This window comes from Theropithecus gelada, chromosome 6 (genome assembly GCF_003255815.1).
Source record: "Theropithecus gelada isolate Dixy chromosome 6, Tgel_1.0, whole genome shotgun sequence".
Classification (NCBI taxonomy): domain Eukaryota; kingdom Metazoa; phylum Chordata; class Mammalia; order Primates; family Cercopithecidae; genus Theropithecus; species Theropithecus gelada.
Genome location: NC_037673.1, coordinates 34,301,892 through 34,590,249, shown reverse-complemented (window position 1 = coordinate 34,590,249; position 288,358 = coordinate 34,301,892). Strand labels below are relative to the sequence as shown.

The following is a 288,358-nucleotide window of genomic DNA, read 5'->3' as shown; positions in this document are numbered from 1 at the left end:
AGTTTATCCATTAAAGTTAGATTTCCGTTTATTATTCTGCCTTCTCCCTTTTTAAAGATCTACTTTGGGTGCTTGAAGTGTTGGATAAGAAATAATATATAATAAACCTCACATACATGGGAAATATAAAAATTTTCCTAGCCAGCTGAAATTTCTTTGTTATCTGGGTAGTGATTTACAGATGTTAACTGCTATCCTTGTAATTAGTTTCATGTTGGCCTTCTCTTGTACATTTTTTTCTTCCTTCCTTTTGTTGTACTATTATAAATTGAATGACTAAGGAGACACTGAGTTCTACATGCTTACAACAAGGTAATTCAGCTGTTCAGCCCTACACCCATTGATTTAGCCTGGGATCACATCTGTTTAAAAAAAGATTTATTTTTTATATTCTTGCTAACATGCCTAATATCATGTGCTTAAAGAACTATAACAAATTTCTGGAAGAATGTCTAAGAAGTAAATGACAGTGTTTTTTTGTGGGGAGGAAAACTAGGTGGCTGGGGGCCAGGGGTCAGCAAGAGTCACTCTGCTGTATGTACTTTTATGCTTGCTGATATTTATATATATACACACACATATATATTTATATATGTATATATATTTATTTATTTCAATAGCTTTTGGGATACAAGTAGGTTTGGTTACATGGATGAATTGTATAGTGGCAAAGTCTGAGACTTTAGTGCACTGTCACCCAAGTGGTGTACATTGTACACAATATGGAATTTTTCATCCCTCACCCCCCTCCCACCTTCTCCCCTTCTGGGTCTCCAATGTCGATTGTGTATCCATAGCTTAGCTCCCACCTATAAGTGAGAACACTTATTAGCTGCTCCAAAAGACATTATTTTCTTTTTTATGGCTGAGTAGTATTCCATGGGGTGTGTGTGTGTGTGTCTGTGTGTGTGTGTGTTTGTGTGTGTATACACACCGCATTTTCTTTATCCACTCATCAATTGATGGGCTCTTAGGTTGGTTCCGTATCTTTGCAATTGTGAGTTGTACTACAATAAGCATACATGTGCAGGTGTCTTTTTGCTATAATGACTTTTCTTCCTTTGAGAAAATACCCAGAAGTGGGATGGCTGGACCAAAGGGTAGACCCACTTTTAGTTCTTTGAGAAATCTCCATACTGTTTTCCACTGAGGTTGTACCGATTTACAGTCCCACCAGCAGTTACACTCACTGATTTTTGACCATGAACTTGATTTACCTATTCCAAAAAAATGAAATTTAAAAGTATTTTTAAACAAAAATAAATAAGTAAATGCTGCCCTTGCTAATTAAATAGTTATTTTCGAAAACAATCAAATCATGAGATGAGAAAGTATGGGTAGGAATGTGTCATTTATTTGACTTTGTGGACATTGCCAATTTTTTTTTTTTTTTTTTTTTTTTTGAGAAAGATTCTTCCTCTGTCACCCAGACTGGAGTGCAGGGACACAACCATGGCTAACTGCAACCTCTGTCTCCTGGGTTCAAGAGATTCTCATGCCTCAGTCTCCTAAGTAACTGGGATTACAGGCATGCACCACCATGCCCACCTAATTTTTATATTTTTGGTAGAGATGGGGTCTCACCATGTTGGCCAGCTAGTCTCAAACTCCGAACCTCAAGTGATCCACCCACCTCAGCCTCCCAAAGTGCTGGTATTACAAACATGAGCTGACATTGCCAACTTCTTTTAAAAAGTGCTTTGTTACCTCAACCAATTTAGAAGGTAGAGAAGGTTTAGGTGAACAAATAGGTCTTTAAAAATAACAAGGTTTGCCTGGAGTCATGCAAGTATTGTCAGCTAAATAAAAATACAGTATTTTTCATGTGTCTTGTCAAGAACCCCAGGTGTTTGCTGTAAGTAGAACTGAGATAAAAATCATTTTATATCTTCTAGTGCCCTGGCTCTGGGCTCAGACAAAGAGGCCAGAGCCCCAGACCAAGTTGCTTGGGCCATGAGAGCCCACGTCTGGCTGAGGACTGCTGAGCAAAGGTCACCATCTTCCAGTAGGGAAAGCACCTGTGAGATTTCTTTCCTCAGAGCATTCATCCTATTCATGACTATATCCCAGTTCTCAGCAAAACCTGACAATAACAAGCCTTGGGATTTTAGAATCTACATTTTCAACTGCATTGAGACATACCTTTTATTCTATTCTAAACTATTTTTTTGTTTGTTTTTTTGAGGCAAAGTGTCATCTGTCACCCAGGCTGGAGTGCAGTGGCGCCATCTTGGCTCACTGCAACCTCCACGTCCCAGGTTCAAGTGATTCTCCTGCCTCAGCCTCCTGAGTAACTGAGATTACAGGAGCCCACCACCGAGCCCAGCTAATTTTTGTATTTTTTTTTTTAAGTAGAGACGGGGTTTCACCCTATTGGTCAGGCTGGTCTCGAACTCCTAAACTTGTGATCCGCCCGCCTTGGTCTCCCAAAGTACTGGGATTACAGGTGTGAGCCACCACACCTGGCCTATTCTTTCCTAAATTCTTAGCCACCTCTGAAGGTGAGGGAGTTGGGGGCAGAAGCATATCCCCTCCCCTAAGACTTTTCTTCTCTCCTTACGACAAATCTTTTTGTAGTCCTTGTGGTCACACTAGACTTGTTCTGGATTCTGTTTGGTTAGGTTACAAGAGGGCCATGTCCAATGACTTCTCCACGATTCTCAGTCAGTCTTAAAACTTCTGCCATGTGAGATCATTTGGGGCTTTCTCTCAACAGGTGATTAAAGAAGAAAATCTACAGGAAAACAGTCAAGAAGTTGGGACCTACATGTTACTAAAATTTGCTAAGCTACGGGATGAGTTTGAAATTGTTGGAGACGTTCGAGGCAAAGGCCTCATGATAGGCATAGAAATGGTGCAGGATAAGGTAGGTGCTGATCTGCTCCTCTCTCTGCAGCTGCTTGGGCCAGCGGGAGATATAGGAGGAAACATTAGCTAAACTTCGTTTACTCTCAGGGAGAGAGCACATACAAATGGCAAGCTTTCAGCAAAGCCCTTTAGAGATTAGTAGAGAGTGTTGAGTATGAACAAAATGTTGACAGATCACCAAGAATTCTAGAGGGATGAGGGAGAGCATTTGGGAAAAGAAACCAACATTATCCCTGCCATCCTAGGCAAAGAGCATAGGCAATGACTGAATACTTAGAAATACAGGGAAGGGAGGAAATTATTTGGGGAGAAACAGAAGGAAGTAAGAAAGAAGGGCCAGGAAAGGTTATGGTGAAGGTTTGGGGTGAGGAAGTTAAATATATATTAGGGGTTGTTTTTGGTGTTGTTGAGACAGAGTCACACTCTGTCACCCAGGCTGGAGTGCCGTGGTGCTATCTTGGCTCACTGCAATCTCCGCCTTCTAGGTTCACGCTATTCTCGATCCTCAGCCTCCCGGGTAGCTGGGATTACAGGCACGCACCTGTAGAGACAGGATTTTGCCATGTTTCCCAGGCTGGTCTCAAACTCCTGACCTCAAGTGATCTGCCCATCGTGGTCTCTTGAAGTACTGGGATTACAGGCGTGAGCCACCGTGCCTGGCTCACGTTGAGTTTTTTGTTTGTTTGAATGCTTACTTACTTGTGAATGGATTTCAACCTCCCAAGTAACCAGGGAGGAATGTTGCCCACTGAGACCTCTAACTCATCATAACAACAATTGAACTTAGCATCTTCCCCCAAACCAGATATTTCTCCCAAGATCACTGTTTGTTTCTCACCCTCCACCATTCTTCCAATTACTCAGCCTCCATACCACAAAATCATCTGACTCCTCCTCTTCCCTTGTTTCCAACATCAAGACCCATTGATTCCTTCTCTGCCATATCTCTCAAATATTTCCCTTTGTTTCTACTGCAGTCCCTAGAGTAAATGCCCATAGGAAATTGTGCCTTTCCTCCATAAAATCAAAGCCTGAGAAGAGCAGGAGAATCTTGGGAGAAGGGAGGAGTAGCCAGACTAACCTCATGTCCACAGGGATCCAGCTTTCCCTAGCAATTTCTAGCTCTTTGGTCTTACCACCATTCTACTTTAGAAGTACTGATGCTCAATTTTTTACTCTTTAGACCAGACATGAGTATAAGTCTCTTCAATTCATACCACATTTCAGAGCCAGTGCAAAGCTGGGATGTTTAAATAAGATTTGAAAGCCAAGGGAAGACACCAGGAAAGTAAACAAAGGGTAATATGAGACTAAGATCCCCAGCTCACGGGTCATTTTATTTATTTATTTGTTTTGACCCCAACTTGCTTTCTACAATGGAGAACTTCTAATAAGCTATAACGTATTTAAGTGTGTGGACAAGTACAAGAGTTATTGCAAGGCTCAGAAGAGTTCACCATAATCTCCACCCAAGGGGTTCCCTCAAAGCTGTCTATACTCCTCAAAGTGTAGACTCGAGAGAGGAAAGCCCAATGAGAGAGGAGGAGTTCTTCCTTTTTCTCTGTTCCGAACCCAACCTCTGTGTGCTTAAAGTCAGATGAACAAAGATGTTCATCACAACTTTGTCTTAGTAAAACACCAGAACCCCCCTCCCAGATGACCATTCGTACAAAACAAGCTAGCTTATGGCATCTCCCCACTATAATGGCATAGATATATATGTGACATGGAAATATGTGCAAGCTATATCGTGGAAACAATAAAACAGGTTTTTCTTAGTCCATTTGTGTTGCTATAAAGGAATATCTGAGGCTGGGTAATTTCTAAAGAAAAGATGTTTATTTGGCTCATGTTTCTTCAGACTGTACAGGAAGCATGACACTAGCATCTGCATCTGATGAGGGTCTCAGACTGCTTCTGTTCATGGTGGAAGGGGAAGAGGAGCTGGCATATGCAGAGATCACATGATGAGAGAGAGAAGGGGAAAGCAAGAAGGAAGGGGTGGGTAGGTGCCAGGCTTTTTCCAACAACCAGCTCTAGAAGGAACTAATGGAATGAGAACTCATTATGGAGAGGACAGCACAAGACATTCATGAGGGATCTGCCCTCACCACCCAAGCACTTCTTTTTAGGACCCACCTCCAACACTGGAGATCAAACTTCCATTTGAGGTTTGGAGGGTCAAATATCCAGACTAGAGCGAGGTTATAAAGTAGTATCTATAGAAGGGGCTCTTTTTCTCTTCGCTGAACCATTTGTTAATATAAGCATGGGCTCTAAGGGCAGACCACCTGGATTTAAATCCCAGCTCCTACATCCCCTAATTCTACTCACTGTGCGCTCAATGCCATTCACTCTCCAAATCCAAATGCCACTCAAACTTTTCCTCAACCATGGAACATGGTATTTTCCCCTCTATATCTACCTATGGAAATCCTAGTCTTTTTCAAGATCAAGCTCTCCATCACATCTCCTTAAAGCTTGCCTTTGCTTCTGCTCTATCCAAAAGATCCACCCTTCAGAGAATTCCTCTGGTACTCACTGTCTAAGGAACTGCTTTGAAAAGATCTTTCCCACTATATTAGTCCATTCAGGCTGCTATAGCAAAGTTCTATACATTGGATGTCTTATAAACAACAGAAATGTATTCCTCATGGTTCTGGAGACTGGAAAGTCCAAGAACAAGGAGCAGGTTGACCTGGTGTCCAACGAGGGCCCACTTTCTGGTTCATAGATGGTGCCTTCTTGCTGTGCCCTCACATGGTAAATGAGGCAAAAGAACTTTCCGGGGCCTCTTTTATGAGGATACTGATCTCATTCATGAGGGTTCCACTCTTGTAACCTAATCACCTCTCAAATGTCTCACCTCCAAATATTATGCCTTCACTTTGGATATTAGGTTTCAATGTATGAATTTTGAGGGACACAGACATTCAGTCTGTGTCACTTAATCTGTATTTGTTTACTCACTTTTTATGTATAAATATCTTATTTTCCTAAATAAGTTTACACTTTTGAGACCAGGAAACATATAGATGGTGAGTGCTTTGTGTTTGTCGATTAATTTCAGGCCCCTGCAACACATCATACCACATTCACGTAGTTATAACACCCAAGAACTTTGCTATAATGCTGTCCAGCATCACCCAGGATAGGTACTCTCATATTCTGTTGGTAAGGAGGTACAGCTCTTTGGACAGCAATTTGTCTGTAGCTCTCCAAATTTTAAATGTCTATACATTTTTACGTGGTGATATGGTTTGAATACGTGTCGCCTCCAAATCTCAGATTGGAATGTAATCCCCAGTGTTGGAGGTGGAGCCAGTGGGAGGTGTTTGGATCATGGGGGCAGATAACTCATCAGTGGCTTGGTGATGAGTGACTTCATGTGAGATCTGGTTGTTTAAAAATGTGTGGCACCTCCTCACTCCCTCTCCTGCTCCTGTTCTCACCACATGACCCATCTGCTCACCCTTTGCCTTCTGCCATGATTGTAAGTTTCCTGAGGCCCTCACTAGAAGTGGGTGCTGGAGCCATGCTTGTACAGTCTGTAGAACTGTGAGCCAATTAAACCTCTTTTCTTTATGAATTACCCAGTCTCAGGTATTCCTTTGCAGCAACACAAGAATGGGCTAACATACCTGGCAATTTCTAGAAGTGTGTCCCAAAGAAATACTTTCAAAAGTGTCTAAAAATATGTATGAATAGGAATATTTGCAGCATTGTTTATAACCATGAAAAAATGGAAACAACCTAAATGCTCAACATTAGGAGATTGAGCAAATTACTGCAATGAGATACTAGGTAACCTTTAAGAAGACTAGGTCCAAATATACTGACATGGCAAGATGTCCAGGATATACTATATATTATTAAAAGGAAATTGCTAGACATTATAAAATGACTTATTCTTTTAAACATGCATATAGATGTATTTACATGCGTAGAAAAAGTATCTGCTTCGCACCAAATTGTTAATAGGAGGTGTCCCTTGAAATAGGATAGGAAGTGGAGAAATGTTCTGGTTTTACTTTATGCACTTCCAGAACATTTGAATTATTTTCAAATATTAAGTTTATAATTCTTTAAATACAGATTCACCAAAAGAGATAAACATGACGTTCCATTACACACTCATCAAGAAGTTGAATTACTAGCATGCCCACTTCATTATCAAGTAGTTGGGGCATAGGCATGGGCACAAGGGCCTCAGCAGGCTGCGCTATGGCTTTAGCCTCAGTAGAGTTTCAGACTCTGCTTTTTTCCCTGAAGAAGGCATACAAGATGTTCAATTAGCCATAGCAGTTGAGGCCAGGTAGGAATAAAATGGGCAAGGGAGCCAAGAGGGTGCTGGCCCAGAGCAAGGCTGGGTGAAGCCACACAGACTCCGCCCATTCAAAACTGTCATGTTGGCCCAGGCATGGTGACTCACACCTGTAATCCCAGCACTTTGGGAGGCTGAGGTGGATCACTTGAGGTCAGGAGTTCGAGACCAGCCTGGCCAACATAGTGAAACCCCATCTCTATTAAAAATACAAAAATTAGCCAGGTGTGGTGGCAGGTGGCTGTAATCCCACTTACTCGAGAGACTGAGGCAGGCGAATCACTTGAGCCCAGGAGACAGAGGTTGCAGTGAGCCGAGATTGCACCACTGCACTGCAGCCTGGGCAACAGAGTGAGACTCTGACTCAAAAATCAAAACAACAACAACAACAAAAGAACTGAACCCCCAATCCAACCTTCCCTCCAGATTACTCTCTGGTCCCTCTGGCCTCTCGAATCATATTTAATGCCCTTCTAGTTCTCACAGTTTAGCCCTAAATTATTTTCATTGACCCTTTCCAATCAATCATAAGCAGGAATGCATGATAGCATTTTGGGGTCAATGAGAAGATTCTAGTCCTTCCCTCTCCCTCCGTTCCTTTCTGATCCAATAGTCTGAAAGTTTGAATATGTATTTTGCTTATCTTAAGGCTTTAAGACAGACCAAAATGAGCATATCTCTCTAGGAGGTCCCTTCTTATTACAAGAAATAGAGGATTGGGGAAAGAGTTGGATCTGGGGTTGGTGGGAAGAAGGAAGTGGATGGCAAAGCCCAGAGCGAGGGTGGGTAGGAAGTGCGGAGGATGTAATGAAGCTGGGCACACTGGAGGGGCCCCGCCTACCTCACGAGGATCGCAAGGGCTGACCCAGAGCAAGGTTCATGTCTTATGCATCTAAAACCGGAGAACCAGCCCGGTGCAGAAGCTCAGTGAGGCTGGGCTACGGAGAAACCATGGCAGCAACACGCCTCAGCGCTCATCGTGGAAAAATTAGAGCAGGGCTTAGCCCTGGCACCTGAGGACCATTTTAAAAATGCAGATGCCTAAGCCCTACTTCAAACATTCTAATTCGATTGGCCTAGCATGAGGCCCAAATATCTGTCGTCTGAAAGCCTTCCAGGTAATGCAGATATGTTGTCAGGTATAACATGACTAAGTCAGAGGGAGACATTTGTACTCACAGACTGGGAAGACAAGAGATGCACAGAAAGGATGCAAGTCAGTTCAATGTCTGACCCCACAGGGAGGGGACCTGCTTTGGATGGCCGGGGATCTGAACAGCCTCTCGGCTCCTGGAAGCACTTACCTTTCCTAACCCTGGAGGATGCAGTCTTGGGGGAGAAAGAGCAAGTCCTGCAAGCAGGGAAATTAGCTCCTCAGCTGTCCCACCGCCCTGCCCAGGGAAAGCTCAGGCTGCTGGTGCCTTTGCGCAATTTCTAAGCCATTTCGTGGCCTTTGAAATGAGCCCTTTCCATGGGCAGAACAAAGTGAAAAGTTAAGGAGAATTTCCACGTAAAACAGACTCCAAATTTAGCTATTAAGAAACCAGACTCCCAAGGCAGCCATTAGCAAAGCTAAGATTCACTGACTATCCGCACAGAACTTCATTTTGTCTTTTGGGAATTTGGGATGAATTGGGATTAAAAACAAACATTTTTAATAACATCCTCCAAAAATCTGGTTCAGCAATTAGCAACTTTATTTAATTACAGGGGAAGGAGAGGACAGAGAGAAAGAGGGAGAGAGAGAAAAAAAGAGGGGCATTGATGGCTGGAGGGTTTTTCCTTTTTCCTCTCTTGGAAATAATTCCTGTAACCATTCCAACACCAAATAGAAAGCTTTCTAAAAATATATTTACAGATGAGCCGCCGACCTCTTCCCCGTGAAGAAGTGAATCAGATCCATGAGGACTGCAAGCACATGGGGCTCCTCGTTGGCAGAGGCGGCATTTTTTCTCAGGTAAGAGAAAGACTGGTCTTTACCTATCGCTCTAGGTAGGAGTCTCTCTGGTTTCCTAGTGCTGGTCACAGTTTCTTCACAACTGTGCCGGGGTACCCAGCCACATGTCATCTAGGGATGAAGCTCGGGTATGCAAAAAAAAAAAAAAAAAAAAAAAAAGGCGGGGACAGTGCACCTCTCGGGCCACGAGGGGGCGCTGAGTGAAAATAGTTTGGTAGTCGCGGCTCTGTGGTAAAGATAGAGGCAGACACAGGATGGTCAAAGCAGACAATTTACAATACGGATGATAAGAAACATCACATTCATGCTATAAATAATTTATCTCCTGTATAATTAATCCTAGTCCCTGTGAAAGCAATTCTGGCCGTTCTTAGCTCAGCCCTGGGTTCTGACTTGGTGACCCTGCTAAGCCGTAGTGGCCTCTGTGGCCGGGAGCAACCCGACAGCCTTGGCAGGCCCGGGTGACGCCTGTCGGAGAGATGGAGGACCACCTGGGCATAGCCCCCAATGCCAAACTCAAAATCAGCCACAGCCGGTGTCCCTCACCCTTAGGCTGGGAGATTCAGCGAGTGGAGCCCTCCTCACTCCCTTCCTTGAAAAGCCACGCCCAGCTCCACAGTGGGAACCCTGGCTTGCCCTGCACGCACTGCCCTAGGGCTGCTGCTGCCGTGAGTGAAGTGAGCTGCCCCTCAATCCCTCACAGCAACAGGCCCCTCCCCAGGAATGGGCTCCAGGGCAGAGACTTAAGAGAGAAGGTAACATCTGCTCCTCCCTAATTTGTCCTGTCCTTTGTCAACTTTCTTTCCCATTTTAAACATGCCTCATCCTTCCCAGTTTCCTTGCTCCATCCCTGCCTCTCACAATTTCAGTGGATACTGAAATACCTACTTCTTGCCTCATACTTCTCAGATAAAATTGAAACTATCAGGCAAAACCTCTATATAAACTCATCAGTCCCCACATTTATTCTTTCCCCGTGTTAGTCCCCCCAGCCTGCTGTCACAAAGTGCCATAGACTGGGTGGCTTATACATCATAGAAATTCATTCCTCATAGTTCTGGAGGCAGAGAAGTCCAAGATCAAGGTGCCAGCAAGTTCAGTGTCTGGTGAGGGCGCTCTTTCTAGGCAGCCATCTTTCAGCTGTGACCTCATATGGCAGAAGGGGCAAGAGAACTCCCTGGGCCTTCATGGGCTGTGCCCTCCTGACCTAATCACTTCCCAAAGGCCCCACTTTGCAAGACCATCACCTTAGGAGTTAGGGTTCCAACACAGGAATTCAAGGGGCAGAGGCACAAATGTCCAGATCATAGCACCTCCTTCCCTGAAGGTTCCAGAAATGAGACATTTCTCCTGTTGAAATCTAGATCTTCCGTCTGTGTGCTTGTTTCTCCAAGCTCCCTCCACCTTCACTCAAGGAAACATCCCCATGTTTTCTTGCATCTTCAACTTTTCCCCAACTTCCCCTTTAAACAAAACAGACTTAAAGTTCTCCCAGCTCAAACAACAAAACCAGAATGAGCACTTTTGCTGGGATGTGCTCCGTGATTTTTTTTCTAGTCCGTGATTTTTTTTCTAGTCCTAGTCGTAAATATTTTTCTGTACAAATCAGATAGCATAATTTAATGATTATGAATCCTAAGACATACAATTTATAAAGACATGAGATACTTGTGTACTTGCTTAGCTCTTCCTTTGTTATTTGGCAAAATTTGTTATGTGCTAAGCAACAGGTGTTATTCTGGAAACTGAAACTATTAGGTTGGTGTAAAAGTAATTGCAGTTTTTGTGAGTTTTTTTTAATTGCAAAAACTGTAATTACTTTTGCGCCAACCTAATATGGTGATAAACAAGATCTGTTCCTTCCTTCATGGAGCTGGTGGGAGAGAAAGTCAAATACATAGAAAATTATCAAAGGTATTCAAGGGAGAGAGAGAAGGGACTTCCAGGCCAGGCTTTTTGGCTAGCAGAATCTTAAATAATGAGATAAACAACCAAACTGTGCATGAAACACGGCAGAGTACAAATAACTGATTTTGCACACCACATTGCACCACACAGATGTGGCTAGCGCAAAGGCTTGAGGTAGTCAGTGGAGGTGGTATGAAGCCGTTCCTGCTTGTCAGGTACTGTCCTAACACTTTGCATAAACTGACTCATTCAATGCTCCCAACAAGCCTGTAAAACAATTATTATTATTATCCTTATTTTACAGATAAAGGAAAAGACACACAGAGAGGTTAAGTAATGACAGAACCAGGAGCCAAACTCAGGCAGTCTGATTTCAGAATCTGTCCTCTGAGGAGGACAAATCTAAGGGGACAAGACTGGAGACAGGGAGTCCCTCTGGGAGCCAAGGACGCTGTTTGAACTTCAACTGTGGTAGTAAAGATAGAGGAGACATTCTGAGGATAATCCTGGAAAACACACAGAATGTGGGTATGAAGAGCAAGAGAGAGTCCACTGAGGCAGGAGAATCATGTGAACCCCGGAGGCGGAGGTTGCAGTGAGCCGAGATCGTGCCACTGCACTCCAGCCTGGGCAACAGACGGAGACTCTGTCTCAAAAAAATAAATGAATAAATAAATAATAATAATAATAATAATAAAGGGCAGGAGAAGGAAAAAGCTGCCCAGGTAGAGGCAGAAAGCGTGGACAGGTATGAAGAGAGTAAGAAAAGTGTGAAGTCATGGAAGAAAGAGACGGGAGAGGTTCAGGAAGTGGGGTGGGGAATTCCAAAGAGTCAAGTGCAGAGAAGGCCACAGAGGATGAGGGCTGGAAGATGCCCAGTGAATTCCACACTTGCAGGTAACTTTAGTAGAGTAGTTGATGCAGCAGAAGTCAGACTGCAGCCAATTGAGATGTGAATGGGGGAAGGGCAAAGTGATAAATAATGGCCAATAAGCACCAACCGGTCTTTTTAATGCTGTGGCTAAAAGCAGGAAGAAAGCATTTGCGAGGTAGCCATAGGGGACAAGGTGGTCAACACAGATTTGTATTTGGTGTGGTCTAGATGGGGGTTATGAGAGCTTTAAGCCTGCTTGTTTATAGGCTAAGGGGAAGCTGAAGGGGTGTTTCCTGTGAAGGTGATGGGAGAATCCAGGGTCAAGGGCATAGGTGGACAATTTGGAATTGAACAGCAAATACATCTTGTTCTCTGAGCCTTCAGGTAAGGTTATAACAATGGGTGTAAGAGCAAACAAGTTTATCTTGCCTGGCAGCTTCCATTTTCTGAGAAGTATGAGGCCTGATTGTCTATGAAATAGAGGGAGAGGTGCAGGAGTTGAGTAAGGAAATTGAGAGGAATGATAAAGGTTTAGATTGAAAAAGGACAGTGAACAAGAAAAGTTGGAGGGACCCACAGAAGTTGGAGACCCTGAATATCTAGCATATCGCTCAGCCTAGTTGCGTGATTTTTCTCTAACTCTTCTCAGCCATCTAGATTGGAGAAAAGCCACTTAATAAAATCTTTTATTAGGGCTGGGATTGACTGTGTGGGTGCAGCAGAAGGGTAGAAATGCAAGCAAAATGAGGAGCAAGTGCAAGCCTACTTCAGTCAATTCTGTGTTCTGAGCTGGGTGGAAAGGAAAGAGGAGACCTGAGTGGAGCAATAGACCTGAAGACAATGAGTGAATGAGGATTCTGAAGTTTTCATGAAAAGGAGAGCTGTAGTGGGGAATCAGAAATTGAGTTATTCCTGGTGACGAGGAGACTCGTGGCATTGGTCATGGGTGTGAATGGATGCAGAGGGGTGGACATGAAGATTCTGGGAGTTGTGGCAATAAGGGCAGTGAGAAGCGAGTTTGCTGGGTTGCGCATATGGACATGGAAGTCACCCTGGGCAGAAATGGAGTATAGAGAGGGGCCTAAGACTTCAGTGAAGGTGTAGAAAGGACGGGAGGTAAATGTATGACAAAAAGGAAAAGGGGCAGAGCCAAATTGTACAAGGGTTTGTGTGGAGACTGGAGGGTGAATGGCCTGGATCCAGCATTGGGGAGGGAGGAGGAGCCAAACCAAGAGGAACATGAGAAACGTCCTAAACACAAGGTTTTGGATTTTTAGTTTAGTGCATTTCCTCAAAGTCATATTTGGTTCTCTGATGATTTGTTTTCTTATTTTCCGGTGTCTCCTCAGACATTTCGCATTGCACCCTCAATGTGCATCACTAAACCAGAAGTTGATTTTGCAACAGAAGTATTTCGTTCTGCCTTAACCCAACACATGGAAAGAAGAGCTAAATAACATTCTCAGAAATAAAACCACAAGTCTCAAGAATTTGCCACTTACGTTCAAGGGTGAATTTGAAGAATTTCAGAACCACTGGTATCCAGAGAACACCTGCAGCTCTCCATAGGCGCTGTAGAAGACATGGTTGACTGCCTACCAACCATATTTATTAGCAGAGCCCCTATTATCTTGAGAACTCCATTCTTCAGCAAAAAGATCTCCCCAGCTCAGAGAATAAATCCTAATTAGTTTATGTTAGGTATGGTAATTTGATTCCCCTTTGCAGTGATTGGTTTATGCATGAATATGTGATGTATTTTTGTCCAACAAATCTTGAAGAAAAATATTTTGGTGGAGGTGCCTTCAGGGAAAGTTTGCTTCATCCCTCACTCTTCAGCTCAAGAAGAGATGTCTTATTCTTGCACTGAGAACACCGTATGTCCATAATGAGATTCCTGGCACCATATCAGCTGTCTTGAAGTCATGAGGACAACCCTTTTTGGTGAGGCTGGAAGATCGATGGAAGCAAAGTGCTTAGTGATGTCAATGAGCTACTCACTTAAGCATTCCTGGAGCCACCCTACCTCAGGGCTTCTTGATATATGAGGTAATAAATTCCTTCCACTGTATAAGACTTTTTTATTTTTCACTGTTACGGTCAAAACCATCCTGAGAAATGAGGCAGAAAATACCCTCAAAGAAACAAGTTTCCCTCTCCTTTAACTCTCTTAAAACATCTATCAGAGCCTTCTTTTCTTGTCGTTACCTATTAACAACACCCTACTCTGGTCTGAACCCTTATTACTCCTATTGCAATACTCTCAAAGACCATAATTTCCCAAACTCTAGTCATTAGAATACACACTTATATAATTTCTCCATAGAGGCATACCACTTGTCTTAGGTATATTTTTCCTTAATTTGACTTTTTTACTAAGATGTACAGTAAACTTTCTGTAATTACAATAAATGATAAATCAATCCTACTTGTCATAAGTAGAAAGTAACCATAAAAACAGAGTGAGCAGAAAACAATGTAATTCAGTTTTAGCAAGATGCAATTTTTACAAATGTTCTCAGCCTGAGTCCTATTCTTTCTTTGTTCAAAAGGGAGATTAGAGAGTAGTCAAAATGCCAGGTGAGGTGGCTCATGCCTGTAATCCCAGAACTTTGGAAGGCGATGGCAGGCAGATCACTTGAGGTCAGGAGTTCAAGACCAGCCTGGCCAACATGACGAAACCCTGTCTCTACTAAAAATACAAAAATTAGCCAGGTGTGATGGTGCATGCCTGTAATCCCAGCTACTCGGGAGGTTTAAGTTTGAGTTTTATTGTTTCCTTTTCATATTTTACTAAATTCCTAAATTGTGTTTTCAGTGTTCTTCCCTTTTCCTTTATCTTAAAGGAAAAGGAATGTTGGAAGTAGAGGGCTCCGAAGGAGAACTGGAAAATAAGTATTGACCTTTCTTGTTCAGTGTCCCTGACTGTAATTTTCACTGGTAAAGAGGAGAAGAAGAACATTCCAGGCAGGGTGAACTACAGAAGCAAAGAACTAAGATGCATGACATGGAAAGAATGGTGGAAATAAAGCTCAAAAAGCTTGTTTGAGGACAAGGAGGTGGTGGTTGCGGTGAGTGGAGATCGTGCCTTTGCACTCCAGCCTGGGTCCGTTTCAAAAAAAAGAGAGAGTATTTGAAACATGTTAAAAATATACTGACAAACTGAGAACTTCTCCTAAATACAAACAGAATAGGGTATGGAGACCTGAAGAGAAATCACTTTCTCAGCATGTGATTGAATGCGTATCAAAAGTTCTGTTTCTGTTTGAAGCTAATTGTTCTCATTTTCTAACCCCTCCCCACCACCAGGTGTCTGTTCTGCTGATGCATCTTACACCTCACTGCCAGATTTGTTCCATCAGGCATTAACTGAAACTAGCATTCCCTGGCATAAAACCTTCCAGCAACTTGCCATTAACCCCGGATGAGGTCAAAACCCTTTAACAAGAAGCCCGATGCTGTCTAGTATCCAATATCCAAATAGAGTGAACACTTTAGAAATGTTCTGTTTGGGCACAGTAGAAAGATCATTGGAATAAGAGTCAAATGACCTGAATTCTAAATCCAGTTCTCCCCCTTATTTGACCTGAATTCTAAATCCAATTCTTCCCCTTATTTGCTATAATTGACTTTGGGCAAGCCTTTTAACTTCTTTTTAACCTGAGTTTGTTCTCAAGAGTGTAAATATTTGCCCTTCCTACCTTCCAGAGTTTCCTTGGGGATAAAGTGACCCTGTGGATGTAAAAGTGCTTTGCAAACCAATGACCTAGACAAATAGAAATTTCTTCCTTTCAAGCCACATTTCTCCTCTTTCTTTCACTACAAAATATTTCTCAAGAGCAGTTTTTGTGCCTTACTTATACCTCTTTGCCTCCTACCCAAGTCCCAACCACTAGGATTTCATTCCTGTTTCTCATTCCTTGGAAATGCCTTTTCAGAAGGCACCTAGTAACTTCTTTAAAATCGAAACTTAATATTTCCTTTAAATGGTCTTTCTGAACAATTGCCACTTCCTTCATTAGCTTCTGCAGTGTGGTCCTTCTATCTCAGATGGCTTTCTCAGCCTCTTTTCTGGCAACTCCTCAACTACAAGTTTCTGTCCTAAGCTGTCTCCTCTTCCATGCTATACTCTCTCTCTATAGGCAACCTTACCCACTTCTGAAATTTCACCTACCTTGACTATGCTGAAGACTTCCAAATATTTATCTTTAGTCCCCCAACCCTTTTTCTGAGCTCTAACCCCAACATTCCAGCTCTCTGGACTCTGTCATTTAGATGTCACAGGAACACTTCCAATTCAACAGATTTAACACAAACTCTACTAAATATCTCCTCCAAGAATTCCTTCTTTATTAATGGTACCCTTTTAATCTCAGGCTTACAATGATTTAGATCATTTTTTCCCCTAAGTTATCTTTCTGCCCTTTATATGACTAAGTTTCATGAATACCTTCTCTGACATAATTATTTCCAGTATGACCCATTTATACCCAAACTGCCTTAATTTGGACCATCAGCTCCCTAAACTGTTTAAACTGCTTTCTAACTGGTATCCTGGACTCCTTCCCAATCCATCCTCTACATTGATACCAAAGTCATTTACTTAACAAATAAATATGACCATGTCTGTTGTTTCTGGAAGCATTTGGGGTTTCCTATTGCCCAGAGAACAAAGCCCAAACTCCAACTATTATGGCATTCCAGACCTTCACAATTTGTCTCCAAACGAGCTTTTTGAGCTTTATTTCCACCATCCTTTCCATGTCATGTTCCTTAGTTCTTTGCTTCTGTAGTTCACTCTGCCTGGAATGTTCTCCTCTTTGCCAGTGAAAATTACAGGGTCAGGGAGATTGAACAAGAAAGTCAACACTTACTTTCCAGTTCTTCTTCAAAGCCCTCTACTTCCAACATTCCTTTTCCTCTAAGATAAGGAAAAGGGAAGAACACTGAAAACACAATTTAGGAATTTAGTAAAATATGAAGAGGAAACAATAAAACTCAAACTTAAAACCAATAACAACAACAACAAATGTCTCCAGCAAGATCCCTGCTACTGCCAGGACATCCTCTCCAGGAAGTAGGAAGCTGAGAGATTTAGTCATTCAGGTGAATTCATACAACATATTCCTTGTGGTTCCCTGGGTCTTACAGAATCTTTTATATACCTAACTATATCCTGCTAGTTTCCCACGTCCAAGGGACATATTAATGTCAAAGTCAGAAATGAAATTCCAAAAGGTAGCCAGGTCCTGAGTCTCATTTCTTGACTACGAAGGCTACATGGCTGTACCCCAGTTCCTGCTCATCAGGATAAACTGCAACTGTTTCTTGAAGAGCAGTTGGGGATTAAAGATGAGCAAGTCATCAGAAGCATGGGAGCAGGAAGGGCAAAAATTGTGGCCATAGAATGCATATGGCTGTTCATTTCTTTCACTGGCTTATAAGCATGATGGATTCCTCCCTCTTTCCATTTGGAGTCGTGGGCAGAGGTTTAGCACCCCCATTTTTCTCCCTTCCTTTTTCTGCTCTCCCCACAGGCAGTGGGATGTAAGCCAGCTTACATAAGGCAAGGAGTCCACATTCTTGCCAAGATTTTTTAAAACTTTTTTTCTTGTTAAAATTGTCTAAAGTGAAAATAATGAACACTCAGCTCAAGTAAACCTTTTTCACACAAGGAACATATTGATAGTCAATCGTGATTAGAATATGCATTAAAATGTTGGCAACTGTTTAAAAACACTTCAGATGCCAATCTACTCAGGAGGGAGTAAATTTTTTTTAACCTTTTTTTTGGAGACAGTCTCATTTTGTCGCCCAGGCTGGATTGCAGTGGTGCGATCTCGGCTCACTGCAATCCCTGGGTTCCAGCAATTCTTCCATCTCAGCCTCCTAAGTAGCTGGGATTACAGGTACATGCCACCACACTTGGCTAATTTTTGTATCTTTTTAGTAGAGATGGTGTTTCACCATGTTGGCCAAGCTGGTCTTGAACTTCTGACCTCAGGTGATCTACCTGCCTTGGCCTCCCAAAGTACCGGGATTACAGACATGAGCCGCTGCATCCAGCTGGGAGTAATTTTTTTAAAAGTCCATCATGCCGGGTGCGGTGGCTCAAGCCTGTAATCCCAGCCCTTTGGGAGGCCGAGACGGGCGGATCACGAGGTCAGGAAATCGAGACCATCCTGGCTAACACGGTGAAACCCCGTTTCTACTAAAAAATACAAAAAATACTAGCCGGGCGAGGTGGCGGGCATCTGTAGTCCCAGCTACTCGGGAGGCTGAGGCAGGAGAATGGCGTAAACCCAGGAGGTGGAGCTTGCAGTGAGCTGAGATGGCCCCACTGCACTCCAGCCTGGGGGACAGAGGGAGACTCTGTCTCAAAAAAAAAAAAAAAAAAAAGCCCATCATATCAAGTTTTGTTTATATCATTAGTAATAATAATTATTGTAAAATAATACCTATAAATTAGTAATACTCCTATAAATTAGTAATAGTAATTTAATAAATTTAATAAATTCGTAATACTAATTAACACCTATATTACTAATTATAATAATACAACACTACTTATTGTAAAATGACACCTATAAATTAGTAATATTTTATTATTATAAAATACAGTCCTATTTGTATTGTAACACTCCAACTTGTATGTTGGTGTAACTTTTAACTTTCTAGTAATTCAAGCTAATTTCAAAAGGTATCTGTAAACCATGGGAGGACTTAATTCTTCTTCCACCTTCAAGTTTCACTTAAGTCTCACCTTTCCTGCAAGGAACAACAAAAGAACAATAGAAAACATGGCAGCATTTGCTACTTCCTCATCACAGTGTTTAAATCCGAGCATCATAGTCATCATTCAGAAGTGGTGTTGAAGACTGCTGGGCCCTGCACCAGTTTTTTGCTCTCAGTTAATTAAAGCTGAACGCTCACTTCCAACTGAGGCACAATCAGTAAAAATGGCACAGCTTTGCCCATGGAAAAGGTGATGGTAGAATACACACCCCAAAGTATCTCAACAGAAGCCAAAGGATCACTGAACTTAAAAAGAGTAAAGTCATAGAAACAAAAGCTTTATTATATGAATCCCTTTTGGTTCAATGAAAATAAAGGAGATAAACCTAGGTCTGATGGGTGTCAGATGTAGGGAGTGTTTGGTAGATCTGAAGACACTGTGAGATGAACCCATGGTGGAAAACACTCATAGAAGAGAGCTCAAAAACACAATTTAATCAAGAACAGGGTTTGAAGGGTCACTGCAGACAGCAGCTAGTGAAAAAACAAAATTTTAGATTGGAGGGACAACATGATGCAGTGGAAGGAGCCCACATAAAGTCTCCATTGGATTTGTTTTGGGTAAATTAATCCCTCTGAGCTGAAACTTCCTTGTATCCAAAAAGATGATCATATGGATCCCCTTGAACTCTTGTGAAGATTTAAAGAATACACTGGCAGCTTCTCCAATAATATTAACTTTCTCCTTAGGATTCCCTGCCGTTTCACCCAGAAACCCCTTTAGTTGGTGCTTGGCTGTCACCATCTTGAGCCAATGTTTATTTCTGTGCATATGTTTTATTTCCTTAACTGAATTCTAACTACTGGCAGGGTGACCTTCTCTTATCCTCTTACGCTTAGTGCCTAACACAGTGCTCCTCAGAGAAAGGGAAAAAGTAACTCCTAATGGGAAATAGATTCTCAGAAATACATGCTTAGATGACTTTTTCATTGAGTGAACATTGCAGAGTGTACTTACATTAATCTACGTGGTAGAGCCTACCACACAGCTAGGCCTTGTGGTATAGAGCTATTGCTCCCAGGCTGCAAACCTGTATAGTAGGTCACTGTACTGAATACTATATGTAAGAGTTAAAGAAAGAGGAAAGAAACATGAAACATGGCTCAACAGTCAAAGGTGTGCTTATTTTAGAGAAATAAACCTGAGAGGGGCTTCTGTCTGATTTTGGTCAGGAGTATTCTCTCTTACAGACTAAGAGTATATATTGGTTTTAGAGTGAGGGGCCTTTTCACAAGCTTGGAATGTTTATGTGTTGGGGAGAAGTTTTATGGTGGGGTTGAAATGTCTCTGGGCAGAGGGGAGGTTATCTTGGGGCTGACATTTTTCCAGCCAGAGGGAGGTTATCTCGGGGCTGGCATCTTCCTGACCAAAGAGGGTTATCTCACATCTGGCATGTCTCTGGTTGGGGAGGGGTCTGAAATATTTCCAGTCAGAGATGTTATTTGTGGTTTATGGTCATGCTAACCTTAGCCATTAGGCTGATGCCCTTTGGATTTAGGTGGTTTTCGATTAATGGTGGTGCTTGTCCAAGAGGGTGATGTTCCCGTTATGTCACTGTAGGCAGTTGTAACACACAGCAAGTATTTGTATATTTAAACATATCTAAATATAGAAGACATACAGTCAAACTACAGCATAAAAAATAATTGTACACCTGTTTAGGGCACTCACCATGAATAGAGCTTGCAGGACTAGAAGTTGCTCTGGGTGAGTCAGTGAGTGCATGGTGAGTGAATATGAAGGCCTAGGACATTCCTGTATACCACTGTAGACTTTATAAACACTGTACCCTCAGGGAACACAAACTTTTTTAAAGTTTTCTTTCTTCGATAATAAATTAACCTTAGTTTACTGTTATGCTGTTTTTACTTTATAAACTTACCTTTTGTTAACTTTTTGGCTCTTTTGTAATAACACTGTTTAAAACACAAACACATGGCACAGCTTTACAGAAATATTTTCTTTGTTTATATCTTTATTCTATAAACTTTTACTGTTTTTAATTTTTTTAAGTTATTTATTAAAAACTAAGATAAACGCAGTAGGCTAGGCTACCCAAGGTCAGGTTCATCAGTTTCACTGTCTTCCACCTCCACATCTTGTCCCATTGGAATATCTTCAAGGGCAATAACAGGCATGGTGTTGTCATCCATGATAACAATGCCTTCTGGATAACCCCTGAAGCACCTGCCTGTGGCTGTTTTACAGTTTTAACTTTTTTCTAATAACAAAAGGAATATACTCTAAAATAATGATTTAAAGTATACATAAACCAGTAACATGGTCATTTATTATCATTATCAAGTATTATGTACTGTACATAATTGTACGTGTTAGACTTTTGTCAACAAAAAGAGTCAAACTGTAAAATATTTGAAGAGATTTATTCTGAGCCAAATAGGAGTGACCAATGACCCATGACACAGCCCTCAGGAGACCCCAAGAACACATGCCTAAGGTGGTCATGTTACCAGACAGGGGTCCCAATCCATACCCCAAGAGAGGGTTCTTGGACCTCACACAAGAAAGAATTCAGGGTGAGTCCGTAAAGTGAAAGTAAGTTTATTAAGAAAGTAAAGGGGCTGGGCGTGGTGGCTCACGCCAGTAATCCCAACACTTTGGGAGGCTGAGGCGGGCAGATTGCCTGAGCTCAGGGGTTCAAGACCAGCCTGGCCAACACGGTGAAACCCAGTCTCTACTAAAACACACAAAAAATTAGCTGGGCATGGCAGTCTGTGCCTGTAGTTCCAGCTACTCAGGAGGCTGAGGCAGGAGAATTGCTTGAACTAAGGAGGCAGAGGTTGCAGTGAGCCGTGATTGCCCCACTGTACTCCAGCCTGGGCGACAGAGCCAGACTCCTTCTTGGAAAAAAAAAAAAAAAGGAAAAGAAAATAAAGAAACAAAAGAATGGCTACTCCATAGGCAGAGCAACAGCATGGGCTGCTCAACTGAGTACACTTATGGTTATTTCTTGATAATTTTCTATGTGTATACTTATGGTTTAGCATGATCATATGCTAAACAAGGGGTGGATTATTGATGAGTTTTCAGGGAAAGGGGTGGGCAATTCCTGGAACTGAGGGTTCTTCCTTTTTGTAGACCATATAATGTAACTTCCTGATGTTGCCATGGCATTTGTGAACTGTCATGGCATTGGTGGGAGTGTCTTTTAGCATGCTAATTCATTATTAATTAGCATGTAATGAGCAGTCAGGATGATCAGAGGTCACTTTGGTCACTATCTTGGTTTCAGTGGGTTTTGGCAGGCTTCTGTACCACAATCTGTTTTATCAGCAAGGTCTTTGTGTCCATTTCTTGTGCTGACCTCCTATCACATCCTGTGACTAAGAATGCCTAACCTTCTGGGAATGCAGTCCAAGAAGTCTCAGCCTTATTTTACCCAGCCCTTATTCAAGATGGAGTTGCTCTGGTTCAAACACCTCCGACAGTTGGACTACAACTAGGTTTTACACATTTTAGGGAGACATAAGATATCAATCAATATAAGTAAGATGTACATTGGTTCAGTCTAGAAAGGTGGGACAACTGGAAGTGGGAGCTTCCAGGTTACGGTCAGATTCAAAGATTTTCTGATTGGCAATTTATTGAAAGAGTTTATCTAGGCCGGGTGCGGTGGCTCAAGCCTGTAATCCCAGCACTTTGGGAGGCCAAGACGGGCGGATCACGAGGTCGGGAGATCGAGACCATCCTGGCTAACACGGTGAAACCCCGTCTCTACTAAAAACATACAAAAAACTAGCCGGGCGAGGTGGCGGGCGCCTGTAGTCCCAGCTACTCAGGAGGCTGAGGCAGGAGAATGGCGTGAACCCGGGAGGCGGAGCTTGCAGTGAGCTGAGATCCGGCCACTGCACTCCAGCCTGGGTGACAGAGCGAGACTCCGTCTCAAAAAAAAAAAAAAAGAGTTTATCTAAAGACCTAGAGTCAATAGAAAGAAAATGTGTGGGTTAAGAAAAGGGATTGTGGAGACCAAGGTTCTTATTATGCAGATGAAGCCTCCAGGTAACAGGCTTCAGAGAAAATAGATTGTAAATATTTCTTATCAGATTTAAAAAGGTGTCAGACTCAGTTTATTCTCTTTGGATCAGGAAAAAGTCCTGGAAAAGGGAAAGAGAATTATCTACAGAATGTAGGTTTTACCCTACAAGAGACAACTTTGAAGGGCAATTTCAAGATATGGCAAAGAAACGTACTTGTGGTTAAAATATTTTGATTTCCTTCCTTATCTGTTATGTGATGTTATGCCAGAGTCAGGTTGGAAATCAGGCCACATTATATAGGGTTAAATAAAACCCCTCTGATGAAACTTTGTGGTTTGTGGGGCATGACTCCCCAAGCCCCTTGGATAGGAATTTGGGCAAGAGAAGAAAAAAAAAGTCAGAGTTTAGTCCCCACTTTTATATGACTGGCAGTGCAGTGGTTTATTTCCACCAGCATCACCACAAACGATAACTCAATGGCACGAGAGTGACAGGAGTTTTTCAGCTCCATTATAATCTTATGGGACCACTGTTTTATATGCAGTCCATTGTTGACGAAAACATTGTTAGATAGCACATGACTGTATTTAGAAATATACATAGTTAGAAATAGGTATTTAGACATATATGTATATTTAGAATATTAGGTAATTAAGTACCAAATCTTATTTTAGAAAGAAAAAGAAGCCATTCTTAGATGAATTGTGAGAAGGTCATAATAACCACAGGAAGAATCTATAGGCTTCCCGGAAATCTCTTATTCATTCCCTGAGGGGGTATTGCAAACCTTGCACTCCTCAGACCCTATCTCACATCCCTGTCCTTCTCACCCTCAATAAATGATTTAATTTATCAGAAAAACAATGAAAGTATCCAGCAGGAATTCATATTATATCACTCTCCTGGGTAACACTTGCTACTACCATCCTGCTGTCTAGACGCCTCTTGCTTGCTGCACCAGCTGGTGCCTCCCTGCCTTTTCCCAGCTGTCTGCTTCCTCTCCCCAGTCTTGCTGGTATCCCCACCTCTCGCAGGGCTCTGCAAGAGTACCCCCGCCAAGTCCCAGGCTTCACTAACTGATGCCCACTTCACTCTTCACAGAGCCTATATTCACTTTCACAGTCAGGCTTTTGTTTATGTAAACATTTGCCCCTCCCTGTACATTCTCCAGGATCTTGCTGCATATTTTTTTTTTTTTTTTTTTTTGAGATGGAGTCTCCCACTGTCACCTAGGTTGGAGTGCAGTGACACAATCTCAGCTCACTGCAACCTCTGCCTCCCAGGTTCAAGTGATTCTCATGCCTCAGCCTCCTGAATAGCTGGGATTACAGGTGTGCACCACCATGCCCAGCTAATTTTTATATGTTTGGTAGAGAAGGTGTTTCACCATGTTGGCCAGGCTCCGCTTAAACTCCTGACATCCAGTGATCCACCCACTTCAGCCTCCCAAAGTAATAGGATTAAAGACTGAGTCACCACGCCTGGCCCTTGCTGCATAAATTACTCCTTCTCTACTAGATTTTCAACTTCTATGTTCCTCTGGGTTCTTCCTCTTAGCCTATAAATGTGCTTGTCTTTCCCGTTTAAAAAGAAAACACTTTCTTCAAACATATATTCCTTTCAAAAAGTGATGCTGCTGGGAAAACTGTCAGGGGCTCTGCTATGTCACTCCCTCATTCCTGCTCTCTCTGTACTCTGCAGGCTGACTCCTGTGAACCAATTCTTGAAAGAAGTGCCCAATAACCCCCTCATTGCCACATCCAACAGAAATGCCTCAGCCTTCATCCTACTTGACATCTCTGTGACAGTTGAGACTGTTGGTCACACTATTCCAGAAATTCTCTCCCTCTCTACATTTTTTTTTTTAATGGTTCCACAGCCTTTCATTTGAAATCACCTTTGCAAAAATTATGACGGTGAGAAAATTATGGCAGTGAAATGGATCTGATTTAAACGACCCCAGCTTGCCCTTCCCTTAATTAACCTTGGGCTTTTGGGACAAGCTAACTTTGGAAGACATTTAGGTTATCATTTAAATGATTAGAGTCCTTCCTCAAAACTCAACCACCTTTGTAAACCTAATGAAAGGCCGTCAGGCTGGAGGAGAAAAGAAGTCTGATTTTTGCTAAGGGTAGCCATTATTCTAGGGATCCTGCAGTTCATATCACTATTAAAGATTGGCCTTTGAGTTATCTTTTCAGATTTTTTTGCATGTCTGACACTCATGACTCCACTTGGACCCGATGGCTCTTATGGCCCCACCCAGGAGCAACTCAGCTCAAGAGGGCAGCTTCATCCCCTTATGATTTAATCTCCATCTCAACCAATCAGCAGCAAGCACCTATTTCCGAGCCAGCCCCTTCTTTTTTTCCCTAACCTGCCTCTGAAAAACCCCTAATCTACAACCCTTGGACAAGACAGACTTGAGTATGAACTCTGTCTCCCACATGTCATGGTCAGCCTTGTGTCTAATAAACTCTTTCTTTACTGAAATGTCATGGCCTTTATTTGTGCAGCAGGCAGGAAGAAGCCATCAGGCAGTTACACACTCTTTTACTACCTCTTAGATCCTGTCCGTTCTCAGGTATTAGTTTATTTTTAGTTTATTCCCCAATGCTGGTGTGCCCCAGGGATTTTATTTTGACCTCATTTTTTTCCCTTTCTCTGTACACTTTATCTGAAGTGATTTCATCCATTATCCATGATGGCTTTACTGTCTAGATGCTGAGGATTCTAAATACTCCTCCAGGGTAACTCCTCCTGAACTTACAGATTCATATCATCAACAACCAACTGCCTGAACATTTTCCCCTGGGTACCTACTGCATTCTCACCCTCCTCTCTGAAGGGCATATGAACTACTGGCTGTGGGAGATATTGTTTGATCCACTGTCTTCTTGTCATCCTCAACTATGCAAGAGCTAAGCACTTGACTATTCCTGTTATCTCTTCCCCTGCTCCAGTGCAATGCTGCAACTTGCAGGCATCACTAATTGCTACTTGAAGCACATTTTTTTTTTAAAAGCAAGGAGGTAGGAGGAGAGTGGAAATTATGCCAGAATGAAAATATGTTTTTTAATTTGTTCTTCCTAAGATGGCATTAGGGATAAGGAACATCAATATAGTAAGTGTACCATAGTAGGTGTGTTATTAATAACTATCATCTCAGCTGAGGTGGTCTCTAGCGAGATCAATTGGGCACCTGTACTTACCAAGACCTGCCACAGTGGGACCCTGATTCATACTTCTCAGGTGGTTCTGTGCCAGTTTCACACACCTGGGCAGGTGTGCCCTTTTTATTTTTGAAAAATCCCTGGCGTCAACTCCTAAACCCTGAGAGCCATTTACAGTAAACCCTTCTTCCTTCTTTCACTGATATCCCACCCTTCTTCTTCTTTTTAGCAGAGAGCTCCTTCCCCGACCAGGAGTGATGCCTCCTTTTACTTTGCCACTGCTTCTCATATTTCCTCAAGGAGAATCTGTGAACTCAGAATCAACTCCTGCCTGACTCCTCTAACCCTTCTAGGGTATCATGGGGAGAGCTGGTGGTGGATTTTTGTAGAAAGAAGTAAGATATATTTTCATTCAATCCTTTAAGTGCAGTAAAGAAAATGAAGAAAACAGTTTAATTTCTGTATTAAAGTTTTGAAGATTCAGATTTTGCCACTCTTGAAAATATCTTTCAGAAATGCATGCTGTCTAGATGCATAATTGAAATATATATTTGAAAATGTTGAAAGACTCACTTTCTTGATCTTGAAACTTACTACAAAGCTACAATAATCAAAACTGTGTGGCACTTGCATGAGGACAGACATATAGACCAATAGAACAGAATAGAATAGAATAGAAGTCCCAGAAATAAATTCTCACATATATGTTCAATTGATTTTTGACAAGGGTGCCAAGACCATTCAGTGGGAAAGGACAGTCTTTTTAACAAACAGTATTGGTAAAACTGGATATCTACATGCAAAAGAATGAAGTTGGACCCTTCCCATATTATATATATTAATCCAAATGGATTAAAGTCTTAAACATAAGAGCAAAGATTAGGATAAACTCTTAGAAGAAAACAGGTAAAAATCTTCATGACACTGGATTTGGCAAGGATTTCTTGGATATGGCACCAAAAGTAGAAGCAACAAAAGAAATATAGATAAATTGAGCATATTTGAAATTTAAAACTTTTGTACATCAAAGGAAATCATCAAAAGAATTAAAAGTCAGTCCTGTGATGTGAGAAAATATTTTCAAGTTATATATCTGGGCCAGGCGCAGTGGCTCACGCCTGTAATCCCAGCACTTTGGGAGGCCGAGCCGGGTGGATCACCTGAGGTTGGGAGTTTGAGATGAGCCTGACCAACATAGAGAAACCCCTTCTCTACTAAAAATACAAAATTAGTTCGGTGTGTTGGCCCATGCCTGTAATCCTAGCTACTCCAGAAGCCGAGGCAGGAGAATCACTTGAATCTGGGAGGCAGAGTCACCATGAGCCAAGATCACACCACTGCAGTCCAGCCTGGGCAACAAGAGTAAAACTCCGTCTCAAAAAAAAAAAAAAAAAAAAAAAAAATTATATATCTGATAAGGGATTAATATCCAGAATATATAAAGAAGTCCTACAGCTCAACAGCCAAAAAATCCTTTAAAAATGGGCAAAGAACTTAATAGTTTTTCAGTGATATACAAATGACCAGTAAGCACATGAAAAGATACTCGATATCACTAGTCTTTAGAGAAATGCAAATCAAAACCACAATGAAATATCAATTCACACCTCTTGGAATGGCTATTATCAAAAAGCAGCAAATCACAAATGTTGGTGAACTGTGGAGAAATTGTACCCTTGTGCACTGCTGGTGGTAATGTTTTCTGCTGTGGAAAACAGTACAACAGTAGTTCATCAAAAAGTTAAACATAAAATTACCACGTGATCCAGGAATTCCACTTCTGAGCATATACACAAAAGAATTGAAAGGGTCTCAGATATTTGCATACCCATGTCCATAGTGGCCTAATTCACAATAGCCAAAAGATGGAAATAACCAAGATGTCCATCAATGGATTAATGAATAAACAAAATGTGTTATGTACATACAATGGAACATTATTCAACCTTAAAAGGGAAGGGAATTCTGATATATGTTTCAACATTGATGAACCTTGAAAATATGCTCAGTAAAATAAGTCAGTCACAGAAGGACAAATATCATATGGTTCCACTAATATGGGTGAGGTACCCAGAGTAGGCAAGTTCATAGAGATAGAAAATATAACAGAAGGAATGGAGAAATTATTGTTTCTCCATTTCTAGAGAGAGGAGGGAATGGGAAATTATTATTTAATGGGTACAGGGCTTGTATTTGGGATGATGAAAAAGTTCTGAAAATGGATAGTGGAGTTGGTTGTGCAACATTGCAAATGTGCTTAATGCCACTGAATTGTATACTTTAAAATGCTTAAAATGATAAGTTTTACAAGCTTTTTTAATTAAAAAAATTTTTTAAGATATATTCATGTATGGAGAATATTTCTTCCAATGAGGGCAGAGGGAAGGATTAATACAGAGATTTTGATTGTATAAATAAATAGTATATTGTATAAATAATATATAAATAAATATAAATAAATGACAGATGTAGTTGCTTTGAAGAAAATAGCCCCACTTCCTATCTAGGTGAGAAAAAAATGTTCCCAGTAGCACGCACTGAGGGCTCATTTGTTTTCTTCATGTGTGGGTTTCTTAAATGCCAGACATTTGGTCTTAAAATCTTCTTGGAACAAGGAAAGATACCAATCAATATATAAATGAGTATAAATACCAGCAAAGATGCCCGGTTCATAATCACTGTTCATCAAGCACCCTAACAAAGTAGGTGGAGGGTCATCCCCCTAAAGCGAGTTGTTTCATCTGTGAAATGCGCAGGTTGAACTAGATAGATCAGGGGTTTCCAATCTTTTGGCTTCCCTGGGCCACAGTGGAAGGAGAAGAATTGTCTTGGGCCACACATAAAATACATTAACACTAAGAACAGCTGATGAGCTAGAAAAAAAAAAAAAAAAATCACCAACAATAAAATCCTCATAGTGCTTTAAAAGTTTATGGTGTTGGGCCATATTCAAAGGTGTCCTGGGCAGCATGCGGCCCACGGCCCGCGGGTTGGACAAGTTTGAGATAGATAAACTAAGGTCCACCTCCACATTACCATTTCCCACTCTCTGATATTTTAAAGCAGCATCAGGGCACAGTAAGAGGCCCTCCATATAGTCTTTCCTGGAAACTACCAAAGCGAGTTCTTGAAAGTCTTTAAGCCCTGTGACCGTTGAGCACAGAGGCTTAAGGTCTCCTGAGAACAGGCATGCTTGCAAGTGACTGGAAGGACACCAGGGTGCTGCTAATGACAGGAGAAACTTGGGAGTGAAATTTCTCAGATCTGGGAATGTGGAAGACTTTCTCTCTTTGAGGGCACTAATAATTATCTCAGGCTTTTCTTGAATGCTCCACAGCACCAGGCATAGGCTGGGTGCAGAGAAAACCTCAACAAATACGTACCAAAGATGGTTGGTCGACATTCTGCCAGTCTGCTCTTAGATTACATTGTTTTTCTTCAAAATAATTACAACTTTGGCCTGGCGTGGAGGCTCATACCTGTAATCCCAGCACTTTGAGAGGCCGAGGTGGGCGGATCACAAGATCAGGAGATCAAGACTATCCTGGCTAACACGGTGAAACCCCATCTCCACTAAAAATAAATAAAAATTAGCCGGGCGTGGTGGCGGGCGCCTGTAGATCCAGCTACACGGGAGGCTGAGGCAGGAGAATGGCGTGAACCCGGGAGTCGGAGCTTGCAGTGAGCAGAGATGCCCCGCTGCACTCCAGCCTGGGCGACAGAGCGAGACTCTGTCTCAAAAAATAATAATAATAATAATTACAAATTTTATTTTAGATTCAGGGGGTACATGTGCCGGTTTGTTACATGAGTATATTGTGTGACACTGAGGTTTGCAGTATGAATGATCCCATCACCCAGGTAGTGAGAATAGTACCCAATAGGTAGTTTTTCAGCCCTTGCCCCCTCCCTCCGCCATCTAGTGGTTTTCAGAGTCTATTGTGCCCATCTTTATGTCCATGTGTACCCAATGATTACATGGTTTTTCACCCTGCGATGAAATTCATGAGTGCCAGGTGCTAATGATAAACGATTAAGATGAAAGGAAACTTTTGCTTAATAAAGTTACTATGCATTTTTTAACAATGAAGCTTTAGATCATTTTTAAAGGTTTGCTAGCTAATTGTTTAATGTTTTTGTCTGGTTTTTAAAACCATGGGAGTTAGAGAAAGACACAAGAAATGAAAAAAAAAAAAAAGCAAGTTATAAAACGGAATGTATAGGATTCCATTTTGAACTAAATTATGTTTAATCCAAATATTGGATTAAAACGACATACAAGAAAAACACCAGAAAGTTAGCAGTGGTAGCCTTTGGGCTATAAGGGCTTTCTATGTCATTCTGTTGCTGGAAAAAGGGGTCCCAATCCAGACCCCAAGAGAGAGTTCTTGGCTCTCATGCAGGAAGGAATTTCAGGTGAGTCGCAGAGTGCAGCGAGAAGAGATAGTTTATCAAAAGCTACTCAGATACAGAGTAGGGCATCCTCAGAAAGCAAACAGAGAAATGCCTCATCTTTAAGTTTTTCTTATATAGGGGTCTTGTCTATGTAGAAGCTAAGATAAACTGTGTCTATGTGCAGATGGGCAGACAGCATGACACATTTATTATTCTATTAATTTCAAGAAAACTGTCCTTGACATTCTACTGTGTAAATACATCGAAGCATGACTCTAACTATCTTGGAAGCATATACTGCTATGGGTATTGGGACATCTGGACTTTTTGCTGTTGTAGGAGTATATCCTTGTAGGTATCTTTAGGCTGTTTCCTCAACTATAAACATCTTATGACTATGGGTCATGACTGGCAAGGAATGTGCCTTGTTATTCTCAAGACGGAGCTTGTCAGGTCTCTGAGTCCAAGCTAAGCCATCATATCCCCAGTGACCTGCACATATACATCCAGATGGCCTGAAGCAACTGAAGATCCACAGAAGTGAAAATAGCCTTAACTGGTGACATTCCACTATTGTGATTTGTTTCTGCCCCAGCTTAACTGATCAATGTACTTTGTAACCTCCCCCGCCCTTAAGAAGGTTCTTTATAATTCTCCCCACACTAACTTTACCGCATATCCCCAAACCTTTAAGAACCAACGATAATCCCATCACCCTTTGCTGACTTCTTTTTCAGACTCAGCCCCCCTGCACCCAGGTGAAATAAACAGCCATGTTGCTCACACAAAGCCTGTTTGGTGGTCTCTTCACACGGACGCGTGAAACAGAGCTGAACTTAAAATGGCATTACTCTGGATCTCCTTCCCTAACAATTCCTCCCTATATTTGTCAGTTTGTATTTTTTTTTAACGATTTATCTTTATCGTTTTCAAGTATACAGTTCAGTGGTAATAAATACATTTACATCCCTTTTTTCCCTTTATACCCTCCTTTTCCCTTCCTTCCTAGGCTCTGGAAACCACCAGTGTACTCTATCATCATGAGATGCACTTTTCTAGCTCCCACTTATGAGTGAGAACAGGCAGTATTTGTCTTTCTGTGCCTGACTATTCACCTAACATAATGGCCTCCAGTTCCATCACTATTGCTGCAGATGATAGAATTCCATTACTTTTTATGGCTGAATAATATTCGATTGGGCATATATGCCACATTTTCCTTATCCATTCATCTGTTGATGAGCACTTAGGTGGATTCCATATTTTGACTATTATGAATAGTGCTGCAATAAATATGGTAGTATGCAATAAATATCTCTTTGACATATTAATTTCCTTTCTTCTGGATATATATGCAGCAGTGGGATTGCTGGATGCTGGATCATATGGTAGTTCTATTTTCAGCTTTTTGAGGAACCTCCATATTGTTTTCCATTGTGGCTGCACTAATTTACATTCTCACCAGCAGAGTATGAGAGTTCCCCAGTCTTCACATCCTCACCAGCATCTGTCATTGCATGTCCTTTTGATACAAGCTGTTTTAACTGCGGTGAGATGATACAAAAATTTCTAAAATTCCAAAATAACAGATTCACTGAAAAAAATATGATATTTTAGGGTCCCCTCCCAAAGGGTAAAAACTTCAGAGTGAGGAGGGCATTACCTAATTCTCCCATGAAGTATCGCTGTGTTAATACTGACAGGATGACAAAGAATTAAAATAGAGAATTGAACTTGATGTTAATTAAATGTTAAAGAAAATTAAGGCCGGGCTCGATGGCTCACTCCTGTAATTCCAGTACTTTGGGAGGCCGAGGTGGGTGAATCACCTTGAGGTCAGGAGTTTGAGACCAGCCTGGCCAACACGGTGAAACCCTGTCTCTACAAAAATACAAAAATCAGCTGGCATGATGGCAGGTGCCTGTAATGCCAGCTAGTCGGGAGGCTGAGACAGAAGAATTGCTTGAACTCGAGAGGCAAAGGTTGCAGTTAGCTGAGATCGCACCATTACACTCCAGTCGGGGTGACAGAGCAAGACCCCGTCTCAAAAAAGAAAAAGAATTAGACTTGGGTCTGAAGTTTTTATTTGAAAATGGATAATGGAGTCAAAACAGACAACGATCTTCACTAACTATTTCTAACTGACCACTTTCCCTCCAGTGCTGAGTGACTTCATGGGCAGGCTCTTCAGCACTGACTCTGCGGGGTCTGTCTCTGAGGTTACTGTGTCTGGGCAGGGTGTGGCATGGTCAGCAGAGTGACCCTGTGGTCGGGGCAGTGATCATTCAAACTGCTCAGTTTTCAAAGAGGGGGCCCAGGCCCCCAATGAGAGGAGCTGTGGAGGTCGAGTTCTTTTTGCTTGTTTTTCATCCAAGTTTCAACAAATGCAAAGAGGCATGTAACCACCCCCAATTCAAGAAATAAGAGTCTTTCCATAACCCTCTAAAATGCTCGTGGGCTCCCCTGTAATGAATCCCCTTCCCCTGCCCCCATCCCTGGCAATCACTGATCTATTTTTATTGCTATAGCCTTACCTTGTCCAGGAGGTTTTCTGACTTCTCCCCTTCTGTCTACCATTAGCAAACCCATTCTGTTATAATTTTCTGTCCTGATGCCTTCCATCCCTCAATCTACTGTAATTTGGTTTCTGCCTGCACGCTTCACTGATACTGGTTCACAGGCACATCTAGGAACCTTTGAATTGCCCAGTCCAGTGGGCACACATCAGTCCTACTCAGCCTTTTTTCTTAACTTTTTCTACAGCTTTTGCCGCAATTGATTGCACCTTCCTTATTGAAATTCCCTCCTGCTTTGGATTTCATAATTCTATTTTTTCTAGTTATCTGACTATTCTCCCTTGGTCTCCTTTACCTTTTCTGTTTGTTTCCATTGAAAATCAGTGTTAACCAGTGTAGCAGACACTGGTGGTTGCCAACTCAACAGCCTTATCTACTTTTATTCCTGTTCCCACTTTTGTTCAGGTATCCATCCTAAGGGGAGGGTGCCTCATCCCCAGCCCCAGGGGCAAATCCTTAACCATCATGGTAGTCTCATTTATCCCTGGCCAATGAGATGTAAGGAGAAGGCTGCTGGGGGTGGAGTAGGAAGCTTCTGGAAAAGACACTCCACTTCCCTTCGTACCCAATTCCTGTTTAAAAAAAGAAAAGAGAGAAATGACCAAAGTTATTGTGATATTGTGATATAATAAGAAATATACATTTGGTCTTCATCCCTGGTACCTGGCACAGAACTCCTGAAACACTTACAATTTCCTACGTAACAGAGGTGCGAGGAGCACCTTTTTTTCTATTATTTGGTCTTTGACCCTAGGTCGATGAACACATCCACATGTTGGGAGAGTAGCAGACCCCAGCATGGCAGAACAGATGGAAGAATCCACTTGGGTCCTTGATGGCACTCCCAGTGGCACCCCAGCTCCACAGGGGCAGAAGCTCCTGCACTCTGGACGCTTCCAGACCTTGTCCTATACACCTCTTCATCTGGCTGCTCATCTGTATTCTTTATCATACCCTTTGTTATGTAATAAAACAGTAAATTTGTTTCCCTGAGTTCTGTGAGATGTCTTAGCAAATTATCAAACCTGAAGAGGGGTTCGTGGGAACCCCCAAATTGTAGCTAAGTTGGACAAAAATTGAGTAACCTGGAGAATTACTTGTAATTGGTAACTGAAGTGGGGGTCAGTCTTGTGGGGCCGAGTCCTTAACCTGTGGAGTCTGTGCTAATTCTAGTGTTAGGAGTGAATTATAGAATGTCCAGTTGGTGTCCAGATAGTTGGGGAGCTGGTTGGTATGGAAAAAACCCACATAGTTGGTGTTCATGAGTATATAGATAATGTGAGTATGCAGATGGAAACAGTGAGTTTTTTCCTTTTCAGTTATCCTGTCCTTCCTTTCCAGAATGGAGGCAGGTATCTTGTGGTTGTGATGGGACAAGTCTGATAAAAGCCCACATGCTGAGCATGGCAGAACAGATGGAAGAATCCACCCGGGTCCTTGATGACATTCCCAGGCCACCAAACGAACCATGCCAGAACCGCCCACTTCCAGACTTCCTGTTATCTGAGACAGAAAACCCTATGGCTTAGGGTATTTTAAATGAGGAATTTTGTTATGCGTGTTCTAAAGGACCCCAGTGGCATTTGTCCACTCTGTTCTCACTCTTCACTCTCTGCCTCAGGGATGCCATTCAGTCATGTGACACCAAGAATGCCATGCATGCTGACCACTTCCAACTCTCCTTTGCTGTCCCAGGCCTATCTCCTGCGAGTACCTTTCTTCAGATCCACACACACAGGGCTGCCTACTGCATATCTGCAACACACACTGATGAGGACCCTGCAGATTCTCTTTTAAGAAAGGACTTGTTGCCCCAGCAGCAAGGGGGTGTGGTCAGGAAATGCCTCCAGCTGTCAGCTCCTTTAAGAATTGCCTCAAGCACGGACAGCAGCCTTGCCCAAGTTCACATCCTTCCCAAGATGATTTGGCCAGGGATATACAGGCTCAGACATCTCGGCTTATCAAAGGACAATGCTGATGAGCCATCTGTCAGGTCTCTCATTGGGCCAGGACTGTCACCTGACTTCTCCCTCTGCCCAGTCCTGCTTCCTTCCTTTCCTTTCCATAGGATGGTCTCAAAAAGACTTCCTAATAAATACTCTGCATACTAACTCCCTTCCAGAGTCAGCTTCTGGGAGAAACCAACTTGCAACAATATCTTCTCCTAGATATTCTTCAGGAACTTCAACCCAACATTTGCAAAACCGAACCCACCTTCTTCACTCCCATTCCCTTCCACTATCTTCCCTAGCTGTATTCCTTCAACAGAGCCACCCAGATCAAAAACCGAGGAATCACTTTTTATTCTTCCCTTTATCCTCCAAATCTCAGTGGCCTCCAGGTACTTTCCATTCTATTTCCTTTGTAGCTCTCAAATCATTCCTTAATCTCTAGTTACACTGTTTCTGCTGGAGTTCAAGTCATGATTTGTCACCATGATCAGTGCCCCTGACTTCTCTGTCTCAAGCATTACTCTCTTCCCATGCATTCTCCACAACGGAGGGATTTTTCTAAATTGCAAATCTGATTTTCATATCTTCTACTTGACAATTTTTAGTGATCCCTATTGATTACAGAATAAAATCTAGTATCTTCACACGGTTGACCACTTTGTATGAGTTTGATTTCTTGTCCACCATTTCTCACCCACAACCCTTTTGTCAAGGCAAACCAGACTACCTAGAATGACTAAAATGAGCTATGCTGTTACATCTTTGTACTTTTGCACTACTGCTTGTTCTAAACCTGGAATGCTATTCCCTCTTGTCCTCTTCCCTGACTCATCATTCAAAACTCAGTTTGGTAGCTAAACTGAATATTATCAACATCCAAATCTTTTGTGCTTCAAAGGACACCAACAAAAAAGTGAAAAGACAATCCACAGAATTGGGAAAAATGTGTGTAAATCATATATCTGATAAAAGACTTGTATCTAGAATATATAGAGAACACTTAAAACTCAATAATGGGAAGATAAATATCCCCCAAAATGGGCAAAAGATGTGCATAGACATTTTTCCAAAGATACATGAATAGCAAACAAGCACACGAAAAGATGGTCAACATCATTAGCCACCAAGGAAATCCAAATGAAAACTTCAGTGAGATACCACTTCATATCCACAAAGATGTCTATAATCAAAAAGATAACAATACATGTTGGTGAGGATGTAAAACACCAAAATGCTTGTACAGTGCTGGTGAGAATGTAAAATGGAACAGCTGCTTTGGAAAACAGTCTGGCAGTTCCTCAGATGGTTAATCACAGAATTATGATAGGATCCAGCAATTCCACTCCTAGGTATATATTCGAGTAATAAAACATATATCCACATACTTAGATATAAATGTTCTTAGCAGCATTATTCATAATAGCTAAAAAGTGGAAATAACCCAATGTCCATCAACTGAAAGGTAGATAAATAAAATATTGGTATATCCACACAACAAAATCATACTGGGTAATAAAAATGAATAAAACACTGAGGTGGTACAACATCAATAAACCTCCAAAGCATTATGTTCAGTGGAAGAAGCCAGTCACAAGGAACTACATACTGCATTATTCTATTCATCGGAAATGTCTAGAATAGGCATATCAACAGAGACAAAAAAAAAAAAGTATATCAGTGGTTGTCTGGCGCTGAGGGACAGGGGGGTACTAAGGGGTGCCAGTTAAGGAATGCAAGGTTTCTTACTGGGGTAATGAAAACACTTTAAAATTGATTGTGGCGACGGATACACAACATTTATTTATTTATTTATTTATTTATTTATTTGTTTGTTTGTTTATTTATTTTTGAGACAGAGTTTCCTCTGTCACCCAGGCTGGAGTACAATGGCGCAATTCTCGGCTCACTGCAACCTCTACCTCCTGGGTTCAAGCGATTCTCACGCCTCAGCCTCCCGAGTAGCTGGGATTACAGGCATGCACCATCATGCCTGGCTAATTTTTGTATTTTTAGTAGAGACGGAGTTTCACCATGTTGGCCAGGCTCATCTCAAACTCCTAACTCCGGGTGATCCGCCCACTTCAGCCTCCCAAAGCGTTGGGATTACAGGTGTGAGTCACTGTGCCCAGCCTCACAACTCTTTTACTACCAGCCATTGAATGGTACACTTTGAATGGGTGAATTGTATGTACGGGAATCATATCTCAATAAAAGTGTTTTTTATGGCTGGGTGCAGTGGCTCAAGCCTGTAATTCCAGCACTTTGGGAGGCCGAGGTGGGCAGATCAGGAGTTTGAGATCAGCCTGACCAACATGGTGAAACTCCATTTCTACTAAAAGTACGAAAATTAACCAAGCGTGGTGGCATGTGCTTGTAATCCCAGCTACTTGGGAGGCTTAGATAGGAGAATCGCTTGAACCCAGGAGATGGAGGTTGCAGTGAGCTAAGATCATGCCGTCGCACTCCAGCCTGTGCAACAAGAGTGAAATTCCATCTCAAAAAAAAAAAAAAAAAAAAAGCTTTTTCTGTATTTGGATGTTCTCCCACCCCAGGCTTCCATGACTCTCCCCCTTGCATTTACGTCTCCCTCTCCTCCACTTTTCATAGCTGGGGTAAGGTGCCCTTTCTGTGTTTCCATGGAGCACTGTGTCCTCCTCACTCATCACAGGGCTGTTTTCCTTTAGGGAAGGAATTCCTTGCAGCCTGCAACTGTATCTTTTATCTTTACGTTCTTACACCTAAGCAAAGCAGTGCCTGGCACATAGTAGATGCTCAATAAAAATGTGTTGAATGAATGTATATATGAGTAAAGAACCAATTGATTAATCACTATTTTATTTATGGAGCTTCTACTATAAACAAGGTACTAAGAGTGGTTCACAAATGCTTATGGGAACAAATCAATGCTAAGCACAGGAACCGTCTTCAAACTCAGTGCATCACATGGAATCCTTTGTCTCCATGTAGGAAGCAAATGCTGCTGACCCAGCACCTACCTGCTTTATCTCTGCAGATATAGAGAAACATCTGCTCTGATCCTCCATGCTTCACACTCCTTGGAGAAAGAGACTAAGGCTCAGGTGATGCAATGGGAGATAGGAATGAGGGCAGAAAACAGAGTGCAGGAAAAGAACACACATTGAAATGCAATTTCACACCACACATCATTAGGCCTTTGTACTCACCAGCAGAACTACACAGTACAGCATATAATGTACTTTAAAACCTGCAAACTCCTCAGGAAGCCTGGTAGATAAGAATTTAAATTTATTATGTGGTATATATGTATACCATAGAATCCTACTCAGCCATGAAAAGGAACAAAATCATGACTTTTGCAGCAACCTGGATGGAATTGGAGACCATTATTCTATGTGAAGTAACTCAGGAATGGAAAACCAAGCATCGTATGTTCTCACTCATAAGTGGGAGCTAAGCTATGAGGACACAAAGGTATAAGAATGATATATAATGAGGCTGGGCGCAGTGGCTCACGCCTGTAATCCCAGCACTTTAGGAGGCTGAGGTGGGTGGATCACTTGAGGTCAGGAGTTCACGACCAGCCTGGCCAACATGGCAAAACCCTGTCTCTACTAAAAATACAAAACTTAGCTGGGCGTGGTAGTGCACGCCTATAATCCCTGCTACTCAGGAGGCTGAGGCTCAAGAATCACTTGAACACAGGAGTTGGAGGCTGCAATGAGCCAAGGTCATGCCACTGCACTTCAGCCTGGGCGATGGAGTGAGAAAAAAAAAAAATGATATAATGGACTTTGGGGACTCAGGGGAAAGGGTGGGAGGGGAGTGAGGGATAAAAGACTACTCACTGGGAACACTGTATACTACTCAGGTGATGGGTGTACCAAAATCTCAAAAATCACCACTAAAGTACTTATTCATGTAACCAAACACTACCTATTCCCCAAAAACCTATTGAAATTTAAAACAAAACAAAACAAAACAAAAAAACAAAAAAACAGCCAACAAACTGGAAAAAAAAAAAAAAAAACCGTCAAATTTATTGCCCAAAATTTTATTGTGTGCTAGTTGAGGTATTTTGAACTATGAGGGCAGAATTTGTTACATCTCCTTATAGAGAAACTGAGGGATTTCACCTAAAAGCATGACTAGCTATGAAATTTACAAAGTGCAAAGCAAAATGAAGATGTGGGGGCTATGTCAAAAATTAAAAATTGCCAGTGGTGACAGAAGAGCATGAAGTCAAAATCAGGGGCCCTTCTGAGCACAGGCCCTGGGTGACTGTCTGCGTGGGTCGCATGCCCATGAAGTTGGTCCTGTCTGCAGAGCTGGCTCAGGGAGGTGACGTGGCCTCTTGGTGAGAAACAAAAACCCAAGGGTGGGAATCTTCAGATTCTACATTCAACATCCCCTGTTCTGCAGAATTCACTTGATCCATTTGTTACCATGGATACCACCTAATCTCCTGCCTGACTGAAAATTCAGGAACCTTCCTCTAGTGACTCTTTTTACTTTGTAGCCTCGAAAGAGTTTATCTACAAAGCCTCTCCTTGCCTCCTGGAGTCCCCCTGATTTCTCTTGGCCACCGGAATAAAAGAGCCCTTTTACTAAAGCTAAGATAAGGTCCTAGTTCTTTATCTTGGGAGGTCCAGGTCAGGGCAGGTAAGAAAGGAAGCAAAGAAGGGAGACTAATCTCTCTTAGATGGTGGTGTTTACCCTAATGGTTTGCTTCCCAGCATCCACTCTCCTGCTTCCTCCTTCCTAAGATAACTGAGATTTTGCTCAGGTTTCTTGCTAAGAGATCTGGGATTTGGCTCAGTGTTCCCCAAGTGACTCAGGAAAAGCTAACTCCATCCCCAACTCCAGGGTAGGTTCCTGGATACTCTAAGCCAAGTATAGCAATACCATCCCATTTGTGGGAAGTCAGTCCTCCTGGGGCATTCCCATGGCTACAGGTATCAAAGGCCCTGTGACTCAAGATGGCCCATTCAGACTGAAAGGAGGGACTTTTCATGTTGGGTGAAGAGGGGTTTTCCTCTCTCCCTCCTTCCCTCCCTCTCTCTCTCTTCTTCTGCACCCCCTCCACTCCAAAGCCCCCTCCTGACAGTGTGAGAGGACAATATTCTGTTCCAGTTGATATTGGCATCCATTTTTTGACCATGACGGGAGGCTGCCTGAGGACAAAGATAGCACAGGAGATAGGGAGGACAAATATATTAGCAGACAAATGGAACTGAAGCCCCCATGGATTGTGTCCAGAGACTGCACAATTTCTAGATTAACTGTTCTGGGAGATAATACATTTCCTTATTAACTAAGTTCATTAGAAATTTTGTTTCTTGCATCAAAAACATCCTATTTGACATAGATGCAGATAGAATTCTCTGTCTCAGGTTGACTTATTCACATACATTTCATGAACATTCATTAAGCATCCTTATGCATATAGTAGGTCCTGCGGTAGATACAAGGATTCGATATGCTGCTGTCCTCAGAAGCTTACAGTCTGGTACAGAAGTCGTGACTTACACATATGAAACATTTCCTGACAATGGGAAGCAATGTATGCTTTTTGAAAGTTTGTTTTGAAATTTACAACACATGTTGTCTACTCCCTTCTACTCCTGCTCCTGAGATGCAACTATTCATGAGTAGAGTTTATCCTTATAAAAGCTTCAATGTCTTCTTCCTGAGGCAATGTATGGTAAGAATTAAGTGGTAAAGGAGTTCAGGGAAGGAAAAACTTACTCAGGCTGAGGAGATATTCATGGAAAAGGAATCATGTAAACACTATTGCCCTAAAGCTCAGGTACCAGGGGCCCTGCTCCGGGCTTTGTAGGGACAAAGAATATGCCACCCCAAAATATGCCATTCTGGCATACTGATTACTTTGAGTTAAAGGCACTTGAGAAACAGCAGGTGCAAGAATGGCATTCTGATCTTCCTTTTCCTTCCTCAAAGCAAGAGATGAAGCTCTCACGTGAAAGGTACCCTCCCTGACCGGGAGGAAGGAAGACACTCTTACCCACGGAGATGGGGTGTCAAAGCTGAGAGAGAAACAGGTACCAAAAAACCTTATTAAACTAACCCTTATCTGCCTAGCCACTTTTCCACAATTAAGTGTTCTACCCCCAACCTCTTTGTCATGTTTTCAAACTTTACTATTCTTTGTCCAACCCATTATATAAGCTTTTGGCCCTGATTGCTCCTTTGAGTGTTCATTTTTCTTGTGAGGGTGCCCATGTACAAGTAAAAATTACTAAATACAATATGCATGCTTTTTTGTTATTCATCTGTCTTATGTCAATTTAATTCTTAAGCCTAGCCAGAGACCCTAACAGGAAAGGGAAATTTTGCCTCCTCCAGAGCCCCCGCCTAGCCTTCCTTTTGCCATGTCCCTTCCTAGGGAACAAGGAATCCACAAGGCCCTGTGGTTTAGACCATAACCTAGATACCCAGAACCCCAGAATTGCCTGCCCACGTGGCTCCAAGCCCACTTGCAGGGCCTACATGGGTCTTCCAGGTAATTTCCCATTTAAGGTCAACTTAATGTGCCATATAATATAACAATTAGCGGGGTGGTATTTTAATCATATTCATGAGTTCCAGGATAAGAACTCTCAGGTGGGGGGATTTTTAAATTTTGCCTACCACAAGAATAAAATTCTAGAAATAACCAATACGTGAAGCTGGTATGAAATTCCAAAAGTACAAAAGGTGATATAGCAAAAGAGTCTCCAGCTTTTATCTCTTCTCCCTATCACCCAGTTTACCTCACCATGGATGGTCACTGTTAGTGGTCCTTCAACCACCATGTTACACAAATACATCATGCTTTTTTTTATCTTAACACTATATCTTGCAAATCATCTCGTAGCTGTATCATAACTTATTAGCTATCCATGGGTATTTAGGTTATTTAGAATATTTTTCTTTTACAAAAAAAAAGTGCTGCAATTAAAACCCTTTTAGACCCAGTCTCCATGCATGCCACTGGGGGACCTGGAGATTGATCCACCTTGCTTTCCACCCACCAGTGCCCATGCACACCTTCCAGAGGCCTATGGACAGGCTCCTTCTGCTCACTGCCACCACCTGCACCTACTGTCTAGAGGCCTGGGGATAGTCCTACCCTACCCACCGCCACCAGCACGTGCATGTACCATCCAGGATGGACCCACCCCAACTGTCACCAGTACCTCCATGTCCTGGAGACTTGCCCACCAAGCCCACCACTGCCACTGCTGGCATGTGCATGCACTGTATGAGGGTCCAAGGGTTGTCCTAGAGCAATACTGTAACCACCCAATAGGTTTACCTTGCCTGCTGCCTAGACAGAGCCAATTTATCAAGACAGAAGGATTGCAATAGACAAAGAGTTATTCATACCGAGCTGGCTGTACAAAAGTCCAGAGTTTTCTTATTATATTATTCACATCAGTCTTCCTGAGCATTCAGGGATCAGTTTTTTTGTTTGTTTTTGTTTTGTTTTGTTTTGCTTTGCTTTTGAGATAGAGTCTCGCTCTATGGCCCAGGCTGGAGTGCAGTGGCGCGATCTCAGCTCACTGCAAGCTCCGCCTCCCGGGTTCATGCCATTCTCCTGCCTCATCAGCCTCCCGAGTAGCTCGGCCTACAGGCGCCCACTACCATGCCTGGCTAATTTTTTTGTATTTTTAGTAGAGATGGGGTTTCACCGTGTTAGCTAGGATGGTCTCGATCTCCTGACCTCGTGATCCACCCACCTTGGCCTCCCAAAGTGCTGGGATTACAGGCGTGAGCCACCACGCCCGGCAGGTATCAGAGTTTTTAAGAATAGTTTGGTAAGTAGGGGGGCAGTGAGTTGGGAGTTCTGATTGGTCGGGTCGGAGATAAAATCACAGATAGCTGAAGCTATCCTCTTGCACTGAGTCAGTTCCTGAGTGGGGGCCACAAGACCAGATGACCCAGTTTATCGATCTGGATGGTGCCAGCTGATCCAGTGAGGACAAGGTCTGCAAAATATCTCAAGCCCTGATTTTAGGTTTTACAATCATTATATTATCCCTAGGAGCAACTGGGGAGGTTTAGAATCTTGCAGTATCCAGCTGCATGACTCCTAAACTATAATTTCTAATCTTGTCACTAACTGGTCAGTCCTGCATAGGCAATCTAGTCCCCAGGCAGGAAGGGGGTTTGTTTGGAAAGGGCTGTTATCATCTATGTTTCAACTATAAACTATAAATTAAGTTCCTCCCGAAGTTAGTTTGGCCTATGCCCAAGAATGAACAAGGACAGCTGGGAGGTTAGAAGCAAGATGGAGTTGGTTAGGTCAAATCGCTTTCACCGTCTCAGTTATAATTTTGCAATGATGGTTTCAATCCTGTCACACCAATGCCATGCACACTGTCCAGGGGCCCAAGGACCTACCTGCCTAGCCTACCACTGCCACCACCAGCACCTGAGCATGCCACCTGGAGGCTCAAGGACCAGCTCACCCAGACCAGCCGCCACTGGTATCTGCATATGCTACCCAGGCGTGTGAAGACTGGCACATCTGACTCACTGCCACCACTACTGGTGCCTGAGGAGTGGCCTGCTTAGTGTCCCCGATCCCAACAAAGCCTTGCCCCAGTGTCTACTAACAAATGCACCCTAAGCCAATGAAGAACTCACAGTTATCACTGATGCTCATTACAGCCAAAGAAGTCATTATGAAGACTACACTAATGTGCCTACCCGGAAGCAAAGCCAAAGCACCCTTCCCAACCAACACCATTATACATGTATAGGAAAAAAGACTTTCCCTATGAAAGTCAATAGATAAAATTGTAAGAAGTAACACTAGATGTGCAGCAATCACCATAAGGACACCAGAAAACATGGAAAGGAAAGGAAACATAACACCTCCAAAGGACTACAATAATCTCCAGTAACAGATCCCAAAGAAAACTTACGACATGTCTAAAAAATAATTCAAAATAAAGATCTTAAAAGAATCCAGCAAGTTGCAAGAGAACGCAGATAAACAATACACAGAAATCAAGAAAACAATTTATGAGCTGAATGAGAAATTCAACAGGGAGATAGATATCATAAAAAAGAACCAAACAGAAATCCTGAAGTTGAAGAATTCAATGAATTAAATAAAAAATGAAATCAAGAGCTTCAATAATAGACTAGATCAAACAGAAAAAAAAAATTGGACTTGATAAGAGATCTTTTAAAATAACTCAATCAGACAAAAAAATAAAAAAAAAAGAGAGCAAGAAAGAGAAAAGAATGAAAGCTATGTGATATATGGGAATACTATAAATCATCAAAAGATTCAAGTTTTAGGAGTTTCAGAAGGAGAAGAGATAGACAAACTCATAGAAAACCTATGTAATGAAATAATAGCTGAAAACATCTCAAGTCTTGCAAGAAATGTAGACATCCAGATACAGGAAGCTCAAAGATCTCTAAATAGGTTCAACCCAAAAAGATGTTTTTCCAATGCATGTTATAATCAAACTGTCAAAAATCAAAGATGAAGAGATAACTCTGAAAACCACTAGAGAAAAGCATCAAGTCACATAAGTCAGATATAAGGGAATTTTCATCAGACTAACAGTGGATTTCTCAGCTGAAACTTTATAGGTTAGGAGACAATGGGATGCTATATTCAAATGAAAGAGAAAAAAAACCCTGCCAACCAAGAATACTATCCCTAGAAAAACTACTCTTGAAAAATGAAGGAGAAATAGTCTTTCCCAGGCAAGCAAAAACTGAGGGAATTTATCACCACTACAGACCTTAAAAGAAATGCTTAAGGAAGTCCTACATTTGGAAGCAAAAGGACATTTTCTACTATCATGAAAACACATGAAAGTATAAAGCTCACTGAGTGAGCAGATGAGAAAGAAAATGAAGAAGAAAGAGGACTCAAACATATTCACTACAGAAATCCACCAATTGTAAAGGTGAACAATAAAAGAGGAAGTAGAGAACAAAGAATACACCAAACAATCAGAAAACAACAAAATGTCAGGAGTAAGTCCTCACCTGTAGATAACATCCTTGAATGTAAATGGCTTAAATTCCCCAATTAAAAGACACAGAATGGCTGAATGAACTAAAAAAAAATACCCAGCCAGATGCAGTGGCTCACACCTGTAATCCCAGCACTTTCAGAGGCTGAGGCAGATGGATCATTTGAGATCAGGAGTTCGAGGCCAGCCTGGCCAACATGGTGAAACACTGTCTGTACTGAAAATCCAAAAATTATCCATATGTGGGGGTGCACATCTGTAATCCCAGCTACTCGGGAGGCTGAGGCATGAGAATCACTCAAACCTGGGAGACAGAGGTTGCAGTGAACCTAGATTGCACTACTGCACTCCAGCCTGGGTGAGAGAGCAAGACTCTGTCTCAAAAAAAAAAAAAAAAAAAAAAATCAAACCAAACCAAACCAAATGAAACCAAACAAACAAGACCTAACTATATGCTGCCTATAAGAAGCTCATTTCACCTGTAAGGACACACATAGACTGAAGGGACGGAACAAATATTCCACACAAATGGAAACCAGAAACACACAGGAGGAGCTATACTTCTATTAGAAAATATAAGGCTGGACGCAGTGGCTCATGCTTATAATCCCAATAATTTAGAAGGCCAAGGCAGGAGGACTGCTTGAGCTCAGGAGTTGGAGACCAGCCTGGGCAACACAGGGAAATCCCGTCTCGACAAAAAATAAGAAAATTAGCTGGGCAAGGTGTCACATGCCTGTGGCCCCATCTACTCAGTAGGCTGAGGTGGGAAGATTGCTTGGGCCCAGGAGGTCAAGGCTGCAGTGAGCCATGATCATGCCACTCCACTCTAGTCTGGGCAACAGACTGAGACCCTGTTTCAAGAAAGAAAAAATATATAGAGAGAATTTAAGTAAAAAAATAAAAAGAAAAAGAAACACAGAAGGTTATATTATTTATGTCATTATATAATAATATATACAATGATCAATGATCATATATCATTATATAATGATAAAAGGATCAATTCAGCAAGAGGATATAACATTGTAAATATATATGCACCAACACCAAATCACCCAAATATATATAACAAATATTCTTAGTGCTAAGAAGAAAGATAGACTCTAATATAATAATAGTTGGAGAAGTCAACACCTCACTTTCAGCACTTGAAAGATCATCAAGACAGAAAATTAGCAACAAAAATGGACTTAATCTGCACTAGAGGCTGGGCATGGTGGCTCACACCTGTAATCACAACAGTTTGGGAGGCCAAGAAGGGCAAATCGCTTGAGCCCAGGAATTCAAGACCAACCTGGGCAACACAGGATATAGGGAGGCCCTATATCTACAAAAAGTAAGATTAGCCAAGCATGGTGGTGCATGCCTGTGTTCCCAGCTACTCAGGAGGCTGAAGTGGGAGGATCACTTGGTCCTGAGAAGTTGAGGCTGCAATGAGCTATGATTGCACCACTGCACTTCAGCCTCGGTGATAGAGTAAGATCCTGTCTCAAAAAAGAAAACAAAACAAAAAACAAACAAACAAAAAAACCACACACACAAACCTTTACTATACGCCAAATGAATCTAACAACTTAACAAACATTTACAGAACATTTCACCCAACAACTGCAGAATATACATTTTTCTCATCAACAAATAGAACATTTTCCAGAAGAGACTACACAAGGGGTATTCAAAATTCATGAAAAAATGTATATTGTGAAGAAACTACACATGGATGTCAAAATTTTTTGGACTAAAACTTGTACTAACTTACCATAACATATTAGAACAGGATCTAGCTTGAGGCACTAAGAAGGATAAGACATCGGTTTGAAAAAAGAGTCTATCAGAGCTATATAAATTCAGCTAAAATTGAAGGAAGAACAAACATCAAATTTATAGTAAAGCTCGGGTGGATGATGATAAAATCATGTTTTACAAAAAAATGTATGGGGACAATGCCCCAACAAAATTAGCAGTTTATAAATGGGTAATTCATTTTAAGAAGGGACAACATGGTTTGAAGATGAAGCCTGCAGCAGCAGACCATTCACATTAATGTGCAAGGAAAAAAATACATGTCGTTTGTGCCCTATTTGAAGAGGACCAACAATTAACAGAAGAAACGATAGCCAACGCCATAGACATCTCAATTGTTTCAGACTTCAACCAATTCTGACTGAAAAATTAAAGTTGAGCAAACTTTCACCAGATGGGCACCAAAACCATTGCACTGTCATCAGGCACAAACAAGAGCGAAGCTTTCAATATAAGTTTTTTAAGTAGCATCAAGATCCTAAAGCATAGCTTCAAAAAATTATAACAAAAGATGGAACATGGCTTTACTAGTACCATCCTGAAGATAAAGCACAGTCAAAGCAGTGGCTACCAAGAGGTGAAAGTGGTCCAGTCAAAGCGAGAGTGAACTGGTCAAGAGCAAAGGTCATGGCAACAGTTTTTTTTTTGGATGGTAAAGGAATTTTGCTTGCTGACTTTCTGGAAGGCCAAAGAATAATAACATCTGTTAGCCAAAGCTTCAGTCAAAAAATGCCCAGGATAGCATCACCAGAGACTGCTTCTCCACCACAACAATGCTTCTGATGATTTCTCCATCTAATAAGAGGAATTTTGTGAGTTTCTGTGGAAAATTATTAGGCATACACCTTACAGTACTGATTTGGCTCCTTTTTTTTTTGTTTGTTTATCTTAAAAAAAATCTAGTTGGGCACAGTGGCTCACGCCTGTAATCCTAGCACTTTGGGAGGCCAAGACAAGCAGATCATGAGGTCAGGAGATTGAGACCATCCTGGCCAACATGGGGAAACCCTGTCTCTACTAAAGATACAAAAAATTAACTGGGCGTGGTGGTGGATGCCTGTATTCCCAGCTACTCAGGAGGCTGAGGCAGGAGAATGGCGTGAACCCAGAAGGCGGAGCTTGCAGTGAGCCAAGATCACGCCACTGCACTCCAGCCTGGGTGACAGAGTGAGACTCCGTCTCAAAAAAAAAAAAAAAAAAAAATTCTAAAAGACATCCATTTTTCTTCAGTTAATATTGAAACAAGACTGCATTGACATGGTTAAATTCCCAGGTTCCTCAGTTCTTCAGGGCTGAACTAAATGGCTGGTATTGTCACTTGCAAAAGTGTCTTGAACAGGATGGAGACTTTTTTTGTTTTTTGGCTCACTCTGTCACCCAGGCTGGCGTGCAGTGGTGTGATCTCAGCTCACTCAGTCTCTGCCTCCCAGGTTCAAGTGGTTCTCCTGCCTCAGCCTCCCAAGTAGCTGGGACCACAGGTGCACAGAACCACAACCAGCTAATTTCCATGTTTTTAGAAGAGATGGGGTTTTGCCATGTTGGCCAGGCTGTTCTCGTACTCCTGGCCTGAGTGACCCGCCTGCCTTGGCCTCCCAAAGTGTTGGGATTATAGGCGTGAGCCACCGCGCCTGGCCAGGAATGAGCTTATTTTGAGAAATATAGTTTACATTTTAAAAAATCTTTTAATTCCATTTTTTTCCACAAACTTTTTAAGGTTCCCTAGTATGTTAGGCCACAAAAAAAGTAAATAAATAAATAAATAAAAATAATTTAAAAATTGAAACAATATCAAATGTCTTCTCAGACCATAACAGAATAAAACTAGAAATTAGTAACAAGAGGAATTTGGGAAACTATACAAACACATGGAAATTAAGCAACATGCCCTTAAATAACCTTTTTAAAAATTTAAACAAATGAAAATGGAAATGCAAAATACCAAAACCTATAGGATACATCAAAAGCAGTACTAAGAGACAGGTTTTATAGCAATAAAAGCCTACGTCAGAAAAGTAGAAAGGGGTCGGTCGTGGTGGTTCACACCAGTAATCCTAGCACTTTGGGAGGCTGAGGCAGATCACTTGACATGAGGAGTTTGAGACCAGCCTAGCCAACATGGTGGAACTCCGTCTCTACCAAAAAATACCAAAAAACAAACAAACAAACAAAAAAAAAAAACTAGCCAGGCATGATGGCATGCACCTGTAATCCCAGATACTCAGGAGGCTGAGGCTTGAGAATCGCTTGAACCGAGGCAGAGGATGCAGTGAGCCAAGATCGCACCACTGCACTCCAGCCTGGGTGACAGAGTGAGATCTTGTCTCCAAAAAAAAAAAGGAAAGATTTCAAATCTGCTGCCTCATCATCAAACTCTTGGGCTTCTCTGCAACTACAGGTAGACAATCTACTGGCCACAACAGCTGCTGTCACATCTTCTCCAGTGTTTTAACAGAGGACTGGCCAGTCTCTGACTGTACACTCGCTGGTACAGGGAGCTTACCACATCCTGATACCGATTCCATTGTTGGATGGAGCTGTTGGGAATTCAGCTTCACAATATGCTGAGACAACTGTAACCTTTGGACTCACAAAAGTATGAGTTCTTATTTAATTTGGAAATAAGCAAAGAGAGCTATAAACTACCACTTTTTCTAAATGCTGTTTCTATGACCTTTTCAATTTCAGAAATGGTTAGAAATTTTCCCTAAGTAACATTCAAATGATTTGCAGTGCAAAGAATAATTCGACCCTTTTCTATTTTCAGAAGGCATATGGTATCTAAAAGGACATCACTGATGTGGGGCCCTCTAACTAGTTTTAACAGCAAAGTAATTATCTGTAAAAATGTACTGAGTCTTCTAATGTAATTAAGGATCACTGATCCTCAAGACAGCTTCTAACTTTAGCCTTTAAAATTTTTCTTCCATTTGAGGCAGAAAGAATTTCATATATGTAACAGTATCTTTTAAAAAATACAGTACAGGGCCAGCCATGGTGGCTCAGGCCTGTAATCCCAGCACTTTGGGAGGTCAAGGTGGGTGGATCACTTGAGGCCAGGAGTTCAAGACCAGCCTGGCCAACATGGTGGAACCGTCTACAAAAATTAGCTGGGCATGGTGGCGTGCCTGTAGTCCCAGCTACTCGGGAGATTGAGGCAGGAGTATCACTTGAACCTGGGAGGTGGAGGTTGCAGTGAGCCAAGATCATGCCACTGCACTCCAGCCTGGGCAACAGAGTGAGACTGTGTCTCAAAAAAAAAAAAAAAAAAAAAAAAATACAGTACAGGATCAATTTAATCATTGATACCTCTCTGGATTACTCCGTTGTTGCGATTCTTTCAGAAAACAAAGTGAACAGTTAAATGAAGTAAGAATACTGTGAGACTTTGGAAGTAAACAAAAACTAACAGTTATTGAATGCCTACTACATGCCAAGCACCATGCACACATTTAAGACGCTAATCTTCACAATTGTGCCAGATTGGTCTCACCTCTATTTTACAGATTTTAAAAAAAAATTGTTCAATGAGTTTAAATGACTGGCTTAAATTCATGTTAACACAGGACTGGAAATCAATGCAAGATCTGAGAGTTAAATGACCACATGCCCTTGCCCCTGTTTAAACTAGACCTCTCACTTAGCTAACTGTACACATGTGGAAACATGAATCAGTCAGGATTTATTACCTGTGACAGATCAAAATGGCAGTGGCTTCAGAAACATAGAAGCTTTCTTCTTTCCAGTGCAGAGGTAGACAATCCGGGGCTCCTAGGGTCCCTCTGAGGTGTCAAGGGTAGAAGCTCCTATGCTTTTGTTGCTGTGCCCTCTGTGGTTTCATGATCTCGGATAGGGACCAGAGCTCCAGCCATTACCTCTTCATTTTGGCTGGCAGAAGGAATAAAGACATGCCCCTATCTTTAAGGACATGTCTCAAAGTTGCTCAGATCACTGGCCAGATCTGATTGACTGCAAGTGAGGCTGGGAAGGTAATCCTTATATTCTGGGTGGCCTTGCACTTATCTGAAAATCAGAGTTCTATTTTATTTTTTTTTATTTTTATTTTTTTTTTTTTATTTATTTTTTTTTTTTGAGACGGAGTCTCGCGCTGTGTCACCCAGGCTGGAGTGCAGTGGCGCGATCTCGGCTCACTGCAAGCTCCGCCTCCCAGGTTCAGGCCATTCTCCTGCCTCAGCCTCCGAGTAGCTGGGACTACAGGCGCCCGCCACCACGCCCGGCTAGTTTTTTGTATTTTCAGTAGAGACGGGGTTTCACCATGTTAGCCAGGATGGTCTCGATCTCCTGACCTCGTGATCTGCCCGCCTCGGCCTCCCAAAGTGCTGGGATTACAGGCTTGAGCCACCGCGCCCGGCCTAAAATCAGAGTTCTAAAAGGGAGGATGAATATTGAGAGACCATAGCCTCTGCCAGTGTGCTTAAGGAGTATGCCAGAAATAAAAAGTAGAACTTAAATCCTTTCATCTTCCCCTTCATACAAGTGTATATTCTGCTAGCAAAGTGAGACACTGATCTGTACTTTTCTTGATACTTGAAGTATTTTGTTAGAACCAGAGTAACAAATCTCCAGGGACCCACCATCCAGAATTTAACAAATGCTTACATCTTCCTTCGGATTTTTGGAAAAAAAAAAAAAGAAACAAACAGAAGAGACCCCTTTTGCAGCCACAAGCAGTTCTACTCTCCTCTGAGTTCAAGGCAACTGCTTTCTCATTATGTTTCTATACTTTCTCTCTATAAATAACAATCAACATAGTTTCTTAAAAAACTGTATAAATGGCATGCATTTCATCTCCTGTGACAGCTTATTTTCATTCACTATTTTTTCAAGGGCCACCCACATTACAGATCAAGTTCATTCATTTTAACTGCTCAATTGTTTACCATCTATAAATAGGCCACAATTTACTTACCCATTTTCTTGCTCATGAGCATTTAGGTTATTTCCAACTTTTCTTGGAAACAAACAATTCAGCTGTGAGCCTTCTTGTACATTTCCTCATACACGTGTACATGGTTCTCTAGAAGATTGCTTCTCAAGGTTTCATGAGCATGAGTCACCTAAGAAATCTTAACCACCGAGTCTGGTGCAGCAAGTCCACGTCAGGACCTGAGAGTTGCAAGCGTCCAGGTGAAGCCCATGCTGCTGCTCTGTGGCCCACACTTTGGGAAGTGAGACTCTTAAGTGTATACCTAGAATTGTTGGGTCATAGAGTATGCAAACCTCACTTTCTTAGACATCATCAAATTGAACCTGTTTTTACTCCAAAAGAAGTGAACGTGTTCCTATTGCTCCATTCTTACCAACACTAGATCTTGTGACTTTTTACCTTTTGCTAATCTGAAAGCATGAAAAAATCAGGTCACATTTCACTGATTATCAGGACAGTAATAATCTTTCCACAATTTTTTTTTTTTTTTTTTTTACTATTCAGGCTTTTTCTGTTCATATAGTTCATCCATTTTTCCAATACAGCAATTTTAAGTGTGGTCCAAGGACCCTAGGGGTCCCCTGAGACCCATTCAGTGGGTCTGCAAGGTCCCTTTTTTTGTTGTTGTTGCTGTTTTTTTTTTTGAGACGGAGTCTCGCTCTGTCGCCCAGGCTGGAGTGCAGTGGCCGGATCTCGGCTCACTGCAAGCTCCCCCTCCCGGCTTTACGCCATTCTCCTGCCTCAGCCTCCCGAGTAGCTGGGACTACAGGCGCCTGCCACCTCGCCCAGCTAGTTTTTTGTATTTTTTAGTAGAGACGGGGTTTCACTGTGTTAGCCAGGATGGTCTCGATCTTCTGACCTCGTGATCCACCCGTCTCCGCCTCCCAAAGTGCTGGGATTACAGGCTTGAGCCACCACACCCGGCCGGTCCCTTTTTTTTAAACAATTACCTATCTATGTGAGGCTGATATTCTCCTTCACATACTTCAACCAAAACACACAGCAATAGACTGCAGAAGCAGGTATGAGAGGCCAGCTATCTTTTATTAAGCTAAATGTTAAAGAGATTTGTAAAAATGTAGAACAACGCCACTCTTCTCGTTAAGTTTTTGTTTTGAAAACTAATCATTCTTCTTAATGTTTTTCTTAATATAACTTTTAAATTCTAACAGAAAATATCAATAGATTTAACCCACATACATGAAAACTCTTTGGGGTTCTCACTTTTGAAGAGTGTAAAGGGATCTTGAGACCAAAAGTTTTAGAATTGCTGTTCTAATGCATGGCTGTCATTTTCTCAATGACTTTTGTATGAGGTTATTTTGTTTTTTTAAAGTATTCCAGATACTAATCCTTTGACAGTTATAAGCATTGCAAACATTTCCTTCCTGTCTGTAGCTTGTTCTTTTACAGTGTCTATTGTTCTATAGAAGCCATGATTTTATGCGTCATTTTTTCCTGTGTCTGCTTTTGTGTCTTGCTTTAAAGAAATCCTTCCCATTTGCAAAACCATGAAAATAACCTTATAGATTCTCATTTAGAAGTTTTGTTTTCATATTTAGGTCTTTAATCCCTTTGTTTTTGGGGAAGGGTATAAGGTAGTACATATTGTTTTCCCCATAGAACTTGCCGTATCTGTCAAAAATCAAGTTCCCATGTAAACATGGACCTGTTTCCGGGCTCTTTATTCTCATCAGAGATCCCTTGACTGACCTCTACTGGCACCAGCCACGCACTGCTTTAACTGGTATACCTTTAAAATATTATTTGATATTGTTAGGACAAGTTCATGCCTCTTCCTCTCGTTCTTCTTCAAAATTATCTTGCTTTTTCTTAAAAGTAATCTTTCTCTTCCCATGTAACACATTTTGGGGTGTAACAGAAGGTCTACTGAGTTGGAAGTCCAGGCATCTGCCCTGTTCTAATGGCAGCTGCCCCTAACCAGCTGTGGCTGAGGAGCTCATATCTCTCTGAGCTTGGCTTCCTTTTCCATGGAACAAGAAATCTGAAAATCACCTCTATTTTTCCTCTCCAATCCCAACAGCCTATAATTTTAGTATACAGACATTAAACTTAACAGATAAGGAAGGGAATTGAATAGAGATACTTCAGCATTGCAGATTATAGGAAACAGAACTTCCGCCACATAAATAGTAATGTTTAGGAATTCATAAAAGAGTTTAAAAGTTCTCTTCATTATTTTATGTTGAAGGTTAGGCTAGAATCATCACCAGAGTATTCATGGGATTTTGGGGGTCCTCTAAAATGAAACTATGTCTTGCCATAAGAGTTTTACTTCCTGTATGAGTTAAACCACAATTTTAGAGACAATCTTACACAAATACAGAGGAGTTTCCAATCAGAAAATTTTGTACGGGAGGATTTAGAAAAAATGAAAACTTCTGATGAAACCCATTATAAGTCTTCGCATGGAACCAAAATTCCAATATTACTTCACCAGCAATCACTAGGTGATGAACTCTGATGTGACTGACCTCCACTAATTCATTTACAGCTCTGCTTTTTCTTCTTTGTGATCAAAGGCAGGAATTAGAAAAATGCTTGGCTAGAGCTAAGGATACTGCTCTTATTTTGAAGCAGGGAAAGTCTAAATGGGCTTTGTAGGGAACCCCCAGCTTTGGCAACATTGAATGAATTACAGAAAGAAAACGGGATTTCCCCTAACTCTCTCTTCCTGGAACCCTCATTCTATGAATCTCCACATCTGAGCTAACTTCAATCAAGATGGGTACTTTTCACTGACCTCTAATGAGATCAGTGTAAGAAGCATGCCCATGTATTTCAGAATATTGTTTTACCTCAGACAAGTGAAATTAAAAGTCTGCAATTCACCAAAAATATTTTACCCTTAGCATAATATATGGTATGTTTCTGTTTTCCTCTTCAGAAGTAGACTTAGGAAGCAAATTCCTATAAAACTTAATTGCCCATTTAATCCAACATGTATACTTTAGTCTGCAAATATATAAACTAAAAAAGATTTACCTTAATTAAATTTAACAATATTTTGTATAAAGCTTTTGTGTTTAAAAAGCATTTTCATAGATACTATTTCATTTTACCTTCATAATCATCCTGTATGATAAATGGAGACAATATTATTATGGTAAGAACTGTGTTAGAGATAAGAAAAAGTTCTGAGAAATTAGATGATTTCTCAACATCACAAAGGATGAGACACAAGACTTAGGTCAGCTTCCAGTCACAACTCACAAAGATCCCTTGAAAACTACGGTTGATTTTTGTCAATCTGCATAAAAGTGACAAGTAACTCCACTCAACCCTCATGAAACAAATTAAATACCTGCATGTTCGGTACAAGAGAAAGCAAAGAAGTCATAAGGGACATCTGCAGTACATTAACTACCTTTCAAGATGACTTCGTATTTTTTACTGTATAATAACGTGTGACTAGTATGTCCTCTGGTTCATTTATATTCCTATTCATAATTACGGCCAATTCATCTGGTTCAGATAAGAAGAAAGTAGAGCACATTCAGAAGTCTCAGGATAAGAGATCAGATGATACGAAACTGGCTAGTATTCCCCCTGAAGAGATCAAGAAGGGGAGCGGGGACAATTATGAGGAATTAGTGATAGAAATTAGCAAGAAATGGAAACGTATGAAGGTAAAGAAAAAAATATATCTCTAAATGGAAAAGAAAAAAATTTAAGTTTCAAATGCTTATTTTTAAGTCAATAACACAGAAGAAACCTGATCATCAATACTATCCATGAAGCTATCAGAAAAGACTTTGCCATTAAGGATTTTAGTGTTTTAGAGCTGATCTATAATTGAAAATTTGTTCATTTCATTAATCTGAAGATTCGAGGATATGCAGAAAGCAATAACTTCATTGTACAGAAAGTATACATTTCAAGCCAGTGAGTTTAGAATTACTTTCAAGACCAATTAAAAGAACTGACTAATCCATCCTAAAAATGGACTTAATACTGATCAATGTACACGACTGTTCTAATACTCAGTTATAACACTTCTTCATATTTCTTTTGTGTTAATATTCATCATTGCTATAGAACAGATGGTATAAGCCTCAGCTCTATCACAAAATCTTTCATTAACAAAGTTTTTCTCCATTGAATCACGGGAAAAAAAGAAGAAAAACGTCTGAAAATAGTGAAGAAAAAACCCAATGAAGAATAACACATCTCTTGTTAAATAGTATAAATTCTGTACCATCTGCTACCTTGTTCCGTCATACTTTACAGCTGTCACTGTGCCTAGGGAGGACATGCCATGTAAACTAATTTGCTTCCACCTCCACAATTCAAATCAGAGCAAAAAACTGAACAATATACCTTACTGGTAAACCAGTAAAATATCAAATTAAATCAAGTAAAATCATGAAGAGATACTATTCTTGAAACACAACTACAAATGTTCAATTAGTTTCTACCTATCATTGCTCTTGAGAAAAAAACACAATAATCCATAATCAGTTATTTAAAAATAATTTTTAAAATCGGATCCAGTGTCATGTGGAAAAATGATCTGTGATGCTTTTTAAAAGATCTGAGTTTTTCATATATTGTGAAGGATTAACAAAATACAAAAGCATTAAGTAAAAGTAATGTGAAATTCACAAAATAAAGCAGAAAGGAGCACTTCTGTGTTAAAATAATGTAATTCTCCCTGTACATTTCTGTCCACATGAGCCAACAAACATCAAGAATACACACTTTACAGTATTTACCTGTTTTAAGACATTCAAGTCAATTCAGATGGCAAAAGTAGAATTCAATCACTAGTGAAATGTTTTAAAAATATATATTAAACCAAAAAAATGTTTTTACAAGATAAAAAATAATCTTCCACAATGTAATTAATTGCAGATCATTGAAATTTTAACTCTTTAGATGATTTCAGTTCAGTTTTTTGGTTTCAAGATCTAGAGACAGTCAAACAAAAGCACAGGCAGAATCTCTATCTGTTTTTACGTTTCTCTTTCTTGCTTCGACTACTTGTTGCACTGTTTAAAGATGATGATGAAGGTGCTCTTGCATGACCTGTGGCCTTTAGATGGTCAAAAAGTTTATTCCGGGATGGAAATTCACTATGGCAGGTTGTACAGCTGATAAGAACATCACTCTGAGAAGGGCAAAAATCATAAATAAAAGTAAGCATCATCACTTAAAAGTAGTGTTTTAGGTTTTAATGTCAAGATTAAGCATCAAACAATTGTAAAATAAAGATGTTTTAACAGAGTGGACAGCTAATACACAGGTCCAACAAAGGCAGATGTTCTTGGAGGTTAAATCCCACTAATCAACACAATTAACTTTAAGGGTCCTGAGACTTTCAATAGCATGTACCCCATGGACTAGAACGGAGGAAGAGTTTATGCTTCACAATTAATCTCCAGACCTTGACACATGTAATTCTTACCACCAAGGCTTTAGATTGAAAAGTAATAGAAAGCAACAGTAACTGTCCTGGTACAGTCGAGCATTTCCAATGTGCTTCTTTTTATTTTAATGAAAAAAAAGATACATTATATATACAAATTCTACCTTTATCAAACAAAACTGTTGATGGATCCACGTCTTTGCAGGTTCTTTGGGGAATGGCTCACCAAATACACATTTCCTTCTTTAGATCATTATATTGCTTAAACAGCAAGATATGCTAAAGAGATACGAATATGATTTTGACCTACCATTGCCTGTGGTTCAGCAGGTACTCTGACAGGTTTTTTCATATCTTTGGTTTTCTTTCCTTTGGGTTTAGGAACACTGGAAAATAAATAATTCAGCATAATAAAAAAAAAATACTCCTTTTAATCATCATTATTTGAGTGCTCTAAAGAACACTCAAAAAAGTGAAATGCACTTTAAAGGTTAATTTATTAATTTTAAAGCCAATTTAAATGATTTTTACATTCAAATAAACAGCTTTAAAAAGCAACTTCAGAAATCAAATTGAATATCAAATTTGGCATAAAAATTAAGGAATTTACTTAAAACAGTTGAAACAAAGTTAAAACAAGGTTCTTAAAATATTTCTGAATGTTTTATACAGTGTTTTCATAAAAAGCAAAGCACTGCCATGCGCAATGGCTCACACCTGTAATCCCAGCACTTTGGGAGGCCAAGGTGGGGAGATCACTTGAGGTCAGGAGCTTAAGACCGGCTTGGCCAACATGGTGAAACCTCCGTCTCTACTAAAAATACAAAAAATTAGCTGGGCGTGGTGGCAGGCACCTGTAATCCCAGTTCCTTGGAAGGAGGAGCAGGAGAATCACTTGAACCCAGGAGGCAGAGACTGCAGTGAGCCAAGATTTTACCACTGCCTTCTACCCTGGGTGACAGAGCAAGACTCTGTTTCAGAAAAAAAAAAAGCACGAAGCACTCAATACTCCATTTAAAGAAGCAAACCATCTTCATAACCCAACAATAGTAATCATAAATGATCTGACATGAAGTGTGGTTCCCCAAAAACATTAACTTCTTTTTTTTGTTTGTTTTTTTGAGATGGAGTCTCACTCTGTTGCCCAGGCTCGAGTGCAGTGGTGTGATCTTGGCTCACTGCAACCTCTGCCTCCCGGGTTCAAGCAATTTTCCTGCCTGAGTCTCCTGAGTAGCTGGGACTACAGGCATGTGCCACCACATTCAGCTAATTTTTGTATTTTTTAGTAGAGACAGGGTTTTACCATATTGGCCAGGATGGTCTCAAACTCCTGACCTCGTGATCCACTGCCTCGGCTTCCCAAAGTGCTGGGATTATAGGCGTGAGCCACCGTGCCAGGCCTAATATTAACTTCTTGAATGTGATCCAGTCTAACAAACATTTCAATAGTTGCACAGAGAAATGAGTGAAACAAAGACTCTGTAATACATTTTTCATAAAATTAAATTTGCTCAATGTAAGGAATTTACTTTTATTTAAAAATGATGTCTTTTCTGTTATTCTGATGGTTTTTCCCCACCATATCATTTAGATCAGAAATGATGTCGCTGGGTTCCTCTTATTCTGCCTGAACTGCTGAACATTCCTCTACTCATCTCCTACATGAATTTCAATTGTCCTTAGGCATTTCATACCTTCCCTCATTTGTGCTAACCAAATTCATAGGGTAAAAATCTGGGTCCAACTATACTGTACAGAACAGACAGGATGGGTTATAATGAGTAAGTTATGATAATGCTTCCGGTTTATAGGCATACTATTCTTCAAGCAGAGGCCAATGGTCTGTGTTAAGTTAAATGGCCTATGCATTTAAAAGATGCAGATTAGGAGTGTAACATATTGTGTAGGATTCAGCCAGCTTTGAAAACATCAAGAAAAGGATACAATGGCATAAAAGGCAACAAATAATACATACTAATTTTCAAACTATCATCACAGATATGACACTAATATGTCTAACAAATTTAGGATAATATTCCTGGCAAACATCACTTATATTATGAAAGACAGTTACATCTCTGAAACTGATATCTAAGACCTTTATTTTTTAAAAATACTACACACACACACACACACACAATTTTTTTAAAAAACCTGTCTCAGTAGGTGGCCAGTGTCCACACCACTCCAGAGAAGCAGCAGAGGAGTCCAGCATAAAGGCCCTGGATCCAGGGGACAGGAGTAGTGTGGGGAGGGTGGTGGGTATAATGTATCTATCTTAGCCCTACCATTCTGCAGCTGTGAAGAAGTCACTTGAATTCTCTGAATCCTTTTCTCACATCAGTGAAATGAGAGAGCTGAACTATATCAGTGGTTGCCCAAGTCTGAGAACCTTCTTCCTCCCCAGACCAATTCTCATGTAGAAGTAACATGGAGGCTGGGCATGGTGGCTCACACCTGTAATCCCAGCACTTTGGTAGGCCGAGGCAGGCAGATCACAAGGTCAGGAGTTTGAGACCAGCCTGGGTAACATGGTGAAACCCTGTCTCTACTAAAATACAAAAAAAAAGCCAGGCGTGGCGGTGCATGACTGTAGTCCCAGCTACTCGGGAGGCTGAGGCAGGAGAATTGCTTGAACCCAGGAGGCAGAGATTGCAGTGAGTTGAGATCGTGCCACTGTACTCCAGCCTGGGTGACAGAGCAAGACTTCATCTCCGGAAAAAAAAAAAAGAAGTAACATGGAAAAGTGAAAAATTTTAGTTTTAGATGAAGAAGGGGTTCAGAGGCCCACAGCCCCACCTCTTGGCCCACTCTTGCGCCCATCCCACAGGACACACAGGCTCCGTGGAGCCAGATGATCTGGGTGCCTTCAAGTCGTCAGACAGATGGAATGAAGTGTCAGCCTTTCTACTCAACAGCTTTTGTCTTTGGACAATTAACCTGAAATTCAGTTTCCCCATTAGCAGAAAGGGAACAAACACCTGGTGTCAGAGTGAAATAAATATGAATTTCCCCTTCTAGGCTTCTACTCTCCAAAGTTCTTCAAAGCTTCAACATGACCAGTTTGTGTAGTTCTTTATATACTTTCTTCTATAGCCAGAGCCATATCATGGGCCTGAGCACATCTGTTTCCTCCTTCCTTAAACCCCTAAGTGCCTTAAACCCCAAAGTACACACACTCCCCCACCCCATCACTGTTGCTCCAGTGTTAGCATTTTTACCTCATGCTCCCACTTTGCTCTGTCACTTTAATTCTTTTCAGGGTTCTGTAATGACAGAAACCTGAAGCTCCTCACTATCAGATCTTTCCTCAAGAAATAAGAAATGATTCTCTGTTCTAGAGGAACCGAGGAGGATGGGGAAAAGAAAGTCAGACAAGAGGAGGAAGGAGAGGACAGGACAGGCTACCTCCCTTGAGTGAGACCTCCTCCTAGGCCACACCATGGCCTTGTGCAGCACCAAGAGTCCAGGGCTCCTCTAAGCAGGAAAGGCCCCAGCTGCTGCCATGCATCCTCACAATATGGTGGGGCCCAACACAAGCTGCTGTCATGAGCATGGAGATTTGGTTAGTAACACTCCAGGGACGCAGCAGGAGTCTTGTTCTCATGTGAGTGTCAAGGGTTAATGATCCACGACAAAATCAGCACCACAGCAGGATAAGGGAAACAAGAACTGGATCAAAGTGACATCTTTCTGATTTTGGCCATGCTGCTAAGATGTGTGTGGGCACATTCCTCTAGCATCCTCTTCTCAATGCTCTTCATCTGTATACATATGTGTGTGTATCTACATGCAGGTATGTACAGATACATCTAAATTACTCGGTCAGTCATGGGAAAGAAGATTTTATTTGATATATGAAAAGCTATATCCGGCCGGGCGCGGTGGCTCAAGCCTGTAATCCCAGCACTTTGGGAGGCCGAGGCGGGCGGATCACGAGGTCAGGAGATCGAGACCATCCTGGCTAACATGGTGAAACCCCGTCTCTACTAAAAATACAAAAAACTAGCCGGGCGTGGTGGCGGGCGCCTGTAGTCCCAGCTACTCGGAGGCTGAGGCAGGAGAATGGCCTGAACCTGGGAGGCGGAGCTTGCAGTGAGCCGAGATCGCGCCACTGCACTCCAGCCTGGGTGACACAGCGCGAGACTCCGTCTCAAAAAAAAAAAAAGAAAAGCTATATCCTTACTATCAATATTCGGTAATTTACAAATGATATGCAACTTTGACTTACCTTTTAGTTTCACTTTTTGGATCATCACATGGTTTAATGATCTCTGTGACACTGACATTTTCCTGGGGACTATCTTCCAATTCTTTGGTACTGTCTTGATTTAAGTTAGTATCTTCTGGATCAAGCTTTACTCCTTCTCCAGTTCCATTTACATTGAAATTGTCATCATAATTCTAGGTAATAAAACGTATGTGCCATTACAAAATAAATCTACTACTACTACTTTTTTATGTTATGTTGCCAAATAGTTATATACTTTCGGGAAATAAAAAGGGGAAGCAGGTAAGTTAAGAACATGGATGCTCATTACAGAGATAGTAAATTAGCGGAAATCTGAAAACAATCCAAATGTTCAAAAAGTGAAAGGCTGAATATATGAAGAAAAATTCTCAAGTGCTTAAGTATCATGTTTCCAAAGATATTCAATTATGTGAAAAAATACAACATATTAGCAAAAGCAGAAGAGAGAAAATTGTAATCACAATTTAATTATTAAGTAATCTCTACAGGTAAAATTGAGGATGATATTTTTCCATATTTCCAAATGATAAGCAATGGGCAACTATTTTTCTACAGTCACAAACAACGGCAACAACAAACAGGCATTATAGAAGAAAGACACCGGGCAAACCTATCCTAAGTGTACCTGTCTGTTTTCAAGCAAAATTTTGGCACATTTGTGCTCGCTCTCTCCACCTCTTCTCTCTCCCAACACACACTTTTTCCCCCAAACCATCTGAAAGTGAGCTTGCAGGCAGATATGAATCTTTGCCAGGTACATCCTAAGAATCAAAACATTCTCTGGCACAATACGCACGCTCAAGAATCTAATGCTGATATTATCTGTTACACAACCCACATTCAAATTTACCAATTAATCCTTTTCCCCTATTGGGACATACAGGATACGGGGTGTAATCAGGGATCACATGTTGCATTTAGTTGTCAGGTATCTTTAATGTCCTTTATTTTAGAACAGTTCCCCCACTTTTTTGTTTTGTCTTTCATGGTGTTGACAATTTGATGTTTTGTAGAGTGTCCCATAATTTGGCTTTGTTTGGTTGTTTCCAAATGATCAGATTCAGGTTAAACATTTCTAGCATAATACTATAATCCCAGGAGGCAAAATGCGTTTGTCACATTTTTCAGTGATATTAATAAGTTTGATCATTTGGTTGGGGTGGTATTGCCAGATTTTTCAACTATAAAGTACATTTTCCCTTTTTTAATTAATAAGTAATCTTTAGAGCATGATGCTGAGACTATGTAAATATCCTGTCCCCATAACCATTTACTGAATATACTTGGCATCTATTGACGATTCTTGCCTGAAACATTTATATACTGGTGGATGTAGAAGAGTGATTTTCTCCCTCTATTACTTCTGTCATTTGCACTTGTACTAATTAATATTCTCCTGTAATAATAAAGCTTTCCCATTTCCTTTCTCCAACTCCCACTCTTTTTTTTTGAGACAGAGTCTTGCTCTGTTGCCCAGGCTGGAGTGCAGTGGCAGGATCTCAGCTCACTGCAACCTCAGCCTCCAGGGTTCCAACGACTCTCCTGCCTCAGGCTCCACAGCTGGGATTACAGGCGCGTGGCACCATGTCCAGCTAATTTTTGTGTTTTTAGTAGAGATGGGGTTTCACTATGTTAACCAAGCTGATCTCGAACTCCTGACTTTGTGAACCACCCGCCTTTGCCTCCCAAAGTGCTGGGATTACAGGTGTGAGCCACCACGCCTGGCCAACTCTCACTCTTTTAAAAGTCAATATAGATACATAAATTTATTTTTAACAAATGCAATGTATGAAGATCTATTACCTTTATTCCTTTTGATGACTCAAATTTTCCCAAATTGGCAGGCCCCGCAAGCTGGATCTTGAGTATTTCTAATGTATCCCTATCAGTTTTTGAGCACTTCCTTAGTTTCTAGTATAAGATGCTCTAGGCTCATGTTCCACTTTCCCAGTCTCAGCCCTGAAATCAGCTACTTCTCCAAAGATCAAGCCTGTTTCCTTTTCATAGAAAAGGAAACTTAAAAACCAATACGTGTGCACTAGGTGTGCTCAATGCTAGGAGTGTCATTGCTTCTAGGTCCTCACAATGCACACTGCTCACACACTTACTTTCTTTAAATGATGGGCTCACACCAACATCTCCACTTCAATCCAACTCCACAGTATTCTTCTTCTCTTTCTCTCTATGTTTGTACTTCCCTCTTCCCACAAAAAGAATATGGTTCCCAGTAACAATTTATTCATTTAATTCCTTTTTTTGGGGGGGGTCAAGGGTCAAATAATTTAATTTTTTTGAGATGTCAATACAACCTACATTGTGAACAAATTCAATTTCTATAAAAATCCCAATAGCACAGGATTTTTTTACAGACCTATTGTTTAAAATTTTTAAATTTGATTATGAACTATAACTAGCCAAGCACTCATGAAAAAGAGGAGGCATTATACTTCCTGATTTCAAAACATATTAAAATCTACAATAACAAAAACAATGTGGTTCTGACACAAAGACAGATAAACAGATAACAGAACAGAATAGAGCACAGAAATGAACTCTTCTGTACATGATTAAATAATCTTCCACAAAGTTGCCATGAGCACACAATAGAGAAAAGATAATCACTTCAAAAAAAAATGTTGAAAACTACATATCTACACTGATAAAGCTGGATCCTCTCCTTGAATCACATACAAAAAATATTTTAAATAAAATACTTACACATAAGAAATAACTAACAAATCTCTTAGAAAAAATATAGGGGAAAGAAATGACATGGGTCTTGGCATCATTTTCTTAGACACAACATTAAATATAGATCAACAAAGAACAGAAAAATTTAACTACATAATACTTCAAATTTTCTGCATATCAAAAAAAAAAATTCAGTAGTGACAATGCCTCCTATGAAATTGGTGAAAATATTATTCATTTACTTTCAAAAATACCACACCAATACCACCCAAAAAATACCAAATTCAGGACTTACTTTTTTGGCAGTTAATTTTATCTTTCCACTATATCCCATGGAACGTATTCAGTCAGAGTACTATGTTTGAGTTACCTGAATTAAATTTTCTTTCCTGTCAGTCAGGGTCATTTGTTTCTATTTACATTCAGTTTTAATTTGGGAGTGTTTTCCTGTACAATCCTTGTTGTTTACGGAATTTTTCTGGCCATACGGAAAACTTTCCCAATCTCAAGTTTCAAGATACTCATTATTTGCTGCCATCTGCTCTTAAATCTATCAGTACACGTCTCCACACTGCCCTTCCCTTCAAAAAGATCTTAGAAAATATCAGGAAAAGTGCTACATCAAGCTAGGTCTGAACTTGCTACAATCAGGAATCATAAACGAGGAATGCTATTAAAGGAATATAGCTTTTGTGAGAAACAATGGGGTGTTCATTTGAAGCATTTTCACCAGTAATAAAATACTAATATATGTGTTTATGGTTGCAATCAATAGAATCTATGCTCCATTAATCAAGGTAATACAGGCTCAGGTTAAACATAAATCTCTCTCCATTTATTTTTTCCTTACTGTAGTGGTACTGACATACACAAACGTTAAACATAAATCTCTCTCCATTTATTTTTTCCTTACTGTAGTGGTACTGACATACACAAAAGAAAGAGAAAGTGTTCCAAACTAATAATTATAAGGTGTTTGGATGGATGATGGTAGGCATCAATTTATAAAAAGAACACATATTTGCTATGTGGTTTTATAACTGAAGCAAAAAGTTCCAAATTACAATTTTAAGTGATTAACTCATGTGTCATGTATCATTTTTGGAATAGGAAACTGATTTTTAAAAGACTATCAAATATATTATTATAACCATTTGGATAAATAAGCCAAATCTAAAGTTTTATTAAAAAGCATTAATGTGTTTTATTAAAAATATTTAATACTTAATGTAAGTTAATATAACTAGATTATACTAAAATGGCATAAAACCAAATATCCATATTTTTGTAGGTGTAACAACATAATATCATTTTATTTAAAAATAGTCCTTAAGATAATGAATTTGGACTTCAGCTGTGAAATATTTAAATTACTTAAAACTTCTGAAAAACAGAAACATTTTTTCAAGACTCATAATCATTACAAGTTTCTTTTTTTTTTTTTTTTTTTTTTTTTTTTTTTTTTTTTTTTTTTTTTTTGAGACGGAGTCTCGCTCTGTCACCCAGGCTGGAGTGCAGTGGCCGGATCTCAGCTCACTGCAAGCTCCGCCTCCCGGGTTCCCGCCATTCTCCTGCCTCAGCCTCCCGAGTAGCTGGGACTACAGGCGCCTGCCACCTCGCCCGGCTAATTTTTTATTTTTATTTTTTAGTAGAGACGGGGTTTCACCGTGTTAGCCAGGATGGTCTCGATCTCCTGACCTCGTGATCCGCCCGTCTCGGCCTCCCAAAGTGCTGGGATTACAGGCTTGAGCCACCGCGCCCGGCCTATCATTACAAGTTTCTAACCAAATGTTCCTTTTGCAATGTTTATGTTGCTTGCAGAAATAAACTTAGATAAAAAAATGACCAATCCCAGATTTTCCTATTTCAAGACTTTAATTGTTATCTTGACTTAAAAGCCCTTCTGTGAGACGTATTCATATTTTTAATACTGAAAATTCAGCTAATTCATAACAGGGGAATTCTACATGCATACCTGTTAAACACACTAGCAGTCATAATTAAGTTAGTTATTACATACATACAAGGGAGGGAAGCACTAAAAAAGGAAAATATTTCCAATTCCTTTTAATGAAGCTTACAACCAACATAAAATTATGAAGTGTAAGTCTCTCTCCTTAATACAGATGACACTGAATAAATAAGAGCGCTGCGACTTTACAGTTGGCATTTAATATTAACAAAACCTTTCTAACATACCTGTGCTGGTTTCTGTTTCTTTTTCTTCTGTTTTTTAGAAAGCCTAAGAGCAAATATAAATCGAAATGTCAAATACTTGACTCTGTGAAGATTAAGTGGAAAAAAAAAAAAAGTTGAAACACTAGTGATAAAGTAGTAAAATAGAAGTAAAAGATTAAAAATATTTAATATCATAAAGCATTAAAAGGAAAATAAAGTATTCACATTGTCATTTTAGAGAATAACAAAAGTCTGTAGTTCAATGGATAGTAATTAGCATATCAATTGCCATGTATAAAAACTGCTTTTAATATAGCGATAATATGTTCTATAAATATTATAGTTGACATTCTGTTTGTATCCACTTCAACACTATAAAGTTCCATGAACTGGAAACTATGGAGACAATATTAGCATAACTGAGTAACTTTCTTGGGATAAAACAGACTTTAAGGCCGGGCGCGGTAGCTAACGCCTGTAACCCCAGCACTCTGGGAGGCCGAGGTAGGTGGATCACCTGAGATCAGGAGTTCAAGACGAGCCTGGCCAACGTGGTGAAACCCTGTCTCAACTAAAAATACAAAAATTAGCTGGGCGTACTGGTGTGTGCCTGTAGTCCCAGCTACTTGGGAGGCTGAGGGAGGAGAATCACTTGAACCCACGAGTTGGAGGTTGCACTGAGCTGAGATTGGGCCACTGCACTCCAGCCTGGGCGACAGAGCAATTCTACAACTAAAAAAAACAAAAAACAAAAAAAAAACCTTTAAATGCAATCTCTGAATGTGATAAGTATTTCTAGTGACATTTAATATTTAGAAGTACTTTTGTTTTGGTGCATCTTCCATTTCTTCCTCAGAATTGTCATCTAATGGACTTTCATCAATCTGAGGTCTTGAAAAATTTTCTTCCTCCTCCTCCAGCTGTTGTTTTAGCAAGGCCACCATTTCCCGATGCTTCTTTGACTTCTCGTGATTTTTCATGCTGAAAGAGCAATCTGACATGAGCAGCTGCACTAAAATTAGTTCAGGTGTCCAGATAATGTTGCTGGATAACTGCAACCAAGATAAAATTTGCTTTTTTCCCCACTAAGCAAAACGTTTATGATTTTTATTTACTTTTTTTCTTTTTTTTATTTGTTCATGATTTTATACAGAGAAACAGAACGTGTCAGGATTCCTCTGGTAGTAAGCACACTGGAAGCTCGTGGCCATGCTCTTTCTTCTAGTACCACAGCTTCCCCTGTCTTTCTCTGTCCTTTTATCTACATACATTTTCTTCCTTTCTGGGGATGGGGGAATGTTGGCAGGGGGAGGTTTGGCCAAATTCTCTATTTATTATTTTGATTTTTCAGTTCTTAAAGCTTCCTTCATTGTTTCCTTTTAATTGCTAAGTATTTGCTAAGTGTTTTTACATTCCAGGCCATCCCACAGACTTGGAGGGATCACTGGGAAATTAGAAAACACACATTCTAATGTTAAAAGGAAGAGGACCCTGGACTAGAGAAATGGTGGTGGGAGGGCTTGAAATACAAGAGCAGTTTACTGCTTCTTGCTTTTTCACCAGCTGCTTTTCACCTTCTCAGGAGAGGTCTCCTTCCTCACTCTCACCACCGTAATGTAAGTTTAGACACATCTCTACCCCTCTGTTCAAAACCCTGCTGGCAATGTCTGACTTAGCACACCTACAGGCAGCTAACAAGCATTCCACAAAACAGAGTTGACAACATAAGCTACAAGAGTTATATCAACTAAAAAGGAGGAACCTTTGCCAACTATCTACTTCCTCTCATCTGTTTAGGCTTTTGGTATTATAGTTTTAGTTGCTATTTTTCTTTCCCACTAAAATTCTCCCTGAGACCAAGCTGCCCTGGAGATAGATACTGGAAGATCTTGTGTCTGAAAGTAAGTCCTCCAAAAAAGATAGAGGCACATGTCAAAAGGACACAAAAACTGGCTTGAAGGAATGCTCACTAACCAATTCTGGAAAAATTTGAGCAAGAAAAGGTCGGTAATGAATTATACAACACTGAAAAAAATTCATAAATTCAAACTGATAACAGACACATTTTTCATGGATAAAAGGGAAGGCTCCAGTTTACAGCAAAAGGCCAAGTACTAACAGATAAAAACTGGAGGGGGCACTGGCACTGGAAAAGCATCATTTTGCAACCATCATAAAAAAGACTGATGTGGCCGGGCGTGGTGGCTCACGCCTGTAGTCGCAGCACTTTGGGAGGCTGAGGTGAGTAGATCACGAGGTCAGGAGATCAAGACCATCCTGGCTAACATGGTGAAACCCTGTCTCTACTGAAAATACGAAAAATTAGCCGGGCGTGCTGGAGGGCGCCTGTAGTCGCAGCTACTCGGGAGGCTGAGGCAGGAGAATGGCGTGAACCCGGGAGGTGGAGCTTGCAGTGAGCCAAGATCGTGCCACTGCACTCAAGTCCGGGTGACAGAGAGAGACTCTGCCTCAAAAAAAAAAATACTGATGCAAGCTAAAACCATCAACAGATGCCAAAGTTATAAGGAAAACTTTTATGAGAAGCATGATATCTGCATAGTTTTAAAGTGTCTCCTCACAGATTAAACATGTTACAAGGGAAAGCTTGTTGCAAGGGAAAAAATACTAACTCTATAGTAAAATTAGTAGTATAGTAGTAAGATTAGATGACACCTTGATTGGGTGATGAAAATTATCATGACAAATGAGGGGCAGAAGGACTTTACCTGTCTCCAGCTATGAATCCCTGAGAGTACAACACGCTTGTGCAGCGTCCCACCTGGGGCTGCATAACCTGAATCTAATCATGAGGAAATGCACAAACCCAAATGAGAAGAATTCTATGAAAAAAGTATTTTAAAGAAACAGTATACTTCTAAAATGTAAACAGCATAAAAGACAAGACAAGCTATTCCAGATTACAATCTTAGACTGCATTCTGTATTGAAGTGGAGAAAATTCTATATTAAGAAACAACTGATTGGCAAAATTGGAATACATCAGATAGGTAATAAATCAGATAAAAATACCATATCAATGTTAATAATTACTTTTATTTCATCACTGTAGCATGATTACATCAGAGAATAACCTTACCCTTTTTTCTTATTTTGAGACAGAGTTTCACTCTTGTTGCCCAGGCTGGAGTGCAATGGCACGATCTTGGCTCACCACAACCTCTGCCTCCCGGGTTCAAGTGATTCTACTGCCTCAGCCTCCTGAGTAGCTGGGATTACAGGCATGTGTCACCATGCCCAGCTAATTTTGTAGTGTTAGTAGAGACGGGGTTTCTCCATATTGATCAGGCTGGTCTCAAACTCTGAACCTCTGGTGATCTGCCCACCTCAGCCTCCCAAAGTGCTGGGATTACAGGCATGAGCCACTGCGCCTGGCGGGAATAACCTTATTCTTAAGATACAGTGAAGTATTTAAAGTATTTAGAGAACACTATATATGTAAGTTACTTTCAAATTATTCAGAAAAAAACTGTGTGTGTGAGAATGTGTAGAGAGAAAGGACATGCAAATGGTGCAAAATGTTAGTAACAGGTCAATCAGACACACTGTATTCTCTTCTTGCAATTTACTTTTAAGTGTGTCATTATTTCCAAATTAAAAAAAAAAATTCAAATCTCCTTCATCGTTGACCTTTTTCTTGCTTGTTTCTAATTTTTCTGCCCCTTCCCCTTCCCTTACTACTCTGTTATTTCTCCCTGAGGTCATATGGTAATACCATTTATGACTCTCACAGCCCCATTCTCATCCTTTGGCCTCCTTTCTCTCTGACTGCCCATTTTGCTTCTTTTCCCTTGCTGATTCTACTTTCATTTTCTCCCATGTTCTTTCCTCCCTCCTTTATAATAATGGTATCCTTTTTAACACTTCTCTCTTCATCATTGTCCCCCTAAGATAAAGGGCTTCCACTTCAGCAAAGATACTCTGGGCCGGACAAGTTTCAAGTCCCTATACTGGCAGCATCAGCCTGCATGTGACAGTGATGGTGGGAAGCGAGTCTGACACCAACAATGGAGGGAGATAATTAGACATGGTCTAGACTTTTTGCCCATGTGACTGTGTCTTCTTTGCCAAAACAAGCAACATTTCTTTCTGGAGACAGTGCATGTGTTTTAAAAGCAGCTCTTATGTAGGAATACTGGGATGAGTGAGAATCAGTACAACAGGTTTAACAGCAGGGACAAATACCTCTTCCTCCCCTGCTGGAAAGGAATCCCCCAAGACAGTATGTGAGGCTAGTTATCAACTGCTACAAGCACATTCTCTTCAGAACTTTCAAAGTGTTACACTTCAACTCAAAAGAAAACACAAGGGAAGGGCGCTGTGGCGCATGCCTGTAACCCCAACACTCTGGGAGGCCGAAGCGAGTGGATCACCTGAAGCCAGGAGTTTGAGACCAGCCTGACCAACATGGTGAGACCCTGTCTCTACTAAAAATGCAAAAATTAGCCAGGCACGATGGCCTGCATCTGTAGTCCCAGCTACTCGGGAGCTTGAGGCAGGAGAATCGCTTGAATCAGGGAGGTGGAGGTTGCAGTGAGCTGAGATCGTGCCAGTGCACTCCAGCCTGGGCAAGAGTGGGACTCTGTCTCAAAAAAAAAAAAGAAAACACAAGTTCAAAGACACTAAACTTACTCCTTTTAGCTGGATGCAGTGGCTCACACTTGTAACCCTAGCACTTTGAAAGGCTGAGGCAGGTGGAGTGCTTGAGCCCAGGAGTTCAAGACCAACCTGGACAACAGGGCAAAACCCCATCCTCACAGAAAATATTTAGGTTGGTGCAAAAGTAACTGCAGTTTTTGCTACTGAAAGTCATGGCAAAAACCACAGTTACTTTTGTACCAGCCTATTAAAAAAATTAGCTGGCTGTGGTGGCAGGTGCCTGTAGCCCTCGACACTCAGGAGGCTGACATGGGAGGATGATCTGAGTCCAAGAGGTCAAGGCTGCGGTGAGTCATGATTGTGCCACTGCACTCCAGCTTTGGTGACAGAGTGAGACCCTGTCTCAAAATAATAAAATAAAATTAAATAAATAAACTTACGCCTTTTCTGTCTTGAACGATTTGTCACATGCTGGGCAGTAGAGGTCATCATAGAGCTCAGCGTCCTCAGCCTCATCACTGTTTTTACCTATAAGAGGGAAGCCTATAGTAAGAAACCTTTCTGATCAGAGCACAAATCTAAAATATGCTGACAAATTTCATCTCTTTGGTAAGGATCTATACTCGTACATAAATTAGAAATTAAATTTTATTTCTTTACCAAAAAAAAAAAAAAAAAAAATGCTATCAGGATTTGAGTTAGCTTTTTAAAAGAAGCACCGTACTATAAGGAAAGGCTTCCAAATAAAGCACCTTACCTTTCAAGTTCTTTTCCTAAGTCCACTTAAAAGAAGATTTAAAACATCCTTAAAGTCTTGGATGTGAGCTAAGTTTAAAAAATTAAATCCCACTTTAATAGATCTACCATGAAGCAGTTTTTTCAACAAAGGTCTTTCCTTAGTTTACCTCTTGAGCAAGGTTTGGTCCAAACACATTTACAACTCTGACTTACTCTTAAATACTTAATAAACTTAGTTTATAACATTCCATCACTATAAGACGGATAGGCCATAAGTTAACATATTACATGTAAAGTTTCACATTATAAACTTTTACATTTTTGGCTTTATTACAACTGAGTAATTACTATCAGTATAGTCCACAAAAACTAAGTGACTAAAAAGCTCAACTAAAATTATTTTCACAAACCCATATTCTATTTTTGAAGAAACAAACAGGTAAACTGTCATTTGGGATTTATTACGGGACCAATAAATATCTCAAGGTATCTCTTCCATGTACATGTTGCTTATTTATAAGTGATGTCAGTATGATTCTGAAGGACTATCTCATTGAAATCATAAATGATCAAAATATACCCTATCTAGTGTTAATGTTTAATATACGGTGTTAACTTTCCATTATGGTATTGTAGACTTTCAATATATCGTATATGTGAAATTTTAATTAATCAAATAGTTAACAATACTGGATTTGAAGCAAAAACTCTGGATCTAAAAATGGTCATACGTTCTCAGGCACATCTCATAGCTTCTCAGAGTCCTAGTTTCCACAACGGCAAAATAGAGACAATTCCATGAGCAAAACCTCCATGTAAGGGGGATTGTGTGAGGATCCAGTGAGATCTTGGATGTGAAAGGACGCTATAAATTGTAAAACTCGATGTAAATTAGGCCATCTCACATTTATAGAGTGCTTTTTAATTTTCAAAGTACGTTCACAAGTATTACTTCTGATTCATTAATAAAACACTTCCTAGTCATTTTGAATAAATAAAAGTTTATCATTTTATCATTTGGGCTACTAATCTGAAAAATCACATTTGTAGATAAGGTAAAATTGGGTCAATTTTATAGAGACAGTGGGGAAAATACAGCTATTCTCAAAAATGCCCTATCCTTGCCTTTTAAGGAAGTCAAATACCTGTGCTCTAATGATAGCGGCAAAGAAAACAACATTTTGGCACACGAAGAGGAGCCCCTCTATAAAGTCACAAGGGAGAGGAAGAATTTATACACAACACATAGATTCTCATGCAATATCAGCTTTTCTAGAAATAGTTACTATTAAAACTTGACCTACCACTTAATTTTTTCTTTAATAGTCACACTTGTAAACATGGCCATTTGTCATGTTACACAGCTAGAAGTACACACTGTATAAAAACAACATTACCATCCTCCCCATCTTTGAGTTCATGTTCTTCCATTTCGTTTTCATCCGACCCATCTCCAAACTCCTTCTCGTACCGTGCCTCCATCTCCTGGAGCTCCTTCTCCAAATTCGCCATAGTCATCCAGCTCTGTTCTCTGTACTGCTCCGCCAGTCTGGACACATACAGCACAGTCTCATAGCAACAAGCACGCCTCTGCATGGTTTATACTTACTACTTAGGTTTAAAATCCATTCCCCCTAGAGAGCTTGCTCCCAACCTATCCATGCTTACAAACTTAAAAGCTGTGCTTAGTTAAAACCAAGGCAAAGTCACTTAAACCTGTTACCTGTTACATGGTTGATTTTAATTGCTCCAGCAGTAGATAATAGGTTTTGAAACACGTAACTCAGCAACTTATTAAAAATCTTCAGACGATTTTAAGTCGTGTAGGTAAAGTGTTAATTTTCAAAAGATGAGGGTGGGATGAGTTAGGATTCTTAAGAAGTGAGTAATTTTTAAAAGAATGCTATAATGCTCTGGACAGAATGCTTTTACAGTAACTTTTTAATAACAAAACTTTAGAGGAACTAAAATGAACAGAGTATCTCAGAGTACACTGACCAAAAGGCAGTACTGCACGGTGGCTAAAGCAGGAAAGCGTGGAGTCAGAATTCTCAGGTTCAATTCCTCTACCATTTACTGGCTCTGTGATCTTAGGCCTGTCTGCCTTGTTTCCTTGAAAGAACAAGGAGGATAAGTTACTTCACAGCATTGCTGTGAGGAAGGCACTTAGAACACAGCCTTGCATAGAGGAAGAATAAAATTAACGTTAGTTATTAATTAAAATTATTAAATTTTACAAGAGTCTAAAGGATCTCTCAAATGTAAAGGGTCTCTGAAGGAAAACATGTAATTCAAATAAAAACTTTAGGCCAGGCACTGTAGCTCATGCCTATAATTCCAGCACTTTGGGAGGCTGAGGCGGGCAGATCACCCAAGGCCAGGAGTAGGAGACCAGCCTGGCCAACAGGGTGAAACCTCGTCACTACTAAAAACACAAAAATTAGCTGGGTGTGGCGGCATATTAAGCCTGTAATCTCAGCTACTTGGTAGGCTGAGACAGCAGAACCCCTTGAACCTGGAGGCAGAGGTTGCAGTGAGCCGAGATCGTGCCACTGCACTCTAGACTGAGCAACAGAGCGAGACTCTGTCCCAAAAATAATAATAATAATAATAATTTTTATACAGTAGATGAAAAAACACTATCCAATGCCACAATTTTAAAAAGAACAAAAAGCAGGACAAAGCCAGGCTGATGACTGAACCCATCATGAACATGTCAGGTACCGCTGGTGCTGCCTCTGTCCCCCACCGATACTGAGAAGAGGGCCCCGCGCATGCTACGCACTTGGCCTGCTTTAGCTTCTGCTGCCGCCTCATCTCTTCGGCTTTCCTTGCCTTCTCTGCATTCTGTTCTTCCACAAGTTTTCGATGAGCCTGCACTCTTTTATCTCTTTTACGAATGAAAGCTACCAGCTGACGGACAAGCTCATTCTTCTCTTTCCTTGCTTTGTCCCGAACCTTTTTGTTTTCTTTTTCCATGGCTCGTTTTTCCCAGCGGTTTGAAGCTTGTCGTGTATCATATTCTTCCTTCCATGCAAAATTCTTTTGAGTGCAGAAACTCTGCCAATAAGCGTAGAAAGGATGGACTACCTAGCGACAAAGAAAACAGATTAACTTCTGGGCTTTTAAATTTTTTTTTAGAAAAGCAGTAAATATTAGTGATGCAAAACATCTTTTAGCTTTCTTTTTTCACATATATAACACTTCTATTAATCACTGGAGAAGACAGTACTTCTAAGGCTTTCGAGAATAAATCACTCTTCAAAATAAACCTAATGAGAAAATAAAAATAGCCTTACTAATCACTGGATGGGACTATGGTGATTAGTAAATAATCAGTAAATAATTAGTAAATTAAAAGGGAAAAGTAGGCATGGTGGCTCACACCTGTAATCCCAGTACTTTGGGAGGCTGAGGTGGGTGATCACCTGAGGTCAGGAGTTTGAAACCAGCCTGGCCAACACGACGAAACCCCGTCTCTACTAAAAATACAAAAATTAGCCGAGCATTGGTGGTGGGAGCCTGTAATCCCAGCTACGTGGGAGACTGAGGCAGGAGAATCGCTTGAACCTGGGAGGCTGAGGTTGCAGTGAGCTGAGATGGTGCCACTGCACTCCAGCCTGAGCGACAGGAGTGAAACGCCATCTCAAACAAAATAAATAAGTAAATAAAATAAAAATAAAAATAAAAAATAAAAAAGGAAAAGTAGAGGGAAGGTTGCAAGAGATCCAAAAGCTACTTCAGAAAGGAAGAGAGACAAAGAGAGGTCATGGGATAGGTCCGAGAACTAGAACCAATTGTTTTAAAATGAGGAAATGGGAAGCTGGGAGCTGTGGCTCATGACTGTAATCCCAATCTTTTGGGAGGTCAAGGAGGGAGGCCAGGAGTTCAAGATCAGCCTGGGAAACTTAGCAAGACCCCATCTCTACAAAAAAATTTACAAATTAGCTAGATGTCATGGCGTACATTTGTGTTCCCCAGCTACTCAGGAGGCTGAGGCAGGAGGATCAGGAGTTTGAGGCTGTTGTGAGATATGATCATACCACTGCACTACAGCCTGGGTGACAGAGTGAGACCATCTCAAAAAATTAAATTAAATTTAAAAATGGCACAGTGATAAATACTAATTATAGAACACAATGTATTTTTCTTTTACCGTATCATAGTCACTCTGGGAGTCTCCAAAAGTTGGGAAATCATCAACCTCTTCCTCTAACACAGATTCTAGTTCTTCCTTGGCAATCATTTCAAAAACATTACGATACACCGTGTAAAAGCCCTAAAAAAACAGTAACAAAAACAAATTCTTAACACTTTCACAGCCTAATCACAGAATAAGATTTTAAAATACAAAATGAAAAATTTTAATGTTGAAGAATTTTGGGACAAAGTTCAGTCCCTGAAAGTACATTTAGATTTCAACTGGAGGTTTTTATACACTGACAGTTTAAACATGAAGGTAATGCAGCTTCAGTTTTCAAAATGAACACTGCTTCACTTTCTATTACAGAATAGTTTTAAGAACTCTCTTGGTATGTGAGTCTTAGTACTTGACAAGAAATTAAGGGTGAGTTCATTTATCTTACCTTTTCATCATCTCCATAACCAGAATAACAGGTAACGGTGAAATAGCGTAGCAAATCTAAGCTGTCATCTTGATATTCGCCATCAAGCCCACCTTTAAGTAGGGCCTCTCTATGATTATCATACCTGAAAAACAAAAATTAGCATCATCAGTGAAGGCTGAATAAGTAAGAATTCAAAAGGATTTCTTGCTCCTTTTGAATATTATTACTGTACATTTTTGGTTGTGGATATGTCCAATCCATAACCAAAAACTTTTAAGGAAATATTAACATGAAAAGAGTTCATAATCTTTCACAGAACTGTTAATTTTAACTAGGCCTGCAACTTCTGATACATTATACAATGCTAGCCCACATGAACAGGGGAATTTAAAAAGCCAAGGAATTTCCATGACTGTCTCTGAGTCCTGTACTTCCACAGGAAAGAAACACAAAACAGGACATAGGAAATCTGGCCCACAGAATCATTACACATCTGTGATTTGGAAATTTACCAAGATGCACCAGAATAAGACTCTTCCTATATTTAGGTCAACTTAATCTAGGAGCTTCACACACATACAATTACTTCTCATAACTCTGTAAAGGCAGTTGTTATCTCCATTTGATATAAGAGGAAATGGAAGTCAGTGATATTACGTAATTTGTCATCCTTGATCATAAAACCAGTAACCAGCAAGGTCAGAATTCAGAAGCAGGTCTCCTACATTGGGAAGACCAGCTCCTAGCCACTACGTGGTACTGCTTCCAGGTAAAAAGACAGTTACTAGGCAAGAGCTTTCAATAAAAAGACAAAGGAATCCCAAGGATCAGAAAACAACCCAAGATCTTGAGAAGAGACTAAGCAAAAGGAAGTCAGGAAAGAATTTCGAAGTTCTGAGAGGAAGGCAAAAGCAATTCCAAGACCAGATCTCCAAATTCCTTGGTAGAGAAATGTTCAGGATCCTCTCTCTGATTTTCTTATAAAACACAATTTTATAAGAATTTTCTTTACAGACTTTTTTTCTTGACAGCCACCTGTGCTGTACACTGTTTAACAGAAAGATGATTTGCACAGTAGCTCTTTGTAAGAGCAGAATCTTGCACAGTTATGTCAAAGCTTACAACCTATTTCCTTGTGGCAAAAAGTTAATTGAGAATCTGAAAACTGAGAACTTCAAACATAGTAATTTTCATCTGGAAATTATTTTAAATGATCAGACCATCATTAGTAATATCTGTCACAGATGCAGAAACTTAATTCAATTTATTCATATAAAGTAGCTTTGAGGATTACCATTCTTGTATTAAAACACTGTATTGGCCGGGCACAGTGGCTCACACCTGTAATCCTAGCACTTGGGAGGTCAAGGCAGGTGGATTGCTTGAGGTCATGAGTTTGAGACCAGCCTGGCCAACATGGTGAAACCCCATCCCCACTAAAAAAACGATACAGGTGTGTGATGGCACACACCTGTAGTCCCAGCTACTCAGGAGGCTGAAGCAGGAGAATCGCTTGAACCTGGGAAGCGGAGGTTGCAGTCAGCTGAGATTGCGCCACTGCACTCCAGCCTGGGTGACACAGCAAAACTCCGTCTCAAAAAAAAAAGAAAACATTCTTCCTGTCTGATACCAGTAAATCTGTCATACACCAAAGGGTATTTAATGAGAAGTCACCTAAAGTATCAAAATTAAAATGATAAAATATCACCAAACTTTCTGTTTCACCCCCTATGAAATCAGATAATTGGAGCAATCATTTCCAAGGTTCCTTCTGACCCAAACATTAGATTTTATGTGATGACTAGGTGACAGATGTTTCAGGACACATCAAAAACCATTTAATGTACTAAATTTGAAAAAAAAGCCACCTATATTGACAATTGCTCCCAATATCATAAACTAGGATGGGAAGGACAGCGTGATGCTCACCATGCTCTTTCCTGAGGGTCACTCAACACATCATATGCTGCCTGGATTAATTTAAATTGTTCAGCTGCTTCTGCGGCATTATCCAGATTTTTATCTGTTAAAGTAACAGAAATTTAGTCAATCAAAAACGTAGAGGACAGAATCTAAATAACACCTCTTTCATCAGAAATGCCATAAACAGATGAGAAGTGCACAAAACAAAGACAACTAGATCAAAGCAGAGAGACCCCGTATAACAGTCAATAATCAAGATTTGTTAAAAGTATCAACCTAAGTAGAAATTTCGGGCTTTTCCCTAAGCTTTGGTACATCACTAAACAGTCAACTGGGCCGGCGTGATGGCTCATGCCTACTGTAATCCCAGCACTTTAGGAGGCCAAGGCGGGTGGATTACTTGAGGTCAGGAGTTCGAGACCAGTCTGGTGTTCAACATGGTGAAACCCCGTTTCTACTAAAAATACAAAAGATTCACCCAGCGTGGTGGTGCACGCCTGTAGTCCCAGCTACTCGGGAGGCTGAAGTGGGAGAATCACTTGAACCCAGAAGGCAGAGGTTGCAGTGAGCCTAGATTGCACCACTGTGCTCCAGCATTGGTGTCAGAGCGAGACTCCATCTCTAAAACAGAATAAAATAAAATAAAATAAAGCAAAACAAAACAAAATAAAAGTAAAATAAGTCAACTGGATATCCACAAATGGAAAATCCTGAGTAGTATAAATTTTACTTTTAAAAGGAGTAAAATAAATAAAATCAGTTCTAGAAAGGCTTGTTTTGTGCTAGATTACATTTAGTGCTCACATTGTTTTTTTTCTTTCTCATCAATGTATATCAAAAGAAATCTCATACAGTTTTAAAAATATACACTAATTAGTTATTATTTCCTTAGCTGTGCTTCCCGAACCATGGAATTCAGAAAGCGTCCTTGCCTCAGGGTGGTAGCCAGCTTGCAAGACAGCACCCTGCCTCCTGGCATTCACACCTTGTGCAGTCCCTTCTGTGTCAGCAAGGTTAGTCTGTGTGACCATCAGGAGATGGCAGAAGTAATGGTACCTCACTTCCGAGATGAGGTTATAAACGACTGCAGTTTCTACCTTGGGCTTTCCCTCTCTCTTGATCACTCTGGGAGCGGCCAGCTGCCATAGCATGAGCAACTCAGGCTGCCTATGGAGAAGCTCATGGGATGAAGGAGGTTCCAGCCAACAGCCAGCAGGGCACTGAGGCCTGCCGCAACCACATGAGTTGGTGGTTGGTGAGCTGGAAGCAGGTCCTTTCAGACAATGAGAGAAAGCCAAAATCATCTAGCCAAGCCGCTCCCAGATTCTGATCTTTAGAAACTGTGGGAGTCCATATAGTGAATATACGCTTGCTGTTTTTGTTGTTTGTTGTCTTAAGCCCTGAGGTACTGGTAATTTGTTACATAGTAATAGACAACTAATACATTCAGAAAGTAAAATATTTTGAATTGACTATGGAGCACACTAAAGTTCTTCTTTTTTTTTTTTTTTTTTTTGTTTTTTGAGGCGGGGTCTCGCTCTATCACCAGGCTGGAGTACAGCGAAGCGATCTCGGCTCAGCTCTGCCTCCTGGGTTCAAGCTATTCTCCTGCCTCAACCTCCCAAGTAGCTGGGACACTACAGGTGCGCACATTTAATTTTTGTGTTTTTAGTAGAGACGGGGTTTCACCATGTTGGCCAGGATGGTGTGATCCGCCCACCTCAGCCTCCCAAAGTGCTGGGATTACAGGCATGAGTCACCGCGCCTGGCCAGAGCACACTAAAGTTCTTTAAGCTACAGCTCAATACTACCCTTCCCAAGAAGTTATAAGAAAACATGACAGTAATGTATTATCTACAAATAGTTTTGCAGCCATAGACCACGGCTCTTCAGGGCTTCCTGCTGCCCATTCTCAGTTACCATCACACTGATGCCATAAATTATGATGATATTTAGAGAAGATAATTGCATTCAGTTCCTAACAGGTTTGGTTTCACAGGAGTTAACTGATATTTTAGTCATATTTGCATGCTTCTTCCTTGCACTGATTTCTAATTAATCACCAAATCTGGTCATTTTTCCTTCCCAACATCTCCTCCCCTTGGGCTTTCCCCCTCCCTCTGACCCCGAGCCTGGCCTGGGCCCTTACCCAACTGTCCACTGCGGACTCTCCCTAACTTCTGTCTCCAGCCCTCTTCAATCCACTCAGTTGCCTTCATAGTACCCTCCCATGGCAGCTTAATAAAACCAGCCACAACTTTCCCTTATTTAGCGAAGCAAATTTCACAGTCCTTGGCCTAATATTCAAGATTACAAGAAATACAATCTGATTTCAAACTACTCTTGTATTCAAGAAATACAATCTGATTTAAAATCACTCTTCAGAAAATTATATACGCTTTTGGTCGCAGCATTCTCTACTTCATTTACCCTTTCCCACCTAGAAAGTCAAGGAATTCCGAACTTCCTTCTAATTCCTAACTTGATGTCTAACAGTAACAACCCAAACTCTAAGAACACACTTCTACACTAACCACTAACCCAAACTCTAAGAATATACTTCTATACTATTTTTACATTTATTAATTTTGGTTGTTTCTTCTGACTGTCTGCTATGATGAACATCAGTTCATTTACTTCTGCTCTAATATATTTATAATCACATTTTTTTCATGCCTCTGTTGGTAAACCTAACTTGAAGTAACAGACCCACACCTCTCTCTCCCATTCTATCAACCATAGCCATTCCCTTTTGACTTTGGATCCCTGGCCTTTCCTTCCACTCCTCTCCTAATCCTTATTTTTCAGACCTGCAATAAACACCATCTTCAGCCAAACTGTCCCCTGGAACATCTTTTGTCCTCCACCATGCTATCCTCCATACTGTTGAGCTCACTTTTCCAAACTGCATTCCTCTAGGATCCAGTCCAAACTCCTCTGAGAAGGGGAAGACTCAATACAAAGTAACTCCCTCCCTGAATTCCTGGAGCATATATTAGTTGTTCTATTAATCTAATCACCAATTATGTATGTTGCGATTTTTTTTAGAGGGCAGTTGTATTTAACTTTTCGTTTGTGTAAAGCAGAAAGTTGTTTTCCTAACAAGACTCTAAGATCCCTGTCTTAGCATTTCCAAATCTACTTAGTAGAGGGCAGTGACTTGCATATATTGGATACTCTGTAACCGTGTTTACTGATTAATGCAAATATGAAAGACTCTTCATATAAACTTCAAAAAGCTGAGCGTCAACTACTGTCTTAGTTTCCCAGCCTGGAAGATCAGATTACTTCATAAAAGTCACACAGGCCTGGATTATAGTCCAATGACACATCCAGAGGAAGGATACTTCTAAGTAAACATACAAACTTTACTAGGGAAGCCACCTGATTAAAACTCTTCCTCGGCAGAATCATGTCCAAAGTGAAGTACAGGGTCTGCTTAATCAGCCTATTAAAATAAAAAAAAAGCGAAAAAAGTGCATTCCTATTTAAAAGATATTTTACTAGCTCTCGTCTCTTAACTTCTTAACTAAGAAACGAAAGGAGCCATACATCAGGTTGAAGTATCTGGGATACCCGGACGAAGTGGTGGGCAGACGAGGAAAAACACCGAGAGGCTGCGCTTCAAGGGACGCAGGGAAGGGCAAGCCTGGGGCAGGTCCGAGTTCCGAGTCCCCGACTGCTCCCTCGTGGTGTCTGCGACCTGGCAGCAGGAGCAGGTGAGGTCGCTGGACTTCAGTTTTTCCCCTACAGTGGCGATGCGGGACCGGGGTCGCGGGTATGAGGAGATGGGGTGTGAGCCGGGGGGCGCCTGGGCGGAGCGCTGCGCCCACCGAGGCGGGCGGGGCAGCGCCGGGCACCGGCCGGGCCGGGCAAGAAGCTCCTAGGCCGCCAGGTCGCTCTCTGCTGCCTCCGCGGAGTCCGACCCGGGGAAGGGACAGTCGGGGAGGGCCGGGCTTGTCCGAGGGCCCGCGGCGGCTGCGGGTCAGGTACCTACCCGGGTGCCATTTCAGGGCCAGCTTCCGATAGGCCTTCTTCAGCTCCTCCTCGCTGGCGTCGCGCCGCACCCCCAGCGCCTCATAGTGACACTTCATCGCCCGATCGGGCTGGCGGCTGGCGCTGGGGCCCGGGACGGGGTCGGGGCCCGGGCCCGAGCCCGGGCCGAAGCGGCGGCGGCGGCGGCGCTGGCAGTCTTCTCCGGCGGGAGCCCGCCGCCCGCACTGGGCCAGCCAGCGAGCGCGGCGGCGGCGACAGCGGCGGCGCTGAGGGTCAGTGAAGGCGCGCGGTGGCGGCAGACGACGCGGGATGCGGCACGCGGGAGCGCGGAGGGGGCGGTGCCGACGGCCGCCGCTTCGCATGGGCTAGGGGTGGGCTCTGTTCCGGAAAAGGCCGCGAGGGAGGGGGTGGGGCCTCGGCGGGGTGAGAGGCGGGGCCGCGCGGGGGGAAGGCGGGGTCTTGGCGAGAGAGAGGCGGGCCGCGCAGGAGAAAGGCGGGAGCTTGGCGGAGAAAGAGGCGGGCCGCGTGGGAGGAAGGCAGGCCTTGACGGGGAAGAGCAGGAGGAAGGCGGGGCCTTGGGGTGAGAGGCGGGGCCTCTGTGGAGTGAGAGGCGGGGCCGCGCGGGAGGGAGGCAGGGCCACGCTGGTGTCATTGTGAGGGGCACAAATGGCGGTCAGTGTGAGTGGCTGCCGACCTGAGGGCTGAAGGGGGAGACAGGAGATGGGATGGGAGAGGATTCTGGAAAATATCTGATTGGAATTTATCAATGGAGCCCCGTTTTTATAGATGAGACGATTCAGACTCCAAGTGGTCAAGTGGTTGACTCAAGCCTTCTCAGCTAATACAATAGCAGAATTCGGTTGGACAGAATACCAGGTTTTTTATCTCAATTTTTAATTCCCTTCAGCTGCCACTTAAGATCTCTGGTATTGATCATCTTGACCAATATGCATAAGAAAGGACAGTAAGATTATTTAAGCTGAAACAATTTAAAAGGGAAGCATCGACACACTTAAAAATAATGAAAAGCCTTACCACCACCATGGATGAAATTGTGCCGATCTATCCATCCATCACTCTTTAATCCTAACTTTCTGGCCTCTAATCCTACCTTTCCAAGATCGGTTTAGGTTAAGAAAGCAGTTAAAGGATAGTATTTAACCAGTAGGTTTTGGTTGATCTGACTAGCTGTATTACATTGTATTACAAGATGGAAGATCTGCACAACTATTCCAAACACTTTGATAAGGTATCAAAATAATACCATAATTGTTATTAAAAATGCATTAATACGCCAATATAGTTCACTCTAATGTGGAAAGTTTACATGCATCAGTTAGGTGTGGGTTGTATTTACCAATCATGTATGGTTAGCTATGTTGCTAATATCTATTGCACAGGGTTGGGGTACCCAAGTGGTTTAGGAAGGTTATCCTTCTCTTCCCCAATATGCTGCCCCCGGTAAAATAAAAAGAAACCAACGCTAAGCTTCATCAGGTTACTTCACACACCACTGACCAACCAACTCACTACTCAGAATTCATACACTTTCCTTTTTTCCAGAGGAAGATTCTACACAGTCTCAGTTAGTTGGTAAATTGGTAATGGATAAGGATTGAGAAGTCTGAGTTTGGGGGAATATGAAACCTTTCCCCTCCTGAGAACAGAATTGAGATGGTGGGCAGTGGGGATGCGGGGGGCGGGGGGGCAAAAAACGGACAAGGAAAGTTTTCCTCCAACTTAATTTGGAGTATTTTCTCCCTCCAACTTAATTTGGTTTTGGATACAGCCTCTAGGAATCACTCACTTCTTTTACCATCTGAAGAAAGAGGGATTTTTGCTTCTAACAGTGTATAAAGGTAACTATGCTGGATATAAATTTCAGTCTAAAGGAACATCTTGACCGGGCATGGTGGCTCCTGCCTGTAATCCTAGCACTTTGGGAATTTGAGGCGGGAGGATCCCTTCAGCCCAAGAGTTCAAGACCAGCCTGGGAAACATAGCGAGAACTTGCCTCTACAAAAAAAAAAAAAAAGAACTAGCCAGGCGTGGTGGTTGCCTCTACAAAAAAAAAAAACAAAAAAAACAAAAAAAAACAAAAACAAAAAACCAAAAAGAAAACTAGCCAGGCATGGTGGTGTGGGCCTGTAGTCCTACCTACTCAGGAGGCTGAGGTAGGAATACTTGAGCCCAGGAGTTACAGCCTGCAGTAAGCTATGACCACACTACCGCACTACAGCCCTGGGTGACAGAGCAAGACCCTGCTGCTAATAAAGGAACATCTTTTATTAAATAGGTACCCTTTAAATGACCACAGACTTAGAGATGTTCCATTCCAGAAGAATTCTCAAATAAGATATCCATATAATTGTGAAAGGGAATTGGAGATGTAAGGATACCTCTATATGGAAACTGTTAACTGAAAATTGTGAAATCGGAAATTACACCAAAACTGCACAATGCACACATCAAAAGTACAAGTTTGTATCTCTACTCACACTTCCAACTTGTTGATGTACTTTATAACCTATAATTAACTTGTTCCTGAGATGTGGATGTTTAAAAACAAATTCTGAATACGGCTGTCTTATTTTTATCCAAGACTATATTCAACTGCCTAAATAAAATAATGGCCACTTTGTTTTTTTTTCCATTTAACCAGATTTGGCCCTAGTCACATGCAAGTATTTCAAGTGAACCTCTGACCTGAATTACCTGCATAATTTAGATGACTTTTAAGATTTCAAGTTTCCTAATTTAGACTATTTCAAGATAAGTAGCCAATTAAACACTCAGGAAGGCCGTTCCTTAACAAAAAATTTAAGGGGAAAAAACCATGAATATTGATCATTCTGCCTAAAGACTTAAAATAATAAAGACATAAAATTAAAATATAAGTGAACTAGGAAAGATATCTACAATAAACTTACTATATAAAAGTGCTTACAAAATCAGTAAAAGACAGTCCTACTACAGAAAAACATTAGTCCAGTCAAAAAGGATAAACCAGTAACTAATAAAAAAAAAGTGCTTTTTTTTTTTTAACCTATTAAATTGACAGATTCTTTCATGCATAGTGAAACTGGTAAGGGGACAAGGAAATGAACCCTCTAACCTCTAGTGAGGTTATGGTGGTGGAGGGAGCAAGCAAAAAGCTTAGAGTTCATAATCTTTAACCTAAGTTGCACTTCTAGGAAACCAAAAGTGTTGTGTAAAAAGACATATGTAACATATATAGATTCACTACAAGCATTGATACCAGCAAGAAAAAAAAAGAGGAAAAACTGTAAATACTGATTACATAGCTATGGCACACAGAATACTATGCAGTTAGCAAGTCAACACGTAGAACAAACACATAGAAAAACAGTGTGCAGTCAAAAAAGCAGGTGATGAAACAGCATGTGTAATTTCATTAGATATATGTTATATATTATTGTATTTCTATCTGTCTATGTCAGCAGCCACCTACCTCCATGGTCACTGGTACTCAGAATCTTTTCTTTCCCTGTTACTAATTTACCCATATTAAGCCCAGTGCCCCCTTACACAATAAGCAGTTTCTCTTTCATGTGAGAAAAAATTCAAATGTTCTGGTATCCCCTCTAACAACTGTCCTATTTTTTTCTTCTTTTACTATTAGTTTTCTAAATAAGTAATCTACACACACTGCTTCTAAAATAAATATGTAATTTGACCGGGCTCAGTGGCTCATGCCTGTAATCCCAGCACTTTGGAGGCTGAAGCGGGCAGATCACCTGAGGTCAGGAGTTCGAGACCAGCCTGACCAACATGGAGAAACCCCAACTCTACTAAAAATAACAAATTAGCCAGGTGTGGTGGCACATGCCTGTAATCCCAGCTACTTGCGAGGCTGAGGCAGGAGAATCGCTTGAACCACCGAGGTGGAGGTCGCGGTGAGCCAAGATCGCGCCATTGCACTCTAGCCTGGGCAACAAAAGCAAAACTCCACCTCAGAAATAAAATATAATAAAATAAAAAATTCACAAAGTGCTTTCGACACAGCCATTAACGCATTTGATTCTCAAAATCTAAACATAATGTCCTCTTTTCTGAAGTGACAGATCAGAGATTGGTTCTTCAATGGCTTCATTAGTGGTGACTCAGAGTAAAGTAAACTTCAGTGAGATGCTTTCCTTTCTACCAGTCTACTCCTACTTTACCATCCACAATCGATGCTCTTGAAGTGTTGAATGCTTTTACAAATAATAGGACCTAATAAATGTCTGAATTTCAGCTTTGCTAAACCAAAAAGTCCAACCCAAGAGAACAGGCTACATTAAGTGTGCTACATTTTTAGCAATACAAACTTCAAAAAGAAATCAGAAATTAACTTATGAATTCTGGTGATATTTTATTTAGAAAAAGATAATCACTGATTTTAAGATCTTAATTTTTCTTTCTTCTAAATGCTACACTAATTAGACATAAGATAGTATCAGATAATAAAAGTATTTACACACTGAATACAAAATAAATATAAAGTAACTGAAAAACAAATCAGGTTTCCATTGACTTATTTTTTTTTCCCACTGTCCATCCTCTGTTTCATTTTTCTTTGCCTTTTGTAAATCCGTTTCTTTCTTGCTTTCAAATCAACTTTTGGCTCTGGTTTTACCCACTGTATTTCTATTGGTTTCTCCTCAGCTGGCGTTACAAAAACATCTGCAGTGGGATCATGTGGAAGAAGAGTCTTCGGCTCTTTCTTTCTCAGTTTTTGCACATCTTTCACTTGCTGTTTCTCTCTGTATTTTGCAGCTGTGATGGATCTTATGACACGCCGATGCTAAAATTAAAAAAAAAAAAAAAGGTTAGACGCTTTTGAAATAAAAATAAACATTTTATATAAGGCAAAAACTTTCAGTTATGAACCTTATATCCCTTCAGCCAGTGTCATGAAAAAAAGGAGTAATTTCCAAGTCTCTATGCAGCAAAAACCAAATTCAGTTTCACAGGTAATAAAACAGCAATTACTTCACAGAATCATTTTGGCCAAAGGGTTCCGGTACATTGAAGACTACTGAACAAAACAACAGCTTACCATGTTTGGTGACTGGTAGTGAGGATTTTCATATAAAGTTGGTCCTCCAAAACTTCCCTGGAAAATCTTTATGAGATTTAAGACAAAACGAGGTCCTATTTCTACAAGAGCAGCATCTTCTTCTATGATCTTTAATAAAAAGGAAACATTTCGTTTTGGTTTGGTTACATTATTCCAAAAAGGTATACTGACTATAACCTCATTATAAATGTGCCTGAAATAATTGATAATCCATAAAATCAAGGTGGGGGTGAAACTTGGTAAATGCCAAATCATCAGTATTTTCTGAAATCTATTAGTACGTATAGGAAGTCATCATGGAAAAATGTTTTTTCAGTGTGTACTTTTCAAATTGAGTAATTCGATTTTGGTTTACATCTTGCTTCTCACAATGCATATATCCTTGAAAAACTGTGGTTAAATAGGATTTTAAAATAGTAACCACTATTAACAAAATGTATTAAAGCATATTATGGGGGAACTCTTGAAATGTAAACCAATCCCTAAATTGTTTATAAATCTAATTCAAGATAGATTAAAAGGATATGTAGCCAAATTTATTTCATAGCTACTGATTATGGAATTAAAAGGTGACTTCTGAACAACAAATACTTATGTTATCTATTAGTTCAGGCATGTCTGCCCTCAGAGGTTAGGAGGATGTGTTCAACTCACATGCCAGGTATCCAATATAAAATATGCAGAAAAGAGCTCAGTTTATGTCATGTGCTGTCTAAAATTTTGTTCTTGTTCTCTTCCACCTCTTCATCTTTCTGCACTTATCCTGCCAAACTCCTGCTTCAAGATTTCTAGAATCACCTCTTCTTTTCTCCTGAATGAGTCACTGTATGACTCATCATCTAACAGTTGCCACTGAATGCCTTCTATAGCAATTACATTTTGCTAGGTCTTAACCCTTGAGGTGGTTTTAAAGCTTTTAGAGAAAAACTTATATTTTACTGTATCCTTTACAGCACTTTCCACAAATTAGGAACCCAAGTATCTCATGGATTTTCAAGCTACTCCTTTTCTATAAAGTGAAATATATAATGGCTTATTAGGAAATCCATACTGTGTATCAACTAACAGTCATGAATAGAAGTAGGTAGAGATCACTTAAAGTATAAGACAGTACATAGTTACTTGCAGCAATCTCTTTAGGGAAAAGGGAGCTATTTAAAACAAAAGGATTGTTTGCATTTTTTGTGTATGCAGACCCTGTATATCCTTATCTAAAAGTTTAATTAAAAATTGATCATGTACAGTGGCTCACACCTGTAATCCCACCTACTCAAGATGCTGAGGAGGGATGATCATTTGAGGCCAGGAGGTTCAAGATCAACCTAGGCAACACTGCGACACTCTATCTCTAATAAAAAAAAAATTAGGCCGGGCGCAGTGGCTCACGCCTGGAATCCCAGACTTTGGGAGGCCAAGGTGGGAGGATCACCTGAGGTTAGGAGTTTGAGACCAGCCTGGTCAACATGGTAAAACCCCATCTCTACTAAAACTAAAAAAATTAGCCAGGCGTGATTACGGGTGCCTGTAATCCCAGTTACTCAGGAAGCTGAGGCAAGAGAAGCTTGAACCCGGGAGGTGGGGGTTGCAGTGAGCCGAGATTGTGCCACTGCACTCCAGCCTGGGCAACAAGAGCGAGACTCTGTCTCAAAAAATAAATAAATAAATAAATAAATTTAATTCCGTTAAAAAGAAGGTATAATTTAAAAAATCAAGTAAAGCTTACCTGAAAGTTCCGAAACCATATCCTATTATCCAAAATGGTGAAAGTAAACACATGGTCCACGAATGGTTGGCTTTTGGGATGATACCGTGGTGTACTAAAGATCTAGTTTAAAAAGTGTATGTTAGTTCCTTATTCCAAGACATATCATGTATATTTTGGATAGCTAAAAGATATTTACCTGAATTAAGAGTTCTTTTAACAAAGCATAATGTGGTAATTCATCAAAAGCCTATAAAAATAAAGGAAGCATATTATTTAACAGTAGATTGCCTTGTTTAAAACTGTTTGCTCATTTGTTTCTATAACCTCATTATAAGTGTGCCTGAAAGAATTGATAATCCATAAAATCAAGGTGAGGGTGAAACTAAATTGAATTACACAACTATATCTACTAAAAACCACGCCAGATAAGAAAATTAGACCTCATACACTGAATGAGAAACTTACAGGGTCAAAAGACAAAAGGGGCCGAGAACCTTTCAAACAGTTTCCAGTCATCTTTAGTTCAGCAAGGGTATGAACTAGAAAAATTGCAATGAAAACAAAAATAGTTACAACTTTTACACAACTATTTCAAAAGATTATTTTTAATTTCCTCATCTAAAAAATTTTATTGAGTCAACTTACTATTTTGAACAAGGAATTTAGCAGACGGTCCATGAGGTGAATTTGAAAGCCTGAAAGATATAGAGGAAGCTTTTTCAACTGATCAGCGAATGTAGTCAATGCTTACCACCTATTCACCATAAATAATATGCTTATATTCATATATTTAATTTTCTTTAAAGGTATCAAGTTTTGTGAAATCAAAAAAGTTTTATTCATTCTCAACCTCTTAACGTGAAAGACTAGGAGTCTATAACATAAAAGGTACAAAGAACAAATCCACTTAAATAAAGGAGTTTAACCAATATCTTAATACATTCTCTTACCACATATAGAGATCTTGTTTTTTCTTAGCTTCAAAATAGATGCATTTATTACAGTTCTTCATTTCACAAACCTAAAGGAAGCAAAGTATAGGAAAATGAAGTAGATAATATAAGTGAGAACTAAAGTAATTATATGTGATTAATATCATTTAGATTATCTCAAAAACACCTAACCAGGCTAATAGGCTACAAAGACCAAAACATTTATTTATTCACAGAAGGAACCTTTAAGTTCCTTCTAGGTATTCTACACAAGGTAAACTAGATGCTCTGCCCGTATCTTGGATGAAATTATCTATCATATTTTTGGGCCTAGCATCTAAAATGGTCTCACTTCTGATTACTGGAAACCTCCCCCCTCCTTTTTTTTTTTTTTTTTTTGAGATGGAGTTTCGCTCTTGTTGCCCAGGCTGGAGTGCAATGGCACGATCTTGGCTTACCGCAACCTCCACCTCTCAGGTTCAAATGATTCTCCTGCTTCAGCCTCCAGAGTAGCTGGGATTACAGGCATGCGCCATCACGCCCTGCTAATTTTGTATTTTTAGTAGAGATGGGGTTTCTCCATGTTGGTCAGGCTGGTCTTGAACTCCTGACCTCGGGTGATCTGCCTGCCTTGGCCTCCCAAAGTGCTGGGATTACAGGCGTGAGCCACAACGCCTGGCCAGGAACCTCTTCTGCCCATAGTCCCATGTATAAACCACAAAGACTAAAAATAGATAAGGAATACCACAACTAATCTTATGTTGATCCTTCATAATCAATCTTCTTAGCCAATCTTATGAAAATCCAGTCCTTACAGAACTAAAAACATCCTTTTTAATGATTATTTTGGTTTTTAACTTTTTAGCTTTTTGATATTAAGATTACAAAACTTAAGTTGTTCTTCATTTATACTATCATTTCTGGTGATTTGGTTCTATAAAGTCATTAAGGGATTGGGTAAAAAGCCTAAGAATATAAAACCTATTTCAAATTAAACTTCAATGTCTTCAAGGCTTACAAAAGTCACACTTGAGAAGATATAAAAACATTACAAGAGTGAAGTCTTGTATTACTGTAGTATTCATAAACCCTAATTAATATAGTACTCATAAACTCCAAACTATTTAAGACTTTAAACCTAACAACTTATGGGTGGATGAGGTTCATGCCTGTAACCCCAGCACTTTGGGAGGCCAAGGCAGGTGGCTTTGGGAGGCCGAGGTGGGTGAATTGCCTGAGCAACCCGGCAAAGCCCCATCTCCACTAAAAATACAAAAAAATTAGCTGGGCATAGTGGCGTGTGCCTGTAGTCCCAGCTACTTGGGAGGCTGACACAGGAGAATTGCTTAAACCCAGGAAGCAGAGGCTGCAGTGAGTTGAGATCATGCCACTTCACTCCAGCCTGGGTAAGAGTGAGACTTTGTCTCCAAAACCAGTTAAACAAATAAACAAACCCTGACAACTTAAAAAAAAAAAAAAACTTAGGTCCAATGCTTTTGTTTCTTATGGGTCTTAGAATAAACACAAAAATGGGAAGCTTGTGCCACTTCTGGGCCTTTGTAGTTGCCATTTTCTCTTCCTAGATGGTCTTTTACCATATTTCTCCTTCATTAAATCTCTGCTCAAATATTAAGTTAAACATCATCCCTTTGAACAGGTTTTACCGGTCTAGTCTCAGCTGCTGAAAACCTATAACCTGCTTCATTTCTCCTATCTTTACTTGAAATTATAAACCTTGTTTATGGCCTGTCTCCATTAGAATGTAAGTTCCATAATGACAGGGACATTGCTCTGTTAAACACAGTTTCTGCAACACATAGAATGATGTGGTATTATAGCAGAGGTTCAAAAATTTGTGCTCTCAAGAAGGCTAATAGTAAAAAAATGATCCTAATTCTTCTAAGTTTTGAAAATTTTGCTTTAAAATGTAAATTCATGTTCTGTGCTTCCAGAGGTTAAAAAAATATACATAAGTGTAGTATACTTTGAAAATGTAACCTATTCCTAGTTAATACCTTAAGAGCAGTTCCACACAAATCACTTTAATACTGGCAAAACACTTTTTATCATGTGGGGTTTCTACATATATAGATATGTTTAATGGACTTCTTATTTTACTTTATATATGCTGACTGATCATTTTTTGAGTACCTACTACGGATTTAGCATAATACTAGACACTACGGGGTTAAAAAATGAGACATAATCCTTCTCCTGAGATTTCAATATGCTTGTTCAGACAAAACAAACAGACATGACTGAAGCATTAAACTGTAGGAGAAAAATCTGGAAGAGCAGTTATTGAAGAGTTAATAAAACGTGTCTGAATAGTTTTTACAAAACAATTTTTAAAGTCACTGAATGACTTATTTTTGAAATGAGCCACTGTTAATGTCTTTAAAATATTTTATTGCAATTACTTTCTAAAATTACCTCGTTAATCACAAATAGCTTATCCTTACGATCCATTTTAGTATCTAGAAAAAGAAAAAAAAGACAAAGCAAGTAAATTAAAGGTGATTTCAAAGTTATTTCAATCAAACCACATATGCTATCTAAAAAATAAGTGTTTTTACACTCTTCAGTTTAAAGGAGATTTTATTATTAATTTTCAAAACAAGACCTGAAAACAATCGCTTAAAAAATCTTGACTCTTTGTAAATGTAAAGAAAATAAAATAGAGTCTGTAAGAATTAGAAATTATAGTGTAAGCAGTGTTTCTCAGTATTTAGGTATTTTAGGAATCCTTTTCAAAAATGGGAAAATTCTCACAAACCAAAGACTATGTTAAAGGAAACCAGTTTCAATGAAGATATCTTTCACTTGTTAATCACAGATGTCAAAGAAAACTGACTTCATGCCTGTGTAACAAATCTGCACATATACTCCTTGAACCTAAAAAAAAGTTAAAATTTTTAAAATAAAAAAAAAAAAAAAACCCCAAAACACCTCTCAACATAAGCACAAACATGATGCGTTGCCACTCCACTGTTCTAAACGATTTTTTTTTTTTTTTTTTTTGAGACAGGGTCTTGCTCCTTGCCCAGGCTGAAGTGTAGTGGCACAATCATGGCTCATGGCAGCCTTGACCTCCTGGGCTCAAGCCATCCTCCTGCTTGAGACTCCTGTGTAGCTGGGACTGCAGGCAAGTGGTCCCACACCTGGCTAATTTACTTTACTGTTTTCGACTCCAACTTAAAAGGTGCTTCAAATTCTATCCCAGGTACATTTTTCAACAAAAACAGTTAAAAAGAAAAAAAAAAAAAGCCCAAAAAGCAACACATGGCAGTCCTTAGCACTTAGGACAAACCATCCCACCTATCTCAGGACCTTTAGAAACATTACAGTGAAGGCATTCCTGGACTTTCAAGAAATGTTTCAATAATATTAGGACATCTGTTTTAAAAAGTAAAGAAACTACCTAATGAAGTCTAAAGAATTTCTTACAAAATGTTAACTAGAAAAATTGTGGCACTTGAAAAGATAAAAGGTATTGTGTTTTTTTCGTGAAAACACTGAACAAATGAAGAATATATAAAATAAGTGAAAACATAAAAATAGCTAAGTTTATAGACAGAAATTTCTAAAGTATATGATACAAAGGCACCTGCTTTAGAATGAGGCATCAACATTCTCAAGTCCTGCATTAAATGTCTTGTCCTGAAATTTATTCCTCTGGAAGAAAAGATGAGAATCCGTTCCTTATTTTTCCACTTGCCCTAAAGAAAAAGAAAATGTTAAAAAGATTTTAAAATCTCATACTGAACTGACCTTGTTTTGTGACAGGGTCTCACACTGTTGTCCAGACTGAAGTGCAGTGATGCATGCTCACAGCTCACTGCAGTTTCAAGTTCCTGGGCTCAAGTGATCCTCCCACCTCAGCATCTGCAGTAGCTGGATACTACAGACATGTGCCACCATGCCCAGTTAGTATTTTTTTTTTTTTTTTTGTAGAGACAGGAGTCTCCCTATGTTGCCCAGGCTGGTCTCCAACACCTGGGCTCAAGCGGCTTGGCCTCCCAAAGTGCTGGGATTATAGGTGAGAACCACTGCACCTGGCCCTGTTTGTTTTTTAAGAGCTTCCAGGTAGCAAGTCAAACCATCCTGACTCCTTTAATTTCATCTCTCACCAACATTCACTGACCACATCTGCCACCCAGAAATGCCCTCCTTGGTTTCTTGTTTTTCATCTTCAATCTCTCCAATTCCTCCTCCCAACCCTGAAAGTTCTTTCTTAGCCCTCTTTTATTTCTGTGCTCTCCATGCAGAGGTCTCATAATAATTTCTCACAATTCTTAATCCTTTCTTATTCACACTGCACTTAGAGTCTTATATTAACTGCAAAACTCCTAAATGGCTAACTTTCTCAGACATGAAGAACACCTCCAACGGATATGGTTGACTAGCTCTTTCAAGTTTACTTTTTTTTTTTTTTTGAGATGGAGTCTCACTCTGTCACCCAGGCTGGAGGGCAGTGGCGCAATCTCCACCTCCCGGGTTCAAACGACTCTCCTGCCTCAGCCTCCTGAGTAGCTGGGGTTATGGGTGCCCACCACTGCACCTGGCTGATTTTTTTTTTTTGTAGTTTTAGTAGAGACAGGGTTTCACCATCTTGGCCAGGCTGGTCTTGAACTCCTGACCTAGTGATCCACCCTCCTTGGCCTCCCAAAGTGCTGGGATTACAGGCGTGAGCCACCGCGCCCGGCCATTTTTAAAGTAATACTTCAGTCACATCCTTACTTCCCAGAGTTTTCTAAACAAAGTTCAAACGACATAGCTTCGACACTGAATTGTAAAATACATTTTCATTTTTACATCATTATTGCCCCAAATGAAGCCTAATGCAATCCAATCTGGCTCTATTTTTTACATTTTTCAGCATTTCCCTACTTCAAACTCTTTTGAATGTCAAAATTCTACACTTCTTCTGATATGCAGCTTAAAGACTAAATCCTTCATGATTCTTTATCTTATTATACTAGGGTAAACGTAATCTCTATCTCTTGCATTTCCATAGAATGTATCAAAGTATGGCTCAGATTATGGATACTATCTAGCTCCTTAAGGGAAGAGTGAGAACACTAACATTTATTGGAAGTGTACAAGCCCAGCTTATTTTTCATAAAAAGTAAATATTCTCTCCCCCCCCTCCCCGGCCCCAATCTGCAGGTCAGAAAAGAGCGGGGCTAGAATTTACACTTATCTTTTATTCCTCAGAGCTCACACTCCTTTCCTAGAGCTTGCCATCACACCACACGGGGTCATTGACTTAACACCTACTGCGTGCTAGACTACTCTGCTAAGTGCGGAGGACGCAGAAATTAATGTCAAAGATAATCCTTGCCTTCACAGTATTCTGTCTAGCTTAAGATGAGTTCTCAGTTGAATGAAATCTAGCTAATTCCAACTAACGTGCACTTCTTTTGAATAAAAACCATCAACTTATTTGAATTCTTAAGTTTCCTCCTAAACTCCAACATTTCAGGAGGAAGGGGTCACATGCTAGTCACCTTTGCAATCTCAAACCCAAAGGATGCCTAACTTGGTAAAATGCATGGCACATTCAATGTCTGTTGAATACAAGTAAAGCTCATAGTACCTAGCCTATTTTTCATTATCCCTTGAGTTGAAAACTGGTTAATAAATCAGAGTCACAGTCCTAAGGGCAACAACTTTTTAAAGGCTCACCTAACAAACTGTAGGATCCCTGACTGAGAGTGGCTGACTATGGCAGTATATGGGCATACCAATCACTGGAAGAAATACTCAACAGCAAGAAATAGCCAAGGAAAACTTTTCAAAAATATTAAAAAAACAAAACAAAACAAAACAACTCAACAACTACGAAGACAAAACGCTAGATCTGAGCACCCTGTAAGTCGCTTTCCCGTGGGCCGGGTGAAGATTTTAAAACCCGCCGCCTCCAGGAGGGCGGACACGTGCACAAGGATTAGCTGAAAACTCGGTGCCCAGTCTGGCTGGGAGAATTGCTAAAATCGACCTACCGTTAACACTCTGGCTACTCTGAAATTAGCAGAGCTGTAGTCAAGTAAGTAACCCAAGAAAAGGCGCACAGAGCCGCCGCCGCCGGTGTAGCCCGGGGGCATCCCCTTCTACCTTGCAAACGGGGCCTGGGATCCGGTCCCTCTCTTCTTCCTCCACCTCCTCTGCGGTGGTGTGCCGCTTAGTTGGCGGCGCGGCATCTTTTTCGTTTCGTTTTGGCTTCTTCGCCTGCACTGCCAAGTCTCCACGCCGTTTCCTCTTGGTTGCCGCCATCTTGCCTTACTACCTGCGCTCTTGGCCTGTTTTCAGGCGTTGCCTCTCGCTCCTCTTTCCGATCTCTATGGTTCGGTGGCTCTAAGCGCTCAGCTACGCGGTTGTCCTCCAGGTCTGCGGTGTCTCCTTCCGGTCTCAGTGGCGCTGCACGCGCGGCTCTCTAGGCCTCCTTCAGCTCTGTGGTGACGGTGGCGGAAGTGGAGGGCAGGTCTGAAGAGTGGCGGGACCGGCTCCACTTCCTACGCGATTTCTCAGAGCTGTCTAGCTGCTCCTCAGGGACTTTCCTGGGAAGGTCTCTCGGGCGTCCAGACCCCACCGCAAAGGTAGGGTGTCCGCACTCGGGGACCCCGAGACTAATAAGCGATGCTGTCCCGCGGGCGGGCTGGTGAATGGGCTTGTCTGGGACTCTTGGGGGATCTTCTGGACACTCTGGGCGCTCCCCCCATCGCCTGTTCTGTTGGAAGCGAGGCTGGTGCCGCGGTCGGATTCATAGCTCCTGTTTGTTTGGCCGGGAGAAGCTGGCCCCAAGCGGAGATACCGTGTCAGTTGCGTGTCTTCATTCTTCACAACTTTTCACGTTATTGTCCTCTTACAGAGACGAGGAAATCGTAACTTAATTTTCCCGCAAAATTACAAAGACAATTAAGTGACATAGGTGGGATTCGGCCTGGTCAGCTGAGTTCAGCCGCCCAGCCCCCGTCCACCTCTCAGCGCAGGTGGAGCTCGCCAGACCTCGCCTGCACTGATGTGAGTTTTATTGTCCAGTCCCTTCAGGTGTTTCGCGATTCGCCGAGCAGGTGTTGGCCCCAGGAGCATTTCCCTCCGGGCCGAATGCGCAGTGGACTATGCCCCTTCTGACCCAGCAGATCCAAGATGAGGATGATCAGTACAGCCTTGTGGCCAGCCTTGACAACGTTAGGAATCTCTCCACTATTTTGAAAGCTATTCATTTCCGAGAGCATGCCACGTGTTTCGCAACTAAAAATGGTATCAAAGTAACAGTGGAAAATGCAAAGTGTGTGCAAGCAAATGCTTTTATTCAGGTACGGAAGTAGGCGCCTTTAAGCCTGTGCCATAGATATTCTAAATGCAATTTAATGATATCCGAAGGTTTTAGTAGACATAATAAATAACTTAATACGCATAATAACTTAATAGTCAATAGTCATAATAAATAATAGATAAATAACTTAATAGTCTTAAGTTAGAGAACAAACGTCATTACTTGAATTTTTTTTTTTCTCTCCCGGTAACAAATTCTTTTCCCATCTTGTTTTACAGAGATAATGGTTAGTAATGACTAAAGTTTATTAAACTAGACTGTCGGCTAGGCTACAGTCTTCTTAGTGTTTAACTTATTTAATTTTAACAATAATCCTATAAGGCAGGTTCTGTTGTTATTCCCGTTTTATATATGTGGAAACGAGGCACAATTTTAAGTGATTTGCCAACAGTCCCACAGCTGGTAAGTGGCTGAATTGGGATAAGAACCCTGAACATTTGTTTCCAGAATATCTGCTCTTTTTACCACTGCGATACTACCACCTTGCTGTTACTAAAGAGTATTTTTTCCCTTTACTGGTTGTAATAGAATTTTTGTTCTTCCAAAGTAATATTTGTATGGTTCAGATAGGATTGCAAATTCAACTAAGCATTTTTTTTAACACGTAAGTGCACAGCATGACCTCAGGGATAGAGAGGTAAATAAGACATGGTTCTTGTCCTTGTGCGGCGACATGGTATAGTGGCTCACACCTGTATTTCCAGCTGCTCAGGAGACTGAGGCTGAGGCGCGAAGATCGCTTGAACTCAGGCATTAAAGACCAGCCTGAGTAACCATAGTGAGACCCCCGAATCAATAAAAAATAATAATAAAAGTTGTAACTAATATTGCTCATGCATTATCAAGTCATCCGTCTGTTTTCCAAGTGACCTTAGCAGTAGTGATACGCACAAAAACGAGATAAGGGAGAGTCCCAGAGGGATAGTTTTAGATCCAGGAATGGATATAAGGATGCTTCAAAGGATGTCTCTAAGATGTTTTGATTGCTAATCAGAAATTATTCTCATGGGATTAGCACAGTATTGTATTTTTTAAACATATAAAGTGAAATCTAGGACATTGTATATTTTCATTCTTTTACATAACAATTTTCATTTTTACTTTTTCCGTAGGCTGGAATATTTCAGGAATTTAAAGTTCAGGAAGAGTCTGTTACTTTTCGAATTAATTTAACTGTCCTTTTAGACTGTTTGTCTATTTTTGGATCAAGTCCTATGCCAGGTAAACTATTATCAGTATAAAGACATAAAAGTGTTATATACAGTGGTCAGAAAAATACAGGAAGTTATTTGGAATATAAACATTTGTTCAGAAAGCTAATGCCAATTCATTTTTCGGTGGCCACAGTCATGGGTTCTAACATTTCACAATGTTAATTGCAAGTATGTTTATAGTTCTTTCATATTTGTAAAAGTATTTACATTCATCTTTTTTTAATTTACAAGGCTTTGAGGGATTTTAAATTTGAACTGGCCAAAAGAATACTTTGGACATGTCTTTAATATCTTTAACATTGTGAAATGTTTTAATTGCTTCTCTTCCCTAACTTGTCCAGAATTACTCAGCTAGTTAGTGGCAGAGAAAAACGAAAGCCAGTTCTCCTGACTCCTAGTTTACTGTGTTCAAAATTTGTTTCTTTTAAGCCATATTTTATAAGTTATGTCTATTTTGATAAATGATTTTTTGGTGTTTTTGAGACGGAGTTTCTCTCTTGTTGCCCAAGCTGGAGTACAATGGCAGAATCTCGGCTCACTGCAACCTCTGCCTCCCAGGTTCAAGCGCTTCTCCTGCCTCAGCCTCCCAAGTAGCTGGGATTACAGGCACGTGCCACCATGCCCGGCTACTTTTTTGTATTTTTAGTAGAGATGAGATTTCACCATGTTAGCCAGGCTGGTCTAAAACTCCAGACCTCAGGTGATCTGCCCGCCTCAGACTCCTGAAGTGCTGGGATTACAGGCACGAGCCACCGTGCCTGGCTGCCAAATGATTTTCTTTAAAATGTATATTTTTTTATTTGTTAAGGGAATTATTTTTAAGAATGGTGAAATTCAATTGCTGTAGGTATAAAACTGTAAGGAATCCCCAGAATTTTATTTCATAGGAAAGCAACCTAGAGATTAGCTAGGAAAAATTCAATATAGTTCTCCAGAAAAGTGTATTTTAACTTTCCACAGACAGTTCCACTGTTGAATTATACATTTTCTAATGACAGTGTTCTCCAGCTGGTTTTTCGTAAAAGCATCTGTCATGTTCCATTCCTCACTGTGGCTCTCAGTCCAGCAAGGAGAAGGACTTTGAATATCCTGTCATAGTCCTCCTTGCCGCTAGTGGCTTGCAGTGTTAAAATTTATACCACCATTAACAACCCTCTTTTTCTCTCAGTTTGATTTTAAAATGTGAGGAAATATAAATATCTCCCAGTTGGAAAAGTTAGAAGGATCCTTCTCATAGTGAGTACACTGACGTTACAGTACAGATGATAGCAATCCACTGTTACACACATTGAACCTTCAAGGAATAGCATACCCTGTTCTGCAGCAATTTAGTTACTTGCTGTGTTGATCCATATAGATTCTCTATTCTGAAATTTTATGGATGTAAAATCAACAAGCTACTTCTGAGGTGTTTATGACAACCTGAAAATGATTCCAAAGAATTATGTTACATTTTATTCTGGTTCCCAGTTTTCTTGTATTTTTGGAATTGTCTACACACAACTGTCATCAGGGAAGATGTAATCCCTTTTTATGAGGAAATACATGTATGTGAGAAATTGGACGGAATAAATTATTCTTGAGAAATTTGATGTATCATTTCGAGGAGAAGCTGAACCCAGAGCTATAAAGCTAACGCCAAGTATGACTTCTTTTCATTGCAGGGACTTTAACTGCACTTCGGATGTGTTACCAAGGTTATGGTTACCCTTTGATGCTGTTTCTGGAAGAAGGAGGAGTGGTAACAGTCTGCAAAATCAATACGCAGGAACCTGAGGAGACCTTGGATTTTGATTTCTGCAGCACCAATGTTATTAATAAAATTATTCTGCAGTCAGAGGGGCTCCGTGAAGCATTTTCTGAATTGGATATGACGAGTGAAGTCCTACAAATTACCATGTCTCCTGACAAGCCTTATTTCAGGTACTTGAGAGCAGTGCAGTTATAGGTAATGTGGTCTGTACTCCCATCTTCCCACTTAGACATTTGCTTAGGGTGCAAAATTTTTATTATCCACATTTTTAGAGTTTTCACAACTTTAGACAGCTTGTACTGTTACCTCATAATTTTATGGTTCAAGAAACTTAAGACCCAGGAAGATTCACTCACTATGTCATATTTAGGTGGTAGTGGCATCTAGATGAGAAACCCAGTCCCCTAATTTATAAATGAGTGGTATTTTCATTGTACTACTACTTACTGTCATAGATCAGGTTACATCATGAGGAAAATTGGGTTTAAGTGTTTGAAAGGGTGTTTGTATTATGGTATCTTTTTCAAGTTCAGGTTGCAGAAGAAAATGTTTTCTACACATGGTTCATTCAGTCACCAAGTATCTGTTGATCACCTACCATGTGCTTATTCATCTTATTAAGCATTATGGGAAGAACAGCTTAAAACCAAGGTGAAACCAACATACGTGAAACAGCAAACCATTAAGTACCAATATAGCACACAGAGATACCTGGGAAACGCTTATATAAGGATTTAGAGATGATTGCTCAAAGCTGGCTTCCCAAGATAGGGCAGTTTTCAGCAGGAATACCATATCAAAAAAGCTGCTCCTGATACTTTAACACAAGTGTCTGTTCAGGGTTAGACTCAGTTTAGAGATTCTAGCAATTTAGAGAGAGGATCTAAATATTCTCTTTTCAGAATATTTCAGGATCTAAATACTCTCTTTTTGAAATATTTCAGAATGTTAAATAAAGGCACTAAAGACATATGGAATAAAAGGAATAAGGTATTCTTTTTGTAACTACTTTAGAAGAATTACAGGCCTGGCTGTAAAAGTGCAGTGGCTCACACCTGTAATCCCAGCACTTTGGGAGGCTGAAGTGGGCGGATCATTTGAGGTCAGGAGTTCAAGACCAGCCTGGCCAACATGGTGAAACCCTGTCTCTACTAAAAGTAGAAAAATTAGTTGGGCGTGGTGGCGCGTGCCTATAATCCCAGCTACTCGGGAGGCTGAGGTGGGAGAGTCACTTGAACCCAGGAGGCAGATGTTGCAGTGAGCTGAGATTTCACCACTGCACTCCAGCCTGGGTGACAGAGTGAGACTCTGTCTCAAAAAAAGAAAAAGAATCACAGGCCCTTCTCATGACTTTGGGGAGTTAAGAATTTGGCTCAGGGTCCGATAAAAGTGTTAACCAAAATGGAAATTGGACACCCTACTTTAGCAGTGGAATGAAGTGAAAAATTTCAGGTACTTAAACAATATTTCAGAGGATCTCCTCAGTGATCTCTCTCAGCCTGGGTAACTAGATGGACCATGATATCTTTCATCTCCAGGATGGGAAACAATTTGGTGGTAGGGAGGTAGGAGTTGAAATTTTTTCCTGGATATGTTCAATTTGATGGTAGGGGAGGTAGGAGTTGAAATTTTTTCCTGGATATGTTAAATTTTAAGTACCTGTGACACTAGGGAGTAGCTGGATGCATAGTTATGGTGCTCAGGAGATCCATTTAGACTGGAAATTTATATTTGGGAACCATCATCATGGCTGGGCATGGATGAGACGGGTCAGAGAGAGAGATTATATTAGAAGAAAGAAAAGATGGATCCCAGGAAAACCAACACCTGGAAGATGGGGGGCAGAAATGGAGCTTAGAGAAAACCAACCTGGATCTTATCACCATGCTCATATAATAGTTAGCAATGTGCTAACCCTGCAGCAAATGCTTCAGAAGTTCTTGCAGATTAAATCAGCATATTAACACTTACAAATTGTCTACAAATAACTTTTGGTGTTACCAAGTGAGGAAAACCATGAAATAGCCTTGAGAGCAGTCTAAGATACAGAAAAGCTGTAATTCCTCGGTGTAGGATTAGGAACAGACCTAAGGGTTACAGTTGACTTAGATCAAGGTCTTCCATCAGTCCTCAATTCTCTCTCCCATTATATATTTCTGACTTAAGGATGAGGAAAAGTCATTTTCAGAGTAGGATTAGGGTAATGAAATTAAAGTGTCCACTACCCTTTTCCTTTTACAATTGATTTTCTTCAAAGCCGTTGATTAGTTGCCCTGAACTCTCGGAACTCTAGTGGGAGCTTTATTATGGTACTTGTTATCGTGTGTTGTAAGCATTTGTGTACATGTCTGTTTCCTCCACTAGTATGAATTTCTTAAGGAAGTGTTTCCTTTATTTGGATCCTAATGTAGTTTATTTTTGGACCAATGAATAAATGAATCATTTTCTATAGGTTATCTACTTTTGGAAATGCAGGAAGTTCCCACCTTGACTATCCCAAAGATTCTGATTTGATGGAAGCATTTCATTGTAATCAGACCCAAGTCAACAGGTCAGTTCTTAATATAGGGGTTCCCATTGGTGATAAAGAGGAGGTTAAATACCAGATTTCTGTTAAATAAAAACACTTTCAATCTGTTAATTAAAATGCACAGCATTTTATAAAAATAAACAGTAGAGTGCTGGACTTACTAGGGGATGTAGGGTTCTAACAGTGGATGAATTTTAAAAACATCAAGAGAAAATATTAGCAAATTGGATAAGTACCTGATTTTATTCTTAGTTTTGTTACTTTTTGTCCTTGGGAGTTCTGAGCAGTGTTCACTGTGTTGATATAACATCTTTTTATTTTGTTTTCTACAGATACAAGATTTCTTTACTGAAACCCTCTACAAAGGCATTAGTCCTATCTTGTAAGGTATCTATTCGGACAGATAACAGAGGCTTCCTTTCATTACAGTATATGATTAGAAATGAAGATGGACAAATATGTTTTGTGGAATATTACTGCTGCCCTGATGAAGAAGTTCCTGAATCTTGAGTCTTGAGTATGACAATTCACTGATATTTATGTGTACATTTATGACAGATGAAGTTCTTATTCTGAGTACAGTACTCTTTATAATTTCATATTGGATTTTCTATAGAGAAGAAGCACTATGGGGAAGATAGGAGCAAGGTCGTGTACCTAATAGTTACTGTGTTTTCTAAATACATTTTGTAGAGGGCATGTAAATAAATGTTTTCATATAGTCATAGATTATTAAGGGCTGTCCTTTAGTTCTGTCTTTTGAACTCACAGTTATGTGAGCCAATGTAACATTTCAAGAGTCTAAAGGCTTAAAGTTTGATGCAGCTACCTGAAATGTTCTTTTATTTATTTACTATTAGAAAAAGCAAAGGCATATAAGCATTGCTTATTAGTTTGAATTCTAGAGACTAGATCATAAAGTGGTGGTTCTCAAAGTGTTGTGCCCACACCAACATCAGAACGGCCTGCAAACTTGTAGCAAACTCTGGGGAGGAGGCCAGCATTCTGTATTTTAACAAGCTTCCCTCAGGAGATTCTGATGCATGCTAAATTTTGGGAACCACTGGTTTAAAGGAAACTTTTTTCTTTAATAGGAAACTTTTTTTCTTTAATAGGATTTAATTGTATTGAGATAATTGCTTTTACATGTAATTTCCTTGCAAATGTTCTGAAGTTAAGGCATCACTAAACAAGTCTGAACAATTCTTTATGTGATTTATTTTTAAAGTAGACCTTTTAAAGAGATCTGTGAACGGGATATAAAGCAATTTTCAGTGTTACAGGTTTTCTTCTTGTTCTCAAAACTGTTCACTGTAGTAAGTAACGGCAGTCAGTACTTATTACTTTCCATTTGCCTATGAGTTTCTTGACAAATCAAGATGTAGAAAACCAGTTATTAAGTGATTTTGTACTTTCCTGGTAGTTGTCACTAAAATAATTTTTGTGGCATATAAATATATTTAATAAAATACAATACTAAAATTATCTGACTTACTCTCTAGTAGAAAAAATTACATGAGTACAGTGAAGCTTCTGTCTTTGTTACCGTACCAGGTGACAACAGCTCAGTGTCCGTTCGTGGACGGCACTATTGGCCTTTTGAGTGAGATGGTTCTTTAGGATAAAAAACTGTCATCCCTTTGCAGGATTCATTTAGCCTTTCTGGCCCTTACCCACTGATGCTAGTCATTGTGACCACCACCTCCCCCAAATAAAAGTGTACCAAAGTATTAATTGTTGAGAACCATTCAGTGATATTCACCAAAATTGGAAGATATATTGGAATGCCCTACCTCAATATAGGTCACATAGTGTTAGAGAAAATTGGTTTGGAGAGTATTACAGCAAAGTGTGCTGCAAGGAGGCCACTCCAGCACAGTGGCAGGCACTGCTTCCCAGGCATATGGACAATTTTGGGAGGTGGCCAGGGTCAGTACCTGATAACTAATAAGTCTCTCAATCTCAGCATGCCTAATATATAATAGGCATTTAGGAACTTTGTTATATGAAAGAATCTCCAATTTCAGATTTTCTGTTAGCATCTTATTAGTCACTGTTTAATTCTGATGATTTAGCTCTAAATTTATTTTGATCTAAGGTTTTTTATTTTTATTTTTGGAGACAAGATCTTGCTCTGTTGCCCAGGCTGGAGTACAGTTGTAGGATCACAGTTCACTACCTAGGCTCAAGCAATCCTCCCATCTCAGCCTCCCAAATAGTTAGGACTATAGGTGCATGCCACCATGCCCTGCTAATTTTTGTATTTTTGTAGAGACGGGGTTTCACTATGTTGCCTAGGGTAATCTTGAACTCCTGAGCTCAAGCAATCCACCCGCCTTGGCCTCCCAAAAGGCTGGGATTGCAGGTGTGAGCCACCACGCCTGGCCTAATGTATTTTTTAAAAGTTGAATCTAAAAAGAATTTGAAACCAATATAAATCAGCTCAGTAAGGATGGATATTTTTGCACATTTAAAACTATTATTTTAGGCCGGGCGTGGTGGCTCACACCTGTAATCCCAGCACTTTGGGAAGCCGTGGCGGGTGGGTCATCTGAGGTCAGGAGCTCGAGATCAGCCTAGCCAACATGGTGAAACCCCCGTCTCTACTAAAAATACAAAAATTAGCCGGGTGTGGTGGTGGGTGTCTGTAATTCCAGCTACTCGAGAGGCTGAGGCAAGAGAATCACTTGAACCTGGGAGGCGGGGGTTGCAGTGAGCCGAGATTGCACCCTTGCACTCCAGCCTGGGTGACAGAGCAAGACTCCGTCTCAAAAACAATGAAAAATTAAAATAAAAATTATTGTTTTAGCTGCATGTCTTCAGCTATTTAGAATTCAGAGACTAAGAATTGTTTCTAAGTCACTCTAACATCAAGGTACTTACTTTATAAAGAATTTCCTCCTTACGTGTGTTCTATTTGACCCAGGCATTTTTACTTTAATAAAAGTTTAACTTTATTTCCTATGCAAAACCACTAGGGGGAGTGCTCCCTCAGGCAGAGCAGGCGACACTTTGGTGCCACTACAAATTGATGTGTAGCATATAGAAGAACACAGTCTTATATGTGACTTTTAGTTCTGTCTTTTTGAAGTTTATCTCTCTTTCTAGTAAAATTGTGCTTACTGTGAATGGATAAGTAATCTTTTTTTTCATTTTTCATTTGTTGATTTCCCATTCAATGATGTAGTGCTTCCACCTAGAATTGGTGAAATGCTTCAAAATAATACAAATAAAAATATTTGTTAAATTTCACTTTTCTAATAAAAATAAGGCTTGTAACACAATCATTTTAACAGGAAGCCACAGGGTTTCTGTGGTATTATCAAAGTCCCAGTAAAAATTAATTAAAATTGTAAAAGGGCAGAATGTGGCACTCTCAACAGTGGGGTAGGGAATCATTCAGAACATAGAGACTTCCTTCTCTCCTTCCCTGTCTTCACACTGCTTGTCCCTTATCCCCACCTGAAATAAAATCTATTGGGTCCTGAGAAATTGGAGTGTGGAGTATTTTTTCTTTTCCCAATTATGTTTGTAATTTGCTTTCATTCTCTCTTTGGAATAGGCAGCGCTGTTTTATACTAGTATCAGGTTACAAGCACCCCAGGAGGAGTCATTAGCTCTAACAGGATTTCTCTCTCAGGAGTGGACAGCTAGTATTCTAATCAGAAAGACCAAAGGCAGTGGTTTCAAGTGCTTTCTCTATCTGTATCTCAGTCACATCCAGAGGTTTTGATAATCAGCAGAGTAAATGTGTGAAGTATAGTTTTGAAATTCATAGCTTGTTGATCATTATAATAGATACTAGTAGTGGCTCTCAGTGGCAAAACTAGAGGTATTCAGGATATGTGAACTTACTAAATTATTTCAGAGTAATCCTCATATTTAAGTGAAAAGGAAGTAACAATCTAGTGAAGCCTATGGCCTTTACCCTTAGGCATGGTGCCTGACACTTGATCCCAAAATGGTCTTGCTTCCTGCCATTTTGTCCAAGGATTTCTGGTTGCCTTGGCTAACTAGGTTAGGAGAGTACTATTTCTGGAATATTGTCAAGCCTGCCTTAAGTGGACCTTTAATACAGGTTACATAAACTTTTTTCTTTCTTTCTTTTTTTTTTTTTTGAGATGAAGTCCCGCTCTGTTGCCAGGCTGGAGTGCAGTGGTGCGATCTCAGCTCACTGCAACCTCCGCCTCCCAGATTCAAGCAATTCTCCTGCCTCAGCCTCCCGAGTAGCTGGGACTACAGGTGCCTGCGACCACATCCAGCTAATTTTTGTATTTTTAGTAGTGATGGGGTTTCACCATGTTGGCCAGGATGGTCTTGATCTTTTGACTTCGTGATCCTCCCACTGCAGCCTCCCAAAGTGCCTGGGATTACAGGTGTGAGCCACCACGCCTAGCCGGTTACATAAACTTTTTTGTTTGCTTGCTAAAAAATGTTCATTGAGCTAGGTGTGGTGGCTTTCACCTGTAGTCCCAGCACATTGGGGGGCCGAGGCAGGAGGACCATTTTAGCCCAGGAGTTTTGAGACCAGTCTGGCCAACATAGCAAGACCTCATCTCTAAATTTTTTTTTTTTTTTTTTTTAGCCAGGTTTGGAGTATGCATGTAGTCCCAGCTACTCCAGAAGCTAAAGCAGGAGGATTGCTTGAGCCCAGGAGTTCAAGGCTGCAGTGAGCTATGATCATGCCACTACACTACAGCCTGGCAGGAGAGTGGGACTGTGTCTCAACAAAAAATAAAAATATTTATTGAAATCTGTATGTGAGACAGCTTGATCTGGGCTTGAATTATTTTTTTCTAACTTGGTACAGAGATTGTTGGAAAATAATCCTCATCCACCTAAAAAATGTCAGTGCTTGTTAGCTAATTCAGAAGAATTGTAAGAGCTCTGTATGTTAGCTCAGATCTGTTAGAAATGTCAAGTGTTTGATTGGATTGGGTTATCCAGATTGGTTGAATTTAGAAAGTAGCTTCTGTGGTTTTGCAGTGAGAATGCAACTTTATATTTCTAATGTGGCTTGTTAAGACTTCGGGATTTCACCAAAATAGTAAAATTTTAAAACTTTTGGGCAGGGCACAGAGGATTTTTAGGGCAGTGAAACTAATATGTATGATACTATAATGGTGGATACATGTCATTATAATTTTTCCAAACCCACAGAATGTATACCATCAAGAGTGAACCCTCATGTAAACTGTGGACTTGGGTAATAATGGTGTGTCAGTGTGGGTTCATCAGCTGTCACAAATGTACCACTTCGGTGGGAGATGTTGATAAGGGAGAAGCCAGGTATGTGTGGGGGTAGGGGGTAAATGGGAAATCTCTGTAGCTTTCCCTTAATTTTGCATGAACCTAAAACAGCTTTAAAAATGCCTTTGGGAAAAACTTTGGGGACCAACATAGGTGCCAACTTATTTTACCAGGTATAAGGATGTTAAAATTATACCATTCAGTATCACCACCATTTTATAAAACATTTTAACATCAAAACCCCAGACGATAGCAACTTTACAGTGACAATAAACTTTAAACATTAAAAACAACTTTCAAATGCAGGAACAGGTACACCATAAAATTTTATTTCACAGTGTTACACTTATGCTACTGTTTATTGATATAGGTTTGTCAGTTTGGACATCTTAGGATTGCAAAATAGTAACATTTTATAAATTTTGGTGCCACCCAAAATGGAGTCTAAATGGCCATTTCTTTCTGTTATTATTATTTTTTTAATGTCAGTCATTGTTGAAAAGCCATTTTCAACTACGTATGTGAAAATGGAAGCAACTCTTCTGAAGCTACTGTAATCAATTCAGAATATTCTGGGGAGGAACAGCAGCCTCATCTCCAGACAGGGCTAAAATGAACAATGACAGGCCAAGTGACCAGTTAATAAGCACCACAGAGAAGGGCAATGGAATATATAGCTGTTTTCAGCCAGGGCTGCAATGTGGGACCTTGATCCTGAGTGCCAACCCTAAAGCATCCTGGGAGTTAGTCGGCAACTGCCAGGAGAAGGCCTACCAGTCAGTGGACAAGCCTTTGGCTTAGTTGGTATATGTGTGCTTCTGCCACAGCAGAACACAACTCACTATACCTTAGGTACTGGTTGATTCTTAAATTTTACAGGCTGAACAAATGACTGAAATAATTTCCTGAATGAAGACCCAAAATGTGGTTCTATAAGCACTGAGTGCATTGATATAGATATTGATAGTGATACACTTGGATCCCCAAAGACACAGGGTCTTTGAGCTGTATTATTATTATTATTATTATTATTTAGATGGAGTTTTGCTCTTGTCGCCCAGTCTGGAGTGCAATGGCACGATCCTGGCTCACTGCAACTTCCACCTCCCGGGTTCAAGTGATTCTCCTGCCTCAGCCTCCCAAGTAGCTGGGATTACAGACACCCACGATCACACCCAGCTAATTTTTGTATTTTTAGCAGAGACGGGGTTTCGCCATGTTGGTCAGGCTGGTCTCGAACTCCTGACCTCAGATGATCTGCCCACCTCGGCCTCCCAAAGTGCTGGGATTACAGGCTTGAGCCACCATGCCTGGCCATCCCTAGTTTCTTTATAAAGTAAATAGGTCCTTTCTAACTTATAACATGTTATGATGAGTTCAGTAAATCAGATCAGGGCAAGTGTTTCAGAAGGATCAAACTATTCCTTCCAAGGCAGTTTTGGTGACCTCAAACAGGCTGAGACTAAAGACACTTCCAAATACAGTTGACCCTTGAACAACATGGGTTTTAACTGTATAAATCCACTTATACACAGATTTTTTTCAATAAATACATTGGAAGTTTTTTTGTCTTTTTTTTTTTGGAGATTTTTGACAATCTAAAAAAACACAAACTGTTGCCTAGAAATATTTTTAAAAAATTTAAAAGGTATGTCATGAATGCATAAAATATATGTATATACTAGTCTTTTATCATGTGCTACTACAAAATATGCACAAACCTATTATAAAATGCTAAATTTTCTCAAAGTTTACACACATATACAGTACATGGTGCTATTCACAGTCCAGAGAAATGTAAACAAATGTAAAGATGCAAGGTTAAATCATAGCCGCATAAAACCAACGGGAGTACACACTGTACTGCAGTCATTTTGTAGCTGCCTCCTACTGCTGCTGCCGTGTGCTCAGGTGTTGTGAATATCCGCTCAAAACGCTGTCTGATGCTCATCATCTCTGTATGAGCAGTTCGACTCGCCAGTAAATTTCATGTGGCAGAAAAAAGTACTCTCTTGAGATTCTTAAGTATTTTTCATCGTGTTTAGTGCACCATAAACCTCAAATAATACCATGGGACCCATACGAAGTGCCACTAGTGATGCTGGAAGTGTTCCCAAGAAGTAGAAGTCATGACATTACAAGAAAAAGCTGAATTGCTTGATATGTATCAAAGATTGAGGTCTGTGGCTGTGGATGCCCTTCATTTCAGTGCAAGGATTCTTTTTGTAAACAGACGATGTAAATTTATGGAATCAATAAATACAGTATAGTAATGTAAATGTATTTCCTTATTTTCTTTCTTTTTTCTTTTTTTGAACAGGGTCTCACTTTGTCATCCAGGCTAGAGTGCAGTGGCATGATCTCAGCTTACTGCAACCTCAACCTCATGGGCTCAAGCAATCTGCCTTCCTCTGCCTCCCAAAGTGCTGGGATTACAGGCAATGAGCCACCATAGTTGGCCCCTTATCATTTTCTTAATAACCTTTGCTTTTCTCTAGTTTACTTCATTGTAAGAATATATTATGTAATATACATATAACATACAAAGTATGCATTAGTCGACTGTTTATCTTATCAGTAAGGCTCCCAGTTAAAACTAGGTTATTAGCAGTTAAGGTTTGGGGGAATCCAAAATTATACAAAGATTTTTGACTGCACACGGCATTGGCAGCCCTAACCCCTGCATTGTTAAGTGGTCAACTGTAGTATATGAAAGTGTTCGCCAATAAATTACTTAGGTATTGCAGAATTTTTTTAAAAATCAGAACTGAAAGGAATAAAGTTAGAGTCAGAAAAAGGGAAATGGAAGGTAATAGAGTTCCAATGACACAAGAAACTATAACTTAAAGCATGTGTCTAAAAGATTTCTTTCCCCCAAGTCATAGATCAGGATCCTAGTTGTTTTGTGTTTTTTTTTGAGATGGAGTCTCTCTCTATTGCCAGGCTGGAGTGCAGTGGTGCAATCCCAGCTCACTGCAATCTCCAACTCCCCGGTTCAAGTGATTCCCCTTCTCAGCCTCCCGAGTAGCTAGGTTTACAGGCACGTGCTAACAAGCCTAGCTAATTTTTTTTTGTATTTTTCATAGGGACGGGGTTTCACCATGTTGGCCAGGATGGTCTCGATCTTCTGACCTCGTGATCCGCCCGCCTTGGCCTCCCAAAGTGCTGGGATTACAGGCGTGAGCCACTGTGCCTGGCCAGGATCCTAGTTTCTAATGGCTCTTGGGTATTTCACCTGGAATGCTGCTTCTAAGTGGACCTCTTTTCCCAGAGTCCTTAATAAAAAACCGTTCTGTTTTAGATCTGCCAATGCTATCAATGTTGAGAAACATTTTGTGGTCGAGAATTTTTATCATCAACAAGGTTGTCTTTATTGTTGGCTGTTGTGTATAAAGGTTTTCAATTTGGTAACAGAAGACCTAGAGGAAAGGAGAAAATCATATGAGCGTTTTTCTTGGTTCTTGCCTTCTAACTGGCAACTGCCTCCCCCAGCAGCACGTCTCATTACCTTACCTCAGCTAAAGGCTGAACTTAGCCTGAGGCAACTGTGTCACCATTTTCCACCACATGACTATACTCTCCAAATGCTGGCTCTTCTAAGAGGCCTCTAAAATCTGAAGAGAGTCTCGAGTTTTCTTCCTAAAGAGCAGGGAGCTCTCGGCAAACCAAGGATAGTTGAGCTACCTGGATTGTTTAAATCCCAGGTGGAAAACTTATCTAATTTAGGGCCTTTTATATAGTTCATGATTTTCAAGTGGTTTCTTCTCATGAACACAGAGACTTAGAGCCCGAGGCCTGTGAAAGATCTCTGTTGTTTGTTTCTAGCCGTTGAGATGTCTGTCCTCTGATTTCTCATTACTGAAGGAGCTGAGCAGGACTCTGATGTATTATGATCCAAAAGACAGCTCCAGAAACACAGTTACTATTAAGTGTTCTTTAGTCACCTCCTATTTCTACCTCAAGCCTGAAAAAAAAGTGGTTTTTTTTATCCTTTTTTTTTTTTTTTTTTTTTTTTTTTACCTGTAAAGAATATTTGTTCTGTAGTATATGAGATACAAAATTTATGAACTTGGGGTTTTTATGCAAGTCGTACTAAAGACTGGTTCATTCTCTATTACTGGACTGTATAAAATATAGGAAGCGATCTGGCACTTTAACTTCCTTTGCAGTAAACCAGGAGATAATGAGATTCCAAACTAGCTGAAGAAATAGGCACAGATTGAGTCAGTTGCCCAGGGATCTCATAAATTCAGAGGTGGGCAATAACTGTGAGAGGCCTGCATCTCTGCTAGGGATAGTAAGTGGGAATTGGCCTCAGGCCTACTTCTCTCACACCACAAGGTGGCAGGATTCCCCTTGCCTGAAATCTGAAAGGATAACTGATTTCCATAGTGTATATATTCTCTTTGAGTTTAGGTGACTGTCAGACTGCTTATCTATGATACTATCTTTGTTTCCAGAACCTGATAAATCTGTATCTTTTTCGAGATGTTAACCAGAAAAATGTTTTCCACATAAGCTTGGTAGTAGCTTTTCAAAATATTCAGCCCCCAACTCCGTTTGCTTCATGCAACAATGGTGTCAGTAGAAGGGAATAAAGACAAAGACCAGCTTTCAGTAAAAATAAAAATAGCTGTTACTTAATACATGATTGTTATGGGGCCAGGCACTCTGCTAAGCACTTCACATATAATGCATTATCTCATTTATTCTCACAGCAACACTGAGATAGGTACTATACTTCATCCCCATTTTATAGGATTATCCATAGCTAGAAAGTGGTAGTCCTGGGTTTTGAACTCAGGCTTGCCTGTCTCCAGAACTACAGCTCTTAACCACCATAAATCAATAAGATTAATTCATAGGGATGCACTGAAGTCGTATTTCTATGATCAGATTAAATAGCTGATGAGATAGTCATAGTTCATAAAGACTTTATATCCTAAAATGGGGCCAAAATTCCTTACCAAACTGCAAAAGTATTCATGTATACCCTCAGGGCGAGCATGCACTACACCCTTTGCTTTCAACAAAACCAAATCTTAGTTTCTCTACTTCGTTCTAAAGACAGTGCAAGGTTTTATTTGCCAAAATTTAAATCACTGATCATTTCAAAAAGACTTCAGGTATGTAAAATACAATGTTTTCTGAAAAACTGATTTGCAGCCAGGTATGGTGTACTCACGCCTGTAATCCCAGCACTTTGAGAGGCTGAGGCGGGAGGATCGCTTGAGCCTAGGAATTTGAGGCTAGCCTCAGCAACATAGTGAGACCTCGTCTCTACAAATTGAAAATATAAAAATAAAAATTTTAAAAACCTGATTTGTTCCCAACATGCCAATAGGGAAGGATATATATATATAATTTTTTTTGAATTTTTAAAATTTTTTCTTAGGATACAGAGTCTTGCTCTATTACCCAGGCTGGAGAGCAGCAGCATGATCTTGGCTCACTGCAAACTCTGCCTCCCAGGTTCAAGCGATTCTCCTGCCTCAGCCTCGTGAGTAACTGGGACTACAGGCGCATGCTGCCACGCCTGGCTAATTGGGGGTTTCACTGTGTTTCCCAGGCTGGTCTTGAGCTCCTGAGCTCAGACAATCCACCTGCCTCAGCCTTCGAAAGTGCTAGGATTACAGGCATGAGCTACAGAACCCAGCCAAAGGTTTTGTATATTAAAAGTCCTGAGAAGCCCTTCAGAAAAGTAACCTGTGTCACTTTGTTTAAACCTGGTTTTTTTTTCCTTAATTGATTTTTGTCTTTCTGCCACAGAGCCTTTCTCCCTCCTGCAGAGAACTGATGCACATCCCTTGGAATCAGCATTTCTTGCCGCCCCCTTCAGGACATGCTGCCCTGTACAGCTGTAAACTACTTACCATTCCTCCATACGCTGCCCTCTGTCATGCTTCTGTGCCTTTGTATGTAGAGTTCCTTCTTCCGGGAATGGCTTCTGTTCTCCATCTGGATGAACTGCTACTTCTCCTTTAAGAAATGGCTCAAATGTCACCCTCTCTATGAAGTCTTTTCCGTTTCTCATAGATTGTCTCTCTTTTCATTGCACTGAGAATGCTATTCCAGAACTTAAACTTCATGTTTTCGTTATTTCTTCATGTTTTCTCTTACACTAGAATGTTGTCCCCTTAAGATTAATGACCATGTTTTATTTATCTTTATTACCACCTGCAGCTCTAACTGCACCTGGCACTTAGTAGGTGCTCAACAAATGTTTGTTAAAGGAATGAATGAAGATGAAGAAATTGAGACTCAATGTTTAAGTGACTTAAGGTCTCATGGTTTTTGGGATTCACACACGAGGTGCCTTGACTCAGAGTACAGTGCTCTTTTCTCTATATCTGAACAGCAAATATGTGGTAGAAGTCCGCTATTCCCCCACCCATAGCCCAAGGTGGAAGACACTAATAAATCAAGCTCCACCAAACCCAGCCTTTTGCTCTGGAACCTGAAGCATCACTCCAGGAAGCCATTAACAGAATGGGCCCATGAGATGAAATGTATTTGCTCTGCCTGCCCTATTCCACGCTGTCCCCACCTGTCAGACCATTTCTGTGGGCATGGCAGAGTACCTGGAGACTGCAGAGCTCCCCACTGCTCTGCTAAAGACAAGGTACACTGAGCTGGCTCACTGTGGCTTAGCAGCCCTTGTTCCCCATAAAAGAGACCCTCAAGCAGCGAACTAAAGGCTTCTGAGTTTTCACTTCTCTACCTGCCCCAGTGCCTCCAGCTAGTACCAGAATCCTGATTTGGAAAAGCTGCTGCCCCTTGTTTGGCTGCCTGGCTCTGCTGGAGCAGATTGTGCTCCTCACTCAGTCATACCAAGGTTTGGCCAGATATTTTCTCCTTAATTTTGTAGATGGAGTGTTGGAATGTTTACTAATAAATAATAGGAAAAGAAGATGAATGCAGCAGCCTGGAAACAACCCAGCTTATGGAACATACATTTCATCACTAAGGTCTTGCCTAAGACTGGGTCTGGCTGATACAAAATGTACTGAAGCATATGACCTCCTTTCTTTTTCCTTGTTCACTTCTCTCTGGAGACAATCAACTCCCAAATCCCCATTTCCACCCTATTTCCCTTCTCTAGCCCCTCAGCCCAGAAGAGGCTGTTCCATTTTGTTCACAAGACCAAGAGTACTGTATGTCACTAATAGGTTAATAGGCATTGAGGCACCTTCCTTTGCTCCCCTCTTATGAGAAGAAAAGGATGGTTCTCCCTGCTCCTTCTGTTGGCTTCTACAGCTTTATACCCATCGAAAGGTATATCAAAATAACTTTTCAGTATGCAGCTGTTTCGGAGACATCTAACAGAGAGAAAGGTAAAGTTGGTAACTTCATGCTTTCATACATCCAGCAAGTTTGATGACTAGGTAGAGTTGTTAAAATAGCTAATATTTATTGAGCACTTACTGTATACCAGATACTGTGCTAAGTGCTTTATGTGAATGATCTCATTTACTCTTTATTATGTTTCCATATTATAGATACTATTCTAATCCTCATTAGAGAAAAGTGAGGTTTAAGATACCTTACCTAATGGTACATAGTAGTAGAGCCTGGATTCAAGCACAGATATGTCTAACTTTAAATGTAGTCTATGACCTTAACTACTACATTCTTCTAACAATCAGAACTGTCCAGTAATGGAAGGAAGGGGCCATCTTGAGAGATAATGAGTAAATTCCTGATTATGGGAGGTATTTAATCAGGTACTGGACAAACAGTAATCTCAAAGGTCTTCTCTACCAATACAGCTCATGCTAATATCAGCAATGTCAGTGATGATTTTCTGTTTGCCAATATAATGCTTCTTATTAGTCATCCTCTTTCCATCTGCAATCGTCATCATTAACACGCTCATCATCTATAATTAGCACATACTATGTGCCAGGCATCTTTCTTTGCAGTTTTACTTATTTATTATTTATTAATAACAACCCTATGAAGTAGATATTATATTATTATCATCCCCATTTTATGGATGAGGAAACTGAGAAGAAAAGCGATTTGTCCAAGATCTCACGCTAAAGACAGAGCTGGGGCCAGGTGCAGTGGCTCACGCCTGTAATCCCAGCACTTTGGGAGGCAAAGGCAGGCAGATCACGAGGTCAGGAGATCGAGACCATCCTGGCTAACACAGTGAAACCCCGTCTCTACTAAAAATACAAAAAAATTAGCTGGGTGTGGTGGTGGGCACCTATAGTCCTAGCTACCTGGGAGACTGAGGCAGGAGAATGGCGTGAACCCAGGAGGTGGAGCTTGCAGTGAGCCAAGATTGTGCTACTGCACTCCAGCCTGGGCGACAGAGCAAGACTCTGTCTCAAAAAAAAAAAAAAAAAGAGCTGGGCTTATAACCCAGGCCATCTGGCACTAGTCCGTTCCTTACCACTACATGGCACTCTCTTAATATTTGACACATATACCATACTCTTAAAATATATCTTTTTTATCGTCACAAATAACATTTATTGTAAAAATAAAAGTAAAATGACACAGAAATACATAACATAGAATTTGAAAGTCCTCCATAATCCTGTGTCCTAGAGATAAGTAATATTCTTTTCACTAACTACATATTTACATATGAGTTATGCTACATATATTGCTCACTAATGCGTACTTTTCATGTTTTTAGCCCTAACAATATATATGGGAATATTCTTCCATGACACTTAAAGCTCTACATCATGCCTTTGAATGACCATATTCTACGGCAATAAACATGTGCTAGTATTTCTACTGGTAGACATTTGAGTTTTTCCCACAAATCTAAAAGAAAGACATAGTTATGTATGTATATGTATATGTGTATATTTATATACACATATTTATAAATACATATTTTGTGCAAGGATTTCAAAAGACAGATCTTAGAAGTGGTCTTTCAGAGTCAAAAGTTCCATGCATCTAAACATTCTATTAACTTTTCCCAATATATCCACCAAAAAGGTGCAATCAACATACAGTCTCATATAAATAGAGTATTGAGAGGGCTGAGCTCCCCATAGCTTTTACATAGCTGGGTTTTACTACCTGTATTTGTCATTACCACTAAAACAATAGGTTAAAAATGGTATTTTATGTTTTGAATCCTGCCTGAGATTGGAAATCTGTGTGTGTGTGTGTGTATTGGTCATACGCATTTCTTCCTCTTCGAAGTGTCTCCTCATGTCTTTCGTAACAATGACACTGGCCTCTCTTTCATTGAAACTTTGTCGTATATTTTTTTCTGACTCTCTTAATTCTTAAGGACTTTTTTAGAGACTCCTTTTCAGTTCCTCTTTCTGCATGACCCCTAAATAATACAATAATGATAATTACAATAATTAACATTTCACAGAAGCTTACTATGTGCCATACAGTAAGTAAAGCACTTAAAATGAAGTGCTGTATTTATGTGCATTTTCACAGATGAAGAAAGTAAGCCTTAGGAAGTCCCACTATAAGTGGGAAAGCTCAAATTTGAGCCCCAGCTGTTCTGCTACCAAACCACCATATTCTCTCTGAAATAAGTGGAAGCATTCTCCAAAGTTCTTTCCTAAGCCTTCTTGTTTCACATGTATGTATTCCGTGGGTTATCTTACCCATTCCATTAGCTTCAGAATCATTTCTTTGAGCTCTTGGCCCATACAGCCAACAACTTAACAGCTGTTGCCAAGTGGATGTATTGTGGGTACTGCAAACATATCCAAAGTGGAAACCATCTTCCCTCAGGCACCCTAGACATCCTCCAAGATTATTCCTCTTGCCAATACTATTTAATAACATTGCCATTCACCCAGTTGCCCAAGCTAGAAACTTCAACACTACCTTTGATTCGTGCCTCTATTAAACCTCACATCTGACTGGTCCTATGGTCTCTCAATACAGACTCCATATAGCTTCTCGATCTATCCCCTACACATTTTTCCTACTACGGCTTTAGATAATTAAGGGTCTAAACATCTCTCCCTTGGACTATCGGATCTACCTCCTAACTGCTCTCCCCACTGCTCCCTAGGTACCATCTATCCTTCTCATTGCTGCCAGAGGTAATGTTTTAAAGCCAATAATTGGTCATGTCATATCCTGCCCAAAACTCTTTGATGGTTGCTTTCTGTCTACTAAATAAATCCTAAAGGCCTTAGCACAGCACATAAAAATTCCATAATCTTGCCCCAGTCTGTCTTTCCAAATTCATGTCCAGCACGTCCCTCCTCAAGTACCTTAAACTACAACCACTCGAGGTCACTTGCTTTTCCTCCGTGATATCGGGTATCTACGCCACTATGCTTCTGTTCATGCAACTTGGAATACTCTCCTCTGGCTTCTTGTCTACCTGCTTATGTCTACTTTTCTTCGAAGACCCTGCAACCCAGCCCCCAACCTATGCAGAGTTTCCACTCACATTTCTAGCCTCATGATGTATTACTTGCCCTTTTCCTTTACATTTCTATTAAAGACTTAATACAGACTAACTTTCATATAAGGGACTCTATCTTAAACATATTAGTATTTCTAGTGCTTAAATGAGCTAGATATGTAAATGATTACAACTGAAGTACATTTGTGATTTAGGTAAAAGTTAGACTAAACAACCAGAAAGTTTATTTCCAAATCCAAGATTTTCTATGCCCTTTCTGTACACCAAAATTTTATTTGAGACCCTTGCAACTATCATTTAACCTTGAAATTAACTCTGATTTCAAGGGGCCATTTCTACTTTAGCTTTTTTGCACAGGCTTCAGAAGCCAAGAATTCGGGCTCCTAGCAATGAAAGTCCAGTGAGTGTAGTCAACGAGTTTCCAGAAGAGGTGAGGTAAGAAGCAGGAGAGTATATCGGAAAATTAGCAGAATTCCAGGACATCTGGGATTGATTACTCCAGTGAGATGCTGAAGTCTGCAAAGAGAGCAATCCTTGTACTGGGTTTTGACATCTGGCTTTGGCAGTTTCCCCCACGGCTTTGCTCAGCAGTTCTTGAGGAATGAGATACGGGCTTGTTTTAGGGAAAGAAAAACCTTCTGCTACAGCAAAGTCCTTCAAAAGACTCTTCTTTTCCCCTTATATGGAATTTCTTGGTAGGTTTGGTTTCATTGTAATTTACAGAAAGAAAAATTAATTTCCAAGTACCTAAAGACACTCATACCACCTAGGGTCTGAATTAGATCTCCTAATTTTTCCTCCTTCTATGAATCATTTCAGATCACTTAAAAGACACAGTAAATACTGGAAGGCAAAGCAATCTCAGGCTACCAAAGAATGAGATTCCAGATATTCTGAAGTGTCTCTTTTTAAATACAAGCTGAGTAGAACTTCTGTTCAGTTTTGGGGAAACATCATGCATTTTTTCTCTGAAATTATACATTTTGTTCTTTTAGTTTCATTATTATTACCTTCAAAGCACAAAATCTACTTTAGATATATTCAAAGACTCAAAATCTCAAAACTAACCTATGGTATTAGTGGCTAACAATTATCCCTGATTTCAAATATTCTGAACTGTTGCCCTGAAAGCAAAAGGCAGTCTTCTGTGAAGAAGGGGAAGGAAGGGTGTTTTACGAACATTTATTGAGCGCATGCTCTGCCAGGCACTGTACTATGCATGTTATAGACATGATTTTATTTAAAACACCAACAGGCAGGGAGCAAAGTTTTCCATTTTGCCCTGTGGCTGATCCTCTATATCGTCCTAACAGGAATTATTGACAGAGGCTGGAGAATGTCCTCCTCTGGGTAATGATAAAACAGGAGATAGCCTCCTGTGGGGCCCACCTCAGGTGTGGCTCTGACTGAAGTGGGTGTGGAGAGGAGGGCTCAATGTATTCTCCATGGCATGACCTTCCCCACCTGTCTAGCCTGGTGAACCTGGTGAGAAGGGGACCGATTATCAGCCACCACTGGTGAACACATTCAGGGTCCTAACTCTCAGCAGCAATGCACCGCTGTTAGAGGGCTCTCAGGGAAAAGCACATGGCCTTAGAGTCACACTTATTTGAGTCCAAATCTCCAAGACTGAGTGCATTTAGGCAAATTCCATTATAAAACATCAAGCTCCCTTCTGTTAAATGAGAGCTATCATACTGGGTATTTGTGAGGATTAAATTAAATACTTTATAAATAGGACCTAGCTCAGTTTTATGAATTTGGTATAAACTCAACAAGTTTTTGTTCTCTTCCCTCTTAGAACAGTTCGAGGTCAGTACTATTCTGAGATGAACAAATGTCAATGATATGCGTCATTGATAACGTCAAGGTTAAAGACTGAGGCAAGTCTATACAAAACTCTCTTTGACTTAAATTCTAAACATCTATAAAAAGAATCTGAAGAGGCTCTGTCATTATTAACTTTGGAGACTGTATCCTAAAAACTTGCCTTATGTTTAGGGACCTAGACTTTGTATGTTCAGCAAGAAAAATTATTTTAAGGTACTCATTTACTTTCTCTGAATCCATATGATACCTATCATACTGTGATCAGCTACAACCTTGTCTTGCAGGGCTTTTCTGTAATGCTCAGCATTGAAAGGGGTATTATAAATACTAAATATTATTGCAGCAACCCTATAACACTGGGTTCTATGAGACTGTAAGAAATCAACTAATTTTCCCAAGTGTAAGATTTGGCCAAATTCAAACACAGGTAGGATTTTGCCTTACTAGCAAGAATGAAAGAGGTGAATCACCCCTACCTGGTTGAATTGGGAGAGGCCATGCCATGCATATATACACATTGATGACATGGCTGATGGCCAGGGCCAGAACTCACCTCCGCAACAGAGTAAGGAGGCTCTTTGTCTCCCTGCTTTTACTGTGTTCACCTCCATATACAAGGATTTGAATCATCAGACACTAGGTGAGGTGAGAAACAACAGGTTAAAGAGAATCAGATAGCAAGCACCTTAATTGCAAACCAAACTCAGGAAAGGACCAGCGGAACTGAGATCTTGTCACAAGTTTACATTTCAAATACCTGCACTACATTTCATTTGTTTCCTAAGCTGATAACAAAGATGTAGCCTCTACCTAGGCTTATGGCATCCTAAATTTCCAAGTTAAATCCCTATTACAAATGGAGGATGTAGTCATGCTGTCTTAGTCCATTTCGTGTCTGGTGAGGGCCCACTTCCTGATTCACTGACAGCCATCTTTGCTGTAAACTCACATGGTGGAAAGGGGCAAGGAAACTCTTTGAGGTCTCTTTTCAAAGGGCACTAATCCCATTCATGAAGACTCCACTCCTGAGTCCTAGTCCCCTTCTAAAGGTCCTATCTCCAGATAAAACCACAGCGAATATTAGGTTTCAACATATGAATTTTGAAGGGACACAAGCATTCCATCTATTGCATATGCCATCAAAAATTCATTACCAGGTAAAAATCTATATGAGGCTCTCCTTACACTGATTTTGTGTGGAACATGGTAAATCCTTACAATGTATATGCTATGCTCTTTTTTTATTTCAGAACATTTGTCTTCAATGATATCTCTGATTACTGCTTCTATTCCAATCATAATTTCTTCAGAAATACATACAATTCTTTGGCTGAATCTCTACTTTGTCCTGCATACCAATTACTTTCTCATGAGATCCCTCTCTTCTTTCACTCTGCATTCTAAGAGAGCTTTTCAAGTTTGTTATATCAATCTTGATTCTTAAAATTGGCAGGATATTAAAACTGCCTCTAGAACTATTTAAAAAAAAAGATTCTGTACACTACTCGTAAAACTTCTAATTCACATGGTCTGGGGTGAGACTCAGGAATTTGTTTTTGCTTGTTTTGTTTTGTTTCTTACTGACTGTGCTGCAATTCTAGATTTGAGAAACAATACTCCAGTATCACTCCATGTTAAGCGTCTTCGTTATTTTCAATGTGGATCTGAATTTTATTAGACTTGTTTCCCTGGAACCCCTTCTCATTTCACTCATCATTTTTCATTTCATCTCATTTCTTATCCTCAGATTGTCATCCTTTCATTTCAAAGTTTTCTCTCCTTTCAGGCTTCTACCCCTATTACCCAGATGCCACTGTGTGTTCATGCTTCCCTGGAAAAGCTATTCTGGCTCCTATAACTTACTTTCAGGAGGCTTTCTTTTCCCTGAATCTTCAAAATGAGTTCCCCTTTCTTCTGTTATTTACTGTTTTCTGATCACATTAGGTTACCCTGAAATGAGATGAAAATCCCGGCAAACCTGATGTAGACTGCTTCTGACTCCACACTCTGCTCACTTGAGTATTCCTTGATCTTTACCAACTTTTCCTCTGACTTTGAAAAAACTTAGGTTTTATTTAGAGACATCGCCACCTATTTTACTAAGCCTTCAGATTCATTCTGTCAGTATACTGACTGGTTGAACACCTTTTGCCACACCCCACTGCAAGGGAACGAGCTCTCTGGAAGGGGAATGAGTACTTGGGTACGGATGGTTAAAAAAGGTATTACTAATTCCACCCAACCTTGAAGTGCTTTCCAGAGATTCTGCCACTATCATACTTGGATTCCAAGATTAGGGTGTTACTCTTTTAAGACTCTTGTCCAGACATGGACTCAACAAAAGTTTCTGTGTCATATTCTCCCTCAGCACATCTAAGAAAGCAGACAATTTTCAAAAGATAACACATCACTTAAAAAAAGAAAAGGAGAGAGGGAATAAAATGGAAGAGAAGGGAAAATACATATATACATGCATGCATATGTACATACATCCCTCCTCACATCCTGCTTACAAGCCCAGGGGAAAATGTAACAAAACCAGTCAATAGTCAGCTTTGTCAGGAGCTGAATTGCCTTTCTGGGCTCTCCTTTGGCAAAGCAGATCCTGCCCATGTTATACAAAGTTTCAGCCACATTTTTGCTATAGTCACTGTAGCTGAATACCTGGGAGTTTAACGAAGCCTGTAGCAGTCTGTAAGCCTCCTGAGGGATAAAACGTTCTAAAAAAAAAAAAAAAAAAAAAATCAGCCTGGCAATTCCAAAGGAGCATGCTGGTTCTGTTCCCTGAGCTCTATGGAGAAGGCATTGTACCCAATGATGACACAACCCAGCAGGATCAGTCCGCTGTGATGTGCCACCTAAGTACTTTGTATTAAGAATTAAAGTTCCAAGCTTGTAATTAATAATAGTTAATTCATATGATGCTATTTAATCTTCATGGCTGCCCTACAAGAGAGGAACTATTATACTCATTTTACAGATGAAGGAATGGAAACTAATAACAGCTAAGGATCTTGCCCCAGATCATACAGCCTATGATTGGCAGTGGCAGAATTCCAACACCAGGCAGTCTGAATTCCACAGCCCTCACTCTGTTTTTGTTCACCTATTTTTTATTTCAAATTTTTCAAACCTTCAGAAAAGCTAAAAGAATAGTAAAATACCCGTACAGTTTTCACCTAGCTTCACACATTGCTACAGTTTTGCCACATTTGCCTTATTGTTTTCTCTTCTTAAAAAATACTGTCTCTCTCTATCTATATATACATGCATACACACATATATTTTTGTTGAAAATAAGTTGTAGTAATCAAGATACTTTACCCCTAAATGCTTTTTGTTTTGTTTTGTTTTGTTTTTTTTCTTTTTTTTTTTTTTTTAAGAGACAGAGCCTCACTCTGTTGCTCAGGCTGGAGTGCAGGGGTGTGATCACAGCTCACGCAGCCTTGACCTCCCAAGCTCAAACGATCCTCCACTTCAGCCTCTCAAGTAGCTGGGACTACAGTTGCGCACCACTCTGCTCAGCTTATTTATTTATTTATTTATTTATTTATTGTAGAGATAGGGTCCCACTATGTTTCCCAGGTTGGTCATGAACTCCTGGGCTCAAGTGATCCTCCAACCCTGGCCTCCCAAATTACTGGAATTATAGACAGGCATGAGCCATCACACGTGGCAACCACTAAATACTTAAGCATGTGTCTTCTTAGAACAAGAACACTTTCCTATATATCTACAATAACATTATCATTCAATAAATCTTACATCAGTACAACAGCGTTTCCTAATATATGCTCCATGTTCAAATTTCCCAATTTTTCCAATAATGTTCTTTACACCTCATTAAAATCTAGCATTTAATCATCATGTATTGCATTGAGTTCTCATGATTCTTTAATCTGTTACAGTTCTCCTGCCCTTTTGATCTTTCATGACATTGACATTTTTGAAATGTCTAGGCCAGTTGTCTTTCAGCAAAGCTCTCACTGTTAACTACTTACTATACAGCAAAAATAAATTAAGTATACACTGGAAATCATTCACAGGACAACAGTGCTTGTACTCATTTGCCTTCCCAATGTGCTTTCTTTAGGGAAGCTGAAGAGGTATTATTGCTGGCTCCCTCAAGAACTGCACATCACCCACTCACTGCCTGAATTATCTATGTTGACAGGTGCAACAGAATATTTCTTCAGAATTGGGTTGAACATGTAATCATCATCCCTAATGTGGCATGTCAGAACAACAAACATAAAAGGGATGCCAATTGCTGCTTTCCAGAAAACACTGCCAATAAATCAGGAATCTCAAGGCTACTACTGTAATATTTTTGCATTTTTTAGAGTAGGAAAGCATGCATATAATTTATTATTTTCCTGTTGATTTTTTTCAGTGTCTGTCTTTCACCTCCTTGGTTAAGTTTATTCCTAAGTATTTTATTCTTTTTGATGCTATTGTAAATGGGATTGGTTTTCTTGCTTTCTTTTTCAAATTGTTCAATGTTAGTATATAAAAATGCAACTTTTTTTTTTTTTTTTTTTTTGTTGAGATGGAGTCTCGCTCTGTTGCCCAGCCTGGAGTGCAGTGGCTGGATCTCAGCTCACTGTAAGATCTGCCTCCCGGGTTTACGCCATTCTCCTGCCTCAGCCTCCCGAGTAGCTGGGACTACAGGCACCCGCCACCTCGCCCGGCTAGTTTTTTTTTTGTATTTTTTAGTACAGACGGGGTTTCACTGTGTTAGCCAGGATGGTCTCAATCTCCTGACCTCGTGATCCACCCGTCTCAGCCTCCCAAAGTGCTGGGATTACAGGCTTGAGCCACTGTGCCCAGCCGTGAAACTGATTTTTGTATGCTGATTTTGTTTCCTATAATTTAGTTGAATTTATTAGTTCAAACAGGTTTTTTTTTTGTGTGTGTGTGTGTGTGTGTGTGATCATTAGGGTTTTCTACATAACATCATGTCATTCTGCGAACAGAAATAATTTTACTTCTGTTCATATTTGGATGTTTTTTATTTAGCTTTCCTGCCTAACTGCTCTGGCTAGTACCTCCAGTACTATGCTGAATAGAAGTGGTGAAAGTGGGCATCCTTCTTTTGTTCCTGATCTTAAAGGAACAGCTTTCAGTTTTTCACCATTAAGTATGGTATTAGCTGTAGGCTTTGCATACATGTATGGCCTTTATTATCTTGAGGTAATTTCCTTCTATTCTTTCTTTGTTGGCAGTTTTGTTTTTTTGTTGTTATCATGAAAAGGTATTGAATTTTGTCCAGTGCTTTTTCTGGATCTCAGGGTATCATCTGATTTTTATCCTTCATTCTGTTAAGACAGTATATCTCATTGATTGATTTTCGTATGCCAAACCATTCTTACATCCCAGGGATAAATCCCACTTGGTGATGGCATATGACTCTTTTAATATGCTGTTAAATTTGGTTTGCTAGTGTTTTGTTGAGAATTTTTGCATCTATATGCTTCAGGGATATGGACCTGTAGTGTTCTTATAGTGTCTTTTTATGGCATTGATGACAAACTCATTCTCTGTTTTGTTTTTTGTTTTCTTTGTTTGTTTGTTTTTTGAGACAGGGTCCCTGTCACCCAAGTTGGAGTGCAGTGGCGTGATCACAGCTCACTGCAGCCTCAACTTTCCAGGCTCAGGTGATCTTCCTGCCTCAGCCTCCCATGTAGCTGGGACCACAGGTATGCACCACTGCTCCTGGCTAATTCTTTAATTTTTTTAGAGATGAGGGTCTCACTTTGTTGCCCAGGCTGGTCTCAAACCCCTAGGCTCAAGCAATCCTCCTGCCTCGGCCTCCCAAAGTGCTGGGATTACAGGTGTGAGTCTCCATGCCCAGCCATGATTGTCATTTTGATGAATTACTGGAAGAAGGTGGTTCCAGATGAATGAGTTTTATTTTTTATCCATGGCAGATTAAACTACTTACCAAAATATATATGTGTGTGCATATGTATGTGTCTGTGTATTCCATGGGAATGATTCCCAAATCTTGTGAGTTTCTGTTATGGTCCTCTAGGACAGGCCTAGAGCCTCACATGAAGCTTGGAGGCAGGGGAATGAGCTACTTTTAAATATGGGAAATGTGTCATAAAATTCAGCAGTTTCATTCAAAAGTTACCAGGCATCTTCTATGTGCCAGTTAGTGTTTCAGGCATTGAGGACACTGCAGTGAACAAAACAAACAAAACTTCCTGCCCTCATGGCACTTGCTTCCTAATGGTAAAGCTGACCTGTCCATAGTCCTGCTTATGGTTTAGATTTGGAGCCACCTGGCACTCAGGTCCTTTGGTAGCTTTGTCCAGGAGCTTGGTATACTAGAAAGTACTTGGTTAGAAGCAGAGGATTATCAGGCATTGGTACTGGTGGTGGTACTGGTGGTTTATCACAACCAAGGTCATGGTATTCACTGCACCAGACTATAACAGGGATAAGCTATTAAATTCTGGCAAAGTATTTTCACATCTTTGAAAATAAAATTAATTATTAGATCAACCCATGGCATTGGGATCTCACATTAATCTTCTGAACTGGCCAGGTGTGGTGGCTCACGCCTGTAATCTTAGCATTTTGGAAGGCCAAGGCAGGCGGGTCACTTGAGGTAGGAGTTCGAGACCAGCCTGACCAACAGGATTAAACCTCGTTTCTACAAAAAATACAAAAATTAGCTGGGTGTGATGGTGGGCGCCTGTAATCCCAGCTATTCCGGGAGGCTGAGGCACAAAAATCACTTGAACTTGGGAGGCAGAGGTTGCAGTGAGCTGGATCGTGCCACTGCACTCCAGCCTGGGCAACAGAGTGACTCTGTCTCAAAAAAAAAAAAAAAAATCTTCTAAACCAACAGAAAATATCATCGCCACAGAAAAAAAAGGTTGCAAATCATTATAAGGTTTTTGTCTTTACAAATGGCAATTAAAATTGAAATAACGAAAATGTCACCATTTATAAAAATGTCTAGATAAGATATAAAAAACTTTTTTTCATTCCTGGAATAAATTTTTACTTACTATGTGCCTATAACTCTACTCTTATACTGGTTTTTACATGGCCAATAAGACCATGTCAAATCTATCCATATTTCTCACTCGCCTGAGGAAGTATAAAGTTGGCTTGGTCAGATCAAAGTCATGTGGGATCTTATGACAGACAAAGGTCTTTGCTGTGTTCATGCTGCACTGAATATATAAAGTTCAAGTCAAAAGGTTTTGAATGATAACTTAGACTCATGGGACTTCTAAGTAAAAAAGTCAGCAATAACAATTATTTTCTATAACTTTTTAAAATGTGAAAACAAAATTGCTGCTAATAAAAACCTATCAGATCAAGAGAAAACCACTACCGCAAAAGAAAAGAACTAGTAGCTAGATCCAAAGATGGAAGCCAATTTTGACTTAAAATATTAAATACAAAGCCAGAGAATACATGTGTCCTGGATCTGAAGGATCTCATGTATCAAGACACAAGAAAAATATTTTTTTACTAATATTCCAAGCTACCTAAGCCCTGTGTATTATTCCTAGTTTTATTTTATTTTTTTTTCTCCAAACAAAACAGGCTTTATTTAGATCACCAAAAATAACATTTTACAGAAAGGGAACCATAACATTACACAACAAAGTATAGCTGTAAAATTTCAAACAAGAAAGGCAATGCTGGCAGGACATGGTGGCTCACTCCTGTAATCCCAGCACTGTGGGAGGCCGAGGCGAGTGGATCACCTGAGGTCAGGAGTTCAAGACCAGACTGGTCAACATGGCGAAACCCCATCTCTACTAAAAACACAAAAATTAGCTGGACATGGTGGCGCACGCCTGTAATCCCAGCTACTTGGAAGGCTGAGGCAGGCAAATCTCTTGAACTCAAGAAGCGGAGGTTGCAGTGGGCCGAGATCGCCCCAGTGCACTACAGCCTGGGTGACAGAGAGAGACCTTATCTCAAAAAAAAAAGTTTGTCAGAGAGGGAACCGTTAGAAGCAAACGTGTAGCTGCGAATTTTCTTTTGCCATCAATATCGAGTCCCTCTAAAATACTTTGACCCTACTTTGCGGTTTCCAAGTACAAACTAAACCTTGTTGGACAGAGTTGCTCAGTTTCATCAAAAGAATGAAATCAATTTGCCACATAAAAAAAAAAAAAAAAAAAATTTGGTTAATGCTAACAAATAATGAAACAATGTGTTTCTTGCCTAGTTTTATCTGGGACCTATCTGATCTCCAATATCTAAACTGTAAGATGAAAAATGCTATTGTGATCTAATAAACAAACTAGCAATTCTGTTTATGCATTGATCATATTTACCTGTTTTTCTCCATTTTGGACAAGCCATTTGCAAAATTCTTCAGTGGTGCTCAGTGTTTCAAAATCCTCTGAGCCCAGTGTTGCTCGATATGCATTGATACTTTTTATGAAATATGTCTCAACAGCATCTGGAAAAATGGAAACAATTATTTAAGGCAAGCTGCTAACCTTTACAAATGTCTAATATCAGCTTTGGCTCAACTGACATTTTCATGCTTAAAGTCCATGCTTATTCTCAAGCCAGGTCTCATAAGGACTCTTTAAAAGTCTAAGATGTTTTTTGTTTGTTTGTTTGTTTGTTTGTTTGTTTGAGATGGAGTCTCAATCTGTTGCCAGGCTGGAGTGCAGTGGTGCAATCTGGCTCACTGCAACCGCTGCCTCCTGGGTTCAAGCGATTCTCCTGTCTCAGCCTCCCGAGTAGCTGGAACTACAGGTGCATGCCACCATGCGCAGCTAATTTTTGTATTTTTAGTAGAGACGGGGTTTCACCATGTTGGCCAGGACAGTCTCAATCTCTTGACCTCATGATCCGCCCACCTCGGCCTCCCAAAGGGCTGGGATCACAGGTGTGAGCCACCACACCCGGCCCTAAAATGTGATTTAATGGCATCATATGATGTTTTGGTTTTTATTCTCCTTAAAAATTCATGGAATTTTTTGTAGCAAAAAAGAAAGCTTCTGTCTGAATAGGCCTATTATGCTAATGTTACAAATAACTACCGTATTAAACTCCCAGGTATATTGCAAGACTATATTTTTAGCTAAATAAACCTCTGATAGTGAGTAATGTTTACTGAAGTTCCTGTTTGGGGGGTTGGGAGGGAGTAAGTTGTGATTTTATAAGTATTTTAAACATATAGTTGTTATGGCTTGAAAATTTAATTTTAATGCTGTGTCTTTCCAAACACAACACATGTACAGTTCTGTAACATGTACAAATTGCATAGTAGTCACAGCTTTTAGGGTATCCATCACCCAAATAACGTACATTGTACTCATTAATTTCTCATCATCCACCCCTCCATCACACTCTTATGAGTCTCCATTATCTATCACTGCACTAAGCCCATGTGCACACATTTTTTAGCACCCATTTATGAGTGAGAACCTTGATACTTGACTCTCTGTGTCTGGCTTGTTTCACTTAAGATAATGACTTTCAGTTCCATCCATTTTGCTGTGAAAGACATAATTTCATTCTTTTATGACTGAAGAGTATTCTATTGTGTATTTATGCCACATTTTCTTTATCCAATCATCCACTGATGAATACTTAGATTTATTCTGTTATCTTTGCTATTGTGAATAGTGCTGCGATAAACATACAAGTGCAGGAATCTTTTTGATACATACCTTTCTTTTCTTTTGGGTAGATGCCTAATAGTGGGATTCCTGGATCAAATGGTCATTCTATTTTTAGTTCTTTGAGAAATCTCCATATTGTTTTCCATAGAGGTTGCACTAATTTACATTCCCACCAACAGTGTATGAGAGTTCCCTTTTCTCTGCACCCTCACCAACATCTGTTTTTTGTTGTTTTGTCTTTTTCATAATAGCCACTGTGACTAGGGTAAGATGATTTCTCATCTATACTGTCTTGATTCTGTGGGTTTTTTTAGTAAGTCTTGAAGTTGGATAGTGTCAGTCCTCCAACTTTGTTCTTCAATGTTGTTGGTTATTCTGGCCTCTCCATGTAAACTTCAGAATCAATTTGCTAATATCCAAAAAATAACTTGCTGAGATGATTATTAGAATTGAGTTGAATTGATAAATAAAGTTGGAAGAACTGACATCTTGACAACTGAGTCTTCTTATCTATGAACATGGAATAGATATTAAATAAAGATATCTCAGTTTACTTTAGTTCTTTGATTTCTGTTTTTTTCTTTCTGAGATGGGGCTCACTGTGTTGCCCAGGCTGGTCTCAAGCTCCTGATCTCAAGCAATTCTCCTACCTCAGTCTCCCAAGTAGCTAGGACTACAGGAACATACCACAATACCTGGCTAGTTCTTTGATTTCTTGCATCAGAGTTTTGTTGTTTTCCTCACATACATTTCACAAATATATTGCTAGATTTATACCTAATTATTTCATTTCTTGGAGTGCTAATGTCAATGGTATTGTTTTAAATTTTAAATTTTACTTATTCATTGTTGGTATATAGGAAAGTATTGACTTCTGCATATTAAACTAGTATCCTGAATCTTTTCTGTAATCACTTATTAATTCCAGACTTTTTGTTGATTCTTTCAAATTTTCTAATCAATCTCATCTGCAAATAAAAAATTATATTTCTTCTTTCACAAATATTATAGTATAGTTTTTATTTCGTTTTCTTCTCTTATTCCATTAGCTAGGTCTTCCATTATGATGCTGAAAAGGAGTGGTGAGAGAGGAAACTGCCTTGTTCCCAGTCTTAATAGAAAAGCTTCTAGTTTTTCACCATTAAGAATAATGGTGTTGACCGGGCACAGTGGATCACACCTGTAATCCCAGCACTTTGGGAGGCCGAGGTGGGTGGATCACCTGAAGTCACGAGTTTGAGACCAGCCTGGCCAACATGGTGAAACCCCGTCTCTACTAAAAATACAAAAATTAGCCAGGCATGGTGGGGGGTGCCTGTAATCCCAGCTACTCAGGAAGCTGAGGCAGGAGAATCACTTGAACCCAGAAGGCAGAAGTTGCAGTGAGCTGAGATCACACCATTGCACTCCAGCCTGAGTGACAAAAGTGAAACTGTCTCAAAAAAAAAAAAAAAAAAAGAACAATGGTGTTAGCTGCAGGTTTTTTTGCAGATGTGACTTATCAGGCTGAGGAAATCCCCCTATATTCCTAGTTTGCTGAGAGTTTTTATCATAAATGAGTGTTGGATTCTTCCAAATGCTCTTTCTGCATCTATTGATATGATCATGCAGTTTTTCTTCTTTAGCCTGTTGGTGTGATGCATTGATTGATTTTCAAATGCTGGACTGGCCTTGCATACCTGGGATAAATTCCAATTGGCTGTAGTATATAATTCTTTTTATGCATTGATGGATTCAACTTGCTAATGTTTTGTTAAGGATTTTTGCCTCTATGTTCATGAGATGTATTGATCTGCAGTTTTCTTTTTTTTTTTTAATCTTGATATTTTTTTAAAATTATACTTTAAGTTCTGGGGTACATGTGCAGAATGTGCAGGTTTGTTACTAGGTATACACGTGCCATGGTGGTTTGCTGCACCCATCAACCCGTCATCTACATTAGGTTTTTCTCCTAATGCTATTCCTCCCCCAGCCCCTGAGAGGCCCCAATGTGTGATGTTCCCCTCCCTGCGTTCATGTGTTCTCATTGATCTATAGTTTTCTTTTAATATCTTTGTCTAATTTTGGAATTAGGGTAATGTTGGCTTCATAGATTGACTTAAAAATAGTTACTCTGCTTCTATCTTTTGGAAGAGATTGTCAAGAATTTGTTATATGTTTGGTAGAATTCACTAGTGAACCCACATGGGATGGTTATTAATTATTGATTCAATTTCTTTAATAGAAATGGATCTGTTCAAATGGCTTAGATTTTCTTATGTGAGTTTTGGCAGATTGTGTCTTTCATGAGAGATTGACCTATTTCATCTAGGTTATTGAATTTGTGAGCCTAGAGTTTTTCATAATATTCTTTTATTGTCCTATTAATGTCCATTGGATCTGTAATGATGTCTCCTGTTTCATTTCTCATAATAGTAATTTGTGTCCTGTCTGTTTTCCTCAGCCTGGCTAGAGGTTTATCAGTTTCATTGATCTATTCAAAGAATCAACTCTCAGTTTTGTTTTCTTCGTTGACTTCCTGTTTTTAATTTCATTGATTTCTACTGTAATTTTTATTACTTTTTTCTTACTTTGGAATTAATTTGCTCTTCTTTTTCTAGCTTCCTAAGGCAGAAACTTAGATTATTCATTTTAGATCTCTTTTCTAATATACAAATTCAATGCTACAAATATCCCTCTAAGCACTACTTTTGCTGCATCCCACAAATTTTACATTGTTTTCATTTTCAAAAAAAAATCTTAATTCAAAACATTTTAAAGTTTCTCTTGAGATTTCTTTTTATCCCACACATATGTGGGATATGTGTTGTTTAATCTCCAAGTATTTTGGGATTTTCCAGGTATCTTTCTGTTATTGATTTCTAGTTTAATTCCACTGTGGTCTGAGAGCAGACATTGTACATTTTCTATTCTTCTAAATTTGTCAGGGTGTGTTTCATGGCCCAGAATGTGGTCTATCATGGTGAATGTTCCATGTGAGCTTGGGAAGAATGTGCACTCTGCTATCGTTTGGATAGAGTAGTCAATAGATGCTAATTGTATTAAGTTGATTGATGGTGCCGTTGAATTTGATTATGTCCTTACTGATTTTCTGCCTGTGTGTTTGTCCATTTCTGATACAAGGGTATGATGGCTAATACTGAGTGTCTTGATTGGACTGAAGGATGCAAAGTATTGATCCTGGTTGTGTCTGTGAGGGTGTTGCCAAAGGAGATTAACATTAGAGCCAGTGAGATGGGAGAGGCAGACCCACCCTTAATCTGGGTGGGTACAATCTAATCAGCTGCCAGTGTGGCTAGGATAAAAGCAAGCGGGAGAATGTGAAAAGATTAGACTGGCTTAGCCTCCCAGCCTACATTTTTCTCCCATGCTGGATGCTTCCTAACCTCAAACATCAGACTTTGGGACTTGGACTGGCTTCCTTGCTCCTCAGCTTGCAGATGGCCTATTGTGGGACCTTGTGATCCTGTGAGTTTAATACTCCTTAATAAACTCCCCTTTATATATACATATCTATCCTATTAGTTCTGTCCCTCTAGAGAACCCTAATACAAGGGGTATTGAAGAGTACAACTATGATAGTGAATTCATCTATTTCTTCTTACAGTTCCATCATTTTTTCCTCAAATATTTTGAAACTCTTGTTAGGCATGTACACATTAAGGATTGTATGTCTTCTTGGAGAACTGACCCCTTTATCATATGTAATGCCCTTCTTTATCCCTGATAACTTTCCTTGCACTAAGTTTGTTCTGGCTGAAACTAATATGACTACTCTTGCATTCTTTTGATTAATGTTAGTATAGTGTATCTGTCTCCATCCATTTCCTTTTAATCTGTGTGTGTCTTTATATTTAGAGTGGATTTATTGTAGACAGCATATAGTTGGGCCTTGTTTTTTGATCACTCTGAAAATCTTTCTTTAAATTGGTTTATTTAGACCACTGATGTTTAAAATAATTGTTAATATAGTTGGATTAACATTTACCATATTGTTTTTTCTATTTGTTGTCCTTTTTCTTTGTTTTTGTCTTTTACTCTTTTCCTGCCTTTTGTGGTTTTGCTTTCTAAATTTATTTTTTTATTTTTTATTTTTTTAGAGATAAGATTTCATTCTGTCTCCTAAGCTGGAGTGCAATGGTGTGATCATAACTCACAGCAGCCTCGAACTCCTGGGCTCAAGCAATCCCCCCACCTCTGCCTCCTAAGTAGCTAGAGTTACAGGCACAAGCCACTGCACCCAGCTCCTTTTGTGGTTAAATTGAGCATTTCATATATTCCAGTTTCTCCTTTTAGCATATCAGTTACACTTTTTTTTTTTAAACTCTTTTTAGTGGTTGCCCTGGAGTTTTCAATACACATTTACGACTATTCCAAGTTCACTTGCAAATAACACTATACAGTACCTTATAATAACAGAATAATCCTAATCCCTGCCTTCTGCTCCTAATCACTGTTGTCATTCATTTACATGAGAATTCATAATTGAATACACTGTTGCTATGATTTTGAACAAACTTATTTGTTAGATTAAGAATAGGAAAAATGAGGTTTTTATTTTATTATCACATTTCTTCTCTAGTGCGCTTTCTTTCCTTATGTGCCTATGGATTTCTGTATCATTTTCCTTTGCTCTGAAGAACTTCTTTTAGCATTTCTTTAAAGGAAGTCATGGTACGGTTCCTGTGGAGATAGATTTCCACTCTGGTACATTGTGATTCTCTTTATTTTGCTGTCTCTCCAATATGTGGGGCACTGGTTTGCCATGTGACCTCAGTTCTCTATGACAGATCTAAGAGGAGTTAATTTTTCATTTTGCTTTTTACATGTTGTTTGGATGAAGTGATGACTTCCAAACTCCTTATATACCAGAACAGAAACCAGAAGTTTTTGCTCAGATTTTAGTGCTTATTATTTTTAATCTGGATTTCTGGGGTTCACTCCTGTGAACTTAGTGTTGACCCACTGATTTGGGCAGAGGTTGTGCTTAAATACCTTCAGCCTATTAGTCGCCCATCCTGTCAATTGATCTGTATGTAGACGAAAATGCATTCCAAGCTCTCGCACATTTCAAGTCTTCTTTGGTTGTTACTCTTTATTAGGCTCCCAAGTATCCCCTGTAGATGTATATATAGTTTCGTGGGTATCCAGGGATGTGGGGAGAGCTCATTTAGCTCTTCTGTGGTCTCCCCATTAAAATTTCTGATGCCACTCACACCAACCAGGACAGCAATTTCAGGATAGTGTCAACATGCAGACTTTCCTCTTTTCATTTCCTCCAGTGTTTGCCCCCTTTATCTGATAAACCTGAGGGTTTTTATCCCTTTCATTATATTAAGTCTGCCTCCAATGCCAGCAAAGCTGCCGGTTCTCCTGTGCAGCCCATGGCGATAACATTGCAGTTCTCATGGACCGACCTGGGGCAGTGGATGGAAGCAGCCCCAGGCAGGACGGCCACAGATTTTCTCTTTTCTCAAAGCTCCAGCAGTTTTTTCAAAAATAAATGCTTTGCAATTTGTTCTCTTTATCTACTTCCAGCACTATCAAATAGTTGTTTATGCTCATTTTATTCAGTTTGTGTGACTGTATGTGTGGATATGATTTACAGACCTCTTCACAAAGTCAGTGTCTAGTGTCTGTTTACATTTTGATGAAATCTTACTTTGTAGTTTAATGTCTACCTAAATGTAACTATAAACAATAGTATTATTTTGTGTGTACTAAAAATGCAACTGTTTTTCCTTAATACTTTTTAAAAATTAACCTTGATAGCTACAGGTATAGTCCGGTCCTTTTTTTTTAAATTTTTTTGAGACATAGTCTCTCTCTGTCGCCCAGGCTGGAGTGCAGTGGTGAGATCTCAGCTCACTGCAAGCTCCACCTCCCAGGTTCACGCCATTCTCCTGCCTCAGCCTCCCGAGTAGCTGAGACTACAGGCGCCCGCCACCACGCCCGGCTAATTTTTTTTTTTTATTTTTATATTTTTCAGTAGAGATGGGGGTTTCACCATGTTAGCCAGGATGGTCTCGATCTCCTGACCACGTGATCCGCCCGCCTCGGCCTCCCAAAGTGCTGGGATTACAGGTGTGAGCCACCGCGCNCTGGAGTGGAATGGCGCAATCTCGGTTTACTGCAACTTCCGCCTTCTGGGCTCAAGCAAGTCTCCTGTCTCAGCCTCCCGAGTAGCTGGGATTGCAGGCGCACGCCACCAAGCCCGGCTAATTTTTGTATTTTTAGTAGAAACGGGGTTTCACCATGTTGGCCGTGTGGTCTCAAACTCCTGATCTGAGGTGAAACACCTGCCTCGGCCTCCCAAAGTGCTGGGATTACAGGCGTGAGCCACTGCGCCCCAGCCCAAGTCCAGTCCTTTTAACAACTACAAAATTCCATGTAGTGAATACACCAAATTTTCCTTTTACTTATCGATAAATATTTGGGTTATTTTTTACAGTTACAACTAGTGACACAGTGAACATCTTTATTCATGTTTGCTTTAAATTTTACTAGATATTATCAAATTAGTCTCCAAATTTAATATCAATTGACACTCACTCCTACTAGTTATGAATAAACATACCCATTTACCCATAATTTGCCAACTGCAAATTTATATTTTTAAACTTTTAAAATTTTCACATAGGATGGGTGAAATTCTGATCTTGCATTTTTAAAGATACATACCATTTTAAGATGTGTGACATCCTGCCAAATTGCTCTCCAGAGTTTTTATCAAATCTCATCAATCCTGGTGTTACCATTTTAAAAAATTTTGACAGTTTGGTAGACAAAAACAGTAACTTTGCTTTTATTTTTTAATTACTAGTATGATTGAAACTTTTTCCACATGAATTTTGGCCTTATTTATTATTTTTAGAGACAGGGTCTTACTGCATTGCCCAGGCTAGAGTGCAGTGGCAGGCTTATAGTTCACTGCAGACTCGAACCCTTAACTCAAGCAATCCTCCCATTTCAACCTCCTGAGTAGCTAGGACCATAGGCACGTGCTACTACACCCAGCTTTTCTTTTTTTTTTTTTTGTAGAGATGGAGCCTCAAAATTCCTGGCTTCAAGTGATCTTCTCACCTTGGCCTCTGTATTTTTTATCCAGGCCTTGGTACTTTTTTAAAGCCTATTTTTTTCTATAAATATAAATTTTAGCTCTTACATTTAGGACAATGATCCATTATTAATGTTTGTGTATGGCATGAGCAAGAGTCCAATTTTTTTTTTTTGGCATGTGGTATCCAGTTGTTCCAGTATTATTTGTTTTAAAGACTATCCTTTCCATATTGAATTACTTTTGCACATTTATCAAAAATTAGTTGGCCATAATTATATGGGTCTATTTCTGTACTCCACTGTGTTCCAATGACTCTGATCTCTGTGTCTGTCCCTTCACCAATACACCACATTCTCTCGATTACTGCTTTATAGTAAACCTTAAAATCAGGTACTATGATTCCTCCAACTATATGCTTTTCCAAAACCATTTTAGCTATCCTAATTTCTTTGCTTTTTCACACAAATTTTAGAGTCAGCTTGTCTATATTTACAAATGCTTCTGTTGGGATTTTAATTATAATTATGTTAAATCTGCAGATCAATCTTGGAAGACTGATATCTTTACTATATTGTCTTCCAATCCATACATAGTATATCTATTTATTTAGGTCATCTTTAATTTCTTTCATCAGTTTTGTAGTTTTCAGCACATAAATAATGTACATATTTTGATAGATTTATACCTAAATATTTCATTTGTAGGGATGGGGCTATTGTGATGTTTTAAAATTTTTGTTTCCAGTTGTTCATTGCTACTATATAGAAATACAATTAAGTTTTGTGCATTGACCTGGTATCCTGTGACCTTGCTAAACTTAAACATATTAGTTCTAGGATTTTTGTAGATTATTTGGCATTTTCTACAGAGACAATCATTTTGACTGCAAATAGGGACTATTTTATTTTTCTTGCCTTCTTGCATTTGCTGGACTTCTAGTACTATGCTGAATAGGAGCAGTGAGAGTGAACATCCTTGTCTTGTTCTTGATCTTGAGGGGTAAAGCGCTCAGTCTTTCACCACTAAGCATGAAATTAACTATAGGGTTTTTTGTAAATGCCTTTTATCAGATTAAGGAAGTTCCTTTCATCATGAATAGATGTTGAATATTGTCACACGCTTTTTCTGCAACAACTGATAAAATCATGCTCTTTCCATGACTGGACTGTTAATATGGTAGAGGTACACTGACTGAAATTTGAATATTAAACCAGTGTGACATCCTCAAGAAAAAAACTTCACTGATCACAGTGGTCTGTGACCATACCACCCTAAACACACCAGATCTAATTTGATCATGGTATGTTATTTATATATTGCTATATATTTTGTTGCTTTTTTCATCTACACCCATGAAAGGTCTTGATCTATAGTTGTCTTGTTTTTTTCTTGTAATGTCTTTGCCCAGTTTTGATATCAGGGTAATGCTGGCCTCATAAAATTAGCAAGTGTTTTCTCCTCTTCTGTTTTCTGAGACAGATTATGTAGAATTGTGTGTTATTCCTTCTTTAGATGTTACATAGAATTCCCCAGTGAAATCATCTGGGCCTGGAGATGTCTTTCTTAAAAGACTAACTACAAATTTATTAGAAAGAAATAGTTACGGGTCCATCCAGGTTGTTCATCTTGACTACATTGTTTTTACTTTTATTTATGGCACTTTGTGACAGATAGAAGCTTTAGACCTGTACTCCACTGTGTGCCAATGACTCTGATCTCTGTGTCTGTCCCTTCACCAATATACCACATTCTCTTGATTATTGCTTTATGGTAAATCTTAAAATCAGGTACTATGATTCCTCCAACTGTATGCTTTTCCAAAACCATTTTAGCTATCCTAATTTCAAACTCTTCTTTTATGGTATGTCTTTGTGTGCTTTGAAAAGTTCTTTCCTCCAATTTTTAATTTTAGTATTTGTATTCCAGTACTATATTTTCTTCTCGTTAATTTACATTTTTAGTTTTGATGCATGAAATGTTAGTCCACCTGGAATTTAGTGAATGATATCATATAAAAATCTATATTTTTAAAGTTAAAAATTAGTATATAAGAAAAGGATGAGGTGGCCTTGAAATCTCTCAACTGTATAAACATAAACATTTGTTTTTTCTCACTTAAAAAAAAAGCTAAAATTTGTACATATTCACAGACTAAATTTCTTATAACTACAAAGACTACTTTTAAAAAGCTCAAGTATATATGGAGAATATATACTGTGAATATAGAGGAGGAAATCTTAAAAGGAGAAAGATGATTAGCTGAAAAACAAAGAATCAGGAAGTCTTCAATGGATACTTATGCTTAAAAAATAATTTAAAGAATAATTAAAAGAAAAAATGTTTAATGACATGGGGAATACAAGCATTGAAAAAAGTAGGATGCAAAGCTTTCTCTGTAATTCTGTCCATCTCTCTAACTGGAAAATAACATACAGAAAAAGGTTACTTTTATAAGCAAAGAAAACAGACAGTTTTAAAATGATCAAATTACATTCTTCATGAAGCCTAAATTCCTCCTGACAGGCCACTGAATCCATCAGTGTCCATTAATCTGATCAAGCCAGCAGAGAATGATACATTGTCCTCCCTCACTGGTTCATTTGTGTCTCTCCCAAAGCCACCCACTTTCAAAAAGATGACCTTGCCAGACAAAGAACTATTGTTGAAGCATAAATTAATCAGTTGGCTTTCTCTGTAACCCCCAGTGTCTAACTATTGAATATAGGTCAAGAAAATGCTGCTAACAAACATTCTCTCTTGCAAACCAGAGGAAAAGAGTCAAGGAGACTGAAAGTGGAGGAGGAGATGGGGAACCAATGCTTTACCCATTTATCACTGGATTTCCTCATCAACCGACACTGCACAGTCACCTTCACAGTGTGTGTGATATCTACTAGTTAAGAAGATGAATCTTGCTGAGATTCAAAATAAATAAAGGATATAGAAATCAGATGATTTATTTGTTTCTGACATTCCAACAATGTGGAAATCAGATGATTTATTTGTTTCTGACATTCCAACACATGTGGAGGTATATTATCAGGTTTAAATTAATGTGTAATTGATTTTGTATAAGACTGCGACTCACCTAATCTTTCCATTACAGGAATAAATAGCTAATTAGAATTGTAGATAGACCATTTGCCAATGTGCTTCCCTCATGCGACTGGGAAATAACTTCAAGGCTACCTCTTTTACCTACCCCTGTGCTGGGCCTCTCCAGACATGGCATAAGCTTTGGCCAGTAACGCACTCGTTTCTGCAGTTTTGGGGCTGACTTCAGTGAACAAAGAAACACAGATAGAATGAGCCTGGAATAAAGAAAGTCATGACAAGGTAAGCACCCAAATGACAGTGTTCACTGTGGATTTAGATGAGAGGTGAGTTTGAGTCCCAGCTCTGCCACTTCCTAGCTATGAGTCTTGTGCAAGTAATGTCACCTTCACTCGTTGAAGGAATATATAATTCCCACTGTTTAGGGTTTGGGAAAGATTAAGTGAGATGGTATATGCAAAGCACAGGGCACAGTACTCATCACATTGTAAGTTCTCATAAATGTTAGCTAGTACAATTTTTATTAGATTTCATAGCAAACATAAAGTCATAACCTTAGCTCAGTCTCACTGGACTGAACTCCAGTCTTGAAGACAGTCTTATAAATGTAAATCAGGGATAACTGGAATAGTACTTGTTACAAAAACTTGTTGTAAATATTAAATAAATTAATGGTCAATATATGTAAAGTGGTTAGAACACCACCCAGCATATAGTAAGCACTAAAAAAGTGTTAGATTTTATATTATTTGTGCTAAAATGGAAGGAGTAACACTTGGAAAAGAGAAAGAGAAAAACATTGAGTCCACACCCACCAGCCACAAAAGAACCACCTGTGCTTAATATTTCACAGGCCAGATACTGCGAGGTGTTTCAAAGAGCTGAGGGATTATCAGAGAAGACTTTAGAGCCGAGACACAGAACAGAGTTGTTATGAGTACAGGCTGTATGGTCAGATTTAGAGTTCAAATCCCTGCTTTACTATTTGTTAGCTATACAGTGTCAGCTGAGTTAGCTAAAACTCTTTGTGCTTCAGTTTTCTCATCCTTAAAATGAGATAAAATAATAATGTTACCTACTTCATAGAGCTACTGTACAGATTAAATGAATCAATACATCCTCTAGGGCACTTAGAAAAAGCATTCCATAAATTTTAACTCTTATCTTTTGGTGCTTTTGGGAAACACTGATATTTATTGTTTTATTCATTCCAAAAAAGCATTCCGTAAATTTTAACTCTTATCTTTCGGTGCTTTTGGGAAACACTGATATTTATTGTTTTATTCATTCTGATCTGACCACTGCTTTAAGCAAGTCTTGAACACAAAAACCAGACTGGCTTTTTCTGTAAGCAGTGGACTCCCTGCCTTCACAGCAGCGTTCTCTGACATCTCTCCACTGTGTGATGTTTCTAATCGTAGATTGTCAGATTGTGTGCAATGCCTTTTCTTCCGAATCTGTTTTCATGTATACTGTTAGAATGCATTGCACCTTTTCTATGATACAGGATATCCAGTATTTTGATCTGTTTGTCGCTGTGGGAGATGCTTGAAGCCATGGGCAGCATTCTCCTTTGGAGAGAGAAAAGGTGAATTTAGCAGCTTCGACTACATGATACATAAAAGTACCCTAAACTGTTACCATATGATAGACTCAACATTCCTTCCTATGTTTTGTTTTGTTTTCCCCTGGGCATTTGTCAAGTTAGTTACCTCCAAGTGAAACGCCCTTTTGTTAGTTTGACCTTAGGTTTGGAAATATAATCAGCTAGACTAGTTTAAAGTACAAATGACAGCATTACCCTAAAATATCATGATTTTTCTTTTAAAAAGGCCCTTTGTTTTTGCTGAAGATGTAAGTTCGGTTGTCGCCGTATCTTTTTTCCTTGGAGTAGACTCACATTTTGCTTCTTTTTCCCAGCACCAACAGAGATGAGAGTGGGTGCCTGGGAAGGGGAAGTGCTGTCTGCACAGCCAGTGACACAGCACATTCACCCACCTGAGTCAGTGTTCTCTGGCCTGGTCATTTAAGGTTTGATCAAGGGCTCTTAGGTGGATCTGGAGGCAAGTCAGGGTTAAAACAGAATCAATTCCAGCCCTTGTTCTTCTGAGAAGCCCATGCTTCCCCGGCCCTGAGAACCAGGCCTGGGGCCAAACAAGGCAACCCAGCCTGGGCTCTGGCCAACCCACTGACCTGCTGCAAGTACTGGATGGCCTGGTTGTGGTTCCTCCTTAGCTGCTCGATCTGAGCAGTTTCCTCATACAGGCTGATCAGATCTGACGTCCTGTCACCCTTGGCAGCAATAACATCGCCAATTGCCTTTTCAAAGTATGTCAGTGCTAGGTTCAATCTGTGGATGGCCAAGGAGGCTCTGCAAGAAAAGGGATGAAAGTAAAAAGTCACAGAGAGGCCACTTACTTTGCAGACACAAAAGGAACTGATTCCAAGAATTAGAGAATTTGGCCTTCGTAGGCCCATCATCTTGGTCGCTGGCTCAAAAATCCAGCCTTGCTGTAAATAAACTCCAATTATCCTGCATTTTATCCATCAGATTTCACTGACTACTCATTAAACTCATTACTATGTCGTGCTGTTGTCTAATTTTTTAAAAAGGCAAATGGAAAAAATGGCTTCCAGGAATTCACAAGATGGGATAATTTACCCATAAACATAGACTTTCTAAAATCAAAATAAAATTTTATTACCTCTGGCTCTCTCTCTTTCAGGCCAAAGAAAGTTTTTGCTTTGTTTTGTTCCATTTAATTTGGCCAATTCCTCCTCAGTTAAAAATGAGAGAGGATAGAAAAAAAAATGTAAATATTCCCCAAAGAGAGTGATTAAATAAATTATAGCATATCATAAATAAAATACCTCAGAGACATTAAAAGTCATGTTTTCTTTTTAGACAGATATGGGGAGATATTAAAATTGTGCTAAAAGAAAAAATATATAAAACTGCACTTAAAATGTGATCCACATAGAGATATAGTTATCGATATCCACATATATCTGTCCAAAATGTTCATAGCAGTTATGTCTGTGTGGTGGTATCACAGTTGGCTTATTTGTTCTTTATACCTGTCTGTATTTTCAAAATTTTCCACAACAAAGTTGGGAATATAATTTTTTTAAATGAGGATAAAACAGTATCTCATTGAGGTTTATTTTTCCAGAGACAGCAAGACAAAATGAGAGCATGGGTAGTTCAAAGCTGCTTCTGGTAGTTATTAGCTTTATCAAACTCTACAAGCCAACAGTTCCTTCTAAATAAAACAATTGAGTTTATACTGCAAGTGTGTTGTGAAGAATAATATTCAGTGTAAAATCACCTAACACGTAGTAGATACACAATCAATATTCCTTCCTCCTCACTCCAATATTTGTATTCCTAAGTTGAATTAAAAATATATGTGTAAGCCAGGTGTGGTGGTGTCTTGCCTGTGGCCTCAGCTATGGAGGAGCCTGAGCCCGGGAGTTCGAGGTTTCAGTGAGTTCTGATTGCACCCTGCACTCCAGCCTGAGTGACAGAGTGAAAAGCTATCTAAATGAAAATGATAGAAATATCTACCCTCATTGGCTGTCATGAGGACTAAGTGAAATAAATTATGTAAAGCACTTAGAACAGCGTCCAGTATGTAGTTATACTTAGTAGGCACTCTAACGCTTAGAACAGGACATGCATAAAAAAGGTATTCAATAAATACTGGAGAATAGATGAACAAAATGAGCACCAGAGTTTTTCTGAAAAAGGAATAAGGCTATCTTTCACATAAGGCAGAAAACTTTAGGCCCTATGTGACAGGAGTAGACATTCGCCAGAATGTAATTTATTGCCCTATGGACTTAAGTCAATAGTTTGATTTAGTTCTGGACATTCCAACATCTCCCCATTTCCCATTTGACTTCTAGATTCATGGTTGTTTAGAGGAGGCAGACATGACGCATGTATTTCATTTACTTACCATTCAGTCATATACCCTGCTGTGCCAAGTGCTTACAGTTCTGGAAACAGATTGCTTTCAAGGATGTAAAGATATTTGAAAAATCTAGGGAACAGTAAACTCTTTATTCTTTTTCTTCTAACAATCTGATGGGCCCACATTCGTTTCTAAATATTCTGATTCTCGGAGGATCCCTAACTCAACAGCAAGACAATTAAATCTTGTTCTGTCTTAAACAAATTCCATGAACTTTGTTTTCATATGGAACAGCACTTTCCTTAAAAATGCACATGCTGTGCATGGCTTTCACAGCTTCCAGTTAACTGTCTCCATTAATTGTTTCTTCATCTAAAATGTCACATGTAATGACAAAAATAGGTGGCAATTCAGAAAAAAATATATTAGAGTGAGCGTGAGAGGCAAGTGTAAGGAAGACTAAGAGTTAGTGAGTTCAGATCACAGATCCAACATTTACAAGCTATGTTATCTTGGACAATTTGTTTAACCTCGGCTTCAGTCTCCTTGACTGCCCCCCTTTAATAAAATAATAGTCATACCAACTACCTCAATAGCTGTTGTGAGGATTACATGGGGCAGTACACAAAAGGCACAGTGTATGCGTTTGGTAAATATGAGCCTGTTTTATTATCATTTGAGTTTCTGGGGTTTTTTGCTCTAAATATTTTTCTCCCTAATATCATGTAATTCCAGGCCTCATTCATAAAATCCTCAGCTTCTCCAAGCCCAGATCTTACCTGCCCAAAGCAAGTGTTAGGTCTTTCTCAGAGACTTGTAATTCACAAACGCCTCCTTCGTATAATTCTTTCAGCTCCTTCATGTTTCTCTCTGCCTTCTGCAGGTTGAAATAGGCTTCTCTGCCAGTGAAACAGTCAAGGAAAATGCCAAGTACTCAAACTAACATCCACTGCACAGGGACAGCAGGTGATAAGGAAACAAAAGGGGCTCTTGGAAAAATGAAGTAATATTAAAAATGGTTACTTAACTATGTTCTCTATTTTCCATGTATTATGTTGTCAAGAAGGAAGAATTCTTTAGAGGAGGAACAGGGGCTTGGGTTTCCTGTGGTGGTTGCCGGAATCCAAGACTAGAGTAGGAAGGGTTTGCAGGAGTGAACGGAAACTGTAAATTACACTCGATTTCCTTGAGAGGCATCTACTGCGTGACAATAGTTATTCATTTTTCCCAAGCCTGTTCCTGTGAATGGTAAAAGAGACTAATTACTCTGAAAGGAACTTTCTGGGTCATTTAGAAAGTCCAAGCAAAGCAGGTTTTGGGCCAGAGGCAAACAGCAGAAAAGCAAAAAAATCCCTTTAATTCCCAAACATGCTTCTATTTCCCACATTTTCAATAGCCCCCTGCTAAGGGTATAACAGAGGAAGGCCACATATCAGATTTTGCAAGTTGAACATTAGGACCAAAAAAGTAGAGAGGGGGATGTGTGGAGAGGAGACTGGGGACACATGGGCTCAAGGAGTGCTCATGATGATTTGTGAACATCAAATGCCCTTAACATCTTTCCAGTGGAGATGGTACAAAAGGCTGTCAAAATCTCCAGTTCTGAGGAAAGGCACATATAACAGTCCCCCTCTGGGGGTTTGCAGAACTACTTGTTTTGTCTATTTTGCTTGGCCTCCAGCCTCATGGGCAGTATCTGCAAGAGCATTTCAAAAAACTAAAATGATCGAGAATCAGTTAAATCAGTGGTTTTGGGCTGCAAATTACAATCTCTGGAGGGCTTTTAAAAATTTCAATGAACAGATGTACCTCAGAGCCTCTCAGTCAAAATCTTTGGGGTAGGAACAGAGAGCAGAAATTCTTAAAGCTCCCCAGGGGATTACAATGTGCAGCCTAGTTTGCCAAATTGTGCTTTAAATTATCCCCCATTCTCTCCATCCCTACACCACCACTACCACTACCCGCAACCTCATTGCTAATACTGATTTTCTTGGGTGCTCAATGAAGAGTGGAACAGACTCAGAAAACCTTCGACTGGCTAGGTGATATGTCATCTCTTCCATGGCTCAACTCAGAGCCTATATGAATAGACATAGGAAGAGAATACACACCCTTCTAGATGGAGAGGAGAGGCTTGTGGAGGGCCTTGATGTTGGAACAGATCTACAAGGCCTTGGTTCCATTTCCCACCCTCCTGTATGAGATGACCCATCTGGCATGTGTGGCCTGTGGCCCCGAACACTAAACACAGCTGGGAAGGGAAGGATATCGGTTTTGCAGGAGCCAGGCCACCCCCAGAGTGTAGTACAGCATGACCAGAGCTTCCAGGATTTCCTCTTTCTCCTTATCTGAGGTCGTATTTGCCTTCCAGGTCAACAGTGTATTCTTGGCTGACACAGCATGTTTCTTGGCCTGAACTGGGAGGCCTGGGGGAGTTAGAGGGTGGGTAGCAAGAAGACAGACATTAAAAAGGTATGCTTCAGTCAAAAACATTCCTGGGAGGGGATAAGGTGGGCAGTGCAGTTGTCATATGGTTTATAGCATTGGTTCCTAAATCTGGCTGTGAATCAGAATTATTGGAAATGCTTGTAAAGAATACAGCTTCCTGGGCCCCACCCAAGACCTACTGAGTGGGGAATCTCTAGAGAAGTGGGGTCCAGGGATCTCTAATTTTAATCTGTACCACAAGTGGTTCTTATTCAGCCCTCTCAACATTAGCCTTCAGAGCTCAGTTTGGAACTCAAGATAGAGACAGGAATGAAAGGTGAGTATCCTATTTCTGGTTCTACCTGCCACTAATGCCATGTGACCTTTTCAACCCACAAAGCTTCTCCATCCTCAAATTGTTGAACAACAATAATAATTATAGAAGCTGCCCCTTATCAAACACATGGAGATAGTCCAGGAACAAAGTAGGTTATGCCATAGAATGCTGTGCATTGAGCATTCTGGAAAAGCCATTCTGTAAATACAAGGGCTTATGAATGCAATTACTTCCATCTGGGGATTTTTTTTTTTTTTTCAATCTAAGATGAATCTGGTGCTACTAACTGGTCACATAACACACATAAAAAGATTGCAATTGCTAAATGCAGTGAGGCCCCAAACTAAGAAGACAAAGGCAAGGCCAGACCCTAGCTAGACAGAACTGGTGGGGTTTTTCCCCTGGTTTTATCTTTTTTTTTTTTTTTTTAATATTTAAAAATACAAAACTTGTGTCCAGGGCTGACTTTCCATAGACTGCAGGGAGGAAGCTGCTCTGCTACATACAAAACCCTAACCCAGAAGCAGGTCATCTAATGATTTAGCACCAGGTTCCTCTCAAATATGCATTGCATGAAGGGTGAAAGGGCAGCCCCAAATCTCATTTTTTCCCCTTGTGTTTTGCTGATGTTCCTGGGCATTTACACGAGCTGCTCTTTGTCCAGTCAACAGAGGTAGACTTGGGAAGACTGAAAACAACAGGTAGGGTTCACTTTCAGCCCTCTCTCTGCAGGTTCCCAGGGGCTGACAAACATACTCACCCCTGCCAAGTAGGACACTGTGCCCCTAATCCTCACTTCACACCACCAGCCCCAGTCCTACTCAGCAAGCTGCCTTTGGCTCCTGAAGCCTAGTTTCACAGAATGGGTGCAAGTCAATAGCAATAAGGATAAATTTAAAAGTTTGTCTTTGATTCCTGTGCCCTCATGTGTTCTAAGTGCACCTCCTGAATTAGTTATAGCAATGAAAGGGAACACGGTCTTCCCTGGGAGAGTTCTAAAGGTGACCCAGGTCCCTTTTCCCTTTTGCAACCATTGTCTAAGCAGCAGTGTCAAAATGAAGTTCAATTCTTTTGTGACTTCTGACCAAAGCAAGAACCATAAAAAAGCATTTCAAATGCACCTTCCCTAATTCACAAGAAGATTGTCTTCCCCTCTTTCCAAACAGCTGCGACAAAAGTACAATGCTTGATCCATGGCCCCCAAAAAGGATGATAAAGTTCAGATTGTGTAAGGACACTACAAAGGTCAGCAAACTGGCAAAGTAATCCAGGATTATCAGAAGAAATATGGCATCTGGCTGGGTGTGGTGGCTCACACCTGTAATCCCAGCACTTTGGGAGGCCAAGGCAGGCGAATCACAAGGTCAGGAGATGGAGACTATCCTGGCCAACATGGTGAAACTCCGTCTCTACTAAAAATACAAAAATTAGCTGGGCGTTGTGGTGTGCACCTGTAGTCCCAGCTACTAGGGAGGCTGAGGCGGGGGAATCACTTGAATCCAGGAGGTGGAGGTTGCAGTGAGCCGAGATCACGCCACTGCACTCCAGCCTGGCACCACAGCGAGACTATTTCAGAAAAAAAAGGCATATACTGACAGGGTGCAGTGGGAAAAGGCTAATGGCACAACTATCCATGTGGGCATTGACCCCAGCAAGGCAGCTATCACTAGGCTAAAATTGGAAAAGAACAGAAAAAGATTCTTGAGCAGAAAGTCAAATCTCACCTAGTAGGAAAGAAAAATAGTAGATAAGAGGAAGAAATATTTGAGAAGATGCAGGGGGAAAGTATCCCTATATACACCTTTCATTAAAAACTGCAAAAATAAAAATAAATAAAAGTGACCCAGAGCCAAGAAGTCGCTGCAGAATACTCAGAAATACCTGTTCTATTGGTCTCAACTGAAGAGAAAAATGGACTCTGATGAAAGAGAGGGTTGTGCCCTAAGTTAAGAGTGGCCTTCAAATTGCACTGTGCATTATAAACACCCTATTAAAATGCAGATTCCTGTACTACACTTCCAGTAGTTACAGCTCACAAGTTCTGGGATAAGAACCAAGAATACACATTTAAAACAAGAACCATGTTTCAGATGGTAACCAAGGGTTCTCATCTGTAAGAACTAATCTTGGTAATAATGCAAGGCTGTCTGAGGACCACACTTGGAGAAACACATAGTTAGTAAAATCTTTACAGAAGAAGTAGGACTCATCTTGTTTTTCAAGAGTGGATAGGATTTTGACTGATACAAGGAGGGATTTCCCCTTGGATTAAATAGCTTGAGGCCTTGAAGATAGAATAAGCAAGCATGTGTATATATGTGTGCCACACCGGGGGATGAGGTTGGGTGGATACAGGATTGTTAGAGAAGGTAGAAAGATGACTGAAACGAAACTCTGAATTGAAAAACATATAAGTGGGCCGGGCGCGGTGGCTCATGCCTGTAATCCCAGCACTTTGGGAGGCCGAGGCGGGCGGATCACGAGGTCAGGAGATCGAGACCATCCTGGCTAACACGGTGAAACCCTGTCTCCACTAAAAAAAAAAAAAATTAGCTAGGTGTGGTGGCGGGCGCCTGTAGTCCCAGCTACTCCCCCGAGGCTGAGGCAGGAGAATGGCGTGAACCTGGGAGGCAGAGCTTACAGTGAACCGAGATCGCACTACTGCACTCCAGCCTGGGCAATAGAGTGAGACTCCATCTCAAATGAAAAAAAGAAAAAAGAAAAAAAGAAAAACGTATAAGCTATGCATTGAATATGTAAAGCATCTTGGATGATGTCTTAATTTGTATGTGCTGCTGTAACAGAATACCTGAGACCAGGTAATTTATAAAGAACAGAAATTTCTCACAGTTCTGGAGGCTGAAAAGTCTAAGATGAAGACACCAGCTTCTTGTGAGGGACCTCTTGCTGCGTTCACATCTGATGAAAAGAGGAAGAAAAAAAGAACCAAACACCATAAAAAGCCTCTTTTATAAGGACCTTAATCCCATTTATGAGGGAGAAGCCCTCATAGCCTAATCACCTCTGAAAGGCCCACTTCTTGATGCTATCACAGTGGCAACACCTGAACTTTGGAGTGGACATGCTCGGACCTTAGCAGATGCCAAGATGAGGAGGGGGAATTAGATCTGTTACATAACAGGGAGTCTTCACAGGTCTGGAGGAAGAAGATAGCATCACTAGTTAGCTCACAGAAAACTCTGCTTCAGATACTGGAAGCCAAGATTGCTACTTTAGACCAAGAAAATAAAGTAGAAAACTGAGAAAGTGTTTTGATCAAACAGGTCATTTTCCACAAGTAGGTGGGCCATTGGGAATGTGTCATTAAGGACTGTAAAAACCAAACTCAAGACAGTTCCCTGGGTCCTTAGGAAGAAGAAAGGTGAAACTGGAGGAGCTACTAAAAACCACCCCAAATCAGCAGACACTCCTTCTGGGCTTGTGAATGTCAAATAAAACAACTACCACTCAAGAAAGTTGTTCTGAGGCAGTCCCTGAGGGTTTGCAAGCCTGCGCCCTCCCTGCAAAGTATCCCATGCTGGTTGTGCAATTCCCAGGAGGAATACTTTCCCTCTCTGCTCAGCAGCGAATTAATCATACAGTTCCTTGCTTTCACACGACTAGGCCCCACATTGTGGGCTTTCTGATGGAAAAGCTGAGCCACATGGGGCTTAAGCAAACTGAACGAGGATCTTGATTTAAAACAATTTATTATATTTTAAGCCCTAAAGGAGAAAAACTTCTTTCACCTTCCCAGAATCCACTCTGATCTCCAAAGTGGAATGCATGAACTCTATGGGTATGCAATATGCCATAAGAGTGTGAGGAGGAAATCAAAATTTCTCTATTTTTTTTATCTGAAGCCTTTTCCTATTTTTATTACTATTTATAATATTACATAACACATCAATACTGTTGTACACAATCTATTTAAAATACACATATAAAAAGTAATTCATTGTTTGCTTAAGTTTCTTTTAGTGATAAGGGAGCTGTCTCTTGAGTTTGGAGACCCCTGCTCTAGACAAATATTTTCCAACCTTTTCAAGTATGAAAGAGCTCTTTTTATATTTAAAAAAAACCACATGGCTTCCTCCACTTGTGATAATTATTTTCACAGCCCATGAGACTTGAAAAAAATCATATTGACAAAAGTACTATGAATTCAGTATCAGTAACACTTTGAAATGAATTTACGTTTACTAAGTCTAAGTACATCCTCTTTCATGTAAAAAGAACACTGTGTATAAGATTATTGTGTATATCCATGAAGGATGCTTCACAGACCAAGTCACTTCTCTGTATCTGCCGTCCCAAGCCAAGGATAACACCCTTCTACCTGCACTGACAGTGCAGCAGTTTTCAAGGTTCAAGGCAGAGGGGCAGCAAGGCCTGCTTCTGGAGCCCAAGATTCAGAAATTACAAGAAAATATTGATGAGATGGCAAAATGAGTCCAAAGATTGTCCAACAAACATATCAATCATTTTGCTTTAGTCTGGGTTGGGATTCTATCACTGATGTCTGCTACACTGACTCAGGCCAGAGAAAATCTCCTCAGAGCTACCCAATCTTTGGAGGTTGTTATTGTCACCAGAGAGCAGTCACCTTTGATCATCATCTATATTAAAGCAGTTACTGTGGCATGGTGATTAAAAGAGCAGGGTCTAGAGTCACACTCTCCAGGTACAAATTCTGGTTTAGTCATTATGACTTGAACATCCTTATGACTTGAAAAAGTTACTTAATCTATCTGTGCCTGTTTATTCACCTACAAAATGGTACTGAAAATATATCTTGTAGAGTTGTTGCAAGGATTAATTTAATACAAAAAAGGATTAAATAGTGCCTAAATGAAGTGAGTTTGAAGAAATATTAGCCATTATTATTATTATTACCAACGTCCATCTTCTCTCATTGAGTAATTTACTACATTTGTACTTATTTTGAACATTTTTCATAGTGCTGTTTACAGAATCTTTGTAAAAGGCTTGCATTCTCAAATGCAGACTCACTTCAGGTAGGTATCAGGCTTCTTGTGGGTCAGATTACCTGGTTTTTATCATTCTCTGTTGTTTCTGTACCAGTTTTTGTGTCTTTATTTTAACCAACTAGACAAAGAAGGCAGAGCTCATGACTTAGGCTTCTTTTGCTGGATCTTGCAACATTTGTAACATAGCCCCAATACCTGGAAGATTCCCAGTAATAATAGACTGACTAAATTACTGTTTCATTAATAAGCAGAATTTCAGAAAACTGCTGGTCCACGTTACCATATTTTCCTTCCTGAACACTTGAAAACAGTGCACCACTAGTTACCAAACTACCCTGATGATCTCTGCCTGCCCTTTCTCCGCTGCTGGATCAATAGGCTTATTAGGATCATCATCAGGGCAGTGGGCGAACAAGCCAACCAACTTTTATACACTCTGCTTGCAAAAGCCTCACATTCTCCTGTGAATCCCATTCCATCAATTACTCCATTAAAAAAATCTTTAAACCCTCTCTTCTAACTGGCTCCTTCCTCTTTGCTAAAATCTTCTTGTAAAATCATCTTCACTAGCCTACCGGTCCCTATTGCTTCCCTTCCTCCCTGGGATCTGGCTTCTCCTCCAACCATTATGGGGAAATTATTCTTCTGAGGTCCCCTCAAAAACATCCTAATAAATGAATCCAACTGCAGTTTTTCAGTCTGCATTTCACTGCAGCATCAGACACCCTTAGCTGTTTGGCACCCAAGGTACTGCACCAACCTGCTTCTCCTTTATAAACTTTCTGTAATTGATTCTTTGCTAACTCTTTATCAAGGTCCTTTGTTCTCTACCATTAATGTGTCCATTTTCCAAGTTTTTCTGTTTCTTCCACTTCTCTCTTTCCTTCTTGCAAGTTTTATCAACTCCTATTACTTCAACCTTAGCTTCCGTGCTTATAATTTACCATTTCCCCTCTTTAGTTCTGGTCTCAAATATTCCTCCATGCTTATGCCTTTCCTTCTCTCCTCCCAAGTTCTGGTCCCAAATTTCCAGCACAAGTGAAAATGTATTACAGGTTGAGTATCCCTTATCCAAAATGCTTGGGACCTAAAGTGTTCCAGATTTCAGATTTTTTTTTCTGGATGGGGGGCATTTTTGGATTATTTGCAGATAACCAATCGAACATCTCTAAAATCTGAAAATCTGAAATCCAAAATGTTCCAATGAGCATTTCCTTTAAGCGACACATCAGCACTCAAAAAGTTTTAGATTTTGGAACATTTTGGATTTCAGATTTTCAGATTAGCAATTCTCAACTTGTGGATTCTCTATCACAATTTCAAAATCTATACATAAAAAAACTGGACTCAGCATTCCTCTCCCAGTCTACTTCCTTTCTGACCTACTTCTCTCTGAAAATGGCAATTTCAGGGGCCCAAAACATCACGGCCATCTTTGGGCCTCACTGTCACTCAACCCCAAATCGAACACCAAGTCCTGCCAACTCCTCCTTAATGGTCTCTGTCTTTTAATAATCATTTTTGAACAGGAAACACATTTCTATAGTTGAAAAGTTAAAAATTATATGAAAAAGTAAACACTGAGAGGTCTCACTTCCAATCCTGTTCCCTTTGTCCCCAACTACCATCTAAGTAACATATTTTGTTTCATTCTTGTGTACTCTTCGGTGTTTTTTATGTAAAAATAAGCCTACATTCTCATTTCTTACTCCCTCTTTCCTACACAAAAAGAGGCATATTATAAACACTACACTGCATTGTGCATTCTCTTTTCCCTAAAGAGATCTTTCCCTATATGGAGATTCCTCATGTTCTTTTTTAAAATTCCATATTTCCCTTTGTGTGTATATACTAGTTTCCTGTTGATGGATACTTGCTTGTTTCCAATCTTTTACTATCATGAACGATGCTGCAAAGAATAATCTTGTCCATGTTATCAGTGTGTATTTAGGAAAGATTCCCAGAAGCGGGTTTCTGGTTTAAAAATAAATGTATCTGTCTTTCGTAGACTCTTGAATCCTTACCTTCTCACCCATTCTCTCTGGCAGCCTAGTTTTAGACTCAGATGACTGAGATGGCCTCCATTCCATCACTGCTGGATTAACCTTGCCAAAAGTACACTTTGACATTTTTATCATCCTGCTGGAAAATCTCCACTAGTGCTCTTTGCCTATCAAATAAATTACAAATTCCTTAGCCTGTATTTAGAACCACACCATGGCCTGTCCAATGTACCCTTCTCCTTTCCAGGTTCATCTTACCAGTCCTAACCTTGGCCAGGCAAGGCTGCTTACTGCCGTCTCCACAGACGTGGCACTTTCCTTCCTAATGCCTTGGCCCACACCATCCTTTTCAACAGAAATGCCCACCCCTTCTTCCACCTACCCAAATCCTACTCCTTTTTTACAACCCTTGAATCCACCTCCCCCTTGAATCTATCAACTCAGCCAGAAATGATTTCACCCCACCTTCCTGAAACCCATTATTTAAATCAATTACATGGCATTTACCTTATAATGCCTTCCCTCATAGTTATGTCCCTAGGTAGTTCACCTTCCACACTAAGTTGTAAAACCTTTGAGGGCTTCTTTACATTACATTTCCCACAGTGTTCTTCATGGCATTTCCCATATACAGGTTTCTCACTAAGTACTCACTGAATGACTGTTTATTGAGAGAAATCAGCCTTTTGGCTGCTGGAAAAGGCCCAGAGTGAAATGAGCAAAGCAGGGCTGATGACTATAAAACATGCATGGGTGCAGTGAGGCATGAACACACACAGACACACACATCCGCCTACACAGGAGGCCAGCTTATATAGTCTGTCCACTTTAAAGCAGTTAGAGGATGAATGACAACCACACCGCGTGGAGCTGAGCAAGCACTTCATCTCTCTTGAAGATCTGCCCTTTTTCAAAGCCTTACTTACTCCATGGACCAGACACTAAAAAGACACTAAAAAAAAGCTGAAGTGAAGAAACTGAAATAAAAGCTTAAGTGAACAAACCAAAATATGACTGAAATAAGAGGCACTAGGCTATTCTCAAAGAAAGCTTACAGTCACAACCTATTCTAAAAAAAAAAAAATCTAGGCTGGTATCAGAAAATCTGGGTTCCAGTCTAGGCTCCATTACGCCACATGGACATTTCATCTGACCAGCAAGCTGCTTTTCCCATCTAGGAGAAACAAACAAAAAAGTCTCTTGTACAGGAAAACTTGTATCTCCTCCAACTTATTGCCCCAACGTAGTTCTCTATTCATGCAGCAGGAAAAACTGTCAGTTAGGGAGGAAAGGTTTTATCACCATCTTTTGTGGTATAACCTGTTCACTTATCTTGACTTAACTTGGAATCTAATTGGAAAAGTAAAACTCAAAGGCAGTTTGTGGCTCATTATGGAAGGGGTTGATTTCAGAAGATCTAGGCCAACCTCCTTCTAGACCTACCCTAGTCATCTTCAAGGCAAGACAGAGAGGGCAGCATCTGGCCTTGCCTAGTTTCAGAGAAATCTCCCTCTCAAATGCCTTCCTCTTCAGTTCAAGTTCATCACCTCAAGTTTGAATTCCAGTGAAAGACTCTTAGCTAGTCTCTGTGAATCTGGGCTCTCCCAGGGCCCAAGGAGTGTACTTGTCTCTACCAAACCAAGTTGCAATGACCTCCCAACTGCCAAATCCATGGGTCTCTCCTCAGCCTTTACCTTATTTGACCTTCCTCTATCATCTGAACTGTTGAAACCACTGTTGCACTTCTTTTCAAAACCCTCTCTCCTCTCTTGGCTTCCATGATACGGCTCCTCCTGAGTCTTCTATTTTCTTTGCTGGCCCCCCTTTATCCTACCCATTCCCAAAGCTCTTGCTCTCCAGTCTTCAGTCCTCTATTCTCTTCCCCTCTCTTTCTACACACTACTCCTTTTTTTTTTTTTTTGAGACAGAGTCTTGCTCTGTCACCCAGGCTGGAGTGCAGTGGCATGATCTCGGCTCACTGCCACCTCCACCTCCTGGTTCAAGCAATTCTCCTGCCTCAGCCTCCTGAGTAGCTAAGACAGCAGGCATGCACCACTACACTTGGCTAATTTTTGTATTTTGCAGAGATGGGGTTTCACCATGTTGACCAAGCTGGTCTCAAACTCCTGACCTCAAGTGATCCACTCACCTCAGCCTCCCAAAGTACTGGGATTACACATATGAGCCACCACACCCAACCACTACACACTACTTCTGATCAAGCTCCTCCACTCCTATGGCCTCAGCTTGCTCCTGTGTGCTCATCTCTCCCAAACTAACATCTTTCCTGAGCTCTAGACCTGCTTTCAGTTGCCTACTGAACATTTCAATACAGATGTGATTCAGCCTGTCAGAAACCAAACTCAGTAGCTTCTTCCCCCTTCCTCCATGATGTGGTTTAGCGGTGTCCTTACCCAAATCTCATCATGAATTGTAGCTCCCATAATCCCCGTGTGTCATGGGAGGGACCCAGTGGGAGGTAATTCAATCACAGGGGCAGGGCTTTCCCATGCTGTTCTTGTGATAGTGAATAAATCTCACCAGATCTGATGGTTTTATAAATGGCAGTTCCTCTGCATGACCTCTTGCCAGCTGCCATGTTAGATGTGCCTTTGCTCCTCCTTGGCCTTCCATCATGATTGTGAGGCCTCATAAGCCACGTGCAACTGTGAATCTGTAAACCTCTTTTTCTTTATAAATTACCCAGCCTTGGGTATGTTTAATTAGCAGCATGAAAACAGACTAATACACCCCACCACTTGGTCTTTCCCTTTCATTCTCGATTTCAGCTAATTGTCCAGGTCATGCCTGCTTCAACTTCAATTCTTCCTTGTCCTTCCCACTCCATACTGAATGGGGCACTAAATGTCACCAATTCTGCATTTTAGGTTATCTTTTCTGCATTCCAACTGCCATAGCCAATGCCCTCATCGACTCTCATCTGGGCAGGATAACAGCCTAACTGGTTTTCGCCTCTTCTTTCTCTACCAGTCCAACCCATACTGGAGTCTCTCATTTTATAACACAAGATTGATTATTACCACCTCACTTCAAACCTTTTAATAACTCTCCAAACTCCCTGATATCTGGGCTCAAATTACCTTTTCAGTCCCATTTCCAAGCATGAGCTATCTGTCCAAAGGTGTCTTCTATCCTACCTTAATCCCCTGGATCTACATAGAAGCTACAATATTCTGTGTAAGGAGTTTTGTACAGAATGCCATCCTCTCACTTCCTAAGCCTTAGATCAACATGTATAAACGACCAACTTTGTACTCTCTACTTCTCCCCTCAAAATCTACTCAGGGGCCAGGTGCCATGACTCACACCTATAATCCCAGTACTTTGGGAGGCTGAGGTGGGAGGATCGCTTGAGGCCAGGAGTTTGAGATCGGCCTGGGTGACATAGAAAGACCTTATCTCTACAAAAATAAAAATATAAAAACTAAAAAAGTCTACTTGATAAAACTATTCTCATTCTTCAAAGACAGGACAATATCACTTTCTCTCTGCAGCCTTCCCTGACTTTCCTCAATGGCAAAACCACTGAACTGCCTCATTTGCACTCTCCAGAATTTTGTTCCTGCCTCAGAATGGTACCTATCCTAAGACCCCTGTATGTTCCTAGAGCATAGGGACCAGCAATATTCATTTATGTATCCCCAGCACTGAGTGCAAGTGCCACCAGGCTTATAACAATAACTCCATAAATACTGAAGTAGTAAATCCCTAAATTTGACTCTTATCATGAAGACAGTAAGTTTCTGAGAAAATCAGTCTGATGGGAATAGAGAGATTCCAAGTAAGGAAGCATGGAACCCCACTAGGGGAAGATTCTTCCTGGTGACTCTCAAATCTCCTAGAGGTAGCTGCCTGCTCTGCCAGTACGTAAAGACATTCTCCTCTCCCTAGCCATGGCACCTTATTTCAGAACACAACACATGTGCTCTTAAAGCATAAAAGGGCCTCACTGTGCCCCCACTGTGACCCACAGCATCACTGTTCTAATGCTGTGATCTCAGCTACTCGCGATCTTGCCACATCAATAAATGAATCTAAAGTTGCATTAAAAACAAATGGGTGTAAAAGCGCCTATAGAGCCCTAAGAAGGAGAATATATTCTGAGATCAATAACTGAGAAGTGAACTGAATTTTAATTTTTTCAGAAGCTTTGCTTTCTGATATCTAGCCTCATTATGGCCTAAGTATATTGCTTGCCTTTTCCTGTAGCCTTCAAATCACTTAAGCCCATAAAGCATTTCATTTGTATTACAAGTTAGGTCCCACTTCAGACTAAGGTCCCAGAGGTACTTGAACAATCCTTAGGCCAGCGGCTCACTTCTTAAGCAGTAATATGCCATCCATATTGTGTACAAGGGACTGTTCTAGATCCAATGAGACCAGTTCCTGCCCTGAGAGAGCTTCTGTGTCAGAGGCAGAAGCATTTAAAGCACATATGAGCACAGTACAATGAGTTCCATGGTAGAAATGTATTCCGTCCACACAGGGTGACATGGCTGGGCAAGGAACAGAGAGTCTGGAGCTGGCTATGTCCCTGGTTCCAGAAATGTGCTCTCGCCTCAGTGTATCACCCAATATTTATTCAGCCTCTACTACAAACTTTCTACTCTCATGGAACTTTCACTTGGGTTCAGTTTTAGCAAATAGATTCCTGTCTTACTCTCTTATACTAGAGTACCTTCCAGAAGTACCATTTCTCTAGGATGAGGGCCCTACCTTTCGCTAAGCCAAACCTTCCAGGAACTTGACTTCTACCTTTGAATTCAAGTCCCATTATTGGGTCTGCCTCCCTGATGCTGAGTGTACATCCCTGCCTGTCCTTCCCCTGTTGTCCTCTGGCTGGAACCCCTGATACTGTCCTTTGCCCGCTGTGCCCCAGGGTCCTCATCCATAAGCTGAGGATAAGAATAGTACCTCCCTCCATGGAATATTGTGAAGATTAATGAGACTAGGTTGGCACATGCTAAATACTCAATAACTGTCATCATCTTTATTATCTTTATTACTAAGATCCTTGCCACACTGTCTCCCTCATCCATGGACTTTCCTTCCTGATAATGTGTGAGCTAGGGGAAAGAAGGGGCCCTCCTAGTCATGTCTATCCTCACTGAGGTTGTGAGGGCTCAGTTTAGCCTTCAGAGGCTGGCCACCCAAACCCAGCTGGGGAAACCAAGTACCTCTCAGTGTCAAGTAGCCATAAGCTAGGTTGGTCAGAGCTTGTGCGCATTTCCAGTGATGGTCCCCAAAAATAATCCGAGAAAGGATGGCACATCGAATCAGCTCCTTGTTTGCTTGAGTATTCTGTAGAGTACAGAAGTGATTATACTTTTTGGAAAGGAGGAGAAGTCTCCAGCCCATGGACTTATCACTGGAACACAGGACTGAATTCACTTGTCATCTTTTTTCTCTCCTCTTTCTTTCTCATCCTGTGTCCAATCCATCAGGTCTGGTTGGATCCACATTCCCCCTAAATCCTAAAACCAAGCTCTTCTTCTCATTTCTGCCATGAGTACCTAGTCCAGGCCACCCTCATCTTTTACTTGGCTGGCTACAACAGCCCCTTCCAATTGCTTCCTCTCTGGCCCCCACAGTCTACTTTCTACGTAATAGCCAGAGTGACTTCTTTTAACCTTTTATCATGAAAAAACTTTATTAGTATACAAAATAGCATGAAGAATGAATATGTAGCATGATCAGTGATCTATTCCTGGCCAATCTTGTTTCCTATCTAGACCTCTCATCCACCCATCCTCACCTTAAATTGAAGCAAATCAGACATTCCATTGTTGCCTCTATAAACATTTCGTAAGTACCTCTAAAGGATACGGACTTAGAAACATAACCACAAAATCATTATCTCATCAAAATATTAACAATAATTCCTTAAAATCAAATATCACAGAAATCTAATTTTTAAAATAGTTTGTTTGACTGTCCACATTGTGAGATCAGTCTCTTTCCATCTGTAGGTTACCTTTCCATCTCTAATTCTTTTTCTTACAAAGTATTTGAAAAAGCTGAGTCATTTGGTCTAGTATTTCCCACAGACATAAATTTTGATGACTGCATCCTCATGGCGTCTCATCATGTCCCTCCATTCTCTGTTCTGCCTTTATAATAGTAGTTGGGTTTAGAAGTTTGGTTAATTTCAGCTTTGAATTCTTTTTTTTACAAAATGACTTCATGGTTAGTGGTATGTTCTTCCAGCAGAATAGATCTACTATCTGGTTGTTTTTTCTTTTTTTCTTTTTCTCAGATATTAGGAAAACTACATGGAAAATTAACAAAAGATTATAAAATGCAAATATATATTTCTATCATTCCTTCTTCATACATTTGCTGGAATAATTCTATAAAGAGAATTTCTCCTCCTCTACTCTTTGGTTACCCAATAGTACAGTTCATATTGGAAAGGCAGGACACATGGTTTATCCTTGCCCTTTACTAGCTTTCAGAAAAATGAATTTGTTCACTCGCATCCTCTAATTGTGACCAAATAGCTTGTTATTATTATTAGAAACTTATGGATTTTTAAACATATTTTATGTGTTTATAACTTAAGATGTAAATTAGATGGTGACTTTCCTATTCAAAATCCTCCAACAGCTTCCCGCTTTTTCTTCTTAACAGAATTCAAAGTCCTTACCATGGCTTCCAAGGTTCTGCACAATCTGACCCAACCCCAATCACCTCTGGACTTCATTTTCCACCACTCTCTCCTCCTACTCCATCTGCTAGAACTATACTGACCAGAGGTTCCTGAACATCACCAACTAACTTCCAATGCAGGGCTGTGCACATGCCGCTCCCTCTGCTCGGGACACTCTTCCATGTCATTCACTTTCTCATTCCATTTTCACTTTTCTTATCAACAGGCCTGTTTTGGCCACCTTATCTAAAATAGATGCCACTTCATCACTCAATATCCCATTACCTATTTTACTTTTTCTTCATAGCACTTATTTCTATCTAATATTGTATTAGCTATTATTTTTGTTTGTCTATTATCTCCCTGAATAGAAGATAAGTCCCTTGAGGACAGAAGTTTATTCCTCATGTTCACTGTTATCTGCTCAGTACACACAGGTGTAACACGTTCCGTATTTGCTGAATGAATCATTTATTAGCAAGGTTAAAGATAGGTTGGGGGAAATAATCCTCTACCCCTATAGAAGTGACAGGTACAGCTCTCTAAGAAATCACCGAACTGCATCTTCACATCATATATTTCAGTGACTTTGCAAACACAGCCAATATGGCTGGACCAGTCGATATGGTCAGGCATTTTTTTCCTGGTAAAGTGAAAATAGCACTTCAAGGGACCAAAAAGCTAAAGTTTCAGCCCTGGTTCTAATGTTTGTTTACTGATTGTGTTGCTTTGGGGCAAGTCACTTTGATCTCAGCTTCCTTTTCTGAGATTTGGAAACCTGTATCATCTACCTCATGGAGTTACTGTAAGGAAAAAAAAATAGTGTCAAAATGATTCAGTGTTGTTAAGTGCGATCTAAATGCAACCCGTTTGAAGAATAATGTACAGGTAACTGAAGTAACCCATTTAAAGAGTAATGTTAGATAAGATACAGCAGTACCATACGTGATTCCAAGGAATGCACTCCTTCCTGATTCCTGTCTCCTACCCAACTTCATGTTTTACCTGAACCCTGCTCAAATATACAGAAGCAAGCAATGGTAGAAGGAAACTTCCCCTGATGCTTCCAAAACATCCATTTAGTCAGCATTTTTTAGAGTTCACCATGGGCTGACCACAGCAAATACTAAGTTCTCTTTCGAGGAAGAAGCATCATGCCATGAAAAAATCACTAGAATGGAAGACCAAAGCTTTGGCTCTGGACATTGTATATTCATCCTCGAACTCCTTGACTCGGAGAAACTGGGACAACCAATATGGGCTCCAGATGTCATCCCAGCACTACTGCTGCTGATGTGGCATCCCCTGCCCTTCAGGGCTAGGAGTACTGGGTTGGGTTTGATTTAAAAAACAACAACAACAACAAAAAAAACTGCTTTATTGAGCTATAATTGACATGCAAATAACTGCACCTGTTCACTGTATACAATTTGATGAGTTTGGGATTTGAGTTAGATTTCTCTCCTAAGATCTAAATCTTTGTCATTATCCAATCTGGCCAAGGGGTTTTCAAGCCTTGAAAACCCTCACTTACACTCCATGGCAGATGGTACTTGTCCGTTTTTAGAAATGATTCTTCTCGCCTCGATTTGTGAATCACTAATGGGTCCAGGCCAGGTTGATTGTCCTTTGCAAGGTCCTCAGGTCATATACACAGATAAATTTACAAATATCCATCTAGAGAGATACTTCAGAGGCAAATGATAGAAAAAGAAACCTATCTAGATTACTTTTTTCCCTTGGCTAGGAGGATCCAGGAAGTCAAGGTACAAACTCTTCTGTTGATAAATCATGTTCTGGAAGCAGGTGGGTGACTGTGTTCTAATAATGAGAGTCGATGTCTTGCTGTCTCAGTTTCCTGGATTTTGATTACTCATGCTTACACACCTGCTCTGAGATCTTTGACTCAAGTCTTGGACTTGCTCTTAGAAATGCATACTTGGAATCTTTGACCTCCACTTCGACCTTCTGTTTCTGGCCCTTTAGTGTATTTATGATTCCACTGTAATCAAGGGCATCTTACCCATATCCTTTCCAGGCTAGAGCTTAGACCTGCCTGACTGCCTGTTCTCAACCTCCTGCGTTACTATCCCAGCCTTTTTGTTACCTAAGAGACAGCATCCTGAAACCTTCCAGGATGGATATATATATACACATACACACACACACACACACACGTATATACATACATATGTACGTATTTGTATATATATGTACATACGCATATATGTGTGTGTATATATACATATATACACTTTTTTTTTTCTCTTTGAGACAGAGTCTTGCTCTTGTTGGCCTGGGCTGGAGTTCAATGGCATGATCTCAGCTCACTGCAACCTCTGCCTCCTGGGTTCCAGCAATTCTCCTGCTTCAGCCTCCTAAGTAGCTGGGATTATAGACATGCCCCGCCATGCCCGGCTAATTTTTGTATTTTTAGTAGAGACGGGGTTTCACCATGTTGGCCAGGCTGGTCTTGAACTCCTGATCTCAGGTGATCCGCCTGCCTTGGCCTCCCAAAGTGCTGGGATTACAGGTGTGAGCCACCAGGCCTGGCTTTTTTTTTTTTTTTTTTAATTTTAAGTTAAAGGTAACAGCAACAAAAATAACCAAATGAAAATTTTTAGGTTTTTCAAATTTTTATTTTATTTTTTTAGAGACAAGGTCTCATTCTGTCACCCAGGCTGGAGTGCAGTGGCACAATCATGTGCTCACTGTGGCCTCAATGTCCTGGGTACAAGCTATCCTCCTGTCTCAGCTTCCCAAGTAGCAGGCTCCCTCCACCATGCCTGGCTGCTTTTTAATTTTTTTATAGAGACAGGGTCTCACTATGTTACTGATGCTGGCCTCAAGAGATCCTCCTGCCTCGGTTTCCCACAGTGTTGGGATTACAGGCATAAGCCACTGCACCTGGCCTAATTTGTAGTTTAAAGCTAGGAGCAGAAATGCCCCAAGGAGGAACAGACAATGAACCATGCAGATCTAACTCAAATCCCAGCACTACTGGAACCAGAAGGTGGGCTGGCTACCTAAGTATGCTCTGCTTTGTTTCCTCCTACTTACAAAGAAAGATGACACCTTCCTCTATTTCATACGCTTCAATCTGCATCTAAGGCATAGCTTCTGTAATCATGAACATATTTTTAAATGGAAGCAAAATTTTTGTGAGTTTTTTGTTTTACCATTTTTTCCTTAATCAGCTGAGCTACTTTCTTCTGGGATTGGGCTAATTTCTCTTTGGGATGAGACATACAGTCTACGGCCTTCTCCGCTTCTTTAGCTTTAGTTTCCTCTTCACTCTCTCCACATCCACTGGTGTGATACAACTTATCTGTTTGCTGGTGAGCTGGGATCTCGGTTTGCTGTGACCTGTAGGTATGAGAGAAGGGATTCAGAATTTAACCACCTTTGCCATCTCAAACAAGGTAAAATTGAAGGCATAGCTCTCGCAGCTGAGGGATAGGGACATGCTTTCTAACATAAACTTGAAGGAATAAAGCTAAACTCACGTCACCCTCAAAGCTTAGCATTAAGACAGCAATGTGGTGGTTCAAATGAAGCCTAGTTATAGAGGTGCAGCTCTACTGCTTACTAATCACATGACCCTAACCAAGTTATTAATTTAGTTCTCTGTAAAATGAGAATATGAATGCCTACTTGATGAGGTTATGGGATTAAATGAGATAATACTCATAAATCAGTTAGCACACTGTGTGGCCTTTACTAAGTGTTCCTTTCATGTTAGCTATTAGTATATCATTAGCTCCAGGACAGGACTGCTTCTAGAAATGAGGGTGTTGAACTGGAAGATCCCCAGGAACATCTGTGTTCTAAAAATCTGATCCAAACAAGGAAAGAAAATGGATATAATGAAATAAGGGAAAGGAAACCAACATTTTGAGGCTAGACTTTGCATGTCTTCTTTCTCATATCTTAAAAGCTTCAACATGTGATGGCCAAGAAAAGAGGACATGGGTCCCACCAGAGAGAGTGAGGGAACCCTATACTACATCAAGTGCAGGGCCAGAGGAGAAATATCCTTAGCTGTGTTAAAAAGAACTATATCCTAACATCGCCAGAAAAATCAGTAAAGTGCTACAGAAGAAACAGAATTTTGAGATCTTAGGAGCAACAACAGAAATTTTAAGTATAAATAAGTCTCCCAAAGGACTCATCTTTGTGCTCACAATAACTCAAAAGTTCAGCCACTGAGTAGTTTTGAAAATAAAATTTACCTTTCTTTTCCAGTGATTGCTTAAATTGTGAATGTTCAATGTGTAAATAAAAGAAAAATTCAGAAAAGCACAAAAAGCTTAAAGAGTGAATGTTCAATGTTTAAATAAACGACATTCAGAAAAGCACAAAAAGAAAGTAACTGCCACGTGTAATCTTTTACACCAGGTTTGAAAAATGACATGCTAATATTCTTCTAGAGTCCTATTCTAATTAACTTATCAAGAGGCACATGGGCAAACCAGGTTGTGTAGATAGGAAAGCAACATTTCTTCAGGCCCAAGCGCAGGCAGGCTTGCCTTCTGCCCACAGCTGAGCATGCTTTCAGTAGACAAGCTAACTTGATGGGACAGCCAAGGAAGGTTGGCGATGCGACCTGATCAGAAGACAGGTGATAAACTTCCTTTTCTCTGCCTGGTGAATTCCATACTCCACCTTCAAGATGCAACTCAGACGTCATCACTCCTGGAAGTCTTTCACTGGAGTAGCAATAAAGGCAGCCTCCAAAGGGCTTTCAAAAATTTCCCCCAAACCGCTAGTACACTGTGGGGTTTTTTTATTGTTGTTTGATTTTTTTTTATTGTTGTTTATTTGGCTTGTTTCTGAGCATTCTTTGCCTCCTGGCAAAGTAAACTCCACCAGGGCAGGGGCTGAGCCTCATTTGTTTCTGAAAACCTGATATCTGGCTCACAGTAAAAACAAATAATGGCCTGTTAAATGATGAAAAAATGAATGAGAAAAGAATGTGCAGTTTTTAGAATGTTTGAAAACTATTGAGGAGAGAGGAAATCTGTGGCAAGAGATCATAAGTCGGCTGACTCTGGGCATGCTGCCTATAAGCTAGCCCTGCTCTGCACGGAGCAGTTAAAAAATAAAAAAGAGATCATACCTCAATAGAAAATTTTGCTTAAGCTGCATATTTCACAGACCTAGAGCAGAAGTTAAATCTATTGGAGTCACTAAACAGATTGCTAATTATGGGTATTAAAAATTATAAGCCCAAAGTATTTTAAGTTAAGCCTTGAATAACATTAAGGTAAGACCGAAGGTAGCAAACTTCAACCTTAGGGACTTCAAAGGAATGATAAACATTGAGGTCTTGACAAGTGATTTGAGAATGTAAATCCCTGAATTAGCTTTGAACGTCGTGTTATAAAAGGTGAGAAAGATGGCTGGAGAATCCTGACCAGTCAGACATCTCAAAGGATGGTCAGAATAAAAAGAAGAGGAGGTTGAATGGAAGGTCTGCCTTGCCAGGCTTATAACTTATTCCATATGTTACCATCATAAATAGGAATTCTGATTAGTAATGTTCAATATAAATTATCTGATTATTTCCCAGATATTTTACTGTGAACATTTTTATGAACTTCAGTTGTTATAGTCACATAACCCTTAACATCAAGATATTTTATGAATTTAAACTTATGCTATCCAGATGGGGCACAGTGGCTCACACCTGTAATCCCAGCACTTTGGAAGGTCGAGGTGTGTGGATCACTTGCGGTCAGGAGTTCGAGACCAGCCTGGCCAACATGGTGGAACTCTGTGTCTCCTAAAAAATTCCACAATGAGCCCGTAATCCCAGCTACTTAGGAGGATGAGGCACGAGAATAGCTTGAACCTAGGGGGCGAATGGTGCAGTGAGTCAAGATCATGCCACTGCACTCCAGCCTGGGTGACAAAGCAAGACTCTGTGCAGGGAGCCAAAGGCCCGTGGGACGTGATCAACTCAGCATTCCACTGGAGACGATATGATCAAACAGCAAACTGTTTATCATGAATGCAGGATGTGAGCAAACTCACCAGTGCTCCTGCTGACAGAAGGTTTGCTGGAGGCAATCACTCCCTGGCGCTGAGGTTATCTACTGTGACATCTAGAGCCTGTTGTTCGAGGAATGCAGTCTTGCAAGCCTACTCTGGACTGAGCAGCTGACCCCTCTTCCACCCCCCTTCTCACCATCTCTTTTGCCTAATAAATATGGAGGGCTGTGTACAGCTCAGGGCCCTTGTCCACTAGAGGCAAGGTGCCCCCTGACCTCTTCTTCCAAATATACTCTTTTGTCTCTTGTCTTTTATTCCTGCGTTCACCCCTCCTTTGTTCAGTCCACCAGGGATCATGGCAGGTTACATAGGGACCCCCAAACAGCGACAGAATCTCGTGCTCCACAACTCTGTGTCGAAAAAAAAAGAACAAAATGCTATCCTATATGGTAACTACTAGCCACATGTGGCCATCAAGCACATGAAATATTGCTAGTCTGAATTGAGATATGCTGTAAATGTAAAATATGTGCTGTATTTTAAAGAGTATAAAAAGATAAAATATTTCATTGATAATTTTTGCATATTTTGTATATATTGAAATAAAGAAAATACAGTATTGAAATTAAATTCATGTGTTTCATTTCACCTTTTAATATGGGTAGCAGAAAATTTTAAATTACGTATGTGGCTTGAGTTATATTTCTATTTGATGGCACTGGTATAGAGCGATGGTTCCCAACTAAGGATGACTTTGCCCCGAAGGGAAATCTGGCAGCGTCTGGAGACAGTTTTGCTTGTCACAACTGGAGCTAGTGCTACCGGCATCTAGTGGATAGTGGCCAGGGATGTGGCTAAAAATCCTATAGTATATAAGACAACCCTCCACAACAAACAGTTATCCAACCCCAATGTCAATAGTGCAGAGATTGAGAAACCCTGGTATAGAGAATGGTTAAAGAATGGACTCTAGCTGGGCACAGTGGCTCATGCCTGTAATCCCAGCACTTTGAGAGGCTGAGGCAGGAGGATCACTTGAGCCCAGGAGTTCGAGACCAGCCTAGGCAACATAATGAGAACCCATCTCTATAAAAATGTAAAAATTAGCCAGTTATGGTGGTGTGTGCCTGTAGTCCCAGCTGCTCGGGAGGCTGAGGTGGGAGGATCTCTTTAGCCCAAGAGGCCAAGGCTGCAGTGAGCTGTAATTGCACCACTGCACTCCAGCCTGGGTGACAGAGCAAGACTGTCTCTAAAAGCAAAACAAAACAAAACAAGAATGGATTCTAGAGTCAGAATGCCCAGTTTAAATACCACTTACTAGCTGTGCAACTTTGGGCAAACTCCCTAACATCTCTTTGATTCATACTCATCTATAAAATGTACCAATAACAGTACCTCCTTCACAGGGTTTGGGGGGATTAAATCAGCTAAGATGTTTAAGGTACTTAGAACAGAGCCTGGTACAAGTATGTGCTCAATAAGCATTAGACAATATGAAAGTTTTATTTACTGTTTCATAAAACTTAATTTTCTCATTAACTTTGTTATAGCTAACTCTCTACAACTTTGCCAATCTTGTTATAACTAATCTATTTTTATTTTAAAAACTTCTAAAATTTCCTTAAGTCAGGAAAAAGCAATCTTCTATCATGCATAGGTTGTAAATACAAACAGATAATGTAGCAGAATCATTATTAAAGCACATCACAGAAAGACAACCTTCTTTTTTTTTTTTTTTTTTTTTTTGAGACAGTGTCTCTGTTGCCCAGACTGGAGTGTAGTGGTGCAATCTCAGCTCGCGGCAACCTCTGCCTCCAGGTTCAAGCTATTCTCCTGCCTCAGCCTCCTGAGTAGCTGGGATTACAGTCGCACGCCACTACTGCACAGCTAATTTCTATATTTTTAGTAGAGACGGGGTTTTACCATGTTGGCCAGGCTGGCCCTGAACCCTTCTCTTTTATATAATGTTCATGCAAAGCTCCTCACCCAGGTTTGCCTTAAGCAGGAGGTCCCAGTGTTTCAGCCCAGTGAGTACCTGTGATGTCAAAATTCTGTGATACTTACATACGGAAGCAGAAATCCCAGTCGATGTCATTGCTAACAGTTGGGATACGGATGGGGCTGGCTTGCATCTTCTTCCTATCAAGAATCAGGTAAGGTCAGCTTTGGGAGAAAAGGCTGGGTGTCTGTTCTATTTTCCCCCTCTGGGATGCTATTAACATTAAACTAAAACTGCTCAAATATATAACCCATCCTAAATCCACAGACTACGCATACTCAGATATGGAGACCGCTGGAAGACAGACGGTCTTTAATTTGCCAAATTAAATGTCAGTTAAATTTATTTCCCCTAATTTCAACTCCACCCTACTTCTCCAAAATCCCTGGCCTTTATGTCTCAAAGCAAGCACATTTACAGCTCCTGGGTCATCAAAACTATGGTCACCTACTCAACTCAGATATTGTTTTTGCAGGTCTGACGGCATGATGGATTTAAGCAAAGCAACCAGTTCTCAGTGGTAAACGAAGCACAGTGTGTTGGTTAATTCTGCTTTTTTTCGCTGGGGTCATTTCACTAATTAATAGCAGATTCTAGTAAAGGGGTCACAAAGCGGGTACAGAGGCTCACGCCTGTAATCCCAGCACTGTGGGAGGCCGAAGCAGGTGGATCACCTGAGTTCAGGAGTTTCAGACCAGCCTGGCCAACATGGTGAAACCCCGTCTCTACTAAAAATACAAAATTTAGCCCGCTGTGGTGGTGCACGCCTGTAGTTCCAGCTACCCAGGAGGCTGAGTTTGTAAGTATCACAGAATTTTGACATCACAGCCGGGAGGCTGAGGCAGGAGAATCGCTTGAACCCGGGAGGGGGAGATCGCAGCAAGCCGAGATCCCGCCACTGCACTCCAGCCTGGGCGACAGAGCGAGACTCCATCTCAAAATAAAATAAAACAATAAAATGAAATTCATGTGTCTGTTTTAGTTGTTGCTGTTAGATGATGGGGGAAACCTCGGAAGCACATGACGAAAAAATGTGATTTCTAAATACAGTATTTGTGAAATTCAACTCTCAAGGAAGGCTATGCCAGGCGCTTAAACCAAATCCAAATCGAACGCAGTTATTTACTGAACGTTAACATCCACCAAGTAGCCTCTCATTTCACCCTCCAGAAATCACTCATTCCCGCCGACCCCTGAGTGGCTTTCTGACCCAGGCTCCAGAGCATCCACTAACCGAAAATCAGAAAGGGAGACTCACTAATTTCTCTTTTTAACCTCCACTTTAAACACTATGCCCACAGCAAGGCGTTCTGATCTCTCAAACTTCCGGACTCTGTTCCTATGATGTTCCGCATGGCCCTGAACACTAAACTCTGGTCCCCCGCTCAGGTACGAATCGCTCCTCTTTTCCTGCTGTGGTTCCGCGGTCACTCCGTTAAGCCCTGACGCCACAGGTCGGGCTCTGCTTAGCACTGACCCTGCTGTGGAGGCTCTAAGAGAACGCGCGAGTGCGCACAGCCCACCTTGCCCAAGGCGGGGAATCCACGCCCCGGAACCAGCCTCCCCGCTCCCTCAGCCCGACTGCGCGGCTTCTTCCCGCTGCGTCGCCTCCTGATCCTGGCCGACCTCGGTCCGGGCGCCAAAGCGGTGCCTCGCAGAAGTTACACAGCCTGCGAGGTCCCCTTTATCTTCCGCAACCCAGGTTCCGGCCAAGGAGACCATACCGTTGCCATGGGGACGGAACGCTACGGGCCTGCTGGGAGCGCCTGTAGCCATAGCGACGCGGGGGGCTTCCGGTTCGGAGAGTTCCTGTTGGCTAGAGCCTACAGCAGCTCTTACGGCACCCTCCGCTTTCCCGTCCCCGCAGGCTAGACGCTCACGGCCTCCGGCTCGCCCCAAAACTGGCCTCTGCATATTGCATCTCACGAGACCTTACCACTCGGAGGTGAAGGCATAGGAAGAGAAGATACATTCCGTCCAAAGATGGAAGGGAGCACTGGGCCCCACGACCCTACCTATTTAAAGCTGCGACATGTGCGGGCTGGATTCGGCGACGATCCCTTGCTACGGAGCACCACCACAGCTCCTCGGGAGTTTTGTTTTCGTGGACCCCAGAGGAAAGGCTTAGATATGGCTGTTGACTGTGCTGGCATCGTCTGTTCTACCCAGTCAGATTGGAGCTAGGCCTGGTTAGGAAAGCGGATTGCAGGAAGTGAGTAGGCTAAGAAATCAACTACTCTAAGATCTGCTAATGGTTAGCTGTTCAGCGAGGGAGTCGGGCACATTTAGCACTTAGCCCTAAATAATGCAGCCATATCTTACCCCTTCGTTGGCCTGGAATACACAGTGTCTGGAATACACAGTGTGTGTAATGCACAGAAGGAGCAGAGGCAGTTGTGGCCATACCCAAACAGCGCCAGCTCTTAACAACGCTATGTTGAAGGATGTTATTATGAAACCTATCACAGACTAGGCCTATGGCAAGTCAAGTTGGAGTGAATGTGTCCCAGTTGTTTTCAGAAAAGAGCAGACTAGGTAGAGAGACAAGGAGAACATTGAGAATGTGACAGATGGTATTTACGTTTGGTGTTTGTTATTTCCAGCTCGAGGATGGAAGTTTAATTGCCATTGATCCAAGACTGCCAAGAAAGCCTTTCTAGGGTTAGCTTGGAGGAGTTATTTAAATGAGTTTGCTTGAATATCTCTTAAGTAAAGCCTGTATGGTCTGTTAACTCAAGATTTAAATCAGTACCTTCGAGCTCCATAGTCACAATTTTGGAAAGATTCCCCCACTTCCTCGTTTTTCCTAAGAAAACTCTCAGCATGGAACAATGATGACAGCAAGGAACTTGATTTCAGAATGTCAAGGTTCTGGTTCTGACAAGTGTGTGGGTCCCAGTTTTCTTGCCTATACAGTGAAAGTACTTGTACCACTTAGTTTCTGAAGCTCCTTCTGGTTCCAGGTTTCTGTAAGGGGTAAACGATTTTTGTGACTCCATGAACAGTATTTAACATGTATGGCAGTAAAAAGGAAGACTCTGTTTCCTGTTCTCCAACATTTATTTCTCTCACCCCTTGTTAAGTTGGTCATCAAATTGAAAGGTTTTAGTGTTCTTTCATTGTGGGAAGTGGCTATGGGATTGTTTCTAAGTATATTAACGGTAATGTCTCTCTTCTAAACTTTTGCTTTTGCTGATAATTGTGAAGGGAAGTGGAACCAGAACAGACACTGAATTCCCATTCCTGAAGCTAACGCTCTGATTCGGCCTCCATTTCATTAGCTCTGACCAGAAGCACGTTGCCTGCATCTGTAAAAATTATAAATCAAAATAAAAGAACTTTGACGACTTTTTTTTTTTTTTTTTTTTTTGAGACGAAGTCTCACTCTGTGGCCCAGGTTGGAGTGCAGTGGTGTGATCTTGGCTCACTGCAACCTCCACCTCCCTCCCGCATTCAAGCAATTCTCTTGCCTCAGCCTCCCAAGTAGCTGGAATCACAGGCCAGTACCTGTGCCACTACCGTCTGGCTAGTTTTTGTATTTTTAGTAGAGACAGGGTTTCACTATGTTGGCCAGGCTGGTCTCGAACTCCTGACCTCAGGTGATCTGCCTGCCTCGGCCTCCCGCAGTGCTGAGATTACAGGTGTGAGCCACCGTCCAGCCAGAACTTTGAAGACTCTTGAAGTTCTGTGGTATTTTCTTTCCTTGCCACATTAACCCTGTCCCCCAAATGTAAGCTTTAGTTGTAGTATATACACTTTTTAGGTTTGTTCACTAACTCTGGGATGGAATCCCACTAATCGAAGTGGATAGTGCTTTTCCACTCTGTGTATTCACATTCTCTCCCCTGATCTGGAGGTAGAGGTGGCAAGTATTGCTACTGCAGAAATTGCATAGAGGAAGCAGTCTGGAGAGTTTTCTAGGCTCTTACAACCCCAAATCAAATATGATTATCTCCAAACTATTCTATCTCCAGGGACTGTGAAATTTAAGGCAAGGAAATCCAAATAAACTTTCTCTTGGAACACATTTTTATGGCCTCTCAAGAGAGGGTTAGATGCCTTGCTTCTGAACTCCCGCAGTATCCTGTCCACAAGCTCCTCATGATTCTCACATTGTACTGGCCTTTCTGTTTATTTGCAAGTTTCTCCAGTCTCCATACATCTATCCTTCCACTCAGACAAAAATATCTGTGGAATACCTACTATGTGCCTGATAATGTTATAAGCAGTAGGAAAGCAAAAGTGAACAACTAAGAATGATTTTGCTTTCCAGGAATTTCTGTTCTACTAGATGAAGAAAAACACAGCTGCTAGTAAACAATAGTGTCTCTGCAAGTTACAAAAAGGCATAAGGCTTAGGAAGTATGCAGCAACATTGTATGAATTTGGGAAAAGCCTCTTCTTCCAGCCAGACTCAGACCGCTGCTAAGGAGTACAGCTTTGGGAACAGAGAGTGGGCTGGAATTCAGGACTCACTCACTTCCTTAGCTAGATGAGTCGCCTTAAGAAAAAGTGGGCCAGGTGTGGTGGCTCATGCCTGTAATCCCAGCACTTTGGGAGGCCGAGACAGGTGGATCACGAGGTCAGGAGTTCAAGACCAGCCTGGCCAACATGGCGAAACCCGGTCTCTACTAAAAGTAAAAAATTAGCTGGGCGTGGTGGCAGGTACCTGTAATCCCAGCTACTCGGGAGGCTGAGGCAGGAGAATCGCTTGAACCTGGGAGGCAGAGGTTGCAGTGAACCGAGATTGTTCCATTGCACTCCAGCCTGGGTGACAAGAGCAAGACTCCATCTCAAAAAAAAAAAAAAAGAAAAGAAAAAGAAAACGTGATAAACAGTTATGGAGAAAAATAAAACCAAGTGAGGGATCTAGAAGGTGATGTGGCCATGGCGGGAGGGGTGTGCTATCTTACATAGTGTGGTTAAACAGGGCCTCTCTGACAAGATGACATTGAGAAGAGACCTCAAATCGTGCAACAAATTGGGCAAATATCTAGAACATTCTAAGATGTTAACAGCAAGTGCAAAAGCCCTGAGGTAGGAGCAAGTTTAATGGGGTCAAAGAACAGCAAAGGGCAGTAGGAATGAGGAGGAAGGAGACAAAAGACTGTTCCAGTAAAGTAGTGGGGCACTGGGTCATGGAGGGCCTTTTAGGCAATCCATCCGTCTAAATATTCATCTACCCACTCAGTGAATACGGAATACCTGCTAGGTAGCAGGCCCTGTTTGGCCAGCTATGAGCTCCTTGTGAGCAGGAGCTGTTATCATTGAGCCTTTAGCATTCAGCACAGAAACATTTAATAAACTACAAATGACCTTTAGGAACTCCACTAGTAGAGATTCTGGCCTACCTGTGCACATCAGTTTCCTATTGTTGCTATAAGAAGTCACCACAAACTCAGTGGCTTAACAAACCACAACTTTATTATTGTATAATTCTGGAGGTTGAAAGTCTGAAATGGGTGTCACTGGGCTAAAGACAAGATGTCTGCAAGGGTGGCTCCTTCTGGGAGCTCAAGGAGAAAATTTTTTCTTAACCTTTTCCAGCCTCTAGAGCTTGCCTGCATTCCTCGATTTGTTCTCTTCATCTTCAAAGCCAGCAGCAATGCAGCATCTTCAAATCTCTGACCCTTCTTTCCATTTTAAGAGACACTTCTTGTTATACTGGGCCCACCTGGATAATCTTATTTAAAGGTCAGCAGATTAGCAGCCTTCATTCTATCAGCAACCTTAATTCCTCCTTGTCATGTAACTTATTCACAGGTTAGATTCACAGCTAACGAATTCACAGGTTCTGAGGATTAGGACATGGACGTCTTTGGGAGGACTTATTCTGCTTACTAGAGTGTGTAACTTAAATGCATGGCTTTAAAAACATATGGAGGTGACACATAAGGAGCCCGCTTCTCCTGGCTGTTAGCAGCTTATATCATTGGACTGTGTCCTGCTCCTTTCTGTCCCTTACTGATGTGGTTTGGCTGTGTCCCTACCCAAATCTCATCTTGAATTCCCACGTGTTGTTGGGGGAACCTGGTGGGAGATAATTGAATCATGAGGGTGGGTCTTTCCCATGCTGTTCTTGTGATTGTGGATAAGTCTTACGAGATCTGATGGTTTTAAAAACAGGACTTTCCCTGCACAAGCTCTCTCTTTGCCTGCTGCCATCCATTTAAGATGTGACTTGCTCCTGCTTGCCTTCTACTATGACTGAGAGGCCTCCCTAGCCATGTGGAACTGTAAGTCTATGAAACCTTTCTTTTGTAAATTGCCCAGTCTTGGGTATGTATATAGCAGCGTGAAAATGGACTAATACTCTTATGTATCCTCCACTGTATAATCTGGTACATCCAGTTAAGATTCTTGGATATGCTGTTTCTTCCCATTTTTAGAGCCTGCTTTATAGTAAGTATGCAGGAATATCTCTTTGCTTTCCTCCTACTCACCTCGTGGGGGCTTTACTCCTCAAAGAAGCCTTTCCATCTACTGGAACCCATATTGATTGTTCCCTTGCCCAGCTCCTGTGGCTCACTGAGCCCTTCTTCTTTTGTTTCTCAAATATGTCACACACTCCCATAATGCTTGACAAATCTCTGCCCTGATCTGGTGAACAGAAATTGCTACTCTTGTGAATGCCCTGGTTCCTTGGTCTGTGGCTTTTTCCAGCTCACTCTTGGCCTTGCAGTCTGCCTCTTAATTTTGCTCAAAAAATGACCCCCATCTTTGTTGGATAATATTTCTGCTATTGTCAGCACCCAATATTCTTGTTATGCCACATTGCAAAAGGTTGTGCTTTGACATGTTCAGGGAGTGTTTTTCCCTCACAGCGTATCACGTGTTTATCTTAAGATGGGTGGGTTTAGTCACTAAAGGCTTTGGCATTTGTCTTGAAGTGTATGTAAGGAAAACAAATTAATGACTCGTTATTATTAACCAACATGAAGGGAAAGGCCATTCTTTCTCAATGTGATGATATGAACAATATTCTATTCTTTTTTTTCCTGCCCATATCATATCTTGATGGAAGCTAATGTAAAAGTGAGCAATTTGAAAATTCAAAAAATCCTTACACGTGTAAAGACATACAAACATACATAGGATAGTCATTGTATTATTGTTGTAGCTGCAATACTAGAAGCAATTAAATGTCCATAATGTGGAATTATCAAGATAAAATATAGCACAACCATACTATGAAATTTTATTCAGCAGTTAAAAAGAATGAGATGTGTATGCTGACAGAGAATAATCTCCAAGATATTTAAAGAAGAAAGAAAAATACATGCCTACATGTACATATAGAGAGAGAATGTCATCGAAGAAGCTTACTAGATGTTGCTTCTGGGGAGATGCACTAAGGATTGGGGAGAAAGAGAAAGATTTACCTGTGGTTCCTTTCACTTGTCCTACGGTCTCAGCTGCTATCTAATTGTGGAGGCAGGAGAGTTTCTTTTCATATCCTGACTTTGCCTTATGAAGCGTTTCTGTCCATCAGAGATGACTGGTTTGGGTTTATCTCAGTTTCCTCCCCAGCTGAGTGTCCCCAGGAAGTCACCTTCTGAGTTGTCTGGTTGGCCACAATTGAAATAAAAGGTTCAATTGGGTATCACACACATGCTTTCTTTGAAATAAAGTTTCAGTGTATAATAGGAAGGCACAATGAAACTGAAGTAGAGGTGGTGGAATCATGTTGTAAGTGAAGGGAAATGGCCTTGTAACATTGGAGTATGAGAAACAATGCTAACTCCTTAAGTAATTGTACCTATTTCATGTCATTTTAATTATGATTTTAACCTTGCCAGAATTCACCTGACAAGAGTTTTGTCAGGAATGAATTGAATTATCTTTGTAATGGGGCAGAAAAATGTATTTGGATTTTTTTTTTTTTTTTTTTTTTTTTTACTGTGTGTATGTTTTACTTTTTCAAAAAAAGCAAGAAGCAAGAGGGAAAACAATCCAGTGGAGGCTTCCAAACAGTTAAAAAGACTGCAGATTAAATGAGAGGAATTGTGGATTAAAGGACTGTGATTCAACTGCCCCAAAGTGGCTGATACTCGGGGCAGAGCTCAGGGTGAATCCAAGAGCTGGGAAAAGGAAATGATGTGAGACTTTGTGTGGAACAGTGCGGATAACTCACACCAGCTGAGCATAGCACAGCCTAGAAAACCCATCACACTGAAATGCTGTTGAACCGATCTTCAGAAGCCACACAGAGATGCTTCTGAATACACCAAAAATCAACACCAGAAGTGCAAAATGAAACAAGTTTATTATTTTCTCCAATAACTTCTGTAAATTACAAAGACAAAATACTAAACTACAGCATATAACTTTTCAATATTTAACCAGAGTACTCGTAATAAATACGCATCCGGAAACAAGATAAAAGGCTACACCTCGTCAGGCATCCTACAAAAATGTCTCAAGTTTTATATACTCTGCAGCATTTCTGTGCGGGGGCAGAAGGGGCTGTTTTGTATTTTCTGAAGTGCTGTGACAAAAGGTCCTTTCACATTTCTTTGGAGCATTTTTGAAATTGCTTAACTATAATTAAACAACTTAAGAAAAGTAACACCAAGCTTTAAAGCCATTTTTGCTTTGCTGTCATTGGTCCTCATCCAATACAGATCAACATATCATCCAGCACAGCCAAGCACCCACTGAGCCCAGGCAGCCCTGTGGGACGTAGGCCCTGTCAGAGCCGGCCCTGCTTTCAGTTAAATACTTTGGAAAGTCCTGGATTCTGTCTCTCTCCCTCAACAAGACTAATGCCATAAGGGAAGCTGCAAGCATGTTAGAAACATTTTGAACCTGAAAGTAAAGTGAACAGAAATATTTTTTCCCGAGACCTCTGCTATGCACCATAATATTACCATATCAGGGTTTTTAGCTTCAAAGTTGAAAAACAGATTGTTACTAACAGTCCTTCCAGAGATCATTTATGGGCGCTGGTAGAGTCAGGGCATTCAAAAACATTCAACGGTAAAATGTTGACGGGTAAACATTTCAACGGGTAAAAAGAGGATTTGCTAGATTCAGAAATGCGCTACAGTTCTGAAGACACCATGGCTGAAAGTTCTAGGGGTGTTGGTGGCAGCTCATAGAAGGTCTGGCATACATAACTACCTTTTGCTATAGCTGAAAACTTTAAGGAAAAAGTTACATTTTTAAAAAGTCTCAAGCATGGCTACCTAAAAAGTATTTTGTTAATATAATCTGTAATTTCACTTATTTAGGGGTTTAGATATGAAAACATCTTTATGAGCCAATAAAAATATTACAGAGAAAAAAATACTTTTACAAAAATTGAGGTTAAGAACTATGAGGCATTTCTTTTGGCTGTAAACACACAGTTTACTGTCCCTTGTTGAAACACAAATGTTTGGATTTCCTGAGCTTCACGGATAACAGCAGGAGGCAAGTTTGCATAGAAAATTTGCAATATGTCAACAATTTACTTAAAAAAAAGAACTTTTAAGGACAACTTGCTTTTGTTTTTAAGTTTCATATTTTAGTTAATAGCGCTCATCAAACTGAATATTGATAAGCACGGTGATAAGATATATAAGGCAGATGGGAAGAAAACATGGAATTAGAGTTTTTAAATCCACACGATACCATGATAAAGGGTTTTAAGCAGACACTTCACAACTAGTGCCATACTAATTTAGTTAGAAATTAAATCATGTTTTGGAATTGAAAGCCAAAGGCAAAAAGAGCTCTCATGTGCTGGATGGCACTGCCCAAGTACAGCAATGGAAGGAGCATATTCACTGCAGGAGGCCTCAGTACATCACTCGGTGGTGATGAAGCCACTCAGCGGGTCAGGTATGAAGGAGGGGGCCCCCCTGCCAGCATCAGGACCAGACCTCTGGGCGTGGCTGATCCCAGCTCTGGAATCTGAAGGGATGACGGGAACTTTCACCTCTGCTGGTTTGAAGTCTCTAAGTAGTTCTGAGGCAGGCAGTCTTCTCCTGGGACAAGTCCTCAGAAACCTTTGGAAAGGGAAGAAGCTACGCTAGGCCACAGTGCATACCACACATGAGAACAATGGCAGCGGCTGCCAACAACTCTGGATCTAACACAAAGACGGATGACAAGGGGGGCAGTGTCCTGCCAAGGAATCCACTTTACTTCTTTTGAGACTGGTTTTTACACATGGTAAGGATTTGCTTCAGTACTTTCTGGACATCTTCATCCATCTGGCCCTAGGATATTCAAACACAAGATACTCATTAGAACCTAAATTAAGCCATGGGACTTTCTTCTCTGGGGAATGAGATGGCTGACTGCAGTGAAGATCTGGGGTATTTTCCCCCATCTTTCACAGGAATGTCAGCCCTATCATTTTCCAAATTTCTATGAGGAACTGAGTCAAAGAAAGTGTCCTGCCTTCATCCAGCTGGAAGATGAGGTGGCAGTGTCTACCAAAACCCTCAGCAAAAGCTATCTGGGGTCTCAGTTGCAAATGTGAGTCCAGCAGCCAGCACACCAAGCATCATAGAGCCAAGGCAGCACTGGTAACTCTGAGGAGATCAGCATTGCTGGAAAATAAAGCCCTGGTCCTCCCAATGGAGGACCACATTGTCCCTCATTCCTCAATAAATGATGGGAGGGCAGGGCGTGGTGGCTCACGCCTGTAATCTCAGCACTTTGGGAGGCCGAGGTGGGTGGATTGCTTGAGCTCAGGAGTTTGAGACCAGCCTGGGCAACATGGCAAAGCCCCACCTCTGCAAAAAATACAAAAATTAGCCAGGTACGGTGGTAGGTGCCTGTAATCCCACCTACTTGGGAGGCTAAGGTGGGAGGATCACTTGAGCCCATGGGTTGAGGCTGCAGTGAGGAAAGATGATGCCATTACACTCCAGCCTGTGTGAAAGAGTGAGGCCCTGCCTTGAAAGATGGGGCTGTTCCTGGTAAACAGGGCATGAGGCTCCTGACACGGAACCCAAAGCAATGCAAAAGGCGTATTCGGGCTTTCCAGTGTAAAGGATTCTCCTCTAATTCTCGTTCATTCCACTAGTGAAATGATGGGAGTTCTGTCAACATCTGCTGCCATATTTCTTTAGGATGTCCACAGACTTCAAGGGGCATAACCATACCTGCACAGCATACAGAAGATGCATTCTGTAAACTGATATGACCTCCTGGTGTTGTTTCTTGCATTCCTAGAAAGGGAATATTTCACATTGTTAATAAGCTTAGGAGATCTTTAAAGAACAAAAACAAAAAACTATGAGAAAGCTGCAGTCAAATGCTCCCCCAAGTGGTCCCCTCCACTTTATGCTAGCATTGGAAGTTTCTAAAATTGTTGTGGCCTTACTGGCTTGTGTATTTCTGAATACTTGTCAATAATCTTAGGGAAAAGAGTCTTGGTATGTCAACTCTAGAAAAAACTGTATAAAAAGGAATTATTATAATCCCGTTTGGTTTTAAAAATATATGCACTTTGGGAGGCTGAGGTAGGCGGATCACTTGAGGTCAGGAGTTCGAGACCAGACTGACCAACATGGTGAAACCCCGTCTCTACTATAAATACAAAAATTAGCCAGGCGTAGTAGTCGGTACCTGTAATCCCAGCTACTCAGGAGGCTGAGGCAGGAGAATCGCTTGAACCTGGGAGGCAGAGGTTGCAGTGACCCGAGGTCGCGCCACTGCACTCCAGCATGGGTGACAGAACAAAACTCTGTCTCGAAAAAATAAAATATGTATATGTGTGGGTGTGTGTCTATATATATGTGTATACATGTGTGTATATATATGTACACATACTTATGGAAATACAGCTACATTAAATGTAAATATTGCAAGGAAATACATCAAATGTAAAAAGTGATTATCTCAGAGTTATTGAATTATGGAAAATTTTTATTTATAGGAACTTGTTAAGAGTTTTCTGTATTTTTCAACTTTTCTACAATGACCAAATATGTACCAATTTAATTTTAAAGTCTATTATTTTTAAGGGAATTATTGATTACCCACTATATGGCCAGTGTTATATAATCCTTGGGGAGCTCAATTATTTAGCTCTCAGTGTACCAAGGAGGCAAAGAGGCTGGTGGCCCCAGTCTCCAGTGGTTCCTCAATACAGCCGCTGATGCTTCTATTTCTCCTTGTTGAGCTATTATTCCAGTTCCTCTCAGTGGCTGTTTCAGGGGTCTTTATCTCTGAAACTCTTGTTCTAAGAGCCTGTCCTCTCAGAACATGATGAACATCATGAAAATTGAGACCATCATATATGGATTACTTCAAAAATGTACAAAAGTCCATAATACCCATTCTTCCTTCCCTCCATCAGTGTCAGAATATGAGGTATCTTTCCTGTTATTAAAGGACACTTTAAAACCCGTCCTTTAAGTTCACACCATAAGAAGGCACATTTGGCACTTCTCTGTGTTGTTCCCTCCCCACCTTTCAGCAATCCCTACTCAATTATTTATGATTTTATCTTTAGATCTGTCTTCCTTTCTATCCCTGCTTCTGTCATCATTTGCTTGGCTTCGATATCTGTGCGAATGATCCATCTAACACCTGAACCTCTCAGTTCCTCAACTTCAGCTTTAATAACGTGCTCCTCTTCGGTTCAGCAACTCCTCTCATGGCCGTAGCCCTGCGTCTGTCATTACCACCTCTGATATCTCAACTGAAAGCATCCCTCACCCTAACCACCACTTCCCATCTTTCCAGCAAACTTGCTTCAGGCTTCCCCCAACCCCTGCTGCGACTGCTTAGCCCCACCAGATACCTATCTACTTACTCACTTTTCTAGCAGCCAGTCTACTGCAGTCCAGATTCTACCCTCCTCCCCATTCCACTGGAATGGTTCTCACCAAGGTTCCCAAAAGCCAGCTAGTCCACGTGTCAGTCCTTGCTGAGTAACAACATATTCTTACTCAGGCCTTCAAGATTCAGCACAAGTATAACTCCCGTAGGAAGCTTTTCATGACTCAGCAAGATTGGGTAGACACATTTCCTTTGTATGTCCATGGTATGCTGGGCATCTCTTTGTTGATAACTTTATATAGAGTATAAACTCCATGAGGGCAGAGACTGAGTCTTATTCATTTTATATCATCAGCACCATGTATAATACTGATGTATAGTAAGAGCTCAAACATATGTTGCATAATTATAAGAATTACTGTATAAACCAATAGCACTTTACCTAAAAGTCTGTAATGCCATTTTATCAGAAACCTGACCTCACTACATTTAGGTCTATTCTGAAGAAATCATCAAATCCATGTTCTGTTTGTATATGGAAGCTAGAGACAGTCCAGGACAGACTAACTCTGGATTTTAGGTAGAAAACGTAATGTACCCATGCCAACTCAAACCTTAACAGATACTGTGGTAAGCTAAATAATGGCTCTCGAAAGATGTCCACATCCTAATTCCCAGAACCTGTGAATGTTACTTTATATGGCAAAAGGCATCTTGCAGATGAAGTTAAGGGTTTTGAAATGGAGAGGGAGATTATCATGGATTATCTAGGTGGGCTTTAGGTGTAATCACAAGGGTCCTTATAAGAGGGAGGCAAGAAAATCAAAGGCTGAAGGAGGAGATGGGAAGACTGAGCAGATGCTGGAGTGATGTGCCTCGAAGATGGAGGAAGGGGCCATGAGCCACGGAATGCAGGCGGCCTCTGGTAACTGGAAAAGGCGAGGAACCAGCCCTGCCAACAACTTGAAGTTAGTCCAGTGAAAGCGATTTTGGACTTCTGTTCAATGCAACTATAAAATAATTCACTCATGTTGTTTTAAACAAATTTGTGGTGATTTGTTACAGTGGACCCAGGAAACCAATTTAGATAAGGAAGGGCTTTCCTGGGTGAAATAAGGAGAGGGGCCAAGAAGCAGCTTCAGATATATAGAGATGCAACTACTAGAGATCCTGGCCCCTAACAAGAAAAAGCTCTTGCCACTGCCAGAGATGGGGAATGTTGCAGAAAAAGGAGAAGGGGCAAAAAGGGTATGAGTGAGCACGTAGTCTCCTCCCACTGTCCTGTCGGTTCTTTCCTTCGCAGTGAATATCTGATCCATTGCATTGCTGATAACGACTGAGAATTCCACCAGTGGCTTCCTCTTTCGCCCTCACTGAAGAAATCAGTCAACTGCTCATTGAAGTACATTCCTTTGGGCTGGGAATCTTTTTGTTCACGCACACTTGCCCTAGCAGCTGAGATGGTACGGAATCTGCCAGGCCCTCCACCCCAAACCAGGCAGCAGAAGCAAGCCCGCTCACCGCCAGCTGGTTCTGGAGCTGTTTGACTTGCTGCTGCAGTGCCTCCAGCTGCTGACTCTGCCTTTTGGATGAGCTTGTTGAGTAGGAGAGCTGGGAGAGGCTGTTCAGGGCCTCCTTCAATTTGGTGACTTCCTTTGACATCTCGTTTATCTAGGAACAAAGGAAAATGGTATTAACAGGCAGTAACATGTCTGCAAAGCAAAATTTCATATATTTCTAAGCCTCAAACACAGTCATCTCTTTTGGTCTCTGGGACTTAAGACTTTGGAACAATTCCCTTTTAATACATTTAAATTAAAAAACTCATAAAATGAAACAGATAACAAAATCAGGCAAACTAACAAAGCCCACCGCATCCATTAGGTTCAGATAAAGGCCCTTGAATTACATATTATGTTTTGGTGATGGTGGTAACAAAAGCTGTGATGTTGGTTTCCTATTTTAAAAGGGGTATGATTGAAAAAAAAATCAGAATTAGGATTTTAGGCTTTATTTGGAGACAGCTATATTACATCCAATACCGCTGACATGGGCGATCAGGAATAAGGCCTAGGAAGCCTGCTATCTCTGGACATCTTTCTTTAAAGTAAACACAAGTAACTCCCCACCGTACCCCACCACTCGCTAATCCCTGTTTCCCTGGCTGGTAAAGCTCTTTTGAAACACTCATTACAAAAGAATAAAGATAAGTAGTCTCTAATGAATGCCATTCGGAACCTCTGAGACAGGGGACTAGAGATGCAGAGCTGACTGAGGTGTGGAACCATCCCCCCGAACTTTCCCTTTGCTTCCCTCCTTCCTCCAGCAGCATGACCAGCACCATCTCCTGTGTCCAGTGCCATCTTAAACTGCTGGGTCGCCACATTCCTCTTCCTCTCCTATATACCTGTCAAAGGAGGGGCCGGCGAGAGTAGCTTTTACGCTGACTTGAGGGGAAGCTGATGGACCTTAGGGAAGCAGGATTAAGTCTAGGAGTATTTTAGTTTCACATTATGGAGGAATCTGTTCTGAATCCAAAAAAATAACTTGAAGTTTGGGGTGGATCACAAATACTTTTCAGTTTGCAAGTTCACTTCTGATCCCCAACACTGCCAAAGCTTCTGTAAAATGATTTTTGAAGGACAAATATGCATCACATATGTGAAAATGCTTTAGTATAAGGAGAAGTGGCCAAAGATTGATGTTTGCTTATTTATTATTTTTTGAGGCAGGGTCTTACTCTGTTGCCCAGGTTAGAGTGCAGTGGCGTTGATATGGCTCATGACAACCTTGACTTCTAGCGCTCTAGTGATTTTCCTGCCTTAGCCTCTTAAGTGGCTGGGACTACATGCTCGCACCACCATGCCCGGCTAATTTTTAAATTTTTTGTACACATGGGGTCTCACTATGTTGCTGAGGCTGGTCTCAAGCCATCCTCCCATTATGGCCTCCCAAACTGCTGGAATTAGAGGAGTGAGCCACTATGCCCAGCAGATGTGTTTTTAAAATATAAATACCCAACAAACTATTCTTTTTTTTTTTTTTGAGATGAAGTCTTACTCTGTTGCCCAGGCTGGAGTGCAGTGGCCTGATCTTGGCTCACTGCAACCTCCATCTCTTGAGTTCAAGTGATTCTCCTGCCTCAGCCTCCCTAGTAGCTGGGATTACAGGCATGTACCACCACGCCCAGCTAACTTTTGTATTTTTAGTAGAGATGTGGTTTCACCATGTTGGCCAGGATGGTCTCAAACTCCTGACCTCAAGTGATCTGCCCACCTCAGCCTCCCAAAGTGCTGGGATTATAGGCGTGAGCCACCACATCTGGCCAATCCAACAAACTATTCTTAATGTGGCTTTGGGGACAGATAAAGTTCATGTGCAGAGTCTCTGAGCGTTCACTCCAGTTTAGTGCCAACACTAGAAGTATTTAATATAGTAAAAGCCAAAGAGACTAAGACTTATTGCTAGAAACCCAACAGCAATGCAGTTTCACCAACCTTTTTATCCTTATCTTCCTCCAGTTTTGAAGAGCTCTCAGAATATCTTTTCATTTCTGCAAGTTCTTCCTGAGCTTGCTGGAATTTTTGCAGAAGTTCATTTACTTCTTGCTCTTTGGATTTCAAGAGAGTCTGAATATTTTCCTTTTCTCTTTTCACCTGTGAGACCTCACTTCTAATCTGGGCAACCTCTGAATGGACCTTCTCTTTCTCTTTCACTGATTCCTTTAATTTCGATGCCAACACACTCACTTCGCTCTCTAAGGATGACTGGAGCTTTTCATAGGAAGACCGGGGTACCATTGCATCAGTCATAGCAGCTTTCTCTTCTAAGAGTTGTTTCTCCAGCTTTGCTACTTCCACTTCCTTGCTTGCAAGGTGTTCCTTAAGATTGCTTATTTTTTCTTCCATCTCTTTTGCTGCAGTCCGCAGCGTGGTTATCACTTGCAAATGTTCTGTGATAGAGACAGAGTTCTCTTTCTGTGCGTCGACCAGTTGTTTGAGCTGGGTCAACTCGTTCAACACTTTTGAATACTGAGACTTCATTTCGGACAGTGCATCTTCTGCTTTAGCCCTGGACACGTTTGTCAATTGCATCAGTTTCTCATGCTCTGCTTTATGGATATATTCGGCGGTGATATCCTCTAGAGATTTCCTCTTCCTGTAATCCTCCAGTTCAGCCTGGGCTTCTTTGTACAGCTGTGACAGCTCGCTCACCTGTTTGTTGAGTTCATCTATCATCCTATTCATGGCTTCTTTCATGTCCTCAGCTTCATCACTGGCTTCCTGTGTCATCTGACTTTTTAGTGTATCTTTTAATTTCATGATTTCTTCTTGGGCCTCTTGGTATTTCTCAAACAAAAATGCTTTCTCCTTATTCATGTTCTCAATAACAGAGCAATATGAACTTTTCATTTCCTCGTACTCTTCCACAGGTGGCTTAATCACTGTACCTTTCTCCCTCTCTACCAGCTTTTCCTCTAACTCTCTTACTTTCTCTTTATTTCTTTCACTTTCTTCTAATGCATTCTGCAGATCCTGCTTGAGCACATTTATTTCCTCTTCCGTGACCCTCAGCTCGTGGAGATGTGAATAATTATCCATGCTCTCAGGCGAGACAAGACCCAGTTTCATCTGCTTCTGCACACTAAGGACTTCTTTCATAGCCTCCTCGTATTTGCTCTGAGTTTCTTTAAGTTTCTGGCTGAGGTCAGAGCTGTTCTCGGAAATCTCAGTGTTGTTTAAGCATACCAGTTCTGCCCTTCGGGACTGGAGTTCAACCTGTAGCTGTTTTCTCTCTGCTTCAGAGCTCTCTAATCTCTTCTGTAAATCTTGCAAAATCTCTTGCAGTTGCTGAATTCTGACGTCACTGTCAGTCGTGGATTTACCTAAAGCATGTATTAAGACAGGTGGAGATGATTTGGAGTCTGGGGGAGAGGTTTCACCAGGTTTTCCCAGGGATGGGCCCAAGTCAGTTTGGGTGGAATGATATGAGTCAAAGCTTAGGTCTGCTTCTGCCTCCTTGGGTGATTTGGCCTAGGAAAAAAAGCAAGAATTAAATAATACCAAAGGGGTGGTTAGCGAAGCCAGCAACTAGAATGAGAGGAGTAAATCTGCAACTTTGATATGGGAGAGTAGCATGATCACTTTGCCTGTGTATTCTCATGCCATGAAAAAAGATGGTCTCGGACATGAGTGGGACTAATGACACAAAGCTTGCTTTGGGTTCTATTGGGACAGATGATTTGTGTCACTTTGAAAACAATAACATTGTTTACAAAGCCTCCGATTCAAAATTTTACTTCTTTTATCATTCTGCTTATCAAGAGGGGTAATGGATATATAGTACAGCTATTTCTTCTTCTTATTTTTTGGTACAGCCATTTCTTATCACGCTCTTAAACCTGTTAAGTGATCAACTTTACTAAATGAATGGATAATATTATATATATATGTACACATACACACATATAATTTAAAACATAAAATTTTAATGTATATATAAAATCAAAATATAAAATTTTATATATAAAATTATACGTATCATTCTATGTATATAGTATTTTTATATAGAATTTTTCTATAAATTTTGTTTACATTTATTTATATAATTAAACATATAGAATTTTTAATACTGATCATACTATGTATATAATCATATATAATTTACCAGTTGAATAATTTACAGAAAGAGTTAATGAATAACACTCTCATGAAACGAATAATCTGAAACTATAAGATACTTAAAGCTAATATTTAAAAAGAAACTAATGTACACATTTAAAACAAAATACATCTGACTACTGAAAAGACCAAGAGCTTGACTCTACAGAATAGTCCATGACAGCAATCTATTTATATACCTGTAATTTATCTTGTAACTCCTTATTGTGTAAGGTAAGGGAAGCAACTTTTGCTTGCAATAGGGCAAGAAGATCTTGTTGGTCAGCTTCAGAACTTATATCCAATAAGCTATCAGCACCTTGGGAAAGAGAAAGACATTTAAAATAACATAAAACAATTAAACTCTTATTTCTCTATCCTGAGACAAATTCACTTGCTAGCCTAATCCAGTTCTTCTTCCTGGTCCTAACTATAAAACGCCCTAGCAACTGGACGGATGAACTAAAATTTTCATGTACTGGGGTTTCCTTACTGTGGATTGCTAGCACAATACTGGATACATGTGTATACAAGGCAATTCTGAAAATTGATGAATTTGGTCATATATTTCCTATTCATTTGCTTAAGTGTCACATCTAGTTGTTTTTGGTTCTTCCCTGTGCCTTATAAGTCTCAATTCTGGGAACTGTTTTAGAAATGTCTCTGGAATCTGGTTTATTTCTTTGCCCCTACCACCATTACCGTAATTCAGACTCTATCACTTTACTTGGAAACCCTGCAAACAGCTTCCCAACAAATCTCTGCCCCCTCCTCTTCCCAGTGAAACTGTACCCTGCACAGCAACGTCAGACCAGTCTTCCTAAAACATACCTTGATTGGGTCATTCCTTTGGGTCAAGTGCTTTCATTATTTTCCCTCCAAAAATAATTTTCAGATTCCTTTATCTGGGTTCAGACCGCTATGATTTGGCCCCAGTCTACTTCTTCAGGTTCATGACGCTGCTACTTTTCTAGATTCTGGTTTTCCTGAGATTCATGGTTCCCATCACACACTCTACATTCTCAACACATGGCTGATTCTTTCATTCTTTATCCACAGGATCGCCCTGCAGAATCTCTCTGCCTAGAGAATTCTTAGGCATCATGTCAAACTTTGCCCAGTACTTGAAGCATTCAATGACCACTCTAGCATGAAACTGTCTTCTCTGAATCCCACATTAATCCCTGTTGGTAACCACAACTTTCTGACATCCTACTGATTATCATGCTGAAATTACAACTTAAGGAGTGCTATTCAAGGTGCTCACTGAGACGGCAAACTTCCTCCAGAAGGCAATGCAATGTACTGCTTCCTTCATCTAGAAAGTCCTACAAAAAATATGTCAGCTGGACAAAACAATGTGCTTAGTGAAGTAACTGTGTGAATTTCTCGTCCAAACTTAATATTATCACTTCTTGAGGTGGAATCTTGCTCTGTCACCCAAGCTGGAGAGCGGTGGCACGATCTCGGCTCACTGCAACCTCTGCCTCCCAGATTCAAGCGATTCTCCTGCATCAGCCTCCCAAGTAGCTGGGACTACAGGTATGCTCAATAATTAACTACTACATAAAATCTCAATAATTTTATGTAATAGCTAATTTTTGTATTTTTAATAGAGACGGGGTTTTGCCATGTTGGCCAGGCTGGTCTCGAACTCCTGACCTCAGGTGATCTGCCCACCTCGGCCTCCCAAAGTGCTGGGATTACAGGTGTGGGCCACCATGCCCTGCTCAAACTCCCTAATTATTATAGCTAGTATATACTTTACCCACACTTTGAAAAGCACTGATCTGCTTTTTATTTTCTCACAGTCATGTAATGCAAAGATGAAAACTTTAATCTTAACTTGGAAGGATGCAAAATGACCTTTCTTCATAGAAATCCTTGCTTCTCATCATAAGTCTGATGCCTAAATCCCAGCTTTCTGAGTTTCCTTGACATGAAGTCTGGTGAGTGTGAAATGAACTAGGGAATTGGGAGCATAAATGCAATTCTAAGAAATAAAAGCTATTTCTAAGATACAGTGAATGTTTTTTGAAGTACCCAATGTAACATTTGTTTAGTTATATCAACACTGATCTCTGCCAGGAATTAGAAAGTTTAATGTTTCTAGGGCCATGTGTGGTGGCTCATGCCTATAATCCCAGCACTATGGGAGGCCAAGGTGGGAGGATCACTTGAGCTCAGGAGCTTGAGACCAGCCTGGGCAATACAGTAAGACCCCATCTCTAAAATAAATAAACATCTACATATATACACACATAAAAAATATTTCTAAGTTCTACAAATTAAAGGCTCCAAACACCTATGAAGTATACAACAGATTAAGACACTGAATGCTAGAGCAAAAATGGACCTTTGAAATAATTTTTTCTACATTTTAAGTGGATTCTAAAGATACTGTATTACATTCTTAGAGGGTAAATTATTCTTAGGAGGCACTCTTTAACAGACACAATGAATTAAATCCTATGATCATAAAGGCAATATGATTACATATGATTTCATGAACATTCTTGTCTTTGCGTGTGTCTACTTAAGATCCACAGTAGGAAAGTTAGATGGGGACAGTCATGGAGGTGGCATGGTGGGTTCTCCCTTCATGAAATCATGTGCTGCTCAGCTGCAAAGAGTGTGGTTAGCAGACAGCAGAAGCCTATGGACCTCATCTGAAAATAATGTTTTTAAATGCGTAAGAGAAAATATACAGGCTACAGTAACTTAAGAGCTTATTTGGTAACAATAACAAGAACTGGCAGCAGGTCTCATAACTGCCGTAATTTTTAGCAGCAATATTGTAAGCATTTCAAGATATCTGCAGTCACACTAAGGTGACAGGAGTTCTCTTGGTGACAAAATCACTGGTCTACTAATATCACTGGGGCTTCTTGCCTGTATTCATAATGGAAGGAACTGCTAACATATAGTTTGGGACAAATGAAAATAAAGATGTATTTTTCAAAATTCAAATTCAGAGACTCTTTAAAATGCAGGTGAAGGCACCCTGAAGTACAGAGCGCATCAGCCTGTGCATTACTGGCAGCTCTGTGTGGACATGCTGGCTCGTGACCTTTTTACACAGTACCCCCGCTTGGCCTTTGCTCTCTTTAAATGGACATGAAATAGTTGGGTTGAAGGAAAAAAAAAACAGATGCTTCCTCATCTTACCTGTAGTACTGTCACTTAGTCTGTCTTTGTTTTCTCGTATAGAACTGATCTCAGCCTATTGAAACACAAAAATGACTTAGAGAACATTTCTGAATGTAACATTGCACAAAAGAATCAAGCAGACTTTCCTCCTTGAGCTTATGCAGAGCAGATCTGGCATTATCCTACTAGAAAAGCAGCTAGAAAATCTCAAAGAAAGAAGATATTTTAAGCCATAAATGAGTAAAAGTGACAATTATCCACTAAGTTTAATTTCTAAAACATTAGAAGTTCCAGAGGGTATATCAGAAGTTTCATTTAGTGAGGACAATGCAAATATATTTAAGATTACAGTAATTTTATATAATTGCTAATTTACTGAGTTATGTACTAAAAACTGAGACGCAAATACTGCTTTCATAGTGAAGTCAAAGAGAAGTTCTATATGTCTGCATTATACATTGATTGAAATATTTTAAAGCAGATTTTTTAGCTTGATCATTTCATAAGTTATCTGCTATTAATTATTAACCTTTCTAAGGGAAATGGCAATAAATATCATCTAGTCTTAGATCGGCAATAGATTCCCTAAAGATTTTCTCTAATCCTTTGTCCCTGAATATCTGTTAACATACTGTAAAAATTCTTGGAACTTCAAAGCCATACTCTCATTTCAAAACATTACAGTGACTTGCTAAAAATTACAATGTGGCATCCGAATGAGCCAGTCAATGATAAGATAATTTTTCCGCCAAGATACCTTTGTAAAAGCCCAAATGCTAAACAATAAAGTGGATTATTTTTAGTAAGCGCTGAGCTTTACAAAAAGCAGTCCTTTCACTTTTATAACAAATTTACTTGTTTTTATATTCTCCACTATATAAGGTATAATAAACTGCATCCAGCTAAAGTTTACAAGTTGAGGAGGTTTTGACAGATGTATACCTATGGAACCAAGACTGTAGTCAAGATAGAGAATCTCTTCATTATGCCTAGAAGTTTCTTCTTGCCTCATTACAACCCCTCCTTGCCCACGTCATTCCTAGGCAACCACAACTCTCTTTTTTTGCATTTCTTAGAATTCCTATAAATGGAATGTCATCCGTATGAATTTTTTGGTGGCTGGCTTCTCTCAGCATGATGACTTTTCCGATTCAACTATGATGTTACTTGCACTACAGTTCATTCCTCTTTATTGGCAGATAATATTTCATTATACAGGTATATTTCATTATCTTTATTCACTTGTTGATGGACATTTGGATTGCTTCCAATTTGGGGAGGTTGTGAATAAAGCTGCTGCAAACATTTGCATACAAGATTGTGTGTAAACATGTAATTTCATTTATTTTGGTAAATATCTATGAGTGGATGGCTGGATCATATATTAGGTTTATATTTAACTTTAATGAAACTTCCAGCTTTCTAAACTGTTAATAGTTACTCCATTTTAGATTCTCACCAGCAGAAAATGGAGTTCTAGTTCTGCCACATCCTCACTTGGTAGTTTTAGTCTTTTTAAACTTTAGCCATTTTAAATATATATCACTTTATTTTATTTTATTTTTTTTTTTTGAGACGGAGTCTCTGTCACCCAGGCTGGAGTGCAGTGGCACGATGTTGGTTCACTGCAACCTCCGCCTCCCGGGTTCAAGTGATTCTCCTGCCTCAGCCTTCCGAGCAGCTGGGACTACAGGTGTGTGCCACCACACCCAACTAATGTTTTGTATTTTTAGTAGAGATGGGGTTTTACCATGTTAGCCAGGATGGTCTCGATCTCTTGATCTCGTGATCCAACCACTTCGGCCTCCCAAAGTGCAGGGATTACAGGCGTGAGCTGTGAGCCACCGCGCCTGGCCTAGATACCACTTTTTTCTCCTCCCTAAGCTAACATAGGAATAAATGTCACTTTTTATCTTGTTTTTTTTGTTTTTTGTTTTTTCAGAAATGACAGTCTTTTATACTCTACCTCTGAAAAATCATAATTTGCGATATTATTCTTCGGATTGCATTGCTTCTTTGAGGCACAGTCATATCAGAAGATATTATGGTACTAAGTATAAGAGTATAGATGCCTTGTCTTATATAGAAATTTATCTGAAGAGTTTATTAGTAAAGTCTAAAGTGAGCGAAATGATAGGTTGATAGAATCTTTTTCAGATTAATGTGTATCCAAGTTAAAAGAAAACATCTTTAGTAATTCCAAATAAGGAAAAGTAAGTAAATATACAATATTGAAATTTCATGTTAACAATTACAAATTTTATTTCCCCCTGAGTACAATTTCTCAGTATGTTAGATAAACAGATATTAAATGGAAATATCCTCCTACTTCCTTAAAATATTTTCCAACCACAAATCTACAGATCCAGGTGGATAAGATGTAACAGATTTTCTAACATTTGTAAAATAAATACATATTACTTTTATAGTCAGGAAAAAAATTAACTATACAATTCTCAGTAAGACAACAGAGGATAACACGTTTCTGTCTCTTTGACTGGAATTAATATAAACTTAATTGGGTAAGAAGACTGGTTATCTAGCAAGCTCTTATCTTTGTCTCTTTTTTAAAAAAACTTTTAAAGCACTTTTTATTTGGAGCAATTTAAGATTTACCAAAAAGTTGCAAGATAGAAACCTTCACTTATTTATCCTGATGTTTACAACATATGTAGCCATTATACATTTGTCAATTGGTAAATTATTACCATCTAAGTTACAACTTTATTCAAATTGTGACAGTTTTTCGAATAATGGCCTTTTTCTGTCCCAGGATCCAATCTAGGATATTTCGTTATAAATAGAGAAGTTCCTGAAATATAATTTTTGGCATTTCCTCAATATTCTGCATTCAGGAAAGAATGAGGAGAATAACAGGTAGAAGCTAGTAACTTCTACACCTTATTTATTTTTGAAAAAGTTAATTTATTTTTTAGTTGACAAATAAAAGTTGTATATATTTACCACATACATCATGATGTCTGCAAATATGTACATAATGTGAAATGGCCATGGAGCTAATTAATCTCACACACTGATCATTTTTTGTGATGAAAACGTTTAAAATCCACTCTCTAAGTGACTTGCAGAATCTAATGCGTTGTTGTTAACTATAGTCACCATGTTGTACCATGGATCTCTTGAACTTATTCCTTTTATCTGGATGAAATGTTGTATCCTGTAGCCAACATCTCCCCAATAACTCCCACCACTCCCCCAATTATTCTACTCTCTGCTTCTATGGGTTCAACTTTTTTAGATTCCATAGAAATAAACTGTCCCTGCTCCCCCACACAAGACACTCGCTCTGTCACCCATGCTGGAGTGCAGTGTCCTGATCCTGGCTCACTGCAACCTCTGCCTCCTGGGTTCAAGTAATTCTCCTGCCTCAGCCTCCTGAGTAGCTGGGACTACAGGTGCCTGCTACCGAGCCCAACTAATTTTTGTATTTTTTTCTTTTCTTTATCTTTTTTTGAGACAGAGTCTCACTCTGTTGCCAGGCTAGAGTGTAGTGGCGCAGTCTCGGCTCACTGCAATCTCTGCCTCCTGGGTTCAAGTGATTCTCCCTTGGACTACAGGCATGCACCACCATGCCCAGCTAATTTTTGTACTTTTAGTAGAGATGGGGTTTCACCATGTTGGCCAGGATGGTCTCGATCTCTTGACCTTGTGATCCGCCTGCCTCGGCCTCCCAAAGTGCTGGGATTACAGGCATGAGCCACCAGCCCTGGCCTAATTTTTGTATTTTTAGTAGAGATGGGGTTTCGCCATGTTGGCCAAGCTTGTCTTGAACTCCTGACCTCAGGTGATCCGCCCACCTTGATCTCCCAAAATGCTGGGATTACAGGTGTGAGCCACTGCACCCAGCCCTCGTCTCTTTTTTTTTTAAATGAAGAAAATCAATTATTGGTTTGTAAATTTAATTTATTCACTCAATTATTTTTTTAAAATTTTAAATTATTATGGATACAATCTAGCCGCACACATTCTTGCTTTGTGGGGTCCATGCCAGAAAAAATAATCAAGGGGTACTTCATGGTGAAAAGGTTGTGAACCAATGATTCAGAAGTATATTCTGTGTTACCCAGTGTTATATAACTTAAAGCAAGTCTATCAGGTATCTTAAAATACAGTAACAAAACTGAATACAGAAAGGAAATACCTTGAAGGGTGGTTCAGCAAAAAATACTGATTCCTTTCCTGAAAGTGGCGTCGAAGTTATTGATCTTGGGGAGGAGACATCACTCAACTAAAAAAGAAACAAAATGAAAATCATCAATAAAGAATGTATCTTCAAACTCCTCTTCTCCAGTGCTGAAGGATCAACCTGTTTAGCCAATGCAATGAAATCTAACAGTAAGTATCCTTGGCATCAATTGATTCAAGGGTAGGATATTTTCAATGCAGTTCAGCTACTTCAAATACTTACTGAAAGTTTATAGAATATAACTTTGCTCCTATATTAGAATCAGTTTTTTAAAAAATCTATAAAACTTCCATTGCAGGTTAAGAATATTAATAAGTACGCTAACATACATTTAAAAAAATACGAGATGAGCTATTCCTCTCTACTATTTAAATATGGATTATTCTCTTTGTGGCCTATGAATTTTAAAATAACAAATCTCGATGTGTTTTTACATGCCGTTACATAGATTACTGAGCTTCCTCCTCTATGCAAAGGTCACTATAAGCTCAGAAATGAAAACTACTTTTAATATTAGCCAACCTTAAATGCAATTAGAAAGGCAAATACATTCTAGCAATGTTTCAAGAAACCAACTGAAATTCATTTTAACAATTGCCTCACTGGCTACTCATTCTCCCACCCCTTACTAGATCTTTTAATATAAGGAACTAAAAATAAATTGAACTTAAGGGAAAGTTTCTGTGATAAGATTTTGAGAAATTTCCTTGAGCCTTTTCAAAAAGAGCCTGTTAGATTCTGTTTTTTTTTTTAAATAGATAAGAATCAACATTATTTCCATACTAATCATCAAAATCCTTCTTACCACAATTTGTAATTTAAAACTGCTAAGGAACATGTTAGATATGCACTTAAAGGTCAGTTCTAAAACATTCCTTTTTGGTCTAAACAAAATGACAAATTTATGGCTTTCTTGTGGTGCATTTATTGACTGTTTGTTTGCTTTTGTTTTTACCTGGGTAGGACTGATAGGAGGTGGTGGAGCTTTGCGTTTTTTTGGAGTTCCACTTCTTTCTGAGCTTATTTTAGAGACTTGGTCATGCTGAAAGTTATCACAGTCCAAAGAATGGAGGTGGGTTAGTTTGGTTAGTAAAGTCTGAGCAAGTAGCTTTATCAAACACATGAGAAAAACCTCAAAAGTTCATGCATTTCTTACTTTATCAATATCTGAAATCTGCTACCAACCTAAAAATAAATAATATGCATGCGCAAGTATTCTTCTAGCAACCCATGCTTTAATAGCAAGAAAATAAAAACACATAAGACAAAACCAGATTAGGTTGGTGTGGAGAACTGGGAAAGCAGAGGTTCAGGTCTACTACAACTTAGAATCCAGAATACAATCATAGCCAGCTTTCTCTATTAATGAAAAGCAATGGTATTTCCCACATGTCTGCATTACTTCCATTCCTTTTCTTAAAGACTAAATATGAGGGGAAGAGATAACTTCATTTTTGAAGGCTACTGATAAGTAATACAGTTACCACATAAATTTCAGTATTGAGTCTTTGCTGTTTATGATTTCTTCAAGAATGTAGATGCGTAAATAAATAAACACATAAAACCAAACACACACTGTTCGTCAAAAAAACAGATAGTGACAATATATTTTTAGAAAAAACTACACAGTAACAGGGCATACTCAATTTCTACTTTGTGTAACACTACATGACATTCTAGAAAAACCCTAATTAAAAAGAAAAAGCTAACTTCTCTTATTTTCATTAAATAGCTAACGTTTTCTGGCTGTAGCTCTGTAGCTCATGTGATATTACAAGTATTTAAAACAGTGTTATTCAGTCACAGAGTTTAAGCCACATCAAACATTTTCACACCAATAGGAAGTATGAGTTAGTACATTTCAGAAAAAGATGAACATATAAGTAGCAAGTTTAAAGTTACATGCTTTTGAAATAAGGCAAATTATTAAGAAAACCTTTACCTTTTTTTTCTTTTTTTTTGAGATGGAGTTTCACTCTTGTTGCCCAGGCTGGAGTGCAATCGTGCAATCTCAGCTCACTGCAACCTCCGCCTCCTGGGTTCAAGTGATTCTCCTGCCTCAGCCCCCTGAGTAGCTGGGATTACAGGCATGCGCCACCATGCCCGGCTAATTTTGTATTTTTTGTAGAGACAGGGTTTCTCCATGTTGGTCAGGATGTTCTCGAACTCCCGACCTCAGGTGATCCGCCAGCCTCAGCCTCCCAAAGTGCTGGGATTACAGGCATGAGCCACCGCGTCTGGCAACTTCTACCACTTTATAACAATGACTCATTTATTCAAAGATAGTTCAGTCCTTAAGTATTTTCAATATAGTCTTTATTACTTTACCAGTGGACCAGAGTGGTTAAATCTGAACATTTTTAAATTCCCACAAGCATAAATGAAACATAAAAGCCGCCCCCAAAGATAAATACCTGCTTTGGTTTTGTTGGGGTCTTTAAATCTATAGAGGAAAAAGTGAAAAAAAGAACTATAAGAAGCATAATGATTCATATTCACTTTGGGTGGGGGGATACACACACATACACCATATATAATATTTTTTAACACTCCATTTTTCTTCAAGAATATGTTTAAAAGAATAATAAAATATATCATATTGCACACATTCCTTTATCCTTTGGGGAAAATGGAGTGGATAAACTTAAAACAACATTGGCTATTTTCTTTTACATACCAGCATCCTGAGAGATTTTTGATAATAGAAGGCTTTGAATTCCTGCATTTTCTGAGAGTTTGGAATAACGTAAGGCATTGTGTCCAAGAGAATCTACAAGGTTTAGGTCTGCACCCTTTTTAATTAAGGCTTCCACGACGTTAGAGCTGCCAATCTCGCAGGCCAGCATGAGAGCAGTCCTAAAGGAAAAAGGAGATACAAAATTAGTACTAAGAAAATGTAAAAACTCTTTCTTGGGAAATCAGTTGTCTTAAAAAAAGAGAAAAGAAGAATAAGTGCAGTTAAACCTTTATTACACTTAATCGTCGAGGAATTCGAAGTGGAATGCTATCAAGATGAAATTAGTTTTTTTTTTTTTAAACTTCAGATTAAGTCAAAATATTAAACCATATTTAGTCAAACAATATAATCTTCTTTCTATACTATTTGGCACAATATGATGCGATTTAATTGACTGGCATGAATCTTATCCTTGTTTCACCTCAAGCATTTTAAATAACATATATATTTCTAAGACCATTTCTCCAGATCAACCAATAGGTTTATTTTATTTTGCATAGAAAGTCACAGGAAATTGTTTATTCACATTAGCATTTCATAGTCTCCTCACGGACTTAGCCAGCAATGATGTCCACAGATGTCTGGGGAAAATTGCTTTAAAGTCAACATAGATTCTTGATTATCAAAAACAGTAGAATTTTCAAAAGGGAAGAAGTTAACAATCCTTTATACCAAATGATCCAAAATATAGCTGTGATATTTTGAAATACTCCCAGAATGTGGATATCACTGAAGTCACATGATTTCTGCCTAATTCTGGGGTACCTTCCACTTTTGTTCCTGGAATTGACATCTGCTCCATGATCCAGGAGAAAGTGACAGATCTCACTGTGACCATTTTGTACAGCAAGAAGCAGCGGTATATTCCCATCCTAGGAGACAAATTCAGATTTAGGTTTTAACTCAGGCACAAAATGCCAGAACTGCAAAAGTCAGCCCCTGTTTTTTGCACATTTTTCTCCTGACTTGGACTGCTGATCTAATATCTGGTCCATCCTGATATTCCGTACCCCCATAGAGTCACAACTGTATGTTGGCACAACTCTTGTTACAGAATTTTACTGAATGCTAGCTTTTACATAGGAGCTCCAGCTTCTTGGGGCTGCTTGTGCCCTTGGCTATCACTGTTTGGGTGATCACGAGAGAGGGCAGAACACAAAGTGTGTAAAGGCTCAAGGCAAGTGTACCGGGTATACTGAGGGATGGTGCTGGAGAAAGGAAGGGCGTGTCTCCCCACGACACCAGAAGATCCCACTACCCTGTATGCGACTTCTTCCCAGTGCACTAATGATTATATATCCTGCCATTCCACGCTTACTAGAAAGTGTACCCTTTAGTAATCTTGCTATGTATCAAAAATATAACCTAAATTAAGAGCCTATGTCTATTACTAACACATGACTAGATAAAGAAATGGATAGAAAGAATAATTATGTCATGACAATTGCAACCCCTTCGGGAAAAAGGAAATCTAGGTCTCCAACTCATATACAAACTATGTCAGGTGGATTAAGCATTTAAACATTACAATATAAAACAAATGACGAAAAATACTAGAAGAATATACATAAGTATTTTCTGTAATCTTAGGTCTGACACAAACCATGAAGAGAAGTTGTTGGCCGGGCGCGGTGGCTCAAGCCTGTAATCCCTGCACTTTGGGAGGCCGAGACGGGCGGATCACGAGGTCAGGAGATCGAGACCATCCTGGCTAACATGGTGAAACCCCGTCTCCACTAAAAAATACAAAAAACTAGCCGGGCGCGGTGGCGGGCGCCTGTAGTTCCGGCTACTCGGGAGGCTGAGGCAGGAGAATGGCGTGAACCCGGGAGGCGGAGCTTGCAGTGAGCCGAGATCCGGCCACTGCACTCCAGCCCGGGCGACAGAGCGAGACTCCGTCTCAAAAAAAAAAAAAAAAAAAAAAGAGAAGTTGTTATTCTGTTTTTTTTCTGGAATATACCCTATAAATCCATCGACAGTGAGTTTTAAGGTAGAAGCATTCAATAGGCAAAGGGAAAAGATGTTACAATATATCCAACTATTGAAAAATACAAGTGCTGCTTAAAGATTGAGTATTGTCATAAAGAATTTCAGACAGATTTCTGGGCACTATCTCTGTGAAGTTAAAATACTTTCTGCTTAGGAAGTACTGAACTTCAAGGAATATAAATTTATTTACAGATTCTATCTAGTCACTTCACAGTATCTCCATCAAATATAAGTGTATGCATGTCAGTTCTCATGCTGCAACATGAAATTTAACCCCATAACATAACCATGTGATAGGTATATAAATTTATTCTCAAAATAGTCTGGTGAAGTTAAAATAGCCTAGCAGTGGTCTTCAAAGTTGGGAGACTGTGCTTAGAAGGTATCCAAAGTGATAGATGGGGTGCAGAAAGAAAGTAGTAAAATTTCTATTTAGACTTATTTTTTATTTTTAAAAATCAAGAAATTAAGCTTTATTTGTAATTACATTGATGGTAGAAAACATGTATAGCCGTAGAAATAAATATACCTATACAGGAAATATATGCTGCAAAATGTTTTACTAATGCTTTAGAAGCCAATTAACCTTCTTCCCAGTTTAGGGAAAAAAAAAACAAAAAAAAAAAACAAAAAAAAACCATGCAGCTCTCTGCCAGAGCTCATTTAATTTGATATAAACACACTCTTTGAGGCTGAAGCAAATCTGACCGATTTTCAATGTGAAAACAAAATATAAAAACTGTTCTTGGAGTTATTTCTAAAGAGAACTAACATCAGAATCATCTATTTCAGAAAAATCGGATTCATCAAATGAATCTTCAGCCAACAACTCTTTGAGAGTGACGTTAACATCACACATACAAATGCTACATTTTCTAGGATTTGACATTTTCAGCAATCGAGAATTACTATATTTTGTAAATGGAAATACCACTACTAAAAACAGAATGCTATAAATAGAATAATGTCTCGTTTCCAAAGCCAATATACTAGAGCTCTGCAAAAATACTACTAATAAAAATGAGATATTTCGTGGCAAAGTTATCTTGAGGTAAATGCTGCATCCCCAAACACCACTGGTGAGTATTCTTGGGGCAAATGAGAAAAGGATTAAGAATAATACATAAATCCATTTTGCAGAAGAGAATCTAGGTTGAAAGCAATAGCATTTTGCCCAATAGTTAGTTGTCTAAAGCAGGAGTCCCCAACGCAGGGGCTGCAGACCAGTACGAGTCTGTGGCCTGTTAGGATCCGGCTGCACAGTGAGGAGTAAGTGGCAGGTGAGGGAGCATTACTGCCTATAAGATAGCAGCAGTACTGGATTCTCATAGGAACACAAACCCCATTGTGAACGAGCATGCAAGGGATCTAGGTTGTGTGCCAATGCCTGATGACCTGAGCTGCAACAGTTTCATCCTGAAACCATCCCCACCCCCATCCATGGAAAAACTGTCTTCCCCAAAATCAGCCCCTGATGCCAAAAAGGTTGGGGACTGCTAGTTTAAAGGTCTCAGTGACTCCAGAGGTATCCCACTGAGTTTTAGAAACCAGTGTCTACCTCTACGTCTAGTGACCACCTGGTACTTACCAAATCTTTGAGGTTTATGGGGCTCTTATGTTCGCAGAGAATCTGCACAGCTTGAAGGCAGCCCTGCGCCGCTGGGGGAAGGAAAATATAAACACCACAGCCAGTCACATAGTTATTCACAACCAGGGGTATCAAATACTTAGTTCATATTCTACCCATTCTACATATATTCACTCTAGTTGCATGGAAGAGAAATGGTGTTAGGAAGGTTAAGAGTGATGTGTTTAAAATTACTGCTTAATTTCAGAGTTATGCTGGCCTAAGGCCAATGACTGCCAGTTGCCTTTAGGCAAATATTTGGTTCAGGTTTTCACAGGACTTAGCTTTTCCACAACTAGCAATAAAACCCATGTGTAAACCTAATCACTCATAGTTTAGTGTCAACGTTTGTCACTTGAAGTTGTGTAATCGTACTAAAACAAAATGTTAGTAAATAAAATTGACCGATGTTCATAATAATCCTCAAATCAAAAAGTCTGTATTACACATTACCTCATATCTACAAGTGCTTAGGAATATCTGTTAGTTTAAAAAGAAACCTTAAATTAGTTAAAATATATTAATCGTGATAAAATTCAGTGGTTAGGTGGCAAAGCAACTGATGAATTCTAGGCATATGCCTCAGTAAAACTCTGTATGTTTTACAAACAGAGTAAAATGGGAATGTCTAGAAATGATGACAGAAAAGAGCACCAGGAATAGTATGGAAGGTTAATGGTTTGAATAAGGAAAAAGAAAAGTTGGTGTTTCCATTGGCAGAAGAAGACAAATAGGAGAATGAAAGTTACCTGCATAATGTAAAGCTGTTTTCCCAGAGCTGTCAACACTTTCGGCTGGGCATTTAGACTATAAGACAAAAATAAATACATCCATATAATAAAATACCCTGCACCAATTCTATTCAGTTCAGACTTTTCCTGCAAGGTATGATGTGGCTTATTAGCAAGACTATTAACATAAATAAGCCTCAACTGCTGTGTTCCAGGGGCCTACAGTCTCCTATGGAGAGGGAGACTTATGTCTTTGGGGTGGGCAAACTCTCCCCTCTTTGCTGCTTCACCTGTGTGTCCCTCTCCTTCCCTCATCACTCCAGCACTCCACAGCTAATAGACATGCTCTAGGCTCTCTCATCTTGATCCTATCTTTTCCCCCATCTCCTGCCCTTTCTGCCCCCTTCATGAAACCAGCTTTCTCCTAAGGATTACCCACATGCAGTCCAGGCACCCTCACCTCCATTCACTCCTGAAACCACTGCAGTTGGGTGTTCCCTCTCGAGTCCAAGGAGATGGCCTTGGTCAAGGTCACCAACAACCTTCATGTTTCCAATGACAATAAACATTTCTGTTCTCCTCTCTCCAACCTCTCGGCTCCTAGAGCCCTGCTTGGCTCATCTTATTCTGCTTTTCCTCTTGCGGCTCCTCCTCTAGCCAAACAGAAAATCTCAGGGCTCCTCAGTGTTCTTCCTCTAAGCTCTTTTCCCTGGTAAGCTCCTCCACACCCACAGCCTGAAATATCATCGAGAAGAATGGACGCTAGTGACTCCCAAATGTGGAGATCCTAACAGTAACAACAATAACTGCTATGTAAGTATTAGCTCTCATGTGCCACGCACTGTTCAAAGAACTGCTTTAGGTCCCCTAACAACCCGAGGTAGATACTATCATTACTCCAACTTGCACATGAAGAAACGGAGGCACAAAAAGGTTGATAATTTGCTCAAGTCGCAGTAAATGGCAGAGCCAAGATTCGAACTCAGACAGGCTGGGCTAGGGCCTGTATTCTCACTCAAACACAACAGTTATCATCTTCAAGCGCTAGGCTTGATAACCCACTGCCTACTTCCCATTTCTGCTCTGATGTCTTATTAGCATCTCCAAGGCCCAGCCAAAATCTCTGGTTTCCCCTCCCCAGTGCCCCACCTGCTCCTCCCTGACTACCTTCTCCATCAACAGCATCATCATGTCTAGGCATTGAGCCAGAAACCAGCGACTCAGCTTTGATTCCTTCTCATCCTCCTTCCCCTCCCCGCTGCCCTCGTCCTCCTCCCATATGTAGTGGACCACCATGTCCTGTCAATTTTTTTCTCCAAAACTCACTTCCAATCTACCCTCTACCCTTTCTTGTTCCTGACATCCTTTTTTAGGACAGCGTCTTCTCACTTGAACAGCTAAGGTAGCCTCCTGGTAGGTCTCCCCAGTTCTGCATTTTCCCCCCTTTTATCAATTCTCTAAACAATTAGAATTCTCTTTTAAAACTTGGCTCTCACTGTCTACTGAACAGCCCCTCACAGTTCCATGCTGTACTTAGGATGAACTGCAGTGAAGCCCACCATGGCATACAAGGCCCTGCATCCTGTGCTACTTTCCTCCTTACTTGCTTTGCCCCAGGCCCACACACTGGCTTTCTTCCCTCCCTGGCCAGCACCTTTCTGACCTCAGGTCCTTTGCACACATTGTTCCATTTGCTTAGAACACTTTCCTTGTGGCTGCTTGCATCATTCGGAGGTCTGAGCTTAAATATCACCTCCTTCACAAGGCCTCCCATGAACCTCCACCTCTCATTCCTCTCTTACAGTAACCCGTTAGCTTCCTTTTGAACTGCTGTGCAATCTATAATGTTTATTTGTGGATTATTTACCAGACTGGGAGCTCCACTGCGACAGGGGCTGCTGTTTGTCACTGCTTGACACGATGCACAGTGCCCAGGAAATACAGTATGAGAAAGGGCGGGAGGAATAGCTGAGGGTTCAGGGAGGGAGACAGCTCATTTGTTTTTTGTTTGGTTTAGTTTGGTTTGGTTTTTGAGATGGAGTCTCACCCTGTCACCCAGGCTGAAGTGTAGTGGTGAAATCTTGGCTCACTGCAACCTCCGCCTCCCAAGTTCAAGTGATTCTCCTGCCTCAGCCTCTCGAGTACCTGGGATTACAGGCATGCTCCACGATGCCCGGCTAATTTTTGTAATTTTTAGAAGAGATGGGGTTTCACCATGTTGGCCAGGCTGGTCACGAACTCCTCACCTCAGGTGATCTACCCGCCTCAGCCTCCCAAAGTGCTGGGATTACAGGCATGAGCCGCTGCGCCCGGCCTGAGAGAGCTTATTTAAATTTGAAGAATCTCAAAGGGTCTATTTGTGCTCATTGCCGTGAGAAGGAAGAACTTTACCTTGGTAGCCACTGGAGGGGGGAATGGCTCCAGCAGACAGGCAATAAGAGCAAAGGCCTGGAGCGCTCAGGGAGATCCATAAGTGCAGAGGGTATAGGAGTGGGGGACAACAGGAGGTAACGGGGATCACAGCACAGAGAGCCTGGGCTACTGAGACAAGAGGCGAAGAACTGGCTAGAGAGCAAAGAGGAACAGGACCTGGGAAAACCGCCCAACAGGAGGACACGGCTGAGGTTTTAACCACCACCCAGGAAGAAGAACAATCTGGATGGTTTGGCAGTGAGAGGAGGTAATAACACACTACCACGCTAGTGAAATGTCTGCCCTTCCGTGGTAAGAAGAATGGAGATTAAGTTACGACTTACCATGCTTTGGCCTAATTTTAAAACAGCACAAGGAACTGTTTAAAGGCTTCAAAGATTCCGAAGAAAAACCAATCCATTTGCATAATCAGATATAAGATTACATTAGAGACTCGAATATCTGGTTCTTGCCCACGAGAACATCCAGCTTGTCAGGTTAATTCTTCCTTTAAATCAGAGTCAGATGCAAAGTCTGGATAGCCAAGCCAGAATGGGAATGGAGATTTCAAACATAAATCAATTACTTAAAAATTGAGGTAGGGCCAAGGATATGGAGGCAGAGCACTTGAGCAATGATTTTCACTTATCCGGAGTGTCTGGTCCCAGGAGAGGCAGGTAAGAAAAGTTCTATTTTAGTTGTCTTCAAAGGGAAGCCTCATAATACAACATCACAGACATTAATCTCTTTTTCTTGAATTTAGCTTCAAAGACCTGTTAAAGTTAAGCATTCTTGGAACTGGCAATAGCTTGCATCACGTAACGCAAGACAAGAAGCTGTGTGATCAACAGACCAGGACAAGTTGAAGAATGTGACCGCATTTCTGCATTAGAATTTCAAAACCAAATTAAAGCAAGATGCTGGGTCCCACATAGTGCTTGTTAAGGCCAAGACAACAGTTCAACAGAACAGACAGTACAAGCAAACACGTATTTTATTGCTCTATGCTGTTCCTGAAAACAGCCAGCTTGCATTTTGACTGGCAACAACTGGATGTTACCGTAGAGACGGCTGTTGGGTGTTCATTAAACATTCATCTTTAAAGATTGATGGAAGTTGTCATTTTAAGGGATCATTATAAACTCCCTGGCAAGATTATTGAACTAGGGAGTTGGCCGAAAATTATAAAGAAGAATAAAACCAAGGACTTAAACAAAACCCAAGAACTAAAGCTCATCAAGTTACATATGAGGAAATAATGGTTGAAATTTTGCTTCTCAAAGAAGAGCTGCATTCTACTGATGATTTAACAATACTTGGATACTAGAGATCCTGTGTGGTAAGGATCTCCAACAGCTTAGAAATGGATGTTTTAAAAACTTACACTATTTGGAGGGTGTGAATCCTTCAGCAAAGAAAAGGAGGAACTAAATAAAGGGGAGAAAAAGGCTAGATCCCAAAAAAGACACTCCAATTTTGATTAGATCCTCTTCTCTGCCAGTGGAGTTGCTATGGAGATAATCTCCTCGTTGGCTATCATTTCAATCATGAAGCTTCTTAGGAAACACAGGTTTGGGGACAGTATTTAAAGGAGTGGGTATGGAGGGTGTGTTTGTTCTTTCACAAATACGATTATTTTTAAATTGTAAAACAGACACATGTATAATTCTAAGTTGTCACCAGCTTACCTGAAGGAGCTTCCTGATGCATTCATGGTGGCTGTTCTTGGCTGCGAGGTGTAAGGCGCTGTGTCCTAAATGGATTTTTTCAAATAATAATTCTTTTAAAAAAGGTCACACTTAAAAAAAAAAAATCTCTTTCTTATCTGTGAGAAGACAGCTATAAGGAAATAGGTTATTCTCGAAAAAAGACAGAACTGTGGTTTTTTGTTGTTGTTGTTTTTGGAGACAGGGTCTCACTCTGTCACCCAGGCTGGAGTGCAGTGACATGATCATGGCTCTCTGCAGCCTCAACCTGCTGGGCTGAAGTGATCCTCCCACCTCAGCCTCCCAAGTAGCATGCCACCACACCTGGGTAATTTTTGTATTTTTTGTAGAAATGAGATTTCACCATGTTGCCCAGGCTGATCTCAAACTCCTGAGCTCAAGCAGTCCTCCTGCCTTGGCCTCCCAAAGTGCTGGGATTAGAGGCATGAGCTACTGTGCCTGGGCTGGAACTGTTTATTCTTGAGAGTGGGGAGAATCGAGCATCCCCCTTCCCATCTACTGGATGACATTCACAGGCTCCAACTGCCGTTCTCTTGGGGTACGAAGCAGCTCCAGGCTAGACGCTTGTGGTGGACTCATGATAATGCAGCTCAGCAGCTCTGCTTTCAGCTGTCTGTATGTTTGCCAAATGTCCTGTGTCCACAAGAGCCATGCCAGGCTACGCCCACCACAGGCTGAGGAACCCAGTGAAGGCAACTCACGAGCCAGCAGAATACATCAAAGATCCACACACTTCAGCCCCTACTTTTGACATCTCATTTCCGCCTCCTCTCAATGTACTCCAGCCCTGAATGGAAATTACCTGGAGTTTTCTGATTTTCAAAGTTCTTATATAGAAGAAGGGAGAGAATTGTAAAATTCTCGGTGAGATCTTTCCTGACTTTCTCGTTTCAAATTCCAATTTCTCCCTAACTCTTTTAACCCCACTCCCTGCTTTCTTTATCCTTCATAGCACTTAGCAGCTTCTATCACTCCCTTTTACCTCTTTCTCTATACAGACACACACTTACATAGATAATTGCTTTTCCCCCTACGAGAATATAAGCTTGGTGAGGACAGACACCCCTGTTGATTCCCTGCTGTATCTCTAGTATCGACAACACTGCCGCGGCACAGTAGGCTCTCAATACATTTCTGTCCATCTGAATTAGAGGGTATGCTCATTTCAAATGTCTGGACTGGGGGACCTGGGGAGAGGGTCAGAGCAGAGGACCTGACCACTGCCAGACAACCCAGCACACCTAGTAAACTCTTAATCCTGGATTTCCCAAACTATTTGACCCAATATAACACCTGTAGATAACTCCCATACTTTAGGACGTGCTTAAAGCACTTTCTTAACCTTAGCACCACTGACCTTATAAGCTGGATACTTATAAGCTGGATAAAATATATATGTTTTATATATTATAACCATACACATTGATTAAAGGGTGTCATAGAAGAGAAGGCCACCCAAAAATCAAAACCAAAGCTAAACCAGCAACTGGAGATGCGAGGGATAGGTAAGGGCTCTCCAGTTTTCCTCCTTCTAAGGATTCATATTTTCATATCTGAGCTGCTCACTCTCCTAAATCTCTTTTCTTTTATGAGAAAAGAAGTTTTATTAGGAAAGTCAAGTGTGCAAAAGGATCAGAGAACACTCAAGATATGTGAGTGGAACAGAAACTGCAAATCATCTTTTAATCTCTGTTTTACCTCCTTCTACAGCAAAACCTTGCATTTTTATTTATTTAATAAACAAATAAAAACAGTGAATACCACTGTTTCTATGTACAAGCACATTCTGAGTTTTAAACAAATGCCTTACAAATGAAGTTTTGGAACACATCCTGATTGTAAGAAGGAGGCTGTTTATGCTGTACATACAATGCATTAACTTGTCCTTGTTATGGACTAAAGCTGTTCTGCATAAGCAGCACCCACTGGAAACAGGCACAGTTCTCCGAAGACAAGATGGTTGGGAGATGTAAACAACTTATCATAAAATAACAGGGTTTCTTTTCACTTTGAATAAGTGTTCTAGTCCAACCTGGAAGTGCCAGGTTTCTATAGAAGCAAAAATTCTTTTATTCCCCAGCCCTGTGATGTTTTTCTAATGAGCAGCACAAAAGTACTTTTCACTAAAAATAGTTTCAAAATCCGAATGACGCATCATTCCCTGAACACTATAACACTGAAGTAAGATGTCTCTCATCGCTAATATTAACACAAAATTCTCTCTCCAAATGCAAAAATTTCTGGACAGAATATTATTTTAGTGATAGAATCCAACTATGATGAGACAATGTATCTCTGACTCCCATATAGCTGTGGATCTGTCTAGAATACCAGGAAGCAATTTCCCTACAGGCAAATAACAAGGGCAACCCTAAGTGCATTCCAGCAGAATTCTGCCTGCGATAAAAGACTAATGATATTTATAAATTAAGAGTCTTGGACTATTACAGGTAGTCTAAGAACCCTATTACTTAAAGGCTGTCTGAGGAGAATGGCCCAGCTGCTCTGGCCATAGGGCACCTTTCCCTAAAACTACCTCAGACTGTGACCATGTATTCAATTCTTAAGACAGCTGGAAAAAAACAGGGAAGAATTAAGTAATATCATAGAGGAATCATTAATGGGACTATAAAAATACTTTTCAAGTATATGTGAAAAATGTTAAAACCAGTGAAACCATAGGATACAAAGATATGGCTAACAAATCCAAAAGGTGAATGTTTCTTAAATAGTGAGAAATAAACTATTTCTTAAATAGTTTCGGATCACAATACAGCAACATTTAAAAATAAAGATAATTAAATGACATTCAACTAGATATAAAGTTTTAAAATATTTTCTTAAAAATCAGTTTTTGAATGCAGAATATGTTTAAACAACAAAGTATAAATTGATTTGTTTTTTNGCAAAAGGATCAGAGAACACTCAAGATATGTGAGTGGAACAGAAACTGCAAATCATCCTTTAATCTCTGTTTCTACCTCCTTCTACAGCAAAACCTTGCATTTTAAATTTTATTTATTTATTTATTTATTTATTTATTTATTTGAGATGGAGTCTCACACTGTTGCCCAGGCTGGAGTGCAGTGGCATGATCTCAGCTCACTGCAACCTACGCCTCCTGGGTCCAGGCAATTCTCCTGCCTCAGCCTCCCAAGTAGCTGGAATTAAAGGCGCCCGCCACCACGCCCAGCTAATTTTAGCAGAGATCCATGTTGTTCAGGCTGGTCTTGAACTCCTACCTCAGATGATCCTCTTGTCTTGACCTCCCAAAGTGCTAGGATTACAGGTGTGAGCCACCACACCCAGCCAAAACCTTGCATTTTTAACTGGTAAAATGGCTACCCAGAAGTCCCCAGCTCCCCATAAAGCCAGATATGGCTATGGACCACATTCCCTGTGCATCAGATCTGGGTGGAAATGTGCAGGTGCAGTGTGTGGGCCACACTTGCCTTTCCCTTTCTGCTGATGGCACACAGGTTCTGGGGAGTCATCCTGGACCACTGGGACCCAGTAATACTGTCGATGGAAGAGCAACAAGGTGAAGGGGCCCAGGCAGAGCTGCCATACCAGTGTGGGACTCACCTGAGTGGGATACAATGCTATCTTGTTTAAGCCCCTCTTATTTAGAAACTCTATCACATAGTATCCAATGTATATGCTTGTTAATAAAGGGAGTCTGGAAGCTAGTGCCTGTGGTAATGCTTCTATTTAATTCTATCTCATACTGCAGGGTGCTAAATGCAAACTTAAAAAAAAAAAAAGACTAGGAGTCAATTTTACTATTTGCCTAGGAGAAGTGTTTTCTAAAGAAACAGATATAATTGCCTATTCTTACTGCAATGAAAAATGCCAGACAAATAATGTGAGTCTAGTTCAGAGATGGTCCAGCGAGCCTGACCGCTGATTTTCCCATCTGGTCACTATATGCCTGTGGGCTAGTTGGCAAACTAGCAATTAAGCAATGGGAGGAGGCCGTGCATGGTGACTCACACCTGAAATCCCAGAACTTTAGGAGGCCGAGGTGGGCAGATCACTTAAGGTTAGGAGTTTGAGATCAGCTTGGCCAACACGTGAAACTCTGTCTCTACTAAAAATACAAAAAATTAGGCGAGGTGACAGACACCTGTAATCCCAGCTACTTGGGAAGCTGAGGCAGGAGAATCACTTGAACCCGGAAGGCAGAGGTTGCAGTGAGCCGAGATCAAGCCATTGCACTCCAGTCTAGGCAACAGAGCGAGACTCCATCTCAAAAAAAAAAAAAAACACAAAACAAAACAAAAAAGGGAATTTGGAGAAAACCCAAAAATCAAAAACCTAAGTCATGTTCTGGAGTCTTTCCTTTGGATTTTCTTTTTTGATTTGTAGGTGTGGTCACTGAAAACCTTTAAAAAGAAAAAAGATGTAAAACCTTTCAAAAGCCCAATGTATACAAGATAATAAAGATGATCTGGCTGGAGTAGCTATAATCATGATAATACAGTAGGGAAATGCAGTGAGCACTTATGTTAGCCTGATGCTGCCAAGATGCCCACACCAACCATCTCACTTAAGCCTCAAACCTCCAAGGCTATATAAAATGACACGACTGTCGATGTTGCACCAGAACTACATCCAAGGCCTTATCTTCTGACAGCGTTTTGCTCTTAAAATTGCTTGTAAAGCATCCATAAAAATTCTCAGATTTCCAAGCATTTCATGTAGAAAAACAGCTTTTAAAAATGCTAACAGATTCTTGCTTCTATAACTTAAATTCAGTCAAAAGTTTAAAAAGTAGGAAATTATACCAATTTGACCATCCTGAAGACATTAATCACAGATAAAAAGAATAAAAAGAGCCAGTGTAATAGATTTTGAAAGATGGTTTTGTGTGTGTGTGTGTGTGTGTGTGTTTTGTGTTTTTCAAAAATTCTACAGGGCAGGATTTATGGTAACAGATCTTTGTACCAGTTCTCACTGGGTCTTGAGATTGAAGGTGACTGCATCTCAGTAATAAAGTGGCAAAACTTAAGGTAGGTTCAGTGAAAAGACAATACCTGTAAAAGTTAAGCCATTTAATTCATCCCTTAACCACCACAATACATGTTTAGGACTAGTGATGACCACTAAGCACTGTTACTCATGTAACCTCGTCCTTCCCTTGTATTCAGATATGCTTTCTTGAGAGGGAGAGTGAGCAGGTGGGTATTATAGCCAACAGGTAAGACACAGGCATGGGCAATAAAAGCCATTACAATTTAACCTGTTTATTGGGACAGAAAAAAAATGAGAAGTGTTTTTCTAAATGCACTTTTTTCCATGTAGTGTTCTTCTTCTTTTGTTCCTGTGTTCTCTTTGCATGCTTTCAAGAAATCATGGGAAGAAGCTGGTACCTCATTCAGAGCAAAGTAAAACAATGAATCCCAAGGAGCGAAGTGCTGGCATCATGGCTAAAAATGTCAGGGGAGAAGGAAGTGACGGAAGCTCTGGGCCATCTTCAACCCACAGAATGTTTGGACAATGTCCTGTGACCCCAAAGTGCTGTGGATTCCACCAATTTCAATTGGTTCCCCCTGGCCAATCCCGGGAAATATCCAGGCTGTGTCTGCAGCACTCCCTCCAGTGTTGCTCTTAGAGCGTGGTTCCATCTTAGTCTGCAGGAAGTGGGCACTGCCCTGGGGCATCCAGGTCTTCCTGCCCAGCACTGTACCAGCCTCTCAGGAACTGGGTGAGGGCCCTGGTGATAAATACGAGCTCTACCCACAGGGTGTTATGAGGCCACAAAGAACTATGCTTCTTAAGAGCCTTTAATTCGGGAAATGAAACTGGTGGGATATTTGTTAAATTAAAATGCAGGATATAGAATTTATTGTATAATGTGATCTCAGGCATGTAAAAATATATTGGGAAAATCTGGAAGGAAATACAACAAAATAGAATTTTTTTTTTTTCTGATAGGAGTAGGAACTTGAGTTATCTTCTTCTTTATAGTTTACTGTATTTCTTAACTTTTCTACAATGAGCATGTATTAAAAATAACTTACTCTGGCTGGGTGTGGTGGCTCATGCCTATAATCCCAGCACGTTGGGAGGCCGAGGTGGGTGGATCATCTGATGTCAGGAGTTCAGGACCAGCCTGGCCAAGATGGTGAAACCCCATCTCTACTAAAAATACAAAAATTAGCCGGGCATGGTGGTGGGTGCCTGTAATCCCAGCTACTCAGGAGGCTGAGGCAGGAGAGTCGCTTGAACCTGGGATGAGGAAGTTGCAGGGAGCAGAGATCGTGCCAGTGTACTCCAACCTTGGCAACAGAGCCAGACTCCATCTCAAAACAAAACACACACACACACACACCCCTTATTTTTCCCTACAATAAAAAGAGGTGAGGGAAGATTTTGGTTATGCTGAAAATAACTACAGTCCTGTCTAATCTATTTCTTAACATCAAGTACAATGAAACAAAACTATGTGACAGCACCAGTTTATTCACTCTGAGCTAATGCTTTCAGATTATGGGTTTCTTAGAGGGAAACTTCCCCTACTTAAGAGGACATACATCTCATTAGGGGTATTTTAGCAAATCCTACTGCACCATGTGGTTTTATGGCATAACTTTAAGAGCAATGACAATGAACTTTAAAAGCAAACACAATGACTGAGTCTTGAGATTAAAGATCACTTTAATTGGAACAATATAAATTAGTATTTTCCTCAAGGCAGTCACTTAAGGAAACCACTTATCCCCCTATATTGATGTTGCCATTTCTCAAAATATTTTTGGAACTTTCTGTGGAACTGCTCAGAAAAATCGTTCTGTTATTTCAATCACTCCCTATTTTTGACCAAAAATGGTTTTACCAGTTTGACACATTATTTACCTGACTTGACGTCAAATTTTTTTAGGCTCTTAGATTTGCCCTAAAGAAAACCCTATTCTCAAAGGATAAAGATTCCCAACCACTGAGATTCTTTTTTTTAAGTCCTCACACAACGAAAACAATTCTAAACCTGTTCCCAACCATATTTTGAGTAATAATAGCATTCCTGCAATAGCTGGCTGATCCCCCAAGATGACTAGTCTGAAGAGGCCAATTTTGGCGGTGGGAGAAAAGAAAGAGATCCATTACAGATTCATGAAAACCTGTGATAAAGGCAATGGAGTTAGGTTGATTTTGTATCCCAGTAAACACTAATAAAAACCTATTAGAAGCCAAAAATTCTTGAGTACAATAGAAAAATGAAAAACCATCAGTGGTTACTTTGGTCCTTTGGGGTGGCCAGCAGGGGCAGAATCTCAGGCTGGACACCCCAGGGGTTCCTTCTTATAGGACAAGATAAGACTAGCTACCTTTTGTCTCCATTTGCCTTGTTCATCATTTGTCAACAATGGCTTCACATTAGAATCACCCAGGGAGCTTTAAAAAAAAAATACCAGTTGACTGGCAACATCCAGACAATGGAATCTGAATCTCAGAGGGTAAAGTGTAGGTATATATATTTGTGTGTGTGTGTGTGTGTGTGCATGCGTGTGTGTGTACTGTTTATTCTTCTCTTTTCTCTTCCTTCAAGTTCCCAGGTGAACTGGATGCCCTGAAGTACAGAAAGGGGTGAGAATCGTGGGCAGCTGGTCAGACGAAGATCAAGGCTTCCATCTACAGAGCCTATCTCAGTTGATGAAATGAGCTCCTGAGTAACTCACTCATCACCTCACACTATGATTCATAAAAACAGAAATTAGGGACTATTCCTTGGTCTGTACATATAATCTCAGAAAATAATATAAAAAATGAGGATAAGAAGCATACAGTCTCTAGTTGACTAACCACAGGAAAGATGAAAACACAGAAGTAGGCTACACAACGAACCCATGTCAGAGTCTAGTTATTGGGGGTGATTCTCTTTTCTTCTTTTGGACTCTAAATTTTATCTGTAGACTCTAATTTTTTCTTTCTTTCTTTTTTTTTTTTTTTTTTCCAGAGACAGTGTTGCTCTGTTGCCCAGGCTGGAGTGCAGTGGCACAATCTTGGCTCACTGCAACCTCCGCCTCCAGGATTCCAGCGATTCTCGTGCCTCAACCTCCTGAGTAGCCAGAATTCCAGGTGCATGCCACCATGCCTGGCTACATATTTTTGCATTTTTAGTAGAGATGGGGTTTCACCATGTTGGCCAATTTGGCCTCGAACTCCTGGCCTCAAGTGATCCACCTACCTCAGCCTCCAACAGTGCTGTAATTATAGGGTGAGTTACCACACCTGGCCTTAAATTTTCCATAATGAATATGTATCACCTTTTGATACCTAATCTAGTGCTGGCCTGCTGACTTAAGAGATTAAAAACCACATACCGGTAGTATCTTGGGCTGTCACATCCACACCATGTGTAACCATGACCCTGAGGCATTCCACGTGTCCTTTTGCAGCAGCAAGATGGAAACTGGAAAGAAGTAAACACAATCTCCTTGAGATTTCTACTCTTTAATGTTCATCTCCAACAAATTTTTTTCCCTGCCATTTCATGTACAATTTCTCTTCCTTGAGCTCCACAAACACCCACTGACTACGCATTATTATCAATCTCATTTTGAAGAGGAGGAAACAGAGGCTCAGGATGGTCTGAGAATTTTCTCATTGACAGCTGTAGTTAAATAATGGAGCAGGAGTTTGATCTTCCAGCCCCAAAGACCAGGCTTGAAAAAAGTAAGATTCAGTCATATATTTATCTCTTGATGAAACAAATCAGAAAGTCCCAACTAGATTGAATTTCTAAGTAATATGTCTTTATCAATGTTTTCCTATTGTCTAGTGTTTTCACCACAGCTATTTCACCATTTTAAAGTGATATGCTCTAAAAAAAAAATCTTGTCTAAGTCAAAGAGTGGCCAAGGTTCTTGGACAACTCAATGCCCACTGTTATGTTGTATCTGAGTAACAATAGTTGCATGCAATATTTGATAAGTGTCTAATGTGGGTCAAGCATCTGACTACACACTTTTATGCATTGTTTTTCATTCCTATGACAGCTCTTTAAAGGTGAGTTCTATTACTTTCTTCATTAGATGGCAGGTGTCTACACTCTAGTACAAACAGCATTAGAGAAGGCCCACCATTAAGACTCCAGAACTCAATGAAACTTGGGAGCACGAACCATGATCAGCATGTTTAGATTGGGCATTAGAGGAAGGGATAATATTCAAATGCCAAATCAATCATCCCTGCATGTCCTGGGATGAAGGGCACTTTTGCATACAGAAAGAAGCAAAGTACAATTCCACTGGGTGGTCAGGCCCAGAGGCCAAGATGGCTGCAAAATCTGGGCAAGTTTCCCTTCTCTCAGTTTCCATCCTGTAGAGAGGTTAATGAGTCTTCTAGTTCTTCCCCTGCCTCAGTCCTCTTTTAGGGATGTGACCTCAGGATACCTCTCATGAAGTCTCTTAGTGTCTGTACCTCTGAATTAATGTCCAGATAATATTTTCTCATTGGGTAGGATCTGTCATTGAAATCCAGGGTAACATTCAACTGGAAAGTCCGATAGCTGATATTTAAACCCAAGTTGGTCTGATTCCAGACTTCTTCTCTTAATAACTTGGCTGAGTGAGGGGGACATATCAACAAATAGGAATACTTCAGTACTCATTGCAAATCAGCCATAACATAATGATCTGTGTGTTTTGGGAAGTCATTTTAACCTCTCTGCGCCTAAATTGCCTCCATTGTAAAGGCTGGGGATCAAGTCAAATAATTTCTAATGGTTCCTTTGGATCTAATGTTTAATTATTTTAGCTTACCTGTCTCTACTCACTGCAACTACTTCTGTATTTGTGCAGCAATCTATGTGTAATATCTATTTACAGTCACAATTTATTTTATAAGTGATTTCACATTACAGTAAAACTTTGCATGCAATAATCTGGGAATGTAGTGACTTTTCATTTTTTTATATTGTTTGAGATGGAGTCTCATTCTGTTGCCTAGGCTGGAGTGCAGTGGCACAATCTCGGCTCTCTGCAAACACCGCCTCCCAGGTTCAAGTGATTCTCCTCCCTCAGCCTCCCGAACAGCTGGGATTACGGGCGTGTGCTACCACACCAAGTTGATTTTGTATTTTTAGGAGAGATGGGGTTTCACCACGTTAGCCAGGCTGGTCTCAAACTCCTGACCTCGGGTGATTCACCCACCTCAGTCTCCCAAAGTGCTGGGATTACAGGCATGAGCCACCACGCCTGGCCATAGTGACTTGTTTAAATGGAATTTCTGATTCAATATAGCTTAACCAAACTATATTGGGAGTGCAATAAATTACTCCACTTCTCAACATTGTTGGGATAGCTTCATTTTACAGTAAGTTCACTTTTAAGCAGTAAGGTTATTATTAACCTTGGTGGAAGGTTTCTAAAAGTTTCCCAGCCTTAGTAATAGTACATGTAACATAATTAATTGCTCTTGGGAATATGGAGTCTCTTCAATTATTGAATTGTATGTTTAGGGATACTAATTGAAATGCCCCTGGATTACTAAGCCCTAAAATTGATTAATGTTTAACTTCTTAATTTCTTTGTGTTTGTTTGTAGGCTGTTCACTATGCCATCTCCTAAAAACTAAATCAAAAGTATCTAAATAAGAGAGTAGCCATATCCCATTCTAAAGATAAACATACCAGGAAGTATCTACTGCACATGTACATATACACACACCCCAATCAATCAATTATATTTATCTATATTTAACTTTTGATTGAAATATAACATGTAAAGAAAGCTACACATATAATTGTATCACTTGCTAAATTTTCACAAATGAAGTATTTTTCTTTCATACGAATCAAGAAACAATGTGGTCAGAGACCCCAAAACCCTCCTGCTAGCACCCCAGAAGTTCTCCATGTGCCCCTTTGAGTTACTAACCCCTTCCCCATGTGATATTTTTATTTTTTTCTACTCTGAGGCTTCTTGGATTACCTCTGCATTACATAGTCTATGTATGGGTGGTTGGAACTGCAGACCATCTGCCAGTGAAACATTATTGTAGGCCACTCCTGTACATTGGTCAATGCAGTCTGGTGAACGTGATATGATATTCTACAAATGATCTGGGAAATGCAGAGTTTCAGGATCATCACTTGGAAGGCCCCCGATCAACACAAGGTAGAAGTGAGGTGTTAGGAAGCTGCGCTCAATTTCCATTCCCAGAGCAGAATTTTCTTAGACACAGCTTTTTAAAAGAAAATCCCTGATATCAACCTGAATTGACACATTTGATGGCTGAAACACATTTTATTGAGGGATCCAGTTAGTTAAAGCTTCATTGCATATGTTTTAATAAATTGTGTGTGATAGTGAGAGATTTTATTTTGTCCTGCCTCTCCCATTGAGAGTTTAGATCAGTAAGTGACTTTTTTTCTCTATTCTGGGGACTTTCCAACTATTATCCTGCAGAATGCTTGCGTCCTGCTGAGAAAATAGAATGACAGAATTTTCCAAATTCATTATTTTGTCTTCATGTATTTTACCTAAAGCTGCATCACTTAACTGCTCTTACAGATAAAACGGACAAAGTACAAACAAATATAAATAACTAGAAACAGCTCATTCTATAAGGATAGTCTTGGCTTTGATTTTACACTGCATGTATCTAATACTATATTTTTTGCTAGTAAAACCATTGCTAGTTCATGTAATTCAGTTAAACGTTATTTCAAGGTGTTTCTGCAAGAAAACTCTAACATCCAGGTGTTTGCTGTGTTCTGATGTCACACGAAAGCTTCTGCTCTGCTTTCTAAAACACACAGGCATAGGAATGATCTTGAAAAGCAGGAAAGGGAAAAACTGATCATTTTAGCTAGAAGTGTATACGATCCATTTACCCAGACAAGGAGCTCCACTGTGTATCATCATTCCTCTCACTGGGTATGCACTTCTGGGAAATGGAAGCAAAGCCAGGAAACACAGTCTGTGAGTCTGCTCTTGGGGAGACAGTCACTAATGCTGTGTGCTCTCTCTGCCCCTCCAGGTCTGCCCTCTGCCCAGAGGCAGTCCCCTAATGAACTGTATCCAATGGGCTGCCCTGTGTTTTGGCTCCTGGCTGGGCTTGCCCAGTGAGAATGACAATAGGGTTCAGGGCATCATCTCCTCCCTTCCTTCCCTGGCCACACCTCAGCAGTGGCTGCCTTCCTCTGTGAAGACCACAGCTCTGCCAGGCCGGCTCTCCCAAAGCCACAGCTGCAGCTCTCCCTCCTTGCCCCTTCACGTCAAGAGTAGAAATAGATACTCACTGTTGCTAGAATCCTGGGCGGCCTTCCCAACCTTACTGGTTTCCCTTAACCTGGCCACATATTTGTAAATAGTTCCTTTCTTAAGCTCTCATCAATTATCCTATTTGATGCTACCTATTCCTGCTAGAACCCTGAATTACAGCAGGGTTGGGTATTTTGTGTGCGATGATCCACAGGATGAACTGTTAAGTTCTAGTGGATATTATCTGATTAAACATTTCTAAGAGCCAATTCAGGCTATCCTTTTCAAGTTTTAATTGCCACATATAGTTTGTTTGCTTATTTAACATATGGGCATTGTGGCTAAAATGTAATGAGAGAATATACCATATAACTTTTTAATTATATGGCATACAATAAGTGACTTCAAAAAAGTTTTCTAATGTGGTCTTAGGCCAAAGTAGAGACCTGTTTAAAGGGTTCAAGAATATACCTCTCCACAGGTAAGAAAAACAAATGACTTTAGTAAAAGCCAGCACACAGTCTGGAATGTCCCACTACTCAATAAAGAAATACTAAAATTCAAACTTTTTACGGTAAACTTGGTTTTAAGAGAATAATCAAACCCCAAACAATACATATGGGCACCAACACACATGGATACAAACAACTGCTACAAAAACAAAATTAAAAAGCCATCAAAATTCACATACTTCTTACCAACTCAACCATCCATGTAATTTGTAAAATGTAATTAAGACTCTCAGAAAATACAAAAATGTATCAGCTCCTGAGCCCTCCCATCATGCTAAGGTTTCATTCATTCTACTTGATGCAGACTCTAAAGGAATTACTTAATTTTATCAGAGTCACTGACATATTACTCATTGAAGTACATGCTAGAATTGTGGTCTACAACTGGGAAATTCTCAATAAGTTCTGTGGGCATATCCAGTGTAATAATGAGGGTTCTTCAGTAACGAGTTAGAAGTAAAATAAAATTTACTAAATGTTCGATACTATATACTATGTATATATACACAAACACCCATATACACACTATACATGTTATATGTATTGTACCATATTCTACTATTAAAAATGTGCAGGCTAGGTTTAGAAAAAAATGCAAAATAAGAAAGAATAACTATCAAGAAAGTCATTTTGATCTCTATTGCTTGCTCTAACTCCTTAAAATATCTTACTTTTTATATAATACAGTAATGAATCATTGCCATAATTTTAGTCAGAAAATCATTTTACTACTTAACTTGGAATGTAGCATCTATAACCTGAAAGAGTTTGCTCAATGAGTTATCACATAAAAGAAAACCAAAATGGTCAGCTTTGTCCTGTTCGTATGAAAGGTGCGCAAATGCAGAAGAAATAGGCACAAATCAGACAATGAAGTGACTGTTGACAATTCCCTACCAACCCATCTCCTGTATATTATGAAAGCACTTATATATTCAATCTGGGCATCTTACACTTGAACAACCAACTGAAAGAGCAGCCTCACTTAGTTTATTCCCCTCAGAGAGAACGGAAGCTCCTAGAAATAGGATCCCTGCCTCCTTTTTGTCTCATTCTCCAACCCTACGCCTAGAAGCAGCTATTAATCAGGAGTGGAATAAACACCAATGTATAGAAGAACAGGGTGGGAAAACCACACTACTAACTTCTTTTCTGTATCTAATTTGAATATCAAGTCATCTTAACGTTTTAATTTCAGGGACTCTGGTTCTTATTCTAATGTCTGTGATTTTGAAAAAGTAAAGCTTCCAACCTTATAGCTTTATCAAAGCTTAGAAGAGGGACAAAAACATCTAGTCAGATGATAAAGTATAACAAGAAGCAGGATATTAGGGAGGTAGTGCTGGTAACCTTAAGGACTCAGACTATCTGGGTTTGAATCTATGCTTCCTTACTTATTAGGCTCTATCTCCATTTCCATGTCAGTAAAATGTGTTGTGAGGTATACAGGAATTATGTACAAAAGCACTTTGTAAAGTGTGAAGTGGGAAATAAACACTCAAAACATGCCACCAATTACTGTATCCTCACCAACACAAAGCACGGCACAGAGTCTGTGACATGTTGCTTGCTAAAAGGAATTGTTTCAATGTTCACAAAGGACACAGTAGCAAAAGTTAAATCAGAACCACCACTGCTTAAAAAACGAAGAGGGGAAAGGAGGGGCAAAAGCTATGTGTGTTTCCATTGAATGGAAACTTGGGAACAAAGTCGTAGACAAGTAGCAAACCACAATAAACCACCCAAGACAAGCCTTGTCTAACGCCCACACTTGAGAAGCTGACGTTCTGGCACCTCTCACAGAAGTGATCATCCCCAAAGCAGGGTTTGGCAGCAGCAAGTCATTAACATTTAGCCTCAGAATGTGAACCAGAAGCACAGCAAACTTTGAATAAGATACTCAAGTGGAAAGTTAGGTTCTTTTGGGTAGAAAAACATGACCAGCCAGTGGCAGAACCTGATATGTGGATGACGGTGAGTAAATTTCCCTTCTCATGTATGCGGTGACTGATAAATGTCAGCATCCTCACAGGCTGGGGCGCTCTATCTAGATGGCAGGCAGTCATCTGTGGGGTCATCTCAGGCTTAGGAAGCAGATGGTGCCCAAGGCCAGCACATGACTCATTAAGAGCATGACTGGTGCCCTCTGATGGCCTGTGTCCTGGATAGCTGGCAACTCTCTCTAAATAAAGAGAACTCACAGATTAGGATGGGGTAGGGGGCGAGGGCAGTAAGTTGATAAAACTTACCTGTCCTCTTTAAACATAGTGTTTTTTGTTTTTGTTTACGTTTTGAGATGGAGTCTCACTCTGTCGCCCAGGCTAGAGTGCAGTGACTCAATCTTGGCTCACTGAAACTTCAACTTCCCCAGTTCAAGTGATTCTTGTGCCTAAGCCTCCCTAGTAGCCGGGATTACAGGTGTGCACCACCATGCCTGACTAATTTTTGTGTTTTGGCAGAGATGGGGTTTCACCATTTTGGCCAGGCTAGTCTTGAACTCCTGACCTCAAGTGATCCACCTGCCTCGGCCTCCCAAAGTGCTGGGATTACAGGCGTGGGCCACCATACCCAGCCAAACATGGTATTCTTAACAATGTTAATTCTAAGGCATTGGAATTAACTCAAGTATCGTATCATTTTGATATTTCTATAGTTGTATATTTTTACAAGTACTGCTACTTCTATAGCTAAAAGTATTCATTCATATATTTACTATAACATTAGGGTATCTATGTGTGAGACATGGTTCTAAGGAAACAATAATGAAAAAAACAAAGTTCCTGCCTTTATGGAGCTCGACTTTCAGCAGGAAGACTAAAGAGAACCGATGGTTTCAACTGGGGGTGCTTTTGCACCCTTGTCCTTGGAATATTTGGCAATGTCTGGAGACATTTTTTATTATGGACTAGGGAAGAGGGAGAGGAGGGAGATTCTATTGGCATCTAATCTGCAGAGGCCAGAGATGCTGCTGACCATCTCTACAATGCACAAGATAGGTCCCCACAACTACAAATTATCTATCCAGACCAAAATATCAGTAGTGGGCTGGGTGTGGTGGCTCACGCCTGCAACCCAGCACTTTGGGAGGTGGAGGGCGGCAGACTGCTTGAGCCCAGGAGTTCAAGACCAGCCTGAACAACATGGCCAAATCCTGTCTTTACAAAAAAAAAAAAAAAAATTAGCCAGGTCTGGTAGCACATGCTTGTAGTCCCAACTACTCGGGAGGCTGAGGCGGGAGGATAGCTTGAGCCTGAGGCTAAGGCGGGAGGATAGCTTGAGCCTGGGAGGTAGAAGCTACAGTAAGCTGTGATCACACCACCACTGCACTCTAGCCTGGGTGACAGTGAGACCCTGTCTAGAAAAAAAAAACAAAACAGTAGTACCCAGGTTAAGAAACTCTGTAATAAACCATTAAAAGCAATGTATATACTAAAAACATAATTCTATAAAAACAAATTAAACAAAGACCAAAAAACAAAATAAAAAGAGAATTTAATCTTTATATTGAGTTATAATCCACATACCATAAAAATCACCATTTTTAAAATGCACAATTAAGTTGCTTTTAGTATATTCACAAAGCTGGCAACCAACGTCATTATCTAATTCTAGAACATTTGCATCATCTCCTCCCCAAAAAAATCCCTTTATCCATTAGCAGTCGCTCCCCATTTCCCTACTTTCCCAACTCCCAGGAAACCACAAATCTACTTGCAGTTTCTATGGATTTGCCTATTCTGGACATTTCCTTTTAAAGATGGGATCGTATAATACACGGTCCTTTGTGTCTGGTTTCTCTCATTTAGCATATTTTCAAGGTTCATCCATGTTGCAGTATGCATTAGTACTTCATTCCTTCCTTAATAATATTTCATTGTATGGATATACCATTTCAGTTGTTTTTACTGGGGATTATTATCACTGCCCCAACATTCACGTACGAGTGGTTGTGTATAATGGGTACATACTGAGGAGCAGAATTGCTGAGTCATATGGCTGTTGGGAACAGGCCCCCAAATTTGGCCATAAACTGGCTCCAAAACCGGCCATAAACAAAATCTCTGCAGCACTGTGACATGTTCATGATGGCCATGACGCCCATGCTGAAGGTTGTGGGTTTACCAGAATGCGGGCAAGGAACACCTGGCCCACCCAGGGTGGAAAACTGCTTAAAGACGTTCCTGAACAAATGGCATGAGCAATATGTGCCTTAAGGACATGCTCCTGCTGCAGATAACTAGCCAGACCCATCCCTTTATTTCAGCCCATCCCTTTATTTCCCATAAGGAATACTTGTAGCAAATCTTGTGACTGGTTTGCTGTCAATAAATATGTGGGTAAATCTCTGTTTGAGACTCTCAGTTCTGAAGGCTGTGAGACCCCTGATTTCCTGCTCCACACTCTGTATTTCTGTGTGTGTGTCTTTGATTCCTCTAGTACCGCTGGGTTATGGTCTCCACGACTGAGCTGGTCTCAGCAAGTGGTGCCCAACGTGGAGGCTCGAATCCAGGTTGAAGGGTCACTGGAGCGACAGTTGGAAAATGTGGAGCTAAGCTGGAGGACACCCGAGTACTCTTTTAAGCAATCCCTGTGGTGACTAAGAAGGGGAACTTGGAAGCATCAGGGTAACAATTGGACAAGTGTGGGCTCTGGTTTGTTCCACCTTGGAACTTTTTCACACTAATGATGAGGAGGAAGGAGAGTCTAATGAAGTAACAGAAGAAGTAACAGAAAAGGTTTGTTTGCCAGCTAAAGCTAAAGTGGCAGAGGAGGAAGAGGTTCATCCCTACCCTTCTGCAGCCCCTCCTTATTTTGAAGAAAAAGAGTGGCCTGACCCTTCAGATCTTTCATTTCCAGAGGACACTGGGCAAAAAGTAGTTGCCCCAGTGACTGTTTGAGCAGCGCCTCGAGTGACCGCTCTCAGTTCTACTCAGACAGGAATTCAGCAAGCTAGATGAGAGGGTGGTTGAGAGGCCTGGCAGTTCCTTGTTAGGATACACCCCCCAGATCAACAGGGAAATATTATAGCTACATTTGAGCCATTTCCTTTTAAATTTGGGAGACACCGTAAGGGGCCCATCCCGGGCCCCATTCCAAACCGGGGTATTTCTGGTTCAGGCCATTCCCTCACCCCTGTACAATGTCTGTCCCTCGCCACTGCCAGTAGTGCCACAGTAGATTTATGCTGCACAAAAGCTGTGAGCCTTCTGCCTGGGGAACCCCTGCAAAAGGTCCCAACAGGAGTCTATGGACCCTTGCCAGTGGGAATGATAGGATTACTTCTAGGAAGGTCTAGTTTAAATTTAAAAGGGGTACAAATGCAAACAGGAGTCATTGATTCAGATTACAATGCGGAAACTCAAATTGTTATATCTACTTCTGTTCCCTGGAAAGCAGAGCCAGGAGAGCGCATAGCACAGCTCCTCATTGTGCCATATGTGGAAATGAGGAAAAGTGAAATTAAATGAACAGGAGGATTTGGAAGCACAAATAAACAAGGCAAAGCAGCTTATTGGGTGAATAGAATGACTGACAAACATCCTACCTGTGAAATAACTATTCAGGGAAAGAAATTTAAAGGTTTGGTAGATACAAGAGCAGACATTTTAACCATTTCTCTACAGCACTGGCTGTCCACGTGGTCAGTTCAACCCACTCAATTTAACATAGTTGGAGTTGGGAAAGCCCCTGAAGTATATCAAAGTAGTTATATTTTGCACTGTGAAGGGCCCAATGGACAACCTGGGACTATTCAACCAATTATAACTTCTGTACCTATAAATTTATGGGGAAGAGATTTATTACAACAATGGGGAGAACAAGTTCTGATTCCAGAACAATTATATAGCCCTCAAAGTCAACATATGATGCATGAAATGGGGTATGTCCCTGGTATGGGACTAGGAAAAAATTTGCAAGGTTTGAAGGAACTGCTTCAGGCAGAAAGACAAAGTTCCCGCCAAGGTTTAGGATATCATTTTTGATGGTGGCCATTTTTAAGCCTCCAGAACCTATACCTTCAAAATGGTTAACAGATAAGCCAATGTGGATAGAAAAATGGCTGCGAAGTAAAGAGAAACTGGAGGCTGTAGAGGACTTTGTTAATGAACAATTAGAAAAAGGACACATAGCTCCAACATTTTCCCGCTGAAATTCTCCAGTCTTTCTTATTAAGAAAAAATCAGGTAAATGGAGAATGTTAACTGATTTAAGAGCCATTAATTCAGTTATACAACTTATGGGGACCTTAGTAAATGACACTACTTTCTATGGCCATAGAAAGTAGCCATACGTAGGAATCAATTGAAAACATTAAATGACTTTCAAAAATTACTAGGGGACATTAATTGGATATGACTTGTTCTAGGCATTCCTACCTATGCCATGAATAATCTATTTTCTATCCTTAGAGGAGATCCTAGTCTCACTAGCCCTCGGCAATTAACAAAAGCAGCTCAGGCAGAGCTGCAGCTAATCGAAAAGCAAGTCCATAAAGCTCAAATAAATAGAATAGATCCAGAGAAGACTCTAGAGTTGCTAATTTTTCCAACTCAGCATTCACCTACTGGTGTTATTGTCCATGAGAAGGACTTAGTAGAGTGGCTTTTTCTTCCACATACTAATTCACGGACTCTAACTCCTTATTTGGATCAAATCACTACTATGATAGAAAATGGGAAAACTCAGATTGTTAAACTACATGGATATGATCCTGGAAAAATTATTGTCCCTCTCACGAAGGCACAAATACAGCAAGTTTTTATAAACAGTCTTACTTGGCAAACCCATTTAGCTGACTTTGTGGGTATTCTCAATAATCATTTTCCTAAAACGAAATTGTTTCAATTTTTCAAATTAACTAATTGGATCCTCCCTAGAATAACTAAATTTAAACCAATTGCAGGTGCTGAAAATGTCTTTACAGATGGGTCTAGTAATGGTAAAACTTCTTATTCTGGCTCAAAAGGTAAAGTTTTTCAGACACCCTATACTTCAGCTCAAAAAGCAGAGCTTGTAGCTATAATTGAGGTATTGACTGCTTTTAATATGCCCATTAATGTGATTTCTGATTCTTCATACGTGGTGCATTCCACACAATTAACTACAAATGCTGAAAGAAGCTAAAGCTATTATCCAGCAATGCCTAACTTGCCAAAGGGTGCATTCCTCATCTTTTCCAGGAGGAGTTAATCCTCAAGGATTGGAACCTAATTCTCTTTGGCAAATGGATGTCACACATCTTCCCTCGTTTGGGAGACTAGCTTATGTACATGTATGTGTGCACACCTTTTCTCCCTTTGTCTGCGCTACATGCCAATCAGGAGAATCTTCTGCCGGTGTTAAACATCACCTTTTCCAGTGTTTTGTGGTAATAGGCATTCCAGCTTCTATTAAAACAGATAATGCCCCAGGCTACACTAGTCAACCTCTAGCTACATTTTTCTCTATATGGAATATTAAACACATTACTGGTATCCCATATAATTCTCAAGGACAAGCCATAGTGGAAAGAATGAATCTCTTCCAGAAACAGCAGTTGCAAAAGCAAAAGGGGAGAAACAGGGACTACAGAACACCCCATATGCAATTGAATCTTGCATTATTGACTTTAAATTTTTTGAGTCTGCCTAAAGGCCAGATGTTATCAGCAGCTGAACAGCATCTACAGAAACCAGCTGCAAAGACAGAAGCACAACAACTGGTTTGGAGGAGAAATTCGATAACAAAAACTTCACAAACAGGTAAAATAATAACTTGGGGTGGAGGTTATGCTTGTGTTTCCCCAGGCCAGAATCAGCAGCCAATTTGGATACCATCAAGACACCTGAAACCTTATCATGAGCCAGATGCCAAGGAAGAGATTCCGGGAGGATCTCAAGGACCGCTGGGTTGCAGCCATGTCAGGACTGATGCTGAGGAGGACCCCAACTGTCCTGAGCAACACCCATCGAACACAGCCACCTACTTGGGAACACATCAAGAAGCTGTCACAGATGGCAGAAGAAAACCTGAGGAAAGCGAGACAACCAGTCACAGTGAGTAACTGAATGGTATCTATGATAGCAGTGATCACCATTGCCATGAGTATTCCTTCAACAAGGGCTGACACAGAGAACAATTATACTTATTGGGCATATTTATCAATCTTGGCTGGCAATAATGCCTGGATGTAATCACTCTATGACACAGTTACACATGTTTTCTGATCTCAGTATTTACCATTATAAATCTGCTCCTATAATTGAGGCATACCGCCCTCAAAAACCGATTTGTAAATGGAATTGGACCTGGCCAGAAATAGTGAATGTACTTGTTTGGGAAGACTGCATTGCAGAACAGGCAGAGGTGCTGCACAACGATTCCTATGGAATCATTATTGATTGGTCCCCTAAGGGAATGTTTAGCTTGAATTGTACCTCTCAGTCTGCATGCACGGCCACACTATGTTCAGCTGATCTGAACAAAATGGTCAGATGGTAGAAAGATAAGAAATACGGCAAGAGTTCCATGTTTCCTACCATGGAAACATGGTGGTATAGTGGCACCTCAACCTCAAATGATATGGCCCACTGTAGGAGCTAAACATAAGGATTTGAGGAAACTATTAATAGCTCTTAATAAGATCAAATGTTGAGAAAGAATAAAAAAGCATCTAGAAGGACACTGTACAAATTTGTCTTTGGATATTGCAAAACAAAAAGAACAAACATTTAAAGCATCCCGGGCACACCTGGCCTCAATGCCAGGAACTGGAGTGCTTGAAGCAGCTGCAGACAGATTAGCAGCTAGTAACCCATTAAAATGGACAAAAACATGTAGAAGCTCTGTGATTTCAATGATGATTGTGCTTTTAATCTGTGTTGTATTTGTATAGTCTTTAGATGCAGAATCTGGCTCCTGTGAGAAGCAGCTCACTGTGATAAAGAAGCCTTTGCTTTTATCACTTTGGAAAAAAAAAAGAGAGAGAGAGAGACGGGGGCCATGTTGGGAACAGGCCCCCAAATCTGGCCACAAACTGGCCCCAAAACTGGCCATAAACAAAATCTCTGTAGCACTGGGACATGTTTGTGATGGCCATGACACCCACACTGAAGGTTGTGGGTTTACTGAAATGAGGGCGAGGAACACCTGGCCCGCCCAGGGTGGAAAACCGCTTAAAGGCATTCCTAAACCACAAACAACAGCATGAGCGATCTGTGCCTTAAGGACATGCTCCTGCTGCAGATAACTAGCCTGACCCATCCCTTTATTTTGGCCCATCCCTTTACTTCCTGTAAGGAATACTTTTAGTAAATCTTATGAACTGGCTTACTGTCAATAAATATGTGGGTAAATCTCTGAGGCTCTCAGCTCTGAAGTCTGTGAGACCCCTGATTTCCCACTCCACACTCTATATTTCTGTGTGTGTGTCTTTAATTCCTCTAGCGCTGCTGGGTTAGCGTCTCCACGACCAAGTTGTTCTCAGCAAGTGTAGACACATTTTTCAATACTAATGGGTATATATCGAGGAGTGGAATTGCTGAGTCACATGGCAACTACATTGAACTTTCTGAGGAACTGCTAACCTGTTTTCTAAAGCTGCTGTACCATTTAACATCTCTATCAGCAATTCACGAGAGCTCCAATTTCTCCACATCCTAGCCAAGACTTTATATCTTCTGGAAAATTTAAGAGATGAGAATTTTAATTACAACCTAAAATTTCCAGATGTAAAACGTGTAGATCTTTCTCAGTGAGCCCTCTGAGGTAGTTCCTTTGGTTAAGTATCAGCTGAAATCTGCACTTAAAGGAATATAAAAGAGTGAATGCAAAACAAATTAGAAACATCCTTCAGCTTTGTCTCTACATAAGCTTTTACTTCTAATTTGTGGGCTTTCCTTTTAAAGACACAAAATGTCATTCAAAAGTCTATATGCCAACATATTTATACCATTAAGAGGGTTTTTTTTTTTTCTTTTTTTTTTTTTTAAAAAAAAAAAAAAAAAAAAAAAAATTTACAGAAATGGGGTCTCACTCTGTTGCCCAGCCTGGTCTCAAACTCCTGGCTCAAGCAATTCTCCCAAACTGGGGTTACAGGTGTGAGCCACCAAACCCACCTACCTCTTCATTTAGATAGGTCAAGAATGCAGTGGAGCTGTGGAGATGCGAAGAGTATAAAAACCTCTTAGCTACTTCCTAACTCAGGCCCAGTGAGCAGGATGCTGGTCACTGCCTGGAATAGCAGGGTACTAACCAGATTCTCGAAATCCTGGACTCTAGCAATCCTCCCATCTCAGCCTCCCAAAGTGCTGAGATTACAGGCGTGAGCCACCATGCCCGGCCAGGGTAGTATCCAGATTCTGATGTAGCTGAAACAACACTTTGACAGCCTATGTCTTGGCTAACTCAAAGAGTGGCCTGGGGAACAGGAGCATATTAGAAATGCAAACTCTCAGGCACCACTCCAAACCTACTGAATCAAAAGCTGCCTTTACAACATCCCCAGCTGGTTCCGTGTATACATCCAAGTTTGAGAAGCACTGCTCTAAACACAGAATAAGTTAAAAACTTCACACCATCATTTTTTCCTTTTAAAAATATGTTTAAAAAATTTTAATTGACACAAAATATTTTACTTATTATGGAGTACATGTGAATATGTGTTACATGCATAGATTGTAATTCAGGTCAGCATTTGGGATATCCTTCACCTTGAATATTTATCATTTCTATGTGTGGGTAACATTTAAAGTCCTCTCTTCTACATACTTTGCAATGGAAAGACATTGTTGCTAACTATAGTCACCCTAGTCTATCCAATAGTGTGGTTTATTCATTTGTAGATCTAATGATATGTTTCTACTCTCTTTATCTGCACCCCACCCTGCCCACCCACACCACACACCCATCCTATGCTCTAATATCTACCACTCTATTCTCTGTCTTCATGAGATCAGGGTTTTTTTGTTTTGTTTTGTTTTGTTTTTTTGAGACAGAGTCTTGCTCTGTTGCCCAGGCTGGAGTGCAGTGGCACGATCTCAGCTCACTGCCACCTCTGCCTCCCGGGTTCAAGCAATTCTCCTGCCTCAGCATCCTGAGTAGCTGGGATTACAGGCATGCACCACCATGCCTGGCTAGTTTTGTATTTTTAGTAGAGATGGGGTTTCACCATGTTGGTCAGGCTGGTCTCAAGCTCCTGACCTCAGAAGATCCAGATCCACCCGCTTCAGTCTCCCAAAGTTTTGGGATTACAGGCATGAGCCACTGCACCCGGCTGAGATCAGGTTTTTGTTGGGTTTTTTTTTGGCTCCCACATATTAGTGAAAACATGTGGCATCTTTCTGTGCTGATCTTACTTCACTTAGCATAATGACCCCCAATTCCCTCTATGTAGCAATGACAGGATTTCATTCTTATTATGGCCAAATAGTATTCCATTGTGTATATGGTACTGCATTTTCTTTATCTACTGGTCCATTGATTGACACTTTGGTTGACTCCATATCTTTGCTATTGTGAACTGTAAATAGTCCAAGTGCAGATATCCCTTTGATATGCTGATTTCCTTGTTGTTGTTGTTGTTGTCTCTTGAGATAGTGTCTCATTCTGTTGCCCAGGCTGGAGTGCAGTGGCGCAATCTTGGCTCATGGCAACTTCTGCCTCCTGGATTCATGCAATTCTCGCACCTCAGGCTCCTGCTGGTATTACGGGTGCATGCCACCATGCTCAGCTAATTTTTGTATTTTTTAGTAGAGATGGGGTTTCACCATGTTGGCCAGGCTGGTCTCGAACTTCTGACCTCAAGTGATCCTCCCACCTTGGCTTCCCAAATTGCTGGGATTACAGGCATGAGCCACTGCGCCCAGCTCTTTTCCTTGTTTTTACTTTTTGGGGGTACATAGTGGGTATATATATTTATGGGGAACATGAGTTTTGGTGGGGTTTTTTTAGAAATGGTCTCATTCTGTCACCCAGGCTGGAGTGCAGTGGTGTGATCTTGGCTCACCACAGCCTCAATCTCCCTGGCTCAAGCAATCCTCCCACCTCAGTCTCCTGAATAGTTGGGACTACAGATACATACTACCATGCCCAGCTAATTTTTCTATTTTTTTGTAGAGACAGGTTTTTGCCATGTTGTCCAGGTTGGCTTGAACTCCTGGGCTCCAGTGATCCATCTGCCTCAGCCTTCCAAAGTGCTGGGATTACAGGTGTGAGCCACTGTGGCCAGCCGAGATATTTTAATATAGGCATACAATGTGAATAATCACATCAGGGTAAATGGGGGTATTCATCACTTTATCCTTTCTTTGTGTTACCAACAACTCAATTACACTCTTTCAGTTATTTTAAAATGTATAATAAATTATTGTTGACTATAGTCATTCTGTGGTGCTATCAAATACGAGATCTTATTTATTCTGTTAATATCTAACCATATTTATGTACTCATTAACCTCCCCACTTTCCCCCAACCCACTACCCTTCCCTACCTGTGGTAACCATCATTCTGCTGTTATCTCCATGAGTTTAATTTCTAGCTCCCACAAATAAGTGAGAATAGGCAAAGTTTGTTTTTCTGTGCCTGGCTTAGTTCAGTTAACATAATGACCTCCAGTTCCATCCATGTTGTTGCAAATGACAGGATCTCATTCTTTTTTTAATGGCTGAACAGTACTCCATTGTGTATATGTACCACATTTTCTTTATCCATTCATCTGATGATGGACACTTAGGTTGCTTCCAAATAATGGCTACTGAGAATAATGCTACAATAAACATGAGAGTGCAGATACCTTTTCAATACAGCAATTTCCATTCTTTTGGGTATATACCTAGCAGTGGGATTGCTGTATCATATGATAATTCTATTTTTAGTTTTTTGAGGAACCTCCAAACTGTTCTCCATAATGGTTATACTAATTTACATTCTCACCAACAGTGTGTGAGGGTTCCCTTTTCCCCACATCCTTGCCAACATTTGTTATTGCCTGTCTTTTGGATGTCAGCCATTTTAACTGGGGTGCAGCAATAGCTCACGGTAGTTAGCTCATTGTAATTTCGATCTGGATTTCTCTAATGATCAACTATGTTCAGCATCTTTTCATATACCTGTTTGCCACTTGTATGTCTTTTGGGAAATGTCGATTCAGATCTTTTGCCCATTCATTCATTCATTTCCAATAGAGATGAGGGCTCCCATGTTGCCCACGCTGGTCTTGAACTCTTAGGCTAAAGCAATCCTCTTGCCTTGACCTCCCAAAGTGCTGGGATTACAGGCATGAGCCACCGCGCCTGTATCTTTTGCCCATTTTAAAATCAGATTATTGGATTATTTTCCTATAGAGTTGTTTGAGCTCCTTATATATCTGGTTGTTAATCCCTTGTCAGATGGGTAGTTTGCAAATATTTTCTCCTATTCTGTGGGTTATCTCTTTGCTGATTGTTTCCTTTGCCGTGCAGAAGCTTTTTATCTTGATATGATCCCCATTTGTTCATTTTTGCTCTGGTTGGTTGTGCTTGTTGGGTATTACTCAAGAAATCTTTGGCCAACCCAATGTCCTACAGAGTTTCCTCAATGTTTTCTTATAGTAGTTTCATAGTTTGAGGTCTTAGATTTAAATCTTTAATCCATTTTGATTTCTGTATATGGCAAGAGATAGGGGTCTAGTTTCATTCTTCTGTATATGGAGATCCAGTTTTCCCACTACCATTTACTGAAGAGTGTGTCCTTTTCCCAATGTACGTTCTTGGCACCTTTGTCAAAAATGAGTTTACTGTAGATGTATGGATTTGTTTCTGGGTTGTCTATTCCGTTCTATTGGTCTGTGTATTTGTTTTCATGCAAGTATCATGCTGTTTTAGTTCCTATAGCTCTGTAGTATAATTTGAAGTCAGGTAGTGGGATTTTTCCAGTTTTGCTCTTTTTGCTCAGGATAGCTTTGCTATTCTGGGTCTTTTGTGGGTCCATATAAACTTTATGATTTTTTTTCCTATTTCTGTGAAAAATGTCATTGGTATTTTGATAGGGATTGCATTGAATCTGTAGACTGCTTGGATAGTATGGATATTCTTCCAAGTTCATGGTTAGAAGAATCAATATTGTTAAAGAATGTTTTCATTTGTGTGTGTGTCCTTTTCAATTTCTTTAATCAATGTTTTATAGTTTTCATTGTAGAGTTTTCACTGTAGAGATCTTTTATTTATTTGGTTAACTTTAAGTATTTTATTTTATGTGTGGCTACTATAAATAGAATTACTTGATTCATTTTATTCAGATGGTTTGCTATTGGCATATAGAAATGCTACTGATTTTTTATGTTGATTTTGTATCCCACAACTTTGCTGAACTTGCTTATCAGTTTTTGTTTGTTTGTTTTTATGCACAGAGTCTCACTCTGTCACCAAGGCTAGAGGGCAATGGTGCCATCTTGGCTCACTGCAACCTCTGCGTCCCAGGTTCAAGAGATTCTCCTCCCTCAGCCTCCCAAGTAGCTGGGATGACAGGCACAACACCTGGCTATGGGATGTGCCACAATGCCTGGCTTTTTTTTTTCTTTTTTTTTTAAAGTAGACACAGGGTTTCACCACGTTGGCCAGGCTGGTCTCAAACTCCTGACCTCAAGTGATCTGCCCACCTCAGCCTCCCAAACTGCTGGGATTACAGATGTGAGCCACTGCGCCCAGCCTCATTTATCAGTCTAATAGTTTTGCAGTGTAGTCTTTGGGTTTTTCCAGTATAAAATCATATCATCTGCAAACAAGAATAACTTGGCTTTTTCCTTTCCAATTTGGATGCTGTTTCTTTCTCTTGTCTGATTGCTTTAGCTAGGACTTCCCAATTTATTTTCCTTTGGATAAACACCCAGCTGTGGAATTGCTGGATGTACAGTAGTTCTAATTTTTTGAGGAAGCTCCATTTTATTTTCCACAGTAGTTTAACCAATTTACATTCCCACCAACAGTGTATGAGTTTTCTTTTCTCTGCATCCTTCCAGATCTGTTATTTTTCCTCTGTAATAATAGTCATTCTAACTGAGGTAGGATGACATCTCATTGTGGTTTTGATTTGCATTTCCCTAATGCTTAGTGATGTTGAGTATTTTTTTTTTTTAAATATAGCTGTGGTCATTTGTATGTCTTTTTTTAAGAAATATCTATTCACGTCCTTAGCCCACTTTTTAATGGGATTATTTATTTTTTGACTGTCAAGTTGTTTGAGTTCCTTGTGTATTCTGGATATTAGTTCCTTGGTGAATGAATAGTTTGCAAATATTTTCTCCCATTCAACAGGTTGTCTCTTCACTTTGTTCTTTCCTTTGCTGTGCCAAAACATTTTAGTTTAATATAATCTGATTTGTCTATTTTTGTTACAGTTGTCTACGCTTTTGAGGTCTTAGCAACGCAATCTTTGCCTAGACCAGTGTCTTGAAGTGTTTTCCCTATGTTTTGTTCTGGTAGTTTTACAGTTTCAGGTCCTACATTTAAGTTTGTAATCCATTGTGAGTTGCTTTTTGTATATGGGGAGAGGGGAGGGTCCAATTTCATTCTTCTGCATATGGATATCCAATTTTCCCACACTATTTATTGAACAGGGTCACGCCATCATTTTTGTCAAGGCACGCACTGTTTCAAAGTTCGTTTGAAAACAAACTTAGCCATAAAAACAATTTTATGGATATGTTCCACAAAAAAAGGAATCTGCTGTTTCACGTTTCATTACAATAGGCAATGTTTAGCTTTGCTTGTAAAACTCAACTGGGGCCCTTCAGCAGCGATGTAGCAAAATGGCACAAATAAGCAGCCTGAAGATTTACACAAAATGACTTTGATCCCTTTGCTGCTTATTGATATTTGGAATGTCCCTACTCTTGTCACTTGGAAAGATTCCAAAGTTTCAGTGCTAATAAGGGTTTTGTAGTGCACTCTCTTTCTCTCGCTCTCATTTCTCTTTCCTGAAGAGAAAGTCAACTCACTGATGTCCCTAGCAGCCTGGAATAGCAGCTGGGTGGCAGCCTGCTGCCAATGGAGGGACCAATGGAGGCACAGCAGGGAGCATGCCAGGAGGCTGGAGGGTGACTCAGGAGGCCCAGGTGACAAGGTTGGTCAGCTGCCTTGTTGCTGCATTGCTTAACTTCGGTTCCCTCATTTCTAAACCAGTCTGAGGCAATTAAATAACAACAACGTCAACAGTGATAGCAGGTACTCTATGGAAACATTACACACTAGGAACATCTTAACTCATTTCATCCTCACAACAAGCCTATGAGGGGTTGGAGTAAAGTTTATTACTCCTATTTAGCAGAGAAGGAAAGCTGAGGCAGAGAAGTTTGCTATTAGGTTGGTACAACAGTAACTGTGGTTTCTGCCATTAAAAGTATGGCAAAAACCACAATTACTTTTGCACTAACCTAATAACTTGCCCAAAGTCCCAGAAATTACAAGTAATTTCTGGATTCTAACCCAGGCATTCTGCATCTAGAGCTGGTTCTTTACCATTTTACTGAGAAATGGCACCATTTGTTAAATCACTGTGCACACAACTGGGGGCAGTGGCTCATGCCTGTAATTCCAACACTTTGGGAGACTGAGGCAAGTGGATCACTTGAGCTCAGGAGTTCAAGACAAGCCTGGGCAACATGGTGAAACCCCATCTCTACAAAAAGTACAAAAATAAATTAGCCGGGTGAGGTGCCACATACCTGTAGTCCCACCTACTCGAGAAGGTGAGGAGGGAGGATCACTTAAGCCTAGGAGGTTGAGAGGTTGAGGCTGCAGTCAGCTATGATTGTGCCACTGCACTCCAACCTGGGCAACAGAGCAAGACCCCGTCCCAAAAAAACAAAAAACAAAAACCAGTGACACGTACATAATATAACCTACTGGTTGTGCTAGTCTTTAAAAATCAAAGTTTAAACTAAAATCTGGAAGTATTTGGCAAAAAGCAAACAGTGTTCTCAGTGGGACAGATTAGGGTTGCCAGGGCTCTCAAATAGACAGGGATATAATCCAAGCACAGAAGCAAACAGAGCCTGCAAGGGAGGTTTCATTTCCTACCAAACCACTCAGCAAGTTGTGCAAACTTTCCCGAAATAAATACCATGGGACAAGGCTGGGATAATTCTCAAGGCTCTTAAGCCAAACGAGGCTTGAACTGTTGCTATTCAAAAGCTCTTAAGTTATAACCCGGAAAGCTCCTTCTATCTTTCAGAATAATAACAAACACAGTTCTTCTGGTTTCTGATTACCAGCTGAAATAGATATTGGGAAGAAATACAAACTCATTGGCTACTTTTATAAGACTTCAATTTCTCAGGCATATTCATTCACTGAAAATTTCCCTCAAACCAATCTGTCTTGCCTTCTTCACCACCAGGGCGCCTGTTACCATGATCAATTCCTTCCATTGCCTCTGCAACCAATATTCACTTCCCCAAATCAAGCAAGCCACCAATGCTCACACAAAGAAATGACCATACACCAGGTCCTACCAGCATTAGCCACACCCCAGAATACCAGAGTGTTAGGACGTTGCAGAAGAATAACTGGTCCAACATCTTCATTTCACAGATGGAGACACTGATGCTCAGAGAGGTTAGGAAATATGTCAAAGATCACTGCTCTGCCCCCAGGGGTAGTTTCCCCTTAATACACCCACGACTCCCTTCTTTCCTTTTAAAAAAATCTCCATTTCCAAGAAAGGAGTGACTGTGATCAGGAAGAGACTCAAATACTTCATAGTACATAACAACTTTCCCACAATCCCTTGAGAGCCTCAGCATCTCAGTTCTGCAGCAGGAGCCTTGCATCCTGATCACCTCAAATTGCTTATATTTTTATTGTACTCTTTTTATATGATGTCCTTCCGGAGAGAAAAATCTAATGATATTAATATTTTTTTAAAGCAGGATTAAAATATTTTAAATATTAGTTCATATTTTTAAAATTAGGTAAATTCCTTCCTGTAGCATACAAGGCTCTACACGCTGTGTGGCTCCCTCTTTGACCTACCTTCTAGGACTCTCCCTATTCACTGGGCTTTCCACTGTTTCCTGAGCACATCAAGCGTCCTTCCACCTCAGGGCCTTTGCCTTGCAGTTCCCTCCATCAGGAGAGCCATTCCTGCAGAAAAGTGCACAGCTGAATCCCTCACTCCATTCAGGAATCTGCTGAGAGGGCTTCCTTCCCCAGGCTCATTCGCATAGTCCAACGTCCTCTTTATTTTCTTGAATGTATTTGATATTACAGTAAAGAGGCATCTGTTTATTGTCTGTCCGCCCCATTAGAGACTGTGTGTACCATGAAGGCAAATACTTTGTTTTGTTTATTGCAATTTTCCTAGCCACAGAATTAATTTTTAGGTCATGTAAATCTTTAGTTTTGAATTTGCTTTTTTAGTCTCTAGTTTTTGAGTTTTCTCACGTCAAGGCACACCTGTATACCGGCATAAACAGGTATTTTTCTCAAGTTGTAATGTACATTCTTAGGAGAGAAAGCTGTGTCCTTTATGATATGAGCTCGATTTTGCTTCCCATCAGTGTCGTGCAGTGGTTCTCAAAGTATGTTTCCCGGACCTGCAGCATCCGCATCACCGGGCAATGGGCTGGACATGCGTAATGTCGGGATCCTCTCCTGACACCAGGGGAGGAGCCCTGCAAGCTCCCCTACTCTGAAGGTGACTCTTATACACATTCAATTTTTAGGACCACTGGCACAGTAGAAACTGCAGCTGAGCGTGGTGGTTCATGCCTGTAATCCCAGCACTTGGGGAGGCCAAGGCAGGTGGATCACTTGAGGTGAGGAGTTCAAGACCAGCCTGGCCAACATGTTGAAAGCCACATCTCTACTAAAAAATACAAAAATTAGCTAGGTATGGTGGCACACGCCTGAAATCCCAGCTACTCATGAGGCTGAGACATGAGAATTGCTTGAACCCAGGAGTCGGAGGTTACCGTGAGGCTCAGATCGCACCACTGCACTCCAGCCCGTGTTACAGAGTAAGTTTATCTTAAAAAATATATATAAACTAAAAGTCATTAGTCCTTGATTTTGGTCTCAACCCTGCCATCCCCAAGCTATGGGACAATTTAAAGTAACTCAAATTGACTGGCTTCAGTGATCTACCGAATTACTAAGACTTTTCTCCTCTAAAAGTCTAGGATTCCATCCCAGCCTACCAAGTATTCTATGGCACTAATTTGCTGCAATATCTAAATTCTAGGTCACTGAGTTCAAATGAGGCTTAGCGCACACAGAATATTTCAGCAGGGCAATCCTAACAATAGGATTAAAAGGTCTGATTTCCGTTTCAGATTATAATCTGAGGGTAAGGAAGGCAGCACTATCTCATAACTTTAGTTATAAAAGCCTTGAAAAACTAAATTCTACTCTGCCAGTGAGAATTAACCCTATTGGCCCAGAGACAGATCTTTTCAGCAGAGAAGTGATGGGCTGCCTGGCTTTCAGTGATTTTAAAAGCAGCTGCAATAGCTGATCACTGCTTCTATTAGGAACTGATGTTGCAGAAAGTTTGAGATGGAAACATTTGTTGCCTTTCCCTGCTCAGAAGGTATAATAAATGACTGGCATGTAAAAAATGAATGCTCTATAAAAACAAAACAAAACAAAACAGGATTACTGTCCTTTAAGTGCCCATGATGTGATAATTAATAGAATCAGCAGTACTACTTCTGAGGACAGGAGGGAGAAGAGGCTGAGATGAAAGATCACATATCCAAGAGCTGAGAACCACCCCTCACCCTTTTTTTTCTTTTTTTTTTAGACTGGGTCTTGCTCTGTCATCCAGGCTGGAGTGCAGTGGCAGCATCTCGGCTCACTGCAACCTCCACCTCCCAGGTTCAAGCGATTCGTGTGCCGCAGCCTCTCGAGTAGCTGGAATTACAAGCGTGCATCTACACACCCACCTAATTTTTGTATTTTTAGTACAGACGGGATTTCGCCATGTTGGCCAGGCTGGTCTTGAACGTCTGACCTCAAGCGATCTGCCCATCTCGGTCTCCCAAAGTGCTGGGATTACAGGCGTGAATCACCGCGCCCGGGGCCCATGCCATTTCACCAGCGCATTTGCTCTTTTTCTTCAGGATTGTTTGGCTTCATAAGGATGGTCTGGAAATGATACTTGGGCATTATGAAATCTCCATTAGGGCAAATGATTTCGATGTATTCACCGACACACCCCCAGACTCCAGTATGTAAAACAGGAGATCTGTACTAATTCCAGAACTTTTCTGATCCCCACTTCCCTCTTCATAAATTTACTTCTGGGTGATTGAGAGCATCAGATGGGAAACACCTGATGGAAACTGATGCACTCTCTAAGGTGAATGAATAAACTGCTGGCTGAATGACATAGGGTTTTTTTTTTTTACCTAGGTACTTATCTGATTTCTGTTATCAAATTATCAGGGCGAGGGCCCAATCTTTCCTAATAAGAAAGGAATTGTTTCTTATTAATTATGTTATTACTGAATGCCCCAACACTGGGCTAGGTGCTCATGGAGAACCTCTGCTAGGGCAGTGCAGAAGGGAAATGTAGGGTTGGGACCCCCTCACAGAGTCCCTCACATCCAGGTCACACTGATGTAAGAGGTGGGCTCCCATGGTCTTGGGCAACTCCGCCCCTGTGGCTTTGCAGGGTACAGCCTCCCTCCCAGTTGCTCTCACGGGTTGGTGTTGAGTGTCTGTAGCTTTTCCAGGTGAATGGTGCAAACTGTCGGTGAATCTACCATTCTGGGATCTGGAGGATGGTGGCCCTCTTCTCACAGCTCCACTAGGTGGTGCCCCAGTAGGGACTCTGTGAGGGGGTCGCAGCCCTACATTTCCCTTCTGCACTGCCCTAGCAGAGGTTCTCCATGAGAACCTAGCCAGGTGTTGGGACATTCAGTATTAACATAATTAATAAGAAACAATTCCTTTCCTATTAGGAAACATTGGGCTCTCGCCCTGATAATTTGATAACAGAAATCAGATAAGTACCTAGAAACCAAAACTCATTAAATCCTAGGTGATTTCAGAGAGGCAGTGGCAAGAGAGCGCTCACTCAGGAAATTTTAGAAATGGTTTCAGGAAAGAGATGGCAAATTGGGCCTTGAATGATACGCCAGATTCAGTGGAATGGGGCGGGGGATGGTGGTGGTGGGGGTGGTGCTGGTGGCGGTGGCGGCAACGGCATCTTCGAAGGCAGGAACTGAGCAGGGAAAGCAGGAGTGTTTCTAAAGAACTGGCACACGCTAATGATCTTACGTGCCTCAGCCTCTGAGCAGGCTGGTTGCTGCTCAGCATGAGAATCTCCCGCTCCAGTGGCCCCAGAGTGATAGTGGCTGAGTGCAGGTCCCTCGCTGCTGTGAGTTCTGAGATCCATCCCCACCCTCCCTTGCTCTGTTCTCTATCACAGCCAACTACATTTCCCAGGCTCTCCTGACCTCTGCATTTGGGGCAGGTCCAGCCAGTGGAGGGAACAGAGAGAGGAAAAGCAAAGCCAAAAAGCTTTGACCCTGGGCAACAATTACCCATTTAAGCGTCTAAAATCCTTCATTCTCAATATACTTAATCCAACTTTGAAAATAGCTCTTAAATGAAAAATACTGTGATCTTACCAATTGTATTAGTCTGTTTTTACGCTGCTGATAGACATACCCAAGACTGGGAAGAAAAAGAGGTTTAATTGAACTTAGAATTCCACGTGGCTGGGGAGGCCTCAGAATCATGGCAGAAGGTGAAAGGCATTTCTTACATGGTGGGAAGAGAAAAATGAGGAAGATGCAAAAGCAGAAACCCCTACTAAACCCATCAGATCTCATGAGACTTATTCACTACTGCAAGAACAGTATGGGGGAAGCCGCAGCCATGATTCAAATTATCTCCCACCGGGTACTCCTACAACATGTAGGAATTATGGGAGTACAATTTTAGATGAGATTTGGGTAAGGACACAGAGCCAAACCATATCATTCTGCCCCTGGTCCCTCCAAATCTCATGTGGGGAGATTTCAATCCCCACATTTCAAAACAAATCATACCTTCCCAACAGTTCCCCCAAAGTCTTAACTCATTTCAGCATTAACCCAAAAGTCTAGTCCAAAGCCTCATCTGAGACAAGGCAAGTGCCTTCCACCTATGAGTCTGTAAAATCAAAAGCAAGCTCATTACTTCCTAGATACAATGGGGGTGCAGGTATTGGGCAAATACACCCATTCCAAATGGAGAAATTGGCCAAAACAAAGTGGTTACAGGGCCCATGCAAGTCTGAAATCCAGCAGGGCAATCAAATTTTAAAGCTTCAAAATGATCTCCTTTGACTCTAGGTCTCACATCCAGGTCACACTGATGCAAGACGCGGGCTCCCATGGTCTTGGGCAGCTCCACCCCTGTGGTTTTGCAGTGTACAGCCTCCCTCCCAGCTGCTCTCACGGGCTGGTGTTGAGTGTCTGCAGTTTTTCAGGTGAATGGGGCAAGCTGTCAGTGAATCTACCATTCTGGGGTCTGGAGGATGGTGGCCCTCTTCTCACGCTCCACTAGCTGGTAACTCAGTAAGGACTCTGTGAGGGGATCCCACCCCTACATTTCCCTTCTGGACTAACCTAGCAGAGGTTCTCCATGAGGGCCCCAACCCTGCAGCAAACTTTTGCCTGGGCATCCAGGTGTTTCCATACATCTTCTGAAATCCAGGTGTAGTTTCCCAAACCCAATTCTTGACTTCTTTGTACTTGTAAGCTCAACATCATGTGGAAGCTGTCAAGGCTTGGAGCACCCTCTGAAGCCAGAGCCCCAAGTTCTATGTTGGCCCCTTTCAGCCACAGCTGGAGCGGCTAGGACACAGGACACCAAGTCCTTAGGGTGCACACAGCACAGGGACCCTGGGTCTGGCCCATGAAACCACTTCTTCCTCCTGGGCCTCCTGGCCTGTGGTAGGAGAGGCTGCCATGAAGGTCTCTGGCATGGCCTGGAGACATTTTCCCCATGGTCTTGGGGATTAACATTAGGCCTTGCTACTTATGCAAATTTCTGCAGCTGGCTTGAATTTCTCCACAGAAAATGAATTTTTCTTTTCTATCTCATAGTCAGGCTGCAAATTTTCCACACTTTTATGCTTTGCTTCCCTTATAAAACTGAATGCCTTTAACAGTACCCAAGTTACCTCTTGAATGCTTTGCTCCTTAGAAATTTATTTTGCCAAATACCCTAAATCATCTTTCTCAAGTTCAAATTTCCACAAATCACTAGGGCAGGGGCAAAATGCCACCAGTCTCTTTGCTAAAACATAACAAGAGTCACCTTTACTCCAGTTCCCAACAAGTTTCTCATCTCCATCTGAGAGCACCTCAGCGTGGACCCTATTGTCCATATCGCTATCAGCATTCTGGGCAAAGCCATTCAACAAGTCTCCAGGAAGTTCCAAACTCTCCCACATCTTCCTATCTTCTGAGCCCTCCAAGTCTCTAGGAAGTTCCAAACCTTCCCACATTTTCCTGTCTTCTTCTGAGCCCTCCAAACTGTTCCAACCTCTGCCTGTTACCCAGTTCCAAAGTTGCTTCCACATTTTCAGGTATCTTTTCAGCAATGCCCCACTCTACTGGTACCAATTTACTACATTAGTCCATTTTCACGCTGCTGATAAAGACATACCCGAGACTGGGAAGAAAAAGAAGTTTAATTGGACTTATAATTCCACATGGTTGGGAAGGCCTCAGAATCACGGCAGGAGGTGAAAGGCATTTCTTACATAGCGACGGCAAGAGAAAAATGAGGAAGAAGCAAAAGCAGAAACTCCTACTAAAATCATCAGATCTCATGAGACTTATTCACTACCTCAAGAACAGTATGGGGGAAACCACCCCCATGATTCTACTTATCTCCCCACCAGGTCCCTCCCACAACACATCGGAATTATGGGAGTACAATTCAAGATGAGATTTGAGTGGGAACACAAAGCCAAACCATATCACCAATATATTTTTTTTAAACTGTATGTAAAATTTTTTTTTTAATTATACTTTAAGTTCTAGGGTACATGTGCACAATGTACAGGTTTGTTACATATGTATACATGTGCCATGTTGGTGTGCTGCACCCGTTAACTCATCATTTACATTAGGTATATCTCCTAATGCTATCCCTCCCCGCTCCCCCCACCCCAAGACAGGCCCCGGTGTGTGATGTTCCCCATCCTGTGTCCAAGTGTTCTCATTGTTCAATTCCCACCTATGAGTGAGAACATGCGGCATATCACCAATATTTTAATCAATGTAGTTCCTAATTTCCAATTTCTCATCAATTTTGCACCACAATCTTGGTTGTAAGTCTTCTTTCTAAAGTGCAATTTTGCAAGAAATTATGTTCAGCTTTAACATACAACACTGCTTCCTTTAAAAAAAAAAAACGAAAAAATTCAAGAATTGTTACTTTAATATAATTTACTTTAAGCCAAAATTTACCTTTCATTGCAATTCTATTTTGTGCACAAGTCTTACATACATACATTGCATATATACAGGGATATGTTTGTATGTGTGAGAGAGAGACACAGTGAGAGAGACAGAAAGAGAGAGAGAAAAAAATTCACCTGTGCCTCCTGGGACTTCCTCAGCCTACCTATAGTGTATCACTTTGTAGCACCTGTTGGAAAGCTCTGGGCTAGGTAATGCAGGGTCTCACTGGAGAGTGTCCTGCTCAGTGGTTCTATTTGGACAAACCATTCAAATCACCTAAAGTGCTTTCTGAAACCCCATCCCCAAGAGTACTGCCATACCAGTGAAACCAGAATCTCTGCAGGTGGAACTCAGCATTTGTCAAAGCTGCCCAGGTGATTCTAATGGGAGCCGAGTTGAGAACCAATGATCTAGTGAGTGGGACCCCAAACTCAAGTTGCTCTGATGAGCTCTGAAAGAAGGGAAAGAAAGCATGGCCATGGTGTCATTGTTCTCGTTTCAATTTAGGGTGGTTGCCGGGCGCGGTGGCTCACGCCTGTAATCCCAGCACTTTGGGAGGCCAAGGTGGGCAGATCACTTGAGGTCAGGAGTTTGAGACCAGCCCCAGTAGAGATGGGGATCGCTACTAAAAATACAAAAATTAGGCATGGTGGTGGGCGCCTGTAGTCACAGCTATGTGGGAGGCTGAGGCAGGAGAACGGTTTGAACTTAGGAAGCAGGAGGTTGCAGTGAGCCAAGGCCACTCCACTGCACTCTAGCCTGAGCAAGACTCCATCTCAAAAAACCAACCCAAAACAATCTATTTAGGGTGGCCTCTGTTCATGTTGTTACCTGAACCCTATTTGCCTGTACCCACCCATATCCTATTGGTTCCATTCTACAAGGCCGACCTCATATCACACTTCAGGCAGGAAGCATTTCTTAGCATCTCTAGAGTCTCATGAGCTCTTCTGTCCTGAACCCCTTACATGCAGTATTTTACAGGTTAGCATCTGATTATTCTCCAGTATTTTCATTGGCCCTGTCTTTCTGACTAGGTGTTATGCATCTTGAGGCCAGGAGCATATTTTCTCCTTTTGTATTTACTTAAGATAAAGTCTAGAACATTTTGGACCCAGGGAGTACCTCCCAACTAGATTAATGAAACCAAACATTTAAGCATATTTGCCAAGTATAAAAAGAGGTTATCTCAACTTCAAAAATCTATATGACTCAAAGCAGAGTGGATATAGCAATTACATTCTTCAGTTTATCACTGTGACAAATATCAACAGGTCTTATAAAAGACATGGGGTGATTTCACAGGGAAGGTAGGAGGCGGCAATTGCACAAATATGTAGTGGTTTTAGGTGAACTAATTTGGAAGCTGTATGTGAGAAGAACTGGAAAAAGTTTATCAGGTGGTATAACTTGATTTCCAAGATTGAACTGCTGGTGTAAAATATCTAATACATCCCTATTCTGAGAAAACAGGAAGGGAGAACGTGCAGCAAACCACCAGCCAGAGAAGCCCTTATTATAGTGATTTCTAAAGTTCAAGGCCTGCCTCCCCCACTTTATAGTCAAGCTCCACGGAGTCATCTAAAAATACTCTCCCAAATTCTTGCTTTCATAGCCAAAAAGATCAGGTTTCTGAAAAGTGGGCTACATAAAATGCTACAGACACATACACACACACATGCACACACTCCTTATATCTACACACACATGCCCAGGTGGTATTTGTTCAAATACTACAGTGTCGGCGTGATTTTATTTAGTCTGGTTGTTCCTAAGACAAACACACATAACCTTAATTAAATGCACATCTAAATGTAGGGGAACCCATCTTGAAACAATTAGACTCTTCTACGGTAAGAGGTTTGAGGACATTGACCTCCTCCCACTTCCTCACATCCACCATGGAAAGAGAACAGCTGGGCAGAGGCACGCCAGGCCTGACTCCATAAACACAGCCTGCAGCTATAACTCTTGGCTCTGCTCTATTTTGTTCGTTTCCTACCCAAGACACCACCCTTCCTTTATTCTTTCCCTAAATGAATTCCAGTCATTCAATTGCTTTTACTTTTTTTTTTTTTAACCCCTCTTTGATCAGTCTTAGAGGAAGAAAATTTCCTGGCATGCATTCTCATCTTTCCCTGAAAGGAAATACTCCAGAAAGAAACTCAAAAGTCTAAGGCATTACCCAACCACCCATCTGGTTATTGACCTTGGGTTATGGAGGCTTCTGGAGAACGTCTGTGGAGATGGCTGCCTTTGTTGCCACATTATTGGGACTTTCTAGACTGCCTGGCTCTCTAGGTGGTAAAGGTTGAGTACTTCTCTATTTAAATTGCCATGGAAGCTGAAGAGCCAAGTCAGGTTGTGATGTTCACCAGAAGAATTCTTTCCCCTCTGAATCCAAGTTAATTCACCCCTAAGCAATTTACCCATATTATCAGCAAAAAAAGAATGTTTTCTCCACAAGAATCACACTGAAACGTTACTTACACAAATCCCAACTGAAGGCCTCCTTTGGGCCTAGAACAATGGGAAAGACCAATACAACAAGATTATACCATCCCTGTCCTTAGGGAGCTTTACTGTACTGTAGGGGAATCAAGTCTTTCAGAAAACAAAGGTTTTCTTAGAATGGAGACATTTCTGTTGTTGTTCCTGTTCATCGATATAATAGAATAAAGGCAGGTGTGGTAGTGCATGCCTTATAGTCCCAGCTACTCAGGAGGCTGGGGCAGGAGGATCACTTGAGGCCAAGCATTCAAATCAAGCCTGGGCAATATGGCAAGACCCCATCTGTAAATAAATGGAATAAAATAATCGAATATACCAGTTTCTAAATCAAGATTTCTAGTATTTCAAAGAGAAGAAAAGTCAAAAAGAATGAAGAGAACCAGGGAGAATGGCATTTTGAACTGGATATCGAACCTGGGTGCACAGGTGGACGTTCTGACCTATGGGGAGGGTGGGAGCAGACAGCTCCACCTCCAGAAGAAACAGCAGGGAGAGAGGATGTAGGTAAGTGGGGCAGAGCCAGAGGAAAGCCCTTGAGGGTCAAAATCAAGCCTCTAGACAGACAGGCAACTGTAGATTCCAGGGCAAAATTACCACAAAAGCCCTCTAGAAAATAGAAGGCTAGGAATGGTGGCTCATGCCTGTAATCCCAACACTTTGGGAAGCTGACATGGGACGATCACTAGGACAAGACAGCAAGATCCCATCATTACAAAAACAAAACAAAACAAAACCAAAATTAGCTGGGTGCAGTGGTGCATGCATGTAGTCTTAGCTAATTGAGAGGCTGAGGCAGGAGGATCGCTTGACCCTGTGAGGTTGAGGCTGCAGTGAGCTGTGACTGCACCACTGCACTCCAGCATGGGTGACAGAGTGAGACTCTATCTCACACACATGCATACAAAAAGGTAAATTCAGGAAGAGCTGTGTTATGTGGGCCTTAGTTTTATTATCTGCAAAATGGAGGTGGTGACTCTTATCTAACTGCTATGTATATGTCTACCATGAAGAGAGAATAGAATGAAGTACTGACAGAAGCTACAACTCGAGTGAGCCTTGAAAACATTATGCTAAATGAAAGGAACTGAGACAAGAGGCCACATATTATATGATTACATTTATAAAAAATATCCAGAGCGGGCAAATCCAGAGACAGAATCCAGATTTGTGGTTGCCAGAAGAAGGGGAGGGGAGGTTGGGGAGTTCCTTCTTAATGGGTATGGGGTTTTCTTTGGGTTGATTAGAAAGTTCTAGAACTTAGAAAATGACAATGGTTGTGCAACATTGTGAATATACTTAATGCCACTACATTGTATGCTTTAAAATGGTTAAAATGGTAAATTTTACGTTATATGCATTTTACCACAATAAAAAGAGAGACAGAACATAAAATAAGCCTGACCATCTATTCTACATGTAATAAATATCTTATGATCAAAAGCTTCAAATTTGTTAAGGTTATCACAATTGTAGCTAAGCTGCTCATCTAAATTTTCTGTCTTCTCTTTAGTAAGTACTATCTTGGACAAAATTATCATAAACATTTCTCTCCCCTTTCTCTGGGATGACTTGAAGAGGTTGTCTTGCACAAACATGTGCAAACCTGGACTAGGGAGAGCAGGGACAAAGAAGGGTAAGTAGTGATTCAAAATGGAGACCAAAAGCCCCAACATTTACCACCAAACACCTCAGAACAAAAAATAAAGATTCCTGGGCCTCTCCCCAGACCAAGTGATTCAGAGCATCTGGGGTGATTCTGATCAATATGTCATCAATATTTTTAAAAAGCACTCCATGCCTGTATATAATCCCAGCACTTTGGGAGGCCTACGCAGGCAGATCACGAGGTTAGGAGATTGAGACCATCCTGGCCAACATGGTGAAATGCCGTCTGTACTAAAAATACAAAAATTAGCCTGGTGTGGTGGTACGTGCCTGTAGTCCCAGCTACTCAGGAGGCAGAGGCATGAGAATCGCCTGAACCCAGGAGGCGGAGGTTGCAGTGAGCCAAGATCGCACCACTGTACTCTAGCCTGGCAGAGGTTGTAGTGAGCCGAGATCACGCCACTGCACTCCAGCCTGGCGACAGACTCCATCTCAAAAAAAAAAAAAGCACTCCAGGTGATTCAAATGCAGAAATGCAGAAGCGGCCAAGATTGTGAACCACTAATCTAGGATGAGCAGGGTAGGTGACTGGCTTTATCAAGGGCCCACTGTGGGCTGGGTGCTGTGCCACTCTTTATATAGAGTACCTACAGCTGAAGGTGCCCTTCCCAAATCCCCTTAGACCACTGGTCCCCAATCTTTTCGGCACCAGGGACCAGTTTTGTGAAGGACAGTTTTTCCACAGACCAAGTATGGGGGATGGTTTTGGGATGATTCAAGTGCATTACATTTATTGTGTATTTTATTTCTATTATTATTACATTTTAATATATAATGAAATAATTATACAACTTGCTGTAATGTAGAATCTGTGGGAGCCCTGAGCTTTTTTTTCTGGAACTAGATGGTTCCATCTGCAGGTAATGGGAGACACTGACAGATCATCAAACATTAGATTCTCATAAGGAGCTCGCAAGCTAGATCCCTGGCATGTGCAGTTCACAATAGGGTTTGTGCTCCTGTGAGAATCTAATGCTGCCGCTGATCTGACAGGAGGCGGAGCTCAGATAGTGATGCGAGCAGTGGGGAGTGGCTGTAAACACAGAGGAAGGTTATGCTTGCACAACCACTGCTCATCTCCCGCTGTGAGCAGTACTGGTCCCGTCTGTGGCCTGGGGGTTGGGGACCCCTTAGACTTTTTCTGGCCATGGCCATGGTGTCCCTTAGAGTAGCACTCAATTTTCTCAATTTTTTCTTTTTTTTTTTTTTCCCCCCTTTTGATACAGAATCTTGCTCTTTTGCCCTGGAGTGCAACAGAGGGCAATGGCGCAATCTCAGCTCACTGCAACCTACACCTCCTAGGTTCAAGTGATTATCCTGCCTCAACCTCCCAAGTAGCTGAGATTATAGATGCCTGCACCACACCTGGCTAATTTTTCTATTTTTAGTAGAGACAGGGCTTCACTATTTTGGCTAGGCTGGTCTCAAACTCCTGACCTCAAGTGATTCCACCCACCTCAGCCTCCCAAAGTGCTGGGATTACAGGCGGGAGCCACTGTACCCGGTCAGCATTCAACCTTTGAGGGAGAGGAGATAAGGGATAGGTACCCTAGGTTCCTCACACCTTGGGTGGAAAAACTCTGAGGCATACTATAAACCTGGGATAAGGAAACCCTTTTTGTAAAAGGCTAGATAAATACTCTGGGCTTTGTGAGCCATGTAGTCTCTGCTATAACTACTCAACTCTGCCTTTGTAGTGTGGGAGCAGTCATGGACAATGCCTAAATGAATGGGTGTGGCTGTGTCCCAGTAAAACTTTATTTATAAAATCAGACAGTAGCCAGGCATGGTGGCACATGCCTGTAGTCCCAGTTACTTGGGAGACTGCGACAGGAGGATTGCTTGGGCCCAGGAGTTCAAGTCTAGCTTGGGCAACATAGCCAAACCCTGCTCTAGGTCTAAACAGATTCCCAGAATCCTCTTCAAGAAAGAGTGACAAAGTTGGAACCTGTCAATAACACACCTTAAAAATACAGGTTTCTTCCTTTCTCATGCTTCCTGGGATCAATGGCTACAGAAATTACTTGCATTGTATGTATGTATACATCCCTAAATAATATATACTACTGCTTTGTGTGTTTCACAGTAATTACACAATAACCGTCATTTGACATGTTAAAAAAAAGATATAAAACTACTTGCACTTAAATCCTTGTCTCAGAGCCTGCTTCTGAGGGCATCCAACCTACATTATTATTTCATTTTATACTCATAACTACTCTAACAGTTAACTAATACCGTCTCCATTTTAGAGTAAGGAAACTGTGGTTCAAGGATTACACAAGTCATAAGTGATAGAGTTCTTGTGAGACGTCTATCTGGCTCCAAAGTCAGTGCTCTCTCCACAACACTGCCAACGTCAGAGTGGATATAAACAAATACATGCACATGCACAAACACACACAAATACTTAATCAAGTGTGTAGCTTTAATTACGGCAAGCAAGAGTACTACACACAGCAAACCACAAAGCAAAATCATACTACTCACGTACTTACTGATCTATGCTAAGGAAGATCAAATAAATAAACAAGTAGTTTAAGATAAATAAACAGTAAGGTTTGAGGGTTATAGGAAAATACTTTTTTCTCTTTTATGCTATTTCTTATCGAAGACAGAATTCATGTCTCACCTACAATTGGTTGCAATCTTGGGAGGTAAAACCTTTGCTGATACCTGGGAACATGTATACCCATTCGAGGTAAAGCTCCATGTGTGACTTGGAATTTGGAGAGAAGGGAACTAAATTAAAATATCTTCTCACATATTTCAATACGGGAGTGGAGCGGGAGCACATGTGAAATTCCCCTGCGGATACTAAGGATTCCAGAGAACTTCCCCGAAAACCCATAACCGGCATATCTGCAAACCAGTGTTTCAGCTTACGCGGTCTTGCCCTCGCTGTCGTGTTTGGTGGCACTGGCCCCCTTCTTGCCGAGCAATGAGGCCACCTTCTCCGCATCTCCATTCTCCACGGCCTGCAGCAGCCTGTCATCATTCTTGTTCCACTCATTGGTCTATAGAGAAAGAGAAGAAACAGAGGTTGTGAACAACACTGACCACAGCTGCACTGACCAGCAGGGCTGCGGTCCTCGCAGCCCCCACCCTCCCATCACTCAAATCAAAACCTGCTCCCAAAGGAGCATGTTTTAAAATACCTTCCCCTTCACCATGGAGACACCCAAGAAGGCCGCTTTCCCAAAAGAAAACATAAATAGTGCAATGAAATCACGGCTAGTCACCAAAGTCTGAGATAAAAGTTCCTTCTTTTAACTAACACTAGGAATATGAAGCAACTTAAAAAGACCTCAAGGCCGGTTTACACATTAGCTAATTTCTAGCTGAACTAGACAGCTCTTCCTCAGCACATTGGCCTTTGACCTCATCCACAGCTCACTCTGTTCACCATGTTACAGAACCAAACCAGCAGCTCAAGGTTACCCGAGGTTTACAGACACACGATTTTTCATCAGCTTTTATTGCCTTCTTTCTGGTCTGTTTACTAGGCCCTGAATTTTCAGCTGGATACTGATTTTAAGTAGTTGTCCAGGCTACCGACTCAACAAAGTCTCACCAGAAACAAAACTTCTTCCTGAGCAAGCTATTAAACATGAAAGAGCTTTGAGCAAAGCCTCAATCACTGTCAACGCCAAACCCCAACTGAATAATTCTCCAAACCACAGTAACAGTAAGACACTCATATGTGCAAAACTGGTTTCTACACTTAGGAGGGAAAGAGATGATTTCTCTACAAGAGCAAATGGGCCCTCAATATAAGACTAAGAAAGACTTTAATAAAAGGCAGCAGTGAGCCATTGGAGGTTTGGAAGCAGAGGAGGGAGAGAATTATAGAACCAGTGACTGAGGAGTCATTGGGAGGTGTCGAAGCACATGGGATTAATGAGGGAGAGAGGGGGAGGAAGGAAAGATGCTGGGCACATCAAAGCCCCTGGGCACTTTGCGAGCCCGGGCTGATTTCCAGTCATCTCCTGCACCAGGCCCCTGAGCTAAGCCCACTTTCTGAGCCCTTCAGCTGTGGACACCACATCCTGAGAGAGACTCCTTTTCCCTTCCCAAAGCTTTCGATAGACTCTGCTTCCTTGCGGCCTCTGAAGAAATGAACCTCCAGGTATTTCGTATTAATGGCTTTACGATGGACCCCTACAAGGAAGCAGACAGAGGAGATAATGAAGATTTAAAAGCAAAAAAGAAGAAATTTTATAGGATGACAGTCTTCCATGGCCCCGGGAGTATGTTCCCGATCTCTGTACTGATGGAAATGAGGAAACTCAACAGGTCTTTGTCCATCAAATGTCTCAGTCACCCTCCCAACCCTAGCCCATATGTACAGCCTTAAACAAAGCCACAAGCCAGGGAGGGATAAAAGAGATGTGTCCAGAATTTGCATCTCTGAACATCTCAGGACTGAACCATTCCCAGTTTTTAGGACTCCGTCCTCCCCCACAGCCAACACTGAGTGCAAATGCACAGTAAGAACGAAGCAGGTTTGAACAAAAATCAGCAGCTTGTTCTCTGGGCTGCGTGAACTTGAAGTCCAGAAGTCCAGATTGACACATGTTGTGTGATCTGATGTCACCCATAAATCGTTCTGTGCCTCAGTTTCCCCAGGCTTTGGACTGTACGTCCACTGTGATTCCGCCAAAGCTCAAAATTCTTATTACATAAAATTCCCCAAATTCTGCTAGGGATGATTCTAGAACAGTACTGTCTACCATCATGGAAATGTTCTGTATCTGAGCTTTCAAATACTATAGCCACAAAGCCAGTGATTCTTAACCAGGATTTGTTTTGCCCCTGTGGGGTCATTTGGCAATCTCTGGAAACATTTTGGTTGTTATGTCTATAGAGTGCTACTGGCATTGGGTAGGTGGAGACCAGGTATGCTGCTGAACATCCTACAATGCACAAATGCACAAGACAGTCCTCCTACTCCCACCAAGAATAATCTGGCCCAAAATGTCAATACTGCATGAGCCACTTGTGGCTACTGAGCACTGGAAATGTGGTTAGTGCTACTGAAGAAGTGAACTTTTAACTTTGAGACTTCACATGCCGTTAGCCAGGGGCTACCATGTAGACCAGTGCAGCTCTCCTTGACGATGATGACTCTCTTCATATGTTTAACAAAGTAAGAATGCGTCTGGACCAACATCAGCCACGCTCCTACTACAGCAATTTACTCACAAAGAAGACATGAGATGTTGTCTTTAGTTACCAATCAAGCTTCCTATTGAAGGGAAACACAAGAAATATGGCAATCCTCACAGCATCATTTGTTAGTGGAATAGAAAGCGTAACTTAACAACTGTACAAACAACTGCAGCAAATGATTAAGCCCCAAGAAACACAGTGCAGCTTACTTCCCCCAGAGGGCATTTTATAAGCAAAGAAAAAAGGGAGGGAAAGTTTACTGAAGAACATTTAGGACCAATGATCCCTACCTATAGAATCCCAAAAGAGAAAAGTATTGTTTTTCAAAATCCTTTTCTAACTTGAACTGAACAAATTAAAACTGGACTGGGAAGATCAAAAGGATATGAAATCTCAGAGGACAGGACTGAAAGTACTCAAGCAAAGGAACTGCTACATGAAAGGATTTTCCTTTTCAACATTGCGAAAGCACTCTACTCTTAAGTAGAGAAAAATCCGATTGCAGGGGTTCCCTAAAATTAGTTCCACGTGGATCTTTAGGGAGTTCAATTTCTATACGACATGGCAGGAGAGATCCTCCCTATCCCGCTCTTTGGAAGACAAGGTCAATGCCACATTCCTAGAGGTCTGAAATGCCTCTCTTCTATTTAGAGCCTCTCCTCAGTGCAAGCCAGAATTTACTTTCCTCTTGGAGCAGATGAAGAGAACACGGTTACACAAGCAAATCTTCAATAAATAATCCACAACATCATTCAAGAAGTGCTGCAGATGGGGTTCACAATAAGCAGAGCTAGGTTGGGAAAAGAGGAGAGAAGGTAAGAGTTTTACTCTTGCTGGGCGTGGTAGCTCATAACTGTAATCCCAGCTACTGGGGAGGCCAAAGCAGAAGGATTGCTTGAGGAGTTTGAGACCACTCTGGGCAATACAGTGAAATGCCATCTCTAAAAATGAAAAATTTTAAAAAGAGTTTTGCTCTTAAAATTCTTACAAGCATGCTAAAAATAGAGGCCAAGTAGGGTCCCAATTAGACCTCTGATCCAGGAATCTGGATTCTGATCAGTAGCAGAGTTGTCTAGTCCTGGGCCAGGCCACTCATCATACTTGCAATTAGCTCTGACGTGCACAACTGGCCATACCATGCTCCTTCCAGAAGCACAGTGCTCAAGATGTCCTCACTTTTCCTTCCTAAACTTGCCTATGGAGAGATTTCCTACATCCTCTCATCCTCTCCTATAAAACTATTCTATCCAGTGGCATACTCTTTTTTTTTTCCCTTTTGAGACGGAGTCTCACTTTGTTGCCCAGGCTGGAGTGCAGTGGTATGATCTCGACTCACTGCAACCTCCACTTCCCGAGTTCAAGCGACTCTCCTATTTCTCCTGGGTAGCTGGGATTACACGTATCTGCCACCATGCCCGGTTATTTTTTTTTTTTTTTTTTTTTTGAGATGGAGTCTCGCTCTGTCACCAGGCTGGAGTGCAGTGGCGCAATCTCAGCTCACTGCAACCTCCGCTTCCTGGATTCGAGTGATTCTCCTGCCTCAGCCTCCCGAATAGCTGGGACTACAGGCGCCCACCACCACACCCTGCTAATTTTTGTATTTTTAGTAGAGATGGGGTTTTATCATGTTGGCCAGGATGGTCTCAATCTCTTGACCTTGTGATCTGCCCACCTTGGCCTCCCAAAGTGCTGGGATTACAGGCGTGAGCCACAACACCTGGCCCAATTGTCGTATTTTTAGTAGGGATGGGTTTTCACCATGTTGGCCAGGCTGGTCTGGAACTCCTGACCTCAAGTGATCCTCCTGCCTTGGCCTCCCAAAGTGCTGGGATTACAGGCATGTGAGCCAACATGCCCGGCTCCAGTGCCATTTTCTATACCAAAATTCCCATAGCCAATCACAACATGAGACAAAATAGATGTTCAATAAGCACTTTGAGTCATTCTTTGGAATCCAGAAGCAAATCCTCTCCCCTACCCCCACCCCCAAGCATCAAAAGAAATCTCAAAAAGTCACTTTGGTCAATCTACTGTCCAAAGTAGAGCTGGTCAAGTAAATAGGTGAAGTTTGAAATGTTATCATAACATTCCAAAGTAATTCATTCATGCTCTAGAATCAAGGAAGGCTTTTGGAGACCACCATCAAACTAACAATATTACCTCTCACCACTTTCAGTGAAAATCCTCTCCTCTAACTAGCATGCCCTCCATACGACAGGACTGACTCCGCCTCCACACTGGGCTTCTGGTCCTCTTATAGTTTTCAACTCTATGAAACCTATATAGTTTATTGGTTAATCTAACATGTTAAAAAAATAAAATCAAAACATAGAAAACATCAGATGCATCATCTTTAATAAAGTTAAATGTCTTATGAAACTTTTATTTGTTGCATGTATGTGTATGCTGACTGATGATGTAAAATACATTTCTTGGAGGGGCACGGTGGCTCATGCCTGCCATCCCAGCTGCTTGGGAGTCTGAGGCAGCATAACTGCTTGAACCCGGGAGGTGGAGGTTGCAGTGAACCAAGATTGCGCCACTGCACTCCAGCCTGGGTGACAAAGCGAGACCTTGTCTCAAAAAAAAAAAAAGAAAAGAGATATATATATATATATATGTAAGAAATATGCATATTTCTTACTGGAGGATCACGAGAGAAAACACTGGCAGCCACTGCTTCAGAATGCTCTGTTATCCCATCCGCCTACGCAAAGGCATATTTCTAAAGCCTAGCTCAAGCCCTGCAGGCTCTCTCCACCCTTTGCTGGTGACCTCTCTCTGTTTCTCTACTCCATTGCGTCCCTGGGGGCCACCCACTGGCTCATCTCAACCGAAGCCCACAGTCTAGACTTGATGAAATATCGCATCCTGGTTTTTGTTTGAGAGCTTACAGTTTGTCTCCTGTCTTTTGCTCCCTGAAGGCCCTGAGAACAGGCTTAATTTCTTACCCCCATGGTGGCTGGTAAATGGTCAGTATTTGCTGCTGATTTTAGCAGGAGGTTGATTGACCTAAATCTCTCTTGACTCAGCAAATATTTGTTTTTTCATTTACAAAAGTTTCATTCTTTTGCAAACAACTATTAAATCGTATTTCAGATTTTTTTATAGGCTAAATAAATCCAACTCCCTTAACTTTTTTAACAAAAGGCCAATTTTCCGAGATTTTAATCATGTGAAGGCTTTCTTGAAATCTCTTCCCAACTAAGGAGCCCAGCCTTATAAATTCAATTGGGGTGAAGGCGGTGTCCCCCAGTCACAAGAATCAACTGGGTGCTTATTAAATCTGCAGACTCTCAGGCCCCATCTGGCAGATTCTGACCCCAGGAGTCTGGGGTGGAGCTCTGGAATCACTTAGGTTCAATGAATGCATCCTTTGATTTTTATCTAGCTTGAGGACAACTGGAACCTATGCTGAGGCTAACAAGAGAATTTACTTGAAAGAATTTTCTTCTTCCACAAGGCATTAAGGAAGCAGCTTGGGAAGAGAAGAACTCTTCGCTATTTTCTTGTAGAACTAGGTATTTTGTTGCCCACAAAAGCTGAGTAAATATTGATCTTTCCCCAACCTGCGTATAGGACATGTATTCGAATGTCAATGAAAGCATTGCTCATAACAGGCAAGAATTACAAGTAACCCAAATTTACAATAACAGATGATGGATAAATAAATTATCACATAATCAAGCTACAGAATACCACACAGCAATGAAAATGAACAAACTACAACTACATACAACAACACAGATGGGTATTAAAAGCAGTATTGGTGAAAGAAGCAAGACACACACAAGAAAACCCACAATAGTATGACTGCATGCACATGAAGATGGAAACAGGAAACATGGAACCGTAGCGTTTAGGGATGTATACACTGATGATAAAATTATAGGCTGGGTGAGGTGGCTGACGCCTGTAATCCCAACAGTTTGGGAGGCCGAGGTGAGCCGATCACTTGAGGTCAGGAGTTCGAGACCAGCCTGGCCAACATGGTGAAACCCCGTCTCTACTAAAAATACAAAAAAATTTGCCAGGCATGGTGGCAGTCACCTATAATCCCAGCTTCTCAGGAGGCTGAGGCAGGAGAATCGCTTGAACCCAGGAGGCAGAGGTTGTAGTAAGCACTGCAGCCTGGGCAACAAGAGCGAGACTCCATTTCAAATTTAAAAAAAAAAAAAAAATTATGGCCAGGCGCAGTGGCTCACACTTGTTAATCCCAGCACTTTGGGAGGCTGACGCAGGCAGATCACCTGAGGTCGGGAGTTCGAGACCAGCCTAACATAGAGAAACCCTGTCTCTACTAAAAATACAAAATTAGCCGGGCCTGGTGGCGTATGCCTGTAATCCCAGCTACTGGGGATGCTGAGGCAGGAGAATCACTTGAACCTGGGAGGCGAAGGTTGTGGTGAGCTGAGATCATGCCATTGCACTCCAACCTAGGCAACAAGAGCAAAACTCCATCTCAAAAAAAAAAAAAAAATTATAAAGCAAAGTCAGGATAAGGTCACTATAAAAGTAAGGGTCATGATGAGGGCTGAAGGTGTGGCATCCTATCAGGAAGGGACACCTGGGACCATTCTGGGACTTGCTCTGTTTTAGGGTCTGATTAGCAGCTCCTCAGATGCTCACGTTAAAACTACTTGTTAGACTGTACATCATTTTGTGTACTTTCCTCCAAATGTAATTTATATCTTTTATTTCCTTCTCCTTCCCTCACCATCCCCCTTCAGGCATACAAAACACATACACACAGAATTTAGAAAGAAGTCCTGTGGCTCAGTTTTTGGTCAAGTCAACACCAGGTCAAACGCCTTCGAACAGTTCAGTCTCATTTGCTGTTTCCTCATCTCTTTTAAAAAAAAAGGCAGAGTGGTGCCAAAATCTGGTTCTTAATCTTCTGGAGGCCCATGGACCACCTGGAGAATCTGGTAAAGTTGCAGACTTTCCTCAGAATAATGCACATCCACACAAACACTTGCATATGATTTCTGGCTTAAATATCTACCCCCACCCAGTCCACCCCTAATCCCAAGTTTAAAATTCCTGGTGTAGAAAAGAAGAGACAGATTTCAGAGTTCGGTGCTATTGAGTTGAAATTCCAGTTCCATCACTTCTAGGTGGTCATCAGTGTCCCTGGGCCTCCCTGTCCTTATCTATAAATGGCAGGAAATCCTACCTACTTATAAATTATCCTGAGAATTAGACGCAACATACATAAACAGCCTGGCACATAGTAGGTACCTAAAATGGTGATTCTTCTGGAATTTGATGAGCTGCACTGTTCCTTCTTGACTAATGCTCTATGAATATTTTAATATTTACAATTCAGGACCGATAGTCCAATACCCTTTTAGAGGCTGATAACACCTTAATGCAAATTTTCTACTAGGCTCCTTCAAAATTATATTTTAAAGGGCTCTAGAGAAACATTCACGGACATGAAATTAACGATTTTATTGAATATGGCTCACTTTTCCAAGAGACTGTTTAAACAGACACGATTTCAACAGAGCACATTAGGCCATATTTGCAAGTTCAGGAAGCCATATGTTATGCTCCAGAGACATGTGTAATGTGTCAGCTATGAGGGGCGGCATGTGGGAAAGAGCCCTTACCCTCAATGTGGGCTCCAAACATTCCTGCTAATATATCACAAATGATATTGGCTGGCCGGTAAGTGTCCTATTCATCAAATCATTTCCAAATGACACTGACTCGCTTAAAGGTTTTCTCTTGAAGCTTGGCCTTTTTGAAGCCTTGCCTGCCTCCATCTAGAATAGCAAACATCATGTCAACCGGGTGATGAACGCTGGGGATTTGGCAACCAGCAGTGTCTGCCCTTGGCCAGACATGGCATCACCTTCTTTTATTTTGGTTTAATCATTGGGACCTGAAAAACCAGTGGAACTCAGTGGTCACAGACATTTGGCTAGTCAAGAGATTTTGAGTTTTCAAATATATCAACTCAATCAAAATAATCCAGTGGCACGGAAGAAGCCAGGAAGAGAGTTTCTTTGACTTTCTTGAGAAAAGATACAAAAACCCTAACCATCACCAATTAGAACGCCCTTGTTCTGTGGCTCTGCTTGGGCAGCCATCTGGAGGAATCTATTTGAGATTATCTTGAGAAAAGCTGCACTTCTTGCTCCAGTTTTCGGTAAGCAGACTGTTTTGCCAATATAATCAGCAAGGCTAAGACGAAAGACAAAGTAAACTGTTTTCACTGGGAAGGTTTCAGATTCATATTGTCCAGGAAAAAAAATTGCACACACCTCATCGTTTTAAGAAAGAGTACAAGAAACAGGCAAGCTTCAGTCTCAAATAATATTTTCCCCGGTTGACTATATCCACCAGTACTTATAGGTATGTATCTACTAGGTGCAGGGTAATAGAGAAGATTCTATAGCTGTTACACAGATAAGTGAGATCTAATCCCTATCATTCATTCATTTATTCAACAAATAAGTGTGTTTTACATGCAGTATAGCCTTTCCCAAATTTTCTTTTTTTTTTTTTTTTTTAATTTTTATTTTTTTAATTTGTAGAGACGGAGTCCGCCTAGGTTGCCCAGGCTGGTCTTGAACTCCTGAGCTCAAGGGATCCTCCCACCTCAGCCTTCCAAAGTGCTGGATTATAGGCATGAAGCTCCCAAATTTTCTATATAGTTGTGGAGATAAAATACAGTAATACCAGAAATATGCCAACAATGCAAAATAGGATATTAGAAGTGGCAACGTGAGCAAAATGGTGAATTGACACACTAGAAGGGAAAGACAACTTACAGCTGGGCAAGCAGGGGGTTTTCTGACTGGATTGTGAACCAGTCCTTGCAAGGAGTAATATTTAAATTAAAGGAGAGAAGAAAAGACACAAGGATCAAAACATACAAGATGTATTTAGTAGAGAGCGTAAATAACAAGTTGATACAAGCAAAACCTTACAACCAAAAAATTACCAATACAACATGGCAAACACCTAATCAGCAGTTTCATAAAAGAGCGTTCCAGATAATGTTCGTTACTTCAGACCAATACCTGATAAGTTTATCTAAAATGTCTTTTCCCTTTCCTTACATTTTTGCTTAAGATTATTCACAAATGCAGGTTACACTGTCCCTGCTGTTCACCCTGAAATCCATCACCCTCCCTAAATGAAGTGTGTCAGCGCTTCCTGAGGTCTTTTCCACATAAATGCTGAGTGCTGTGGCATGGACATAATACATAAACACCTCCATCCAGAAACAGGCTGGTCCCTCTGCCCTACCCACCTTAGCAAGCTCCTCCTCCTCATTGCTTTCCTTTTCCCCAGCCCTTCGTGGCCACCAGGACCAGGTTAGTTCTCCTTGCTGGGGTCCCCCATGCTCTCTTCCATAGGCCTTGGCATGGTTATAATTAAATAGTATTTCTAAAGTATCTGTAAAGGTCTGTTGACCTTCCACTGGACTAGACTTCCAGGGCATGGGCAATGGGCAGCATCTGTCTTGTTCACCACTCAGCCCCAAGCCCCTTGCCCACTGCCCACTGGATGGTAGGGGCTCAGTTCAGAGCTGTGCATGGTAAGGCTTTGTTTTTCTTATTTCTACCTTGGGAGCTACTATTAATTAACCTTGTTAAGAATTTTAAATTATTAAATAATTTTAAAGACCCATCATGTCACAAGAAGCCAAAGCACAGTCTCATGGGGGCAGAGACAGGTCTAAAATAGGTGAAGCCAATTTTTTCCTTCATGGAGAAAAATTATTCCATCCAATTCTATTGGTTTCAACTACTCATTTGCTTATATTCATTATTTAGAGAGTGAGAGAATATGTGTACTATGTACTTCTTATGTACTATGTGAAGTGCTTGGCATAAAAAGATTGATAGGAATATTGTTCCTCAAGGAGCCTTCAGACTTCTGAGAACAGAAACATACCCAATAGCTACTTATGTCATTGTTTATCAGTGCTAGAGTAATGCTGTGGACTCATTCCTATGAATGCCCAAAGGGGATACCATTACTACTAAAATTAAAATGTACAGTGCGAGGAGCTGTACTATATTACAATTTAACCTTTACAATAACCCTATGAGGTAGGTACTATTATTAGCCCTTTACAGATAAGGAAAATAAGGCACAAAGAAGTTAAAAAACATATGCAGTCACTCCATTTACAACACAGTTGGTTCTCTCCAGAGGAGAAGCCAAAGCAATTCAATGGAAGATAAAGGAGGGAACTGTATTAGCTGGTTTTCACGCTGCTGATAAAGACATACCTGAGACTGGGAAGAAAAAGTAATTGGATTTACAGTTCCACACGGCTGGGGAGGCCTCAGAATCATGGGAGGAGGCAAAAGGCACTTCTTACATGGCGGTGGGAAGAGAAAAATGAGGAAGAAGCAAAAGCAGAAACCCCTGAGAAACCCATTAGATCTCGTGAGACTTACTCACTATCATGAGAATAGCACAGGAAAGACTGCACATGATTCAGTTCCCTCTCCCTGGGTCCCTCCAACAACACGTGAGAATTCTAGGATTTACAATTCAAGTTGAGATTTAGGTGGGGACACAGCCAAACCATATCAGGAAATTTTTAGGATGTTTAAACTTTTTAGGAGGGTTTAAATGTGTTTATAGACTGGGGCAAGCAAAGGAGTCAGTGGAAACAGAGACAGCATGAAAGGTATAAGGAATGGGAGGCTGAGGCAGGCAGATCACTTGAGGTGAGGAGTTCAAGACCAGCCTGGCCAACATGGTGAAACTCCATCTCTACTAAAAATACAAAAATTAGCTGGGTGTGGTGGTATGCACGTGTAATCCCAGCTACTCGGGAGGCTGAGGCAGGAGAATCGCTTGAACCCAGGAGGCGGAGGTTGCAGTGAGCCGAGATCACACCACTGCACTCCAGCCTAGGCTACAGAGCGAGACTCTGTCTCCGTAAAAAGAAAAAAAGAAAAAAAAAGGGGGGGTAGTATAAGTGGGGGAGGTGTGATGAAAGGGGCTGGGAGGTGGCAGAATTGAGGATTCAACCCAGGCAGAAGGCTGATCTTTGTGAATTGGGGTCGTACTCTGCCTCTGAAACAGTAAAGAGGAAGAGGAGGATGAGCAGAGATGCAGTGGCAGGGAAGAAGTCACTGTTTGTGTTTTATGGCTTTTACCCTTTCTTGGGGAAATGGGAGACAGAGTGAGCAGGGTCAGTGGTGGGCAAAGAAGCCCCACACGTGGTAATGCTTCAATAGCTCCCAGGGGGAAGTGAGTAAGGAAACCTGCCTAAAACAAATAAAAGGGTTTTTGAACAGCTCCAAAGGTCCAGTTGGGAGCAGCAATTGTAACTCCATAGAGAAATCATTTGGTAAGGTCACATGATTTTTCACTGTGACCTTACCGGGGGCATCCGGTAGGATGGGGGAAAGGGGCAGTTGGCTTGATCCATCATGGGAGACTGAAAAGACAGGGAGTAAACCAGAGATTCCAGGGTGAAAGGGTGAGAAGGGGCAGTCAGAGAGTACCTGCAATGACTATGGGACTGGGGACAGGTAAGGATAAGATCCAGGGACTGATCCTATAGATCAGAGGCAGGGTGTTGGACGGGTCATTGATGTGAATGTTAGAGTTCTCAGAATGATGGCAGAAAGGAAAGACCCTGGTGAAATATTAGGGAACCACTTAGATGTCCCTAAAATACGGTGAAAAACATGAGATGAGGGTGGCCCAGCATAACCAAGAGCAGCAAATGTCAAATGAAAAAGGAGCAATGAGATTGTACAGCAAATGAATCAAGTCTTACGACAAAGTGGCTTCTTGTGATTTGCTGAATTTCGAGAGTATGTGCTAGTCCCTTCCAGGTGCCATAAATAATTTATTTCATTTAAATCACCATAACCACCTGTACTGTGCTGAACAGTATCCCCAGAAAATGCACATTTTCCCAGAACCACAGAATGTAACCTTATTGGATAATAGGGTCTTTGCAAACATCATCAAGTTAAGATGAAGTCATATTGGTTTAAGTTGGATCCAACATCCAATGATTGGTGTCCTTGTAAGGAGAGAGAGACTCAAAGGCATAGAGGAGACACAGGATGAAGGCTATGTGATAATGGAGGCAGAGACTGGAGTTATGCTGCCATTAACCAAGAAGATTGCCAGCAACCACCAGGAGCTAGAAGAAGCAAGGAAGGATTCTTCCCTAGAACTTTGGGAGTTGGCCTTGCCAATGCCTTGATTTTCGAGAATCATTTCTGTTGAGAGAATACATTTCTGTTGTTTTAAGCCACTCAGTTTGTAGTCATTTGTTACAGCGGTCACAGGAAACTGATAGACCATCCTGAGGCAGATATTGTTATCCTCATGTTACTGATGAGAAAACAGAGGCACAGATAGGTAGGCATCTTGCCTAAAGTTAAAGTCAGAGAGTGGAAGACCTGGAATTCAAACTCTCACTCCAATGCTCTCATCACTGCCCTTTCCTGCCTCCCGCATATGCCCATCACATGGAGGAAGACTTCCAAAAAACCAAGCCAGCTGGAAGAGAACAGCAGATCACAGCAAAGTGGTCACTGGGGCCGAGGGAGAGACCTCAGTCTGCTGGTATCAAGATGGGGAACTCTGAGGTCTGAATAAGTGCCTTTTAACCACAGGAACCACACCTAAAGAAAACTCAGTATTAAATATAAAATTTGCAGTTACGCAAAAGCATTTAAAACAAGATTATTTGCTTTATAAACATGTTCATAAGGCTTCTGTGAATAGCAAGCTTTTGTGAAAAAAAAAAATATATATAGGATTTGACTTACTCAAACATTCATTCATTGCTTAAAGGGCGTGTAACAATGAACATCTTACGGTCTGAGCAAGGCTTCCTTGCCCACAGACAGGACACTTGGAGACAGGTCTGGCTATAATCCAAGGACACTCCAAAAGTATTCCTGGCATGTGTCTGAGCATCATAAGCAGCCACAACTCCTCAGCTTTGCCCTTCACCCAAGTGATACATTACACATTTCACATGAAGTATCCAGACAAAATGATTTCATCCACAAAGTCTGCTTAAGTGCACTTTAAGTGTCTAAATAGTCAGAGTCGAGGACCAAAGCAATCTCCTGTCCTGATCATGCCCTTTACAGATGTTAAAAAATTAACAAAGGGCAAAGAGATAGCTAAAGAAATTCACATGCCATGGAAACAATCCTTCAAGTTATAAATTCTATGTGAGTGCTGATTAATCTGTATTTTCTGCACACCCCTCCCCCTCCACACACACACAAACACACACACACACACCCTTTTGGAACTAGTTAGTTCAACATGTGAAAGAAGGGATCATCTATGGAGCTGGGCTCCACCCCAGGTCCAGGGTATCTCAATTGCCTATGACTAGTTTTCTTGTTTGAGTACTAAGAAAAAAATTGGGGACCCCAAGGTTAGGAGTCCAGGGCAGCTTCCCATACTTGGTGTCGGCTAACTCTAAGCACATGTAAGTCCTAAGTGACTGTGGGGGTTTAATAGTGTCCCCCAAACATTCATGTCGACCTGGAGCCTCAGAATGCAATCTTAATTGGAAATAGGGTCTTTACAGATGTAACTGGTTAAGGATCTAGGGAGTAAATTATTCTAGACTCGGGATAAACCCTAAATCTGACAACTGGTATCCTTAGAAATGGAATAGAGGAGGCAGAGACATGAGGAAGAAGGCGATGTAAAGATGGAGGCAGAGGTTAGACTGGTGTGCCTACAAGGAACCAAGGATTGCTGGCAACCACCAGAACCAGGAGACAGGCATGGAACAGTTTTTCCCTTCAGAATGTCCAAAATGAACCAACACTGCTGATGTCTTAATTTTGGACTCTGGCCTCTTGAACTTCGAGAGGAATCTGTTGTTTAAGCCACAGCTGGTGGTAATCTGCTATGGCAGCCCTAAGAAACTGATGTGGCGACACATGGAAGGGGCTTGCTCAACCAGCACAAACAGCCCCAGAGGACTCCATCCCTACTGATTGCAGTTTGACAGCAGCCTTCTGCAGGAACTACACTCTACGTTGATTTGTTTCCTGTTTGTTCACAATCACCGGGCGGTGTGTTGGGTATAGACACTAAAAACAGCAGGCCAGATGTGGTGGCTCATGCCTGTAATCCGGGCACTTTGGGAGGCCGAGGCGGGTGGATCATAAGGTCTGGAGTTCAAGACTAGCCTGGCCAAGATGGTGAAACTCCATGTCTACTAAAAATACAAAAAAAAATTAGCCAGGCGTGGTGGCAGCCACCTGTAATCCCAGCTACTGGGGAGGCTGAGGCAGGAGAATCACTTGAACTCAGAGGGCGGAGGTTGCAGTGAGCTGAGATCGCACTACTGCACTCCAGCCTGGGGGACAGAGTAAGACTCCATCTTAAAAACAAAAAAAAAGAAAAAAAAAAAAACCAGCAAACTGCAGTAGTGTATGGCATTTAGCTCAAGGCTGCTGTGAACGTCAAATGTTTCTAAATCTACTTCTCTATGTTTTTCACATTTCTTAAAGAAAATAAACTTTTTATGATTAAAAAAAAAGTGTTTACCCTAGTGTTTCTCAAAGAGTACGACTCAAGGCTGCATATTAGAATCACCTAGGTGTCTGAAAAAAGTATGAATGCTTTTAGATATTCCCTACGATTCTACTGTCGGCCAAAATTACTCTTCGCTTGACAACAATGAAGATGACACGCTGGCTTGATATTAACTACGTCTGTATTTGTTAAAATGTTGAACAAGACGCAAGGTTAAAGCTCAGCACTCACACCACTATAGACTTAATATATGCCAGTGGCAATCAAGATGCCCCATAGAGAAAAAAGGGCCTGAACCAGGCTTGCTGAGCCCCGAGTCATAAGTCCCTTGCCTTGGTTAGCGACAAGGCCACCCAAGCTGGAGGAGCTTCATCTTCTCTCCCTCCACCTCCCCAGCCAATTACTCATCAAAGACTGTCAGCGCCACGTCTCTCGTCTGCCTGGCATTGACCTCTTTTCCATTGCTATGGCCAATCCTCTTATTCAATCCTATTTGGTTCAACAAACACCTTTTTGGTTCCTATTTTTGCCAGGCATCATGCTAGACACCTCCTCTTTGCCAAGCTCCTGTGGCACAATGACACGTGTGGATTCTTCATAAAACCATGGAAGAGGTTCTGACACTGATCATTGTTTAGGACATTTCAATTGTCTTTTAACTGGTCTTCCCAGCTCCACTTCCCCTCTTCCCTCTTCCCATGCCCACTTCCCTCGTAGTGATGTACTCTTGTCCACTGCTCTGGCTCACTTCCTCATACAAAACCATCCATGGCTGTCCATGGTCAACAAGAGATCCCACACTTTTCCGTACCCCTATTCACGGCTTTTCTTAATCCAGTTTCAAACCTTAAATCCCTCTATGCCCAGCTCTCCCTCTGGGCCATGCCACATAAGCCACACAAATGCTCTGCCTCAGCCAAGCTGTTGGTTCCAGAATCCAAGTTATTCTGTCCTCTTCTACATTGTAACTACAAGTACTTTTTCCTCTCATTTTTATCTGGCCATCTCTCTGCCAACTAGGCATAAAGTTGCTCCCTGCCATCTATTTCAACAAAGGTTTACACTAGTATTCCAAGTATATGGTGCTCCCACTTCATGTCTGCTTACAGAAAGGGAAACAGTGTAGGGCTAAGAGTCTGGATTCTGGGTTCTTGAGTTCGAATCCTGGCTCTACCGTGTGTGTGACCTTGGAGAAGTTACTTAACCCGGCATGCCTCCATTTTCTCCATTGTAAAATAGGGGATGCCAGCACATTTTAACATATTTGAATTCCCAAAGAGATCGTACTTAATGGCAAAAACTTTCACATTCTTTCACCATGCCCTTCCTGGTAGATCTATCCAGATATTTTTGAATGAATTGTTCCATTAAAATATAATTTGGTCTGGCTTGGAGGGGATGTTCCACAATGCTCCAAACTCATTATTGTCATTCCAAGTTTCTATAAGCGATGTAAGTGGGTTTGGAAGCCTCAGTAAACAGAGTGACTTAAATAATCAAAATACTACACACATATGAGCACGATGTTTAATGTTATCAGAGGTTAATTTTAAGTAGTCTGGATAGTTTAGTATATTTCAGGCAAGAGACACCACTGATTTATTTAAAACAGAACTCTTATAGTTCTCAAGAAAGGGCATATTTGTTATAGCCTTCCTACACTCCAATAATAGCAAGCCCAAAATAAACGCCAATATCCACCCACGGGGGAAAAATCTAGTTCCAAGAAATCACTTCTGCCTGATGTCTAAAGGCAGAGGTCAGCATTTTTTAAGAGCATGAGACAAGGAGCCATGATGTTCAGTATCAGTCTGGTCTGCGCTTTGGACGAGCATGTGCACAGATGGCCTTCTTCATCACGGTCTCCCCAGCCCCCAGAAGACACAGGCCTCTAAGGCAAGCCCATGAAGTCTGAACTCTGCAACTGACCATTTCTTAACAACGGCAACAGAGGAGCCAAAACCAAGGATGCTGGCCAATATGGAGAATTTTGGAAAACTCATCAAGGTTCCCATATGGGAAGCCTCATTCATGACCCTTTTAAAGATCACAAGGGATTCTCCAAAACTGTCTTGGCTTAGAGTTTTGTAATTTAACTAGATGCCAAGTAGCCAGTGAACACACACACAAATCACCAAAAGCAGGAAAATTTGAGTCAAGTAATACTGGAACTCTAGCGTGTGGTGTTGGGCTATGGATTCAGGCCTTAATCTAAGATATATATCAGGAATCTGCAGTTTGACCCCACACACCGAAAAGGAATGAGTCTATTTATTGTTAAAACAATGAAATAATAATATGAATGCTTTTGAAATTCTGAAACTCTATTTCCATGGCATCCTATACACAACTTCTTATCACTTAAACAGACACTTTCTACTGAAAGTCACTTGGTGTATACCTAGTAGTGTCACATAAATTGAGAGCTCAAGAACAGGGACCGTGGCTTTTATTTTAATTTTTTAAGACGGAGTCTTGCTCTGTCACCCAGGCTGGAGTGCAGTGGTGTGACCTCGGCTCACTGCAACCTCTGTGTCCCGGGTTCAAGAGATTCTTCTGCCTCAGCCTCCCAAGTAGCTGGGATTACAGGTGTGCGCCACCATGCCTGACTAATTTTGTATTTTTAGTAGAGATGGGCTTTCACCATGTTGATCAGGCTGGTCTTGAACTCCTGACCTCAGGTGATCCACCCACCTCGGCTTCCCAAAGTGCTGGGATTATAGGCATGAGCCACCAGGCCTGGTCAGGGACCATGGCTTTTACGTCTGTATCCCAGGCATCTGGCACAAGGGCTGACACAAGGCCGGTGATGAATAAATGTTTACTGAGTGAATGAATGCTTGCCTGAGGAAAAGACTCAAGCGGAACACTGGGCTTTACAGATAATGTTGCTGCTAAAACACTGAGAAAGTAGCCAGCCTTCACAACTTTTCCTTTTGCCCCAACTGTCCCCAAGATATCCTTTTTAAGTCTCCGTTGCAACTGTTTGAATGTTACTATCTTGACAGTCTCATCCTGACACCTCTCTACTACTGAGAATAAGCTGGTTCCTTTCTGTCTATTCCAGCAAATCCAAACTCTTTACACTAGCACTAGAAGACCACAGATCTCTAATCTCAGACCCACCTTTTGAAATGCAATATAATATAGTGCTTAAAAGCATGAACCCAGAAGCCAGACCACTTGGGTGCACAGCCTCGCTCTACCACTTATCATCTCTGGCAAGTTAGTTAACCTCTGTGTACCTCAACTGCAAGACACGAGATAGTAAGAGTAGCCTCTATCAGAGGGTTGTTGTAAGAATTAAATGAATCAAATATTTATAAAACATTGAAAACCATGTCTGGCACAGGGTAAGCATTCAGTAAGTGTTAGCTTGTATGGTTATTATTCAAAGACCCATGGGAAATTCCGCTCTGTTATTTTGAATAACGTTTTTTTTTTTTCTCTAGGATTAGCTGATGTTCCTATTCACAATATACTTTCATGGCCAAACCCAGATTTACAGACTGTCTATATCACAGATGAGATATACCGCAGGCTGTATGCAAGCCCAGAAGCTTCAGCTGCAAGCATGCTTATCCAGAGAATAACTGATTTTTAAGCTACTAAAGAGGTTTGAACTTGGGGGAAAATTCATCCATATCTTGAGTAATGTATCAATGTCCCATCAAAATAAACTGCAGAATATACAATTAAGGGAAAACTTGTATCTGCATAGGAAACTATGGTAAGATGGTATCCTCAAACTGGAAATTTCAGGATATCTCTTAGAGTTTTAAGTCAGCAGGGACAAATTTGAAGGAAGGCCAATTGGACCATTGATGTCAACAAGCTGCCTTCTTGTCTGCCAGGAAAATGTCTGGAAGAGATCCCAACAAAATCCCATTCACAGTGCCTAATTCAGAGGAATAAAGGGTGATGGTGAGGGTATGTCAAGTCTACCTGATTCCCACTCGGTGTCACCACAAAAGGCACCACGCAAACAGCACACCAAGCAAACAAGGGAGGCCAAGAGTACAGGTGTGTGCAGCCAGTGCCAAGGTGCCCAGCAAGAAAGGGGCGCTGGTCCCATGAACTCCACACTGCTGCTGGCAAGGACAAGAGCATCTGGCAGTCACCTCCAATGCACATATTCCTTGGGTGGCAGAATTCTGAGTTAGCAAAGTGTAGAAATAGCGAAGTGTAGAATGATGACTATAGCTTTTCCTTCTGCTTTTTTATTTTGGACTGAAATGCTTGGGGTTTTGTTTTTGTTTTTTTAAATTTTAGAGATGGGATCTCACCGTGTTGCCTGGGCTGGTCTGAAACTCCTGAGCTCAAGCAATCCACCTGACTCAGCCTCCCCAAGTGCTGGGATTACAGACGTTAGTCACCGTGGTTGGCCTGGACTAAAATATTTGAATACGAATCTTATAACATCTAATAGACCTCATCTTATTCCTCAATCCCATAGCCATCCCTCCATAAATATGAGCAGACAGAAATGGCACAGTTCCTAAGAAAAGCTACAGCAGTCCAAAAGAAGAGAAGTTCTTTGAGGAATCAGAGAACATTTGTTCCTGCAAAACAGAATGACTCTAAGAAACCAGACAGGTTTTCTAATGTGTGCTTTCAACTAGATTCAGGAAAAAATATGTCTATGACACTGCTCTAGAAAACAATCTGAAATCAGAGATCTGCCAAATTTAAAATGTGTTGGAAGCAGCGAAGAGCAGATTGAGGAATCCAGATAATTTTGAAGCTTTTTTTGGTTTCGTTTTTTGTTTTTGAGAAAGGGTCTCACTCTGTTGCCCAGGCTGGAGTGCAGTGGTGGGCTCATAGCCTACTGCAGCTTCAACTTCCTAGGCTCAAGCTGTCTTCCCACTTCAGCTTCCTGAGTAGTTGAGACTATAGGCGCACGCCACGCATGCCCAGCTAATTTTTTATTTTTTTTTATTTTTTATTTTTTTTAATAGAGACAAGGTCTATGTTGCCCAGGCTGGTCTCAAACTCCTGAGCTCAAGAGATCCTCACCTTGGCCTCCCAAAGTGCTGCGATTCCAGGTGTCAGCCACCGTGCTGAGACACCTAAAGAACTTTCTCCTAAAGATGGTGATCTATTTGGAATGAGTAGCAGATAGTAATTCCAGTAACTCCATAATTACCCATAATGTTTTTAAAAATCAATCTGTTCTCAAGACCTTCCTTCAAAATTTTATGCTAATACTACTTTCCTTAACTTGTCAAAAATCCTTCAAGCCCATCATAAATGCCAGCACCTTCAGCCTCAGCATATCTTGCACTACCTTAGAAGTATCTGTGTGCTTACCTGACCTCTGAATTGTTCTATTTAGAATCCTGGCTGCACCAACCATTTTGGTACCAGAGACCAGTTTCATGGAAGACAATTTTTCCATAGACCAGGGACCGGGGGAGATGGTTTTGGGATAAAACTGTTTTACCTCCGATCATCAGCCATTAGATTCTGATAAGGAGTACTCAACCTAGATCCCTCTTATCATCAGTTCACAGTAGGATTTGCTCTTCTATGATAATTTAATGTTGCCACTGATCCCACAAGAGGCAGAGCTCAGGTGCTAATGCTTGCTTGCCTACCTCTCACATCCTGCTGTGCAGCCTGGCTCCTAACAGGCCACAGACCAATACCAGTCTGTGGCCCAGGGACTGGGGATCCCTGAATTACTCAATCACTAGCAGGAATTCTGCACATTATAGAGAGCAAAGTAAAACATGGCAAACATTGAAAAGATCATTCTTACAGAGAAAGTTGTCCATATAACCCTAAAGAACTCTGGTACTTCTCACTGTTATATCAATTTGTTCAAACCCGCATTCTGGCTGGGCATGGTGGCTCATGCCTGTAATCCTAGCACTTTGGGAGGCTGAGGCAGGAGGATCGCTTGAGCTCAGGAATTTGAGACCAGCCTGGGAAACGTAGTAAGACCTCATCACTATAAAAACAGACAAACAAAAACTAACCCACAATTGACACAGACTTTTAAGAAAATGCTCTAATTTAACCTGAATATCAGTCTACTTAATAAACAGCTTTACAAAGCATGTTCATAACTATGGAAATTTAGGCCAGTTCGGGATTAAAAAAACAAAAAAACAAAAACAGCAAACTTGCGTTTTTATTTTTTATTTTGAGATGAAGTCTCACTCTTGTCACCCAGGCTGGAGTGTGTGGTGGTGCAATCTCGGCTCACTGCAACCTCCGCCTCCTGGATTCAAAGCTATTTTGCCTCAGCTCCTAAGTAGCTGGGATTACGGGCGCATGCCACCATGCCCAGCTAATTTTTGTACTTTTAGTAGAGACGGGGTTTCACCATGTTGGCCAGGCTGGTGTCTGTCGAATTCCTGACCTCAGGTGATCTGCCCGCCTTGGCCTCCCAAAGTGCTGGGATTACAGGCGTGAGCCACCGCACCCAGCCACATTTTTCTTATACATTGCAAAGCACAGTCCAGCTCTGCCCCCTAACAAAAGGTTGAAAACCACCTATCGAGACCTGCTGTGAAGATTAAATGAGATAATGCACAAAAATCATAATATGTGCCTTGCACACATAAACTGCTGAGTAAAAGTTCACTATTTTGTCATGATCACTTGTATCACGTACTCTGCACTCTGTGAGGTCCTATGAGTACCACAGGAAAACCACAACCAAGTTTCCTAACTCACAGAGCTTATAGGCTGATACTGGAATTGTACAGAGGAAAAGATGCAGTCCTATGACGCCACCATTTCTCTGCATGCTAAAACTCCACTCTAATTTATCAAGCTGTAGGCACTTAAATAAACCCTGCAGAATTAATTTCCCTGAAACACTTCAATGATTCCAACAAATTACAAAATAGACCATAAGATGAATAACATTTGGTAGTTCTTTATGCAAGTGAGAGTGTTCACATTTTCTAGTTTTTGAGATGATGACTACAACAACTATCAAAGTTACTTGGAAGATTTATGTTGTAAGAAAGGCACTTTTCCAAATTACCACATGCATTTGTAAATGCCAAGTAATACTTAGTACACTCAGTTGTTGAAATATAAGCCAGATTGTGAAACTTACTAAAAACTTTTATGTACAGAGACTCACTCAGAGATTACCAAAATGTAAAAAACCCTTCAGTAAATAAGGACATAGGACACCTAAAATGCTAAAGAGCTGGTGTAAGTATATATTCTAGCTTTTCATTAAGTTTGATAGTATAATTTCTTTAAAAATCTTTTGCATATATAAACAAGATTCACCATAGACAAGTTTCAAAGAAAATTTAAAAATAAAAATGAAACCATTATCAGTCCTATCACTGAAGAATTACCCTGCCCATTTTTTGTATCAGTCCACATTTTTTTTCGCAAACAGCAAATATTTTGCTCAATAGCCTTCTTTTCTCACCAAGTAACATATGCTGAACGTTTTTCCTAACAATAAAGAGCTACGTCAACATTTTTTAAAGCTAAATGATAATAAACATCTAGGTTGCCACCAGGTTTTCATTATAAACAGCTCCACCTCTAGCATCTTTCAACCTTCATGTCTGTGTAGTATAGTGTGACTTCAAGAATATGAGATGGTCAGGCGCGGTGGCTCACACCTGTAATCCCAGCACTTTGGAAGGCTGAGGCAGGCGAATCATAAGGTCAGGAGTTTGAGACCAGCCTGGTCAACATGGTGAATCCCTGTCTCTTCTAAAAGTACAAAAATTAGCTGGGCGTGGTGGTACATGCCTGTAATCCCAGCTACTCAGGAGCTTAAGCAGGAGAATTGCTTGAATCTGGGAGGCAGAGATTGCAGTGAGCCGAGATTGCGCCACTGCACTCCAGCCTGCACAACAGAGCAAGACTCTGTCTTAAAAAAAAAAAAAAAAAGAATAAATGAGATATGCACAAATACTGCTGGAATCTTCCCAGCCTGCCAGTTAATGCCCCAATTCATACATTTACAATTTTTTTAATCTTTCAGATCACTAATGACATCACTCAATAGAAATCCTTTTCCTTCTACTAAAAAGCCTTTAGGGGCTGAGATAAAAACCTTGGTATGTCTTGTGTTGCACCAGCATTAGAGACAAATGTCTACTGCTGAGGACAGAGAACCACAAAGTTACACACTTTCAGAAAAAGGGGGGTCATATACCTCTTTCAGAAGTTGCTAAAAGAGAACAGAGCTAGCCCTGCTAATACCAGCTTCCTAGGCTATATCAGAACACTGGGGAGCAGGCAATCAGAATCCCTCAAGGGAACAGCAGTGCTCATTCCTTCAGGCACCCCAGCCCCCCAGTTCACTGCCCCCACCCCTTCCCCACCAACTGGTGGGGTCATTAACAGAATCACATAGAGACCAGGGGAGCCTAAAGAGGGGAAGACCAACATCTCTTTCATTGGCAACTCATCTGCTAAGGCAGTAGGTTGGCTGATTTCTCTGTGTTCCTCTGAGCCACAGAGAAGAAAAGAACTGGACAGAAATGTATGGCGGAGTGGTGGCTCCAGAGAAACAGCCTATATACCCCCAGCTGGGAGCGGCAGGGATTGGTGAGTTTCCTGGGACACTACTTTATGAAGCCTGACTTGCTCTGTCTTGCCTGTACCCCAACCAAGATGGCTGCCCTTGGGGGAGAGTACCCCTGCAGTAGGAGGGCAGCAGGAAGGGTTGGAAAAGATCCAGCTGAAGGCAGAACCCCTGAGTCAGGGAGCTGAGATGTGGGACACTGAGCAGCAATAAGAGTATAGCATCTGTATCAAGCTGAGCAGAGAAGTGTTTGTTCACCTTCCCTGTGACCCCAATGCTTCCTCTCTGTCCCCAACCTTTGGGGGAGACAGGTTGATCCCAAATGAGGAAGGGGCAGAAGGAGCAAAAGGACAGAATGCCCTCTAACTCTTCTCTCCCTTCAGGTGCTTTAGAGAAGGGTCCAGATGCACTAGGTGAAAGAGAGATTTAAATCAAGTTTGAGATTCAGTTTTTAACTGGATTAGTCTCTGAAAGCTTATGGAGGTTGAACATTGTGATGGGACAGGGAAAAGGAGATTCTACCTGGCATGGTTGAAATCAACAACTAGAGAGAAATAAAGACCCTTTCAAATGCACACCTCATGAACTTGAGCAGTTCAATAAATCAATTATATCTCAAATATGGTTAAATGCACAAGTTCAATAGGAGCATTCGAGTACTAACACAGACCTGGGCTCAGATCCTAGTTTGTTCATTGATTCACTTATTTAGCAATATTTAATGAGCACCTTCTATGTACTGGACAGACCTGTGAATAAGAACTACAAAGCCCTGTGCTCTGGGAAGTTAAATTCCAGGTGTATGTATAATTCTGTAGAATTTCCTTAACCTTGTGCCTCAGATTTCTCATCAAATCTTGCTGATATTCCTCCTCTGATCCATTCCTAAAAATTATGGAAACAGAATATAATAAAACAATTTTTTTTCTCAAAGCAACATACACTTCAAACAAATAAACTGAGTAGATCAGTTTGTGTTTCAGAAACCGACGTACAAGTCACATTGAGGCTTCTCAACACAGAGAAGTTACTCTCCAGGCTCTCAGGATACAGCAAGGATAGTGGCTCTGAGGAAGTTAGGATAGCTTGCCTTGTGTTAATTATAGCCTTATTACCATTGTTTCTAGGTGTACTGGGGAAAAATCCTTTAAGTAATCCCATTAGAGAAAAATACATATATATACATATTTTTATATATATACATATTTATATATATAAAAATGACTTTAAAATATATATATCATAAAAATATATATATATATATATATATATATATATATATATGACTTTAAAATATCAAGTAGGTACCTGACACCTGTAATCCCAGAACTTTGGGAGGCCAGGCAGGTGGATCACCTGAGGTTAGGAGTTCAAGACCAGCCTGGCCAACATGGCGAAACCCCATCTCTACTAAAAATACAAAAATTAGCCAGGCATGGTGGCATGCATCTGTAGTCTCAGCTACTCAGGAGGCTGAGGCAGGAGGATTGCTTGAGCCCAGGAGGCAGAGGGTGCAGTGAGCCGAGATCTCACCACTGCACTCTAGCCTGAGTGACAGAGCAAGACTCTGTCAAAAAAAAAAAAAAAATTAAGCAGGGTAAATATTTTGCAAAATTATTGGTAAGAGCTAGTACCTGTGTAAGTCAAGATCAGAACTGTCTTGGTAAAATTAGTGACAGTGACTCTGCATACCCATTGCCATTGCTCTTTCTATATATACTGTCGAGTCCATGGGCCACATTTGTCTGGCTCTTTGTAGTGATTAAAACCCCTCCTGGGCAAGGGCAGCCCAAGGCCTCTTGGGCAGTCCCTAGACAACTGGTTGTCCCTAGGCATGCCCAGTGCTGGCCGATCCCATGTTGGACTTGCACTTCTGCTTTTTCTGACTACCCCATCTCCAGGGGCCACTCTCATTTCCAGGGCCTGTAATAATCTCCGAGGAGTCTTTAGGAGACTGAAAACACACAGCGGGAGGCTGAGGCATTCCCTTTCCTGACCTCTCCCTCCACTCCACCGGGCTCCTGGGATGACTGCCCTGCAAAGCCTCCCGGAGCACATGGCCCCCTGGCCGCATCAGGATTCCTGGAAGGTCAGGCCATTCGTTTTTGGGTTAATCCTCAACTGCCTTGCTTTGAATAAGTGTAAACTTCAGCCAGCCAGTGCAAGCACAGTGTTTTCAACTCTCCTCTATTAAAACAGAAGTCGAGATGACAATGTTTACAAAGAAAGTTTATCACAGTAGCAGCAAATTAACTATTCATTTCTTTATTTTTTCCCCCAGTGAGTTCTGAGATGCTTATTACCTTTTTTCTCTTTTTGTTCCTGCAAAAGAGAAGCACGTAGGCAGCTAAGTGCCCAGAAACTGGGAAAGAGAAAAACAATGTGGAAGGAAGATGGCTTTGCCCACAGCCTCCACAAACCCAGGTTGGAAAATGCGAAACTTCCACAGGTCAAAAGTCCCAAGGCCATTTTCTCTTGCCCGTTCTAAAGTAACTAAGTAGATGCACAAATACACAAATAAACAAATGTTTAATAGAAGAGTTCATCTAAGGTATATAATTGCAAGATAATTTATCATTCACTTAAAATAAATAAAATAAATAAAATAAAATAAATTAAAAAAATAAAATAAATCCCTAATATTACTTTGTTAGATAAAGTATCTTTATTTTAGGTGAAGATAAGTATGTAATTTAAATATATGTATGTGAGTAGATTTTCTCAATTTACTATAGTATACATTTTTCTCTATTTATTTTAAGGCCTTAGAAACAAAACATAACCACATAATCAAACATTGTAAGAAGGGGGATAAAAATCCACACCCATACTTTAATATTCTACTAAAAACAAAGAGCATTTTGTTGTATTTCCCTTAAATGAACTTTCCTAAGTTATCTCTTTTCTAGCAGAACTGATTTTTGTCCTGCTTTCTTTTACTCTGATATATCAAAGGTAGCCTTATGGGGCAATAAATTGTTCTGTTTTTGCTTTTGTTTTTTCTTCCTTTCTTTTGAGATGGAGTTTCACTCTTGTTGCCCAGGCTGGAGTGCAATGGCACGGCCTTGGCTCACTGCAACCTCCACCTCCCAGGTTCAAGCAATTCTTCTGCCCCAGCCTCCCGAGTAGCTGGGATTACAGGTGCCCACCACCACGCCTGGCTAATTTTTGTATTTTTAATAGAGATGGAGTTTCACCATGTTGGCCAGGCTGGTCTCAAACTCCTGACCTCAGGTGATCCTCCTGCCTCAGCCTCCCAAAGTGCTAGGATTACAGGCATGGGCCACCATGCCTGGCCCTGTTTTTATTTTTTATTTATTTACTTTTTTTTGAGACAGGGTCTTGGTGTGTCTCCCAGGTTGGAGTGCAGTGGCAGGATCGTGGCTCGTTGCAACCTCTGCCTCCCAGATTCAAGTGATTCTTGTGCCTCAGCCTCCCAAGTAGCACAGACTACGGGTGCATGCCACTAAGCCCGGCTAATTTTTGTATTTTTAGTAGAGACAGGGTTTCGCCATGTTAACCAGTCTAGTCTTGAACTCCTGCTTCAAGAGACCTGCCTGCTTCAGCCTCCCAGAGTACTGGGATTACACGCGTGAGCCACCATCCATGCCTGGCCAATAAATTGTAATTTTATAAGATACATAAAATTCCATAAAGTTTTATACTTATTTAACTCAACATTCCTTTGTTAACATGTGGTTATTTTTAGGAAAGCGATACACAGGACATGGCTGGTACTACATTTGTGCATATAAAGGACACCAGCAAAATATGAGAGCACTGGATATCAATCACTTTAGAAAATGCTTACCATGATAACAATAGGTGAAAACTGGTATTTTTATTATGGAAATACTTAAACATATCCAAAAGTAGTGTGGATAATTCATCATCCGGCTTCAGTGACTATCAACTCATGTCAGTCTCGTGCCTTTCAGCTGTAACCCCATTTTAGACCCTTGCCTGCCAGATCATCTGAATTAATCCCAGACCACATAGCACAGCATCAAATAAATATTTCAGTATGTGTCTCTAAACAATGAGAACATTAAAAAAAAATGAACACATAACACATCTTTAGAAAAAATTATGCAAGTGCCTTAATACATCAAATATTTCGCTGGTATCCAAATTTTCGCAACTGCCTCATGAATTTTTCTTGATTTGATGGAATCAGGTTACAAATGAGGTCCATACATTGCAAACGGTGGCTCTGTCTCACGAGTCTCTTAATTTATGAGTTTCTTCTTCCTGCCTGACCCTTTTCTTTTAATCTACTTGAAGAAGCCAGGTGGATTCTAGAGTGGCTCATGCTCTTGATTCTGACTGATCCTATCTCATCATGGCATTTAACATGTTTTCCTGTCTTCAGTATTTCACATTAATTGGCAATAGGATTTAGAGGCTGATCAGATTCAAGTTCAATATTTTGGCAACAATAAATACTTCATAGAAGGTACTGTGTACTTCTATCTGGAAGCACAAAATGTCTGGCAGCCTCTCTCTTTTCTTGAAGTCATTGGGGTCTTTCAAGGATTTTTAACACTTTTAGTGTTTTATTATAAAAATTACAAAAATTAAAAGTTCAAACGAAAGGAAAGAATATAATGAAGTCCTATGTATTCATACTTCAGGTTTTTTTTTCTTTTTCTTTTTGTCTTTCTTTTTGTGTGTAGACAGGCACTTGCTCTGTCACTCAGGCTGGAGGGCAGTGGTGTGATCATAGCTCACTGAAGCCTCAACTTCCTGGGCTCAAGCAATCCTCCTACCCCAGCCTCCCAAGTAGCTGGGACTACTGGTGTGTGTCACTACACCTGGCTAATTTTTGTACTTTTTGTAGAGACTTGGTCTGATTGTGTTGTCCAGGCTGGTTTTGAACTCCTGGGCTCAAAGGATCTACCCACATATACCTACCAAAGTGCTAGGCATGAGCCACCACACCTGGCATTACTAGCTTTATCAAATAACTCACTTATCTGCCTCACCTTTATTTTATCAATGTCCTCACTCATTCCCTGCAGAACCTAGATTATGTAAGCAAAATCCAGACATCTTATAATTTCAACTCTCAATATTTCAGTGTGTATCTCTGAAATCTTTTGTCTGTCTGTTTAGAAACAGGGTCTGTTGCCCAGGATGGAGTGCAGTGACACCATCACGGCTCACTGCAGCCTTGAACTCCTGAACTCAAGGCTTCCTCCCCAGCCTCAGCCTCGTAGCTGGGAGTACAGGCGCCATCACACCTGGCTAATTTTTAAACACTTTCTTTTTGTAGAAACAGGGTATACTAGTCTGTTCTCATGCTGCTAATGAAGATATACCTGAGACTGGGTAATTTATAAAGGAAAGAAGTTTAATGGACTCACAGTTCCAGATGGCTGGAGAGACCTCACAATCATGGCAGAAGACGAAGGAAGAGCAAAGGCACGTCTCACATGGTGGCAGGCAAAGACAGAGCATGTGCAGGGGAGCTCTCCTTTATAAAACCATCAGATCTTGTGAGACTTATTCACTATCACGAGAATAGCCCAGGAAAAACCGCCCCATGATTCAATTACCTCTCACTGGGTCCCTCCCACGGAGTGAGGATTATTACAATTCAAGGTGAGATTTGGTTAGGGCACAAAGCCAAACCATAGCAGCATTCTGCCCCTGGCCCCTCCCAAATCTCATGTTCTCACATTTCAAAACCAATCATGCCTTCCCAACGGCCCCCTAAAGTCTTAACTCATTTTAGTATTAACTCAAAAGTCCACAGTTCAAAGTCTCATCTAAGACAAGTCCCTTCCATCCATGAGCCAGTAAAATTAAAAGCAAGTTAGTTACTTCCTAGATACAGTGAGGGTACAGACATTGAGTAAATATAGCCCTTCCAAATGGGAGAAATTGGCCAAAACAAAGGGGCTACAGGCCCCATGCAAGTCCAAAATCCAGAGGGGGAGCCAAATCTTTAAAATGATCCTCTATGACTACAAGTGTCACACCCAGGTCACACTGGGTGCGAGAGGTGGGCTCCCATGGTCTTTACTATCTCTGCCCCTGTGGCTTTGCACGGTACAGCTCCCCTCCTGGATGCTTTCACAGGCTGGCATTGAGTGTCTGTGGCTTTTCCTGATGCATGGTGCAAGCTGTCAGTGGGTCCACAATTCTGGGCTCTGTAGGATGGTGGCCTTCTTCTCATAGCTCCACTAGGCAGTGCCCCAGTGGGGACTCTGTGTGGGGGTTCGCACTCTACATTTATCTTCCACACTGCCCTAGCAGAGGTTCTCCATGAGGGCCCCACCCCCATGCAAACTTCTGCCTGGATAATCCAGGCATTTCCATGCATCCTCTGATATCTAGGCGGAGGTTCCCAAACCTCAGTTCTTGGTTTCTGTGCACCTGTAGGCTCAACACCATGTGGAAGCTGTCAAGGCTCGAGGCTTGCACCCTCTGAAGCCACAGCCCAAGCTGTACCTTGGCCCCTTTGAGCCACAGCTGGAGCAGGTGGTATGCAGGGCACCCTAGGCTGCACACAGCAAGGGAGCCCTGGGCCTGGCCCAGGAAACCATTTTGTTCTCCTAGGCCTTTGGACCTGTGATGGGAGGGGGTGCCACAAAGGTCTCTGACACATTCTAGAGACATCCTCCCCATTGTCTTGGTGATTAACATTTGGCTTCTTGTTACTTATGCAAATTTCTACAACAGACTTGAATTTCTTCCCAGAAAATGGGTTTTTCTTTTCTATTGCATCATCAAGCTGCAAATATTCCAAACTTTTTTGCTCTGCTTTCTCTTGAATGCTTTGCCACTTAGAAATTTCTTCCACTAGATACCCTAAATCATCTCTCTCAACTTCAAAGTTCCACAGATCTCTAGGGCAGGGCCAAAATCCTGCCAGTCTCTTTGCTAAAACGTAACAAGAGTGACTTTTACTCCAATTCCCAGCAAGCTCCTCATCTCCATCTGAGACCCCCTCAGCCTGGACTTCATTATCCATATCACTATCAACATTTTGGTCAAAGTCATTCAACAAGGTTTCTCTAGGAAGTTCCAAACTTTCCATATCCTCCTGTCTTCTTCTGAGTCCTCTAAACTGTTTCAGCCTCTTCCTGTTACCCAGTTCCCAAGTCACTTCCACATTTTTGGGTATCTTTACAGCAGTACCTTATTCTCTGCAGTACCAATTTACTGTATTAGTCTGTTCTTATGCTGCTAATAAAGACATACCTGAGATTAAGTAATTTATAAAGGAAAGGGGTATAAATGAATTCACAGTTATGCATGGCTGGGGAGACCTCACAATCACGGCAGAACACAAAAAAGAGCAAACATCTTACATGGTGGCAGGCAAAGAGAGAGCATGTGCAGAAGAACTTCCCTTTATAAAACCATCAGATCTCATGAGACTTACTCATTATCCCGAGAACAGCACAGGAAAAATCTGCCCTCATGTTTCAATTACCTCCCACCACGTCCCTTCCACAGCACATGGGGATTATTACAGTTCACCCAATTATCACAGGGTGATATGGTTTGGCTCTGTGTCCCCAACCAAATCTCACCTTGGATTGTAATTTCCAGTGTTAGGGGAGGGACCTGGTGGGAGGTCATTGGATCATGGGGGCAGATTTCCCCCTTGCTGTTCTTGCGATAGTGAGTGAGTTCTCATGAGGTCTGGTTATTTGAAAGTGTGTGGCACCTCCCCCTTCATTCACTCTTTCTCCCACACCATGTGAAGACGTGCTTGCTTCCCCTTCACCCTTCCACCATGATTATAAGTTCCATGAGGCCTCCCCAGCCATGCCTCCTGTACAGTTTGTGGAACTATGAGTCAATTAAACCTCTTTTGTTTACAAATTACCGAGTTCCGATAGTTCTTTATAGCAGTGTGAGAAGAAGCTAATACATAGGGGTCTTGCTATGTTGCCTGGGCTGGTCTTGAACTCCTGGCTGGCCTCAAGCAATCCTCCCACCTCAACCTCCCAAAGCACTGGGATTTATAGGCATGAGCCACCATGCCTGGCCTCTCTGAAATCTTTTAAAAAATACCATTATAACATCTAAATATTTTAAGAATAATTCCTTAATATCATCAAATAATGAAAGTATTCACATTTTAAAATTGTATTGTAAGGTATTTGTGGCTTTTTTTTTTTTTTTTGAGATGCAGTTTCACTCTTGTTGCCCATGCTAGAGTGCAATGGCACAATCTTGGCTCACTGCAGCCTCTGCCTTCCAGGTTCAAGCGATTCTCCTGCCTCAGCCTCCCAAGTAGCTGATTACATGCATGTGCCACCACTGCTGGCTAAATTTTGTATTTAGTAGAGACAGGGTTTCACCATGTTGGTCAGGCTGGTCTCGAACTCCTGACTTCAGGTGATCCACCCACCTCAGCCTCCCAAAGTGCTGGGATTACAGGCATGAGCCACCATGCCTGGCCGGCATCTTATTTTAATTGCAGCACTTGGTTACTGGTGACAGTATTCTTCATGTTCAGTTAGTAGCTGTGACTTGCCTTCTGATGTCCTCTGCTTGTCTTATTTTTGAGTTGATACGCTTACAATAAAGACTGGTAGCCATTCTGGCTACAAATATTTTCTGTCTGGTATTTGCCTACCAAGAGCGAATGGAGTGGGAGAGTCTTCCCTCTTGACTATCCACTACCCAATAAACTTAAGCTTTCTAATTTAACTGTACTTTGTGACTTCTTCTATTGCTTCTAAGCTCACAATGTCTTTCTTCCTTCAAAGTTAGAATGAAAATTCAATTCATTTTTTTTCTAGCTTCACTAAGTCACCACATCGCTAATTACATTCAGGTCTTCCACGACTCCTAAATCATAGACACTGACAGAAAATAATGCTTCATAATGGTCATATATTTCTAAACAATTTGAATCCTTTTGCAGACTACCCATCAATTTTGCTCCTAAAGAAAAATTCCAATCCCTTTTAGAGAAAGGGAAACCCTGTCACCTAGTTTTAAAGTACTCAAAATAATTAGAACTTTAATTAGTTCTATCTAAGAATAAAAAGTAGAAATTAATTTAAATCATAATGAAGTTGGTGTTTTCTCTCTCTCTCCCTCTCTTCTAATGGCTTTTTCTTTAACTGTTACCAACATATTTTATAGAGACCCAGGCTTTTTCAAGGGAGCACATTTACGAAGCACAAGCTTGGTAACCTAGGAGACCCCACCTCTCCATTCTCCCAGAGCCTATTGCCTAGAAAAGCAACTTCAATTTAACAGATGGCCAGTTTTCTCAGCCTCAATCAAATGGACAGTAGGAGTAACAGAAGAAAAGTAAAGCTCAAACATTACCACAACTATAGTCCTAGATTTACTTTCAAGCAAGAATTCCCACGGTAGCAGAGTAGGACTGTGGTGCAAAGTCCCAAGGAAAACTAAGTTACAGGTTAAGATACCAAGGCAATGCATCAGAGGCTCTGAGAACCAACTCCTGATCCTTGAAGCAGCATCCTTTTTTCTACTTGAACTTCAGTTCTGTCCTTGAATCCTGACAGAGAGCCGTTTCCTGCTCTCTGTTCTCAGAATTCTCTTGGCTTGGATTTCTCGGTCCACTTGCCAGTTTTATCACTTTACGCTTGTTCTTCATGGCTTCCTATCACGCCATGGGGAGTTAGGGGAAAATGTTCACTGATAGCCCATATATGACTTGTGAGTTACAATTTATTAGATTCTAGTTTTGCCCAAATACTGGGCATACTTCAATAATAACCAAAACATTTCATTATTTGGATAGGAATGGGTATCTTATCAAGCAGATTTAAAGGATATGGTATCTGTCCTTTAGAAAGGAACAACTAGGCTGGGTGTGGTGGCTCACACCTGTAATCCCAGCACTTTGGGAGGCTGAGGCAGGTGGATCACTTGAGGTCAGGAGTTCAAGACCAGCCTGGCCAATATGGTGAAACCCTGTCTCTACTAAAATACAAAAATTAGCTGGGTGTGGTAGTGCATGCCTATAATCCCAGCTACTCAAGAGGCTGAGGCAGGAGAATCGCTTGAATCCAGGAGGCAGAGGTTGCAGTGAGCCAAGATTGCGCCACTGCACTCCAGCCTGGGCAACAGACTGAAACTCCATCTCAAAAATAAATAAATAAAAGGAGCTAGTGTATAAAATACTGCGTTATGCAATGATAAAGATAATAATAATACTTAAGGCAAAAAGTCACACCAAGACAAAAAAGCATAGACCAGGCAATTTACCAGCATGAGTATTGAAATTTTGAAGCATATGTAATACCAGTCCACAGCCCATATCATACTTAATGCTTACATCATCAACAGAAATTTTGGGGTGATGAGTGTATTAAAACTAAATATGTGGTCAACTCACTCATGTATTAAAACAAAAGGTTGATGCAAACAATTAAGTTATGTTATATAAAAATACATTGTTAACATTTAATATTTAGCTTTTATTAAATCAGGTGAAGTTTCACTTTTCTTATATAAACTAGGCCCAGACTAGTACCTCCTCATCTCCACTATGCGATGGTTAATGCTATGTGTCAAGGTAGCTAAGCAACAGTGCCATTATTTGGTCAAACACCAGTCTAGATATTGCTGTGAATGTACTTTTTAGATATGATTAACACTTAAATCAGTAGACTTTGAGTAAAGAGGAGAACGTTCCATAATGTACATGGGCTTCATCCAAATAGTTGAAGACCAAAAAACTGAGATCTCACACAAAAAAGGTATTCTGCCTCCAAACTGCATTTTGACTTGAAATACCAACTCTTCTTTGAGTCTCCAGCCTGTTAGGCTGCCCTACAGATTCCAGTTCAGTCAGCCCACAATCACATGAGCCAGTTCCTTAGAATCAATCTCTCTCCTCTTTTTTCTCTCTATAGATATATAAACATCCGATATACATCCTATATAAACATCTATATATAAATATATAGAAAAATATCCTATTGGTTGTGTTTCTCTGGAGAACTCTAACATATACCCTCACCATTACTACACTGTGGATCCATAAAATAAGATGAAGTGGGGTTTTTTTTGTCTTTTCTTTTTTTTTTTTTATACAGGGTCTCACTCTGTTGCCCAGGCTGGAGTGCAGTGGCGTAGTCTTGGCTCACTGCAACCTCCGCCTCCCAGGTTCAAGTGATTATCCTGCCTTAGCCTCCTGAGTAGCTGGAATTACAAGTGCACACCACCACACCCTGCTAATTTTTGTATTTTTATTTATTTATAAATTTTCGTATTTTTAGTAGAAACAGGATTTCACCATGTTGGTCAGGTTTATCTCAAACTCCTGACCTCCAGTGATCTGCCAGCCTCAGCCTCCCAAAGTGCTGGGATTCCCAAAGTGGGGCAATCTTGGCTCACTGCAACCTCCACCTCCCTGGTTCAAGCGATTCTCCTGCCTCAGCCTCCCGAGTAGCTGGAATTACAAGAGCACACCACTACACCCAGCTAATTTTTGTATTTTTAGTAGAGACGGGGTTTCACCATGCTGGCCAGGCTGGTACCAAACTCCTGACCTCCAGTGATCTGCCCGCCTCAGCCTCCCAAAGTGCTGGGATTACAGGCATGAGCCATCGTGCCTGGCAGAGGTTAAGTTTGTATTTCTCTGCTTGTCACCGCATCACACAACAAGGCTTTACAAATTTTCACTAAAACTGGAGGGGATGTTAATTGTCTAGAGCTGCCATTACAAAATCCCACAGGCTGGAGGCTGGAAATCCAAGATCAAGGTGTCATCCTGCAGGCTGATGTCTCCTGGGACTTCTCTCCTTGGCTTGCAGACAGCTGCTCACTGTGTCACCACATGGACTTTTTTCCGTGCATGGACATCCCTTGTGTGTGTCTCTTCATGAGTCCAAATTTTCTCCTTGTATAAGGACACTAGTCATACTAGATTAGGGCCCACCCCAAAGGCCTCATGTTAACTTTATGTTCAAATACAGTGACAGTTTGAAGAACTGGGGGGTTTGGACTTCAACGTGTCACTTTGCGGGTGGGGTGGGGCCACAACTCAGCTCATAACAGGGGGTCTATCTGAAAAGATCTACATATAGACTACATGGCATACACAAAACTCACTTTCAAGGGGAGGCACCTAAAGAACAGCTCTCCTCTAGAGCAGTTAAAAGTGCCCAGCCAAGGCCAGGCACGGTGACTCATGCCTGTAATCCCAGTGCTCTGGGAGGCCAAGGTGGGTGGATTATCTGAGGTCAGGAGTTCAAGACCAGCCTGGCCAACACAGTGAAACCCCAGCTCTGCTAAAACTACAAAACAGCTGGGCATGGTGACACGCACCTGTAAGCCAGCTACTCGGTAGGCTGAGTCAGGAGAATTGCCTGAACCCGGGAAGCAGAGGCTGCAGTGAGCAGAGATTGCATCAGTGCATTCCATCCTGGGTGACAGGGCAAGGCTCCATCTTAAAAAAAAAAAAATGTCCAGTCAAGAAGAACATGAACTTGTATTTAGAGACCAGTTGGCAGAGAAAGTAAGAAATCATTTAAAATAAAAGCCCTAAGTCCAAGCCATAATGGCAGACAGGGAATTTCTGGCATTGATTTACCCTATGAACAATATCTTGCGTATTGCTCAATCTAGAAAGCAGCAGGGATTTACTTTTTTGAGCCTGGTTAATGATTCCCCCTGCAAGCTAGATGGTCATAATACATTTAGCTGCTAAATCCCTCTTGAGCCCTGGACTAGGCATGATGTGAGATCCTTGTATTATTTTTAACATATGTACATATTTTACATATCTACATATTTATGTACATAAATATAAATGTACATAATTTATATGTATGTATAGAATATACATACATATACATCTATCTATACATATATACGTCTACATATACACACACACACATATATATATGAACAACATAGTTTTGATCACAAGCCATTCAGAGTCCAGATACAAGAGGCAATATCTATGGGCAACAATGGGAGGCCAAAGACCTTACAGAAGACGGAAGGGAAAAAAGGCAATGGGAAGACAAGAAAACAGAAAAGAGTTAAGAGAGGAGAAGGAAGAAAGGGGGAAATGTAAGAAATAGGGGAAGGGAAGCCACGTGGGAAGGCAGGTCTTTGTTCCTCCCCTCTCCATGGGCTGTCATGGAGTCCCACCTCTGACTAATAACAGCAACAACAACAAAAATTACAGTGCACTCCGGTAATCTCAGCTACTCGGGAGGCTGAGCATAGAGGATCACTTGAGCCCAGGAGTTTGTGGCCAGCCTGGGCAACATAGCAGAACTATCTCTAATAAGTAAAAAAAAAATAAAAAATAAAAGCCAGAATTTTACATGTGAATAGCACATGTAGATTTCCAAAAACTTTTCACCTCTGTTATCCCTCACATACCCCAAACAGCCCAGTAAGACCTCATGAAAGCACTGTTACTTTTATTAGACAAGTAAAAAAAAAAAATCTGAGACAGGGTCATTAGAATGACTTTCAGAGCCTGGAAGCAATTGAACATTTTATAGACTAACCTGACTCCATATAAATGGTAAACAACACATCATCCTCCCTTAAATTTCTGATTTACACATAATCAAACTATATGATATATATACATTTTTAAAATGATGTGTCCATTCTTTTTCTGCAAAACTTCTTTTTGGTTTAACACTTTGTGAGCTAATTGTTTGTTTAGTTTTAAGTATATCCCACTTGCAAATAAGTTCTGAGAAGAAACAAATATTTACTGGGGAAAATAACTGTCATAATATTATAAGGAAGAACTCTTCTTCCTAACTAGAAGCCAATTCTTCTCCTTCTAAGGTAGATTTCCAAACACTACAACTTTTTCTATAATTATTAAAAAAATTTTTTTTTTAAATCTTAGGAAGACAATGTAATTGGTGAACTTTTAGTAATGGAGACAAAGTAGGGTACAAGGTAATATGGCTCTTGTCCAGAAATAAAATCAGGTTACAACGATCTTAAGACTTTATTTTAAACAGTTACCACAAAAAAAAATCTTCGAATTGGAAAGTCAGTCAGTCCCTGGCTTCGCTGGTATGTCTTACACCTTGATATTACCACCTAGCATATAGCTCAGAGTTCAGTTACTGACATGCCATTGACCAGACATTTCAGCCTGGCTATTAGATGAAAACCCAGGCTCCAGTTCAAAGCTAGAAGGTGATACCTGCCCTGGGACAGAGTTCAGACACTATATTTCAGGTCTTTGTGTTAAGGTCTTAGCTTTTGGTGCAGCGTGCAACCACGGTAATTCAGGAAAGAACAGTGCAAGTACATTCTAGGAGTCCCTTTCTATAAATTTACGAACCGCTCCCATACTGTGGCAGAGATTTTCCACAAAGGGTGCGGTAAGATTTCTATTCCCATATACTCTTCCAGAACCACCTTGCATCAAGAGGCATAATCTACTTCTCCTCCTTTGAATATGAGCGGGATGTTGTGACAATCTCAATGGATGGCAGAAGCGATGCTGTATGATTTCCAAGGCTAGGCCATGACAGGGAATGGATGAGGTTTCCGTCTAGCTCTCTCAGGATGCTTGCTTTTGGAACCTAGCTACCATGCTGTGAGAAAGCCAGGGCCAACGGGGCACCAGCGTTCTGGCCAAAAGCCTCAGTTAAGGTCTAAGGTGACAGCCAGCGTTAACCGTCAGATGCTGAGGGAATGAGCCACCAGGTAATTTCAGCCCCAAGCCTTTCAGTCTCCCCAGCTAAAGTTCCACATCACGGATCAGAGACGAACTGTCCCTGTTGTACCCTGTCCAGAGAATTGGTGAGTATAATAAAGGTTTGTTTTATGCCACTAAAGGTAGTAGTCATTTGTCAAACAGCCCTACTAACTAGAACATACAGTACCGGCTAAATGAATGCTCAGAGGCAGAAAAAATTAACTTACTAATTTTCATTTTGTGCATTACTGGTCTTGAATCTGTCCTGGAGGTGGGGAGAGTAGGCAAGAAGTGGGGAAAAAAAATTAAGTGCCACCTTTCCTGCGCAGGCACTATTCATGGTACAATAAAACTTCAATTCCTCCAAAACCCCTATGAGGTTAAGTCCTCATAGGGACTAATCTCCATTTCAAAGATGAGGAAGCTGGGGCACAGCAAGGTTTAGTAACTTACCCAAGATCATACAGGATGTGGTAGAGTTGAAATCTGATCCCCTCTCTGCCTGACCTAAAATTTACAATCTTTTGATTCTTCCCCTAGATCCCAACGTGGGGGCTTTGGCCCTGAACTGAGAACGGGGGAGGGCAGAGGAGGGTCCTCAGGTTGGTGGGGATGAGAAAAGACCCTGAATCCCTGAGCACCATTGTGTGTTATATGTTCCATACACACAGCTTTCAAATATAGTAAGTTCCGTGATAATCGTAATTCAAATCCACTTAATACATTTTGATCCCATCATTATGTGTCTTCTCAACCAATAGATAACAGAACAGCTAAAAGTTAAAGATCTGTGAACTCTGTGTATGTTAGAACAGGTTTCTCATGTTTAAAAACATCGAGAACCACGAACCACATACCTTATGGTGTGTAATTAACATTCATGCCTGGTCAGTTGGACAACCGTGTTACCACAAGAAAACACAAGAGTTGTAAATGACCAAATTCATCTGCATTTATTTACTGAAGGTGGTTACCACGTGTTCTCTCTTAAATAATGGGCAGCCACAATTCACTAATTTGCTAGCTGTAGTTCCCACTGGGCGCTGGCCAGCATTCCGTCCTGAGGAAATGGTGATATACTGTGCCTTTCCATTTTCCACACCCTGCAGCCAGTGACAGTGATCGTGGTCAGAGTAGAATGAGCTTCTCTCCATCCTCTCCTTGCCTTGCTTCTGTCCTTTAGGATGTCCTACTGAGTTAACATTCTGCTTCCCTCTGAAAAAGCAGCTTA

General features: G+C 40.8%; 6 protein-coding genes across 14 annotated transcripts in view; 2 read left to right on the top strand and 4 right to left on the bottom strand.

Annotated features, from left to right (window-relative positions):
* The window catches only part of AGXT2 (alanine--glyoxylate aminotransferase 2), a 42,885-nt gene extending 29,464 nt beyond the window's left edge, over positions 1–13,421 (top strand). For all 3 annotated transcript variants that reach the window (XM_025388369.1, XM_025388370.1, XM_025388368.1), the window contains 3 exons: positions 2,717–2,866; positions 9,051–9,149; positions 13,281–13,421. In XM_025388369.1, the coding sequence (XP_025244154.1) occupies positions 2,717–2,866; positions 9,051–9,149; positions 13,281–13,388 (357 nt within the window). In that variant the 3' untranslated portion in view covers positions 13,389–13,421. The remainder of the gene's footprint in view (positions 1–2,716; positions 2,867–9,050; positions 9,150–13,280) is intronic.
* Positions 13,422–56,039: 42,618 nt separating this feature from the next.
* Positions 56,040–82,240, bottom strand: DNAJC21 (DnaJ heat shock protein family (Hsp40) member C21). Of its 2 annotated transcripts, none has more exons than XM_025389375.1 (12): positions 81,911–82,240; positions 77,920–78,013; positions 76,009–76,132; positions 75,579–75,701; positions 74,208–74,512; positions 72,820–72,971; positions 71,125–71,212; positions 66,891–67,049; positions 66,090–66,171; positions 61,179–61,351; positions 57,258–57,333; positions 56,040–56,689 (listed from the first exon to the last, which is right to left on the bottom strand). In XM_025389375.1, the coding sequence occupies exons 1-12, from the start codon at positions 82,005–82,007 to the stop codon at positions 56,525–56,527; spliced, it is 1,638 nt and encodes a 545-aa protein (XP_025245160.1). In that variant the 5' UTR covers positions 82,008–82,240; the 3' UTR covers positions 56,040–56,524. The 2 variants fall into 2 exon arrangements, with proteins under 2 accessions (XP_025245160.1, XP_025245161.1); XM_025389376.1 differs by having other exon boundaries at positions 66,090–66,132; positions 81,911–82,231.
* Positions 82,241–86,255: 4,015 nt separating this feature from the next.
* Positions 86,256–96,270, bottom strand: BRIX1 (BRX1, biogenesis of ribosomes). Of its 2 annotated transcripts, XM_025388321.1 has the most exons (10): positions 95,747–96,270; positions 93,237–93,348; positions 92,063–92,106; positions 89,648–89,718; positions 89,343–89,392; positions 89,163–89,236; positions 88,894–88,944; positions 88,716–88,817; positions 86,972–87,100; positions 86,256–86,716 (listed from the first exon to the last, which is right to left on the bottom strand). In XM_025388321.1, exons 1-10 carry the CDS (start codon positions 95,903–95,905, stop codon positions 86,447–86,449), a joined length of 1,062 nt encoding a protein of 353 aa, XP_025244106.1. In that variant the 5' UTR covers positions 95,906–96,270; the 3' UTR covers positions 86,256–86,446. The 2 variants fall into 2 exon arrangements, with proteins under 2 accessions (XP_025244106.1, XP_025244107.1); XM_025388322.1 differs by lacking the exons at positions 92,063–92,106; positions 93,237–93,348 and having other exon boundaries at positions 86,260–86,716; positions 95,747–95,917.
* Positions 95,969–105,957, top strand: RAD1 (RAD1 checkpoint DNA exonuclease). 2 transcript variants are annotated; one of them, XM_025388323.1, is made up of 6 exons: positions 95,969–96,228; positions 96,680–96,948; positions 98,081–98,189; positions 99,847–100,105; positions 102,388–102,486; positions 102,798–105,957. In XM_025388323.1, exons 2-6 carry the CDS (start codon positions 96,751–96,753, stop codon positions 102,973–102,975), a joined length of 843 nt encoding a protein of 280 aa, XP_025244108.1. In that variant the 5' UTR covers positions 95,969–96,228; positions 96,680–96,750; the 3' UTR covers positions 102,976–105,957. The 2 variants fall into 2 exon arrangements, with proteins under 2 accessions (XP_025244108.1, XP_025244109.1); XM_025388324.1 differs by having other exon boundaries at positions 96,172–96,228; positions 96,671–96,948.
* Positions 105,958–126,222: 20,265 nt separating this feature from the next.
* TTC23L (tetratricopeptide repeat domain 23 like) lies at positions 126,223–169,647 on the bottom strand. The gene is made up of 10 exons (XM_025388640.1): positions 169,516–169,647; positions 168,058–168,132; positions 163,179–163,365; positions 158,528–158,651; positions 145,841–145,997; positions 144,351–144,476; positions 141,848–142,025; positions 139,803–139,911; positions 128,236–128,363; positions 126,223–126,347 (listed from the first exon to the last, which is right to left on the bottom strand). Exons 2-10 carry the CDS (start codon positions 168,123–168,125, stop codon positions 126,345–126,347), a joined length of 1,080 nt encoding a protein of 359 aa, XP_025244425.1. The 5' UTR covers positions 168,126–168,132; positions 169,516–169,647; the 3' UTR covers positions 126,223–126,344.
* A 6,592-nt stretch (positions 169,648–176,239) lies between these two features.
* RAI14 (retinoic acid induced 14) overlaps positions 176,240–288,358 on the bottom strand; it is a 173,790-nt gene continuing 61,671 nt past the window's right edge. For 3 of the 4 annotated variants that reach the window (XM_025387839.1, XM_025387840.1, XM_025387841.1), the window contains 16 exons: positions 249,164–249,294; positions 213,280–213,368; positions 204,917–204,981; positions 200,835–200,892; positions 200,047–200,117; positions 197,235–197,341; positions 196,410–196,588; positions 196,147–196,175; positions 194,688–194,774; positions 193,688–193,774; positions 189,544–189,598; positions 186,576–186,694; positions 184,213–185,748; positions 182,237–182,386; positions 179,092–179,157; positions 176,240–178,197 (listed from right to left, as the gene is read on the bottom strand). In XM_025387839.1, coding sequence (XP_025243624.1) covers positions 178,120–178,197; positions 179,092–179,157; positions 182,237–182,386; positions 184,213–185,748; positions 186,576–186,694; positions 189,544–189,598; positions 193,688–193,774; positions 194,688–194,774; positions 196,147–196,175; positions 196,410–196,588; positions 197,235–197,341; positions 200,047–200,117; positions 200,835–200,892; positions 204,917–204,981; positions 213,280–213,368; positions 249,164–249,294 — 2,907 coding nt within the window. In that variant the 3' untranslated portion in view covers positions 176,240–178,119. The remainder of the gene's footprint in view (positions 178,198–179,091; positions 179,158–182,236; positions 182,387–184,212; positions 185,749–186,575; positions 186,695–189,543; positions 189,599–193,687; positions 193,775–194,687; positions 194,775–196,146; positions 196,176–196,409; positions 196,589–197,234; positions 197,342–200,046; positions 200,118–200,834; positions 200,893–204,916; positions 204,982–213,279; positions 213,369–249,163; positions 249,295–288,358) is intronic. The other variant, XM_025387842.1, reaches the window with a different exon arrangement.

What these genes read in the sequence shown, in the direction of transcription:
- DNAJC21 (XM_025389375.1), bottom strand. Translation starts at nt 82,007, where the DNA reads ATGAAGTGTCACTATGAGGCGCTGGGGGTGCGGCGCGACGCCAGCGAG. An exon ending in GTTATGGAGATGATGAAAAG is followed by an intron (nt 75,702 to 76,008) that starts GTAAGATAAATG and finishes CTGTTTTTTTAG; the next exon opens with GGCTTTTACACGGTGTATCG. An exon ending in ACTCAAAGATGGGGAGGATG is followed by an intron (nt 71,213 to 72,819) that starts GTAATGTTGTTT and finishes TCCCTCTTATAG; the next exon opens with GTAAAAACAGTGATGAGGCT.
- BRIX1 (XM_025388321.1), bottom strand. Translation starts at nt 95,905, where the DNA reads ATGGCGGCAACCAAGAGGAAACGGCGTGGAGACTTGGCAGTGCAGGCG. An exon ending in GATGCCTCATTCTAAAGCAG is followed by an intron (nt 92,107 to 93,236) that starts GTGCCTTTGTAT and finishes TTCTTTTTCTAG; the next exon opens with ATACTAAAATGGATCGTAAG. An exon ending in ACTACCAGTCACCAAACATG is followed by an intron (nt 86,717 to 86,971) that starts GTAAGCTGTTGT and finishes TTTTAATTTTAG; the next exon opens with CATCGGCGTGTCATAAGATC.
- RAD1 (XM_025388323.1), top strand. Translation starts at nt 96,751, where the DNA reads ATGCCCCTTCTGACCCAGCAGATCCAAGATGAGGATGATCAGTACAGC. An exon ending in TGGATCAAGTCCTATGCCAG is followed by an intron (nt 98,190 to 99,846) that starts GTAAACTATTAT and finishes TTTTCATTGCAG; the next exon opens with GGACTTTAACTGCACTTCGG. An exon ending in CCTGACAAGCCTTATTTCAG is followed by an intron (nt 100,106 to 102,387) that starts GTACTTGAGAGC and finishes CATTTTCTATAG; the next exon opens with GTTATCTACTTTTGGAAATG.
- TTC23L (XM_025388640.1), bottom strand. Translation starts at nt 168,125, where the DNA reads ATGCAAGCCAGCCCCATCCGTATCCCAACTGTTAGCAATGACATCGAC. An exon ending in GCCTGGCTCCTGCAAAACCG is followed by an intron (nt 144,477 to 145,840) that starts ATATCCTTCCCT and finishes TGACTGTTTCAC; the next exon opens with TGGCAGAGAAGCCTATTTCA. An exon ending in CTAACACTTGCTTTGGGCAG is followed by an intron (nt 142,026 to 144,350) that starts GTAAGATCTGGG and finishes CTTTTCTTGCAG; the next exon opens with AGCCTCCTTGGCCATCCACA.